Here is a 287209-nt window from a genome sequence, read left to right on the forward strand (position 1 = left end):
AGGGGCTGCTGCGGCACGATTGCAGAGGCCATGCCCAATGCGAAGTTGTCCCTGCGTGTGTTTGGTGTCAAACAGCTTAGCCCTTCCCGTGAGCTGGGGCTGATCTGGGTAGGGAAGTCAATCAGAGCCACTCCGTAGAGCTATGGTCCTGTAATTACTCTGTGATTAAATAAAAACGTAATTCCTTAAACACCTCCGCACTCCTGCTTTATTGCAGGAGAGCCCACACAAGGAATTAATGTTTAAATAATGGCTTTCCTCCCCAGGAGCAGACTCCAAAATAGGCAGGAATATATTAATGCTCTGTCCTGCCTATGGGAAGGAGCAGCTCCTTGCTGTGGGGCTGGGCTGGGCCGCGGGGGGCCGCGGGGGCTGCAGTGCAGCATTCACCAGGAGTTTCCCGGTGGTCTGTATCTCGATGTCTTCTGCCCTCTCTGGATGCGGCCAAGGGGTCCCTGCAGGCAGAGCAGGTGGGTGCAGCCCTCCAAACCACTGCCCAGGCACCTCTGGGCTGTCAGCTGGTGCAAGGTGCCTTCCTCGGCGCGATGCCAGCTCATGCCGGCTTCGAAACTGCCCGGTAATTTTTGCAATTCACATGTAAGTTTTATGAGTAGAGGAGTGCAGAGAATTTCAGCTGCTAGCTGTACTGATTTTCTAAGTCTGTCTTTTTATATCAGCAGATACCAGCTGAGCGTACCTTGTTAGGAATAGTCTCTCCCTGCAAAGGGCTACACCGTTTTCAACCTCTTTATTAAACTGAGCACAAATCTGTGCAACAGCAGAGATGAAGAAAAGCCCCCGATAAGCGGGACTGGCTATTTCCCCAAGTTTCCAATCTCCTTGGTTACAGTAACTCCACACAACACGTGATACAAATGTGGTTTCGGAGACCAGGCTGTTAGCAGCAGCTCCTCAGCGAGAGAGTTTGAATTCCAGATTTAAGAGATTCCCCACCTCGCTGTCTCTCGCTGCCTCGTACCACCATGCAGGGACCCCAGGGGATTGGTGACGGCGCTGAAGGGATGCTCTGCAGAGGAGGGTATCACGCAGGTGCTCACGCCCGTTTTGCAGAGGTAGCTGAGCACCACAGTCGGAGCAGAGCTGACAGACTCCGTGCAATCCCAGTTACCATCAGCTGCCATTGCAGGTGCTGTGTGGGGTCGGTTTTCAGTCAACCTCAGTCATGTCAGGGAAGAGGATTGCTTTGGACAGAAGCAGCTCTCTTTGCACATCTCTGCAGAGTCTGCTCTTCTATGGCCACAGCAGGAAAGCTGCGATGTGCCATGGGCTCAGCTCTTCCCATGGGGGTGGGAGCCTCATTTTCCCCAGTGCAGGGCAGGAGCTGCGCATCTGGCAGCGGCACCATGTCTGTGTGGCACCGCTGGAGATGCTCCCACAGAGCCCCTGCACCCAAATGTGAGGATTTGGTTTGAATTGGTCTCATCCGTCCTTGCTGCTCCTGAAGCCAGGCCAGGCTTTGCTCAGAGACCACCAGTCTCTAGTGCCTCTTTGGCTGCACCCCTGTGCCGTGCACAGGCTGCAGGCAGTACTCATAGCGAGGTGAGATTTAGGAATCTGTTAAGATTTCACAGAATTTGGGTGTTTAGTGTCTCTTAAAAGATCTTGTTTAAAAAAAAGATCTTGTTTATTTTTACCATTGGAGTTATCGACAGCAAACCCCAGCCTAAAGCCGAGGCCAGGAGATAGTGTGGGAGGGGGATCCAATGAGTGTTTGAAGCCAGAGATGCTGGGAACGGCAGTGACCGGTGCAGGACATCTCTCAGCTGCCTCTCCAGAAAGGAGGGGAGTTTTCTGCCAGCAAAACCTGCTCTGATTTCCAGGAGCCACGCAAAGACCCCTTAGCCCTTGGCCAGGGCAGGGAGAGGAGCTGCGGCCTCTGCCTTGGCACACACCGGGAGGGATTTCAGCACAGAAGCCCAAAGCCGGCGGCTCCTTCCCCGCAGCTTTACTGCTGGGCAGGGATTTAGGCTAAGCCCAGCAGCAGAAGGAGACAAAAGCTGTCCTGTAACAAGTTTTCCAAGGCCTTGAGAGCAGCAGGAGGACCTGGACCTGCAAAGTCAAAGTGGTCACCCCTGCCCAGCTGCTGCTAATGCTCCTAATCTGCCTTGAAATCCCCTGGGGATTTGCTCGCTGGGCCAAGGGGAACAGCCTGTGTCATGCCCTGTGCGGGTGGGGGTACCAGCACCCCTGCAAGCAGTGGATGGGGGAGCTCAGCTGGAGGGCTGCCGGGTCCCCCCAGCAATCACTCATCATTACAGTGCCATGGCACAGCGGAGCTATTACGCTGTACCGAGGGCAGGAGGCCACAGCCACCGGGGGATTGCTCTGCATGTTTCTCAGTTAATCTCTATAAAAGCAAAACCCAGAACTTCTCCCCTTCTCCCTGCACACTCTCTTGCTACAGTAATTTAGCAGTATTAGCACCGGTTATGAAATGGGCTCTGGGATGCAGAAGCACAGCCTGAGCCGCTCTGTGGCACCTGCACAGGGATCTCTCCAGAGCTGGGATCTCCCGGCTGTGCCCCCTGGGACCGTCCCCATGACTGTGCCCATCCCACAGACCTGTCCTGGCAGGGACAAACCCTGATCTGGGAGGCTCAGCACAGCCTGAGGAGCAGGACGGGGTGTTTGGGGCATTTCCAGTCAGGAGCAATGAAGTCCTGTGCAGGGTGTCCAGGGCTTCTGCTATCAGATGGCTGAAGGAAGAAGAGGAGGTTTCTGGCAGGAACCGCCCCAGTAGCATCACTGTAGAGCTGGGCAGAAGCAGTTCCTCCAGCGTTAATGGCCTCGTCCTTGATGTGGAGCCAGGTGCTGTTAACAGGCAGCAGCCCACACCATGGATGCACTAGCCAGGGCTGGAGCGGAGCTCGCTGGCTCCATCCTCCTGCTCCCCTCCCGGAGAACATCCCTTCCGTGTCCCACATTTCCCCTTGCCACACTAATTATAATCACCGCATAATTCCTGAGCAACCTCCCCGCTGTGCTGTATTATTCATTGGGAAGCAGACAGGCTAGCGCAGCCCAGACAAGCTGCTCCGAGGTATTAACAAGACAAAGGATTAATTGGCTGTTGGGAGCTGCCAAACAGGATGCGTTGCCTGTTATACCTCGAGTAGGACTACACCGAGTGGCACAGGGCTCAATTTGCCTCAGCCCTCGCCCAGCACCTCCTGTGAAGCACAGGAGGGTGCTGCTCCGAGCTCCGGTGTGCCAGGGAGGTGTAGGTGTAGGCGTACTGCTGCTATCGAGGAGATGCAGCTCCAGGACCGTGCTGTGCTGATGTTCTATGAGCAAATGCTTTCTCGGGTGGTGCATCGCCCCGAGGCTGTGCAGGGCTGGGCATGGCCTTGCTGCAGCATCCTTGGTGCCCAAACCAGCAGCTCCTTGCCCCTTTCCATGTTTTCTCAGTGCAGCCACAGCAGCACCTTCCAGCTGGGAAACGAGTGCCAGTCCCAGGGCTCCCCAGCTCCTTCCTATAAACAGTCTCTACGAGAGGGGAGCATGCTAGGCTGATGCAAAATGTAAAATAAAAGGTGCTCAGATGCCTTTCTCCCCCTCCAGCCCAGCGCTGGGTCCAGGATCCATCCCAGGACTGCCCCGGGAGCTGCAGGGTGCCAGCAGAGCTGGGGGACAGTGGCAGATGACCAGCAGCCCCCTTCGTTAGCTGGGTTCATCACACAGCTGCCATCTCCTATGATCTGAGTGGCTTAAATACAAGCATTTTCCGTGTTGACCCTGCATCCATAATGTGCCCACGGTGCCTCGTGCAGCTGATGCTGGCTCGGCGGTGCCACGCAGGGCACAGCAGCCCCACATGCGTGCGAGGGATTACTGTCGTGCCGACACACGCACAGGCAACCTGTGACAGCCATTAGTAACGCGATCCAGTAGCTGGTCAAAGCCTTCTGTAGCTATGGTAATGAACTAACATAATTCACAATTATAATGTCAAATTTAAACCTAGGGCTTGTGCAAAAAGATAAAAATATCTCTTTGCTCATGGGATCTCAGTATTATTTGCTTAGCTATATTGGAAACTAAACATCACTAACATCAAGCAATCGCTCTGAGATTAAACACTTTTCTTCCGTTTATGCACGTTTCACCCTTTTATAGTTTTATTAAAATGCTGGCTGCACTTTCAATTAAGTGAATCCCTTTTGCAATTGTAAGCACATTTCACATGAATAAATAATTTAATTTGCGGGGTGTTTTGGGCTCAAAAACCACAATTGGCAACATCAATGCAAAGATGCTTGAAGGGTGCAGGGCTGGCAGCCCCGCCCCGTGCCTCCCTTGTGGCAGTGGGGAGCCAGGCATTGCCGCTGGTGGGGCTGCTGGCCGCTGGCTCACCATGCTCAGGGAAAGCAGCCGCCAGCTTGCCGCCCAGCTGCTCGATCGGTGGGCCCGAACCTGAGAGTGAAGCCTTCAAGGTCTTTACTGGATGCACACCTTTATGCATCTGGTCTGGCCCACCAGCTCTGCCAGCAGCCCTTCAAACTGGGGAGCCCGCGGGGGCGGGAGGGAGGCTTGTCGGCACAGCCCGCAGCTCCCCTTCCCGTGCACCTTAATCCCCCTGCTTTGTCATCGGCCATCTATCACGGTAATAATACTCGACACGTCTCATCTGAGGATCCCAAAGCCCTCTGCAAATATTAATTAATTATCAAAGCTGTACAGCTTGCGCTCTGTGAAACTCACAGTCATCATTTCACTGAATTTCACATGAAAAAATCTGTCTGTTTTCTGCCATTTCTTAACCTCCAAATGTTGCTTTCTTGGCACTTTCTGTAAAGCACATGTTCACGTTTTCAGCATGGAGCCCTGTTTCCCTGGATCCCTGCCCGCACTCCCCAGGTCCCCGTGCTCGGATGAGCCACCGCACTCCTGATGCCGGTGGGCGGCTGCGAGCCCCAGCCCCTGCCCAGGGCACCCCGACCTGCCCCAGAAGCCACAGGAGCAAACTGCTCCCCCTTGCCGACACCTCTTCTCGGCGGCAGGAGCCCTGGGTCACCGGAGGGGCTGTCAGTCTGTCCTGCACCCTGTTTTTTTGTACAGCACTGTGCATGCAAGTTCCCAGTGAAATCCCACTTTTGCTGGGAAACTTTGGCAAAGCAGAAGGGTTTTATATTGTAGGATGGTAGCTAACAAAAGCTATGCTGTTGGAAAATAATTAAAATGGACAGATACCAAACTCCGTGACCTTTGTCTTAAAAACACCCAAGACTTTGAGCTATTTTTAACATGTCAGCAAAAAATGGCAGAAGTGTGATCGTCTCCTCTCACAACCCCGCCATTACAGGCATCTCCGAGGGGCCTGTTTCCCAAAGCACCATCCTTGCACCTTGGCCCCTCCCACCAGCAGATGAGAATATTAATATTCCTTTTAGAAAGCATTTTCAGCATCAACAGTTTGCTCCAGTTTTGGATTTTGCAGTTGTTCCTGTAAGTGATGTCTGGGTGGGTTGAATTTGTATTGCCAGTGCTGCAGCTCTGCAATAGAAATACAAATGAACCTCAGACTAGTGATTTTCTTCTGCGGTTCATTTTTTTTTTCCCTTTAAAACCTCCCTCTACCCCAGGTCCCCTAATGCCAGCACATTACTCTGGAAAGGTTCCTATTGTAGAAACTTTTCTCCCCAGCTGGTTTGCAATGTGCTGCACAAGCACAAGGACCTTTTACTGTAATTAAGCTCTCGTTGGTCTTTCAGGACTTCAAATCAAAGAAATTCATCACTTCCAACTCAGATGAGCAGCTTGACTGCGAGTCATGGCGAAACAATGCTTTTCCCCCAGAGCCATGGCCGATGTGTTGAGGTTAGCGTCCCCTGGCCCCCCGGGCAGCCCCGCAGGGACCCCAGGCTGCCGTGCTGCCCCTCCTGCCCACATCCCTCCTCTACGGCGGTCCCAGGGCCCCGGTTTGGGTTCTGGCAGGCAGCAAGAGGTGCCTTCCCCAGCACGGTGCTCGGCATCCCTCGCCTCCTCCCGACCCACGGTCCCAGCGATGTCCCTGCTCCCTCTCCCTCACCCGGGCCAGCAGAGGAGGGACTGTCTCCTGCTCACAGTCCTCACATGATAGAAATTATTTATCACGATAGAAATTATTTAGCACAATAGAAATTATTAGAAATGATCACTAGCTGTCCAGCAAAATGTATTTGTATCGTCAGGTTAATTTTGCAGCAATTTTGCTTAACAAGCAAGGGTGGACATCAGTGCGTGTATGGTAAAATGATCTCTCTGGATACAGGTGGGAAAGTCCTGCATGGGACTACACTACAAAAGAAAACAAAAATGAATTATAACAATTATAACAGTTCAAGCAAAAGTCCCTTTAGTGAGAAGTGGAAAATAGAATGAGGATAATTATACTGTTTTTTCCTAATGCATCAGTCATTTGATGACATATCAAACTCCTCTATAATACATATATATATATATATGATATATATATAGTGCATATAATACACATTCTGGACCTTTCAAGTTGAGACAGAGACTGGGAGCCACCCAGAGAGAGATGAGCATCCAGAGCAGAGACAGCCCTGCCCTGCTGATGCACCGGAGCCTCCTGGGCAGAGCCCATGGAGGGGGAGTCTCTGAAATGCACTTTTGGCTCTTAATTTGTATTCTGCAGTCCTAGCACAGCCTCTGCTAATTTGCTATTCAGACCTCAGCTTTAAACGCAGGAGCTCCCACGGAGGCTGTGCAGCAGATGGAGGGGCTGTGGGGAGGAGTGCCAGCCCAAGCCGAGCCCAGAAGAGCCTCAACCCACAGACACCGGCTCTTTCTCCGGCTCCTTGTCCCGACTTTAGGGAATCGCGCCCCCCCCCCCCCGCCCCCTGCAAGCAAGAAGCGATGGCACATGTGTGCAAGGTGTAGTTAAACAGTCACCAGATTAGCCAGGGTGCTCTTGGCTCTGCCAGGATTGCCGGGAGCCTTGCTGGAGCACGGCATGCAACTGTCACCGGCACGGCAGGAGGGTGCGGGCTCGCTCCCACTGATGTAGGCAACCTAGTGGGACTTCAATAGGGATAAAATTCAGCCTGATATAAAACAAACCCCTGAGTCTGACAGATGGCCTTGAATCTGCGGTCGCTCAGCCCTGAGCTGGGGAGAAAGGCAGCAGCAGGGAGCCGGGCAGGGAGCACAAATCCTGCCGCCGTCCCGGCAGGTCTCGCTGCCGAGGAGAGCAGGCATGTGGGCAGCCTTCCTCCCTGACGGTCCCCACGCCGGGGTGGGCGCTGGGAGCTGGGAGGATACTCCGAGCAGGGGTAGGGGGTGGCATTGCCGGTCCCGATCCTGGCAGGGACCTGGGGCTGGGGGTCACCATTCGTGGGTCCCACACAGCATGGGAGCACCGTCCCTACTCTCCATCTGTGCAAGGAGGAGGGAAGTTGGCCAAGACTGCACCGCTTTGGCAAGTCCGGGCTATTTTCGTTTCCCACCGAGCACTGCCATTCCGACAAAACTTGTCTCACCTCTGCTGAGTGAATTCCCTGGCCCAAGCCCGTTTGAAGGTCACCAGTAAATTGCTGTAGTGGAGGTGGGCTTGGCTGCTGTCAGAGCTGCCGGGGCATGAGACCAGCCACAATGGCAAACGAGGAGAGCAAGAGGAGGCTTCCACGCCTGTTGAACCACCCGCAGGAAGAATAATTTCAATTATATCTCCCTTTTGGAAGGGACACATTTAAGTGGCAGAGAGGCTCCATGCATGGCAGCAATCGAATATTAACTCCCTGCATCCAATAGGCGTGAAATTGAATCCTGTCACACGTGGGGTGGGAGCCGAACGCTGCCCGGCCCTGCCTGCACAAGCAGAGGGGAGGCTCCTCGCTCCCCTCCCTGCTGACGGAGCCACCAGCCTGCAGGAGAAGCCCCAGGAGCTCTGCCAGGTCCTGTCCCCAGGAGGGACACGGTGAGGACATGCCCTGCCGTGTGCTTGCCATCCCATTGAGCAGAGTTACGAATCAAAGCGGAGTGTTTCCAGATGCAGGCACCAGGAAAAAACAGCTTATTTGTTTGAAAAGAGGCTTACATACCCAGCTAATCAACTTGGAAGCATAATAAATGGAGTTCCCTGACGTCCCTGAGAGCATCGGAGGGGACCACAGAGCATCGCCCTGACACCCAGCTCCTGCAAAGGCATCGCAGTTCAGGGGGGATGATGGGGAGCCCGGGGGTCGCCAGCCCCGGTACCCCCCGCAGCAGGGACTGTGCATTGCCTGGCCTGGTGACATGCACTGGGCAGCACACGAGCCCGCCCGGCTCACCTGCTCCAGCGTTCAATTCTCCGTCAGTTACGGATGTGACGTTCCAAAGAAAGTGTCTGCCAGCAGAACAGCCGGGTCCAGGCTCCATGAACACTGCCGTCAGTGGCAGGACGGCTTTGGACACTCTCAATCCTGAATGATGAGCATCTTGCAAACAAAGGAGCTCTTTACAGAGATCATTTCTCTGATGAAGGCTCTCCGAAGGCACGTCCATTGGAAGAAAAGAGCATGTTTTAATTATGCTAATTAGAAACTTGGCAGCCTCGATTTCTTGGTGCTTCTCTGTCTGATGTGGAGACACTTCCCCTTCCCAGCGCCTGCCTTCCTCGGAGAGGGACGGAGGCAGCCAGCTGCCATGGGCGCACGGGTGCAGGGGTGCTGGGGGCTTGCCCTCACAGCACTGGCCTGATCCAGGCTCTGAGGCGCACTCGGGCAAAGAACGCCCACCGTCCACAGGGCTCTGGGCTGGCAGCACCCTCCCTTCTCCAAGGGCGACACGGACATGCCCTCTGCAAGGCATAGAGCACATAGCAGCCCCAAACTGGGCTGGCAACGTTTGCATCTGGGCAGCAAAACTCACCCCACAGGCACAGCACTCTTCCCAAAGCCACGCTTTCCTCCCTGCAGGTGCCATCCCTCACAGCAGCTCTTGTGCTGAAAGCGGGTAAATGTGGCTAAAATACAGGGGCGAAGAGAATAACTCTTGTCCTCCTACTCCAAGCTATAAACTGCCGTGGTCCTAAACTTGACTGACCTGCCCATCGGTTACTTGTCTCCTGTGCATTCGGGAGTGGGCAGGGAACAGGCATTTTCACACCCCGTGCTGTACACGCACAGTATTTATTGCCAGCCAGCACTGACGGATGGCTCGTTCTCGCCGCCCATAAGCATTGCTCTCCTCCTGCTCCGGCTGCTTCAAGGGCAAACAATTCTCTGGACTCAGCCTGAAAAGCTCTAGTCCAAGCATCATTTTTCCCTGGTTTGTTGTTAAAGGATGTGCAAAGCCATTTCAAGCGACAGAGCAATTTCCTTTGTGTCCTGCAAAGCAAAAGGAAAAAAAAAGAAGTCAGTGTATTACACACAAATCTGCTTTCCTTTTGCAAGTTTAAATAGTAACAGCTTAATGTTCAGCAAACCCACCGCTGTAGTAATTCCACATCAAAGGCTCAGTGTCAAAGGTATCATTTTGCTACAGCCACCAAATAATGAGCAATTTCTGTAGCGTTTTGAGATTGGATTAAAAATGAACCACAAACCAACACTTCATCCAGCCAGTGTTTGTAGGTTAGGCTTCAGAGGCCGAAGGTGGTGACGATGCTAAGCAGGGCTGGACTCCTGGCACGGGTGCTGGGTGCCCTGTGGGGTGTCCCTCCCTCCAAGCGCTGCTGCTGTCCCTCCCTGCTCGTGCCATCAGCTAGCTCTGCGCTGGGTGAGCCGCGTTCCCCTTACCTGCAGACCCGACATCCTCATGGACGCTGGCACGTCCCCCACCGCCGTGTGCTGAAGGAAGGAGCAGAGAGGTGACCGAGCTGCGATGCTGTGGGAGGAAGCCGTGCTGCGATGCTTTTCCTGCTCATTTGTCTGCCTTCACCCCAGATTTGTGTCCTGCTCACTGCCTTACAGCCCTGTATCCCACGCTTCCCATCACTCCCACGGCACAGACCCACCCTGCCTCCCCTGCTGCCTGTGCCGTGGGAGCTGCCTGCTCAGGGCCGTGGGATCCCGGCGTTCCCACCACATCAGTGCTGCCACCGCGCTGAAGTTTAATCAGATTATATCAGCTTTCCCAGCTTGTTTGGACAATTAACTCAATGAGTCCTACCAACGGCACACACATAGAGAAATTCCTCGCAGTGAGCAGCTCCGTGGCTGCTCTCCCCCACCCTGTGCCCTGGCCCCCGTGTGCCACATCCCCCGGTGTGGCATGTCCCCCCTCTGCAGCCCCTGTGCCGGTCACCCCCACATCCACCACGGCCTCAGCTGGGGGTCCCCAGCCTTCAACCCAGCCCATGAGCATCCAGTGCTGCCAGAGCGGCTGCAGGCAGCCTCCGTCTCACAGCCCAGCAGCAGGCAGGCAGAGATTTGTTCACAGTTGCACTGCATCTTTTTTCCAGCTGTTTTATTTCTCTGGAGGCTCCAAAAGCATCACCCAGCTCTGGAGCTGCTGGTCCCAGTTTCATTTATGAAGCAATTGCTGGCGGGGCCAGCACTCAGGATCAGATTCAGTATGCCATCAGCGCTGGATGTAATTGCACACAAGGCTCGTTAGAGCTGCAGCAGCATCCAGGTGATCCCAGTGGTTTCCTCCTCATCCTGTGTCTGAAGCTGGGTCTCGCTGATGGCCCCCAAGACAGCCAGCACCAATCCTGCTCCCATCGGCTTCGCAGAACCTCCTGCCCAAGCAGCTAACTTCCCTCCGCAGCCCTTCCCGTGGTGCCTTCTCTGAGCAGGGTGGTTTGTGGGGGGCAAGGACAGGTTCAGCATCACTTGGGCAAAGAAGTTCATTGGGAAAGAGTTCCCATTCCTGACCAGCTCGGCCGGTGCTGTGTTGTAAGATTTTTCCTTGAACTGTTTGTTCAAATATATTATTAAAAAATTCCAGACAAGTTAGAAGGGCAGACCATGAAGATATCTCTTCCAAATGACACAATCTGTGATTTTTCTTTTTTCATCTGAAAGCACAGAAGGGAGTACAGGATTTTTGTAAACTATTTTTTTTTCTTTGAGTTGCATACTTTATGTGGAGAGAACTGGGGAGAAGAGGCTTTTCACTTAATTTCTGAAATTGCAGGGCCTGCAATGATGGCACAGCGCACTGCAGTTTGCCAGTTTCAAGGGAAAAAAAAGATTTAAAAAAATGTAAGCATGCTTTCTTACTGGGGTTGCACTGAGCTCTGAGAGAACTGCTTGTGCTCACAGAAATCGCCGCTAACAGCCAGCTCTGCAGGGACCCTGCGAACATGCTGCAGTGGCGAAAGCTGGCCCCATGCTTCCCAAAGTGAGGTGTGTGTCCGGATAAACATCTGAAATAAACCATCTGCATCGCACATGCAAGGACACCCGCCTATGACCGGTCGGGGAAGGTTTGGGTGAAGCACAGTCCCCGTGGCCAGGCCACACTGGGGCTTGGTATGGGGTGCTTTTCTTGCTGTTGAGGTCTGAATGCGACCCCAGGAGATGCCAGTCCCTGCCCAAAGGAGCATGAAATCCATCTGGGGAGCAAGACTCGCTGCAAAGAGCAAAGCGTGGGGTGTCCCAGCCCCGCAGCGATGCACAGCCCAGGGACCCCACCCAGCCTGGTCCTTGAGCACCGTGTTACTGCCCTGGCACCAGCCCTAGCACCAGCATGAGCACTGCGCTGCTGCGGGCAGGGCCAGCAGCCCAGGGTGCCCAACAGCAGCTTTGCCAGCTGGGAAGGGGCAGGATCTGATCACCAAACACACGTACCCGGCTGCAGTGCGTGGCCGGGTGTGTGCTGGGGTGGTGGTGCTGAGACACGTAAGAACTACAAAATGCATTGATTTTTGTTTCCAGAAATAATAGAATCATTAGAAAGGCCGATTTTAAACTAATTAGAGGTAATTTCTTCATTTGCTGTCTTCTTGCATGAGTTGCATCTAGCAAAAAGGAGACCTGGAAGTGCAGGGCATGTCACCTTGTGCAGAGCTGCCTGGGAGCGAGGAGTTGCTGGGAATTGCTGACAGCCTACGGGCGGCCGAGCAAACTGCTGATGTGAACCCACATCCGGAGGTTTTGCATTCATCTGCGACAAGGAAAATGCCTCTTGCTGCAAGGCTTTGGTTTAAATTAAAAATGAACGTGAAGAATCCAAAAGGCAAAACAAAATGCTGAAAACCACCCAGTTTGCCTTTTCAAGCCACCGCTGCAGTGCAGCCGCCCTGGAGGGTCCAACGAGGTTGTGCAAATTGGTGCCAATGTCCCAGTTGAGGAAATTACTTAGAAATCACTGATGGAAAGGAGAGATTTGTTCATGTACCTTTATAATTTAGCCACAAACCTCTGATAAATGAGTGAGTTTGGATCTCTTCTAGGAAAGAGGGCTGAGGCTGAAAAAAGAGATTTTTGTGAGTGCAGAGAGATGGGGAGGCTGGCAGGGTGTTGGGTGAGAACCCCCCAGACGTGGGGGCTGGCGGGGGGAGCGCTCAGCTCTGCTTCCATGGACCTGCTCTTGCTGCAGGGAAGAAAAGACAAGAAGAGGCTTGTGTCAAAGAAGCAAATATTTTATTGTGTAAAAACCAAGCAGACATCTGAATACAACCTCCCATTGCCACACACACCCCAGCGCTGCCTTGCATGCCAGTGGGATGTGCCCAGATGTCCCAAACAGGCAGGAGCCTTGAAAGCACGTACAGATCTGTCTTCAAATATCTATGGAATTATAAAAATCTTCAGAGCTCCGCTGTTGCTGGGTGTCACACCGAGACCCAAAAGCATCCTTCAGCCATTCGGCTGATTTCTGAGCAGTATTATGTGGGATGAGACATCTGGGCTGCACCTTCTGGGTTAAAAAGGAGGGGGTTTGGTTTTTCTCCAGCTCTTTACAGCGTGGCCTTCCCCCGGCCAGCGTGGCATGTTATCAGGCATCTATGGCAGCCGCTGGGTTTTAATTACAGCACCAGCTCCTGAGTCAAACAACTGCAGGAGAAAAAGAAAGTCCCTCGTCCCCGCGGCTGGCCCTGAGCAAAGCTGCGGTGATGGAAACAGGACAGGAGCATAAAGAAACCACGGTATATTTAAAAACCTCCAGCGTCCAGACAAAGCGAATTGCAAATTAACTGAAGAAGCACAGGCACCGGGATGAGCGCTCAGTGGGGCTCGGGAGGATGTGTCTGCCAGGTGGAGTGGTGGGAGCTGGGGCACACGATCTCTGGGAAACCAGGAGGCTAGGGACACCAGTGGACTCAGAGCTGGTGTTGTGGCCAGCTCTGGGGCTGTCCCCAGCACCAGCAGCATCCCTGTTGCCCACCCCCCTGCAGCTCTGAAGGGGGCAAGGAGAGGGCAAGGGGGGTGCCATCCCCAGTGCCACACACCCTGCAGGGCATCCCTGGCACCGTCCCAGCTGCTGCGGAGTGGGGAGCACAGCCAGGCATCAGGGCTAAAGCCGGGCCAGTGCCTCCCCTGCCCTGGGCTGCTCTGGCGTACCGGGGGGAGCATGGGAACACCCGCTGGCCTGGGGCACCCTGTCCCCACACATCCCACGGCATCAGTGCAGGCACTGCGTGGGCTGGAGGGGCAGCGGCTCGGGGCCAGCACCACAAGCCTGCCACTGCTGCTCTGAGCTAGTGCCGGTCAGTGGCTGAGCACGGTTACCTTAGTCTTTTCCCAGATACTTCCTCATGATGCTGTTGACATCATCTTCCTTCCCTTCTGCCTCTGCCCGGCAGCGTGCCCCGCTGCTCTGGGTGCTGGCTTTGCTGCTGCACCCCTCCCCATCCCCTCTCTGGGGCCGGCGCTTGATGCTGTCGCTGCTCCGGGCAGACAGGAGGGAGCCAGAGGATGAGGAGGAGTCGGAGAGGTCCCCGGGGTCCTCTCGGGGGGCTGGGCTGCGCTTGGCCATGCCCTTCATCTCAGAGGACATGGAGCTGCCTGCTACAGCCTCATCCTGGAAGCGGACGGTGAGGGGCCGGTGTCCGTCCTTTCTGTCCCTCCTGGGCTTGGCCAGGCTGCTGGTGGAGCGGGATTTGCGAATGGCCGGGAGGAAGTCATCAAAGTCGACGTTGGTTCTCCTCTCATAGTTGAGTGTGGGTATTCTCCAGCTGAAGGGGTCACTCCCCTTCCCCTCGCCCAACCCGTCGCTGGATAGAGAGCTCAGGAGCCCCCCAGAGCCCCTTCCCACCTCCTCATCTTCCACCGACGGCTCCAGGCAGCTTCTCCAGGAGCTTGGCCGCAGCGCGCCCAGCACCTCCATCCCTGCAGCTGGAGAGATCGGCCGGTGGCCAGAGCTGTCGAGGGTTTGCAGGAGGGAGTCGTAGGAGCCAAACTTTGATGGTCTTTTTAGCACTGGAGAGCGTGCTGGCTCGGCCGGCTCTGAGGCCATGCTCCGCAGGCTGGAGGAGCGCACGAGGCCGGTGCCTGCTCCTTCGCCTTCCCCTGGCTGATTCCTGTCAATCTTCCCGGAGGAATCCTCCGCCACTGGGGAAGCCCTGTAGCGCCTCAGGGCTGCGGCACCAGTGGTGCGGTAAATGGGGAGGGGAGAGGTGTCGCCCAGCGCCGGGCGCCCTTGCTCCCGCTCTGCTCCCCGCTGCCGCCGGAGCTCCTCCACGTACTCGGAGAGGGCAGCTGACGAGCTGGGCACCGGCCCTGCCGCTGGAGAGAGCCCTCTCCTCCTCGGCACTGTCGGAGACAGCGGGCTGGGGAACCTCCTGTCCGGGGCAGGGGAGCCCCCCCGCCGCAGCATCAACGGGGACGTCTCTCCTATCCTATCCACAGGCTTTTTCAGGCTCTCCAGTTCCTCTTCATCTGCCAGAGGTTTTCCGTATTCCCGTCTTCTAGCACCAAGCAAGGGACTTGCCATCCTCCCCAGATCCGTAGCATCGACAGACCTGGCAGTGCTCAGGGAAGAAGCCGGACGGCTTGTTGCCGGTTCCTTGGTGTCTCTGCTCACCCTAAACAACAGATACTGGTGTTAGTTTAAGCTGTGTGATTTCCAGTGACCATAACGTCATTCAGCAAGGACAAGGCTGAGCAGTGAAAAGCCGGTATTGGCATGGTAGTCTCAGAATTAACTCCTGCTGCTGCATTGAGCAGTTGGGCAATGCCCAAAGATTTTACCTTAAATAACTCTGTCAGCCAACCCGGCTAAATCCACAGCGTAGGGTGTGTGGTGTGACCATCTTTAGCTCTGCCAAACCAATACATACCTCCAAATGTCCTTTTTTCTTGACAGGTTACAGCAATACGTAGGATTTATTTTATTTTTGTCAAAGCCAAAGATTATTCACTAAAATTTTATGAAACCAGCTCACAGAGTGCCCCAAATGCATCTTCATGTTATTGCGGGGCACATTTCACCCAGAGTCCTGCTGGGGAAGGAAAACAATTGTGAACTGCAAGAGCCAAGTGACACCTGGCCAGGGCTGCTCGTTGCCAGAAGCGATGTGTGGGGATGGGCCCTCGCCCTGCAAACGGGGGCTGATGCAGATGGCAGGAACCGTGTGGGCTCCAGTCACCAAAGAGGAGCCACACCGGTCACCGTCACAGCAGGACGCCATTCCCAGGACACACAGCCCTCACCTGGCAGGCTGAGGGACAGTCTGTTGGGTTGGTTTAGCCAGAACATGGTGCCAAATTGGGGATGGCAGCAGCTCAGCAGAGGCAGCTGTTGCTCTTGCTACCAGGACTGCAGCTTGGGCAGAGTGCATATGTGGAGCAGCAGAAAAGCCAATAACAATAACAACAACAACAACAACAACAATAATAATAATAATAATAACAACAACAACAACAACAGTAATAATAATAATAATATGGCATGCCCCTCTGTGCTGAGAGCAGAGCAGGTCTGTGGCTGGGACCAGCCTGCCCAGGAGGAGCCTTGCCGGCCAGCTGGTTTTCCCAATCTAACTCCTGCTCCTTGCCATGGGGTTGCAAGTGCTGCTCTGGGATTGCTGTGGTGACACCATTGCCACCCCTGCACTGGCCGCTTGCTGAGCGGGACAGGGACAGGGTGGCAGCATGGCAGGAGCAGGGGATGGTCCTGCCTTCCCCCAGATCCTGCCTGTCCCTCCCCAAAGCATTCCATGGCACTGAGCACCCTCTCTGCCAGGACAGGAGCCTGGGAGCGTCTCCTTGGGCACCGCAGGATGCCATTGCGGCACCTGTTCAGCTGCTGAAGTCCCTCCCAGGCAGCCGGATCCTGGCATATACAGGCTGCAGAAAGGGCTTCTCTGCACCAAGCCTGTCCCTTCCTTGTGCAGCTGATGCGCAGAGATGGGGAGGGGGCTGCAGCCACCGGTGGGCTCGGTGTCACTGCTGACACTAAGCTCCCAATGTGACACTTTACATCCCCCCTCAGGCACCTATGTTGGCTTCAAGGGCTCAAAAACTGTATCTTCTGCCTGTCCCACTGTTGGGAAAGGCAAAGGGCTTCTTTGCCAGGACACGTCTGAAACAAAGCAGGCACTCTGCAGAGCCACGCCATGCCTCTCCTCGGTACATCACTTTAGATCAGTGATAGCCAGTTACTATCTATAGGCTGCTCGCGCGCAGCCGCTTGCCAGTGAGATGAGGAGGGTAGGCGCCTGCGAGCGATGCATTTTGACAAAGGCTGTGCCCAGTGCTGGCAGCTGCCAACACCGCCGGCAGATTATCCCCACTCGCAGATACCCCCGGCATTGCTCAGCCAAAGGGGACCTGGAATCGGCCTTAATGAGAAGGCTGCCAGGATGTGAATTTGTCTGAGAAAGAAAGGAGGAGGGAAAAAGAGAGTGAAGGGTAGAGTAATGCAGCAGAACCTAAATATAAATACATCTCCAGGAGGCCAGCAGGCTTTGAGGTGCGGGAGCACTGGTCAAGTTTTACGTCGCTGGTAGTGAAGCATCCTGCCCTGGGAATGCTGGGGTTGCCATGGGAACGGGGGGAGAGCGGATAATCCAGCCACCGTGCGGGACCCATTCAGACCAGGCTCTGCTGACCCATGAAATAATTTACATGCCAGGATGGGTCAAAGACAAACTCCACAGCTCGGAAACACAAGCAATTGCAGAAGTGATGGGGTAATGGAGCGGTTTCAGGTCCCTGGCGCCCACTGGCACAGCCCAGGGCATGGAGATGCCCGCCTGGCCCCAGCACTCACTGCCGTGCCGTGTGCTCGCGGCTCGTTAAATGAGCCCAAACCATTTGATTATCCAATGCAAAATGAATTAGCCAGAGATTTAATATCCCTGGAATGCAGCAACCTCCAGGGCTACCCTGCACCACTGCACCCGACATTGCTGAAGCCTCGCAGCTGATTAATAGTTTGAGACATTTCAGTAATGCTCATTTTTAGGATCCTAAATTGCATCTTACCTAAATAGCTGGTGTAATCCTTCCATGAGAATTTGTACGGAAATTGCTCCAATCACTCTCTACGTTTCCAAATAATATTGTAAACTGACTGCTGCACAACCGGCTTTCATAAATTAAACAGCCAGCTTCAATATTTTTCTTTGGTTTTTTAAGACTGAGATAAAAGTGAGCCAGAGAGGTAAGAAACACTAATGGACTGTGAACACGGATGGTTTACATGCTGCTATTTATTGTCCTCTTCAGCATGACGAACAGTTACTATTTTTATTAAAATCTTTAGAGCCTGAAATAGAGTGAGAGCTGCAAACACGGGATTGTTCCTCCAGCTCCCAGGGCTAGTACGAGTCCAGCCACCGAGGGCCCTCAGCCCCCAGGGTCCCAGCAGGGACCTCTGTGTAATGGAGCATCTCCCATCCAAGCTCTCCATGCCCTGGTTTTCAGCAGAAGAGCCGAAGCTCAAGACCACCCCATCCATCCTTGTCTCTCCCAACAGTTCCTATTAGCTGCATTCATCAAGCAAAGCCCAGCCGCACACGCCAGGGAAAGGGCTGGTTTCCCCAGGGAAGCTGCATCTCTCCGGGCATGGCTCAGCTGCCCGTGGTCAGTGCGTGTTAACTGAGCAGCATCAACTGCCTGGCGAGTGCACGTGGGACCTGATTGGGTTTTAAGTGAAAATGCAAATACTCCTCGGGTTTACACTAGTAGCAAGAAGGCACTGCGCGGTGGGGAAACACTGCAGGGATTTCTCTGCTTTTGATGCTTTTCTTCTTGCTTTCCAGCATCTAAAACACTCAGGTCCTTCCAGCCTGTTATTGCTTCCCTTCCTAGGAAGCCAAAACCTGCTTCGTCCACCTCCAGAGACCCTCTCACAGCGTCTCTGAGCTGCCACCCACCCTGGCACCAGCCACCGCCGCTGCCTGCCCCAGCGTGTGCGAGGGCGGCAGCCCCTGCTCCCATGCCATGGGTGCACTGAAATCACATCTCCCTTTCAATTGACTACTTTCTGCAAAAGGAGCCTGAGGACCACAAGGTAGTTTCTCCCATGCAACAGGTTTCTGACGGAACAAGCTCAGAGGCTGGTGCTGGTGCTGCCGCATCCCGCTGGGCTGCCGCAGCTGGGGAGCTGGACTGCCATCCCCTGTCACTGGTGAAGCTGTGCCACCGTGGCTGCACCCCACACCACTGTACCAGCACCCCATCCTCATCATTTGTTCCTTGAACCGTACCTTGATGGCTACCAAAAAAACCCACCCCAAAATCATGGCTAATCTTCTCTTGGCCATACTCAAGCCTCCTCACAAGGCAGGGCACAAGTGCAAGACGGTCCCGTCCCATCCTGCAGCACCCTCTGCTAATCCAGAAATCCCAGGCTAAGGGCTGATGTGCCGGCAATAACTCCCAGTGCTTGGAATAACCCCTGGGAAGCGCCGGTGGTGGGTGATGCTGCAGGAGGCAGGACCACGAGCACGCCAGAGCTGCCAAGCAAACCACCACTCCTTGCCTCAGCATCAGAGATGATTTTCCCCAGCCAAAGGCAAAAGCAGGGCCTGATGCAGAACTCGGAAGGCATCTGTAAGCCAAACAGAGTTCTGCAATATGCCATTCACACCAAAGCAAATGACATACAACAATAATTAGTGAAGATTACATAGCAATTAACATGATTACAATTATGCTAGTTGAAATAATTTATACAATAAAAATCCACACATGCATTGCAACACATGACCAGGGATGAAAGTGTGGCTCAGATGCTTTTCCTGGTAGCTCATAAATAAAGCCAAGACAACTCCATTTCAGGGAGAGAAAAGAGACTGGCCTAATTTCTGTCAGAAGAGGATTTTCTTGTCACACCATCATCTACAGAAGAACTCCCAGTTTCTCATATAATGATTTGCTTTTGACACAATAATGTTTAAAAATAAACGTGTCGGATCCCCACCAGCCTTGGGACCCGGGCTCCTGCTTTCCCGTACCAAAGCAGGAGAGGGAAGGATGCCAGGGTGATGCCGGGGCTGCGGATGCCGCAGTGCCATGGGATGGAGAGGCAGGGCTCCGTGCCGCCGGGCCATTCCCTGCTGCACCTCAGGATCAGCTCCTCTATCGCAATGCAACCCTGGCCTGCCTGGTGAGGGGCAGAATAAATGTGTAAAGTTTTGAACTGGCTTCCTAAGAAAAAAACTAATAGTTTATTCCAACTCTGCAATGTGCTGTATTTATTGAGGCTTAGCCCTGCTGGCCAACATTTTGTACAAGCACTTAAATAGCAGAGAATTAAAGAAAACGTTAATCAAATCTCTCATTCCTGTACACTGCACTGATGATAACAGCCTTCTATGCTTTCCTCTGGCTTTTGGCAGCTGTTTGTTCAGGAAATATCCCATATGTAGCACTGAGAAGCGAATGCTGGGAAGATTCATTTTTCATTACTGGGTGCTTGTGTAAGACAAAGGAATCTTAATAAGGAAGAGCTCGTTTCGCTGATCTCATTTTTATTACCTTACCAGTCTCATTGTCTGTTTGTTTGCATTTCATATAGCCTCCTGTCTAATATTTCCATCTTAGATTAGCTGAAGCCGAACAGCTACGACACCAGGATTTGCAATTTGCCTCTTCGTGACCCCCAGGACAGAGGCAGATTGTCACACTATTTCCAGGTCCAGGTGCAAATTGCCTCTCACAATGGCCACCATCAGCCCAGTAAGTTATTTTTATTAATCCCCAAACCTACATACCTGCTCTTTTATTATAAATCCAGTGTGTTTCAGCTCAGAAATGTGATATTAGCCATAACTCCTGATTTGCTGCCAGTCATTTATGATCAGAGTTGGGTCACTTGGACCAAAACTCCCTAAGCAGTACTAGCGAATCACTTTACTGATGGGTGTGGGGTCCCAGCGACCTCAGCCGGCCGCTCTCAGGGCTCCCACCCATCACCTCCCCACAGGTCCCAGCCCTGCCTGACCACCCATAAATTCTGCCTTGTATCAGCAATGGACTGCTTCAAACCGTTCCAGCATGCTCGAGGTATCCCCTGCCAGGGGACTTGCTCTTCAGAAAATGAATTCTGGCAATAGTTATTTTACTGTACAAAGCAGGTCAATGCAGTGGGGACAGATCTTGCCAGAATGAGAGCAGGGAGCTTCATACTAATGTCTGCAATGAAATGGCAGTCTGCAAACCCTATCAAACCCTCTTGACTTGGAGCATCTGTCTATGGACCTGCACATCAACAGGGAGCAGGCGGGTGCCTCAGCGAGCTGTGCTGTGCGTCAGCCCAGCCCCCACCCTGCTTCTGCGGAAAATGAGGGGAAAAGGTGGGAAAATAGTGACGCCCATTTCAATACACCATCCCTGGGAAAGCAGCGTGGCGGGGAGGCCCCAAGTCAGGGGCTGCAGGCAGGGGTACCGCCAGGGCTGCAGGCAGGGGTACCACCAGCCCTGCCCACCCTGAATTCAGCTGGTCAGTCTTTCCACCTGCGTGCACTGCCAGCTGCCACCATATTCCACAGCAATCAATGCTACAGATCACGCGTTATGCAAAAAAGTGTGCTTCTGTTTGTTACAAGGCTATTGCTTTGCAGATCTTTGCATGCAGAGTAGAGAAACCACCTTCCCTACATGGGGATGATGCTCTCTGGAGCCACTTCAGCACCGCGCTGCTCCCAGCCCCAGGACTCAAAGCTCCATCTCTGCTTACCTGTGGTTCTCCCAAGCCTCTGAGGAGACCCCATGACTTCCCTGTCCCCACCACCTCCTTTCTGGAATACAGCGACCAGACCCTGATTTACGGGGCTTTTCAAAACTCAACCCATGCAATTGCTTCACACACGAAACACAAAGAACCAGTTTGTCTGCAACCCTGTGGTGCCGGGGACGGCTGTAAAACTGTGGCTTTGTCTCTGGGCTGGAGGGACCCTCCGACAGGCACCCGGGCGAGGTGGCCTTGATTTGGACTGGGTACCTGGGCACCTGCCAAGACCCGGGCAGCTCTGTTTGCCGAGCACCCTGGTGCGGCAGCGGGAGCCGAACCACAGCAGTTTGGCCATGCGAGTGCTTGGGCCACTCTCCAACTCCCTCACAGCCCATTAGCATTACCATCAAAAATTACCATATTTTATATTAGAACTGTATAAATGCATACTGTTTCCTCAGCAGTGAAAGGCGAGCATATGGCATACAAATCCTCAAATAGGCTGCATCGCCACTTTAAATTATCTCTAGAGAATACATCAAGGGATATTATACTGCTTGAAGCATGTTTTTGATGTAGTGACTTTCATCTAGCATTTCACTGATCCTGGCATGGCAGCGACTACTTTCCTTGATTTGATGTTTTGACCTTAAATACCATGGGTCCCCCCAACCTCCTTTCTGCATGTCCTGAAAGGAGCATGGCCGCGGCGCCCACCGTCCCCGGGCCAGCATCTGCAGCACCCCTGGATGAGCCACGGGGGCTTCCCTGTCCCTGAGCGGCTGCAGGCATTGCAGTGGTGCCACCGTGGTGCTCCTCGCTGCACTGTGGGATGTGTCACCTGTAAAGGGTGACTGTATTTTTCCCATGGGAAAATAAAAGCCAAAGAGAGCATGTGGGAGCCCCTGAGGATACACAGTGGTTTGGGATGCTCGTCTCTGCCGAGGGAGTTACGGGTTGCACCCACTGCACGTTTCCCCCCATTCGAGGGGCTGCAAGCAGCCACAGCCCCCAGCAGGCAGGAGCTAGGAGAGCAAGCAGGAGCTAGGAGAGCAGGCAGCACCTGCTCGCTGGGCTGCAGGGTCAGGCCATGCAGACGCTTGACAGGAGAGCAGCTGCCAGGGCTGACAGCTCTGCCTGCTGTCCTTGACACCCCGACGGGGCAGGGTGCCCGCAGCCACCTCTCTGCACCTGAACGCTGGGAAATCAGCACTGCCTGCAGCCTACTCCTGCCTCTCACACTTTTTTTTAAATAAAAATACAGGAGAGTTTAAAATATCTTTGTGATGGCTTGTTCCTGCAAGGTATTTTTTTACCCTCCATGCATCTGCAAGATGCTGGAGCTGGCACCAAGCGCCTGCTGTTTCCCTGGAGGAAAGCTGCGGCAGGCAGCCTGTGCAGGGGGAGCAGCCATGCCTCTGTCACCGTTGGAGGTGGCCGTGCCCAGGATGGGCTGGGGGTCCCTTACCTTGGGTCCTGGGTGCTGCGACTGCCGACAAACTGTGATGAGAGGCTCCCGGCCACGCTGGCACCTGATGGAGAAGACCAGCCCATGGATGACCCCGGCCAGGACTTGATGCTCTCTGTGGGCTCCAGACTGAGCGTGGAGCCGATGCTGGAGCAGGCATCCCTGTGGGAAGAGATAAGACCCCTTTAGCTCTGCAAGCACAGACAAGAGGGCTGGCGGCACTGGGAAGAGGTTCTAGGGCACGTGTGAGGGTGAGACTGGGCACAGACCGGGGGCTCCAGCAACAGCAGCTCCTGCTGGTGGGCTCTGCTCTGGCTGTTTTATGGCACCGGCACAGATTGGATAAAACAGACATTTCCAGGCAACCTGGTCCTTGTGCCATTGCTGCTGCCATTAACTATTTCCCTCATGCTTTTACAAGTGCCCTGTAGCCTGCAGACAGTGGGCAGGAAAACTCTGCTGCTGTCTGCAGTGCCCCGGGACTGGAGCTGCAGTGGCAGAGCCAGTGTGACCCCGGGCACCCCACTGTGCCCTACGCACCCCTGGGCTCCCTGGGGCTGGAGCTACCCCTGCCCGCCCACTGGGAGCCCACGCTCCAGCTGCAGCAGATTAAATCCTTTAGGATCTCAGTTTTCCTTCAAAGCCACAGATCAGCTTCATATCCTGAAAGCACAGCCTGGAGGAATGAGTGCATCCCACCCAGTTTAACAGACAAGACTCCGAGGGAAAGCAAGCAGGTCGACGGGCACGGGGGGCACACAGAGCCAGCGCATCCGAAAGCCCATCTGTGCCCGAGTGGAGCGCGGTGCCTCAGCAGGCTGCGGGCAGCTGGTGGTCCATAACCCATCGCACAAGCCAGTGCAGGCTCCTGCCCTTCAGCTGGCAGCTCCCCAGAGCTCACTCACGTCTCCCTCCTGGAGCAGAGTGACTCCCGCGCCGTCTGCACGCTGCAACCAAGGGACAAAAAGACAGAGTCAGCCGTGGTGCTGCCGATGGCTCACATGGCCTCCCCAAAGCCACTGCGCAGGTCTGATGAGATGAAAACTTCCCAGACTAACTGTATCAAAGCTTGCTGCTACTGCTGCTGGTACAATCTGAGCAGGGTTTTCCCTGAGCTGGGCAACATACCCTCCCTCCCAACAGCCTGAGCAGAGCTGCAGCGGGGACCGGGGCAGCGGCAGGGCCGTTCCCAGCAACACTGCATGGCTGAAGACCTCCTCACCTGCTCCCTGCACCCTTCAGGCCATGGGCTGCAAGAGGGACCCCAGCGCATGCCCCCCTCGTCACAGAGATGGGTGCTGCGGCAGCATATGTTGCATTTGCACTCGCAGAACACCTCTGCTGTGCCTGCACTGGCGAAGGGCAGGGAGCAAAATACACCACTTTTCCTGCACGCAGCAGCTGCGGACGTCCCTGCTGGGAAGCACGTCTCACCTCCCGCTAATGTGTCAATTGTATTGGAAATCACTTTTTTATTTGAAGAAGCGAATTTCTCAGCTCACGGTTTCTATCTCACCCTTCCCTGGTTTAATCACTACATAAAGAAAATCTCTTCTCATGGCATGGTGACAAGCACATCTCTGCTTTTTTTTTTTAATAAATGCATTTATCTATTTTGTCTCCATTTGTCACGATACCCCTTTAGCAGTGTAGCAGAGGGGAAAATTGGAGGCCTGTAGAAATAACACCTGAAAAATTCACTGGAATTTGTTTCCCATTTTTTCCTAGTAAAATCCTCTACCCAATCCACCCAGCTTCACTGGTTCCTCCAGGCCCCCAGCTCCCATGGCCGAACAAAGTGCAGGATTTTTAATCCATAAATCCAGTGCTGAGGCACCCGCTGACACGTGGCAGCATGCCACGCTGCTAGGGACAGGAATTACTCTGCGAATGGGGCTATTTCCACCCTTTTTGCTTACTTTAAGCTGGGCCACACAGTATGATTTCAAGGGTGACACTTTTTCATGAAACCTTTCATTAACGTGAAGTTTCTTGTCCATAAACATGTGCTGCTGCAGCAAACACGCTCGAGGATGCAGACGTGCAGCTACAGCCACCCTCACATTGCCCTTGCACAGTGCAGTGTCTTTCCCCACCACAAGGCATCTGAGCCTGTCCCTCTGCCCCTCCGCAGCACCCCAGCCCCCGGCGCTCCTCGCCTCACCTCTCGGCATCGCTGTCGTCGCTGGACCGCAGCTCCTCCAGGGCCACCTGTAGGTCGGCAATGCGCCGGATGGAGGTCCCCAGGTCAGCCTGCAGGACCTGCCGCACCGCTGACAGCTCCACCAGCTGCTGCTCCTGCGCAGACGGTACCGGGTTAGCACCTGCACCCCGACATGGCACCCCAAACCACGAAGCAGGCGAGCAAGGCATCTGCTGAAATTCCCCCCACCCCAGTGCTCTCTATGCCCTGCCAGGGCTTGCTACTTGCCACTGCACCCTGTTGCATGTGCAATAGCTTGTAAAATGCAAACTTCATCTTACACAAGAAGAGGAGCAAGTGAAGCTGAACCCCTTTGTGACCAGCGAACATCCCTCACAATAGAGAAAGGCTCAGAGGAGATGAGCCAAAAATCCCAGGCGCTGGGCAGAATGTAAGGAGCCAGCAGCAATTACTGTGCAGAAACCAAACTTAACCCCAGGGAGGGGAGGGTGACCTTGGTTTTAGGCACACGGCTGCACCAGGGCATCATCAGGTTGTACAAACAGCCTTCCTGGCTCTCTAATTAGTAGAGGGTAATGTCTTCCTGAGCCAGCCAGACCAGCACAGGGGAAGCATATATGTAGCTCAGCTCAACATAGAATATAGAATCATAGGATCATAGAATCATTTAGGTTGGAAAAGACCTTTAAGATCATCAAGTCCAACCATTAACCCAGCACTGCCAAGTCCACCACTAAACCATGTCCCTAAGCACCACATCTACACCTCTTTTAAATACCTCCAGGGATGGGGACTCTTCCCTTGACAGCCTGTATAAAACCTGGACAAGTAATAAAACAAACTCTGAAGACAGCAACTGGCTTGAGCTGGCTTCAACCCACATATCCCTTCCTTGCAGCTGGGCATGCCCAGCGCTGTGGCGGTGAGTGTTTAGAGACCGGGGACGGGCATCACGTCTGTGTAGTGACTCGGGTGTACGTTGCAATTGCTGTATTGTGCCCATGCTGAGATTTCAATACATCGCTGTATCGCTCTGCTAAATCGAAATGTAACGCCAATATACCAAATGAGTAAATCTGATATTAAACATTAACCCCCCCCGCCCTGTGTGGAACATGTAAAAGCACCCGGTGTGAGAGCACCATGTCCCTGCCAGGGACAGAGCGGGGCACAGACCGCGGGCATGCTCCCGGGTGTTCGGGGCTGCTCCTCCACTCACACACACCACACACCTGCTTGGAAATGAAGCCCTTTCCAGAAATGCTGGAGCAGATAAGAAAAACCAGAAACTTCATTCATAATTTAAACTACAGGGAGGAAGAGCCAGACACAACCCGTACGGCTCCGTGGACCCAGCACCACCCACGGCCAGGCAGCCTCACAGTGTACCGAGGATGCTGACCCGGCACTGCCCGCCCGCCACAGCTGGGCACCACCGTGTTCATCAGATTCCAAACCCTTTCACACTGTGTTCATCAGATTCCAAGTCCTTTCAGCCAGGAAGGAAATCTTTGTGCGGTTTTCTAAACCATCACATGGCAGAAAGAGAAGGAGAGTGAGCGCGAGCTGCAAATTCACCGTGATTGAAGCTGCCAGCTGTAAAATTGCCATCTCGGTGGTGACAAGGTGAGAGATGATTTGCAGCGCGGGCTGCGACAGGCCACAGCGCAGGAGCCGGCAGACTGTCAGAGTAAATAATGAAAGCCCTGGGATCACCGGGCACGCGGGCCTGAGGGAAGAGCATTTCAGTTCATAAAAACATGCAAAGAAATATCCCAGTTCGGGTTGCACAGCATCACAGTTGCTTCTAGAAATGCGCCAGTATTGGTAAAACCCTGAACGCTGCCAAGAAGCTTTCTGAAACTCAGGGTTTCCGAGCTTATTGCTTCCCTCCTGGCTCAGGCAAATGCAGAGGGTGGAAAGGACCTGTTTTGTCATGGAAACTGCTCCGAGTCGCATGGGGATGGCTCACTGCCCGGGCAGCAGAGAAGCTCCCCGGGCTGGGGTCGACCCCATGAGCAGCCGGGGCACACAGTGAAACACTGACCCCCAAGAGAAGAAAAGCCCAAGGAGAGAGAGCCCCGAGCCTCGGCTCCCTACGTGCCTGTATTCAGCTATTTGTGACTGCGAGACCAGACAGTAAAACAACCACTAGATAAAAAGCTCAGCCCTTCAAACCGGCTGATAAGAGTCTCTATTGAACTAGTTCCTCAGCTCCAGGATACGGCACAAATTAAATATAGTTCAGTGGCTGCATTTAATTCCTTTCCTCCATTCTGCTATTATTAACCTGACAGTAACTGGCAGGGAGGCAGCCGGGCACACAGCGGCGCGCACCCCTCCTGGCACCCCGACCCCGCTTCCTCTGGCTGCTGACAAGCAAAATCCCCCAGGTGCAGCTGCAAAAGCAGCAAACAGCATGTCCCAGCGGCTGGTGGGGTCCCCACGACGCTGCTGCCTTCCGCATGACAGCCGCGGGAGCACCGAAAGAAACCAGACCGCCACAGGGCTGGGGCTCCAGCCCAGCTCCCCTCGGGGATGCCCTGGTTCCTGGGCACCCACGGTCCACGGCACCCACGCTGAACAGCAGGGAGGAGCCCGGCAGCCTTGGGAGGGGGCTGCGCAGGGCACGAGGGGGACTTTGGGGACTGCATGGCCATGGGCACTATGCACCGTGGGTAACCTTGGGGTCCCCTGCCTACACGCCACCCGAGTGTCAATTTGAATGTAAGCCTGACAATACCTGCTTCTTAACAAGAGTTGACACTGCTCAAGCCCAGCCATGTTGCTATAACAGACTCCTTACAGCGGAGGTACTGTCACCACCGTCATCGCCACAGGTACCCGGGCTGATTAAATGCAGAGGAAAGCGCCAGTCACATTTAGAGAATGATCTGGGGCTGCTCCGCGCTCGCTCTCTCCCGAGTGACTTGCACAAGCCTATGCCCAAAGTGAATTCTCGCTCTCGGGGCTCAGGCATTACTGTAGAGCGAGTTCTGGTGATACAAATCTGCAGCAAGAAGATGTGGGGAAGAGAAACGGTACCGCTCAATTTCTGTGCCCTGCCTTTCAGCTTGGGCTCAGCACATCTGCAGCTCACCAGGATGCTGCAGCCAGTGAGGAGGAGGAGGAAGAGGAGTTGGGCAGAACCACAGACGGACCAGGGGCAGAGCGAGGGGAAACACCCTGAGTAAACGCGCTGCTCAGCATTTTGGGCTCAAATCAGTGCAAAACAGCAAGGCCGATGCTTACAGTCACAGAGCAGCTATGTTAATCTGCTCTGTGCTCAGTGGGGAGTAGGCTGCGAACCCCACGTCCCATCCATCCCAGCACTTGATCCCAGATCTCGTGCATGGAGGCACCTCATATTTTACTCAAACATAAAGTAGCTGTACCATACAATTGTCTCAAGGAAGGGACTAATTATGTCAATATAATTAAATTTGAAATGCAAACAATTATCTTCATAATATAAACTGACAAGAATCGTCCCAGCATCAGGCCACTGCTATCCCAGGGAGCTATTAGACATCTTTGACACACGTTGTTTCAATCCAAATGTAAATGCAAGAAGCATTTTCCCTTTTAATACAGCAACTGGTCTGAGCATTTCCATCCTCACTCAGGATGAACTGCCGAGCATTGCTGGCTTTTTGTTTCCTCTGAGCAGAAAAGCGGGAGGGAAAAAACGGGGAGAATATATTTATTGAGAAAACTCATAACCCGCCTGTTCCTGTGGCTCTGCTGAAGCAGGGGCACCGCCTGGGAGAGCAATGCTGCATGAAGCACAGCGAGCAGTGGTGCACCCATGGCCATGCCCTCTCCCTGTCCCACCGGACCCCAGGGATGAGCCCGTCCTCACCCACCCCGGGCAGCAGCTGGGAGCTGAGGAAATCACCCGGCTGCAGAGGCACCAGGCGACGGCATTGCTGCACCTGACCAGCACCTCCCTGCTTGGCAAAGCCCCACCTCACCCAAGCACGAAGGGACCTGCTCCCCTGCTTCCCGGCTTCCCTGCACGTTGTGACTCAGTTGCCACAGCCAGAGCCAGCCGGCCCCTGCCTTCACCATGTGCGAGAAACCATGCACGACACCGATCAAGAGGCTGCCAGGGACCAGTGATACGCCGCACTGCGGCTGGACCTGGGGGGATGAAAGGTGACTTGCACATCATTTTGCCTGAGTTATTCATCGTTAATGGCCCGTTATCGGAGCCCCCATGCTCCGGCTGGCGCTGATGATGATGGGGTACCCAGACAGCTGCTGGGGGGGGCTGCAATCAGAGGAGCCACGCTGATGAATGGGGCTTATAAAGCAACAGCTGCCAGGGGAATCAGTCCTTTCTACCTAATCAAGGAGGGGGTGAAGGCTGGAGCAGCTGCCCTCACGCTGCACAATGCCTGGGGAGTAAGGCAGCAATTTTCCAACTGTTTATGAGATTTCTTCTTTTGCTACTCTTTAGCTTCTACAGGGATCTAATAGGCATTGCATGGCAAACTGATCCATGGGGGGATTTCATCCCCATCCTTAGCCAGGCTGCTCTTGCCAGCCCACGGCCCACCAGGAGCAGTGCCAGGGCTGCCCCGTGGAAGCCCAGCGCCTCCCCAAAAGGTGTCCTGCAGGCAGGGGGTGCTGCTTGCCCCGGATAGGAACCCCACAGCCACCGGCCAGGGGCCAGCGCTGGAGCTGCTGACTGGGAAGGGTCCGGGTGCAGGACTGCATTTCCAACGGGGTCCCCATCAGCTGCTCACACCAGCCCTGGGAAGCACGCTCCCTCCTTCCCCGTGGAAAAGCAAAGATTATTGCCTTCTCCCTTGCAAAGCAGCAGATACCAGACTTGCCAAAAGCCCCAGTGCTCCAGAAAAGGGGCTACAGCTACTGCCACAAACCAGAGATGGTGAAGCAGAACTAATGGTTCTTTGCTTCACGTGTATGTTGATTTTTCATTGAAAAGCTCCACTAATTTCTCTCCTGCCTTGCAGGGTTTGGAGCAGTCCTACCATGTCCATCCTGCTGACCAGCAAGGAAGCTGCCCACGCACCCGGCTGCGGCACGGTGAGCAACAGGGACGTGGCACCAGCTGTAAGCCCAGGGAAAGGTGGTCCGGCTTCCCAAGTGGGGGCCGGGAGCACTTCTGCTACACAGGCTCAGGAGCATCCTCTGCCATTAAGCCCCGGTCCCTGTTGGCACCAGCATATCTGGCTCCTTCCACCAAACCAGTCAGTCATGCACAGCAGACACCAGCCTGACCAGCTCAGAAAACCTGCCTGATGTATATTTTATAATCAATAAATAAAATATATGTTCTGCCTGGTTTTGCATACATTTCCAAATTAGATTCTCCCATTCACAGCATATCGGCAGACAGATCGCACCAGAGCACAGCACTCCCAAAACCCAACGGCACTGGTCTCCTGGCAGGACAAAAGCATTTACTTTGGAAAGCTGAGGTTAATATCTGCTGACAGGGAGCCTGAATTAAAGGCCCTCTCAAGACAAGGGGGATGGGAGCTCGCTTGGCGATGGTCAGCACAGAGCAAACCCATGCTGAGATGCTGGTGCTCACAGCCTGGACTCCTGCCCTTGCCTGGGGGGCTCACAGGAGGATGCTGCTGCACATCCATGCTGGAAAGACCCTGACAACATGAGTTACACTGCAAAAAATTTAATTCCTACTCCAAGTGTCAGAGCCAAGTCCTCAGCAGCGGGTCTGGCCTGCTGGCTACCTTTCCATGCGTTTGCTATGGCCCCTCTGCACCCGTCCTGTGCAAAACCCATGCAGTCCCCGGCCCCTCTCATGGCACCACCTGCTCTTACTGCGAGGGGCCCGAAAGGAAGAGATTTGGGTTGGAAAGAAAGAGGCTTACTGCACAGGTGCGTATCATCGCTGCCACTTTGTGGGTACCCGGACAAGAGAAAGCCAAGGGAGGGGTAGTGAGGGCACAGCCCCTGGCACCATGGCATCCTGCCGCCGGCACGGCATGGCAGCAGGGCTGTCACCCAGCAGGCAGCCAGTGCCGCGGTGGAAGAGGCCAAGACAAGCTCCGGCTGCACCAGGCAAGGACAGCCAGCAAGAACAGGAGGAGACATGGGCTGGCAGCTCCCGGGGGGCTCCCTGCTCCTGCGGGGGGTGCCACCCCACTCTGCCCCTGCACAGCCAGCAGACCAGACCCCCCTGCCCACCGACTCCCCAAGCATTGCTAGGTCTTCCTCCTGCGGTTTGCCAGGGGGGCTTTTCCAACAGCCAGAAAGAGATGCTCAAGCCCTCGGCAGCCTGCGCAGTGCAAGGGGCACCAGCAGGCAGCTGGAGGCGTTTCAGCCCCTGGCCAGAGCCCACCTGGACACAGGGGGAGAGGGGGCATCGCAGCTGGCAGCTCCCTGCCTCCTACCCCCGCCCCCCCGCCGTCTCTCCACATCCTGGCTTTGCTTTCATTGCTTCTCTGGAAAAGGATTTCTAAAACCTCTTTTTCTTAAGACTTTCTTTTTCATCTAATTTTGTCTCGGAAGCATTTGAAGATAAGTTAAAAAGAGCTAAGCAAAACCAGTAGTGAAATAATTTATGGGACTATAAAGGATGCCAAGGCAGACACCGCAGAGCATCCAGCGCCACGTCCTCGTCGCCGTCTTTTATTTTTGTTTGTGGTTCTGCTGTCACAACATAACCTTTGCAAGCTCCCATTCACCTGAAGTGAAGTGTAATCTAATTAGTCCAATTTGGATTGCTTCTATTTGAATAATTTAGCATACACCTGCAGTATTCATCAATCATTATTATTTTTAATTAAGTAATTAACTCGCAGGTTTTCAGAAAGTTTGAAGTGACAAAATTTCTAAGGCTGAAGTCTCGAGTGAGACAGGGTGAGCGGCTCTTTCTGCACTCACAAACACCGGTATTACCGGTAATTGGTCTGAGCAGCCACAAGTGCTGACGATTTCCTGCAGAGTTTACTTCTTTAATGGCAAACCAGAAATCACACGCCTGCTGTACAACAGGCCTAATTAGCGCATACGGTCAAGTTTTCACTCGTGGCTCCTCCGTCACCCAACCTCACCTCTAAGGACTGGCTCCCTTTGATGATAATTGTCATTACACTTAGTCAAAGTCATTAGCTTTTAAAGAAAAGAGCAGCTCGGAAAGACCCAGGCTCGGGCTGTGCTGGGGTCAAGGGCTGTGGAGACATCAGAGGGTTTGCCTGGGACCCTGCTGGGAGCTGTAGGTTTGCCTGGGCGGGAGCATGGCATTCCCGGCTGGAGGCACAAACGGCTCCCGCTTCACTTCTCCAGTTCACTGAAAGCACCAAAAAATCTTTAAAGCTTGAAAATGAAAAAAAAAATCTTAGAGATCAGGCTGTAATGTGCTACAGCATGCTGGATTGCGTGGCGATAACAGGGCAGCATTACACAGGAGATCTGCCGTCCTAAGAACTAGAAAAAAAGGTTATTTACACTGTCACTCTCACCTTTTAAAAAAAAAAGTGTGAAGAATATCTTCACACCTGTACTTCAGTTTTCAGTAAAAATAGTTAATTATTATGCTGATGAATTTCACAGCTTCATTAAAGAAACCTGATTTTAAAATAGTGCCCGCAAGCCCCCCATGACGTGCCCCAGCGGCGGGAGCTCGGGGGGTTTAGCAGAGCTGGCTGTCCATCCAGGGCAGCTGGAGCAGACGCAGCGAGGCCGGCCAGGTGCCCGGCATGCACCTCTGCAGCCAGGGCTTCATCCCAGCAGGATCAGCCCCTGCTTCTCCCTGCGCATCTCAGCAAGGTGCCCCACATGGGCAGGAGGCACCCAGCTCTCCAGGGCAGGAGGGACCCTGGGGCTCCTGCCTGTGGCTGAGCTCCCATCCCAGAGCTCCCATCCCAGTCTCCAGCAGCTGCTTGATTTCTCCCATCAAATCCAAGCTGTAGAGGCAACTCAGTCATTGGCAGCACAGCCATAGGTACCCCCTTACAGAAACATAAGCTTCTTTAAGCGTTTTAGCTATTGCTTGGCACCTCCTGGAAGAATTACTTTCTAAAAGGTGGAATTAGTCCATCCTGGCTTGTTACTTTGCATCTTCCCCCTCACTGCAGCAAACCTGCAGGTAAGGAGGGAGATGCTCTGCCAGAAGCTCTGTGAAAACAGCCCCGCCAAGGCAAGGCATGGGACAGGGTCCTCAAGCAGCGTCCCTGCCCAGGGCTTCCAGTGATGGCTGTGGACACCCAAAGCAGCTGAGACGATGCCTTTGGCAAACACACCCTTGTCTCCTCGATGCTCTTGATGGACCACCTACCCATCTCCAGCATCAGGTCCAGAGCACTGAAGCCAGGAGCCGTGACCAGCACCCAGCACCATCCTGCCCTAACAGCAGTGTCGGGAGGGAGATCCCAGCCGGTGGCTGGTACCAGCCGCAGTGACAGCAGCTCATCGCCCTACACACCCCAGCCCCGCACGCCTGGCCCCAGCCCCTGCTCCATCCTTCCCTGCAGCACACCGTGCAGCTTCACCAGGGGACGCTTGTATCAGGACAAGCACGAGTGCGCGTGTGTACGCAATGAGTGAAGAGACCGGGGCTTGTTTTTAAGCTCCCCAGGAATGACTCTAAGTTGGAAATCCATCTCTCGCTTCTCACTATGACTCAGTTTCTGCTCTGGCCCAAGGAGACCAGGCAGCTGGGTCTAGCCTTTCAAGCTCTGGGTGTCAGCACAGCAGCTGAGAAACAAGGAACTGTTGCAGGCTAGGATCCAGATTTTATCAAAAGAGGAGCTACAGTTCCATGGAGGAAATTCAGTACATGCAACCAGAGCAAAGACAGAGACAACCAGGGCCAAGTACTACCCCCGCCATTAGAAAACATGCCTCCCTCGCTGCGATGGCATTGGGCTTGGAAAGCATTCAAAACCCATTCCTCTTACAAAATTCATAAGGCAGAGCCATCTGCCTGGCAGCCAGCTCTCCAGCTCCCATCCCTGCTTCTTGCTGGATTTTCCCTGCTGCTTGTGAATGGCATGAGTCTGCCTCCCAACTGCCCGAAGCTGGGCTGAAAATGAGGGAGGGGTGAAAATAGCTGTCCTGAGCCTGGCTGAAGGTATGGGGATGGTGGGACAGGATTTTCAAGTGCCTCCACCACTGATAAATATTACCTGTGAGAATAAAATACATTATATGCAGGCACCAGCTCTTAGGACCCCAGGAAACAAGACGGGATTTCTAACCCAATCTATGCAATGAATTTGTATCTTCGATGCATTGCTTAAACCCTGACAGTGTGTGGCAAGTCCACAACTTCGCGACTTTATTTAAATAAATAAAAAAAAAATTGCTAGGTGCAGACCATGACTTAAGTAATGTTAAGTGAATAATTCATGCAGTATTTATAATTGATGGGGGATTTAACAGGAGCAGAGCCGTAAGAGGCTTTCTATTAACTATTGATGCTCTCTGCCAGCCCCTCGACAAGCGCGGCTGGGTTCTGCGATCACAGCTCTCCTGCAATGTTTTATTTAAGCGCTGTGAAGAGTACACAGAGTCTGGGGGAACGCCTCTGCTCCCAGGGAACGCTGCGATGTTCTGTGCAGCAGCCTCTGGCTCCTGATGCGGCCGCGCCGCGGTGGGCTCACGGAGCCCCGGTTCCTGCGGAGCAATCGCCACGTGCCAGCGGGGAGAAACCTGGGGCTGGTGTGATGTGTCTGGGGGAGCTCACCCACTGCAGGGCTTGCCTGGCTCCTTCCTCCTGCTGCACCAGATGCCAGGCAACCCCAAATGCCGGGGTGTCTGGATAAAGCCAGACCCTCTGTATTGGCTTATGAGTTTGTCTGTTTATGGCGTTTTGTGTCTTATTCCAGGGAGGTGCCTCTAAAATCCCTTTCAGACTTCTTTGCAAACTTCACTTGTGAGAACAGAAGTGTGCTAAGAAGACCAAGTATCTCGCTACACCCATCATTCACATCTCCGTATGAAACATTCAAACAGCTTGTAAAAATATATGCACAAATACAAAACTACAGTTAAAAGAACCCACCCATATCCTAACAGACAGCGCATCTGTGTTCCAAAATGTCACATTTATAACAAAGCTGCATAAACACACAATTATCATAGTAACTGAAGCCGTGTCTCGCTTGGTGCCCACAGGGAAAGCAGCAGGATCTGGCCCCAGGGTGGGCTGCTGCAAGGCCAGCGGGCAGCCCCGCAGGCCGGGGAGCCACTCGGCATGCCCGTAGCTGGCGGGCACACCGGGTGCACTCAGCAAAGCATCTGGTTTTAAAATCTCATGACTCCGAAGAGCATCAATGGCTGCATGACTCCGACCTAGAGGGGAGACTCGTTTTGTGCCCAGCGGAGGGTGTCCCGGCAGCCAGAGCTGCACACGGGCACGTAGGAGTCAGGCTGGCAGAGCAAGGGCAAAGCCTGTTCACGGCGCAGGCAGGGGATGTGGAATAATTCACACTAAAGCACCATTCCCTTCAGAAAGGCTGGCAGCCTCAGGGTGAAATAAATGCTGAAATCTCCTTGATTGTTAAATAAAAGATTATTGATAAAATAACTGCTTCTAATGTTGCTCTGCTGCCAGCAGAAATGCAATATATTTCAATTACTGCTTGGAAGCAAGGCTTTCTTTTTGTTTACTGGAAAAAAAAAACAACATGAAAAGAGATGCTTGTAGAGGACTGTAAAATGAAGGTGAATCTATTTTTGCTGTACTCCAAATCTAGTTGGGGTTTTGCGTGTGCAGAGCAGGTTAGCTGCTTGTTGGCACCATCTGATGTGCCGCTGTGCCACAGGGGAGTTATTTGGCTGGGGCTGGGAGTGAAATGAGGAGCTGGTGCTTTGGCTGAGCCCCAGCACGCCGAGCCACGCAGCCGGCTTTCGGCACGTGGGGGGCTGGCAGGGGGATGGGGCATTTTCCCCGTGGCAGGGGAGTGCTTGGCCTTGCTGCGGTTCTACCCAACACGAGGAAAAACCAGCACAGGGAGGTGCAGGAATGACCTGAGCAACTTCTCCGCATTTCTTAGAGCTGAGCAGGCAAAGCAATCTCCTTCTTGGAACAAAACATGGAGCAGAGGGACTGCCCAGGCTGCCAGCCCAGCTATGGAGAAATGAAACGCGAGGTGCCTCAATAACAGCTTTGGTTCAATGGTTTGAGGCTGCAGAGGGATGCGAAGCAATTCACTGCCCCTCCGAGCGCTCCACGGCTCTGCTCGCCAAAGCCGAGCCTGACACCCCGACATCAGCAAGACCCAGGGCAGCCATGGGGGAGCAGCCTGGGAAACACGGCTTACCTGCGCGGGGGACAGCTAACACCAAATTGGCCAGCTCTGTCTCCAAACACAGAGCACACAAAGCACCACTCAGAAAAATTACTTTTCCGGGACCCTCGGGCCAATCTGCAGGTTACAGAGAGGCAACCTGTAGCAGCAGCAAACCCATGCCATGGCCCTGGGGCCGTGCGAGCCCGCGGGGGCAGCACCCCCTTACCAGCTCCACACGCCGGCGGCTGGACTCCAGCTCCCTCTGCACCAGCTCGTCCATGTCAGCCTTCATCTCCTCCATCCTCCTCTGGTAGTACCTGGTGCTCTCCTTCTCCCGCGCCTCCGACTCGGCCGCCTTCTCCAGCTCCGCGCCCATCTTTATGATGCTGTCTCGCAAGCGCAGCACCAGCACCTGGGGAGGCAGCAAGGAGGGCACAAGGTGAAGCAAGGGAGATGGAGGTGAGGAGTTATGAAGCTCTCCATGAGCATCAAGAGATGTGGAGAGTGCTCCCTCCCGCCCACGCCGCAGGGCCAGTCACTATTATTATCATTATCAAGCATTGCCCTGAAACCTTGCAAGTGCCAGCAGCTGCCTGCAGCGGGTACAGACCCCAGTGACCCCAACCCGTCCCTGCACCCTGCTCTGCACCCACCACAGCAGGCAGTGCCATCGCCCACAGCCACACCATGTCCCCCAGGGTTTCCACGGAGCCAGCTGCTGCTTTAGAGGCACAAGACCATTTTCCTTCACCCCTGGGCTGGTCTTGTTCAGGCAGCACAACTCAGGGAAGAAGTGACAGTAAAAACACATCCCGGGGCGCCAGCAGACATGCTGATTAATGGGGACAGTGAAATATTGTGATCAAGCCTTATGTCCTGACTTCTGGACGATGCCAGAGCAGAGGGATGCCTGTCAGAGAGGTGCTGTGATGGATGTGCTGAGCAGTCAGCACACACCACACTCTGTGTCTGGAGGCAGGGACCATATATTCCTCCAGCTGTTTATAGCAGTGGACCCACTGTTTGCTTTCAATAAACACCACAGTAAAGCATGTATAGATAATGGCAGTGGATTGAAGTATATGGACTGCTCACAAGCACAGGAGAGCTGGCCGAAGACCTGACCTGTCCCTCCCCACCCCTTCCTGGGCACCTCTTCCCCCCAAAGCTGAGGCAATGGCATTGCTGTGCCCGCCTTTTGCAAGCAAGCTGCATCTCCCCAGGGGTCCACATCCCCTCTGCGAGTGGTGGTACCTCAAAGCGCTTCATCTGCACAGCCTGGAAGTCCATCTGGCTCTCCAGGTCACGGATGCGGGCTTCCTGCCGGCTGACAATGGCGCGCTCGGCTGGGCACTGCTCCAGGCTCACCACTCTTGCCTGCGCTGCCTGCAGCTGGGCGAGGACAGGCTGTGTTAGCACCTCCCTGGCCCCTGACCTGCGCAAACACCTCCCGGTCTCTTTCCCAGAGTCCCCACCAGTCCCTCTCCTTGGTGTGACATGCACCAAGGACCTCTCATGGCTCCTGAGGCAAAGTGAATGTGCAGGACCTGGCTTAGGCTGCCAGGCACTATGGAAAAGCGTTGCCTTTGGCTTTGTGAAGGACTCCCTGCTCTTAATACCACACAATAAATGCATGACACTAACATGTATTTTTGAATGAAAAATGTGCCAGCGATATGACACGTGTCTGGGTCTCTTTTGCTTTTCTTTTCTCAGCAAACTCTTTGAGGACAGCAGGTGTAAAAATTCACAATTTACCCCGTGTGGAAAGCTGCCCTGCACCAAGTTGTTTCTTCAGCTGTTACACTGAGATCTCCAAAGCAAACTGCCCTTTTAGCGATCCCAGTACAAGTTTGGTTCAGATTTTGTATTTGACCTAGAAGTACAGGAATTTGTCTTCTTTTATCTGGCCTATCTCTAAAGCACCACCTGCTCCGCCTGGGAGGGAGCGAGTCCTCCTTTTGATTCCTGGGCAGCTTAGCTACGCTCCAATAAAGCACATAAGTTAATGGGATTATTCATGTGTTTAAAATTAAATCCATGCCCTCCAGGAGGGCCAGTGCAGCCGCAGAGGCGAGGCAGTGCAGCACCCACCAGTGCCCACCCCCGGGTCAGCCCCATCCTGGGGTCAGCCCCATCCCAGGGTCCGCTTGGCCCCATGGGGCAGCTCCTGCCACAGGACCAGCATCTCGGGAAGGGTGGAGGAAGAAGTGGGGCTCTCCATCCCAAGAGCCTTGCCAGGGAGAGCTTTCTCCAGCCCAAAGCCATTGCTGGCAGATTCCCACAGCCCGTCCCAGCCCTGTCCTGCCTGTACGGTCAGGGCTGTGGGTGTGCAGCAGGCAAACAGCGGCTGCTGCACTGTGCTGCTCCTGGGGACACGCATAGCGCATTAGAAAGAGGAGAGGAACCTGACCATATTACAAAGGAGAAATGGCTTTGTACCACTGGGGTAGAGACTTGATCTGATTTCAGACAAGAACACGGCATCCACAACTGGCACCAGCGATGCGCCGGGCACAGAGATGTCATAGGACAGCCGAATGGCTCTTGCTCCTCAGCTCTGAGTGCAATGAGCTGAGGAGGAATTACCTTCTCCTGAAGGCTCTGTTTTTCTTTCTTCACATCCTCCACCTGTGTCTGCAGCTCCCGGATCTGAGTGATATCTGTTGCTGACTGCAGAAAGAGAAAGCACAGCAGTAGGAGCCGACCCGAGGGCTTGGAGCAGAGCGCACGCACTGCGAGGAGTGCAGTGCCGAAGGCTGGCTCATGCCTGCACCTCCTACCACCAAAACAGTGAGCCGCTCCTGCACTGGACTGAAGGAGCTTAATTCTCCTAATTCAAGGCAACTTTCCTAATTTTTGAAACAAATATTTGTAGATCAGGACAGAAACCATGTTGTTAAGGTCATTTCTGTCCTCAGGGTCCTTTCAGACATACAGACTCCCGGCTCCATAACACCACTGCAAGGGGCACCAGACTGAATTGTCGGTCTCGCCAGCCTACCCCTGCTCCACTGGGAGCCTTGGGGTTCCTCAGCTGAAGGTAGAATCCTTTGGGAGAGCCTGCCTTAGTCTGGGCATTGCACAGAAAGCCCCGGGGCTGTCTGCCGGCACTTTTTAAGCTCTGCATGAGAAAACAGTGAAAGAAAGAATACAAAAGGATCCAGACAGGGATGCTACAGGATTTCCCAACTATTGAAACTAAAGCCAAGACACTTCTTGAAAGAAGACTCAAAACTACAGGTGAGAGGAGGTGGAGCCATGAGCCATTCCTTCCTCTCATCACAGCATCAGCTTCCTGGGGTCCCCAAGCTGCCGTGCACTGATGGGGACTGCTCTGTGCTCTCAGCCAGGCTGCAGGGTTTTCCTAACACCCTCCCGGGGAGGGGGATGCTGCCCAGCCTCCACTGCCCTGGCTCCTACCTGGGCGATCAGAGCCTTGTGCTTTGCCATGAGCTCGTTCAGGTCTTCCTGGTCCTCATCGATGCGTTTCAGGAGGTCGGCTCTCTCGTGCTGCAGCTGGTACAGTTGCTCATCCACCTGCGGGAGGACCCACGGTGCTGCTGGCTTGTGCATCCCATGGGGGACCCACTGCACAGTACCACCCAGACCACGGCATCCTCTGGGACACACTGCCGCCAGCCTCTGACCCCATGCTTGCACCAGGAGAGGCAAAGGGAGCTCCCGCGTAGCTGCAGCAGGGAACTATGGGATGCTGCACCCTCTTACTATCCATCGCTGCAGCCTTATACATCCATTAAGCCCCTGGGGGCTGTTGCTGCCAAAGAGGCTGGGTGATTCAGGAAATATGCTGATTATTGCTGATTTAGTAAAAAGTTGATTATTGCTATCAAACACGAGGAGGTAGGACTGTGCCACCGCCCTCCCACCTCCCCAGCCCCGGCTGTGTCTCCGCACCAGGGTCTTGTTTCTGCTGAGGGTCTCCAGCTCTGTGTGCAAGTTCTCCAGCTCCAGGGCCGCCGTCTGCTGGGACCTCTGGGCCTCCGCGCACTTTGCTTCACTCTCTTCCAACTGGGAAAAATTGAGGGAGATCATAATTAAAGGAGCACTTGGTGTCTGCAGAAACCGCGTGCTGATTATGCTGTTCCCCTTACCACACAGCCACATCTATTTACACTTGACCCCCAGAGCATTTTCCCCTGCTAATGCACATGGAAACTCCACCTTTTAAAATCTGTGCTGCTCTTCAGCCCATCTGCACCTGGTTTATAGTGAGAACTCTGCCCTTCCCAGCCGGTGCGGCAGGGCTTTCTTGGCAGCTCCTGGCACACCTAACCGCGGATCCTAACACCACTGACCATCCTGCTGAGTGCTGAAGTGCCTCGATCTGCGCATCCACCCTCTGCCTTGACACTGCTGTGGTGAGGTAGAGCTGGGATCATTAATTTGCAAAATTATGTGAATTACATGTAATTCCTGATTAGAGCAATTCATGATTCGGAGTTTGTAAATGGGCTTTTCATGTGGCATAAATTGCATTTGCAAATACACACGAAATATCACATTTATAAATGCTAATTTGCTCTCGGTTTTTATAGCTCAGCCATTAAGACTACAATGATCTTAAATGGGCTGCAAATATCTGGAAGATGCAGTGTCATCCCAAAAACTCACACCGCCAGGACGGAGGAGTTTATGTAGGCTGTACCTGAACATCCAGTTCCTTCCCTTTCTTGCTTAGGTTTCTTCCTTTTCTGTATGAAAAAGAAAACTAAACCCCTCTGCTTGCTGCTCATTTCCCATGCCCGGTCCTGCTCCGCTGCAGAGGATGCTGGGGGCAACGGGAGCCGCTGCACACCACGGTGAGAGTTTGAGCATTTTAGGCTATTTTCTCAGGGTTTACTTGTCTTTTTTTACTCTCTGCCTCAAAAAAGGGGGGATTACAAAGTACTGTAACCGGAGCAATCCTCGGCTCATTTCCCTCAACTGTTTGGGGTGATTGAGACCTACTTGGAACAGCTGAGCAGGTAATTTGCTTCCTCAGTGCCTGATCTGCAGAGGAAATGGAAGTCATTTTTCTCTTAAAGTCAATGATTCCTGGCAGGGTGGGATCTCTGAACAGCCACTTCCCAGCCCTGCCGAGCCCAATGGTGCCACGCCGGCACACTGCCTGCCTTCCTCGCTGTCTGCCTTCCTTGCCGCCTGCCTGCTGCAAGGGGAGGACACGGCACACTGCGCCCCAAGGGCTGACCATGCGTGGAGGGTGGCCAAACACTGCCACTGCAGCCAGCAGCAACAGAAACCTTTTCCCCCTCTACCCCAGGGCCAGAGCAACGGCCTTTCTGGTGCACATGGAAACATCAGAGGGTTCTGATCTTCAGCCTCCACCTTTCTTCCTAAATTGCATCCCCTATTTTTAACTCCTTTGGTGAGAAAATCAGGCAGAGAACATCTTCCATTGCCATGAGGCACAACGCCAGCAGTTCCCGCCAGCAACTTCAGCAAAACCTCTGCATCTGCCCCAAGGCGCTGTCGTCCCACCACTGAGGATGGGGCAGTGGCTGCTCTCTGACTCCTGGGACCAGCATTTCCACCTCTGAGTCATTCTGCCACCTTTGCACGAACCAAGGAACGGAAGGGAAGGAATAACCCCGAACATTGTTGGGTCTTCAGCTCCAGTGCCAGCCAGAAGCTGCTCGTCATCAGAAATATAAAGCTCTGGCATGGAGACATTTAGCGGTTTGAATCCTGCAAAACTGTTATTTAAAATGATGTTCCTGTGTCCAAACTCAGCCCATGTTGATGGATTATCTAGGCAGTCTATTCATACATCTGCAGAGCCACTCTCACAGCGACACGCGCTGTGTTCCCCTTTCTTCCACCAGTTCAAAAACAGCCTTTATGTTTTGCATAAAGCTCAGGCAGCCGTTACTGAAATGACCCGAGCGATAGCTGCTGGGAGACATTAAAGATGCCAGTCGGACTGACTGCTGGTTTTATGGCCAAGGGCTTTTCCACCCGCCCAGCTTCAGGCTCCTCCAGAAGCAATCCCATCCACGACCAGCCCTTGGGACTGGCCTTTCCCCTGCCACGATTACACTAAAACTCCAGATAGTTTAATCAGAGAGAAATGCATCTCCAGGACCTCTCATTAAACACCAGCTTCCATTTCACTTCGTGTAATGGAATTTTCCCAGTTGGGAAGAATAAATTGAAATTCCCCCCAAAAATGCATAATGTATGAACTTCTGAACAACATTAGTTTGCTGTGCTACACCATCTGTTAAATACCTGCGTAAAATGGATGCTTCAGCCTTATTAAGAAACAATGCTATACTTCTAGCCATATGGATTTTGATTAACGGAAATGTAGCATTTTAGCAAAGTTTTTATTCATGTGGAGGTTTGTGGGCTGGTGGTAGGATGTATTGGCTTTTGAGAAAGTCGTCATGAATGCCATTAGAAATCATTTAAATTTAAAGGACAGAATAATCATGAGGCATTTTAACGCGTGCAGAGTCTCAATGCTGGCAATGCAGCAAAAACTCAATATTCCCAATATTAAGGCTTTCCACTCTCCTTCTCCAAAGTGTGAGGCAGCCGGGCAGAGGACACCCACCGAGGGAGCCAGGGATGGACCATATGGCATCATTGGCACAGGCAAGAGAAAGCAACCTCCTGCACGAGCCTGCCTCACCGCGGGAACCGGGCTGCCCAGGGAACAAGGCATTATTCCCCTAGCAAGACGTGGCTGGATGCCACAGGGACAGCCACGCTCACCAGGCAGAGTGAGCGTCCCAGCGTCGCCGCTTGGTCCCTCGGATCAGCACATGGAAGGGGTCCCTCAGCATCAGCCCACTGCAGCGAGCTCCGGTGCTGAGCATAGCACCCAGCCCCGTTAAGAGCACCAGGGGCTGGGAAAGAGCAAGGCAGGGGCCGTGCATCACCTCCAGCCCCAAAGCAGGATTTGGGAAATACCGAGGGATTAATTGTTAAGTGTAGCATTACAGCATTAGCTCAATAATGTTTAAGAGAGTACTCATGAGTGCCAAAAATGGCCATTCCTGCTGCCTGCCCTGGCCATGGCCATCCCCTGCCCTGGCCATCCAGGTCAGTGGCAGAGGCATGGGCACGGACATGGGCATGAGCACGGGCACGGGCACTCTGTTGGCCACGTCAGGCCAAGCTCACCTTCCCCTTCTCCCTCGGCACAGGTGGGAACAGCTGCTGCTCACAGATGTTATTTACGCAGAACTATTATCTCAATTATATATGTACATTGTTGGAATCGCTCATGCCTCCCGATTAGTTTGTTTCCAGGGGAAATGTACAGTACAGATTAATTACTGAGCGGTGTTGGAGGACCGGCATCATTAGCTCAGCCCCAGTGCTTGGCATTGCGGGATGCACATGCAGGGCCAGCCTGGGGATGGACAGCCCTGTGCCACCCCTGTCCCATGGCAGGGCACCCCACGGACCCTGAGCTCACCCCAGGGCTGAGACCGTCCCCGGACGGTGGCGTGGTGGGCACAAGCATGGCACCTGCCTGCAGCCGCTCGCTGGGTCGCTCAGTGCCAGCTGTGAACTGCACTTAAACTATGGCAAATCTGCTGCGATCCCTGCTCCTGCCTTACAGCATCCCTATGGCAACACGTCCCGAACGCAGCGCCTCTGGAGCGCCTTATTAGACAGATAGAAAACGCGCTGAACAGAAGGTAATTAACAGAGCTGCGGGAAAAAAAAGGGAAAAAATACTTAACCACTGTTGGCTTAATTACAGAGAAGTGCTCCTTACAAGACAACCCTCGTCAGCACAAGAGGCACTTCTTGCTCTGGCCTGGGCGGCACGATGCTCGCACAGCACAGGGTCACTGCTCGCCCCATGGACAATTAAAACCAGGACACCTGTAAATATTTCTTGCAGCTTCCCCTTGGCCAAGGTAAAGGGTGATGCTCCAAGGAGCAGGGAGGTGCCTGCTCGCCCTAAGGCACCTACCTGCTTGCGCAGCCGCTCCAGCTCCTGGGCACTGGCGCCGGGTTCCCTGGGGGCTGCCAGCAGCAGCTGCACGTCGGCGAGCAGGGCACGCGTCCGCCGCAGGTCCCGCCGCAGCCGCTTCTCCACGTCAAAGTCGCGGTGTCCGATCTGGGGAGAGGAGAGGGGGTGTCCTGAGCCCTGACACCCTGCAAAACCTCTGTTGGACCTTGCCGTCCTGCCCCCAGACATTCCCCACAACATGAAACCTCTAAAAACCACCAGTTTGGAAACATTTTGGTAATGCTGAAGTCACGATGCAAGAAGATATTAAATATCTATGTATAGATATTGCAATTTTCCCTCTTTATCAAATAAAAAGAATTTAATAGTTAAATAAAAGGGAGAAAATAAATTTCATAAACATCAGTATTGGCAGATTCCACCAAAACACCACATTTTTTTAGCCACCAGAAAGCTGTTCCTCTGAAAACATTAGCCCACCCCTGCTCTCCATCAGCCGCGTGCCTGCTCAGTGAGCCACCCCTGAGGCCAGAGGGACAGCCCGGCTGCGAGACCGGGGGGCACAGGCAGGCACTGTGGGTCCCCAGAGACATAGCGCCCTGTCCTCACGGCCACCGGGCACTGTCACCCCCCTGGGAAACCACCCTGGCTGAGGGGTAGGGGCAGAGAGGGGTAGACCCAGAAGATGCGGGTCCAGCGTCTGTGTCGATAGCTGGCACAGAAAATGCAAAAGTCATTGCGTGAAAGAAAAAAAAGCCAGAGAAAACCCTCTGCCCCTCTGGGGAAAAGGGTGACGAAGGCAGGAGAAAGTCAGCCCAAAGGGGAAAGGGAAAAAAACCCATGAAACGGTGATGAGGAAAGCTTCATTAGGAGTTATTTACACATCTCTAATGCAAAGCATCTGGAGTCCCTGTCAGCCACAGAGGGACGTAACCGATGCTGCCGCCTTCGGTGCGGGAGGCAGCAATCTCTCGTGCGTGAATCCCCAGCAGTGCTGGCGGAAAATAACTGCTGAGTGATTTTGGAGGCTCGTCCCTGGGCGGTGTGGTGTCACCACATTACTCTGAAGCCTTTTAAAGAAGGGAAATAGGAAGCACCTTAAAAAAACCCAACTGTCTACACTCCCCCCTGAAGCTGAGAGCAACCATGGTTACAAGGATAAAAGAATTAGAAAAACACCAAATAAACAGGGACATGGTTTCAGTGCTTGATTTCAGACTAATTGAAGTATAAAAGCATTTTCCATTTAGTCTGTTTTCCACAGCTCTTCTTGTTTCAAACCCGTTCTCCTATTTTCTGTTCACTGGCTAAAATTAATTGTGCGGATTTGACCTTGTAACCTGGTTTAGAGCTGGCTGGCATTTGCTGGAGCCAGAAATCGTTGGCATCTCCATTTCCTTAATTAGTTTTCTGGGTTGGCTTTTTTTTTTCCTTTTTAATAAACTGCTCTGAAGCACACTGTCCACTGTAAATCAGACGGCATTTATAACAACACTGCAGCACAGCAGATTTGCTGTTATCCCTGCCATCCCTACAGACTGTAGCTTGGACGCCGTTCAGCATCATTTTCCCGCAGCTCAGGGTCTGCCCGCTGCCACAGCCGATGGATTTTGTACCGTAACTGGAAGCAGCAGGTACGGCAGCCGCCGCCGCCTCCCACCATTGCAGCCCAGTGCTTTTTAAGTTACAAAGATGGGATTTCATTTAATAGCTGCTTTCAAGGCTCTGGATGTATTTTGCATACACTACAGCAATACCCAGCTACACTACGCCGTCTCCCCTTCCCCTCTTGGCGGGGCCCAGGGCCGCCCTGGCAGTGCTTGGGGACAGTCCCGAGAAGGAGAAGGTGCCTTTCCTCGAGAGCCCCCCCGGCTTTGCTCCGTGCAGCTCCTGCTGCCTCCTCATCCATCTTAGTTCTCCTCCATTGAACAAGAGGGACATGTTGGACTGAGAGGCAGTTACAATAATACCCTGCTTTTATACAGCGAGATTTATTCTGACAGTTCCCAAAACATTTTATAAGTTGGGAGCTGGCGGGACATTACGGCTAAGCCTCGTCAGACCATTTTGTGTCTACTTGAAATATGCCCGCCATTTCAGTGTTGCAAAGCTCCCAGATTCATCTCGTTTAATGAACATATGCAATTGCCAGGGCTGGTGAAATGGTGAAATCCAGCAGGCTTGTACCAATGGCTGGAGGATGCGCTGCTTAATTACTGCAGCTCCAGATAATCCGTTCCTCCTCTCCTGCACGTGCGGGGTGAGCTGCAATGCGATGGGGGCTGCGCAAGGGCGGCTGGGAGGCATCAGCACAAACCCAGCCTTGCTGAGCTCCAGGGAGCCCTGGCATGCAGCAGCATCGAGATGGCAACTCTGAACCGTCTCGGGCTGATACCATCCTCGGCCCTGGCAGCACTGTGGCCCCAGGCAAGGACCAGGCAGGACCTTTCTTTGTCACCAGAGCTCCTTCAGCAGGAGCTGGTGCATGAGACAGCCCCCAGGCCTGGCTCCTCGGCGATGCTAAGTGATGCCCAAGCCGATAAATGCTGTTCAATGAGGCTGCGTTCAGCCCCTCGCCTTCTAATTTAACAGGGAGCAGCTGTGTGTGCTTTTCCCATTACGTGCACTTCAATCACTGCCACAGACACATTAGAGAGTGAAAAAGGATTTGTTCAACAAATGTGTCTGGGACAGAATTCCTCTGCAAAGAGCAGAATCTGATAAACTGCTTTTCTGGCCAATTCGAGTTGCTCCAGTGTTAGTCCTGGTTTGTTTGACTCTCATGAAAACACCAGCAAAAAGCAGATGCCTCCCCCTGCTTAGATAATTCTCCTGTAGAAAAGCGACCAGCTCTCCTCGGTGGGTCCTTAGTGGGACCAGTTGTCTCCTATATGATGCCTGCAGTCCCCAAACCCTCCTGGTACCCAGTGCCTGCTGCAGCACATGCCGCTGCTCTGACGGGTGGCGTTTGGAAGAGGCAAGGGACGGAGGGCATCACAGCTGGCTGCACGCGCGTGAACAACCAAGCTGTCGCCGCAGCCACATGCACGCACGCATTCACGCTCCCTTTATTACGGGCAGTGTTTTGAGCTGGAGCATGGCCAGCAAAGCAGTTTGGCTGGCCGGGAGGTAGCAGCAAGGAGGGCGGAGCACACTTCTGCCCGCTAGCAGCCCTTCCAGGATGGCCCCGGGGCAGGCACCATCCTCTTACCTGTTCGCACAGGGTGCCGACGAGCCCTTCCAGGTCCTGCTTCTCATGCAGCACCATCTGCTTCTCCTCGTACTCCTGTTCCAGCTGCATCTCCAGCTGCCGGAGCTGTGTGCAGGAGACAACCCCAGCCACGCTCAGAGTCTGGCCATCCCGTGCCAAAGCCCCGCGTACCAGCAGGGCACAGACACCACCAGGAGAGAGTGTGCACCAAAGCCTCCCATCACTGCAACCGGCGCTGGGGACCAGGACCGGGCCACATTCCCCAGAGCCTCTGCTACCCTCCAGGCAGTGCAACTGCTCCTAGCCAGGAGGAGCAAGGGTTAGCAGTCCAGGAGCCTGCAGGACTTTTGGGGACACGATGAGCTGTTTGAGCCACCCCACCTGTGAGGCATGTTCAGATGTCCCCAAGGGCTGTCCGTGCAGTTCTGGAGCAATGACAGGGGGCCTTCAGCCAAGCGAGAAGAGGGTAGGCTCTAATCCCTCCAAGTTTCCTCAAGGCATCCTGTGACCATGAGCCAGGCAGGCAGCACGCTTCTTGCTCCAGCTCCCCCCGCAGCAAGGGGGTGGCAGTGGCCTTGCAGGGCAGAGCGTGCCGTAAAGGCAGGATTTGTGCTGCTTCTGGGAGCAAAAGGAGCCTCAGAGCCAGCACTGAGCACAGGAGCCTGCATCCCTCTGCCTTTGCCTCCACTCCAGCATCGCCATCCCACAGCACTGCAGCAACAGCAAGCACTTTGCAGGAGGGAACCAGACCCAGGGCGGCATCACAGAGCTCTGCTGTGCAGCTGTGAGAGGTCCAGCAAGTCCAGCTGGGGGTGGTGGCGGTGGAAACGTGTTAACAAAGCAAGCCAGCCCATTTCACAACCCGCTCCTCCCCTTGCAAGCAGCTGCACGGCTGTGCCCATAGGAGCAGACGTGCCAGGCTGCAACCCTGGCACAGCTCCTCGGAGCCCTCCCTGCCCCAGCCACCTCCTGCACCTCCAGCTGTTGCTCAGAAACAGGGTTTAAAAAGGGAACAGGAGCAGGCTGCTAAATATCGATTGCTCTCTGGAGTGTCTCTGCCATTTACTCATTTGGAAAATAATACTCGGGCCACGCAAGGTGAGGGAGAGAAAGGATCTGGCGAGAGATCGTCTGGCAAGAGCAGCCACAAGGCATTGCATCTCCTTTAGTGATGCTGGCAGTGCCTTGCTCTCTGCACAGGGCAATTAAACAGACAGAGAGGTGCAGAAGGGCAGGGAGGACCCAGAGCAATGCGTCCTCGTGACCAGCCCGGAGCTTCAGCAAAAACCAGCCAGTGGAGAGGGGGAGAGAGCAGCACTGAGCTGTTGGTGCATCATCCAGCAGAAGGGCAGCACTGCGGGAAGGCAGTGCAGTGGGAAACGGCAGCACCTGTACTGGGTGGCAGCCCTGCAGCCCTCAGAGCCTCATGGCTTAGGGCACAACTACGTGCTGACAGGAGCAGGAGGAGCAGAGATTGCCTTGTTTGCCTTCCCACTTGTCCTGCCTTCCTAAAATAGCACATGCAAAGCCCCACCAACCGCTTCATTAAGCTTCAGCGATGTTAATTTGCTATCGATAGCCAAGTATGCCCCAGGCCTAATGTGAATTGGCTGCTACCATGCAGTCCCACAGCCCAGAATCAAACACCCCAGGGATTTCAAAGAAATTGAAATTCATGTTTGCACGCCACTGACCTCATGGCTTTGTTGAAAGGGTATTTTCTGTTCATTATCACCAAACACGAAGCCTTCACTGGCTGGAGTTGGTGCCCTTAGTGTGACGCTGGTGTTACCAGGAGCACTGTGCCTGTGTGCAGCATCGCACGTGGCTCTTGTGCACTGTCCCCAACAGCCGCTCCATTGCGGCAGAGACTCACGCCTGACCCAGACCCTGATTTTGCATCCCGGGGCTGTGACGGGGCTCATGGCGGGCTGGTGGTGGGAAAGCACCGCTTGCCCACCCTGCCGCTCCCTGGAGACGAAGGACCCCTGGGAATGGCTCCTCCTCTGCACTGGGGATGGGGGAGCCTTGGGGAGCATCCAGCACTGTCCCCCCACCCAGCACCAACCTACCCTCCTCTGGCAGGACTGCCGCACATCCTCCAGCTCCTCGTCCTTGTCCTCCAGCTCCTTCTGGTGGATCTGCTTCATCCTCTCTATCTCCAGCTCCAGCCTCTGGTGAAGCTGAAAGATGAATGCACAGCAGTTGCACACAATCCCAGAGGGACAAGGAAGGTGCAGGGATGAACATCCCTGGCACACCCAGCCCGGGTGGGGGCCACGCTACCTGCTCCAGGTGATCGACGGCGGCGGTTTGCCGCTCCAGCTCTTTCCGCTGCTCAGCAGTGCTGGCCTCCAGGTCCCAGAGCTGCTTCCTGAGCGCGGGCACGGCGCGGGCATCCAGGGCGCTGGGGGTGCTGAGCTCCTGCACCCGGCTGGCCAGCACGGTCGTCCGCTGCACCAGGCTGGCCACCTCTGCCTCCTTCTGCTGCTCAGCAGGGACAGAGCAGCGGGTCAGCAGCCGAGCCCCAGATGCAGGAGAGGGGCCTTGCATACGCACCTTGCTCTTAAAACCCAGACCGTTTCCAACAGCATCATCAGAAACACCCTGGAGCAGCAGCGGGCAGCCCCCTCCCTGCATGGGCAGCCCCATCCCCACCATGAGCCCCAAACAATCCTTTCACTCTCAGGTTTGCGTGCTCACTCCTGACCTTGCCTTCATCCTCCTGTCTGTCTGGCTGTCCCCTACGCTGACTGGCTGTCCCCCACGCAGGTTCCCTGCAGCCCCCGCTGCCTGGGGTGGCTGGCAGCCACTTTGCAGCTTCCCTCCCACGCCGGCACACTGTGCCTCTGCCACTGCGGGGAGCTCAACGGGCGGCCGGTGCAGCACCGTCCCACGGGGGCACAGACCTGCGGCTTCTTGCAGATGAGATTGTGGGTAGAGGGGTGAAGAAGAGCACGAGTGACTTCAGTGAAAATGAGGGTGGGCCTAATTACCTAACCCATGGGATGGGTATCACTTGTAAAAAGTGATAGCCTTTCTTCTGGCAGAGGATAATGTTATTTAAATACATCAGGCACATCCTAGAGCTGCACTAAAACAAATTGGAATCAAGTTGCCAGGTTTGTGCCTAATTGCCTCTGCTATAATTGCAAAGATAATGGCTTTGCTTTGAGAGCTGATCCCCAAACTGGATATAATGCAGCAAAGTGGGATATTTTCCTCGTACCTCTAAGCTCTGCTGTAGTTTTCCCATCTCCCATCGGATGCTGGTGTTCTCCTGTGATACTTTTTCACGGAGGCTCTTCTCAAAGGCAGACTCTCCCAGGGCCTGGGCTAACTGCAGGTCAAACCTGGAGGGGGAAACACAGGTTACCTCTCCCGAGCAAGTCTGCAATGGCAGCACGGCTGCCTCCTGGCCAGGGAGCTGTGCCAAGGCAAGCAGGGAGACAGCCTCAGCCGGTGGCGGCAAGCCGCTTGTCCTGGCACTGGACTTTCCAAGTGCTTTTGAGAGGACAAAAAAAAAAAAAAAAGGCTATTGTCTGCAAAGTGCTGCCATCATTTTGTGAATCCCTAATTACTCCGCACAAGTGCCAGCGGTGGGAAGTGGACGGCGTGGAGCAGTAGTGATGTGCACACAGGCGGTCACCAAGAGCAGAGCACAAAAAACTGCTGCAATCAGCTGCTACAGACCCAAAACATCCCAAAATGCGTTTGTGCATGGGCAGCAGCCCTCTGCCCCCTGTCACCACAGGCAGCTCCATCCCCAGGGCTGGCCAGGACTCTGCCACACCGAGGGTTTGGTTTCAGCTCAGGAAGCATTGCTGCTTCGGAGCAATAATCCTCGGAGCTTCTCAGCACCTTCGTATCTCTGGGTCAGACCAAGCCCCAGCCCCCAGTGAGCGTCTCAGCACAGGCAAGCAGGGAATACCGGCAATGAAGTGTAAATTAAAAGAAATTATAAAGAAAGCAATTAGTGATTTCCCATGTTTTCTGTGCCTGCTTGGTCTTGGTATCCCATTTTTGGGCAGAAAACCTATTTCATTCGCTGGTATCAAATGGCAGCATTAAAACGCTGGGGGTCATTTCTTGGTTACAGAGATCCTCTCCCCCGTACCAGGTGCCCGGTTTGCCAGCAGCAGTCCCGGCATGGGCATGTCTGCACTGAGGGCTCACTGAAGCCTGGGACACCCCAGCATGAGGGTGCCCCTGCACCCAGTGACACGGGAGCCAGCATGCTCTCCGAGCCCCAGGCAGCCCTCCCCACGGTGCCACCAAGCGTTGCATCAGGAGTGATTTCTATTATGGAAGTATGTTACAGTCACACAGCAACGGGATGTAAAAATAACCTCCTGGCTTGGTGAAACCTCCAGCAGTCGAAGTAGACGAAAATAGCAGCCCTTCCAGGAACTTCTCACTCGAGGCCACCCTAAGCATCTTCATCCCCTGCCCTCCTGCTCCAGCAGCCCCAGCCCTCCCAGGCTCTCCCGCCAGCCTTACTTCTTCTGCTTCTTCTCCAGCTCATGGCTGCGGCTCTGCTGGCTCTCGGCGAGCACCCGTGCATCCTCCAGCTCGCAGGCCAGCTGCCTGCACCGCCGCCGCAGCTGCTGGGACACCTTCTTGGCTGCCTCGCATGCTGCCTGCACCTCACTGAGCTGTGGGCAGAGGCGGTGGTGAGCGGCGGAGGGACCCTACGGCACACGCAACCTGCAGCCGCTCCCTGCCCAGGGTTCAGCCCCACACCAGCGCCAGGGGATGGTTCACTTGGAGATCTTTTGCCAAACAAGGACAAATTTAGGTGCCCTGACCCCTCACACTCCAGGCACCCTCCTGTGTGCCCGCAGCACCCCAGCCCTCCTGCTGAGTCAGCAAAGCTGCCCCAGGGGCAGACGCCTGATCCCGTTTCTCTGCAAAAGGCAGTGCCTGGACCGAATGAGCTGAATCCCCCAGGGATTCGCATCATCTTTGGGACAGAGAGACACGCAGAGTTCTCGCCAGCCAGAGAATGGAGTCATTAAGCAATTACTTTAAATAAGTAAAATCTTGCATTAATGAAGCCTGTAATTCCAAACTATCTGAAAGCAAATGGGCTGTTTTGCTTTACCCATGCTCCTAAGACTGGGCTGCTTTTCCTATTACTTTTTGATGTACCGTGAATAATATTCATTATTTTATCCTTATGGGAAGTGACCTGACTCCCAGGCACTGCTCAGGGAAGCACAATGGCTTTTTCCCGCCTCATGGCAAAGCTTGGAAACTGCCAGCTCTTTACACCAGCAGTTCTTTGCATGACAGATGGTGCGAGCACAACCCAGTCCAGTATCCAAGAGCCAGACCAACACCAAGACCCACCGCTGGGCCCCTCTCCACTCCACAGCTTTCCACCCTGTGCTCACACTCATGCCTGACCAAGGTTGAATTTTGCCATGTACAAAAGTAACTTTTTAAGCTTGAAGGAAGCTTTGGGGTATTTATTCTCAAACCAGCAGAAAACAGCCAGTTCCCTCTGGTCAGTGAGAGCATCAGCAGCAAACGGCTGCATTTCTGAGCCTCAGCCCCTGTGAAGCTTTGCCTGCCCTGGGAGAGAGGAGAGGACAACCAGCTTCAGCAGCAGCCCCGCTCCTCGGCGTGACCCTGGGGAGCCCCTGTCCCCTCCCGCACCCCGGGGCCAGCAGCACTTGCCTTTTGCTCGAGCCCTGTCCTGGTGCCCAGCTCGGACTCCAGCCGCTCCTCCAGCTGCGCCAGCCGCTTCCGCAGGAAGGCGATCTCCGTCTGCGCACAGTCGAAGCGCACTTGCCACTCGTCCTCTGCGAACAGAGAGACCCAAAGGCGCTGGGTGCGTGCTCAGGCCTGACCAGCCCGGGCAGCCGTGCCAGGGTCAGATGGGCAAATGCACAACAGCACCGCAGCTCCTGTATGGCACCAGCACCGAGCTCGCAGTGTGGAGCTCTGCTTTGTGCACCCAGGGCTGCCCCGGCTCGCATAGCACATGTACCCCTGCCCTAGGCAAAGCGTGCATGCTCATCCCATCCCACTTGTGTCTTAGGAGCCTCCTCATCACTTCAAAACATGCTTCAAACACACTTTAAGCTGCCAGAAGTGCCAGGCAGTGCCAGCAAGCACCAGTAGTACCCTCAGGCAGAATCCCTGCCTGCATCTCCAGCCCCATGCAAGAGCCAGAGCTGTGTGTGACTGAGCCGTCACTGCCAGCTCCCACTGGATGAGCAATGCAGAATGACGGGGTGCCAAAACCACACTGGGGTGGCCAGGGGCTGGAGGAGCAGAGCTGTCTGGGGCAGGGGGCAAACCTCTGCCCACTGCAAGAGGCTTTGCTGCCCTGCTGGGGTGGCCATGCTGGCCCCACAGGTCAGGCTGGATGGCCAGAGCATGCATTGCCCCCAAAGGGACGCCCCTACCTCCTCCAGAGCCACTTATCTTCATCTCACGCAGCTGAACCAGCTGCTGGGCCTCTTCCAGCTGCTTTTGCACCGACTCCAGTTTCTTCTGCACTTGGTCGTGTTTGCTCTGGAGAAACCCAGGGAAGGAAGGGAGCAGCTCTACCCGGCTCCAGGGCACTCGGGTCCAGCAAGGCTGTGCTGAGAGTGTGGCATCACCACCAGCATGGCCTGATGGTTCAGGGCTCTTCCTACCTGCAGCTCCTGCAGCTGGCGAGTGCCTTGCAGCCTCTCTGTCCGCTCCCCGTCCAGGACCTGGCAGGCGACGTCACCCTTGTACCGCTCATCTGACAGCTCTGTCGTCAGATCGATGATCTGGGGGGACAACATGGAGTCAGGCTGGGCATCATCGTGCTCACCGGCTCGGGGGGAGCCCCGCCAGCCCACACCGACCCGAGTGTCCTGACTGATCTCCTTTGGCAGCTGCTTATGCTTAGGGAATGTGGTAAGTGCACACTGTCACCAAACACTGTCACCAGTGGGAACCCAGGCTCCCCCTGGCAGTGCTCAGCAAAGAGCAACTGCTGCCGGAGCCCGTGGCTGCACTCCTTGCATCGCTGCCTGTGGTGAGGCAGCTGCCCGCTACGGCTGCACAGCTGGCAGCTGGCACCAGCTGCCTGCACTGTGCTGCCTGCAGCGTGCTGCCTGCAGTGTGCTGCAGGCAGGGCTCATCAGACTTCTGCACCGTTCTAGCTGATTAGCATTAAGTTTTGTCTGAAATAACAAGCAGGTGAATGAAGGAGTGAGTTATTAATCCAGATAATTAATTCCATTTTCTGCAAAGCAGAGGTGAACATGGCCTGTCCTGCTAATCTGGCCGAGCAAGGGGCTGCAGAGGCGGCAGGGCCAGCAGGAACATGCAGGCTTCCAATGCTCTTTTTCCTCCATCTGACAGCATTTTAAGGCACTTCACATTTTGCATGGTGTGCTACACAAGCTCTTCAGGGTGCCAGCAAGTTTAATTTGGTAAGTAAACTCAATAGGTTTTCTTTCCCTGGGGAGACGGTATTTTTCTAGGTCCGTCCTGAGGTGTTAGCCTCGCTCAGCAGTCCCAGCCTTGTCGGTGTGATTTCATTTTTAACACAGAGCTTAAGTTAAATCATCTTTAGCCGCTTCCCATTGTGAAGGGGGTCCCTGGCCCTCGGGGCTGTTGGTACCGTTAACCAGAGTTGCAGCGTTACACCTAGACCACAGCTCAGCCACCCCTCGCGAGGGGTGAGTGCCGCAGCCCGGCGAGCTGGGTAAACCCATGGTATTTATAGCAAACTTGGGAGCTCCTTCTCCTCCCAGTGCTTAACAAAACTCCAGCTGCAATCGCACAGGAGCGCATGCACCTGAGGGGGGACTCCGCACAGGACCAGCAGCCGGCTGGGGATGCACGTGGTCCCCAACATGCCTCCAAGTCCCTTCCGACACGCACAACGGGGTGGTCGAGCGGCTGCCCCAGCAGCTGCCACCCCTGAGCACCGCACACAGCAGGGTCATGCTTGGAGCCAGGGGACAGGCAGGACACTTCTCCTGCATGCCGTCTCCTTGGTATTAGCATTTGTCCCATTAAACTAAGTCACTCCTGGTGTCTGCAGAGGTCAGCAAGCCTGCAGTCCTGAGAGCGTAATGAGAACATGATACATCTGTGTGTAATTTCCCATTCTAATTATACCCTTTTGTCAGCAGAAGGGATGACATTCGCACTGCTGCTTTTCAGCCTCGTACACCACGCTGGTGACAGCGTGAGGTGATGTCTGTCCTTGCTGGAGGGGACATGAGGCTTTCCCTGGGGACACCCCTGGGAATGGCCCGTTCCCAGGGCGTTTGGGCTGCTCTCTGGGTGCAGACCCTGGGTGGACCCATTGCTCTGGCAGGCAGGATCCCACCCAGCAGGGACCCTGCAGCAACGCTGGCCCTGGGTGCTGCAGCCGGGCACCACAACCCATCAGGGTCCTGCAGAGAACCACCTCTGGCTGCGGTTACTCTGCCGGCAGTTTGGCAGCTGCCCCCTGCCCAACCCTCTGCTGATCATGGCTCCTCCTGATGTAATGTCATAGGTGGTCATATTTATCCCAATATGGCTTAATTTCCAACTCAGCCAAGTGGGGCTATGGCAGAGGCTTTTTTCGGGCTCTACCTTGCTTTCCAGCTTCTCTGCGGTCTGCCTGAGCTCACCGCACGCCTGCTCGGATTTTTCCAGCTTCCTTCTCAAAGCCGCCAGCTCCTCCTAGGGAAGATTGCAAAAAAACACACATGGAGAGCTCCAGCATCCTCAGTTTATTTATGAAAATCTTGTTTTCTGTTAAAAATGAGTGGGAGAGACATAGCTGCCTTATTAATAAAATTTACCAGGCAACTTTGAAGGCTGCTTACTGCAAACTGCCGGGACTACAGCTCCTGACATGAATTTCATCGGAGGGAATGTCAGCTTTGGTGTGCATGCAGAGCACATTTTATGAGAAAGAAGCAAACCTCAAAAGCCTGGAATGAACAGCCAAACATCTGAATTTTGCTCATGGAGTGTTCCTGGGGCCCTGGCAGGCTATCACAGAGCGGTTGCAAAGGCACAATCATTTTCTGTGATTCTTTTTCAGGCAGCCTGACTGTACAGCAGAAAGAGCTGCTCGGTGCAGCCTTGTCCTGCTTTGATGTCCAACACTGAGCAGAAGCAGAACGTGCAGAGTTGTGATAAAAACAGAGGTTAACGGGTGATGGGGCCTGATGGATCCCAGGCGGGTTTGGAGAGAGAAACAGAGGCTTGGGCAGCTTTTATTTTGTCTGAACCAGCCTGAAAACATCTTGTTAAAACCTCACTAAAGAAAGAGGAGGAGCAGGATGCCAAGGAAGACGGACTAAGAATTTAGCGCAGGCCTCAGAAGGTGCAGAGGGGCGAGATGTGCCTTTCCCAGGTCAGCAAATGCCCATTAATATCTCCCGTCACCAGTGATGCGTTTGGCTACCTATCATCTATCATCCCACAGACTGATGCGGGGTACCTGTCCCCAGCAGGTTTGGCTCAGCGGACCCAGCCTCAGCAAACTCATGGGGGGCACAGGGAGGGCAGCGGGGCAGCCACAGCCCTGGGACGGGGCTTCAGCTGCAGTGACATGGTGCATTTGCTACTGTCCCTCTAAGAAAGGACAATGTCAGCAAAACATCTCTGCCCTGGCAGAAGTGACTTCCAGTTTGACTAACCCACCAGGCAGAGCCCCTAAAGCATCCCGTCCCATCCCATCCCATCCCCTCCCATCACTTGGTGCATACTTCTTTTGCACGGAGCTGCTCCTCTGCAAGGTTAACGCTGAGCAAAGGCCTCACGCGGCTCAGCAGCTGCCACCAGGGCCAGTGCCTGACCGCCTGGAAGACCACCAGGTTCTTCTGGATGCAGCGGACGGCGAGGCGCTGAATCTGTGGGGAGATACAGCCAGCAGTGCCCCTCGCCCAGTCACGACCGAGCCCACCAGGACGGACCAGACTGGGGCACCGGGATGGAGAGGGATGAGGTGGCAGAGGAGCTCTGCACTGCAGGGGATGGCAGCGCAGCACCTTATGGCTGCCCACGAGGCAGGGCAGAGTGGGTACCCTTGAAAGCAGCAGCCTGCTCCACTCAAAGAGGTGCTCTGGGCTGTATCACAGCAGCTCTGAGCCTGTGCTTTGGTGGGCACAGCGTATCCGTGACCCGCAGAATGGATACCTTCAACCTCTTGAACTTCTGGCGGCTGAGGAAGCCCTTGCAAGCAGCCTGGAGCAGGATCATCTTCTGGGCTATCAGCTTGTCACGCTGCTTCTCCAGTCTGGAGATGACCCCCGGCTTCAGGAAAACCTGACAGCAAGTAACAGAGGTTACACACCGCAGGATGGGGTCTGAAACCTGCCCGCAGCCAACGGGACATATTTCTGGCTGAGACCTGGCAGCGTCCCCTGAGACCTGTGGGAGACTGAAGGTCCTTGGACTGGCTGGGACCAGTGAGTGTAACCACCGCACCGGCCCGAAATGCTGGGCTGGAAGGGGACTCCAGCCCTACCTAGCCAAACCCGCAACACGCGTGTCTGCCCCGTGCCATGAAAGTACCTGAGGTGGCCCTGGCACCGACGTCCCTGGGGACACTCATGGGACAGCAAGAGGGAGCTGTGTCCTGGCTCTGTCCCATCCCTGAGCCCAGCAGTGAGATGGCTGCACATGCCGGAGAGCACCTTCCACCCTCCCCTCCATCTCCTGCTCCTGGGCATTGCCAAAACAGGGGGCTGCCCAGGGACTGGGCTGCTGAGTGCCCTTCGGGATCCGGCCCTCACACTGTGTGCACACCAGCATTTGCTCTCTGTCCCTGCCTCTTCTCCCTCCTCCTTTTTAACATAGGCATCAATCATCACAAGAGGCTGCAAGTCCTTGAGAGTCTTTCCTTGGGCCACTGCCCATTTCCCATCCACTGCATGGACGGCAGGGCTGCCTCTGCTGGAAACAGTATTTTTGACAGCATACACACAGATAACAACAAAGATGCCAGTTTACAATAGGAAAAACAGAATTAACTACATTATTTTCTTTAACTGAACTTGTCAGAAACACCTCATAAATGATACAGATTTGCTGATACCATTGAATTTAGCCTGCTATCGATCTCTCATAGTGCAAGATGTCTCTCGGTCACTGCCTGGCAAAGCTCTCGGGATATGGGACCAATCACTCCTGAATATTGTGCACCATTTGCATAATACAGCTTTAATAAAAACTGAATTACACTTGTGAAGCCGGTGGCGTACTTAAAGAGCTGTGTTTTAAAGATGCCAAATTGAATCAAAGAACAATTCCAAGGAAACTCACTTTCTTGAGATAATGCTATGATTGCTCTACCACCTATTTGATTGTCTCATTAATGTCTGTATTAACTTCACAAGCCAGCGAGTTTTAGAAGCTAGTACAAAATCAATGCTCAAAGCGATGGCAAAACTAACTCCTCTACAACAAGATATGACTGGAGATGCTATCGCAGTATTGATTAAGTACAAAGGTTTCATAGAAGAGATAATTGCAAACTGCACTGTGCAGGATAAAAGAAAGTTATTTTGCTCCACAGAACCATTTCATGAATTCTTTCTTTATAGACTCTGAGAGCTGAACGCAAGCAGGCATGCAAAATTAACTTTTCTGACCAGCAGGTCGAGGGAAGGGATTCTCTCCCTCTGCTCCACTCTTGTGAGACCCCACCTGGAGCACTGTGTTCAGCTCTGGGGCCCCCAGCCTAAGGACATGGACCTGTTGGAGCGGGTCCAGAGGAGGGCCATGAAGATGGTCAGAGGGCTGGAGCACCTCTCCTGTGAGGACAGGCTGAGAGAGTTGGGGCTGCTCAGCCTGGAGAAGAGAAGGCTGCAGGGAGACCTTAGAGCAGCCTTCCAGTCCCTGAAGGGGGCCTACAGGAAAGCTGGAGGGGGACTTTTTACAAGGGCAGGCAGCAGTAGGACAAGGGGTAATGGCTTTAAGCTGAAAGAGGGTAGATTCAGATTAGATATAAGGAAGGAATTCTTCAGGATGAGGGTGGTGAGGCACTGGAACAGGTTTCCCAGAGAAGCTGTGGATGTCCCATCCCTGGAAGTGTTCAAGGCCAGCTTGGATGGGGCTCTGAGCAACCTGCTGTGGTGGAAGGTGTCCCTGCCCATGGCAGGGGGGTTGGAACCAGATGATCTTTAAGGTCCCTTCCAACTCAAACCAGTCTATGATTCTATGATTATCATATTTAAGTTAAAATGTTGTTACTGCGACAACTCTTGTACCTGCAGCTGCCCAGCTCAGCAATGTTAACCCCAGCCCACCAAAACCATGAGGTGCCCAAGCCCCATTTACTCCAATGAGACACCAAAGGTAATTAGGAACTTAAATGCCATGAGGGGCCGGATTTTGACAATTAGGTACACAGTTTACCCAGGATAATGCTTTCAAATGTGAATTAGGAGCCTTCTGCTTTGATTTTCAGCGAGGCTTTGTTTCCCAGCCCACCTGGGCACTGCAGGGAGCAGTGGAGGAGAGACTTTCTCTAGTTTGGGAAGCTTTGGGCAGCTGGCAGTGCCCAGCATGGGGCTGGCTGTGCCCATATGCACCAAGAGCAACAGGGAAGCAGAGACCGGAGCCATCGTACCTGGCTGCGTCCTATGGCGACACTCTTCTTCTCCAGATCCAGCACCTGGAAGAGCTCCTCTATAGCCTGCGGAGAAGGAGCACATCATAGAGTTGTTCAGAAAACATCTACACCCTGGCACAAGCCTGCTGAAATGGGCCACAGAGATCCCCCATCCTTACAGGCACCCAGAAAGGGTGCATCCAGCTGTGATTTTGTTTCCTCCTCCCCATGCAAAAGAACACCCACCCAGCCTGAGAGCAGCCTCTGAAACGGCTGTCCCAGCCCCGAGTCCTGGTGCGAGATGGGCTTTCTGGCCCGGAGGCTTTCGGCAGGATGGGGAGCAGAGATCCGCAGCTGCATGCAAGATTTTCCCCCTTTTGCTGCCATCCCTGCTCTGGAAGGACCCCGATGTGCAGGCAGCCATGGAAGGAAGAAGGGGAAGGTGGGAGCCCGTCCCGGCACCGTCCATTCAGGGTCCAACTGCGCTGTGCAGGTGCGAGCCCTTGGTGCTCCCCTCCTGCCCGGCTCACCAACTGCTGGGCCTGTGGAGCCAAAAGCAGGGGCGAAAGCACTGAGATCCCCCCAAGCCCACTGGTGCAGAGCTGAGCCCCCGCAGGGAGGCAAGCAGGAGATTACTCCCGAGCTGTAGGAGAAGCCTGAACTCAATTACTCCGAGCTTTGGACTGACATGCGATACAACATCCTCTGGTGGCCTCGCACATCTCCTCCACGAAGGACAAACCCACATGAGAAATATTTTGGCACAGCCCTGGGAGCACCTTGCTGCAGCAGAAATGCAGCCCTAGCCCTCGCCAGCAGCCCTGCACACACCAGGGCAAGGTGGGGAAGGAGCACACGAGTGCACAGGGCACAGACCACCACGGTGCACAAACCTGTGCCAGAGGCGAGGAAGCACCAGCGCCGTGGCTCTGCCCTGCTCCTGGGGCACTGCTGGAATCGGGGGCCAGGCACGGGGCTGTGTGGGACAATCCCATCCCATGCACAACGGCAGTGTCGGTTATTGCCGCACCATCACACCCTCGCTACAGACAAGCATCTCTTGTGCTCCAGTGGCCGAGTTAATGCAGCTTACCGGGAAGCAGTCTCCAGCTAACAAAACCACGTGGCAACAAGCTCCAGGGAAGATGGGCTTTTTCAAATCCCCTGCTTACACGCTGCTGACGAGGCACCCTCTGCCTCCTTAAAGCATGTAATAACAATATTGACCTTTTCTGACTGTCAAACTTGTCTTATTAAATCCCGAGGTCTTAACTGAATTTGCACATGCTGGCTGGCAGTTTGCACAACAGAGCACGTGCCCATGTTTAATTCATCTCCTCATGGCTCTCCCCGGCTCTCAGTGCTTCTGGGCTCGCTCATAGCCTGTTCCAGGACAGGGGTGGTTCTCCCCAGTTTTTGCTACAAATTTATTATGAAACAAATAAAACTGGCAAATCTCCAGTTTGAGCTGCTTTGGCTTTCAGGCTTCGTGGGACGAGGCGAGGAGCCACCCTGCGCTGCTGCTTTACAGGTGCCTGAAGGCAGGTGATGCCCCGTCCCCAGGAACCTCCCTGGTCCCTGCTCTGTTGGGTCCCTGGGAATGCTGCCTGGCTTGTCCTCAGCCAGCCGGTTTTTGGGGGAGCCAGGGCAAGGGACGGGGTGCCACTATGCTGGGACAGAGCAGTGCACAGATCCTGCCCTCTGTACATGCCTCCAGTCCCACAGTTTGTGCCCTGTCCTGCAAAATGAGACCTACCAGGCATGCAGCCAGAGCACTGGAGGACCGAGGCACAGCCCTCAGCAAGCAGGATTTTCAAAGCCATTTCCTCTTGAGTATTAAAAAGCAGCAATAACAAGCTTCATTTCCAGGCTGATTTCTCCAAGTCCTCTCCATGGTGCACTAATGTTGGCAAATGCAGCTCATGCCAGGCATGTTTACTGCCTTTGCAAAAACAGCCCTCAGGGGCAGAAACTCCAGGATGAAGAGCTGAGCTGGGCTGCTCTGCCAGGTTGCTGGAGGACCCGCGTCCCTCCATGCTCAGGCATATGTGGGAAGGGTGAAAAGGAGCAGGATGCAAAGTCACCCCCTGCCTCCCGGTGCTGCACGAGGCTGCACGCACACAGGACGCAGCCCCACTGCCAGATTACTCTTGATCATTGCTAGGGCGCTCCGACCGCCCAGAGCCCAGACGTACGTGCTGACCCCGCAGACTCCCAAACCCAGTCGCCATTTCTCAGCAGCACTGCAAATGCTGATGTGATACCCTGAGCCTTGCTGAACATGGTTTTTCTCATTCATTCCTAGCTCCTGAGGACAGCCTCGCATTTAAGAAACCCCCAGACCTGCACTGACAACCCTGCTACTAAAGCTCCTCAACAGCTGTCCAGATGTGTGCTCCCACCCGTGGTGGGTCCTCCAGCAACAGAGCAAAGGAGCATCACCCACAACTGTTGGGAGACGCTGGAGCTCGGCAGCCCACAGACCTGCAGGTATTCACCCTACAGCAGCCAAAGGAATAATATCAGCAACACCGAATGCCTGAGTGAGGCAGGGACTGGGAAGTGGCTCCTGTCCCAGGGCAGGGAGATGCTGGTATGACCCAGCTCATTTGGAGAGAAGACAGCCAGGCTCACACAGGATACAGGCAATGCCAGGGAGCTCCAGGAATTGCTCCTCATTGTAAAGAAAGACCTGATAGTGTTGGGGAGGGCTGGAAGAGCTCCAGCACCAGAACAGCCCAACGTGGGGCTCTCAGCCCGTGCTCCCCAGGCCAGCCCGGGACGAACCTTGCTCTCGTCTGGCACCTCGTAGGCAGAGGTGTACTTCTTCATGACATCCGGAGCCAGGACCTGGAAGCGCCGTCGGAACTGGGTCAGGAGCAGGCGATCCGCATACCCTGGGGGCAGACAGATATCGCTGGGGGCCACGCCAGCCCAGGGGCACGTGGCTTGCACTGAAATGCTGGGGAGGGAACCAGCGGTGTGGGCTGGTGTGAAGGGTGGCACGTCCTGCACACAGCAAAAGGTATCACAGATGGTGGGGACTCGGGGAGCTGCCCTTAGTGGAGAGAAACCCCTGCTGCGAGGGCAGGGCAGAGGGAGTGGAGAAGCAGTGAAGATGTGCTTGAGGTGGCCCAGCACCTCATGTCGTGCAGGAGATGCCCCTGGGCCTCCTGCATGGGTCCCTCTCGCCCTGGCATGGACTGTGACTGTGGTTGGTGCAGGTCCCGCCTGATGCACAGAGGCTCCAAGGGGAGCACAGGGGAATCCCACCGGTGCTGTGCCATCTGGCAGCACTGCATGCTGCAGGCAGGAGAGAGGCTGGGAACCCCTTCAAAAAGCAGCAATAAAACCCCAGGGGTTTTGCTGGTGAGAGGCAGATGATGAGCAAAGCGTGGAAGGGCTGAGCTGCCGACAGGGCAGCACGGGCAGGCAGGACCAGCACGGCACACAGCAGTGGTGGAGAGCTGGGGCGTACCGATGCGGTGGAGGCGCAGGGCATCCAGGAGCTGTGTCCCCTCCAGCTGGGCTCGCAGGGTTGGTATGTCCAGCCGCAGGGTTGTGTCGGGCGGCACGGGGGGCCGAGGGACCGACCCCTCCGCCCCATCCGCCCCCACTCCCGGGAGGAGGCAGTGGACAAAGTGCAGCTGGGACCGTCGGAGAAGGTTTGTGAGCGCGTCCTGCCAGGCAAGCAGAGGTCAGTGGGGCTGGAGTGGGGCAAAGGGGCAGCACACAGTGGCGGTGGGAAACGCTCCCCGTGCACCCTCCACCAGCTGTCTGGTCAGGTAAAAGAGCCATCCTCAGAGCCCTCAAAGCTCAAGTGCATGTTAGGAACAATAGCTTCTGTCAGAGAGGTGAGCCCGAGGTGCAGGTCACAGATGCTGAGCGGGACCTTTCCTCCTAATGTCCCATGTTTTCAGTTGATGGGCTACAAAAAGTTCCCAGGGTTGAGAGCTGCTGGATGGGTGGTTGTGAGGGATGGCCAGGACCACAAAGCAGGCTGGCCAGGGAGTCTACAGAGACTGAGCCTCATCTCCTCGAGAGAGTTTAGGCACCTAGTTATGGCTGAGATCAGCAAGAGCTTGGCACATGCCCAGCACGGAGGGCTAGTCTACTCGTCTGAGTGCTTAAGAGGATTAAGCCAGTGGCACAGCAAGGTGCGTGTGTAATCTGCTTTATGATTTGTTCACCTGGGATGCTTCCCCTGAGCAACGGCGGTGCTGGGGAGGCTTATGGCCACCCATGGCCAGAGCAGCACCCTGGGCCAAGAGCCCTGTGGGACACAGAGCCACACTGGTGACCCCCAGCCCCGCAGCATGGAAGGTGCCTGCCACGGGGTGCGGGGCTCCCGCTAAGGAGGAGTGTGTCTAAGGCAGGGTCTCAGGATACACAGTGCTGCAAACACCCCACCCTGCAGCCACAAGGGTCCCAGTGCTTGCACTCACCGCCTGCAGTTTGAGCTGAGCACACACCGACCTCTTCTTCACGGCTGCGAAGCTGCTGGCAAAGGTCTTCCTCACGCAGCCATTGCGGTGCAGGACCGCCTGGGAGCGTCCCTCCAGCCCTGCCACAGCACGGCAGGCCAGCGGCGCCCGCAAGCGCAGCAACACCAGGTCCTTCACGGCATCTCTGTCGGGGCGAGCAATGAGACAGGGCGGTGGGGTTGCAGTGGTGCCAGAACCGGGGAACCTCTACTTCCCAGCCCCTTCAATGGGGATGCAATGATGAGCACCCCAAATTTGGCATTGGTGCTGCTGCAGGGCACCTGGCTACAGAGCAAAGCAGGGATGCCAGGACACCCTCCACCCCCTCTAGTCCTCTCTGATTTAGGCACCAAACTGCTCACCGCTATTAAAACTCTTCTGAATTGAAGCCTGAAACAAAATGAGCTGGGAGTGTTTAAGCAGAAGGTTAAAATCATCCCGTGTGTGCAGACATCTGAAGCAGCTTGATTACATTTCAATTCCAATTTAGTGTATGTGGTTCCTCGAAGTGATGGGGAAAACCTGAGTGGTTACTGCACAAGGAGCTGCCCTTCAGCCAGTGATGTCTTACGGCCCTGACCCATGCTGGACGCCCAACCCCGTGGCACTGAGGAGCCGAGGACATCACGGGATCCCCCCGTGCTCCCTGTCCCCTCACTGCCCATGCCTGCAGGAGGGCATCCCCACTGAAATGTCAATGGCACAGATCTGCTGACTCGAAGAACCCAGACAGCTTTGATGGAAAGCTGTTCACCACAGCATTATTCACCAGCTCGCTCTGTACCGTCTACTGCCATCACAATGTGTACATCTGGCTGTCAGTCAGCCCAGGGGCTTGATGGCTGTAAGTCAAATCACTTGACATCTGCTCCCCCCACCTTAACTAAACTCTCAAGATTCCCACAAAGCTGGGTTGAAAGCTCTCTTTTTTTCCAGCTTCCTTGCAGTTTTTTGCCGCAGGTGGAGCTGGACTCAGGCAATGCAAGGCCTGTGTTGGCAGGTGCCTTGGGCTGCCCCACAGACAGGATCCGCTCCAGATCCTGTCCCCTCCTTGCCCACCCGAGGCCGGATCAGCTCCATCCCCTGGGCTGTGCATTGGGCAGGAGGTGGGGGGACAGGCAGGGACCCCTCGCAGCCAGTGCCAAGGCCTTTGCCCACCCTGGCTGACCTCGGCCGGGCTATGGGTCCTCTCCTCCCCATTGGGATGCCTCACAACCCTCTGTCTTCCCCAGCATGAACCACCTCTCAGAGCTGGGGCAGTTTTGCAATCTCCAACCCCAGCTGGAGCAACACAGCTCATGGTGGGAGTCATCCCAAACCACTCTCGCGGGCATGGGGATGACTGCCAACACTGTGGCAGACCAGCCCCGTGGCACCCCCTTGTACTTACACCTTGGACCGCTGCAGCACCTGGATGGCATTTTGTGCTGAGAGGTTGAGCTTGGCTTTGCTGACCCAGCCCGTGAGGTCGTAGCGCACAGGGTCCGTGCCCAGCTGGTGGGAGATCTCAAAGTGCAGCGCCTGCTCGCACCTGCGCATGTAGCTGTCTCCTGTGACGGCACCCCAGAATTGCCCGAGAAGAAAAGCCCAGTGAGATATTTAATTTGATGCATGGTTTCTTAGATTTCCAAAGCTAAATGGTGATGCCAAAGGATGGGCAGCCGAGCTGACCCAGGCTTACCCTCCTGATTGGGTCCCTTCGAGCTGAAGTAGGAGCACAGACGGTTGAAGGCAGCATCATCCCCGGAGCCTGGGATCAGCACCTCTTCATCCAGGATCCACAGCAGCCCCCTGCGATCACCCCCTGGGCTGCCGGGCAGCACCTGCGGCTGCTGAAGGAAGATGGCCCTTGGTGACGGGGAACAGGCAGGAGCACTGCAGGCAGCTGGCTCCAGCCACAGCCATGCCAGCCTGCTCCCACCCTGCTCCCCACCACCTCTGCCCAACTGCGTCCCTTGCCTCAGACCAGTCAGACCAGGGTCAGGAAACCCTCCTGGCCTGATCCAGCTCTGGGCATCACCCATGAGACCCCCGCAGTCACATGGTGTCCTGGAGAGGCCAGTCATTCCTGCAGCCAGGCTGGGAGAGGTGCCCAAAGTGCAGGGCTTGACCAGGAAGAGTGCTTGTATTTTAAAAAGCCAAAAAGGTCCTGGTTGATGCTGTGCCCTCCCCTGCAACACCCCAGGTTTCTCTGTGCAAAACACACCACAAGGTCCCTTTGAAATCCTCACTCCTCTGAGCAGGAGGATGCTTCAATCACAGCCAGAGCAACCAACTCCCACCGTGGCCACGGGGACAGGTTACCTGTGAGGAGCTCAGGTCGATGATGGACAGCGTGGCCAGTGGCGAGCGCTCTGGAAGATCAAAAGACACCTCAACATTTTCCTGGAAAACATTATTTAAAAGCTTGCTTCAGTCATGGTCTGGCATCTGAAAGCCAAGAGGAGATATGTTTGCATGGAGGGGGAGGAGGATGGTGCAGGCCCTGCTCCCGCTTGACTTTGCGGTGATCCGGCGCTGGCAGAATGGAGCAGCCACCAGAGACACCTCCACCGTGACACAGAGGCACGGCCACATCTGCCCCCGCGGGCAGGACTGTTGGGACCACCGCACCCAATGGGCTTCTGCAGCACTTTGTGGATGTCAGACAAGCTGCATAAATCATGGATATGACAATAAGTGAAGACTTAACAAGAAAGCACCAAGAAAACAATCAATTATTTAATTTGCAACTTGCAGGCATTGTTTCCCTTTTCAGCCGAGGGCTTCAGGCTGCGAGCCCCCAGCTGCAGGGCTCACCCCCCACCCCTGGCTCCAGCACCCCCTCCCGACACCCCCAGCGCCATGCCCTGGAGCCCCCGGGGGGGTGGGGTAAGCATGGCTTGCTCCTGCTCGTGTGTGAACTGGGGCTGTTCAGCGAGAGCCATAGCTTTAATGTCTCTCCATGGTGACACGGTGAGATTTTGCTCAGGGATTCAGGGATTCAGGTTTGCAGCCTGAGCGCGCAGGTAGAGCAGAAGGGTTTATTCCTACCAAGGGCACGTGCCACCGTCACCCCCATGTGTGACCCAGCTCTGGAAGCAGGTGGGTCACTGGGGCTTGGGCTCACAGCCGCAGTCCCGTGGCTTACATGGAAACGTCTTGCACCAGGGCAGCCGTCCTTAGTCAGCAACAAAGCCAAGGCAAGGCGAGCCTGCCGAGCTCGCTGGCATGTCAAGCTTGGCCAGTAACTACATATTCATCACTAGTGAAGAGCACATATATACTTACTTGGTGCAAGTGATGTGTGAATATTAAGCCATGGGAATTCAACAATTTTCCCAGGGCTAGAGGTATTAAAGTAAGTTTTGCAAGCCTAATAAGTTCACCTCTGCTTGCAGATTTTTCAGCAGCTTATTTCTGCAATAATTCGTCATTTTCCTTTCTATTCTCTATTATTCAGCACCTGAGTTAAAACTCAGCTACACCAACAGAAGGGCGTGAAACCTCCTGAGCCGGAACGAGCCTGCCCAAAGAGCTGCCCAGACAACCCTGGCATTTCCAGCACGTCAGAAATACCCAAGAGGATCCATGACTGGGGCAGCTGGGGGACGAGAGACCCAGCTTGAGGCTACCGCTCCGTACAGACCCCTCATTTCTGCAATGCTTCTCCCATTAAAGCTGCTGAAGTGTGTTATTTGGTCACACCATGGCAGGGCACAGGGACCCGTTGGGTCAAAGGCAGCCCCGTTCCCAGGTGCTGGGAAGGTGCTCCCCAGGATGCTGATCCCAGCCCTCACTCCTCACCTCTCTGTACCTCTCCATTTCCGAAACAAAGGTTTTCTCATAGAAAAGGGCCTGCAGCCGCTCGTGCACGTAGTTGTGGCAGAGCTCTTCAAAAGTCGCCGCTCGCTCACCCCGGTGGTGCCGTGGGTTGTGAAAGCCAGGAGTGTCCACCACCGCGATGGAGGCCATGGAGAGGTGCTGGGAGGAGAAAGACCTGGGGAAAGATACACACACACCACAGGGGTTTTACCCATGGATGCATCTGAGCTCTGCCTTCAGAGGTGACACTGCCTCCTCCCCCCGACGTGCACGTCCCTGGGTGGGCACGATCCCACACAGCAGTGACCAGCCCAGCGCTTCCCATCTCCCCCTCTCCCAGTGTCTCCAGTCAGGAAGAACCTACACCTCCTGGCACAGCTTGTTTCCTTCTCCCATATGCTTCACCCACCTCTTCTTTGATCTACTCAAGCCAGCGTCTCCTCCCAGCCTGGATGGAGACATGTGGCACAGGCTGCTCCTGACCTGACCTAACGAACACTTAATGGTGGGGTGGGATGAGATGCTGCCCTTCCCGTGCTTGGCCCCATCCTGGCACTCCACTTAATTAAAGTACTACATCTTCATCCAAATGTGTTAAGTTTGATGGGCCAGTTGATTTGAAAAGCAGCTAAGCTGGCACGTGATGCCAACACTGAGGACAACGTGAGTGTCCAAAGCTCCGGCTGCTGGGCCATGCTGTGCCGTCTGCAACGTTTCTACAGGAGAAGGTGCTGATGTTCAGCCCTGAGGAAATCTCTAATGGGAACTGTAGCTTGTAACACACGTGATCTGAGAAGCAGACATCAAGAGGCTTCTTGGAAGAAACAGAGATGTTTACTTCTTAAAATGTTGCTTGCAGCCATTTCCAGTATTTCAGATAAGGACAGCAGGGGAGCCTGACCCTGAGAAACCTCTGAGATATTGTTTTTAATGCACATTTCTGAAACAGCCATTGCATTGCGTTGCTTCACTGGCTGCAGCGCTGACCCTTCCCCAGCAGCCCCGCTGGCAGGGCAGCCTGCCCCTGCTTCGATGAGATTAAAGGAGATGCATTTCTCCTCAATAGCAAGGCACCAAGGATGCCAGCACCTCCATGAAATCACAGGGTTGAATGAAGAAACAAAAGTATATTTATGGATTGCTTGCAGAATTTCATAGCAGCACCCTCCTGCAACCGGAGCTGACAAGATTCATGTTCACCATCAACTCACTGAGGAAACAGCATTTTCATGATGCACTGAAACATGCCTCTTCATCTGGATCATTGTGGGCTTTGGTGGGCTGATGTGGAAAATAAAGATGGGTAAAACAAAGCTACCTTTAAAGGGAAGAGGGGACCCAGGACACATCCTGAGCTAATGCTGTTATTCAGGAGAATCAGCAACATTTTGCTTAGAGCTTAGAGCACCATCAGCAATTTCCCTTTGGAATGTGGTTGCTAGGAATGACAATAAAAATATTAAACTGCAGGTTAAAATAAACCTGCAGTGACAACACAGAGTATTTTTGGGCACCAGCATGTGGATGCTGACTTCAACAAACTGAGTTGCACATCAGAACGGAGAAAATGGAATAGTTCGGGGGCCTGATCCTTATCCCAGTGTTAAATTATTCCATTTATCCAAATAGATCATTTTGGATTTACACCACCTGAAGAAAGAGATACATCAGCCCACAGAAGATGTCCTCCCCATCCTGGCTCTCCAGATGGAAATAAGCCGAGTGAGGACAAGCCCCCAGGGCAGAGGAAGGTGCCGCCTGCTCGGCCGCACCAGCACCCGGCAGCAGGACACAGATGCAGCCTCCCAGGGCAGCTACTCTGGTGCCAGACCCTCTCACTCTTGACATCTCGGTCCTCTCCTGCAATCAAGCATTTACCACGAAGTGACTCCTACCATGCATCTGCAGGGCTTGCTGTGGGATTCCCTGACTGGTTTATTGCTCTGCCTGTACTGGTAACCTTAATTTCGGTCTGCAAAATCACATCACAACAACCCCATGCAACACTACAGGCTGGGGGAGGAGTGGCTGGAGAGCTGCCTGGCTGAAAAGGACCTGGGGGTGTTGGCTGACAGCTGCCTGAACATGAGCCAGCAGTGTGCCCAGGTGGCCAATGGCATCCTGGCTTTTATCAGGAATAGTGTGGCCAGCAGGACCAGGGAGGTGATAGTGCTCCTGTACTGGGCACTGGTGAGGCCACACCTCGAGTACTGTGTTCAGTTTTGGGCCCCTCACTCCAAGAAGAACATGGAGGTGCTGGAGTGTGTCCAGAGAAGGGCAACGAAGCTGGGGAAGGGTCTGGAGCACAAGTCTGGGGAGGAGCGGCTGAGGGAGCTGGGGTTGTTTAGTCTGGAGAAGAGGAGGCTGGGGGGAGACTTTATTGCTCTCTACAACTGCCTGAAAGGAGGCTGTAGCAAGGTGGGGGTCGGTCTCTTCTCCCAAGTAACAAGTGATAGGACAAGAGGAAATGGCCTCAAGTTGCACCAGGGGAAGTTTAGGTTGGATATTAGGAAAAACTTCTTCACCGAAAACGTAGTCAGGCACTGGCACAGGCTGCCCAGGGAAGTGGTTGAGTCTCCATCCCTGGAGGTATTTAAAAGACGGGTGGACATGGTGCTTGGGGACATGGTTTAGTGGTGGACTTGGCAGTGCTGGGTTAACGTTTGGACTCGATGATCTTAAGGGTCTTTTCCAACCTTAACGATTCTATGATCTGTTATTAATAGGTAGCCGGGCTGCTCCTCTCTGTGCCATGATGCCCTGCTCTCTGCTGCTCTGTACGTCTGCTCATGATGCTGCCTCCCGGCAGGCAGCTTAGCAGCTGCAGCAGAAGTGGTGTCAGCCAGGCGCTGCCCATGCCAGGTCTCCATGCCAGGCTGCCCACACCGGCAGGAGAGGCAGGACATGTGCTGCCCCGCGCAACACCCAGGTGCACAGAGACTGGTGCTCCGTCAGGCCCTTCGTCCCCGGTGCCGGCTCAGGTGGGTCCGACAGCCTGCGGAAGGTCCCGAGTGCCAGCGTGCTCTCCCAGACGAAGATTTTCAGATAGCTTTTCTTTTTTCAGCAGGCAGCATTTGCCTGCTCCATGCCTCTCACCAGAGAGCCCCCAGCAAAGGTTTCTCTTCAGCAGCCCCAGGAGAAGGAACCATTGCCCACAGACACCCTCAGCACGGCACCTGGCAGCTCCATACCTGTTGATCAGTGAGACGACCGCGGCAAAGAGCTCTTCATAGAGACCCGAAGCCATCCCCTCCACACACTCCACACCCGTCATCTTCGGCCCTGGCACAGGCAGAGAGAAGAGCAGGCAAAGACACATCATTTATTTCCAGCTGAGTTCAGCCTACGCAGAGCTGAGCCAGTATCGGGGGATTCCCTCGCTCACTGGGCAGGACAACCCGCACGGCTCCCAGCCTCTGCCTGCCAGGCGCGGCATCGTTCTGGTTACACAAGCAGTGCATATCCACCCACCTGCCTTCAGCTCCTCTAGTGCCTCCTGCCTAATATATATTTAAGAAATAAAACTATTGCCATGTTAAAGGCCAGTTCTGCAAGTTCTTGCCTTTATCGGAATAACTTGCAGAGGCCCGGCTGTAATTCTGCTGCCAAGGACGAGTCGGGCGTGAAAAGGCTGACCTTAAAGCCGGGCAGTATCTCACGCCTCCCGCCATGTGCATGCTGGATCTGCCTCCGTGAATTAGATCCATATTTTAATTTGAGGTTTATAGCGGCTCAGCAGCAGTTATGCAGCAGGAGCACAACTCCCCGCCATGTCCAGATCTCCTTGCAGCATGCAGGCGCAGGCAGCAGAGCGCCAGTGGGGCTTCAGTTCCACAGTGAATGATGCCCACCCTGCTGCCCTCCCAGTTTGGTTCTCCCCCCCCTCATTTCTAGGGAGAGCATTTAAGCCACATCAATTATCTGCCAGTGGCACTACCTGAATTCACCCAATCTTTGATTTTCGGGTGTCCCTAAGGAGTGACAGGCAGGGTCAGCTGTAGAGCTGAGGTTAGCTACATCACAGAGCACGGTTAATAGTTTAATTAATATGAACATACTTAAATGGACCTCACTGCCTGAAAAGAAAAGCCCAGAGCGGAGCAGAGCACAGCATTTCCCTACCACCCATAAATAAAGGAAAAAGGGATGCAGCATCCCGGTACCTGCCGGGCTCTCCTCTGCCAGGGGCAGCCGGCTGCCTCGTGCCGTGACCTGCGCCAGGATCTGCTTCAGGTGGTGTTTGAAGACGGCGGTGGTGAGCTCCTCCAGGTCGCAGCCCAGCACCTCTGCGGCGGTGCTCGCACACTCAAATTTCATGAACTGCTTCCTGCCAACTGGGGAGGGGGAGGCGGGGGGCATGAACGGGTCAGGCAGAGGCAGCCGGAGCAGAGCCGGGCGCAGGCTCAGTGCCTTTGGCAAACATCCCTGCCCCCTTCCACGTGCAACCCTTCAAAATCAAAATCAAAGTGAAATAAAACAAAAAAGGACTGCTGTTTGCAGCATGGGATGGGGAGGCGGGTGGAGGTGCTGTACCACTGCACCCCACTTTCCTTCCATCCCCCTAAGACTGCTGGATCCCTCGCATCCCTAACGGGCACCTTCAGACCAGGCACTGCCCTTGCTGACCCGCTCAGAGCAACGACCCTGCAGACCACAGCCTGGAAATGCCCTCTGGGCAAAGAGCTAGCCTGGGCAAAGCAGGCAGGAGCCATGCCGGTGGGCAAGGAGGAGGCCTCTGACCCCAGCATCACTTGGACACTTGGCTGAGACAGGGATGCAGAACGGCGATAAATCAACGCACATCAAAAGAGTTTCCACCTTGAAGGCATGGCTGCTAGAAAGAGTTTTAGTGTTACCTCACTCCCCACCTGCGTAACATCACTAACTGAACTGAAAAGCTTTTTCCTCCTTCAAGTCCATCCACCTGCTCCTACAATCCTTCTCCCTCAGGGACAACTCCCGTATCTCTCTCTAGGCACCGTACCCAGTCTCGGTGGCCCGCAGTGTGCAGTATGTGGGGCTGCCCTCCCTACGCACATGCTTCTGTTAACAACAGCTGTAAGGATTTTCTCAGCTTTGCAAGATACTTATCATATTAAAAGCTGGCTGACTCGAGAAAGGTTGACAGATTTGTCCCTTGGGCAATCATTTAGCATAAGAGGACCTTGGGTTTTTTTGGTCAGAAGATAGTTCAAAACTTTAAGGATCTCAAATCAATGCTTTTGAAACCATTTTCCCCACTATAGTGCTCCCCAGGTGCTGAGAGCATCCCACCTGACCAGCAAGACCAGACAGAGAAGAGACGTGCTCCAAGGAGATGTTTTGAGGCAATTCAGAGAAAGTCGGGGACCAGGTGGACCACGCGACCTACCCAGGCTGCTGCTGCCAGCACGGCATCAGTAACATTGTGCATTTCAAGAGCTTCAGTTGAGCAAACTAGCAGATGTGTTTATGGAAGCTGATGGGATTACGAACCAATCCCTCAAAATCCAGGATCACCTTCCTCAGCCCCAGCAATGTTTGCTGTCCCCATCAGTGCGAGAGCAGCACTCCTCCCAGCGCCGCCAGCAAAGAGCTGGCACACATGATTTACATCCAGCAATACCAATTCCACCTAAATGATTAAAATCAATAGGGAAGCAATCTGCAAGATAAATCCTTTTACAAATCCGGGAAGGAAAGGTGCTGCGGAGGCAGGCAGCCAGCATGTACTCAGGAATACAAGGGGATGAGCAGAAATGGGAGCAGATGCGCAAAGTCGCCCAGAGACCTCTGGGTAGCGCTTTTAGATGGTGATTGATGAGGAGCCCTTAAAATATAGCAGGTGGCTGATGGCAGGGGAGAGGGTTTGGGATGGAGAGCAGGAGATGGCCACATCCTGGCCAGCCCCACGGGGGACCAGGGTCCCCTGCTCCCGGCTGAGGTGATGCACAAAGCAGCAAAAGGCCACGTTGCCCAGGGCCGTGGGTGAGGGGTGCTTCACAGCATACCCATGAGAGTCATCCCCCTTTTCCCTTCCTGTTTGATCTTTTCCTGTTATTTTTTATTCTGACTGAAGGACTCCAACATGAAGAGCTGTGCTGGAACAGACAGAGGAATTGCCTCAACAATCCAGGCTTTGATTTATTTTGTTTTCACTTATTTTTGTCTGAGCTGGCTGGATAGAGGCTCAGCCCCGTCAGACAGAAGATCTCCGCATGCTGCTGCATGTCGGGGAGCAGAGGAGCTGCAGGGCCAGGGATGCACAGATCTGCCCTGCCGACTGGGCTCCCATGGCCAGCATCCCACGCCAGCCCCTCCGACATCCCACCCCAGCCCCTCCAACATCCCACGCCGGCCACCCCAGCAGCCCCAGGATGGGTGAGGGCCTCCGCTCAGCCCAGCCTGCCGCAGTGCAAACTCTTCCCAAAGGAGCAGTTGCAAGTGGGGAAACCAGATGTCCGTGCCGTGCTGCTCCAGCGTGGAAGACATCCTGCTGCCCTGGGCAGAGGGATGCAGCGGCATCTTTCACACCTCCACAAAACCAAACAATCGCTGTCCAACTGGCACATGGTGTCAGAGGCTGGCATGATGCAGCATGTCGGTACCCCCCAGACACGTTCCCCCACCCAGGGGTTGGCCCTTCGGTGCTCCCCGAATTGCACCCTCGCTGTTGGCAGCTGTTGTGCACTGAGTCAGCAAGTCTGGGGGCATGGCCGCTGCTGCGAGCCCCGCTGTGCCCACAGCTTGCCCAGCTGTGGATCTGCCCAGCCTGCAGCCGCCGGCACCCCGGCAGCCTGCCCAGGGAGAGGCCAGGCACCATTTCACACTTCATAAAATATAAACAGCGGCAGTGGCGTGCGGCCCTCCTGGGTGTAATGTGACCATTGTAAAACACGCCAGCTTTAACACCTAAAAGGTAATTACTTCAGTCCATTTAATATTTAAGAGAAGCAGTAGGAAAATACAGGGTCAGCGCTAGCTTCGTCTTGCTCGCGTGCCCACGCATGCTGCCCAGGCAGCAGCAGCGTTTCTGGTTTTTCTTTCAGTTTGGGAAGTGTGGGAAGCAGCAGGGAAGCCTGGAGGGGCTGGGCCCTGTTCCCCCATCCCTATCCCCGCTGCTGCCTGGGCTGGTACCTGCGAGCCGACAGCAGCGCTGCCTGGGAGCGGAGGGGAGCTGTACCATCGGCTCGCTGCTGGGCCAGGGCAGCTCAGCCTCACCGCGAGCCCCCTTCCCGTGCAAGCCAGCAGCCCCGTTCACCTGCCTTCCCAAGCCCCCTTGGCTGCTCGGGGCACATGTTGTCAGCCTGTCCTTTTTCTTCCAGTTATTTTGTCATTAAAACATTTGCACTGCTAATGGGACAAATAAAAAAGCTCATTTGTTCCTCTTTATTACCCTGGGAGGGGACAGGGAGAGCAAGGAGGCTCCTCCTGGCTTGAATGGTTAATTTATTTGTCCTGCACTAAATTCTCCAGTCTATTCTCTGTTGACCCATTGCCTGATGTATGACACATTAAAGCCCATATATAACAAAGGGAAAAGCTGTGTAATAGCATGATTAAAGAAATCTGCCATTCTGGCTGCATTTCCCCAACTGTTTGTAATAAAGATGTCAGAGCGCTGAACAGATAGTGCCATAACTCGGCGTGCAGGGAGACAGCCCACCCGGACCAGGAGCCATGGTGGTGAGCATAAAAACCTCCACGAAGGAGAGGCAATGTCAACAGGAACCCCTGAGCTGCCCCCCCCCAGGCCCCCCACAAGCTGGCGGCAGCAGCCGGGCTCCAGCTAGGGCTCTGGCTATTCCCAGAGTTTTCTGCTCCTGCTCCCCTGGCTCTGAGCCCCGGACCACAGCCAGGACACGGAGGAAAACCAGCTCCCATGTTGAGCAGGGATGGGCTGGGGTGCAGACCCCCCGGTGCCCCGCTGCCTGCAGGGCTGGATCTCCCTCCTGCTCCCCGCATGGGGCTCGAGCTGCTCAAAGCACAAGTGCCAGCAAACCTCCTTGTTTTGCAGACCCAGGCAGCAGACCACGCCCAATTTGTTCTCCAAACCGGGGTCCCCCTGCCCTGGAGGGGATGCATCACTCTGCCTAAATCCTCTTGCCTGGGGAAAAGAAATTCTGAGGACATCCTCCAGTGTACAGAGGCTTGTGGCTGGATGGTCACTGCACTATGGTCCAGCACCTGGAGACTAAACCTTGGTTTAGGTTTTTTCCCATGAAACCATCAGGCTTCATCAGGACAAAACTATTGTTCCTGAGGGTTGCAACTGAAGAAGCACAGAGAGCCACCATCCTACTGAAAACAAAACATGCAAAATCAGCTGCGCTTCCCTCTACGGCAAGAAAATCCAGATGCAAAAGAGCAAAAGGCTTTAACAGAGAGAGAAAAAAATTGGCAAGATTGAGAGGCCAGTGCTAATGCAATCCTTTCCAAGAGTCATTTTGATGAATGATGCAGGAAAGCAGAGGAGCCCTTCCGTCAGGAGCGAGGTGGCCTTTCGCTCACCCGCAGCACAAAGATAGGGCAAAGCTGGCCATTTAACTACACCCAAGGCCACCGTTGGGTGCCAGCCCCGGGACAGCTGCTCTGCAAGGGAAAAGCAAAGCTAAAGCAGGGGCAGAGGCTCCCTGTGCTGAGTCCCGCTCTCTCCTCTTCACCTCCGACACCAGCAAGGCCGTCGCAGGTGGTGCCGGGGAACATGCAAGTGGCACCAAAACCACAAGCAACAATGCCTGAGCTTCCCTTGCAAACCCGCGTCCTCTGCACTTTCAGGAATCCCGGGGAAAGGAGGGGCTGCAGTGGGCTCCCCCAGCATGGAGCAAACTCCAAAGGCTTACACTCTGCAGGCAGGTATCTGAGAGCATCGTAAGGTGGAGTTGCTGGGAAAGGAATGATTGGCACACAGCTTCGCGATGTTGCTTTACGCAATTTACCGCCCGGTCCCCTCTGTGCTCCCCTCCCCATGGCAGCCCACGCGCTGCCGGAGCACCAGGCTTGTACCCCAGCTCCATCCCCCCCACCGCGCTGCAGCCACCAGGGCATTTTTCCTCTGCAACAGTGACCACCCCAGGGACAGATGTATTTGTCACAAAAGGGAAACTCTGGCACAGAGCTAATTACGGATACACTGCTTCCTCCTTTTAGCAACAGGCAGCAATAAAAAATTAGGGTAAATCTGGGCATTGAGTTTGGGTGGAACTAAGAACAAAGTGTCATTTCCACATCAATTAAGGAAAGGTCACTACATCTCAGAGCCTGTAAAACAGTACCAATAATGCAGGTTTAAGGCTTTTTTCTCAGCTCTGGTGAGAAAGCAATAAGTCACCCTAGTCCACTCCTGATTGACATCTGCACTTAGGAAGCTGCATAATTAATGCCCATCTGATCCTCCCGGGTGCTCTCCCTCTTATGTTTTGATGGACGTCCCCATTACTGTACTTGGCTAAATGGCTTCCAGCCCTTCTGGAAACTTTCCATTTCACAAAGCTAAAAGGATGCTCGAGGGGGTTTCATCCCTGCTGCTCCTGCCAGCCCCATCTGCCTGCAGATCCTGGAGAGACACGGCAGGGCATTGCACATTGGCATGTGGGACTCGGGGCTCAGCCCCTCCTTCTGCTCCAGCCCTGGCACGACCCAGGCCCATCTCACCAACCGCTCGATGCCTCGGTTTCCTAAACAGGGATGCTCATTCTCCTGCCTCCCGAGGGAGCAATACTGCAGCTGTGGGGCTGTGCAGGATCCAGCCTGGGCCATGGCAGCTGCTGGCCGCTCGGGCATTGCCCCCTTGCTACTTTCTGGGGGTCTCCCCTACCGGACCCCAAAATCCCCACTGGCTGCCTGGGTGCTGCCTTCCCTCCACCGTCGGGGCTGTTGCTGCGGAGAACCAGCCCCATCCGCGCGGTGGTGTAGGAGGGTGGCAGATGCAGGATGCTGCCCTGCTGCTGCTGACCTCCGCAGGGTTTGTGGGGGCTTGGAGCCTCCCCCGCCTGAGCAGCGGCTCCAGCCCCTGCTTCTGCACCTCTGCCCTTATGGTTTTCCTCCATCCAAGGGGTTCAGGCCGCTGGTTTTGCAGCAGCCCCTGCCCAGTGCACCAGGGGCTCCGGGGGGAGCCACGCTTGGCTCCCGTCCATGGCGCACACCCGCCTGCGGCACCGGGAGGACTTCAGTCACTTGCAGCTGTTGCAAACCCAGTTACCTCTATTAAAGGCACACAGTGGGAAGCCCGCAGAAGCAGGGAGCCACGATGCTTTCTTTTTATAACAGTCAGCAAAACGGACAGCTTGTGAGAGAGCTGAATGCCGATCCCCAGCTGCGCCCGAAACCTCCTTCCCGGTTAGAGAGGCAATGAATAAATGAAAATATGTAATATTCTGCAGCCCATAAAGGGGACTGGAAGCACTTAGTAAATGGGTACCTAGGATGCCCCACTGGCCTCTGGCTGTCAGGCTGCTTTCTCACAAAAAAAAGCTGCTCTAACACATTTCAAAGGCAATGGGAAACACTGACACCGCGACAGAGCAAGCTTTTGAAATTCAGCCTTTTCTTCTCCGTGTTTTTCTGGCTGCAAACGTATTTTCCACTCCCAGCCAGAGAGAGGTGGTGCTATTTGTTCCTATTTCATTCCTGGACAAACTGAATTTGTGAAGAGATTATAGCCATCAGCAGAAGGAAAAAAAGGTGCATTTAACCTGTGCTGGGACCCGGCAGCTGGAGCACGGCACATGCCAGGGCCGCCGTCGCAGGGATGGCGGTGGCGGCGGCTGCAGCGCCTGGCTGCGCTCCTGAATGCAAGCAAAAAACCAGCGATGAGGCTCCCTTTGGTGAGATTTCAAGGAGAGGATTTTGAATATACAACTTCAAAGTGCATGAAAGGGGAAGGGAAGAGATGGCTATCAGGAGACAGGTTTAAGCACATTAAAAGAGTCATCGCCCCCACTGAGACTTCTGCTCCATCCAGCTTTGATCCATTTTTTATCCATATTTCCTTTCATTTCTCCCCTTTTGTTGATGTACGATGGGGGAATCAATACCAGAGTGAGTGATGCTGAGACATGCTCTGGTTGTTAATCCCATACCCAAGTCCGCTCTGAAGCCACAAGCCCTGCCTGGGCCCACTACTAACATTCCTATTCATGCTGAAATAACTGCAACAAGATTTTTTAATATAGCACTCGATTCACTTCTAGACTGACTTGCAGGATGCTTGGGACAGAAAGTTCAGTAAGTTTGAGCAAATGAGCTCAGCTCACCCAGCAAACCCTCCGTGGCCAACAGACTACCTGTCCCTTCATCTGCCTTTGAGCTCTTAAAACGAGAGGGGTCTCCAAAATCTGCTCTCTTGAAAACTCTCAAGGCAGAAGGACTTTCTTTTTTTTTGCCAAGACCCTTATACCACACTTCAGCCTGAGACACCAGGGTCATTTTTTTAAAAGTTGGAAGGGCATTAGGGGACATGGGGAAAGAGAACATCAGAGAAGGTGAAAGAGAACTTGCCGTAAGTGACGACAGCATGCATCCTTTTAAAATAATTAATAAATGATTAATGGCATAAATTACCATAAGATGTGTTATGACATGTTGCAGAGACATTTATAAATGTCTATGGCTTAGTTTATAGCAGCCTTTATGCAGCCCTCATAAATTGAAGTGTGTAAATCAATGTGGCTGTCTCTAAAATGGGTTAGAGCACATCTTAAAATAATTTATAAGGGATAAGGCAATTTCTATATGCCTGTATTAACAAAGTCTTTATAAATACAATCTTCATCCAGACTCATCCTATTATAATTCAGTTACTGTATTAGACACTCAAGAGATGATAAAATTTTTGCTACCTGAAGCTGTCCCTTCGCAGTGTCATTGGGGACAACGCGCCAACAAACGAGTTACCTACCCCGGTCCTTCCCAAAGAGCAGGCACAAGGCGATGCCTTGCAGCCCCCGTCCTGTCCGCACGCGGCTGCAGGACGGCGCCACCCCAGAAGCCACCACGGGGCAGGACGCCAGCACACAGCATCGCCCAGCTCAACCCAGCTCCTCCACGTGCAATGGAGAGCTCAGGACAACCAGCCACCAACAGCCTCCGGGTGAACATCGCTCCCCACCCTTTCTTGGTGTGCAACGCGCTCAAGCACCGATCACCACTGGGACAAGTTTTTTCACCCTCCTCTGACCCCCAGCACTGAGACAAGGTATAAGGAAAAGAGAGGCAGGAGCCCCCCTTACCTTTACAGGCCCCGGCGGCTCCCAGGTGGTAGATGCCGGCTAAGATGCGCCAGATGGCCACCTGCTCCTCCGCTGTGATGCCCAGCGTGCCCATGGCAGCCCGGAGCTGGGCGAACGCCGCTGAGGCTTTCTGCTTCTCCTCAGGCTGCAGGCAGAAAGACACGGGAGGGGAAAAGTCACTGCCTCTGCTGCAGCATCCTGGGCACTGGGCAGAGCGGGATACAGGGATACACACACAAAGGCATACAAAACCCATATGGCCAGCAAGGAAAAGACAGTAAGGGACTCTAGTTTGGACAGCAGTGGGAGAAGCCCCTGGCAGGTTCCTTGAGAGCCTGGTGTTAGGAGCAAGCCTGGGTACGTCTTCTCGTTGTACAACAACACATAATTCCCACTTCAGGAGTGTCTACAGAGACATTAAGCAGCAGCTGGAGATAGACATTTTATATCTTCTCACTTCTCGCTAAATACACCCGCCCACGGATGTGCTGGGGCCAGCTGAACAGCTTCCAGCCGCCAGCAGGACCTTATCTGCCCACCTCCAACACTGCGGCCCTGTCCGTGACTCCTGCAATTTTTTTTGCAAATGCAGCCCCACTGCAAAATTAGGACTTTTTTCCCCTGAACTGAGGATTTTTGATGCAGATACATGCAGCCCCGGGGCCAGACACCGCACACGGGCTCCAGCAGGCAGCATCCCTTGTCTTGGCAAGGACCAGCCCACCTGGTCTAAAGGATTTCAGCTCCTGCGGGAGCAGCTACCGATGAGAAAACACAGCTGAGGTCTGCAGTTTCTCCAGACTCAAACACATACCCCAAATACTTGTGACACCGGTATCACAGCAGGGGTTATGCATCCCCACCAGCTGTGGGGATGAAGGCTGGGGTGCTGCCAACTAGAGTTTTGGTCTCAGCATCCGTTCAGAAAGGAAAATCTGATAAATTTCCCCAGACTCCAACCGAAACCAAATGCAGAACATCACCGCTCTGGCTTTCCTTCTGGGCTGCTTCCAGAGCAGGTAAAAGGAGCACTACCAACATCCCTGCTCAGCCAGGCTGCAGCACAGGATTTCATCCCCCCAGGGAGCTTTTGGGCAGTTCATCCTTCCACACCCCCATCCCCAGAGTCCTGGGTGCTCCTCGAACAACGCTGCCATGCCATGCTGAACTGAATGGCCAAGCCTGGCTTTCCAGGGACACGAGTGCACTGTGGGGAACATCGCTGGGAAGGAGGAGAAGTGGTGGTGGGGACGGTGCTTGTCCCCTTTGCAGAGCTTGCGCTCCCTGAACTGAAGAGGTGCTGCCCGGGGCCGGCGCTGCCCGGCTCCTGCTGACCCTGTGCATCCCAGTGGGAAAACCCTCCGTGCTGGAATGGGGAACCCACAGGAATCGGGGGCTGCGAATGGGGGGTAAAACCCTATCTCTGAACCCAAATCTGCTGCTGCATCAGGAGGGTGAGGACCTGCAGTACCTTGCCATGCCCTCCATGAGAGCCACTGCTCAAACAGCTGATTCCTTTGGCTGCCAAACTGGAGCAGGAGCTCCCAAATGAAGATCGAATATTGAATTCATCGATAGATGATGTAACTGCAAATTGCTGGGATTCATCCCAGCGTTTTGGCTCGTAGGCATTCTGCCTGAGCTTTGCAAATGGCTCAGACTAAGAAGGAGCTGGTGCTGAAAATCAAATGCAGTACTACCCCTAGCCCCTAAAAATTACATACTGGGCTCTTCAAAGGATGCACTCGCCCCCCAGGAGCTGCTGCCACAGGGAAGCGTCAGGGGTTGTTAGTCCTGCAGCAGCAGGCTCCATCCCGGGGGCAGACAGGGGGGTGTCTGAAACCCAAGCACAGACACCAGGCAGCATCAGCCCAGGTCCCAGCAGCTCCCCTGCTCCCGTGGAGCTGTCGGAGAAGTGCTGGAGGCTGTTTGGGCAGACCCTTCCTCACACCCCGACATTCGCTCCCTCCCTCCACGCATCCGGTACGGCAGCACCATCCCGAGTCACCCAGCAGCCAAGGACCCCAGCATGTCCTCTAACCAGGGGTGACAAAGGGCGTGCGCTGCAGCGTCCTGCTGCAGGCAGCTGCGCGGCTCTGGCATTTCTCCCTACCTTCGAGAAGGGCTTGATCCCAAAGGAGTTGCTCTCAGCCACCTGGTGCAAGCGCAGCATCGTCCTGGAAGTAGTTACAGAAAATGAGACTCAAACTCCCTCCTGCCTCCCGCACTCCCCAGACCCCTGCCCTCTCCTTGGGGAGCATCTCTGACACCCGCAGAGCCCCTTTGCCTTTACAGCGACATCCAAGGGCCCTCGTCAGGAAAGGCCCTGGCGGCTCTGCCCTGGGCAGGGGGATGGAGCCGGCCCCAGACACACCGGGATCCTTTCCCCAGGGCAGCCTGGGGACGCACAGCTCCTGGGGAAAGCCAGAAGTGAACAGGGAAAGGGACCTCTCTCTCATTTGATCAGCCCAATTTCAGTTTTAGTGAAGGATAAAAAAATCACAAGAAAATGCTCCTGTTTCCTAGAAAATCTTTAAAATATAAGTATATTAAAAGCTCTGCAGCATCACTAATGTGATCACCTTCACAACCTCTTTCTTATCAGAGGGGTCTCAAAAACCACATTGCTGGAGCAAACTTGGGTATAAATCACAGGGGAGCCCCTTGGCAATGGGGGTACCCGTCAGCTGAGCAGCCAGGCAAGGAGCAGAGCCACCCGGTGCCATGGGAGCCACACACCCACCTGTGTGCCGCATCCAGCCCCGCCAGCATCAGGGGGAAGACGTTGAAGCTGCTCTCTCCGTGGGGCTGCTGGGCGACGCGGCCCTTCTCCAGCAGCATGGTCTGGGGGAGGGAGTGGAGGCAGGCGTGAGCGGCAGCCCCCAGCCCCAGCGTGCAGGCAGGGAGAGCCCCTCGGTGTGGGCAGGGTGGCCGCTGTGCCAGGGTGTCCAGGCAAGCCACACACAGGGAAGAGAGGGGACAGTGGCACCCGGAGATGGGGAGATGCTACTGGGAGCTGTCAAGGAGGGGCTGGATTTCTCCTTGCAGGGCCACAGCTGCCTTTGGAGGTGGCTCCTCCCGCCCGGCGCCGTGTGCTGCAGGTCATGCAAGCATGAGCCGAATCGTGTCCCAGGCATGCATCAAGCAGCAACATTTCTGCGCACGGATGCAACACCCACAGTCCCTCCCTGCCTCCAGAGGTCTGGGCAATGCAATGGCCCTAGCAGAGATGCTACAGTCTCTGTGTCCCAGCAATGGATAAACCATTGCACAGGACTGAGACAAGCCTAGACCTGCCCCCAGCCTTGTCAAGGTTGTTCAATGCCGGCACTGACACCAGGAACGAGTCCCTGCAGAGCTGGGACCCCCCAGTTGTCCTGTCCTCCCACGAGCATCCCAGGAAGGCACTAGTGATCCAGAGAGCGAATGCTCCCAGGGGCACATTCCCACTCCTGCGCAAGGACAGCCACACCGGGCCACCGGCTCCCTACTGGTGCAGAGAAGGGACAGCACGGGGGCAGCTATGGGAAGCCCTGGTGTTCCCCAGAGCAGACACCGGCTCAAGGCCTCGCCTCCATCAGACGAGGCCTGGGGCCACAGGCAGCTCTGATGAAAGTGCCTTTGCATAACAGCCCTGATGGTGACAAAAGCCCTCAGAGGCTTCTGCTCAAGGCTGGCAAGTAAGGTGCTGCTAATGAAATGCTGAATTATACATTTCCTCATAAACATTTCATTCCAGCGCTGTTCTGCGCTCCCTGCCAGGGGCGGGGGTGGTGCGTTGTGGGGTACCCTGCCACACTGCAGACAGAGCTCCTGCTCACTGTGATCTGCGGGCACCTTTGGTCCAGGCGGAGAAGCAGAGCAGAGCATCGCTCCTCTCGCAGCCTGGCCGGGAAGCAGCACAGGGGCTGATCACCCCAGTCCTGAGGACCCCCGGGTTCAGCCACAGCCCTCCCTTCTCACCAGGCGACGAGGCCCACGGGGTACCTGGAGGTGAGCAGCGGTTATCCGGCCGGTGGCATTGAAATCCAACGACAGGAGCATGGAGAAGCGCGTGGAGCTGCTGCTGTGGCCGGTGGTCACTGACCCAAAGGCTCCCAGGACTGTGAACATCGCCTGGATCTTCTCCACTGCAAAACCAGCACCAGCAGCCTCATGAGCCACCCTGTGATGGCTGTAACCCTGCATTGCTCCGGTGCTCACCAGGAGAGAGCCAGACCATGCCGCTGCTGCACCAGCTCAGCCTCAGGGCTGCAAACAAGCGCTGGAGGAGGCTTCTCCTCCTGGCTGCACCTCTGCCTGCTCCTCCCGGGGGTCTGTCCCAGCACACGGGGACCTGGGGCACCGGCCAGGCATGGGGTTAGCATCCTGCACCGTGAGAGCACGTGTGTTGGCAGGAGGGGCACGTGCCAGCCTGCCCACACCTCCACCCTGCTCCAGGCCATTCGTCAGCCCTTTGCAAGAGCATGGTGTACCCAGAGCTCCCTCTGAAATCCAAACCTGCCCCCTAAAGCTACTGGTTGCTTAACAGCGCTTCCTCTCATGTCACCAGTAACTTGATCAGATGGGAAAAATGCTGCCCCAAGCAAGCAAGTAATTCCCTTCTGGTGCTTACTCAGGCGTTTATCAAAATAACGCATCTGTTGGGTCTGGGACAGGTAAGAGGCAGAGGCATTCTCAGCCCCGCCGCTTGCGTGCCTCCCGAGCTGTAGCCCCACAGCCTTGCCAGCCCGTGCTGCGCTTGCACAGCCACACGGAGCCATCCCAACAGGGCACGAATCAGACCGGGAATGGGTCAAACGGAGGCCGTTGGATGGAAACAGTATCACTTTCACCTTTGCATGCATTTCCTAACCTGCACAGACACTCTCCCTGCACTGTCTCTGCCCAGCGCCAGCACCCTGCAGCCCCGCTACCCATGCTCGGTTCATTGCTGCCGGGGCTGGGAGCTCACAGTGGCCGCCCAGCCCCATACCTGAGACCCTGCCATCCACACTGCCCGCCGTGCCCGTACCTGAGACTCTGCCGTCCGCACTGCCCACCATGCCCTGTACCTGAGACCCTGCCGTCCACGCTGCCCGCCGTGCCCACCAGGTACTCCAGGGCGCTCTGGCAGCACGTGGTCTTCCCGGCCCCGCTGCGCCCCAGGGGCACGATGGCCTGATCCTGCCGCTGCATCAGCAGGTTCCTGTAGGCTCTCTGTGCCACCGAGCAGATGTGCGGGGGCATGCTGTCCCGCTTCCCCTTGAATGCCTGTGGGCAGGGAGAGAGCGGGAGAGCACATCCCAAAACAAACCTTAGAGGTTCTCTCCTTGTAGAGAGAATCCTAAAGATATGTCACACTCAGGGTGATGGTGTGTCCCCAAGGTGCAGACCCACCCCGAGATTCCCAGGGAAAGGGGAAACTCTGCCCATCCCGGCCAGCCTAGCCTTGCTTGCACCAGCACCGGAGAGAGGGCTGGGGACCGACCCAGGGAACCCACAGCAGGACCTGCTCCAGCTTGCCTGTGAGCAAGAGCTCTGCCAAGCACCAGCCCAGGCACTCCGCCCCGGGCCCCTTCCCTCCCCAGCCCCGGCAGCCCCGGACCACTCGGGGGGTGCAGTCACAGACACACAGTAGTTTTCTCCTGGAAACCAGGAAAACTGTGCTGGGAGTGGTGCCTAGCTGCGAGCATCCCTGGCCCCGAGTGTCCCCAGCCCCGAGTATCCTCAGAACATCCCCAGCCCCGAGCATCCCCAGAACATCCCCAGCCCCGAGCATCCCCCAGAGCATCTCCAGCCGCGAGCATCCCTGGCCCTGAGTGTCCTCAGAGCATCCCCGGCCCCAAGCATCCCCCAGAGCATCCCCGGCCCCAAGCATCCCCCAGAGCGTCCCCGGCCCCGAGCACACCCAGCCCTCAGTGTCTTCAGAGTATCCCTAGCCCCTATCCTGCCCGGCCCGAGCCTCCCCAGCCCCGAGCACCCCTGGTCCCGAGTGTCCTCGGAGCGTCCCCCGCGCTGCGACGGTCCCACGGTGCCATCTGCCGGCACCGCAGCGCCCGGCGCCCTCCGCCACTGTCCCCACGGGGGTCGGCGACCGCTTCCCACGGGAGATCCCGGCCGCCCCACGGTCCCCCTCCTCACCTTCCCGGAGCTGCTGCTGGCAGCGAAGCTGGGCCTGAGGGCCACCAGGCTGGGCCCGGCATAGGTGTAGGGGAGCCGGGACTGGTAGCGCTGCTGCAGCGTGTTCATGGCGCTGCACTCATTGAGGTTGATGAGCGCGGCCAGATCCTCGGCGTAATCCAGGCTGGGGGGGTTGGTCTGCAGGAAGAGAGCCAGAGCCCTCCTCGAGCTCTGCCATCATGGCACGGGCTGTGCCGAGCCCTGCCGGCACCCCCGGCACCCTGCTCCCATCCTGCCTGGGACGATGGCCCGAGCAACGGGGCTACCCAGGCCTAATCCTGCCTGGGCACTGCCATGCACCAGGCGCTGTGCGCAGGGCTCCCACCCCTATGCCAGCCAAAACCAAGGAGGGGACTCACCCGCTGCACACTGTCCTCATCCACCTCGGTGACGCTGCCATCCGCCTCCCGGCGCACCCTCACCCTCCCTGCGGGCAGCTCGGGCGTCCCCACGTCCGGCTTCAGCTGCGTGGCTGCAACGAGAGGATGATGAGTCCCTCCTGCATGGCATGGCCGAGGCAGCTCAGGGCAGAGCCGGCTGCAGTGTGGGGAGCTGCCGAGGGGCCACCTCCGACCACAGCCCTGCTGGGGCATGGCCAGGCACGGTGCTGGAGCAGCACCCAGCGCCCACCCTGCTCCCAACCCACAGCCAGGCTGAAGACAGCGCTTATCTTTGGCACTGGAAACCAAGGGCAGAGGAAGGCAAGTTACCGAGCGTGAATCCATCCTGCTGGATGAGCCAGACCTTCTCTGCTTCATACCAAACGTCCCTTGGGGCCTGTGGGGAGGAGAGAGGGGAATCGTCAAGGAACCGGCAGAAAACTGAGCTGGACAAACTGCACCTGCCCCATGGACAGCAACAGTTCCAGCCAGAACCCTGCCCCTCCTCTGCCCTCCTGGCCGGCCCAGGGGGCACCTTCCCTCAGCCCCCAGCTGAGCCCACACAAAGGGGAAGGGCTGCATGAAACCAGAAAATAACATCAGTGCCCCCAAGACATGGGGTAACAGCCCGGCAGGTCTGCAGACACGTTACCTGGTCCTTGTCCGTGCTCTCGCCCGTCTCCTCTTTGCTCTCTCCCGGTGCCTCTTTACCCTCTCCCGGCTCCTCCTTCACATTCCCCACCTCCTTTGCCACATCTTCTGACTTTTCTTGGATCCCTCCTGGCTCCTCCTTGGGCTCCTCTGTCTTGTTTGTAGTTTTTCCAGGCTTTTTGATTTCCCTTAGATCCTTCTTGCCACTTCCGATGTCTTTCCTCATCTTCTCCGGCTCCTTCCCGTCCGGCCCTGGCTCCCTCTTGGCTCTCACCTTGGCTGGGTGCTGCTCGTGGCTCGGGGGTGCCCCCTTCTCCTTCTTGGTGCTCTCGGGGCCCGTCCCCTTGGGTGCGTCCCCCTCCTTCGCTGGGACTTTGCTGCAGCACTGGGGGCCCTTGCTGGGTGTGGGGGCTGGAGCCGAGGGGCTGCCCCCCGGGCTGGGGTCCTTAGGGCTCTTCTCCAGGCACGACAGCTTCGCTGGCTTGGGAGCCTCCGTGTGAGGGGTCTCCACTGGTTTGGGGGCAGCTGCTGCCAGGCTGGGCACAGGGGTCAGGGCTTTGCTGGGGATGGTCCCCGGCGCAGCCCTCCCAGGTGGCAGGTCCTTGCGTGGGGGGCCCACGACCCCCTCGCCCCCCTGCCCCTCCACGTGCAGCCCGTTCTGCAGCGGCTGCCCCTCGCTGGCCACCTCTCCTCCGGCAGCTGGGGCGTCCCCGGCTCGGGCCTTGCCGTCCTCCCCTGCAGGCTGCCAAGCAAAGGAGAGGAGCCAGGTTCGACAGGGACAGGGCAAAGGACCTGACCCCAGCCCCAGGAGCCGCAGCTGGGTGTGGGACGCCTGTGCAGAGCACAGCCCGGCAAGACATGCAGCTCCAGCCCTGACCCACTCGTTCTGGGCACAGCTGATGGCTGCGGGTGCTTGCCCGGACCTGGCTGCAAAGTCACAGTTGGTGGTAGCATCTTTCTCCTCCTCCTCCTCCTCCCTCCTGCTTGCCCACATCCCGTCCCTCCGCCTGCCGCATCCTGGGTCACCGCTCAGTGCTGTGCCCAGGGACACCCCACGCACTTCCCTTCCTGGGCTCAGTGAGCTGAACCAGAAAGCCTTGTGCTCTGCTTAATTACTTGCCTTCCAATTAAGCAAGTCAGGAATGGCACGTTGCATTAATGAAGTGTCCAGCCTTAATCGCTCAAGGCTGGCGGCTGGCAGGGGCTGCAGCTTGCTGCAGCGGATGGCGTGCTGCAAGCCTGGGCCTCGCCATCCAACCCAGCTTGTGCAGAAAAAGAAAGCTCAGGCTCCCGGCTGGGGCCGGTGTCATGGGGCCCTGCAGCCCCCCCCCGGCCCCCGAGGTGGGGGCTGGCAGCACCGCAGCAACCCCGGCTGCTGCCTCGGATGGGAACCACTTTGGGCTGGAGACAAATGGGGACACCCAGCCAGCGCCAAAGCCGGACACCCTGGCACTGTGTGGGGTTCATCACTGCTCACCTCCTCTTTCACACTCGCCTTGGTTTCCTTCTTCAGTTTTGCTGCCTTGGCTTCCTTCTCGGTCTCCCGCACGAGCTGCTTGATGAACCCCCCAGGGATGACCGACAGGAGCAGGGGAGGGGCAGATGGGGGTGGCCCCCGGTCCTCGTCCCGTATCTGTTTGCAGGAGCAGAGGCTGGGTTACAGGACACAGTGCAGAGACAGGAGCCCCAGCAAAGCCAGCCCCACGGGCACGTTAGCAGCACGAGCGTGCACGAGCGGTGGAGCCAAGCACCAGGGCCCTGTTCTGCCGGTGAGGCCAGCCGCGGTTGCAGGCATCTTGCAAGTTGCCAGCGAGGCCACGGGCTGCTCGCGAGCACCAGGCTGGTTCGGGGATGCTGTGGCGAGCAGGAGGAGAAGCGCCAAGAAGAAAAGGCCCACAGAGAAGCGCCAAGGTTTCCGCACACCACCAAGGGCCAGGCGCTGCGGGGAGCCCACGTGCACTGCCAGCTCTGCCCAATGCCTGGCAGGTCCAGCACGGCCATGGGAGGAACCGTCTCGGCTGCAGCGAGTCGAGAAGCGGTTCCTAGCATCACTGCGTCCATATGCAGACCTGCTGCATGCTGGGCCCCAAGCCGAAACCTGGCCCCGCTTCCCACAGCTCCCACAGCAAAGGGCTTTCCCAGCCGTGCCACCGCGCAGCAGCGCCAGCACCAAGCCCTGCAGATTCCCACGAGTCTCAGCCCTGCAGAGAACCGTGTGCCCCAACCGGCAGCAAAATCGCTCAAACCAGAACATTCAGGCTGCAAAGGTGGCCAGAGCCGGCAGCGTTGGACGCAGCAGGAGCAATGTGCGCAGGGGGGCGAGGGGACATCGACCCCAGAGGCGTGCGGCAGGCTGGCTGCGGTGCGTTCCCCCGCCCGGCACTGAGCCCCAGGGCAGCCCACGAGCATCCAGCCTTGAAACACAGCTGGTGCCACCCCAGACCGAGACTTTCCTTCTGCTCCCAGAGCGCGAGGCGCGAGGAGATGGCCATGCTGGTGCTGAGGTGGGACGGTGCTGTATGGAGAGCCATGGGGCCGCACCAGGCGCATGAGGCAGAGAGAGAGGAGAGAGTTAGCCAGGGGCTCCCGCTGGCCCCAGGGCTGTGCCGGGGCCAGCAGCACCACAACCTTGCTGGGCATTGCCCCAGTCTGAGCTCATGGCACCAGCTGGAGCGTGGCAGTCCGGGCACGGAGGGGACGGGTCGTTTGGCAGTGCTGGGGAGGGCATGGCTGTGTGTGGCCGCCTCCAGCCCCCAGCACAGCATGGCGAGGGGCCAGGTGTGGGGACATGGTGGTACAGGGTGCCGGTGGCAGCGGGGTGGTGCTGGGACCCCACTGCCCTGGGCTGGGTGGCACAGGGTGGCCGTGGGAGCACGCCCGTGCCCCATTTCAGGCTGACCCCAGCTTCACCTGTCGAGATCATTCATGCACCGAGCGAGTCGGGGCTCGTCTGGCCCTGCCGCTCACGCCGGCAGCCACATCTCCTTGTACAGTAAAGGGCAGGAGCGCCGGGAGCGGCCAGGAGCCGGCTGAGGAATGTCACTTGCCTTCTCAGGCGGCAGCCCCGGGTGCCACGTGCCCTCGCTCCCGTTGGGGACCAGCGCTGCCCCCACACTGTCCCCCCAGGCAGGGCTCTGTGGCCGTGGGGGAGAGCCAGCCCTGAACGGCACAGCCAGAGCCCTGAGCCTGGCGGGTGCCTGCGGCCAGCCACCCCGCATCCACCAGCCAGAGCTGGATCCCCAGTCCTGTTCTGCACACGGGGAAACTGAGGCACGGAAGGGGATGTGCCTCAACCAAGCACGCAGTGAAGCATGAACAAGGGCTGGGGACCACCATCAACGCCACTCCGGTCCTCCCCACAGAGGGAGCAGGATACAGCCCCGTTTGGGCCACAGCCACATGGGTCCAGTCCCCACAGAGCAGCCAGCCAGGGACTCGCTCCTGCTGCCACCCAGGACCCACTGCCATCCTGGTGGGTGCCAAGAGCTGAGGCCATTGAGGGGTCCCCAGCCGCCCTCCTGCACAGACTGGGGAGCACCGTCCCCGTTCCTGTCCCTGCTCCCATCGCAGCTCTCCCAGGCACCTCTCCCCAGCACAGACCAGCAGCTGGAAGCCGCCCCCAAAGCCAGGGCTGCTGCTATCGCCATCCATTCCCACCTAAAAATAGCCCTCCCTGCCGAGGGGCCCACGGCCCAGCTGCCAGCACACCCAAAAAGTCTCCATTCAGACCCTGACCCCAACCCCCCACCCCAAAGGCCCCCCTGGAGCATCCGTACCTGGGTGGGGGGCTGCAGGCACGGGGGCTGACGGCCCACGCCGTCACCGGGCTCTGCCGCCGGTGTGGGACCCCAGTGAGCCAGAGAGCGAAGGCGGCGTGCGGGCAAGCGGCGGCAGCGGGGCAGCGCACGCCTCCCCCCGCCACCCCCCTGCCGTGGCGGCAGCTGAGGTGACACATGTCACTGCTAAAAATACCCACAGCGGTGGCACCGGGGCCTCGGCTGGGGAGAGGCGATGGCACCACGGGGCCCTTCCATTCCTCGGCCTCTCTGCACCGCCCAGCACATGCGTGCGTCACCCGCACCCTCCCCGACACGTGTGTTTGTGCCCTCCTCGGTGCATGGCTGCACCCCACAGAAGCTGGGGAACCGCTGTGGGTTGACGTGAGCCAGCCCAGGGTGCTCCGCTACTGCAGGAGGGGACCCCGGGCTGTCCCCCGAGACTGCAGGTCAGAGCTCCGGCACGGGGCTCCCCAGAGCACCCCAGCTCCCCCCCACCAGCCCCAGCCCTGAGATGGGGGGCCGAGCTGGGGAGGGACCTGAGAGGAGTGCTCAAAATAGCCTGCCGTCGGTGGAAAGAAAAAGTCACCGCGGCGCTAACGCCAACGTGGTCAGCAGCCCAGCCGGGGCCAGTGGGGAGGGAGCAGGCAGCCCTGCCTGCCCGGGGGGGGCTCCTGGCACAGCTGTCCCCAGCCTCATCTCCCCACAGAGCTCTGCTGGGGACAAAGCACATGGAGGGGCCATTGGGTGACCATGCGGGGCAGAGGGTGACCCTCGGGGGACCGGCAGGACCTGTGTCCCACCCGCCCCAGCGCAGCCGCCACCAGCATCCAACACCCAGCCAGGGGCGCAGGATGTGGGATCAGGCCAAGCCCAGCTGCAAAGGTGAAACCCACCCTCCACTGCTCCACATCTCTCCCGAAGAGGTCCATGGACGCGACCAGGGCATCAGCACCAACAGCTGGAAAAGCTCTGTTAATAAGAAAGGAAATAGGATTGTTAGTCTGTTGTTGCCCAGCACAAGACCAAGGGTTGCCCATGGCGTCTCACCAACACCAGCTAAAATACACCCCATTTCCAGCCAGGAACGGCATGAGGACACACGGTTTTGGATGATCCTTCGCATGGTCTCTGACGGCACCGCAGCCTCAAGGGAGCCTGGCTGTGTGCGGGGCTCGCTGCTGGGGCACCCCTCGGCTCCGAGCATCGGGGTCCCTCCTGCACTTTTGGAGAGCCACCGTTCATCACCCGTAACACACCTCATAGTCCCTGCCAGGGCCATTTTTTGTGCTGCTCCAGCACCCGGGCTGAGGATCAGCCCCAGGGCACCGTCCCATCCGCAGGACGCAGCCGGCATGTCCCCCAGCAGCTACCCACGGAAAAAGCACGAACAAACCATCGTGCACATGAATAACGGCTTCTGCGGCAAGCGAAGGGACTTACCTCTGTGCAGAGCAGCCGGGGGCAATGGGGGTGCAGGGGTTTGCCCAGCAGTGCCCCGCAGGCAGCTGCCTGTCCAGGCGGGCAGCCCGGCACAGCCTCACCGGCTGCGCGGGAAAGGGCAGGCGAGACCGAAAAGAACCAGGCGGCAGCACACACGCAAAGGACGGTTTTTATTGGGGTTCTCGTCGTATGAGAGCAGTTGTACTGACCAACACACAGAAGCAGCTTAGCTGTGCCAAAATAATCCTTTAAAAAAATAATGGCAGAATTAACTAAGTGTGGCACATCAGTCACAAATCGCCGAGGACTGTAAACTCTGAAGATAGTCTCTGTGAGAAGTACTACTGGAACGTGCAGCAGCATACACCGGCACGGGGCACACCCTCCTCTGCACAATAAATATGAAAAGAGCCAAGTACATAAAACAAAGAATGATTCTCATAGATACAATATCTAAAGTTATTTACAGATACTGGCTTTTCTTACCATTAAATTACACATTGAAAACAGGTTCTCTTTCAATATATTTCTTTAAATCACTAGTAGCTATTCATGTGAATCTGCTCCTTTTTTTTTTTTAAAAGGACTGAATGTAGTCACTGAAACAGTGCTCGTAAAAACACCTCTCCTAGGATGCTCTCGCTTTATTCTGTTTTTCAGACTCATTTTTATTTGCCATCTCACCTGCTCTCTGATCTCTCCCTTTCCTTAAGGAAAAGATGCCTGCTACAGCCGAGAAAGCCTCTTCCCAGCCCCACATCCAGGCAAGCCCATAGCTACACCTGGTCCGTCTCCTTTTCCAGTTTGGAAGTACAAGAAGTTACACAAACCTGGATAAATCCTGACCCTGGACAACCAACCAGCTTTCTGATCCTGTCCCCGGGTTTTCTAACGAATCCCTGCTTGGGCACCTGTCAGGTTTGCGGCACGGGACTTGGCACTATCCCAATCACGGCACGTTTCTGGCGGGTGACGCCGAGAAACCGCGAAGAACAGCTCAACGCTACAGCTCGCTCCTCAGCCACAGAACGAAAACACGATCAGGCAGGCGTGAGAAGGGCAAAATGGAAAACAAGGCAAGAACTACTACGAGGAGAAAAGCAACCACCCCCTCCCTGCTTCGGGCAGCGTCTCAACAAGAAGAGGCGGCTTCAGCAGCACGGCTGGCAAAAGCCACATTTCACCCTCGAGATGTCCTTCGGTTAAGCCCTGAAGAGCACGGACTTCAAGCTCCACCACAGTGGAAATTAAAAGCACATGCTTTAATACCATGAGTATTCCTCAAACTGCAGAGGCCATGATTGCAACTGGAATTATTTTTAGCAAATGAGTTATCTGATGAATTTTGTGCTATTTTTGTACCTTGCTCGGGCAGGAGGTGCCTGGTTTGGTTATCTACAGATGTGCCCAGCGGTAGCAGCACTCCAGCAAACGCTTCGGGCCGGCAGAGCACGTTACTCGCAGTGAGGGGCTGGCTCGTGAGGCGGTTTCAGCTGGGGGAGCGCAGGCTCGCCTTCCCAACACTCCCCGAAGGGACGGTCCCTGCCGGGGTCCTGGGGGTGCCCGCTCCCCTCCTCGGCTGCGGCGCGGGGCGACGAGCACAGGCCCGGCCGCCCGGCTCTGCAGGACACCTCTCCTGTCTTCATGGGCTCTAGCCTATTTTTAAGGATCAAGTAATCACTCTGAAACAGCAAAAATCATTTCCAGTACATACGTTTTTGCAGCCATTGATGCCCGTTAGCCCGTCTCTGCCCTACACCCAAACAAGCTCGACATAAGGCACCGCTCCGAGCAGACCAGCACCTGCAGCCTCTCCGGGCTCTCCCTTCTCACTCATTAACCTTGGAATTAAAGAGCTTTACAAATACCTGAGCTGATGTCTGAGCTTTTTCAAACATCAAGCTGCTTCCTTGCCCCAATTTAAGGTCATTCTCGTTAACCCAGCACAGACTCGTGAATAAAAGCTGAGGAAGAAAGGGGAAATTTAGAAATACCAAAGTGACGGTTTTATTTGCAAGAGTTTTTCAGATGTTTCTGCATTCACGAGCCACTGCACTTCAAGAGGGTCCTGACAGCGCCTGCAAGTCCCTGTGCTTGTAACAGAATGGTAAGCTGGACAGACTGACGGAAACTATTTTGACTTTATTATGAAAAACAGAATAAAGCTGACTGATCCTGCTTGAAAGGAACTGCCATTTCTATACATATACGGAGCAGAAATTCTGTGGAATGTCAGAAGTTGGAGAAACATATATTTAATAAATAATATAAAATGCTTTTTTGTTAAAATAGAATTCTTGGTTTTATACCTACATAGCATAGCAACCTTTACATAAACAAAATAAAGCTGAGTCTGTGATGATTAGTTTAACACAAAATAAAAATACAATTTAACAATAGTATTAAAACAGCGAATGTTCAATCCACACAATATGTACACCATGGTATAGAAACCAATAGAAAACAAAAGTAGATTATTTCGAAATTCCTCAGATATTTGGATATACATATGTTCTCTGTATATTTTAGATATTTTCCTTTTTTTTACAATATTAAAATTAATACTATGCTTTTTCAAAATACGCTTTTCAGATATTTTAATCTGTAGAATTGACTCATTCCTTATATTAATCAACACAACCAGAATTATTTACTTTCTATTGTACACTTCAAAATAGTCCTTCCTCCCTATATATTTAGAGTGTGAGCATTTCAGAGTTAAATTAACTGTATCATTGCCATCTGCTGTGTGGGGAACAGTGAAACCAGCGTGCGATTGCGAACACCTGCAGTATGTGGATACGTATGCGACATTAAAGAAGAACCTAGTCCTAAAACCGATCAGCTGCCAGGAAGAGGGCAACACACAGAGCTCCAGGTATTTCACTCTTCATGAGCTAATTTACGATCATCGGAGACTGTAAACCTACGAAACGCTAACACGCAACTCATCGCACGCATCGGGGGCTTGATCCTACTTGTGGTGGCAACGCTGCCATTGACCTCGGCCGCACAAAATCAATGCCCCGAGCAGATCTACTGGACATCACCAGCATCCACGTGTACAGGATCACGACTTGGACAAACAGGCTTGGTTTTAGCACCAAATACACAACGTTTCCTATTCTCTATGCACTGGACTGCAAACACCTGCATTTATAGCAAAACCACAACCAACCCAATGATCGTATTTCCTTTTTTTTCCCCCTCGCAAAAGTGGGAGGAGAAAAACTGCTGCTGCGTTTCTAAAGGAGAGTTGTTGAAATTAAGGAAAATTCGAAATGCAACTAAGCTGAGGTATATCTCCTGGAGCAGTGTGCCGTCACCCTCGCACAGCGAGCATGGCGCTGTCCCTACCTGCCAGGTTTCCCATCCGCACATCCAACTCTTATTAGCGTGCTCGGAGTCTTTGTTTTTGAAGCCTAACGGGGGGTAACATACCGGGAACATCAACGCAAGTTGCATCAGCTCCAGTATTTACACCAGCAGGGCTTATCTCACAGCAGCGGTTTGAGAAGTAACTCGTGAGACTGCAGCCGTAGACTTTGCTGGACCAGTGACAAGACATAAAGCTCAAACATAACTGATGTGAAGAAGCTTTTATACTTAGTAAACTGGACAGCCTACAGTTAGATGAAGGATTTAAAAAAAATTAGTAAATGTTCCTTTAACGGTTTCATGAATTTGCAAAATTATTACCAAATAAATTTGAACAATAAAAATTGCCTAATTTATACCTGCAATGATGGAACGTCTCAGCTGACACGGTGTCCAGGGAACACTTTACAGCACCGGCCAAGCTCGTGCCCACCTCCAAACAGCTCCTCAGTCACACTCTGCCTGTAGCAGGAACAACTGGTGCTTTGCTTCTCCTACACTTAAATTTCAACTCATGAAAGTCTGATTTTGGCAAGAATTTGCTGAATCCCTATCTTGAAACAAGACATTAATTTAGAGCAACTCCCACATATAAAAATGCCACCCTACCTCAGAGTGGAGGGAAAAGGGAAAGGAAAAGCACACAGAAACAGAGCTGCAGCTCTCCTAAAAGTCACCGTGACCTGCCCGAGCCCAGCTCCTGCAGAAACTGCACATCTTTCTACAATCGCGTCACTCAGGCGCTTGCTTTCCAGGATCCAGTCTTACTGCATTTGTCAGCTGGCACGTCAGAGACAAAGAATAATTAGAAAATAATCCCTGCAGCACTGAAGGCATGTGGATGTGTCAGGGGAGAGTCCAATATGGCTCTATCTGGCACGTAATTCTCTATTTTGAAATATAAGAAACAATTCCCGTTCATGCTTAAATCTTCAGTACGGCAGATTTTTTTTTTTTAAAGGACTTTCAGATAATTTGTTTAAAAATCTGTGTTTAATCATTTGCTCAGCTCTGTTGATGCCTGAAGCTCTAATTTCTTTTATCTTTACTTCCCTGAACATTTAATCCCACAAATGTGGTCAAAATGCGTAAAAGACAACACTGTGCCTCATGGTCTCTGCGTTCAACGAGATTTTCTACACATACAGCTACAGACCCTCACGTAAAATAACACCATCAAGAATCTTCGTCCAAGAAAAAACTGCAGACAATTTGGTACCTAAACCGGGAACCATCAGTTTGGAGCAATATCCACTATTTTGCTTTGACGGGCGGAATCCCAGCTCTCCCTCCACGCCAGCAGATCCAGTCCCTTCCACACAGAACCCCACTTGTCACTGGGATCCCAACTTTCCCCACGCGTACCCGAGTTTTTCACTACGGCAATCTTTCTCTCCTAACAGCACAGTTGTATGCGAGTCACAAATATAAAGCTTTTATAAATTGTCGATAAATCAGTTGACTAAAGAAAAACAAATCTTTTACTATTCCGTTCCCATCTGACATTGGTAAGCGGTGCTGACCAACGGCACAGTTCAGCTGCCAGCTGGTTTCAAGTCACCGCATAGCCGGACAAGGCAATAAGGACCACACTAATGAGCATGTTGTAGGGCCATCCCAACTCCATTACTCTTCAAAATACGCATATTTCCCTAAGTCAATACACAGCCTTCGTTTTGTATAAAATCTATGGTTTTGAGGCACAATTTCCCAACTACCGATCTGTCCCTCCCCTCCTCACAGACACCAGCGTCCGGAATCTACAGTATGCTGCATCAGAAACTGCAAAACTCTGCCAACAAGGATTTAGCATAAAAAACAACCATGGAAAATAACTAAAATAGAAGAACAGAACTGATAATGAACTAAGAAAGTATGAACAAGTTACATAAGAACTAAGAGCGGTTTTTATCACAATCTGAGGTTTTTTTCCATATCAAGAAGAAACGTAAGAGCATTGCACGGTATTACAGGAAATGCTTAACAACATCCAGCGCACAGTCAGTGCCAGTAAGGTGAGACGTTTTCTGTGCCACACCTCGGTAAACACCACAACTACTCCTTACAGAGGATGCTGAGATGCTAAACGTTACTTATCAGTAAGAATGACAAATTTGAAAAATAAATGGGAATAAATGGGAAAAAAATCATTAAAAGATATCACCTGACTCACATGGGGTATCTTCCAAAACGCATTTTTCCTTTTGTGCTGCACCAGATGACAAGACAGAGTTCGCACACGTGTGAAAGCGCATGCTATGCAGAGTTAAGCCACTCCCACTTCTAGAAGCAAATACATTCAATTTTATTACAAGTGTGTTCAAGGTAAACAAGTACTTTCAAAAGAATTCTCCTATTTTTGCCAATTTGTACTTTTCTACAGGGAAGCAGGTCTAGAACTCTGTGGTTATCTGTTAGCAACACAAGCTGGACAAACCGTGCACACCAGGTGGACGGAGTAAGCTGGTGGTGTAACTTCTGTTCCCATTTACGGAGATGAAATTCCCACCGTCTTCAGGGACCACGAGAATTGTACCACCCTAATTAGGCAGAAAATGTTCTCTAAGGTGTTTACTGAATCAGAAAAAAGCTTAAATTAAGCCCTGACCTCTCTCTTACAAAACATCACAATAACCAGGGGAAGGCTGACTTCATGTGCTTGAAGTTGTCTAACAGTTAAGAAGAGATTATATCTTTACTTCAGCAAGAGTTTCCACATGACACGACTGATGTCTCAAGTAGAATTAATATAAATCTGGCATTCAATCAGCTCGTTTTGTCAGTTCCATCCTCAGTATTCTCAGACTGTTTTCAATGTGGACAGTTTGAACGCTCTAGAAAAGAAAATTAAAAATCCTTTTGCAAGCCGAGCCATGTGATGTGTGCGTGAACCTCCTGAGCTGAGCTACAGTGAAAGTCTGGGATATCTATGCTATGAGAACACACCTGCTTAATGTTTTTGTGTACAACAGAGAAGGATCCACAAGTCCCATAACTGAAGAGTGATCCAGAATACGTACCGAGGTACCCAGACATTTTAACCCAGTACATGCACTAGAATGCATTGGATTTGAATAATTTCTTTTTAATTTTTAAAAAGTGCAGTTGACCTGAAATGGAAAAGAACTGTCTTTATGTTCACTGTAAACTTGTCAAAAGGAATCTGCTCTTTAAAAACTGTGCTAAAATAGTCAATTTATACAACAGAGCACTAGATGAAGCTACCATAAATTCCTCTTCACCAATTATTACTCTATTGTGTCAGTTATAGTACTGCATATACGTAGAAGAAGCAAAACGGTGGTAGCTACTATTAGTGAGTACAACAAACTAAGTGAATAATTTGAGTTCAATGTTTCCATGAAGTAGCAATAACATTTAAACCACAGGACAGTTAGAATTCAGTACTTTGAAGTGCATAAGAGTCACACTGTTGATCATCAGCAGTATGGAGAAAGGTTATTATAAAGTCAGCAGTAATGGTTGGAAAGAACATGGCAACACGACAGATTAAAGGTTATCCAACACGGCAAGTTTGCAGCTCCTTCCACAGTTGAGGGGTTTGTCGGTATCGCACACACAAGTGTAATCCTAGCCAGCAGTAACCACTTCAGCCTCCAGGCTTGGTACGCACCAAACAAGGGTATTGCAGAGAAAACAGCGTCTTCCTTCCATCAGTAGTTCTAGAGTAATGGACCGCGTTTTAGACACCGCCAGGGTGCGGGAATGCATGGGAGCAATATGCAGCCTCGACGCTCGATAATTTCCACCGCTGCCAGGAGCATGAACTCACTTGCCATTGTTCCAGTCTTCACAACCTCCAGAGACAGAGTTCTGACATTATCCCACGCTGTAAACATCTAATTCCTCTTCTAAGCACATCCTGCGTCCAGGATTGCACAAAGTAATTCATAAGGATTCTGTGAAACTCAAAATGTTCACGAAGTAGCTTTCCCTAGGTGAACTTTGTTCTCTGTTTCTCCTACAGACCATTGCTATTCCTGTGGCTGAGCGGTGGTTTTGAAAGCTCTACAACTGTTGAGCGAGATTTATTGAGAAACTTTGGAGCCCGACGCAGCAACCTCTGTGCCTCAGTAAAAGCTTCTGTCAGCTCTTTTTTCCACTGAACAAATTCTGGGTCACTCTGAAAGAGATACAGAAGTAGTTTGGCACTTCATAGTAAACTGCCAATAGCGTCTTCTCTTTTAGATAGCACTTTTAAGCAACTTATTTTAATTTTCCAAAGGAACAAGTAACTTTGGATATTGAAAACGTGCAGACCTTTGCTTCTCTGTCACCCCACTGAAGTCAGGCAAGGCAGCAGCAACTACAGCCGGTCAAGATGTAACGAGGACTTGTGTACTTCCTCCCTCACAAACACATCAGCTGCCATAACTGCAGCGAGACACGTGCCAACAAGGCCTTCAAAACCCACGTAGGTTGAGAACTTTTGAACTTTTTAGCTATTTATTAAACTGAACTCATTTTTGGCCCACATACCATTGACAGAAACTAGCATAGCTGCAGCTTTCCTGCTTTCAAAATTCAAGTGTGATAAAAACTTCCCAGTTTTGCTTAGGTTCAGCTTTGCTTCGTAAAGTACACCTAGTTAATACATAATGGGAGGACCTGAAACGCTTTCAATTGTTTTATCATATGTAAAACAATCTGATTAACAGTTACTGAAAAAGAAGCGTCTCACCTCACACTGTAGGACAAACTGCTTTCCTCCTTTAATTCTCAGTAAGATGCATTTCTTATCTTTTATTTGTGTTTCTTCAACAGATACTATTTGTTCCATTGTCAGTAGGTTTTGCTGTAGCATTTGCAAAAATAAAGCAGAGAGATGATTCAAAAAAACCTGTTGCCCATCAAATAAAGCCACTATCTAATTTTTCTGGACTACCCACATAAGTCAAGTTATGAACATTAGCAATCATTACACAAACATTTCTTGATTTCTGAAGACTGGGTCATGAACTAAAGATAGATTATAAGAGAGAGATTTAGCAAGGAGCTTGGTTGCTTCAACAGAGTCAACGAAACATAAGCTAAGAAAGCCAGTAATGACAGCATGAAATAAGAATCTACAAATAGGTGTGTCTACAAACAAAATATTCATTATTTTCCCACAAGACGGTTGCATATAATTTTATATATTTTCCAAGTATTACTGCTGTTATTAAAAAAAAAAGGCCATCTTACTATTTCAATGAGCTGAAAGGGAATATTCAAGCACTACATATTTACAAAGAAGCAAACATACACAACAGTTTGCAGAAAAGCTTTCCCTATAGACTGTAAGAGGAGAACAATGTTTTGAAATTCCAAAACCTTACTTAACTACATGTACAAATGATCTGCCTAGCATATGATCACAGCTGGACTAAACTAAAGTTAATATAGCATTTTCTTTGAAATAAAATGCTATAGCATTTATGACCTTACCAGTTTATGTTTTTTTGTATAAATAGTCCAGAGGTCCTAAATGAAAAAGAACACCATGAACTACCAAATTCCTTTAAAAACATAACACAACAAAGTAAACAGGTTTCTCAAGTCAACTTTATGTTTCCTCAGTGCAGTGTAGCTACCCATTAACTAAAGCGATACTCAAGTCACTCAAATCCACCGGTCGTTTACTCGGACAAAACTCTACTTCCATGGGAGGTATGCCTGAGTGTGAGTTCTCAGATTTCCCTCAGCATCCACCTGCCTCTCATGCCCTCGGAAGCTGCTGCTCTCTAGTGACCTCACTTACCCGTGACTCTCCTTCTCCTCGCCATTCAAGTCGGTTTGGGAAGAGGTAAAAGTAACGACGCTGCCACTGAGTCAAGAATGGATTCCCCAATTTCAGCATGTATCCATGCATAATACAATCCTTCCCAAGTGCATAATCTATAACAAGAGGAAACATTAGTATGCAAAAAAAGGTACTGCCTAAATCATTCTGCAAATGTGCTATGTTGAGAAAGGACACGGTCCTGAACACGGTGTGACTCTTCTGTGTGCGCAGGCACACGCAGAGCCAATTCTGCCTTAATTACATGTGCTGATGCAGCTGCAGTGGAGTAATCAAGAACAGAATTTGGTTCTTAAAAAAGTATCTTATTAACTATTAAAAGAATTGTATACTGCTATCCAAAGTTCAGAGTTTGTGATGCAACATCCTCGTGCAAACAAGTGAAGTTTGCTGTAAAGGACCTCCTGTTTTCCTTCCCGGCTTCTGTCATGAAATCAAACCCCACATACTCTTTTCTGAGCATATACCATAAACAAAAATGATGAAAGGCTGTACATGATAATCTTTAAAAGAGAGTACAAAAGATTTTCCAAAACATTATGTCATACAGCGTTTCAAAACATTAAGAAACGTCTTAAGAAACACGATACTGACTAAACGAATTCTAACAATTACTGGTGAATGACAGTAATATGAGAGTCTGTTGTGTGGAACTTCAAACACATGAATTACTATCTAGCAGCAAAAGATGCAGAGAAGTGTATTTGACAGATTACCTTCCTCGTGGCCAAGCTGCTTATTTTTAGCCCTTTTTCTGGCCTCAATTTTATCTGTGTCTGCATTTACTGCATCATAAACAGTTTCTGCTACTTCTTGCTGCCAACGCTCCGATATTACCAGAGGGAAGTTCTTATATAACTCCTGGTCACTATCAAGCAACTTGCAAGAGAAAAACAACATAAAAACCCAACATTTTAGTAACTTTTACTATTCTTATCCCCAACAGTTAATAGTTACCCATATAACAGTATCATTTTAAAAGATATATTGAACTCTAACCTTACCAGAACAAACAAGTGCAAACAAGAGAAAACACAGATACGAATTTAAGCAAAGATATTCATTTATATACAGAGAACAGGCCACCTGTTCAAAACCCGTTTGGTTTGGTAGCTCTAAAAGACGCACTTTGTTGCGTAATCAGCGTTAACAAAACGTCTAATTGTGTTAAAAACTTTCTCAGCACAAAAATTCCATGAATAAATGAAAAGATACCTTTTACACAACGATGCCCTCCATGCTTCCACAGCTTAATTTTACATTCTTAATAATTAACCTTCACAATTCAGCAGTGCATGCTGCAGACCTCCATTTTCCTGTTATATAGATTCTTTTCTCCTCTAATCCTTAACTACAGTACTTGAACTGGATTATACTGAAGGAAACCAAAATTACTGGATCTTCAGGAAGGACTGTTTGTTGCTTGACACAGCCATATTCTGGGTTTAGCCACCAGGCACTTTGCTGCAGTACAAAAAGTGATCGATGTTTTCCCTACAGTTTTATTAAAGGTTTTCATTTGGGGATGAGTGTAAACTCTCTACAGCCACTCCTCAGTTGCTTCAGTTTCTGTCCATCAGTAGAGAAACTAGGCCTTTCTTTCAGCGAGCACGACGAAGGGGCACCCTGTGCCGCGTGAAGAACGCAGTGAGCCCAGCAGACTGCACTGTCCGACGGCGGGCAGCGCCGGCTCCGGTCCTTGCTGCAGCAGAGTGCTGGGGAAGGCAGATCCCGAGCGAAGGGCACACACGCACACCGCTGCTCAGAGCAAACCCAGCAACCCCAGCCGCTGCTGCAGCACACAGCAGTCGCAGGAGCAGGATAGGAAAGCCTTGCTCAATTCTCCTTCTGCAGCCAGGCCAGACACTCCCAGAATAAATATTCTCCTCCTTTTCAGAGATCCATAGCCGCATCAGAGCAGGAAAACACAGGCTGGATCTGAAGGCAGAAGACTTCTCTGCAATTCTGCGCAAGCGGCTTACAGGGACTCCTTATGGCATCCGAGTAAGAGGGGAAAGCCACGGGCATCCACCGTTGGCTTTCCAGTTTGTAACCTCAAAGAACACGTGTTCTTCTCGGTGTCACAGGACACTTCGCAGTATAAATATAATCCGCAGGGGCAATGGAGGAGAGCAAGGCACTCAAAACTGGCATCCTCACGGGCAGAGACAGCTCCCGACACCTTAGTGGAAGCTCCGACTGCAGCTGACTCAGAGGCACGAATTATTCAGTCCCTTCTAAAAGACTGTGACATCCCAGTGAAAGCGCAGAGCAAAGAAGCTGTACATGATATCCCTCACTGACTCATGACTAAGAATAAATTTATCTTATAGGCAGCCTGAACAAAGATTACATGGAAGGGATCTGGCTAAACAATTTACAGGCCTTGCTGAGAAAATCTGATCCCCTCAATAAATAAAAAGACCACCTGGTTTCTCCTTGCAAAATCTTCCTCCAAATTAGGGCACTCCAGAACTGCAGGAAATTGGAATCCTGTTAGACTGACACTGAAGATGCGGACTTTTCTGGGATAAAGAACATCTTGGGTTCTCTGCATTTCTCTTTAACACGTAAAATCTTTCTGTGCCAACTTCTGTAATTACAGCAGGTGACACTGACAGACAAGTTCCTTTTTAGGCACAGTGAGTACTTAACATGTTTTTTTGCTTATAAAGTTTAGAGCAATTAGTTTCTCTCCTGACTCACTTCTGTAATAACAAGAATAAAGTTTGATCTGCTGAAGAAATGTATGATAAAAATAATGAACGGGACAGACCCAAGAGCAGCACTGATTCACCTGTGGTCGCAAAGTACCAGGCAGGCTTCAGAAGAGGGGATGAATACGCAGGGTACGTCACACCACCTCCGTGCAAGTCAGAAACGGGCCAGCAGCTTTAACTTCTCATTTTTCCCTTTACATTGTTTTCATTAGATTTTGGATAATATCAGAACCTGAAAGTTTCTTCTATCACTTTTATAAAGTTGCTACCATTAATACCCAGTTTGTCATTTGTAAGAGTTTCCCAATGCACTCTCTGACCATGAGGTAATACTATTAAAATAAGGTTTAGTTCAATTCATCCAAGCAACCAGAAACAAATTACAATTTATAAAACTACAAACCATTAAGTATTCTTGAAAATCTGAGGATGTCCCAAAAGTTGCCTGACCATTTGAAATATTTGCTTTATCATATAAAACTTTTGATAGGAAGGTAGATTTCAGTCAATCTAAAAAATAAAACATAAGGACTTGGCAAGCAACAACAAACCAGTCAACCAGCCCAAGCTCTTTCATAACAGCATGGATTAAGTTTCCAAACTTGAAAGCAATTCCTTGCACATTCAGCAGCCCCTGAAGCAAAGGAATGGCATGCACACATGAAAAGTGAAGCAGAGCAGTCACAGTGCCATTCTCTACCTATCATTTAAAGTTGTGTACCTTAATGCCTTTAGTGTCCTCTTCATCAAATGACCCAATATCAAAAGCATCTGCTGCATTTACTTCTCCCCGGGGAGGAATCAATGGTGGAGGATACTAGAAATTAAAAGCAGCATAATTAAAGACAAATTAACAGACTGTTTAAATCCACTCTGTAGATATATACGGCCTTTTTATTTTTTGCACAAATTACACATGGCTGTGCAAAACTATGTCCCTTGAAATTAAACTTCAGTGCCTTTAATAAATAGTCCTCCAAAAATTCAGGGAAAAAACCCTACAGCTTAGAGACAGCTAAGCAGAAGAAACCATGCAGTCATTTGACCGAGAAAAAGTAATAATTCAGTACTACCGATGAGGAAGACTTGTAGTAATGAATACACAGCAGTTTTCATCAACAATCCTCCAAGTATTCGTGCAAATGAGTACTTGTGCTGGGGACTGGAACCCTGAAGTTTTCTGTCCATTACTTGTTTACGCTTATTTTCTTTTTACTGCTTTACCAAGAAAGCTAAGGTTACTATCTTAATCCTTTACCTTTTGTAAATAGACTTGCTGCCAATCAATGCCTTTGAAGAAAGGATGTTCTTTTACTTCCTGTGCACTGCAAAATAAAAGTAACTGAAGTCAACAAAAGGAAGGGGCTTTTCAAATGTATTTGAGAAATATAAAGCCTTCAAAGGTCACATTTCTATCCCTTGAAAACATTGGTAAAATGCTCTTTTTTTTCAAGGAAAAAAAAAAGTCTTCCTAAGTAAACAACAGAAAAGAGAACTTTCATGTGGAAACACTAGAAATAGTGCTGTAGGTCTGGCAAGGAATCACTCTTGTTTTGCTATGGTATTCCATCATTTCAAACAACAAACAATACTCCTCTGTTGTCAGATCCAATACACTCCTCCTAAGTAGCAAGCTTACTCCACTCCATTTGATATTATACATATTTTATGGCAAAATAAACAACTACTCTTGATAGGCCTAAGGCTGAAAAGCAATCTCAGGTCATTATCACAGAGGTCTCCATGATAAAAAATCCTCCGAATATCTCACTGGAATTAAAGCAGCCCCAGTCGTGGGTGGGACTATCAATTAACAGGTCTCACACATTGCCAAGGGTTTCTCAACAGTTATTTACTCCTCTCATAGTTTTCTCTCCTCACACAAGGCACACACTGGCTTTTTAAACAGGTGATAACAACAATTTCAGTTAAAAGCTATAAGCAAGGTAAGCTTGGCAGGAGCAAGTAGGGTTTTGCAGTCAATAAACAAAATAATTGCCCTTTTCCTTAGAACCATTAAATGAAACAGGTACATCTGGAAACAGAGGCGACCCAAAATGAAGCAAGGATTCACAACTTTCTGTGCTTGGTGGTTCGGGGGTTGGGGTTTTTTGTGTGTAATATGCTCATATTATTACAGCTACAATATAAGCAATAAATTTGAGCTATCAATATGTCTGAATCAAGTAATATGACTTCGTGCCAAAAAAGATCAGGCAAAAACATAAAAACAACACAGGGATGAAAAGTATGAACACCATTCAAAGTAAGCATGACTGCAGAGAACTCGGGGCAAGTCTTTAATGACAGAAACGGTCCACAAATTTGTCCAAACCAAAGGAAGCTGAAATGTAATTCCATGCAACAGAACTTTTTAAAGTTCTCTTTGCAAAATTAAAATCATCACAACAGGAGGCAGATTTTTACTTGAAATGAATTCATTCCTTTCCAGAGAAGTGGAAATTTTTAAAGGCAGTGGTCCAAGGAGAAGACAACACCTACCTTCTTCCTTGGCATCCAAGTCTCTTGCTAACATCCCGTTGCAGGAGCCCTTCCAAAAGGGACTTCAGTTCAGGAGAAAATGAATCTGGTAGCTCCACATTCTACGACAAAAAGAAGTACAAAAAGAGGCATTTAATTACAGAAGTAGTGTGATCTGCTTTCCCCACATAGGAGAGTAGCTTTTCTTTGATAGTGTTTGTAAACAACTCTTCCATGTGTAAATACAGCTTTCTCAGAAAGCAGGCTATATAGTTCCAGTTTTCAGAGGAAATGGGAGTTTACTAAACACGAGGAATGTAACTGCAACTGTCACCAGGCTCCTTACCACGGTGAGCGTCATCCGGTCGATCTCATGCTTATCTTTGGTTTTGTGCTGTCTGAAAGGACTGTGACTGTAGAAATAAGAAAATGCACTAATAAATGTAAAGCCATAACATATCAGGTTATTTCAGCTGTGGCAACCCCAGGAAAGAGTGTAGCATCCTTTTAGTCCCATTCTTCCACCTCATCAATCCTGTCCTGCAGAACAATAAAACAAGTAGTAAAACATTTAGCATTTACAACACAAAATGAGACTTTACGCACTAGCATGCTGTGGCCACTAGCTACCTCAAAAATATCAATGTTTGATCTCTCACAACTTTGTTTTCTTTTCTTACTACAGAGAGCTGCACCACTTTGCAAGAAAGATTATCCTTTCTGTTTTCAGTACAATTGCATGTGGTGGGCATCAAAATCAAATTCAGAGAAAATCAACCATTCAATTTCTTTAAAGAAATGTCTACACACAGACATCCCTGCGGATTATCAAACTCAGGGAAATCTGCTCTAGTTACTCCACATAAAGCCATGCAGAGGGTTAGTTTATTCTTAAATGCACTGATCCATCCTTAAAGAAGGTGTTTCAGAGGCCTTACCAGTTACATCTATGTCTCCCAAAAACCAAAAACAGTTTCATCTAACAAGAAAACCCTGAACAGCTATCACAGGACAGATATCTAAAAACATTGATCTATATACGGAAACTGAGTACGACCTACAGAACTTACCACTCATCTCTATGGGAAGAATGAAGCAAGATCTTAAAGTAAGTAGACAAAACAGAAGATCATCACAGATACCACAGCATTAGTGACTGGGAAGACAGTTGATGATATCTGGTAAATTATCATCTTTATCCCTTTCCTGCCTTATAATTCTGTTTCGAGTTTGAATTTTTTCCTTTATCATAGAATCATGGAATGGTTTGGGTTGGAAGGGACCTTAAACATCATCTAGTTCCAACCCCAAGCTATAGAAGACCTTACAATATTGCAGATTTACCATACAGTACTTAAACAACAGACTGAAAGAAAGCAGAAACACTTTAGTATGAGATTTTTTTAATTAGATTAGGATATATTCCCTGCTTCTTAGTTTTCTTCAAAACCTTGAGGGAAAGATATTTTTCAAAATTAAAATGTTATTTACTTATCAATACATTAATTAGCTATTATAAAGCATTTTGTCTTGCCACATGGCAGTGAGTACTAGCTTGTTTCAACTAGGGACCTGCTGCTCAAGACTTATTTCCCTTTTATCCTCAAAAACATTTCTGATTAATGGATCTGATGGACAGACCAAGACTTCCATTTTTCTGTTTTTAAGCATGATAGGTAAGAAGGCAAGAGTAAACAGCTAACATCCAGCCTCATATACTTTGACAATAAGGCTCGGAGTAGGTCAGGGAAGCAAATGATTCACTGTGGACTTATGGGCAGATTTTATGCCAGACTAAATTTACTAAACACCAAGAAATGGCACCATGTGCCCAACCCTTGTTGTTTGGGGAGGTGAGTTGTTTAATTGGCTTCAGAACGGATGAGGAAGGATGGTTCACAATGAATAATGCTTTGGCTTCTGGCTGACCACCGATACCACCCCGCACATCTCTGTCAGGAAGAATCACAGCCCACAAAGACCGAGATCTCCCCGTGAGTTTCCATGGTAAATGGGACCATTTGCCCCTAGGTGCTAGTTCTTTCATCACACAACTTCAGTCCTGTGAAGGAAGAACCACGCCAGAGTCAGTCGGATGCCCTAATCCTCTGTGACCAAGTGACTCAAAAGGAAAAGGTCTCAAAAGACAAGACGAGGAGTCCACAGCGGTCCCGCGTGTGAAGGACACTCTCCTCTCTCCTCCTGGCAAACCCAAACTGTTGTGGGTCTTTCTACCTACAGAATTCTTCAATGAGTGATTTGAGAGACGGAGTACTGCTCACAGCAGGGTGAGTTTTTTTTTTAATTGTTTTTTTACAATTTAAACACCATTTCTTTCTTTATTTGCACACTTACATTTATTCTATTTTGTGAACAATTAATGTTAAATTGATACAGCTCTATACTTCAATTCAGAAGTCACATGTTTACCTTCCTTTGTACAGTGTCTGGGATAGAGGTAAGAGCTTTTAATTAATTATGTACAAGGACACAGGATGATCTAACTCATGATCAATCTTCACAGAGAAGCACTCTGAAAAGCTTAAAAGATTTTTTTTCTGTTTTGCAATTAATGCTGAGGCTGCTATTTTCAACAAACACTTGCCAATCAGTGCTTATTGACTGTTCAGATAAATCCCTTAGTCTTAATAAATTCTGCATAGCTACGTAAGTTTACTGAGAAGGTAATAATTGACAAAGCTGTAATTATCATATACCTTAGTACGCCAATATGGTTACAGGCCAGATTCAGCAAATGGAAGCATCCACACATTACAACTTACTCTAACACTACAGAAGGAAAGGCTGAATATCATGTAGAAAGGGAACAATGCTGCAAAGAGTTTCACCCTAACAGCAGGTCTTCAGCATAAAACGAAGTCCATAATTTAACAGGGCTGCTAGTGTATTTAAGCAATGAATAACATTGTGTCATTCAAAATACTAACAATTGCCAAGAGATGAGTACATTGCCTATCAGTAGAAGTCAAAAGAGTGGACAGAGCATCTGCCTTCCTCACTGCCCCACACCTGCACCTCCTAAGGGAAGCAGGGCTTGTGTTTTGTTTGCTTTGGAAGCAAAAAAAGCCTGGTTTAGTCTCACGTGTAGACGTGGTCTAAGTTGCAGAGGTGGCACTAAGATATCATTTTAGATAATATGTAATACATCATGTATTAATATTTCAAGAGACAGAAAATGACAAGGCCCAGGCTAAAAAAAAAAGCACACAGGCGACAGAACTTCACTCACCCTCTCAGAAGTTTGAAAAGCATGCAGCCTAACGAGAACCAGTCTGCGCTGCTATCGTATGCTGTTCCCTTCTGGAGCACCTCTGGAGCCATGTATCCGTGGGTACCTCTGAGAAGCGCAAAGAGACAAAATCTTGATTACAACCAAAACTATCGTTGTAAAAAAAAAAAAAAACAAAAACAAAACCCCTGTGTTTTCTCAATAAGATAGCCTAATTTTAAAATAATTAATTTTGAACATTATTTTATTTTGCTTTTTCTTTGACCATACATACATACGCATGTTTTCTGTTTGTCTATATCTACTGACGAAATATCTTAAAACAAACAACGAACAACAGAAATGATTAGGCAAACGGAAGCAGCCACAGCAAGATTTAGCAGAATCAGTACAGGGGTCAGTAAGTAGTCTTCTGTCTAAGAGTGGAACACAAAATAGAGGTGGAAAAGTCACATACTCTGTCCACTCAGTTTACAAGACAGACAGACATCAGGACACAGTCAGGGCTCCTCATATTTCAATGCCAGATCGCCCCAGCCCTGGGTCCTGCAAGACTAAGACCTGCTCTTACCCACAACCCCAGAAACAGGGTGAGCAGAGCTGGTTTTGCTCTCTCCATGTGTTTCACGTCTCCTTCCAGCTAATGCCTGTGTGCTGGATTTAACAACAGGACACCTCCTCCAGAAGTCCTCGCTGGTCACCACGAGAAAGCAGTCGCCATGTACTGCTTTTACCCTTGACGTAATTGAAACAGATGAACTTTTTCAAGAAGCTACTGAATTGCAAATCTTTCAAGATATGACAGGATGAAGCTTTCCTTTTTTGCATAAATTCTGAGACTAAACCAGGGCAAATGAGGACCTAAGAATAAAGCGTGCCAGATAAGATGTGGAATCCACACACAACCCAAGAAATTCAGATCCCAGTTATGACCTGATGCCAAGAGGCAGAAAAGAACACAATTTGCCTCCAGTTCTACAAAGATCCAGAAAGAGAAAGACACAATAAATCCTGTTTTTCAGTCAGTTTCAGAATACTTAATTATCCATTTAGGACAATTAAAACAATCTGGTACTTCAACTCAGTCAGGTTCTTATCTTCTCTGAACAGTGAATCATCTCGAAATAATGTGTCATCTTCCAGCCATGCCTACACATCAGCTGCTACAACTGCGCAGGAAAACAGAGAGAGGAGACTGAAAAACCTTATTAGAGTATCCAGCTTAGCTGTGTTATAAAGCTAGCCTGTGCCACACAAGTGATATTTTATTTCCTTTAGGCAAAGTTAAATTATAAAGACACATAAAGGACTTATTTAGCAATAATTATATGTGCAACAAAGCTACCGTACATAATACTTACACACTAGCATGTGGCTTCTTTTTGGAGAAATCACAAGCCAGCCCAAGGTCTGATATCCTCACATGCCCATGTTCATCCAACAAGATATTTGCAGGCTAGGAACGCATAGACACAGAAAGGTTACCGCTTGGTATTTTTCAGTTGACAGAACTACAAATTCTCAGAACACAGTAACTCATTCTCAAACATCAATACTGCCTGGTAATAGGTAATTGCCTTTGGTTTTTTTTACATCAATATAATAGACACTTTCTAGATAAAATCTACATTCTAACGGACGCTACCATCAACTCCAGAGGAGATTATGAAATACCGACAGATAACAGAAGAGAAAAAACAGGCAAGGTTTGAAACGGAAAGCACATGGAAGAATAAATCCATTTTGGCCTCAAGTCCACATTGCTTTTGGCTCTTTCGCAGAAGGGTCTGCGTGTGGCTCTTACACCCTTTACTCACAATCTATACTCTGCGCTCTCTGCAGATTTTTTCCCCGCTGTTGTTGTCATCTGGCTCATGGACACCTCTCGAAGGAGTCCTCAACTTCCCAATCATCAGGGAAACACCCCTGAGCAACTGTCTTCCTATTAGTCTCCCATCACACACACTCCTCTTTCAGGGCTCTCAGAAACATAGTACACTCTCTAAATTAATCGCATCATTAAGATGGTGAGATGAGTAACACTGCACAGGATTTATTCTGATCCCAAGGAAGCCTCTCCCAGGCTGGTTAAACTAGATAATAGCACAGATTATAACTATGTTGAAAAATTATTAGAAAAATCAGCCAAAGATTAACAAATAATCTCTATTCTTCCCAAGAAAAGGTTTCAGGTAGGATACTTCATTTAACTTATCAGTATCTCTGGATTGTTTGCTGCCATCTAACAACCACCTGTGTGAATGCAGTCACTACGTTAACGTTTACCTTTAGGTCTCTGTATACAACAAAGCGATTGTGCATATGTTCTAAACCCAGGATGATTTCAGTAGCATAAAACCTCATTTCTTTTTCAGAAAACACTCCGTGCTGGGAGAGGTGGTAGTGCAAATCTCCTCCTAAAATTAGAAGAATTGAGATGCAATTAAAAGAACAGTAAAATCTTGCCTCACGGGCAGGCAGCATGACGTAGTGGGGGAAGAGCATAGCATTTGTAGGTTCTTATAACCTGTGGAACCCAGACACACACTCTGCAAGTACGCATGGTGACAAAGTACCTAGGAAAGTTAATAAATAAATTTGACCAATCTGAAACTCCTTTTTAAAAACACATTTACTTCATACACATTCGCATTCAGTGACTAATCCAGCAACTGAGTCTTAATGCAAAGGATTTCCACAGCAAGTAAAATGCAGTCACATACGTAGGTTACTGGACAACTGAAATAAATTAGCAAATACAATATATGCTATTCAGTTCTATATATATATAGAACTGAATATATTAGCATATAGAACAGCCCAGGTTGGGAGGGACCTTGAAAGATCATCTGGGCCAAAATATTCATGCTGGGGATGTTTTCACACTTTCCTAATCAAAGAACAGGCACAATACAATGTCACTCTGTGAGCTAATCCACACCATCAACACATCAAATTGTGAATATTCCTAGAAAACTGTTTCTGATCAAGCTACAGATTTAAAATAATCAACCAGTTACTTCAATTTGACCTGCAGCTTAGATTTCAATGAAAATCTTCACCTGCACACCACCAAAGCCAGTCTCTATTACTTACAGGATATGAGCTGTATTTCTCAATTAAACTTCCAGCTTTACATACAGATGTGCTCCGACATCTTTCGGTGTTTACCACAGGACCACAGTCAGAGTTCCAGTCTAAGTCCCACAAGTGCTGAGCATCCTCAGCAAATATCGGCACTGCAGTATCTTCTCTCTCTTAACTCTGCTAATTCCTCTCTCTGTGTGTCCTCATAAGAGTTATGCTAAGGCTTCTAGGTATAATTTCTTTCCTTTGAGGAATGCTTCCCCCATCTGTTTTCTTTGCAGAGCTCTTTATAGTAGTCCTTTTATTTTTATTCTGAATGCTGTGTCCCTGATCTCCTCATACGTTTCCCCACATCGCAGTCATTTCCTTAAGCTTCCAGCCTGAAGGCCCTTTGATATCTTTATTTAAATATGTTAATGTTATAAGATATCAGACATTTTTCAGTCTGTTCTATACATTCCCTGCTTTAGATCAATTTACCCCTCCTGCTTGCCGGCTGACGCTTCACACCTCAGATTATTTTTCCCTCCTTCTCCTTATGATCTCAGCAAGTCCTTCTGCCAATATTTCTGTAATATTACCATCACCTGCATGAGCCTTGCTTACCATTCATCAGGTCCAGAATGAAACAGAGTTTGTCAGGGGTGTGGAAGGCATAGGTCATACACACTATAAAAGGACAGTCCTAGAAGGAAAGGAGCAAAGAGTTCATTCTCAGGCAATGAGCAAAGTACTACTTAGAGAAGCTAAAGATACATGTGAATTTTTCCTATGATATTTGCCAATATTCATAATAATTTTCTAAAGCAATTTGTGTACTAATCTACATACCCTGATGTTTCACTTACAGTTTAGAGATCTTAGATTTTGCTATCTCATTTCAATACAAAAATAAAAAAAGCTGTGACAAGCCAAAGTCTTAAAAAATGCAGGTAGCATCACTATCTTCTAAAGACTTTCAACTACAGCATATTATAAAAATATTTACCTGAGTTTGCACTAGACTTACATGAAAGATACATTAAAGCTAACAAGCTTTAGGCCAGCTCAGAAAAAAATAAAGCTGTTCCCATGAAGTATAAAGGATACGCACTATTTCCCACGATTGCATGGAGAACGTCCTGCTGTCGGAACGCCGATCGAGAATCTGAGTCACACCACGTACAAAATCCCAAAGGAAAAAAAGTTTTATCCTCACCTATACATTAAACGTAACTACACTGGCAACACCCTGTCCTCGCCGCTGAACTCCTCCCGCAGAGCTGCACAAACGTGACAGCGAGGCGTTCTGCCGCTCGCTGCTGCCCTTCAGCTCCCCAGCAGCATTTGCAACAGATGACTAAAAGGAGCATAAACACACTAGGAAGGAAGTCACAGCTCTGATGCGTGTGCAATGCACGGGAAGCAAGAACAGCGAGGTCCAGATTACGCAAAACCCAGAAAACAAGTATGGTGGGTGCGGATTTAAGAACGTCACTGCAGAGCAGCCACGCGCAGGGCTGGCTTACGTGGAGTGAGTTCCCACTTCTTGATGCACTTTGAACTTAATTCACACAGATGTTTAAGACAAGCAGCCGTAAATAAATACAGCTAGAGAAACACCTCTTTACTGCAAATGATCTGTTCAGTGTGCTGGTACCTCTATAACGCACACGCATTGAAAGATGCCATGGCGGAAAGTTGGCAGACCTTCCTCTCTTCATCAGGCCTATACTGGATGGAAGTGGCTACTTAATAGGGGGTGGCTATTACCTTGTCGACCCCTTCTCCAAAGCCATATGAAACCAGGGCTGTTCAGTTAGTCTACAACGAAAATTTAAGGGATGGCTGTGCTGTTGAAACAGACTGGACCGTAACACCGACAGACGAAGGTCTGACCCCGAAGTGCGGAGTCTGACAGGAAGACGAGTTAAGACGAGTTTAACTGCTGACGAGCCAGGACACCACGCAGGAAGCACGAACATGACCTAACGTCACTTAAACAATGTGTTAACTACTGCTGCACTGATAGTGAAAGCTCTGGGAATCTCTAACAGGAACTCGTCTCCTTCCCAATTTAGAAGCAGCAAAACAGGGTGGCCTTGGGAAGGGCAGGGGCCACGGGACCCTGCTCGGGGTGCCGCCTTGCCGGCCCTGCCGAGCAGGAAAGGAATGGCAACACCATCCTCACCGGCCAGCCGGCACAGTTCAAGTTGGTTCATCCTTCCACAAAACCACGCAAGGCTGCAATACAAAGCTTTATATACTCGACTATAATCCCAAATGACTCCCACACCACACGGACTGATCCTGCAGTAACGTTCAAACCTCACTGTATTTTATTGTTTTCTGTGCAAATACTAATTCCAAATACACCTCTGCAGAACGCAGGCACGTGTTTGAAACACCCTGCAGAAACATGCAAGAAAAATGCCTAATTGCTAAATGGTCCTAGAAATAAGGAGACTATAGGCAAGGCAATATGGCATCTAACAAAAGATACTACCTCTCCTTACAAATTTTCTATTGCTCGTAACTGCGGACTATCGTACTTACCACTTAACTTCAGAACAAAAGCTTTAGTAGAATTATTAACTTAATTTTCTGAATCAACTGGATAATTCAGAAGTGTCCCCAAGCAGTCCTCCTAAAACCTTAGGGCAATCTAATTACCCAGAAGGATTTAGTGTTAGAATTTAAACACCACACATAGAAAAATAAAAGGGTGTTTCTATACCAGAACACAGTATGCCTATATTTTTATGGATCTCATTTTTTAAAAGAAAAGAAATCTGCAAGTGTGTGATGCATAATTCATTTTTGTGTAAGCCTTCCTAATTTAATCAGTACCCTCTCACTGTTTAACAGAGAGAAGAAATTGTAGTACTGCAATATTTTTCTGATACAAAAACCACTGCAAAAGAGTATTTTCCAGGATAAAAATAAAGAAAACCCTATAGGTATTTTTTAAAATGAAACACAAAGCAATAAAGCAAATTTACCAAGACAGTAATACTTCGTTGCAGTCAAGCTTCTGCTCTGAAAAAAATAAGCAATGGTATGACAACAATGTGTAAATTAAGAATAGTTTGGAAACAGTTTCTTATGTCCAAACAATCCTGCGTTAAGTCCAAAAAACTGTAGAAAGCGAGTTTCTGGTAATAAATCATGCGGAAGGAAAAAAAAAATAGAATAAGTATACAAAATTGGAGGAATGTAGTTTTTAAAGACATTAGCACACTAACAATTACTTTAGAAGGACAACTTTGATTCTGATTCTTTCCTATAACTCAGCACTCAGCTTTAGAGCACGACCGTAGAAACGACAGCAAACATGTAAAAACATGTTCATAGTGTAGAGCAGCTGTGTAGCATTTTTAACTAAAGAGTAGGCTCTGTCCTGCAGGTCTTGCTCAGAAAGATGTGCAAGTCAACGCTTGAAACACCGAGCTATTATCTGCCATTCCCACAGATGTTCCTTCAAATGACTATCAAGATTTGGGAATAGATTCCACTTTTTGAGCACAAGTGAGACTCCTACAAATCTCAGTACACATGAAAACAACGCACCTGTTCTCAGAAAAAAAAATATTTGATTATTGATCTCAGATGTTTTATTATTCAGCCTGTCCACTTTTGCTGTACCTTACATTTATCGTCCCTTGAGGGAATCCTGACTTCAGTATTCACTCAAATTATCTCAAAAAGAGCCGAGTAAAACAGCTTAACGGCCTAGTTTTTTCAGAACAAGAGAACAGTAGAGCAGAACCACAGCCCTGCAAGGCCCCTGGTCTTGCAACAGACTGCTGGAATGACCCCCTCCTACCCGCCAGGAGAAGATTTATTAAATAACCACTTCCTTCCACAAACAGCACCTTTTGGCAGATTGTTCTTATACAGCCCCTCAGCAGCGATGGTCTCGGTGATGTCAACGTTCCAGTTTTCAAACATTAGGCAAATACTGGGTATTACAGAAAATAAATATTTTTTTTTTCTTTTAACAGAAAGTAAATTATTTTCCCTACTATGCTATCTTCTAGGAATTTCAAAATGCATTTCCAGCCTCCAGACTGAACTTCTCTATGGGAGAGGAAGAGGCATCTTGCAGAAGAGGAAACACAAACCTCAGCAACAGTTTGTCCACGTTACACCAACAGTCAGTGACAAAGCCAATATGCCAACGGAGAATCCGAGGAGCGCAGAGCCCGCGTTTTGTGTTATTCGGCCGACCCAAGCAGTTCCCTGTGCTCTGCAGAGGCGTCTGTCATCCTGCTGAGCTGCGCTGACTCAAAACATTACCATGAAAAGCTACCCTCACAACGTGGCCACGATGTACTCAAATTTGGGAGCTCCCAAGAAGTAGTTGCGAATGCCAAAATTTTAGGTGGATTAACAAAAATGATTACACAAACGTATGTGTAATCTGCACAGCTGTTATTATGTATTTTGCAGAGACATCTGGATTCCCAGTTAAATGACTAATTGTACTATGATGAACTTCCCAGTTCCATTTTGTTCCGGGCAGCACATAAATCCTGTCACTGGGGAAGGCACGCGCCATTCAATCCTAACGGCTTATATTCAGGAATGAAATCTTATTCTACCATTTTCAAACCTCCTGAACTCTGCATATTCAAAACGCTCCAGTTATCTCTTGCACCGGCAGGTGTATCCAACCTCAATGGGTAGCATTTTGTACAAGACCTCTCTTTTCAAATTCTCTTTCAGATTTCTGAGAATCTGAAGAAGTTGCACTCTAATGAGCTGATAATCCTTACCAAAAAAAACCCCAAATGGTTTGTCTTGCTTTTCTGTTGCTAAATGACTAGCTATGCACTGTCACATCAGAAAACTAGCTCCACCATTAGCAGCCTTGTGAACAATTTTCCTTTTGAATCGCTAGACATGAAAATTCACCTTCAGTACTGGAGCAACAGAATCACAAATTAAAGTTAATAGGACAATTATTACTAATCTGCTTGGATTTCTTGTCTAGTCTCTGCTACAGAACTTCACCCCACTGGCTCTCAAGACTCCTGACACTTCTGGACAAGCCACAACTTCTCTTTGGTGAAAACAGTTAACTTGATTAAAAAACTCTAACCGATAAATCCCAATTGTTAATTTCACAGATAAAAGAACAAAGAAATACTTTCCAGTCCTTCATCTATCTTTATGTTCAAGCCAAATGTGAATGCAATTCTGTGTTAAAGGCAATGCATTGACTTTTAATTTCAATGCATGCTTGCCCTTCTCCAGAGAAAGTCTGAGGCAGAGGAGGAGTTTCCAATGAAAGGCACAAGAAAAAATACCTCGTCCTTCCTTCAGAGCGTTGCAATGAGGGAAAAGTTCAACATTAAGATAACACCTTGATGTGTAGCTTCCCTAGCTTCTGGTTTAGGATTTGCCTTACCAGGATATTTCTAACAGCAGAGGAAAATGATCTGATGGGTAGCAAGAGAAGTTGCTGAAAAACGTAAAAAAGCTAATCTTCTAGGGCCAAAATCGCAATCAGCTTTCCCGTTCTGTCAATCTGCACAAGAGAGCACCTCACATGCCTATCGTGAGGCTGAGAAGCACCAGGTGTCGTCTGATGCACAATGTATTCACTTGACAACAAAAGGGCACTGTCTAGCAATTACAACTCTCTATTTTTGTGTAAGCCCTGAAAAGCACATCTCCATTATTTAAAGCCAAGTCTGCAGAAGACAAGGGCCGCCCCAGCACGGGCCGTTCTGCAGCTGCGCCTACAAGCGACGTGGTGCAAAGTCCCAGACTATCTGCGGGCGGAAGGCAGCCCATCCTGAAGCCCGAGCAGACTGACGGGTTCTCTGAACAACAGAAGACAGCAAGGATGCGCTTAAAGGACAAAACGATGCTAAATGCTTCACAAGTGAGATTTTTTTAAAAAGGAATCAGTATTTGCTAACCGACCTGGGTAATGCAGAGCCAAACCCAGGATTTATCTAGTCTCTGCAAGATACAGATCTTGTCTCAGAGTACAGCACAGTATTTGCTCTCTGCCACCTCGTAAGCCAAAGCAGTAATCCTCCCGCGCTGCAGATATTATGCTATTTGCACACCTGTTGTAAAAGCCTAGAACAAAATCACACGCAATTCCTTCTCATGCTTTAACTGGGCTGGGAAAAGGGGATGTGTTTACATTGAGCTGCAGACTGAACGTTTATTTCGTATACCACAATAGTCATGAGGAAAATTAACCTTTTCACCAGCATCACATGTAACCATGGTGATACGAGCTGATTTCAAGTTTTGTTTGATGAGGCTCTGGCACTTCAAAGCCAGCAACGTACCGCGGCCGCTGCCGAAGGCCTCTCCTGCAGGTAACAACACACGGCCTGGTGAAAGCAGCGCCAGTTGGGTTGCTTTTTATGCACGTTAGTGATACTTCTAACTTTAAATAGACTTGCATGCTAGATGGGCAGATTTACTTGGTACACCTTGATAGGTACTCAGCTGAAGTACATAAAAAAACAACAGAAAAATGGGGTAAGCTAATATCAGAGTCACAGGAAAAGGAGGACAAACAGGTAACTGAGGTTTGTTTCTGAAATAGCATCTTATATTCTACAAAAGTACTACGTCTGTAGCAGAAAAGGACATTTTTTTACGGGACAGGATAATATTTTGGAAAAGTTTCAAATATATATACTTGAAAAAGGAATATTTAAAAAATCAGAAGGGGAGGGTGGGAGAGAGAGAGAGAATGAATTACCTAAGAAATGGGAACCTCCTCAAGCCTCGTTAGCCGAGATGCTCATTTCTCTAAGCACCCAAACCAAAAAGCAAGCTTGCTTTTCCATTCTTTTTCCAGACACATTGCTAGTATCAGGGGAGGGTTCCAGGGAGGTTCAACTTTTGCATGTTACACAACTGAATTAATGGAATATGTATTATATATAAAAGCTGTTATATTAAATGAAAAAAAAGAAAGAATAACAAATCAATGATACTTACTCCTGTACTGACAAGAGACAGCATAATTCTTTCATTTAAGGCTAATGTTTCTCCTTGCTTCATCTTGATTCTCTTCTTATCTAAACATTTCATTGCATACCTGAAAATATTAACCATTCAGAAAAAGCACCAGAAAAAATTTCCTCCTATACTCAGTATTATTCACTAGCAGTTATGCCATGCGTATTTACAGTATCCTGTAAGCAAGCTCTTTAAAGACTTAAACCTGGTACCAAAAACATCATTACATGACTAAACAAGAAAATCTCCAAAATCTCACAGAATTAAAGCATTTTCAACAGAAGTCTCCTAACAGAGAAATGTGCTTTAACAAATAATTCCATGTCCAAACAACCACAGTGATCCAGGAATTACATATCATATGCCAATTTTTCAATATCTACAAGCAAGGATTTGCAGTATGAACTAAATAACAGAGACCCTATTACACTTCCATTTAATTCTAACAGTTTCAACTCTACCAGGAAAGTAATATCTTGAACACATGCTGAGGTTTGGTTTTTGGTTTTTTTTTTCCTACTCAAAAGAAAGGTCAGATAAACACAAGAAAGCTTTTTTAATCTTCTACCATCTGTATTACACAAATTAATAAAATTTTGCTCAGAAAAGAATGTTACCCTAACAACCATCAAAAAAAAGCAGGATATAATACAGTCTGTGGATACTTTTTCAACACGTTAGGTGAGCCTACTATTAGAGAACAGCTGAGAAGGACGCGTGTGTTCCTCCATACAAGATTTTTAGACGTGGGCAGCCATGGATTTTTAGGCCATTCGTTTTAAAATATGCTCAGGAAAACACCACGTTACAGCACTGCATCAACGCTAATCAACTGCCTACACTGTGACAGCTCCATACAGAAACAGGGCCTCGTATCACCTTCGCTTTGCACTCCCTAAAAAAGCCACGTCATTCCTTGCCATGCATGTGTTGTGAGTGGGGGAAGAGTGAGCGTGAACATACTGGAATTTTAAGTTTCCAAAACAAGGAATATATTCACAGCACGTGCTCTTGCCGAGAAGTCTGTAAACGATGACGATAAATAACATTTGACACGCTACCCTTTATTAATGCTTTGACACCACTGATCAAAGTGAATGACTGGGGCCGTTTAAGGCTGATCGAAATCAAGTGTCTCATTCTTACATCGAGTTGCGTGCTCAAAAAGCACTGCTATCCCTCCCCCTTTGGCCTGCTTTCTGCATTGTACGTCTGGCCCCTATTTAGACGTCCTTGAAGGAGGTGATGTGAAAGAAGCCTCAGGTGTATCTTTGTGGGTTAGTGAAACACCGATGGCATTTACCTTAGAGGGGTGGCTTCCCAAGCTCCTTGCAGGCAGTAAGTGCAGCAGAGGCAGCCATCTAGAGTGGACGGGATCTGGATTAGGGACGGGTAAACAGGTTTGGATTAAGAAAGAACTAAACCAAACCTCTACCCAGAAACTGAACCTAATCTAAAGTTTTCCTTCAAATTTGAAAAAGGTTGGTTTTCCCACATTTCACTTCTCTTTACTCTACTTATAGCTGATAAAAATTGTCCTTTGCTTCTCTTGCTAGTCCCAAGGTTTATCCACCTCCTGCCAGAGCAAAACTCAGACACGAAAATGAGGGGGAATCTGCAAACTCCCTCTTCAGGGTGGACACCTGCTTAGTGTGGCTCAAGCTAAACAAAATGTTTATTTTTGTACATGAACAAATTAATTAATTGTACATGGACAAAAAAGTACCAAAGTAAGAATAAAGACAGTATTGTTAGTAATAGTATTAATACTTGAGGTCACTGCAAAAATACTGAGCATGATAGCAACATTAAGATGTCTTCCACTTGTTAATAGCTCAAAAGTTTATTATTTTCAAGGATGCCAAGCACACACAATTGCCAGTGAAGCCAGCTGTAATCGCAGAGACTTGGCACTGCAAACATGCCATGCTTACTTAGAAGAGAGATGTGTAAGGATGGTCCCTGGACTAAAATAGTTAGGAGAAAAGCAAGATGAAAGGGGGGTGGAGGTGGAGTGTAAATAAAGAAATAAATAGATAGATATTGAGAACAATTTTTTAAATCAATGCCCAGATGTTCAAAACAGGACATAATGGGACAATTATGCCTAGAGATTGAAATCTGTTGATTAGGAGAAGTGTGTGAATGGTAAGACCAGAAAAAGAAAAAACCACACGGGTTGATCTTGGAGTTTCCACCAAGAGCTCTGTTAGACAGAATTTCAACACTGGAACTATATTCTTCCAAACGTAAGCAGGGATCACTGCTGTCGCCAGTGAAACGTGCTCATCAGGGCAATTACACAAATCTGGAATACCATATTCAGAGTCTGCCCAGGCACGACCCTACAGATTGAAGAGCACTGAGGTCATATTCCTGTGTCATCCTCCAACCCTGCGTCAGCACCAGCGACGTGATGCGCCTTGTTGCGAGAAGAGCAACCTTCGGCAGACGAGAGGTAACACCTCACAGAGTCACCACGGCTTCCACAAGAACATCGTTCTGCACTGTCAGGCTCTGATCCAGGAAATCATTTAAGCACATACTTAATTTTAAACACAGCCTCCATTAATTTTGACAAGACCATTTAAATGAAGGATGTGCTTAAGAGCGCTGCTAGACTGAAGCCCCACTGCATGGCACATAACAGGATCAAATATCAAACTAAGCTTGAAGATGATCCAGAAATCAGAACCTCTTGGGATAAAATTTAATTACAAAGAACTATACAGTAATGCGACGCTGCCTACCAGCGATTTTGTAAGAAATGACTGGAAGGATTTCCTTACTAGTTCAGAGTTTACAATTACCTCTAAAATAAAGTGTGTATATACTCACATTTTTCCAGTGTCTGCTTTTCTGCAACCGTACACTTCACCAAATCCCCCTCTTCCTATTATTCTATGTACACTGAAATCATTCATGGTCAGCTGTAAATGCAAAAAAACAAAACAAAACCAGACTTCATTTTTCAGTACTAAAAAACTTACTGTAAAAACATCTAAATAATCTATTAATGTGTTAAGAGACTTAACTATTGTAATTCATATAGCATTCACTGTTTTGCGAAAAGGAGCCCCTTATTGTTTATATTTCAACATACTTGCAGGCACTACAGTCTGAAGAATAAACAAGACGAATGAGGCTGTTGTTGCCAAAGACCAACAGTCTCATTCATAACGCAGCCTGCAGAAGAGGAGGGCTGTTTTTACAGACAAGGTTGGAAAAGCGCGGTGCAGAGGGACAAAAGCAGGGGCCGAGGTAAGGGGTGCTGGGGACAACGTCAGAACCGTAGTGGGGAAAGGAGACAGACGGTGGCGGGGGCTGCTAAAGAGCAGCAATTCTGGCAGTTCGGCTTCTTTCAGCTATTATAAAAATCAAAAAGCTATTAACTCGAGACAGGCAGAAGGGACATCCAGAAAGGAATCGTTAGGAGTGTACGTCTAAGAATAGAAGAGCAGATCAGTAACATTCACCGTACTCCTTAATAAGGCCTTTCAGAAGCAGTATTCAAAACTGAACATTTTCTTTCCTGTATCAGCCTTTGACAAGATAAATATACTTGTAAGTACTTACATGAATATTTAGTTCTACGTTTTTCCATTGACAAAATCTAGTAAACTTGTCACTGTAGGAAAAAAAGTTTAAAAGTTGTCTGAGACTACTGTGTAAAGTATTATAGAAAATGTCAAGACTTATATTTAAAATAAAGTTTGCGCTAGGGCATGTTGTGCTATTTAGCAAATGACAGCCTTCCTTTCAAACAATTGTAATCTTACCCCCCCCAAGAAAAACAATTACTAGGCAGTGCATACTTAATATTTTACATCCTTATAAGAGAAAGATATCAGATAACCTTGTCCCTGTAATTGTAAGTACTCAGTATGTCCTCACATCTCTCTTTCAGATGGTTTTTAACTTTTTAAAAATCTAACTAAGTTTGGAACTAACAAACACTTAAATTACATAAAGAGAGAGATAATTATAAGAAAACAGAGGCAGCTCGATTTGTGTTAACGAACCTCCGTATACCCCAAGGAACATTTTAAACTCATTTTATGTTAAAATAGGAAAAACATTAATAATACCACAAGCTGTTGCCAAAAAGAATAGTTTCTCATTTCTACATAAATCATTAAGTATTTATTTTCAGAGTAAGAAATATTAATTCTATGGAGGCATTTTTACAATTATTTCAGTGTGACTGCAGAATAGCACCACACCATTTTATACAGCGTATTTGACGGTTGTCAAATGAGAGCCATACCTTACAGACCCTGCACGCAAGAGCAGTTCCATTAAGGTTACGGGGCTGCTCAGCTGAACTAGGTCTATGCCTTGTATCCTTTACTAGACCTTTTCTGCTTAATTGCGAGGTGTCCAGATACAAACCAGAATGCCTGGGTCTTTCAGTCACGCACAAGAGATGGTTACTCATGGGAACACCCCACAAGAACATAGCTCTGCATTTTTAAACCTTTAAGATCAAACTGCAATCTATTATTACTGCTACACGGAGCAATGGAAAAATCTATCATCTTTACAGTTTTTTCCATGCATACATCTTGACCTTAATCATGATATACAACAAAGCTAGTCATTTGCAGAAGCTTGCAGATAATACACTATTAATTAAATGAAGTTTATTAAACATTTTTAGCCTTACTTTACAGCAATACTTAAGGGACCTGGCTTCCTGCTACACTGGGTAGAAAGTTCAGATAATATGTCATGTTCATACCTTTCCATAAATTTTTGAAATATTTTTCCTCGAAGACTATCACAAATTTCTTCTATATATGGCTAAAAAGGGTTAAGAAACACAATTAGTATTTAAGCATACAACAAACTGATTATGCAATACTACCCATTACATGTAACTCACGTTGGCCCTATATAACTACAGCATTTACTGTGTTTTCCTTGAAGAAGGCTCAGTGAAGCATTTAAGCTTCATTTAGCTTTTGGAATCTGAGCAGGTGCCCTGAAGTCAAACATAAAATATTTTCACGAGCTAAGAAACCTTAAATGTTTGCCTTGGGGGGGGCTGTATGAAACCTGTGTAAAGCACCTGTCTATGGACAAGAAGTGTGGCAAAATGATCCCAGTACAGTTCTTTTCTCAAATATATTTAAACACGATACATGGTCACTCCCATGGAGTGTGACTTCCCAGAGCTGCTGCCACGCTTCATCTTTTTGGTGCTTCTCTCCTCTCTGTCCTTACTATGAAACCAGCACCTTCAATTCACAAGTGACTTTTTCAAGAGAAATACTGTCTCTTGATGTGTGATGGCATGCAGCGATCTGAAATCCCAACCCAATTAGCGGCGAGATATAACTCAAGCAATGTAGTTACCAATTTGTCAGTTCACCTAATTGAAACATTAAAAGCAGTTCACTGAGCAGTAAGAAAAATCAGGCAGGGGCAATCTTCACATTTTTGTAATATATAAAAATACGTAAGATTTACATCAGAGACATTTAAGCATATATACACTCCCGTGATTGATGAGGTTCATTATGTGCAAAACCACACTGGGTTAATGCACCTAGCTACAGAAGTTAGCGTAATTCTGAATTTCTTGTCTTGTATCGATGTGTATTAGAGCTATAACAATAAAAAAAAATATTTCCCTTTTCATTTCTTTATTTTCTAAAGTAAATAGAAACATAAAAAATGTACAACTTTGCAAATGAGCCAGAATACCACTTATATTTACATTCAAATGGAGGATATGCAAATCCCGTACTTTCTTTTAACAATTCAGAATTTTAGAAAGTTTAAAAAAAGCACCACAATTTGAATGGTGCAGAAACTGCTGCTTAGAAAGGTAATTTTTGATTGGATTTTGTCTTGTGCAAAGACAGAAAAACATGTGACATGGTACAAATGCTTAATTCCTCACCATCATCAACTAGGAATTAATATACCTTAAAATTAAAGAAAAAGGAAAAATGTTTTCAAAGATTTCACATTACTGAAACATCAAGGCAATTTCTCCACTACGCAGTTTGGTTTATCCTGGCAGGATGCGTATCTTCCTGATGTACAGTGATTTATTCTACATCATTTAATGGCTTAAAATTACATAAATTTAAAAACCATTCTGTTCATATACCAAGGTATAGTTTGCTTTCAAAAATGAGCTTAAAAATATTTTAGATAAGAATAGTAATTTGTCATTTTTATTTGACATAGAAAAGCATTCTAATAACACTACTACAGTGAAGAATATTTACCAGTACCATTTTATGCTGTCTCCTTAAGTAATATGTACAGAGTCACTTACTGTCAAATAAGTGAAGAAAACTTGAACATTCAGACTGTCTTAACCTCACCTGAAAAAGGCTGGCTGGCACTTGTTTCTTGGCTAAATGTGTTTGTACATGATCTACAGCTTGTTTTGAGAAAGGCTTTCGAAAAAGAAAAAAAAAAAGATTTCAAACAGTTGGAAATGTAAGAAGTTCCATTTAAGGTTTACAGCACTGTTGTTCTTTGAACCATATACTAAACACACGAACTTCAGAATGAATGCAATATAGCTTCCTCCAAGTATATTATTGTGAAACATGCAGAATGAGACGGTAAAACAATTATTCTAAAGCGGGAAGGCAGGAGGGGGGAAGGTGGGGAGGAGAAAGGTGAAGATAAAAGGGCGAGATGATGCTCCTTTAACAAATTCATGAAAAACCCCATACACAGGGACAGCTCCAGATACAGCAGTTGACACGGACTTTACGCCACTCCAGAGCCAGTAATGCAAGCTTAACAAAAAATTGCTTGAACCCTTCATCCGAAGAACCATACCACTAGGGTAAAACACATTGAAAATTTTTCTTTAAAATAAGAGCAAATGAAACCGTTAAATACCGATCAACGGGCCACAACTTCAGCAGGAGGAAACGTGTGTTTTCAGTGACTTTAACAGAGCTGCATCTGTCACAACGCAGCCCTGTGCCTGTAACTTACCATACTGCGGCTAAAAAGGGTATTGTCTCTAGTATGAAAGACTGCTTTATGGCCAAAACAAATAGTAATAATCAAAAAATCGCTGCGTGATCAGTTTTAGACAAAATCTCAAACTTTCCTCTGAGCTTTCAGATACCAAAGTTCGACATCCAGACCGTCCTGCAGAGCCCCTGGCAGCTCGCATTTCTTTGAGTTTTTGGGGGCAGGGTTGTTGCTGGATTGGAGGGGGGTGGTTAACGTATGTAGATGTGTGCATGTATATATACACACACCAACTGCACTCATCATGTTTTAAAATAGAGATTTAAAGAAATATAAAACAGATAAACCTCCAAATATTTCCTTTGCATACCACAAAGTGTAATAAAAATTGGCATACACCACCAATCTTTACACCTCATTACTGAAAAAAAAAAAAAAAATAGCATGCTGAATTCAGCCAAACCCAGTCCCACGGACTTCAAACGGAAATCCACAGCACTACAAGTATTTGTAGTAACAATTCCTTCAGCAATAGTCTTAATCCTTCTCTGAACGAAACACCAGTTATTTTGAATTATCGCTGCTGTCAAGCTACTCAAGTAAGGCAAAGAGCAGTGTGAAATTTGGATGATACACACATGTGAACAGGACAGGAGCTCCTTCATTATGTACATGTCGTAAATCTGCCGACTTCGGGTCAGACGCTCATCCTCAGAATCCAGTTTCTCATATTCTTTTATCTGCAATACAAGAGAGAAGGATCCATTAGGTGAGCACATTTCTACTGATCTTCCACTCATTTGGTAAAAACAAAACTTTGGCTGAAGTTTTATTTTACTTTCTTATTTTCTTAATTAAGACTTAAAAAAAAACCACCTGCAATACCATAGTTACAGTTGACCTTAGATTTCCCTCCTAGCTTAGAATTTTTATGCAAGGAAACCGATTTGCTTAAAATTGCTACAAAGCTTTGTTTTCTAAAATTTGAAAAGGACTGAGCTGAAGCAGCATGCTTTCCATCTATCGTCTGCCAGAGCATGAATCCGCGCAGAGGAAGGCAGAAGCGAACTGCGTGAGAGGACTGGGCCGTGCAAGGAGAGCGAGAGGAGCAAACACGCGCAGCAACGTTTCTGAAGGTTTTCTTCCCCTCGACTTCTCCTCTAACACTCAAAAGCGTTGACTCCTTTCTCAGATTATTTCACTCGACACTCTGCACTATCCACAGCACACCAAAACGTGCCCTTTTCCAAGCTCTCGGGGCTAGCAGAAGAGGTGTAATATTATACAGGCAGCACAACCATCGCCTAGTGAGAGCCCTCGCTGCCCGCGCCGCGCCCAAGCATCCTGCTGACAGGCGATTACAGCACGCTAAGTACAGACATCCAAGAAAGAATATTTCAAACATTTCAAAATGTTCACATAGTTGAGCTACATGTTGAATCCTAAAGGTGGCTAGAAAGACAGTTTCACAAAATGCATCAAGTTTCTTCAGGTGTTATCAGTCATAGGAGTTATAGGAGGTCAGTGTGTTCCAGGTGAAGCAACAGCAATCCCATATGGTTAATTTACAGAACAAAACCAGAAAATCAGTTCCAGAAAAAAAAACCTCACCAAGTCCAAGGGTCCTTTGGAGTGTACTTAGGGAAGGAGTTCTTCCAGGACTGACAGAATATAAAAAACATACAAGATGTTTATGGAAAAGTCTTAGCTCTGACCTGCTGAACCTTCCCAGCATCAGCCTGTGAGGTCCCACGGTCCAAATGGACGTACGTGTGCAGGCTTGCTCTGGATCCCTGCACTGACTCAAGAAAACCAAAGCAGAATAAGACCCAGCTGGATTTCATTCAGTGCCTGTTAGAGAAGGAACAGGCCATATCAGAGCTGTCTGTACTTTCAGCCTACAGAATAAACCCTGCGCAAATGATGTACCGGAGCATCTCCTCCTGAGGCAGGGAGAACGTACTGGCTGGGCCTCCAGGGACAAAAAGCACAGCTCCGCTGTTCCCGCCAGCCACGCTCTCATAGCAAGAGCAGCACCAGGGTTAACAGAAAGCACACTGTTGAGGACTTTTAAAAGTAAAGATTTTAAAAACACTTGTTTTGCTTCTATTTCACAATGTATTTTTTTTTCTTCATTCAGAGGCTGCTGCTTTTACAGGATGAGCTGTACTTGACAGCTCTTGAACAGGTCTCCACGTGACAAACCCAGACCAATCTATCTTTGAAGGTGGAACACCGTAATTAAACTCGATATTTTTCTAGCTGTAGCCCTCTTGTTTGCTGACTATGATAAGGCAACAGTTCCACCACGATTTGCCATCTGTGACTACTTCCCCCTTGGTACCAATTTATAATTAAAATGATTCAAAGTATCTTTGCCAAGGAAACATTTTTTAATTAATGCAATGCCGTAAAAATAATTAGAAGTACAGGAGAAAGCCTGATGCATACCATATTGTCTTACTTGAATGCAACCTCCTGCCCTTCAATATTTCTTTTTTTAAACCACCTAACTCCGCACCCAAAGCAGAGGGGTCTCTCGCAGCAGCCCCCCACAGCCACGCTGGCACCAGGTCGGTGTCTCTCCCACCTGCCCTTACAGTGGGCTTTTTAACCATTCAAAGTGCCTTTGCTTTGTAAAGGTTTGAAGAAAAGGACAGCAGGTGACAAAAGTCACCATCGGGGATATATTCCCGGGCAGCTCAGCCCTCCCGAACCCGCTGCCCGATGCCTCTCATCACACAGGTGATGCGATGAGACACTGCTACTATGATCACATTTAACATGCATGCCCAACATATTCACAAGCTAATTTTACATGTTTATTAAACAGAACGTTACTGTACCTTGCCAAAAAAATACAGCGATAGGCAGAGCCAGGAGTGTCACCATTTATAAACATAGCCTGTCTTTGCTAGCAGCAGCTTCCTCAGTGTTGCTCCCGACCCACAGATAACGTACCGCGTCATCGTGGGTTTCAATGCCTCCCTGGCAAACTTCAGCTCAAGAAAAGTGTCTGACAAAGTATCTCTTCAAAAATTGCAATCAGAATGCATTAGTTTTCAAGCACCTAGAAGTTCTTTTTTTTTCTTTTTTTTTTCTTTTTTTTTTTCTTTTTTTTTTCTTTTTGAAACCGATCTGGATGAATCACTCATCCAGTTAAATGCTTGATCGTGACTTAAGCTGCAGTAATATGAAATCCCTGGAGTACAGAGCCCTTCTACATCAAGCGATTTTTAATGTAGCAATGTACTCAAATTATTCTACATGTAATAAATGCAGTAAGCAAATCAAATATATATATATAAAAAAAGAAAAGCTTCTGAATCTGGTATGTCACAGAAGAAAACGCAATGAACCTCTCTTTAAATAGCTTTAATGGGGTTTTTCGAAAAGTACATGACAAAGCATTTAAATTCTTTTTAGGCAACACTTTGCTAATAACCTAAAAATACAATTTCAAATTGTTTCAGAGATAAAGAGGCAGCTAAAAATATCTCGCTAAACAATCTGTTACAACATGCCTTTTTGATTACTTATGACAGTGATATCTTCAGTATATAAAAAGATGAAACCGATAAAAAGAAAGATTCTTCTTTATTGACAGCGAGTACCTAATTTGAGTGGGGGAACTGTACATTGCTAAGGATTTATCTCCAAACTGATAACCAGCTTAGCCTATTTTGTGCTGTTAGCCCACTAGCAAGAAAAATTTTAAATCATCAGCTTCAGAGTAATCCAGACAAAAGGTTATCTCAGGCAGCATTTCTAATTAATACTGAGCAATACAGGCTGCCTTTTAAAAGCACGTGTGCATGTTTTAACTGAAACCAGCACCTATGATAGGATTAACTACAGTTTTATATTTAGAGTGTCACAAATATAACAAGGAATGAATGGAGCGATAAGACTCATCAAGTTTCCCGAGCGGTCCCTGCAGAAGCGCTGACGGAGCCCTTTCCGCAAAGGAGGGCTGGGGAAGGACACGACGCGCTCCAGCCGTGCTCTTCTGCAACAGTAATCCTGGATGCATGCCTGCCTGCCTGGGGCACGATGTCTGTTAGTTTCTTTGTTGATTATCTCGTGGCAATGGAGTACAACTGACCTTATCGATCTAAAGCCACCTCTCGTATCACTCTCCGGAGGATCCTCTTACCCATCTGCAGCATTTGGCAGGGCTTTTCTGCAACCCTGCCACAGAGACTCCCAAGAAACCTCAGAAGCTAGCACCAGCCTCAGCTGTCCTTACGTCCCTCCTGCAATGCCATGGACAGCTGTACTCTGTTGTCTTTTCTACAGGTAAAAGGATGTTAGAGAAAGGCATGAAGCATTTGAGAGTGCAATCCAAACACCGGTAACATTGGTTGCACCTCCTCCTTTTCTACAAGCCCAGGCAGCTGCTCAGGATCAGCTACAGACAACAGGGCATCGTTCCCCATCTGGGTGGGTGCTACAGAGAAGGAGGTGCCTGGGACCGAAGGCGCCGTGTTTGGGCATCCCACTGAAGCATGGAGGGCGTGGGGAAAGCTTCAGGGAGCGAGGCGAGGGATGCAGAGGACCAGGCACGCCGCTTCCTCCTGTGGATGACACGGAGCGGAGCCAGGAGCTGGCTGTGGTTCCCATCGCACCGCCGCCAGCCGTGCCAGGGACAAACCAGCAAACTGCATCGGGGCACCATGCTCGACTTTCTGCTTTTGCTCTTTGGGACAGCATAAGACAAATTTGCTTATTTCAGGCCTTCTGCCTTTAAGGAAAATCTTCACTATGTGCAATAGATATGAATCCATGTCCCACGTCAGCTATAATAATAAAAAGCACTGGTTTTGCTTTCAGATCTTTCAGAAAGAAGGAATCCACTGTTGTAATTCCACTGAGAGCTGGCAAATGTTACTTACTTTAACTTCATCTCTGTTTTGTAGCAGAAGAAAGATTTATCATCATCTTCACAAGTGAAGATCAAAAACTTATCCCATTTCTCAAGAACATACCTGGCTTAACTTAAGGTATCAGAGATATTTAACAAGTAGAGACTGAGATGAACCTAATTTCAATGCATTTCTCACGAATATTTCAAATGAACCACAGTCAAAGAGTGTACCTTTTGATAAAAAACATTAATAAACCTAAAGATATTTTAATCTCTATTAGTATTCTTCCACTTTCCATCATTCCCTCAGTATTTTCCAAGTTATCTTTTGACCCACTAATGTGGTGAATGAACATTTGGTTAAGTGGCTGCTCAGGTAACTTTCTTCCATTGCTCTGTTTTCAACATATTATGCCTTAAAATGAAACATACTTAACTCTTGAAGGACAAAAACTGTAAGAGTAGCTTTTAAAATGCTTTGTTAGCTTACGTTTAATAAAAAGACACAGTTTTAGTAGATGCAAATAAAAGCACTGTTGGAAGTTGAGCTAAGTGGATTTTTCCTGCAAATACTCCAGTTTGTAAATCTTAAGTATTTGCCCAGTAAGAGGGCAAAAAAATCATCTACGCTACTCTCAAAAAATACGCTGTAAGAGTACCGTACCAAATTACCAACTCGATTAAATAGTTACATTGCTATTTTTAAAAGTCTCTTGAACTTGTTTAAAATGATCGTTTTGTCCCTTCGAGATGCAATCATTACCACATAAAATATTGCCTCTTATGAACCAACCATTCCACCACGAAGTTGAAAGGGATCGGGACACGCACCCTTGCAGGCCTCTCCTTCCCTCGTAGCATCCCCTGCCGCAGGACCGGAGGAGCAGCCTTCCCCAGCCTCACTCCCCCGCACACTCCCCAAACTCCAACAACGGCCGCTTACCTCTTCGTAAAACTTCAGTTGAGGGACGGCTTCATCAATCTCATTCAGGCAATAGTCTTTAAAAAGCAAAAATCCTGGAAAGAAAAAAGTGAAAAAAAAATTCAGAAAAAAATGCATCATTACTATAACAACTTGTAAAAGGGATACAAAAACACCCGGGTAACATCACGGATTGTATATACCTGTGCAAGTATCCCTAATTGCCAAGGCTTAGCAATACTGATTATCAAGCGGCTCCACAGCATTCTGAACAGAAACGGATCATAAACCTCACTCACCTCCCATAGGTATACTAAGCATATTCCAATTTCCACCTGCTGAGAATTTTATGAGACGTTTACGTAATGCTCCGAAATATCCCATTCCTCTTCACGGATCAGATTTTGTTTCTTTTTTCAGAGTAAAAACTAGGTACTACTCACATGTTTTGGTTTTCTGAAATAGATCTACCTACTTTTTATTGATAAAAAGCAACCTCTTCTGCATTCTGATTTTAGAATTACTGGTTAATGTCATCTCTAATAGGTTTTATAGCACAATAAATTACATCAGGATCTTTATAGTTCCTTTGCAAGCAATTTAAAGCATGACCTCTGCAGCCTGCTGACGAGTATTTTCCATTAGAAGTATTTTAACAGACCGTTACACGCTTCGTCTCATGGAAGTACTGTCTTTACGTTGGCCTGTGCTGGTACCTGCTACCCTTTTACTCTACATGGGCATCTGTTGTCACAGCTAATTGTCTGGGTTATCTGCAAGCCCCTCGGAGCTGTGAACCAACGTGCTTTCGGCTCACTGCAGCAGGCAATACCTTCCCTTATTTAGAATTATTGTGCACTTACTGAAATCACACCCAACTTTTGGAGGCAAGACCACAAAAGCGTTAACTCAAATAATGATGTGAGCAAGAGAAGGTAGAGCAGCTAACTCGAGGGCTGCCGCTGGCTGGGAACCGCTCCGTCCCGCTCCCCTGCTCGACTCCTCTCCCAACAGAGCAGCACATCAAGATACAAAACACCCCTTTTCAACTTAAAAAAAAAAAATATATATATATACGCACGAGACCTATTTTTTTTTAATTAAAATGTAATTGTAATTTGAACTTACAGCAAAATTGCATTACCAAAAAAAGCAGCACATCACTGTATGCTCAACTAAAAAATAATATAACCACCTACGACGTCTCATGTTTTCCAGAGTACACTATATTTAAAAATATGCAAAACCCACTTCATGTGCTACATAGTAATTTCACTGTAGTGTGTACAGGACAGCATTTAACTGTCAGTTATGAACATCATGTCCTTTCAACTCACTATCATCTAATTTTATCAAAGACCAAAATAACAAAAAAACCCCACCAAACTACTCAGAAGCAAACCCATTCGTCTCAGCGGACAAAGCAACGCTAATCAGGGAAACAAAAGCTTTAATTTATGTATAATGAAAACATTTATCAGCTTCTTGGTAGCCCCTCTAGCTGTATCTAGATCCCAAGTTAAATTTCCTATTGGAAGACCTTGTTTTCCTGGGGTCCCCTGGATTTATTTGGTCACGATCAGAATACCAGAAAAGGGATTATGACCAGACAACCCCCTATACTTCGCTTGACTCATTTAGCTGATTGGGATGATATTTCAAAGATTATACAAACTGGGTTTTGTTCTCTAAATAAGGACAGAAATCTAATAAAGAGTTGCTCTTATGAGATTCTCCAAACTTTCTAATTATTCTCAACAGAAAGAATCATTCTTGAAATATTTTATAAACAACTGTGCTTTTTTGAAAACAAACCAACCAACCAACCCCGTGTTTTCAATTCCTTAAAAGTAATTTTCAATTAGAGCGCTTTTTTCCTTTCTCTTTTTCTTTAAGGGCTCATCTAGTTCCTGTTTTATTGGAAATAGTCTTAGTTAAGTTGTCTTCCCTTATTGCAGGGGAGACGGGAGCGCAGCAGCGGAGCAGCCCCAGCAATCCCCACGCCTCAGGCGAAGGATGGAGCTCCCAGCCAGGCACCCGAGAGCCACCCACGGACCCGAGAGTCACCCTGTCACCGCAGGGGCCACGCGTGCTCTCCCCGCGCGAGTCACAAACTGTCCCCACCGCGGCCAAACCCACCCGAAGCCGCTCGTCTGCCGGACTGCGCCTCCGGAGAGCACAGCCCTGCTTGCATTCCCCCGCCTGAGCGCTGAGCCGGGCCCGGACCCGGTTTTGAGAACAAAACCTGCCACTTACGGAACTGAACCCAATTCACTATTTTACACATGATGGAAACAGCAGCAGCACCGAGCAAAATAATGCTGAATTGACTGAACTTTTATTTGGACAATGAACCAAAGAAGATTACAGTCATGTAATTAAGAGACTAAAGAGTGGCACAAACAGCAATGAATGCAGTGAAAGAAAATTCCCTGGCGTGGTCCCAGCTACTGGCTGTTTACCAAAAAAACCCACAAACAAAAAAAAACAAACCACAAAGACAACTGTGGGAGGAGTGTGAAAATATACCAACACAAATTTTCAACAATGCCATGCCAAACATTTTAGCCCTGTTTAATATTTTCCAAACTTTTTAATTTAATTATTGCAGAGAAAGAAAAGGCTCACAGGAGCAGAGAACAACAGCAGGCTTATGCTGCCTGCGTTATACAGCCCGCTTCTCACTAAGTCTCTTTTTTAAACTGCATTGCTATGGAAAAAACTAGAGACAGCCAAAAAAAGAAGTTAGAAACTTCTACAGATGATTAATATAGTCATAATAAGTTACAGCCATATGAATCAAGACTAAGAAAATGCTGTTAGTCAGGTTCCAGTGAAGATGAGCAGAATTATTACAGCAGCGTTTTAAAGTGTACGACAACAAAAAAATAAATTATTAAAAAATACTGCAGTAAAATAAATTATAGCACAAAACATCTCTTCTCCATGAAGTTACCGACGCTGTAATGATTCACTAGTAGGACACCCAAGATATCTGCAAGCCCGTTGTAGACAAAACGGTACGGTGGCTCTTCCAGCGCCGCAGCACCCTGACGCGCAGCGGGGCGGCGGGAGATGGGGCGGCCCCTCGGCCCCGGCGGGTGGGCACCGCGCAGGGGGCTGATCCTGGCCCGCGAGGTCTGTCCGCTCCTCGCCCGGCACAGCCGCCTTTGCTACAGCAGCGGGTCACGCGGGAATTCTTTCGTAGCCAGAAAAATGGTTAATGTCTTTTTTTATTGTAATTTTTACGAGTTGCAAGAAGGGGGAAAAAAAACACTTGAAAAGGTCAGTAGCATCCAAGAAGAATATTATTTTAACACTCAGGGAGTGTTCAACACATAAATTAGAGCATCAGCTTTCATAAACTAGTCACCATTGTCTTTTCAGGAAAAAAAAAAAAAACAACACATTCCCTGTTAAGAAACGCTGTTTGATACTAGTTAAGTTGAAATAAAAATAGATATTTCAAGTTTCCTTTGAAGAACCTATGGACTGGGAGCATTTATGTACATATATTAAGATATACTGTACACATACATGCAGCTTATATATTCATCAAAAAAAACGGCATTTCACAAGGACCAACCTTGACAGAAAGGCTTCTAGTACTATTTTTTAAAAGATATGTTCTAACCAAACCATAAGAAGGATTATGCAGCATCAGCTTTCCAAGGAACAGTTTAGAAAGCCAGACACATGCACTGCTCTGCAAAGAAGTGCTGGGTTATTTCATCCTACAAGTTTTCCACGTGACTGTTAGTCCAGATCCATACCTTACAACCAGAACCTATGTATTTTGAATACCTCCAAGAATAAATTTCTAACAACTATGTGACAGTGCCTGCACCGGTGACCGAAATACTGTCTGGTGGCTTCAGCACTGGAAAAATACTCTAGAATTGAAAGTGGATAGCCAGCTGCAGAATTCATTACTGCTTCTGCGGTGGCAATGAACAAAGCAATGGCTCGTCCCGCGCGGGAGCTGTGCCAGCGGCCTCCGGTGAAGGGGTCCAGGTGCTGCGGCAGCCCGCTCCCTGCGATGGGGAAATGAACTTCCTCCTGACTGCGATATTTTACACGGGACTGACGAAAATCAGATTCGTTCAGAGTTTTTTAAGTACATCTTGAAGCTTGGCTTGCATTAGGCAACCCTGAGTGCTGCTTTTAAAATTATTAACAAACACAGACATCAGAGAAAATTTGTGGGTGTCCAGCACAACCTTTTTCTTCAGCAGGTTGTATATGGGGAAGAATAAGCCGAGTGATGGAGTTCTTTTTTAATTAATTGGGAATCTCATGATTAATGAGATTTTTTTCACTTGCCTCATGAAAACAGGGGGGGGAAAGGTGACAACTCAGGCATTTTCTCTGTCAAAACGACAGTAATGTCAGACAGCAAAATGCAGGCAGCACAATGCATCCCTCCTCGCCCTGCCTGGATGGAGAGCTGCTCTTCTGCGCAGGTCCGCTGTCGGCCGGCTGAAGAGCAGCTGCGTCCCACAGCTGCGCTGGGAAGCGGCTGGAGGAGGCGAATCGCTGCCACGGTGCCAGGAAGATGGGAGGGCTGCAGGAAAACTTTATTTCCAGGGATGATTGATCAGAGGCTGATGGTTAAGGACAAGAAATGAAGAAGGATCTGGGGACTGTAAGAGACTTTAGCAGAGCCTGGAGGACAGAGATGTTAAGGAAACATCTCTGGGGAAGCCAAGAAACAAAAACAGATTGCCAAGCGATTCTGGGGAAGCCAAGAAACAAAAACAGATTGCCAAGCGATGAGAGAGGTTTTTAGTGACTTGCAATTACTTCACTGAAGATTTACAATGGAGGAAAAGAGAATCAGAATCTCCACTACCCAGTTGAGAGTATTGCTCAAAAGGATCTAAAAGTCCTAAGTATTAAGAAAAATTTGAAAGATTTTGTGGGTAAATTCTTCAGTTAAGAAGCCCTATTCCCTGATTTTTATCCGTTTTTGAATGATTGGCCGTAAACCATTAGCTCTTTTACAGCACAACTGCAAATGCAAGCATACTACTCCTCCCTCTTCTTGTGTTTCCAGCTTCTCTGACCGTGCAATCCATGTCCCCAGGTATCAGCACACTTGAAATCTTTCCACTGTCCTGAATTCAAACAAATCCAATTAGAGCTTAATATTCTCCATACTGGAAGGGTTTCTCTTTCGGCCTCCCATTGTATCAATGGATTCTGCACTTCCACTGCAGCATAAAGGAAATCTCTGCTTTTACTGATGTTCTTAGATTGAGTGAAAAATTATTAGCCAGAAACTGTAGCTCTCAGATAATAGCAAAACTAATTGACAGACGCAGCATTGAATAAGTGACAGTAGTTTTAAGAAGTTCAAGGAGAACTGACGAAAAGCACAATAAGCACAGTTAACTACACACAGAAAAATAAGGCCAAGAACAGAAAGCAGGAATTAAAAAAATGATAGCGTTAAATAACAGATAAAAGGAACCAGCAATTATTTATGAAATAAAGATGCTGACAGCTTTTGCTTTAAAGATTTCTTCTTCTATACTATATAATTTCTGCAACAACCAGATCACTAGTTGTTAAGGGAAAAAGAAAAAATATTTTTTAAAAGCTTGTTCTGGTAACACCAAAGTAATGGGTGATATCAATAATACGTACATGCGAGCACGAGTCAGCACCTAGCTCCAAGCCTCTGCTTTCCCCATCTTTGGACAATAATTTTGTCCCATCATCTTTTTAGGGACAATCCTGTACAGTTAAGTTTGCCAAATGCCATTAATTGCACTAACTCCAATTACCAAGACAAAATGTCTGTCAAGGAGGGACAAAGACGACCCTTGAGGTTTGCAGCTCAGTCTTAACTGGACACTCGCGACCAGGTACGGACAGGGAGATGCGGAGAGCAGCCGAGCACCAGGGCCTCAGGCGAGAAAGCCTGCGCCCGCTCGAGCGATCGGGCCATTCCCAGAGCTCGTCCCCAACCGGACAAGGTCTGTTTCACAACCTTGAAGGGGACAAAGTGAGGGAATTCAGTTAACCCATCTCTTTTTAAAAGCAACATACTTTTTACTTCTATATTTATTTCAAATTATGTTTTTCTAACATGATTTCAGAAATTTTGCATGAAATCCTGACTCCTAAGTCAACGGCAACCCCCCACCCCATCCCTGAGTTAGTAAGGCCTGCCTTTTCTTTCCTGAATTCAGCACTGCTTAGGGCCCGGCTTGGGCAGAGAACAGAAATGCAGCTGGTGACCAGCCTACACACTTCTGCCAAACCTGGCCTGCCCACTGACACCATGTTTACAAGCTGATTACGGGTTACGCTATTTTATTACCCCAAAGCAAGCCTTCTGCCCCACTTCTCACTTCCACGGAAGGCTTCCATGCCATCCATGCCACCCTTGTCCCACCAAATGGCCAATGGGTACCCATGGCTACGTGCCCGTCCCCCACAAGCCCGCAGCTCATCCCGGGCTGGCACCTTTATCCATTTAAGACACTCCATCTGCTGCAGTCTCCTCTATGAAATTTTGAATTCACACCTCTGCAGGTGCCCTGGTTTGATGCAAGCCCAGCACTTCTTGGCAGCCACCCTCGGCTCTGCAGCGAGACCGATGCCCGTGGGCCATATCCACCCTGGCACAAGCGAGGCTCAACCTGAAGCCCCCAGCAGGGATCACACAATGCTACTGAGACCAACAGAACCAAGCACTGCTTTGCCAAGACACAGCACATTTAAAAGCCACCTGTTTGTTAGAAGAGTCTTTTTTCCTAAAAAAGAAATAAAACCCGCAATGTAGAACCCTTCTCTTAAAATTTTAATAATGAAAAGCCTCCCTTTCCACTTGTAGGGATTAAACTGCCTTCTCATTTTACAGTTACTTGTGATTTTCCTGCCCTGCTACTAGTGTTATTAAAGCAGGACGCATTGCCCTGTCGGCGGGTTCAGCAGGCGTCGAGCCGCAGTCAGCCGGGACGGCTCTGCCGGCAGCTCGAGCCACGCTGCCAGGCAAAGGGGCGAGTGCTGGTCTTCTGCCTTCGCCGACCGTCTAAAGGTCACCTCTGCATTCATAACGCTGTATCTTGATCTTCACGAGAATGTCAATTAACTGAGAGCACAGAATAATAAAAAAATTAATGAGGAACTCCATAATAAAACAAGCCCTGAGAAAAACTACTTATCTAACTGGAATTTTATTAGTATCTGATTCGAATACCCTTTTAACAGGAGTAAATAAAAATCTTATAAAAACAAACAGAAGTGACTAGGTAAGACAGCAGAGCTAAAAATAGACACATTTAGCCCTGATATAAGTATTCACAATGTCACTGATTGAAAGGAAGCTGCATCTATTTACAGCAGACCTGAACGTGGTCCAAAATGCTGATGTAGACTCTTTCTAGTAGGCAAAATAGCAAATTAGAAAACAAAAATATCAAGCTGTTTCCAAATCCTAACTAAACATGCTGTGTATAAATACGGAATAATGACAAACAAATAAGTAGCGACATCTGCACCAGAATCAGTAAAGGCTCGTTCCCCATCGACTGCGGCTGACGGCTCCGACTCCCAGGCAGGCAAAGCTTCAGCGCAAGCTTCCCCACATCGGGCTGCTCGGGAACGCGCGCCGGTGCTCTGCGCTGCAAACCCCGCAGCTCAAGGACTCTTCCTCATTTAGGGCATGTGAAGGTCTCTGTCCTAAGTCCCTCCAAGACCTCTCCTGATCTTTCTTATTTGGCTGAATTTGGACAACAGCATAGAGAAGTCAGAGGAGTGTAACCTCATGCAGTAAGAGCAAGAGGAGTGTAAGAGCATGCAGTAAGAGCAAAACTCAACTATCACACCACAATGAAATTATTGTATCTTTATACAACCAGTTGTTGGTTTTTTTAACCATCTGAAATGGCCCTCACCTGGAGGCAAGGCTGTGTTACCCCGCAATGAAACGGCGCATATCCGCTGTGTGACCCCCGTGAGCTCTTCTCCAGCGCGGTCTGTAGCCACTGTACAGCCAGGACCATAGCCAAAGGATCGTGCCTGGCTCTTCTGCTGGAAAATTAGCATTCCTCCCTATGTGCCGTCTCATGGTTTATCCCATTTTATTTTATCTGTCTCAAGTAATGTAATGAGCCCACCATCGGTACCAGTAACAGATCCAGGTCTTATATACAAAAAGTTAGGGGTAGAGATCTATTATTAAACCATATAAAAACTGTAATTCAAACCAGCCTGCAGTTGTTAGCAAATATCCAATCAAGTTCAAAATCTTGTTCCATATGGTATACGCACTCAGTTGCCATAGCACAGGATAATTAAGACCACCTAAAAGCTCCAGAACTGAGAGAACCACGAATTTCCCTGTTCAGGAACAAAGAGACTTGCTACTACCAGGGAAAAAAAACTCATCTGCGTAGGAATCACAGCTTTGGCTAGGTACAAAGCCACAAAAATCCTCACAGTCCAGAAGGCACCACAGATTTCACTATTTTTCTTTCCAGTTATGAGCTATTTGTCCTTAATCTATTTTTCCTAATAGAGCCTAATGAACATTCACTTTTCATTAAAAATAATACATCATAACAAATTAAAACATATCTTTGCGCATAAAAAGCAGGGTAAAAGAACAAATTATATTTTACAAGACAGGACTTGCATACAATGGTGAGGAGGGCAGAACAATTTCCCTAGCACAGAATCCAACTGAGCTCTGATTAGTCTGTAAGTTGCCAGGTACCTTGTTTAATGACGTCTATAAATCATTATATGAAAATAAACTTTGGCTAAAAGGTTTCAAGTGTCTTCAAAGAAAATCCTTATTTCCAGGCATATTTTCCAATAGCTTTTTTCACCCAGTGAAATGACTAACACTTGTTAAAACTTGGTCAGCCATCTTCCCCAATGCTAGACCTGTGCATGCCTTAAACTCCTGCAGCGAGGGGAGCAGAACTGTACCGCTCCTCCAGCACACACATTTCAGACACGACAGAGGAGTATTCCCAGTTTCTGCGTCAAACCTCAACACAGGCTTACAAGGTAGAGGATCTTAAGCAGCTAATACACTAACTTACTGAGAGCATTCGATTATTATTCTGCTTCAAGCCCAGAAGAGCATTTGGGAGCAAAATACTGGAGGTGGATTACAGAGCCTGCATTTCAAACGGGAAGGCGCAGGGTAAACACCCTTCCACGTCCTCTGACAGCAGCCAGGAGCTCAGCACTTCCAAAGGGCCGGACCAGCAGCTGTCAGGATGTCAAGTGGAAGCACACCAATTCAAATGATAAAAGGATTTCTAAGGAAAAGAAGAATATGCTCTATTTTTAACACGCAGCTGTAAATCATTTGAAAAAAAAAACAAAAAGTGATGTCTGTGCCTCTCCCACTGCAATTGCCGCTGGATCTTTGCCTCAAAAACCCCCCACCATGTATCATCTTAAAACCCTCATGAAATGTACCTCTGAATATTGAACATGCAATAAAACATTTTTTAAAGCCACGAAAAGAAAAGAAAGGGGAAAACTTATATCTGAACCACATTTAGTACATATCTCTCATACTCTAGTCTCCCGTAACATATTCCAGTTGAGTAAAGGAGATCTATACATACATTGGAAATGGAGTATCAAAGGCATTCAACATATCAAACGCGAAAGAAAAAAAAAGGGTTGTACATAAGAAAAAGTAGCTCTAAAGGACCGAGGCCTAATATCACTAAACAAAAATATGTAAAAAAATTCTGATTTTTAAAAGGACAACTAAACAGAAAATTGAAGGATTTCATTTCAGTCAATCAGTTATTGCAAAGAACGTGATTACATTCCTTCACTAAAGCTCATCAAGAAATACACAGCACTTGCGGTTTTGTTCTTTTTTCACTTGTAAATAGAAGAAACTCCCACCGCTTTTGCAAGTGGTATTAGCAGCTACTAGCAAGCTATTAGCAAGCTAGCAAGTATTAGCAGCTTAAAAACGTCATGACGGTTGTTTGCTATTTGTTTTATCGGTTCTTTTCCCACCTCACAAGAATATTCGGTCCCTATGAAGGACGTGACAGTTGTTATTTTCTTGATCGGTATTTTTCCATTATACAACTTTTAAAAATTACTTACATAATGCAAGCCAATATCCTTTTATTATTGACAAGCACACTATTTCTTTTGACATGCTGCGAGCTACGAACCATTCACTGTTATGAATTATTTAACACACAAAGTACACTGGGAGGTGTTATTTCTACTTCTTAGAAAGGGCCTAGATCTGTGTGTGTTTTTTTTCTTGGGGGAGAGGGTGGTGACAGGATCATTTAATGAAGACACGGAATAATTTCACAACAGAAGGGTATTCTCAAGTCCCTGATGCCAGCATGCACCTTAGCAAGTACTGTTCAGTACCTTAACCACTGTAAAGAATCAAACTGTTCTGCAATAGCATCTAGGAAGACTGTTGTACTGTGGTTAAAATTAAAACACAAACCCAGTAGTATTCAGTCAGTAAATACACACAGCACTTAGTTAGGTAAAGAGCAGCAAAACCAATAAAACAGTGACAGAGCACAGATGATTCTCCTACATGAATTTTAAAGCCTTCCTCTGGTTCACTCTGTGCACTCTAAGAGAGAAGAAAGCTGCTGAGAGCTGGAGGTTCAGAAGCAGATGGCTCTACTTCTCCTCAGACTTCTTCCCCTTGTAATCAAAGAAATTATTGACAGAAGTATCTAGAAACATTAAGAAACTGGTTTGCGTATTTCTGAACCTACCTATCCAACCACCGCAGACACGCACACGTTTGAGAGCAGAATGTTACAGAGGCACTGGCTGGGCATACCGCTCTCAGTGGAAAGAGGCCAGGAAAGAGAGCAGCAGCTACCCTATAAGGTTACTGCTCTGTTCCCCTCCGGAGTTTGACGATTCGGAGGTCTGATGGTGTACATTACTCACCTCCTGACATCACCGAGTGATCTTCTGCAGCAAGAACCTCGCAAATCTGGCCAGTTCCCCGGGGGCTCTGCAAGTTGTGTTATGCATCGTTCTTTTATAGGACAGACATTGGTATAGCACAATAAAAGCATTTGAAAGGCTTATAGTAAATATCCATGTCTGTTCTCTGCTCTACAACTGCATTCAAGTGTCTTCAAAGAAAATCCTTATTTCCAGGCACTGAGATAATTGATAGCCAGAGCTCTCCAGCTTCTCTGCTCTGCGACTTTCTAACTGCTCTCTCTCTTAAAAGCACTGCTGAAAGTTAGAAGACTTAACAGCTTCAGTCATTTAGATTCTACTTACTCTTCTCCTGGTTTCTGAGCTTTTCTCCTGTTACTAATGAGTTATCCCACTGAGATGCGTGAGTAGCACTGGCAGGACCAGAGAATCTGCTTTATTATTTAGTACAGAGCTATGCAGGTAAATCTCATTAAAGTTGTTATTATGCCACCTTACAGACATGGAAAACTAATATTTACCTATTTCACAGTGGTGTTCAGAGGCTTAATTGGTGTGTGAATTGTTTCAAGACACATTGATAAAAACTCCATGGGAGTGCAACTGTTTCGGATTGACTGAGAAATTGGTGGGGAGGAGGAAGGGGAAATCAAGATTGAAGACCATCACTGCTTATACACAAGCATAAACATCAGAAAAGGGCTAAGAAAGCTCAAGTGAGTACAAGCAGGTAGAAAACACTATCTTTGGTATGGAAGTCACTTTGCTCTATATTAAGGAAGAGTTTATAACATTTTAGCTGAAAGCTTTCCAAACCGGTCTTCGCAGCCCCTCCTTGGTAGTTGGCCGTGGACCCGGCAAGCCACAAAGGCGTAACAAACAGCTCCCCTAGCAGTACTACCTGACTCCGGAGCCCACCTCACCCCTGCCCCACGTGCGGCACCTGCACAAAGACCTTCTGGAGGCCACCGCAGCCCAGCCGCAGCACCAGCGGGGCGCTGGAAACACCGGTCCCTCACCAGTACCCATGCAGAGAGCCTGAAGCCGGCTGCCCTCTCCTCCTCCTCGCCTCCCTCGCCGCACCGGCAGGCAGCCTGACGCCATCTCCCCCGCACACCTGCAAAGCCGCTGCAAACGGAGCTGGAAGGAAAGGCTGGGGACTCGCTGCTGTAGGAGCCCGCTGCCGAAGCCTCAGGTGTGCAGCTGTGGGATGGCTGAACAAACCACCGAGGGCCCATCTAACCCAAAAGGAATGAGTTTACCTACACACTTCCCAGGGAAAACCAAACCGACCTCTGAAATGTACACAACAAAGTCACTGCAGGCGGCGTACCACCAGCTTGGGGTTTGCTGTCTGGTAGGTAGGTGTGCTGAAAGCTTAACCGCGGAAACATCCAAGTGAACTTTCATTTAAATAATTTATAATTTGTTATCTCTATATATGTTATATTCGTTATCTATCTTGCTCATCTTCTCTCCTACAATACTACTTCTGGAGTTCAAAATTTCCAGTCTGCCTGGAATTCTTGATAATCTAACCCAAAAACTGTATAATTACACTGCTCTGCTGAGATAAAGACTATTTTTCCTCATGACTTAAATCTTCCAAGAACCATACTGTATATAAATGCTAATATATACCAGCATGCATACATTATCCATTATGTGAAGTTCCAGATGATAGGATATATATTTTTCCTATTTTAAAGCTCAGACTTAACCTGCAACTCCACTGGGAAATCACACAACTGAGTATCTTCAGCCCCTCCACAAAGGCAGGCATGGGAGCATATCGGGCTGCATCCCAGCAAAGAAATGCTCAATTATTTATGATCAGAAGAAAAAACAAAATGAATACATACATTTTTTATAGTGACTTTGGATACTATTTGTCCCCGACACACAAGACAGACACCTCCTTAAAACTGCCTGCAGGTAAAACGCGTGTGAAATCTCCAGCAGGAAGCTTCATCAACATCCCGCTAAGTGATCTCCAGTGTAATTCATGCAACTATCACGTTTATTTTGCCACAAAATAGAAGTGTGTTGAAAGAAGTGTAGTTTCCAGTCACATTTAAATTATGACATAAAAACTAGATCTTAAACCCAACACTAATTCGATGAAAAAAAATTGCATACAGCAAAACAGACTGAGTTTTATAAGAAGGCTCTGAGTGCCTATTTTCTCTCTTTCACTGTCCACACCCCAGTTTGATACAAGCGGAGAACCGCTGTAAAGGAACAGCTCCACTGTGAAATGTCTTACATTAATAGTTTCTGTTTCGGTTTACAATCACACAGTTTCCGACAGCTACTTGTGGTTTGGTTTTTGTGTTGTTTTTAACCGATCATACGAACCGTGCAAGGAAAGCACGGGTTCAACAGATTGATAAAGGCCTCCTGCAGACTATCCACAATCCAAGTTTTAGTCTAAACTTGAATAGAAAATAAGAAGTAACACAAGAAAGGAGATCAATCTTCAAACAGCATTTTAAATATAATTTTTTTTTTCATATAGTTACTTCCTAATTTTGATAGTGTCTACTTCTGTATGGTGGCTGCCTTCCCCAGGACAGAAAAGGAACCCCAGAATAAAACCACCCAAACAACCAACCTGCCTTCTTGCTTTTACAGAAAACTGCCAAGCAAGTACTATTCTCCCTATTATATGGCTGCACATTATTTAACATCAATATACCAGAGTAGAGTAAAATTATCACAGTGCTACAAGTCTCTTGAACGCTGTCAAGAAAGAAGTCCAAGGCCGTGACACTTTCAATCATTTAAGTCTTAGATCAGTAGCTAATGTATGCCCCTAGGTGACTTTGGCTCTAGAAATACCCTGTTTTTAACCCCAGTTAGCACAGGGTTTTGTGCGGCCCCTCCCACTCAGCACCGTCCTCGCCCCGGCAGGATGGGGGACCTCGATCCGTCCCCGCGGGGACCGCGCGCATCCCTCCCCAGCACGCCCAGGCCAGCCCGGCGCTGCCGGCCGCCGCCAGCCCCGGTGCCCCTGACGGGCCAGCCGGACCGCGGCGGGGGGAACGCTGCTCACACGTCCTTCCCTGATGGCGCAGGCAAGCGTGCAGCTTCAGAGTCATCACCAGCAGCTAGAAATGACTAGAAGCAAGATCTACTAATGATTTTGTCATCCCCTCCTCATTTAATAGCCAAAAACTCAGGTGCTTTTCTTTGCTCCCAACTAAGTTTTATTGCTTTCGTTGTTATTTCCTCAGAGGACTATTTAATTAGTTCAGAATGCCAACGGCACACAGATCTTATGCTTAAATTAAACAATAGCTTAAATAATGCTCTAGGGAGGTACTTTTCCCAGCCTGTTATTTTTAGGCATCTCAGAGTGCGCAGTGCGCTGTGCTACCACACTGGCAACAGAAAGAGGAAGAGCAAGAATGTTTTTCTCAACAGATTTCAACTCAAGATCCATCTAATGATTAGCATCAAAATTCTGAAATAATGAAATATGATGGGTCCATAACTAGAGAAACAAGCAACAGAAAGCATGATTCATTGCCCTAAAAACAAAACAAAAAAAACCCCAAAACACAACTCTTTAGCTGTTCTCACCCTACTTTGTTGGGTTTTTTTATTTTAACAGAAAGTTGTCACTGACAAAGCTGGAGGAAACAGCAGCCAGAACGGTCAGGAGCCTGTTTCCCTCTAACTGCAGAGGGCAGGCAGAAAAGTCCCTCCCTGCAGTTGTAGGTTGTCTGTGCAGAAGGAACTACAAAGCAGACCAAATGCTCATCTGCTCTGGAAACCTCAGCTAAAAAGCTACCAGAATATACACGAGCTATACTTTGCTGTAGCAGTATAAAGGGAGAGGAGAAGATGGGAGAGCGCCCCTCGCAAGACATGAGTGTGTAGGAAGAAGCACTGGTACAGATGGCAAAATGCTCACCCTGGCTGGGAAGACCTCCAACTTGGAGCCTGCTGATTTAAGAGGATATAAAAGACAGTTAAATGAATCACCCAAGAAAGATCATTCCTCACTATACAAAAGTGGATGATAAATAGGAAAAAAAAGGTTTGTAACTTGTTTCGTCAACTACAAGTTTTTTTAATTGGTTCTTTTTACAAGTGTTATATTTCAAGAAAATAAAACACAAATGACATCCAGCTTCAAGGGAAAAAAAAAAAATGCAAGTTACTTACTAGGCAAGGTGAAAAGCTTATACTGCAGTATGACCAGCTGCTGAAACAGCTAAAATATGTTTTGTTCTCACCTTTCCCCACGACCCAAACCAAACAGCTCTGTGTAACAGATGAGAAACTGAGAAGGGTGTAGACAAACTGCCATGTCCCACCAGCTTCCAAGCAGTCACCAGAGAACCCAAGGCCGAACCTAAGCCAGGGCCTGAAGTCGCAGGATGCCTTACGGTCACATCCCAGAATTTCTAAGCCAACTTTATTCACTGCCTACCACGTAGATGCAATTTGTCAGAAAGTCCAGTGTCAGACGTTAAGAGTTTCAGAATCACAGAATGCTTTGGGATGGAAGGGACCTTCAAAGGCCATCCAGTCCATCCCCCCTGCCATGGGCAGGGACATCTTCAACCAGATCAGGTTGCTCAGAGCCCCATCCAGCCTGGCCTTCAACATTTCCAAGGATGGGGCATCTACCACCTCTCTGGGCAACCTGTTCCAGTGTTTTACTACCCTCTTTGTAAAAAATTTCTTCCTTATATCTAGTCTGAATCTACCCCCCCCCTTTTAGTTTAAAACCATTACCCCTTGTCCTATTGCTATTGGCCCTGCTAAAAAGTCTGTCCCCATCTTTCTTATAAGCCCCCTTTAAGTATCGAAAGGCTGCAATAAGGTCTCCCCGCAGCCTTCTCTTCTCCAGGCTGAACAACCCCAGCTCTTTCAGCCTTTCCTCATAGCAGAGGTGTTCCATCCATCTGATCATTTTTGTGGCCCTCTTCTGGACCGTCTCCAACAGGTCCATGTCCTTCCCGTGCTGAGGACCCCCAGAGCTGGATGCAGTATTTCAGGGGGGCCTCCCCAGAGCAGAGCAGAGGGGCAGAATCCCCTCCCTCGCCCTGCTGCCCACGCTGCGGGGGATGCAGCCCAGGGTACGGTTGGCTTTCTGAGCTGCAAGAGCACATTGCTGGCTCATGTCCAGCTTTTCATCTATCAGTACCCCCAAGTCCTTCTCAGCAGGGCTCTCAATCCCTTCATCCCCCAGCCTGTACTGATACCAGGGATTGCCCCGACCCAGGTGCAGGACCCTTGTTGAACCTCATGAGGTTCACACAGGCCCATTTCTCCCGCTTGTCACTGAACTATAACTAGCAACAAGTTTGCTCCACAGCATTTAACTTTAATAACCACGATCATCCTGTTCTAAAGTAATATTATGACCTAATTCACTGCCTTTAACACCTGGCAGTTACACTTGCCGCAGCAGACCCAGTGTGGATCATCCACCCAGCAGCTACGCACATTATAGCTCGCATCAAAACTGCCCTCTGAAAGCAGCATTTTTACAAGCGTGCCCACCCTGCAGCGCCAGGGAGCATGAGAAGAACTCCACAAGCAATTTTAACGCAGTCATGAAGCAGAGTGGATTCCACACATAAATTATAGATATTGGGATACCAGAAAAACGTCTCTTTTTCTAAAGCAAACACATAATCTGGTGTTGTAGCAAACAGGATGTGGTAAAAAGAAAACCAGCTAAAGGTGGTTACGCACTCCGCTTCGAGACATGCTGTACTTCCCCATGAAGCTTCTGCTGTGGAGGAAGCAGCTTCTGCGGGAACAGCCGGCTGCTGGGCTATTAAGCGCTGCCAGAGCATTTTTCTGCGTGGCTCTATCATCTTCATGTCCTCTGACTCATTAGGCGATTCTTAGAGAGTTCAAGATCATTCTGGAGCATCACTCCTGCAAACAGCTATGCCATCTTCAAGAGGTGAGAGCAACCTATTTGCCCTCATGAAGAAAAAGATGTAAATAGAGGACAGACATTTGTTTATGCAAATCTTATGAAGTCTCCAGGCCATTTTTATCCCTGGAAGGGCTGCTGCCACACTGCACGCTGACGGAGTGTCCTCCTCTTATTTTGATCCTAGAGGGCAGAGCAAAGGTTTTGGTTTCCAAGCCCAAGCCGCCCATGCGATTCCTGGCAGTTGCACACCTGGGGGAGGTAGCAGGGAGGGAATCTGGGCCAATCTTTTACAGTGGGACGTGGAAAGCACTGAGCCTAAAAGGATTTAAGGGCTCATTAACGATAAACACTTGCAACTGATAAGACCAGCACCATAATTAGACATACTCATAGGAGAACATTCACCTAGGACATCAGAAAGACTTGTATCAGACAACTGATCAAAGCCCTGGTATTTACATTTGAAAGAAGGATACTGAAAACCAGAAAAAACAATGACCTGGAGCTGTAAGAAAGAATTGTGGTGTGGAAAAAAAAGCTTAACAGTCCTCATCTACATCACTTGCCAAAGGAAAAAAATAGGTAGCTTGATGAAATTTTATAGTTAGCATATAGGGAGAAAGCACTGTATACTAGACTGCTCTTCAACTGAGAAAATAAAGGCATAGGAAGAGCCAGCAGCAAGGGGATGAAGCAGCAGAATTACAGCTCATGATCAGAGACTCATTTGACTCAGGTTGATTTTAAACTCCTCCGAGCAGGAGCTGCCTCCCGTGGGGCGTCTGCCCCAGACCTGCACACGCAGGTCCAGCCTCGGCTGTGGTCTCTCCACATCCCCGCCATACAAAGAGATAACAACAAGAGTAAAAAGGTGATTGCACTTTTAATTACCTCACCGTACTTATTTTCACAGCCTTTTGCATAATGCGTGCCTAAAACTGAAGGTACTTTACCACAAGCAATTATGCTAATGTCTGGAAACAGAACTAATTTAATGGCAAAGAACAAGCTAGAAAACACAATAAAATTTAAATGAACAACCACAGTAAGGAAATACAATATTTTCCAGTGCAATGCAAAGTCTTCTGTTAAAAAACGGTCATGTTTATCTTCAATCTTTTTTTTCTTCCACTCTAAATCCTTCTTCAGAAGTAACCAGAACTCCAGCAAAGGGGTCACAGAAGACCTCCTCATTTCCAGGTAACAGAGGGCAAGTAGTGCTATGACTGTGCCCAGGGGAGAGGAAGAAAAAGCCCCTCTGCACATCTGTGAACTATGCATCTCAAGATCTGGGGTGAAATTAATACGTTCATGAAACTCTGGGCTCTAAAATTCCAGGTTTGATGGCTACCAATGTGGGGAAAAAAGGAAGATCAAATCCTGCCAAGGTTACAGTTACCTAACTGTAATTGCTATAACCTACTAAAATATTCTTCACTGTTCTTTGGAACCACCTATTAATGAAAAGTATTCAATTACATAAATAGAAATATCCATTACATATAAGCTGTTCTGTTTGACCTTTTTTTTTTTTTAAAGGGGCAGGGGGGGAAGACTACTTCATTTCATTGTCACCAAACAGAAACACACAGTTAAAGTCAGCCTGTGTTCGGTTGCTTAAAATTCCACTTATTTTGCAACTGCCATGCTATAGCAAAATACTAATGATTCAGCACAGACATCTAAACTGAAGCACATACTGAGAGATGTCAGCACAAGCAAACGAGGTTGTCCATGCATTTACAGTGTAAAATTTTTGGCCAGAATAAAAAGTCTTAGTTTTTATGCACAAAGATACAGACTACATTTCAAGTACTGTAATACAATGAAAAGCTCCATCAGACTTCTATGAACACACACTTTAGACTGGCATCTCCAACAACCCTCTTTGGAAAAAGCTATGAAACCGATTAAAGACAATCTGTGATACTATACAAGACTATTATTTAATCTGGCAGTATTTAAAACTCTCACTCCAGAATATTCTCATAGCTACTGAGCTGCACATTTCCAGGAGACCAGGAGGGCTGGATATTTCTGCTCCAGCCAGGAAGGGAGACCAGCTAAAGCTCAACCAGCCCAAAGGTGCCCCCATTGCACCACCTTCCCCGGGAACCAGGGCGAAGCAGCGCTTTGCTCTCAGGCGTTCGCTTCCACTGTTAATTACAGCCTCCGTGTATTTCAGACAGGAATAGATCCACTGAGCTCCTCAAGTCTTCCCAGCCCGTTTTACGGTTTTGTCCCCATTTTGCAAGACAAGAGCAGCTGTACTGTCCTAGCAGACATTGCCAACCCACTCCACAAATCTACTGGACAAAGATTTCACAAGCCCCTCATGAAATCCATTCCCCTGCTTTACTACCCATCCTACTACTAAAATGGTTTTATTCATATCCAGATTTTTTTTTTAATTCACATGGTAAGCCTCTGGAAAATTGACTAACCTCATCATTTCTGCAACAACTTTTCTGGTTTTGAAGACTGTTCAACCTCACTTCTCTCTTTCATAGCCGACATAACACCCTATTTCAATACTTCCTTGTAGGTCATATTTAGCAGACTGCTAAGTGAGGTCTGCTCATTCCCACTGCTCTTTCCTGGACTCCTTCCAGCGGGTCCACGTATATTTTGTAGTCCAGTGCCAGGATGGACACACTATTCTGCCAAAAGAGGATTACTTCACATGCCTCACTGGCTACAATCCTGATTTTATATTTAGTCCTGTGATCTAGCTGAGACAATACAACCTACGGCTCACTGTAACAGCCAGGTCAATTAAAAACATCTACCTGATCAGTGGTTCTCCACCCTGTATTTGTGTAATTACTCCAGCACAGGTGTAGAGGACGCTGCTTGTTTTGACTGAGCAGCACTGCATTTTTCACCCTCCTCTAGTTTATGGAGATCTTTTCTAATTCTGTCCTTGCCCTCCGCATGGTTACCGTCTTTCTCAGCACGCAAGCAGAATACAGAGGTTCTCCAGCCCAGCATTCACACTGTTAACTAAAATGCTGCATAGTAACTGATCTCTGACGCTCTTGTGCAAACTCCCTGGAAACATCCTTCCACGTTCGCACGGAAGCACTGATAACTGTTCCTCGAGTCGATTTTCCCAACAGTTTCGCCCCCTGCACACAGCAGTTTCACCCAGGCCACATCTCCCTGTGTTGCTAGCAAGAGCAAACAGTCAGACAGTCAAGACAACATGTATGGTATCTTTTCTACTACTGGTCCCTTTATCAACAAGGCTTATTACCCCTGCAGAGAAAAAAAAAAAGTTTAACTGATGTGACACATTATATTGTTGACAAGCCCATACCAAGTAATATAATTTTCTCCTCGATATAATTTAATTATTTTTCCAGTAGTTTTCCAGAACATGAAGTTAAGTTGACAGATTGCCTTGCTTCATCTTCTTCCCTTTCACAACATTTCATTTTATTGAAGACCTTTGTTTGACTAAGTCCTGTCCATATTCCAGTGTTCTTCAGACCATCTACAACACTGATTTTTCAGCAGTCATTACAGAGAAGTGGCAGGCAAGCCAATCTTAAAAATATTTACATGCGTAACATTTTATTTTTATTTTTATTATATTTCTTGCATATGTAATATATTATATATTTATATTTATTTTTATAGTTTACATTTATATTTATATTTACATGTGTAACATTCATGTGACTTACCAATTTTCTGATGAAAGATCTTGTCGAAGGTTAATTCACCCCTTTCCTCAAGGTATTTCTGCATAACACTGCGGATACTGAAAGAAGAAAAGAAGAAAAAAAGGAGTTACTTGAAACTGCTTCTTTTAAACCAGACCTTTAACATACTTTGGAGAAAAGGATCACTAAAATGACACATCAATGTAAAAGACCCATGCGAAATGAGGTACCACTGCCCATCCACTGCATCAGCTCACAGCACGACAGGCAGCCTGCTGCTCTATCTAAAAATCATGAGCGTTCAACCATTAATGTCAACAGGTCTGTAGTCAACTCACAAACACAGAGAGATTGTTGAATTCACAGAATTCAATGTTGCAAATTATTTTATGAAAATTCAATCTTTGCCTATGAATACCTTTCCAGACATCACCTTACTAGCCTGAAATTAGACTTGCAGTCTCGATACTGTGATTTTTCTAAGTTTGGGGTTTTTTTAAAGGTTCTTAAGAGTTTGAGGTACACAAGAAATATCACTTTTCTGCACTGTAAATATTAGGATATTAGTAATATTAGTACCTATTCAGTGTAGAAGAGACATAACTTTTACACTTCAAGTTTAACATATCAATATGTAACATATCAATAATTGTGCTAGAAAGGTTGGACCAGACGATCTCCTCAAAGTCCCTTCCAACCTGGTATTCTATGATTCTATAATAGCCTACATCACACAGCGTGACATTGCTAGAATTCCCCTTCAAGAATCTATATTTATTAGATAAGGTTTGAAAATGCCGCAACTGAGAATAAATTGGGAAAAAAAAAAAGCCATCGGTGATTGCACATAGTTCCCTTCACTGCATGCCACTACAGAAGCAAGAGCACAACAGTTCAAAGAAGAGCTCCCAGGCTTTCCTTGGGTTTGCCCAGCGGGGTTTTTCTCCCCGTTAGATATTTGTGGGTTGAATGGAAGGGTAGTACGGGGCTGCCACAGGGAGCTGGAGCACCAAACGTTGGGTGTTTTTCCTCAAAAACAGAGAGACGAGCCTACAGGCAGAAGCACAGAGGCAATATCAGGTGGAGCCCTGGACTGGCCTTGCCTCGGGCGAGCTGAGCCCTGGGGTCACAGCTCTTCCCAGGGGACATCCTGGTCATCGCTTCGTTTCTTCACTCTTGCATCAGGTTTGAGCTTGCACCACATAAAATAAACGTACAAGTCAGTCAAAGCTACATCAGGCTGTTAACACTGCAATTGCTATATATCACTTAGAAAATGAGCCAACGTAAGCTCCATTAGGCCCCTAGCTTGGCTGCAGTGCACTTAACATCTACTTTGCCTAATTTATAATGTCACAATCACTCATTTAAACCACATTAACAAAGATTTCCTTTATTTGTCAAGTAACCTCAATATTCATTTTAATATAATGCCTATAAAAATTTCATACGGGCAACAATACAAGTACATAAATTTTAAAATCAATGTAGCCCAGCAGTGCTGTGCCTTGGTAAAACAACTCTACTGTCACAGTATTAAGTTAAATTTTCACTAGACTTTTTCTGTTTCCAATTTTAAAATTGACATTTTCCTATGTACTATTTATTTTTATAAAAATAACCACAAATACCCTGTACAAAGTACTCGTGCCCTAAACAAGACTGTTAAATATCACTCACATTTCTGCAGAAGTAAGACTGAACACCTAATCCTTGTAAAATGCGGACTCTGAACTACTTCACCCCAGGGAAAAAACTGAAAAACCTACTTCTGAAACGCAGCAGAAGAGACCAGTTCTCATGGACAAATTTTAACATTTTCTGGAGAGGAAAAACTAGGTTACTGTGGTTATATCTCATCCATTTTTCCTCTAAAGGCTCTTCATTAACACGTACTTGTGCAGTTTTGGGTCACCATGAGCAGCAGAGCCCTGCGAGGGGCTGAGACCGGCCCCTCTCGTGTGCTTGCAAGGACCCCATCACCAGAGCGCCTGAAAAACCTCACAAATATTAACAAACATCTCTTCTATCGTCTTCGAGGGAGGAAAGTATTTGTGTTCCTCCTCAAATGAGGACCTGAGGCATGAAGTCTGAGTGACTTGACCTGAAAAAAGTCTATAACAAAAGCCAAGAAATTAACTCGAAGGCCCTAAACCCCGATCCAGGAAATTATTCTATTACTAGCTTTTATGTATATCTCAAAGCCCCACATGGGACACAGATCTATCAACACTGTGATCCAAAGCGAGAACTCTGGAGGCTAACCACCACATCACGTTAAACAAGAACTGGGAGGGCTAAACACTGTTAATCAAGTTTCAGACTATAAATTATTCAGTGACGAACTTGCTAGTCTTTTTATTTGTTCATTAAAAACTGAGTCTACTCTCCGTGTATTTTTACAACCTAAACAAAATACTGATTTCAAATGAAGAGGAAGCAGTAAATAGAGATCATGTTCTGTATTCGGGAAGAGCAAGGTAGTAAAATAAAATTTATCATATAATTGACAGAATTGCAAAATTTGGCCGCCTGTCCTAGGGGTAGGTCTTAAAAAATATGCATCCTAGCTTAACATGTTTAAAATGGTGACTGTAAAACTTAATTCTTCTCTTAAAGCCATAAAAGGTTAGCACATCGGTGGCCAAATGCCCCCAAGTTGTACTGACGCTGTCACGTACCGGTGAGCGCGGGCAGGAGAAGCCGTACAGCGTCCCCGGGCAGCGCTCGGCCGTGGAGCAGAGCGGCCAGGACCGGGGGGACGGCCGGAGGCACGCGGCAGCCTTCAGCCCAGGAAGGTTTAGGAGAGCCCCGCAGCTCTGCCCGCCCGTGGGCTGCTGCCCTCTGCATCCCTCTTCTCCCCACCACACCGTCCCCTTGGCTGCCCGTGCTCCCAGGAGGACCGCTTCCAAGTGAACATGGTGTGCATCACCAAGGACCACAGACGTCCCTCTCCTCTGCCTCCTGGTTGACCCGAGCCCATCAGCGCCACCGAGCACAGCACCTGCCCGCGGAGCACTCTTCAGCAATGTCCCATTCCCACTGATCGCTAGACCATTAGTAACGTAATAAGCCTTTTTAATAATAATGACATCAAGAAAGCTTTCCTCTGCTCTAACAAGTGCACCGCAAGAAATTACATAAACATCTCTTAGTCTAGACAACGGGAGAAGATAACGAAAAATTTAACGTATGACTGAAGTGTCCAGGAAAACGCTCTGATTGTGTAACGAACAAATCGCTCCAACGCTTCTCGTCCTCTCCCTTGACATCTAGTACTTCTGGTCTGATGGATAACACGTCAAAGGAACAAAACATTTTTGCAGCTACAAAATCTGTAAAATGATCACAGGCTACAGGAGTCCACACTGCATTCCAGCTTCTAAACAACAGACTTTCACCCCTTCAAAATCATTTCTCCTTATCCATATGAATAAATAGGAATAAATTACACAGAGTGGATTATGACTATCCAGAATAATCACCTTCTAATTCTCACATGGAATTTAAAGCTAAAAATCCTACTGAGTTCAACAGCAATGAAGCAGAATCCATATATCCTTCAGAAGGATGGAAAATTTTAAAATGGAGCCTAGCACATTCCACAAACAAGAAGGAAGGTTCCCTCTCTGCCTTTGTATATTGAATCATTAGTTGCCCTCCACGGAAACAATCTGGATTAAAAGCTGCATTTCACAAAGAAGTAACCATTTCTGAAAAGCTTTCCATACCCAAATATGCTTTCAGCACAAACAATGCGCTAATGCGAGAAGTGGACTTTTTGCATAAGTTCATCTCAGTTCACAGCATGATCTACCTTAATAGCAACACTCAAAATAAGCAGAAACAAAAGCTGGCTAAAAATGAAATCCAGGGAGACTTCAGAAACAAAAGCATATCTGACTGTACCGTAGCAAAACCTTTTGTCTATATATTTTTTATTTCAGAGAGGAAGAAAATAGCAAACAACAAAAATTTCAGAAACGCTCAGTTTGCTGTCCACATACCACAAGTCAACTGAAATAACAGGACAAGTATATTTAGGGGAAATCAAAAGTCAGGCTTAAAATCTTGTGAGAAATGCAACTTGGACTCTGGATACCTCTTCGCTGGTTTAACCGGGGCCAAATTTAAGCACCAGCCCCAGGGCCAGGCACGCAGCAGCACCCGCGCCGAGGTCAGTCAGAGAGAGCTAACGTAGCAGTGAGACAGTAAAGAAGTTTTGGGAGAGTTTTTTATCGCACATAAAACCAGCATCTCAATCCCTGGCAATGCAAACGGTACCCACGCAGTGCCTCACGCTGATGTTGAGAGGTGTGGGCAGCAGGGTGCCGCAGCATGGATGCGGGCGCTCAGCGGGCTCATCTCTTGCAACCCCACGGGAGAAGCTGCCCTTGAAAAAAGAGCTGAACAAAAACACCAGGCTTGTGAAGCAGCTCAGAGCACGCTGCCTGCCCAGAAGCAGGCGGAAAGATGACTATCTGCATCGTCATCAAACTATAAACTTTGTGAGCAGCACAGGTCGCTCTAACCTGGTCAGCTCCTCCACCTCCCCAGAAAAGGGGTTTATGACAAGCGTGAGCTGAAGAATCTGTTAAAAGGAGTTTTAAGCTGCATCTTGAAGCTCTGGGTACTACAGCCAGCATCCTGGTCTTTCAGACTTCATCAAAGAAATCCACTGAAAAGCAACCTTCAAGGTTAAAACACATTCTGTAATTAAAAAGCTCTCACTGTCTACAGGCATGCATGGCGGCATGCAGTTTGACAGGACACAGAGAACAGTCGCAGCGCCAAGGTTGGTACAGGTGGAAAATGCCTACTTGAAAGCACATCTTCTGAAAAACTGAGAAGAAAGCACATGATGTTCTTTTTAACACAGAAAAAGACGTGTACAGCAAGAGCACCACTCATCCACACGCCAGTGCCAACAGCAAGTTACTTCTGCTGCCCTGTCCCCCCCATAACAGATCAGTAAAATTCTGTGACTCCAACGATAAGCATACCTATCAGAAGAAATTAAACTTCCACTGGGTGTACGACTGTATCTGCAACCGCACAGCCCGCAGGAAGGCCACGGAGCCTGAGGAACAGTCCATCAGGCAGCCGAGTCAGTACAGGCAGCCAGGAGCACAACCGCAACGGATGCAGGCATATACAGAAACTAGAAGTTACGGAGGAGAGTAACATAAAGAGCATTCATTTTGACATTTCCTAAAAGTCCCGCTATTAATTTCAAAGATGCATGGATTTTGTCCCTGCAGGTTTGTTATAGTAAATGATGCAGGAGTTCTTTTGAAAGCATCTCACACCTAGGAAATGGAAAGGGTAAAGAAAGATGCAATGGTATGTATACGTATACATACTCTTACTACTGGAACTAGATCAAGAAGCTACTTACTATTGGCCTTCTTACTACTGTATCTTAAAGGAGCTTTTAATTATTTATCATAAAAGCACATCATTTTTTCTTGTAAATCAATTAAGAGTTCACATTTGTGGGATATTATCTATCGTACAGATGCACACGTGCACACCATAGCTTGAAAAAAATGTTTGGCCTCACTGCAAGCATTAAAGAATCATACCTACATTAAGAATGCACAGTTACACTCACTAATACATTCACCTATAAGCTGAAACATAAAAAGGAGAACAGAAAAACAAAAGAAGAATGAAACGGCAGCTTTACAGAACCTGGCCCGAGAGGAGTTCAGTATTTAACCCTACCGACGTTTCCTGTATCATCTTGGGCAAGTCATCAACATTACCTGCCTCGGATCCCCGGTCTGCAAAATAAAGCTCTTTTTCTTTTTTTCCTCCTCTTTGTCATCAGGGCAGGTACCATCCTTCTGCTGGGCATTCTGCACCCAGCACACTAAGCTCCTGATGGCTCCTGGCACGTCCAAAAACTACTCAAATGCTAATAATTATTTCAAGAAAATGCTAGATATTCAGCAACTAAATTACCACTGCCTGTGACTGCCAACCTTTCGCACTGCCCATCACCGCCTCCCCGCTCTCTGCACTTCGAGCATCCCGTTTCCACGCTGGACAGTCACCTTCCATTTATTCTTGTCTGCTTTCTCCTCTCCCTTCTTGTTATCACTCCCTATTTCCCTCTTTCACATCCCTGTCTCAGCCTGTTCTCACCTCGCTTCCCGCACCGTATTTATCACGTCCCCTCATCCCATCCAGCTTTCACCTCTACTTTCCTCTTTCCCTTCTCATTCTGCACAAACGCACCAGCCCGCAGACACAGGGGAGTCTCACAAAGCCCACAAAGACCTGAGCTTGCCTGCAGTCAGAAAATAACTAAGCCCGCTTAGACCCAATTTCAAATGAGATGAAAATCTGCAAGTCTGAAGTATAATAATACCAATGCACCATTAATAATACAGTTTCTCCTTAAAAGTGTTTTTACTAAGGTTTTGCAGAGTAGGAAAGGAAACAAGTCACATAACAGAGGACAACAGGGAGAAGGAAAGAAATATCTCAACATAAAGAGTAAATCTGTGTGACGGATAACTAATGACGCTATTATTTTCTTGTAGTATGTTCATCACTGGCATGAAGTACCTCTCCAACTGAACAGAAAATTCCCCTTGAACGAGACTGCAAACTGCAACGAGTCACTGGATCCCAGCCCCCAGGTCAGCTTAATGCTCCACTTTGGGGGTGAAAGCGAAGGGCAGACCCTTGATGCAACCAGTAAAAAAGAATTAGCTTCCCTCCTATATAAAAGATAAAAAATAGCAAACATATAGCAAACCATTCAATCCATTTCATTTTGCTTCCTCTCAGACTTGCAGCCAGCTCAAAGTTCAGCAGAAGTTAATACTTCTCCAAATGATTTTGTTCTCAGATGCTGTAAAAGGTATTTTACACATTGCAACTTTTGTTTGAGCAATTAATGGGGCAAGTAAATTCCCAGCACATAAAGGGACCCTTAGACCCTTAATACAAACAAAGGACCCTTAGACCATCTCATCTGATATATTTATCTATTACTTGTAAAATTCCATATTTGAAGAGGAAACAAATCATTAGAAGACTGTGAAAAAACATTTTTGGACAACAACGAAATAACATGGAAAAAAATTTATTTCTTTTATTCTTTTACTTTTGAGCATCCTATAATATTACTAGAAAATCCCTGACAGCAATGTAACATCCAACTGACTTCATTATTTAACAGAGAAATAAAAGTGATCAGTGGTGCTACCTTAATTAGTGCACATGCTCATTCAACTCTTCGCCTCATCAGCTGACAAATAAAGTAGGAATGAGTGAAACCCAGCAGTTTCATTTCTCTCCATAACCACGGCCCATCCACAGCCGTGCCCACACAGCCCAGCTGGGTGCATCCCTACGCGCAGCAACGGCGACGCAGAGCAAATCCCAGTTGCTCTTGCACGGGCTGGCACGCAGGACAAGGACAGGGTTCTGCCATTTTCTATCCCACGTTCACCCATTTCTATCCCATTTTCTGCCTTTGCACACACTCTAAAGTTTATGCTAAGCCCACTGCCAAGTCATTTCACTGCAGTGAACTAACGCTCTTATAATTATCAAGGATGATTAACAGCATATTCCACCCAAGAACCCTGTTTGCAATGGAAGGGATTAAAGCTCAGCAACACTTTCCCACAACCCCCCTCTGGTGCGTGCATCTCATCCAGGAGACGAAGCAGCTTCACTTATGCAAATGATATTAATGGAGAAAGTTTACAAGAAGGGAGCCAAAAGCAATAGCTATGTAGCTACCATTTCAAAATACGCACTATCCTCATGTTCCTTGAGGATCATTTGCATTATCACCGCTGAAATCCGAAACGAATATAAAAGCTTCTAAGTACATGAATTTTTCAAGAATAATTACACTGAATTGTAATGTCAAGGACTTGCCCTTCCACCAGAACGCTGCTACTGAGAAATTACAAGAAACAGAAATCGGAGCAAAATCACATCTCCTGGCTCCTACTGCGATTAAGTAATTCATCAATCATAATTTTTTTTAAAAACAAGTACAAAATTACTGAAGACATGCCAATTGTTTTAAATCTTTCCATATCTATAAAATGTTTAGAACTTTCTTTAAAAGTAGCATGCAAGTATAAACATTAACTGAGCTACCAAGAACTACGGCCAACGTTGACTGAAACACACCACATTCACCTGTGATTTATTTATTCATTTATAGTCTCAGGATGCAATTTTACAGAGACTTAAATGTTTATTTGCACTCTCCAAATCCATCATAAAGTTGCTAAAATTAAAGATCCTGCTCCAAAGGTCTTTGAACTGGAAGCATGACAGGGTCAACAAGTCCAATTCAAAACAACGGCAGAATGGCACACAGCCATTACAGCCAAAACTTTTTTTTTTCTTTATAAAAGTGCGTTTGAAAGGTTTAGCAATGCAAGATTGATATCAAAATTGAAAACTGTTAGGAAATATTTGGCCAAAGAATCAGATCTTCTCAGAACTCTTTTAAACAACAAGTTTAAGCTACAGAAAGGTTCCCCTATTTTTTCTCCCCCCGAGGAAACTACCCCCTTTGAACAGGCAAGCATCCCTCCAGAGCCTTCCATCCCAAACACCACAGCAGCGACTCTCCTCAAGCAAAACAAAAAAAAGAAGCGTAAAATTGTCTTCATTGATTTTTTGCTTCTCGTTGCGTGTTTTAACCTGGCAGTTAAGGTCCCAGAAGTAAGGGAGATGTGAACAAAGTAACCGTACTCATTAGAACAATTTGGAAAGAAGAATGGGAAGGTCTGGGGTAAAAAAAAAAATAAAATAAAAAATCAGAGGACTGATGCAGAGAGACACAGAATCGCTTAAATGTGAAAATGAAGAGGATGTGATGGGGACATGGGAAAGCCAGGCTGGAGACTTAAGAAACCCAGCAAAACGATGAGAAGGCTCAGAAAGGAAAGTCACCTCGGAGGCACTACCTCGGCTATCCTTACAACCCGCCGAGGGCTGGGAATCAAAGCCAGGAAAGCCAAAACGCTGAAGGGTAGCCAACAAACTGCAGCTGCCCGAACCAAACTCCTTCCTGACCAGGTCTGCTCATGGTGCAGCCAGGCTTATTTTACCAGATGCTTAAGGCCTCAAGGGTAAAACGCCTACCCACGTTTTGTCTTCTTTTCATTTAAAGTTCAGCTTAACGAGGACTTGTATTTCACAGAGCTTGCTTTCCCTTCTGAAATTAAGACAGAAATGTGGTAAATAGAGTAGCAGCCAAGTAGCACCCACAGCGCTGTCGCACGGAGGCTGCATTCTGCGCTCGGCCCCTCGGGAGAGGGGCGTCTTCCTCTAAGGTCTGAGGCATTGAGTATTTTATTGGGTTCCCCAGCACTTTTTATTTTCTGGGAGGATGCAGAAGCTACTGGGAGCTCTTTTCTCATCTGCACCTCAAGCAGAGGTAGCAGCTCCTCATGGGTGAGGTGCACCCATCCGTTCCCAGCTCCATACGGAGCTTCTGCAGCCCGCGTCCCCGCGGAGCCCCCAAGGCTGCGGTGAGGTGCGGGGAGGCCGGAGTGCAGGTGGTGCTTGTCTGGTGCGGTGCACCGCAAACACGCTCCATCAGCTGGACTGAATTTCTGTTGGCGTTTGATTTGCACAGCTCTACCAGATCCTGAGAAATCTGTCTTTTCCCCAGTTCCTTTCTCAATAGGACACGACGCATGCCGACAGGACAAATTCCTGGCACACTGGAAGGGGACTGGAGGGTCTCTATATGGAAGCGGTTTCTCCTAACACTCCCAGAAATTTTTATTTATTTATGCAAGGCATATTTATATAGGTGTTTATTCAGTATTGGAATGATTTTCTTGGAGAAACTAGTAAGCATGGGGTGAAGCTCTTTCTGCAGAAAACAGCTGTATTTTCTAAAGCTAGAAACTGCTGCTTTTACACCAATTTAGTTCAATTAAATTATGTGATTCGGTTTATGCACCTGGACCTGACGGCTCCTGATAGACTTTTCTCTAATTTTATTAATCACCAAAAAAATGCTATTATTGACAAGAAGATTAAACCAGGTCATTCCACATGATTTCACCAGAACAGAAACCAAGAGCTGCATACGTTCATTTCCTGATGTTATAGTTCCAGCGCTTTGCTAAAAACATTTCACATGGGAAAGTCCAGGCACTGAAAAGCCGTCATACCTATAAAAGGAGTAAAAGCTATAAGCTTCAATTTTACTGAAAAGACAAATCTGCCTGTACATATCTCCCACTAGAAACACCAAGCGTGCTCTGTGTGCCGCAGCTCCACCGAGCTCTCTCCAGTTGATGCACCCAGCCCTGGCCGCTGCTCCCGGCGGGTCCCAGCAGCAGCAGCAGCGCCCGCAGCCCATCCGCACCAGGCACCGGCTCCGCACGGGATCATGCAGATGCATTACACCTATAATGCAACATCGCATTATGGAACCTTTCCCCAAAAACACCCCTAGAAACATCCCTCTGTTTTTAGCACAGTAACAGAAGTCTGCACACTGATCTCTTCCCACGTCACCCTCATTTACCTTTTTTCTTAATTAAGGTAATGACACCCGAGGGAAGGTCTATGTTTCAAAACATAAGCTTCAGCCTTATAAGCATCCCCACAGGAGAACTAATTGGAACATCTCTCTTAAGGCCAGATCTGTCTTTCCCGTGCCAAGATGCTCCAAGTAATGTATGCTTAGAAGCTGGGACAGTCCTGGGCCTCCACCACTTATCTGAAGCTCAGAAAATCTAACTTCAACCCCTGCATCTGCCAAACGTCCTGTGTGTGAACAAAGGTACATCATTTATTTTCTAATTGGCTTGGCTTCTGATCTGTACAATACAGGTAACAACAGTGCCCTTCTTCCAGACTCTCGTTTCTTGTCTATTAAAGCTGCAAGAGCTTTGCAACAGGACCTTCGTCTTCCCATGCTCTTCTGTATAGGCCTGTCCTTTATTAAGGTATCAGACACTGCAGTTACAACAAATAACGACCTGAACACCCAGCTGGCATGGGGAGCAGCATCCGCAGCAAGCAGGAGCCCTCCTATACAGGCTCCTACACTGACAGTCCATATCCATCCCTAAAGCATGCTAAAGAAGTACTGTACTACAAAGCTAACTTGAGATAAAAAGCAAGTACACTTTGTTAGCAGCCCCAGCTTTCCGTATGTATACTAAACTATTTTCAGAAAGCCAGCTTTTTACTACCTTCTCAACCACACACTTCTACTGACAGCAAAGTTAGGGGGCTGAATTTCTAAACAAAATTTCACTACTCTGTCATCTACACTCACCCTGAGCAGGACTAAGCTATTCCACAATAAAAACACGAATGTTCAGTCTCTCTTGTAATGCTAGTTCAGAAAAAAACAAGTTTTTTCCCCCTCCTCAAACAGCTACCATATGAATATTCAAGCACGCCTTTTCACCCAAGTAACATAAGATATGAGCTTCAGTCTACATACTTCATCATTCCTGAACATGTGAACTGACCTTTGAAACATATACATTACTGTGAATTGCACTAAACTAAACGAACAACAGCTTTCTTGGCCATAATCGTCAATAATAATTCGATACTTTAAGTAAGGAAATAAAAAAATAGAGGGCTAGTCTAGGACATATCACTCAAGCGTGATGGGCAAGCACAGTGCGCTCGCACTGCTCTCTGGATATCCCACTGAACAGCGCTGTCACTTGGGGGGCAGGGGGACAAAAGGCATGCTCAAGTGTCTCAAAAGCACTCTCACAGGTATTTTTAGCACTTGAAAAACGGGCAGATGCCCTGCTGTCTCACTGAAATGAGAAGACATTCACCATCTCAGAAATATTAGTTGCACCTACTAGATGGCAATGCTTTTGGAAGCACAGGAACATGGCACGCATCCATTCAAGTAGTTTACTACCCACTTCACGAAAGTGCCCAGTGAACTATGAGATGCTCCGTTTAACGGGGACGCTCTGACCTTGAGAAGTACAAGTCCACGCTACTTGCCTCCTACACAGACGTACTTCAGGTTCACCTACAGCACTTAGCCTAGTTCTCAGAGCACCTGCCTGCTGTACACCACGTATTCAGCCATCTTTCGCTCTCACCAAGCTTTGCTTCCTTTACTCTGTGCTTAGACGTTCAACTCAGTGCAATACAGTATAGCTGCAAAATAGTAAGTAAGTTTATAAAACCATTTCATTTGGAATCCTTTTTCCTTCTGCAGTTTCACAGATTACATGTCGATGAAACCATTTTGAACAGTCTGGGTGTCCTGCATGCTGGTTTCAATTACTTACTTCAAATTTTTCAATTCAATTTTTAGGAAGTACTGGAAATGGTATAAAAATACCAAGAAACAATATTGCAAGACACTAAAAAAATCATAAATGTCAAACAAAAACCTAAACTGTTTTGAAATTTTAGACAGCCAAGCTTAAGAAGTTCTGCTAAAATAATTTACAGTCATTATTGATACAAGCAGATGGAACAAGCTTCAATAAAGTACCACCACCTCACAGAGCTGAAGTTACCGCGACACAAATTCATCTGAATTAACCGTTAGATCCTTAATCCTCTGTATCATCTCCTATTTAATTTTGCAATCATTGCCACCATTTCTGTGCAAAGCCCAGTGTATGCATAAGCCTTTGAAAAATCTGGGCCTACTTTTTTTCTGAAAACAGTACTTTTGAAGGTTTCTACCATCTGCATTCAGATAGTGAGGAAGAAGCGTAATATAGGACAAGGCTTCCTGGAGCCACTACATTCTCTAAACAAACCACATATAAAGTAGGGTTTTTTGCTATTGACATCACTGATGAGAAACTGTTAGACCCTGCCGCGCTGTGCCTTGGCCCAACAACACAAAAAGGCATCCCAGGTCCCACGCTTGCCACCGGAGACAAGGGAACGCAAACGGACAGGGGCACCGGCAGGAAACACCACCAGTAAACGTGACAAACCCTGCATCAACACAGCGAGCGCTGGCGGAATCAGCGCAGTCAAACTTCCTAAGCTTCACAACAAAAGAGTGTTTTAATGAGGGATTCAGGGGAGGAGTTTTGTAGACCTGATGGCAACGAACGGCACGGACCGAAGCAGGCAGTGCCTCCCAACTTACGCAGGGCAATGACGGGAGCTGGCAGCACCAGCCAGCTGCAGTAGTTTTCAACACCATGACATTGAGCAAGAGATGTTCGGTGAGTTGAGCGCTACCTGCAGAAGCCCAGAACTGAACGCTATGCTTGAAGCAACAAAGAAGCACCTAGAAAGATGCAAAGGGACGACATCGTAATAGAAACAAATACAAAAACTACACAGACAATTGTCAGGAAGATTTTTCTTCGAGACAGCACTCTAAATGAATAAGCACAACAAGAAGGCACTGAACAAAGCCAGAGAAAATACCCGCAAAGTAATCGAGACTGACAGCAGAGAGACGGAGGAGTTTTAGCCTGTAACTTAGAGATGTTACACAAGTTTCAAAAGGTACACAAACATGCTGAAGGACACATCAAAGAAACAACTGAAATTCAGAGAAAGAGTATAGAAATGCCAAGAACAAAATTGAAAAAGCAGAAGCAATACAGGACAGAGTAATGATGCTTAACTCCTAGCGGGAGATGTCGCTTGGGTTTCGCCAATATTCAGCACTGTAACAGGAAGAAAGCAAATCACAAATAGCTCAGGATGGAACTGGAAAAGAAACAGCAACCAATGAACCTCAATTAGTGTTTTAAACAAGTTAGTTTGAATACCAGGGAAGAAAGCAAAGAGCACATCACAGACTAAACTGTCCTGGTGAGAAGCAGCTGGGGTACCACTGCGCTAGTCTTCATCTCCAGAGGTAAAGTGAAGATGGAATGATAACTGAGGAAAAATGTAATGTCAAAAGTCTGATTTTTAAGAAATAAGTGACTGAAACATGCCTTTTTTCCCTCCCTAGAGGGGTAGGATTCAGAGGAAGGTAGGAGACCAAAGAAAAAGGCTGGGAGAAAAATAAGAATTAACTTGAAAGGGAGGTAATTACTGAAATAAGCAGGTTAGAAAAAGAAAGATGAGATGAGAAACATCTACAACTGCAGCAAGAGAAAGAGGAGAGAAGCCTGGGCAGACCCGTGCTATGTTTTGTTACCATGCCCTTGGTATTTGTACACCAAAAGCACCCTAAGCTTATGTGATGTTTATAGTAAGGAAGCTTTAACGTTAACTTTCCTGGCGAGGCCGCAGCCTGTGCGAGGACAGCAGTGCTGTGTGCAAGCCCTCTGCAAGCCCTGCACCCTCTGTGATTCCAGTTACCTGATTTCCTGGACTATTTTTCTCAACTTCACATTATGCAAATCTTTTAGTCAAAACAGAAGAAGCTGCTGGCAAATAAAGAGAGCTGTTACATAGTGTTCTTCCACTCCCTTTGACCAAAATAAGGGAAATTCAAAATTTACATGGCAAAGGGAAAAACTTCAGAAGCCTGCTGAATAGCCTAAAAAATTAAGAGTGCAGTTAATTTACTACTTTCCCCCCAAACTCAAAATATTTGACGGTAATTCTGTAGAAAAAGATTATGTTTTCATATTTGCTCATATCGCAATAGGTATGTCTTCTTTCCCATTTTAGGTCCTATTTCTGCAGGTCACTCTGCCTTTGACAGCCCTTCTGTCCACCCATGCGAATCTACCCGCAGAACAGGCTTTTGAGAAACAATGTAAAACTAAAAGATATCGCAGCTTTCCCAGTTCTTGGCAAGGCTCTTAGGAACGAAAGGAGGAAACGCAGAAGGGAAGGAAAAGCAGATGACAGAGGATGGAAAAAGGGTTGTTTTGTTTTGGTGTTTTAAAAAAACAAAAACACACTAAGCCTCTTCCCTAGGCGCTCTTCTCTCATTAGCGTTTTCTGTCCTCTTTCTTCCCAAATGGTGATATTTAACGATTTCGGTACAAAAACAGTCTGAGGATGCTTCATGTAAACTCAGCAATAATCAGCCCCACGGCCAATAAACTCTTCACCCTCGTAGTTTATTTGCTGCTAAGCCTTGGCCTGCAGCCTTGGAATTTATTCTGCCTGCACTACAGCTATTTCCTTGTAAACAGGAAGCCCCCTCAAATTTGCATTACAGTAAACTCGGTTATTTCATTTAGTGTCAGTCTTATCTCAGAAAGATAAACCGGTGCTGACAGGTGTACCAGGCTCCAGCAAAGAGATAAATTGTAATAGGGGGGTAAAACCTTTGTAATATTTCTTGAGGAGATAACGTCAGCAGCGCCGGACTCCATCGCTGGGCAGTGGTTGCCCGCCAGAGATAAACTGACAGCGAACGCATTCCTGCGAGAAGAAGGCAGCAATAAGGCAGAGACATTTATTTTCAAGCGTGGATGTGATATTCCAGTGACCTTCCTGCTATCGGTCCCAGTGACAGCCGAACACGACGACGGCTGCTCGCAGCCCGGCGCTACAAAGCTGTGCTCATGCTCCTCCGAGGAGCTGCTCTCACACACACACACACACAGAGAAATAAAAAAAAAATTTGGAAAAATTGTTTGATTTCAAACTCATATAAGACAGGACTTTGTGTGTTGTGGGTTTTTTTGACTGTTACTATATCAACCTGCATTTAACCAGCCGATTTATATAATTTTAAATGAATCACTTTGCCAGTGATACAGAATATTTAAGTATACCGAACATGCCATGTCTGTTTTAATGAGAGGGATCGAAAAAAACCAACTAGAAACCAGCATGAAGACATCTGACACCAGAATAACGGTCACAATTTCCTACTGTATAAGGAAATCCCTGGTTTCAGTTAGAAGCTGAGAAGTTCAGTCATTTCAAGCAACCTAGAGCCGTTTGTGGTCCCAGGCTTAGGTAAGTCTCTGTTCTCATTTATGTCCACGCTTCCTCTCATTCATCTGCCGAGCCGCCTTACACGTCCCCCGTCCCACGGCACCCTGGCACCGCTGACAGCTGCTAACCTCTCTCTCGCTCGAGGCCTCTCGCCTTCCTCAGAGCGTGACACTCCGGGGGGGGATGGCAAACAATCTTTTCCCTTTAATATTTCACGTAATCTGCAAACAGGTTCTTCCACACGCAGCTCTAGGAGGGAGGCATTTCAGCCACCTAACCCTTCACCTTTCCTCCTCCTCCTCTGCCAAACTTGCTCTTGCACCTGGCTGCCGTTTCCCCACCCCACCGAGCCGAACGCGGGTGAACCATCTCTCCAAGCTCAGGGAAACTACCAAACATCGACAAAATGCAAATCCTGGAGAAGGAGAGCAGTACACCGCAGGTTCTTCAGGCCTCGTGCTATGCTACGAGGCTGGCGCCACGCTTTGCACAAGGGGATTTTGGTCCAGGCAGCGGCTCTTGAGCCTCCCCACAAGCACCAAGGGTACTGTTATTTCTCAGGGCCTTGGAAGGACCCCTTCACGCTCTCCGCATCCCCACCTTCCCCCTCCCTAGAGGGGTCACGTCCCTGTTGCAAACAGGGAGCACCGCTGCACAGCACCGACACTAAGGACAGTAACAGATGCAACCAGAGCACTGATAAACGTAAAGCTACCAGCCCTCCCAATAAAGCACACTGCACCTCACTTTAGGCTAAATTTTATGGACATTATTTTTATAAGTGTTTCCACATACCAGGACAAAAACAGGCACCTTTGTCTGGCCAGCAAGCCATCCTCAACTGGACCTTAAAAACGACTGCCAAACTTCTTTATCTGAGGTTTCACTGCCTCTGCAAGGGGGATTAACATGGGCTGGGCACCCCCGTGCCCCTCACCTTCCCCTGCTCTGCAGCCTCACTGCGCTACCCAGAATTCAGGCAGAAAAATGAGTGAACAAGTGAGAAGAGGGCTTCAGCGATCTCTCGTTCATGGCAGACAGCTAGGCTAGGCCACCAGTAGGCTTGCAAACTGCCTACACATCTTGCAGTAAATTTTGGTTTAGATGTTTTTCCTGTTGCAACATTTTGTTTGCTGGCTACATCTTCATTTTAAATATATATACACAGAGCCATGACAGAGAGGGAAGGCTTACTTTTAATTTCAGCAATAAATAAGCGATGCTCAGGTGATTTTATAACGCCTGCATAACCAGGGACTGTCATTCAGAAGAAAAGCTGCTTTTACCACCAAAGCCTAAGAAAACGACCTCAGCTATGTCACGGCACCCGTCCGCTCACCCGGCGAGACCCGTGGAAACCCACAGCGATGGAGCCGGCCGCCAGCCCGAGACCTGCTCTAGTTCATTGCTGTACAGCACCTCTGCTCCATCAGCCGCTCGCTAAGAGAAAACCTCTCTCCCGAGTCTGTCCTCCCTCCCCACATCTCCCTGCTCTGTTGTCAAACCTCCTGAAGCATCACCAAAAAAGAGCTCTGCAGAATAAAACAGTGAGAATGATTCAGTTTGGGTTTACCATTTTATTTAGCTCACCACTTCAAGAATCTCTCACCCACCGGATGAAGCATCAAGTTTAGGACCAAATAAACACCCGAACCGTGGTGGTGGGTTTTTTTTTTTTTTTTCCCCCGGGAGAAGCGGGCTTCTCCGCATCTCTACCTACCGAGAAACGCCTGCAGAAGTTGTTTCAAATAAACGCATCCCCCCCGACCCCACCGCCTGCTCCGGCCGCGCCGCCGGGCGCTGCGCCGCCAGCCCGCCCCGACCCGACCGCCCGCACCCCCGGAGGCCGCGGGGGGCCCGGGCACGGCGGGAGGCCCCGCCGCCACCGGACCGTTATGTTCAGCACCGCGGAGGGGCAGGGAGCGGGGAGGCCGCCGGGCAGGGGCCGGGGCCGGGCAGCGGCCGGGGCCGGGCCGGGCGGTACCTGGGCTCGGGCAGGGTGATCTTCTTGCTGGCCCTGGCCGCCGGGGTGCTCTTGCTCTTCTCCATCGCCATCAGGTAGCTGACATCGGCCAGCACCGCCTCCAGGTCCGCCATGTTCCCGCTCCCGCCGCCGGGCTGCAGATGGAGGCTCCGCCGGGGGCAGCCGCCCCCGAGGCGGGGGGTTGGCGGCGGGCGGGCGGCCGGGCGAGGCGGGCGGCGGCGGCGGCGGCTCCCCCTCCGCCGGTGTCGCCGAGCGCCTCCCGGGTGCGCGTCTGCGTGTGTGCGGGGCGCGTGTGTGTGTGCGAGCGAGCGCGGGGGGGGCAGCGGCCGCCTCCCCGCCCTCCGCGCCCGGGGCTCGCCGCCGGCCCTGCGCGCCCTCAGCCCGCGGCCGCCGCGGCGGGCGGGCGGGAACCCCCCCCCCGCGGCCGTGCGCCGCCCCCGCCGGGCCGGGCCGGGCCGGGCCGCAGCGCCCCCCGCCCGCGCCGCCCCTCAGCGCTCGGCCGCCCCCGCCGGGCCCATGGCGGCGGCAGGGCGGCCCGGCGCGGCCCCCGCGGCTCGCAGCCTACGCGGCCCCCGCGGCGCCGGGCGGGCAGGTCGGAGAGCGGCCGCGGGGCTCGGCGGCCACGGGCGGGCGGCGCGGCCGGAGGGGCTGCCCGGCGGCGGCGCGGCCGGAGGGGCTGCGGCGCGGCGGCGCCTGCAAAAATCCGGACCTGGATTCGGCCGCCGGCGCGGCGGGGCCGGAGCAGGGGGGGAGCCGCCGGGGACGCCCGCGGGGATCCCGGGGAGGGGGCGGCCGCCGCCGCCGGGGTCCGCCCGGCCCCGAGGGGCTTCGGCGCCCGCGGGCTGGCGGCATCGCCCCCCGCCGCAGGTGAGGGCGGGAGGGCGGCAGCCCGCGGCCCCCGGGGAAGCGGCGAGGCCGGGGCCGGCTGCCGGTGCTGCGCCGGGGGCGGGGGAGGCGGGGAGCGAGGCCCCGGCGCTGTGGGTTTATGTGTCTTCAGCAACCGAGGAGGCGAGCGCGGGGTCCGCGTCGTTTGTTCCTCTCGGACGTGGTTTGGGGTCGCGGGTGCTCCCCGGGACGCCCACGCCTCGGCCCGGTGGCAGCGAGGGGACGGCGAAAGCCAAAGCCGGCCTGGCACGGCACGGCACGGCACGGCACGGCACGCGTCCGCGGCGCTGCCAGCCGCGCTGGGCACAGGGGCACGATGGCCGGCCTGCTGCTGAGCTTCAGCGCCGAGCCGGACGCGTATCGCTCAAATGAATTTCCTCGTAGTTTATTGAAACATTATGTGCATAAGAAAAATGGGCTACAAATAAATGCATCTGTGTGAAACCCCGTTACTGCTCATGGAAACTCTTTTGCTGGCAAATAACAGCGCGAAACAAGGCTGCACGCTGAAGCCAAACCTGTGCCCGTCTGCCGTCTGGGTGCTCCCGCGTGTCCTCGGGCACCGAGGGGCTCCGAGCAGAGCTCCTCAACTCGTTCCTGGTTAAAAATGTAGTACTAGCTCTACTGCAGCCAAGCAGATATGCAGATTTCAACTTCTTTCTTCTGAATTTCGTCAAATATGTCATAAATAATTGGCTCAATGAAAGGCTAAGTCAATGACAAGTCTGAAGTTTAAAACTCAGCTTGTTTTGAGCTCTTTTCAAGTGCCGCCACTCCTCCTTCCTACATCTTTGTGAAAGTTAATGATCTGATTAAAGCTAGGTAGAGTATACAGCTGGGAGGATTTCACCATGCGGCTCATTATGAACCGTCTAAGAACCTGCTTTTTGTTGAAAATGTTAATTTAAACCAACACTTTTCACCGGAACAGATCCGCTGGGGAAGGTTTCTCCTCTGCCGGTGAAGTTGCTGGTCGCCCCGGAGCAGTGCAGGGGCTTGGGGCTTTCAAGCGAGACGTGGAAAGGAGCAGAGGAGGACCTGGGGCAGGTCCCTCTTGGAAGCTCAGTGTAAAGTTTCCCACCAGCCCTGTTTAAAGTTTTCACTGAGCCGAGCTACCAGATGGAAAGGGATATTTTTATTTTCATAAATCCGCTGGGCTGGCAGCGAACGCTGGGTCTGGCTTGTGGGCCGTGCCGTGGTGCCCGTCACTCCTCAGGCTCAGTCCAGACCCAGGTCTCCTGCCCCAAAGCTTATTCCAGTGCCTCTGCATGGGCTGTCCTTTTGCAGGGGTCCTGATGGGAGAGGCGTTACACCCGGGTGCGGTGATTCCGAATGCTTCCCGTGGTACCTCTCCCCCAGCCTGGCAGAGCAGTCTTGCTCCATCCTCCGCACGGGAGGGGTCCCAGTGCTGTCTGTGAACCCGTCCAGGCACCTACAGCTGTGCACCCTCACCAACGCTTGCAGAATTATTGTTTAGGTAGTTGTAAATACGTAAGTGTACATGGTGCCCTGCACTGTAGCGCATATGAGAACGGCTGGCGTTGTCTAATGACGGGTCCAAAACTGTTTGGCTCCACTGCTGTAAGGAATATTCTGATTTGTTTAACCAGGAGTAAACATCTGTCACCCTTACCACATCCTTAGCCTGGTTACGTGAGCTGACACGTGCACTTTGCTGGCTCTTCCAAGGGGATGGCCAAGTTGCAGATCCTGGAGCCCCTCTGTCCCTCGCCGCTCACAGGTATTTCCATGGCGAGAACTGGTTTTCATTTCCCAAAACGTGAACGTGCAGGAGAAGCAACAGCACTGGAGGGAGGCTGTCAGCGCTGACCTGATAGCGTTGCTAAACACCGCCATCCCGATGCAACCGCACCGAGGGGAGGAGAAAGCAAACAGAAACCCATTACTGCCCGCCTAGCGCTGCCTCGCCGAAGAAGGCCCTTTTGTTTTCTAAAATATTGAAATGACTTTACAGTGATGATGATTGCAATAATGGCCATGAAAACGCCACTTAGGATTCATAATGCTCTCCTTTTTATTCCTGTGCCATGTTTTCGCCATTATCATCTGGATATTATTGTAATGTACACTTCAAAGACATTCTTGATGACAATTTCTAGGAAGTCATGTTTGGTGATGGCTGATACAGAGATGCGGTTGAGAAACTTGTTCTCTGCTTTCTGCTTTTGTGTTTCCATTGGTGCTAGCTGGCGTGGCAGCAGTCGCCAGAACCAAAACAGTGGTGGGTTATAAGAAAAGGCGTTCCCTTCGCCATTTCTTTAAAAAGTGTATTTGCAATGCAGTCAGAGGTAGTGGCAGGACCCGTAGCCACCCCCGTGCGCTAGCCGGTGAGGACGGCATGCTGCTGGCTAGCAGCGTTCAGGCTTCCCTTCTTGCACCCAGCTGGAATTGCTGCACCAGCACGGGGGCAGGGGAGGCCTGTTTGGTAATTGTCACCTCTCGCAGCGTGTAAACCTCATGCGTTTTGCATTTTCACATTCAGACGTTTTGAAGGTCACTTGGGTGGGCGGTTTTTTATTTATGGAGTGGAAGCAAACCTGATTTTTTTTCCTGAAGCTGAAGCGAGCAGAACAGGTAGCGCTAGCATCCATTGCAGGGAAGCTCCGCTCGCCAAGTGCGAATCTGCAGCTTTTCTTAGCATTTGTTTGTATCCCAGGCTTAGTGTTTGTCCGTATTGTAGGTGGCGTTTGCCTTTTGTGTGTGTGTGTTGTTTTATGCATTGTGGGTTGGATTCAGTGTTTAGATGTAGTGTTTCTGCGTGTTTATAAACAGCGCTCTGGGCCTGTGTGTGTTCCCCTAGGTAAAGGAAACCCTGAACTAACCGGTGCCAGGGTTAGCAGGGGTCAGAATAAGATACACTCACGCGCGCTCTGAATGCATTTAAGCATCTCCTGACATTTCTGTGGGTGCTGACTGATACTGTTCAATCAATTTAAACGTGTCTCGAGGTCTGTCTGGGCTCGAGCGCAGAGCTTTGCGTGCGTCCATTGCAGAGCCAAGAAACCCTGCCTCCTCTCTGGTGTTCCTTCCTTCCGAGGAGTGTTTCTCCTACCATCTGTATGAGATTTAAATGTTTAATTTTGCACTGCTCTGCTTCACAGGATGACAGATGATATTAGAGAGTAACGAGTCTAAAGTAGATTTATTAGTGGGCCCTATACTAACACCATCCCATCGAGATAATGGTGCAAAATGGCACACCAGGACGGAGGCGTGTTCGTCCTGCTGCCCTCAGACCTGTGGCAAATCTAATAACAAATAAGATCTCTGCTGCTCTGCCTGGCTAATGCCAACAATATACCTCTCGAGGGGAATGTTCACGTAGAAGATTATAAAATGCTATTTTTTTAAATATTTCTAATCTATTACAAGAAATGCACATGGTTTGAGATTAAGAGCATTAAGCGGCGTTTAGCTCAGTTCCCTCCATGGGATGCTGCTGTCTACAGAGAGAGCAAGCCAACGGCCAGAAACCCGCTGCGTTCCTTGCTCCCCCTCAGCAGCGCTGCTAGAGGCTAACATATTTATTGGGGATGGATCCCGATGGGATCTTACTCTCCGTGGCTTGTTTGTGTAGTAGCCAAGCAGAGAGGTTACGTTTTGCTGCTTCCTTTACTTCTGGCAGTATTATCTGGGGTGCAAGCGTGTGCTTGGCTGAAGGGGGGAGGGCAGAAATCCCTTCCCCAACACCGCCTCCACCGGGCTCCTCTCGCCAAAGAGTTTTAAATCAGCTTCCCACGGCAGGGTTACCTGGAGGTAAAGCACAGGAGCAGCAGCTCCTGCTTAATGAGGTTGTGTGAGGATTCATTAGTAAGCAACGGTAAAGTGCCCAGAGGACAGTAAGAGGGAAATAAATGCAAACTATTCTTAGTAAAAATCAGGCAATGTAAGCCCTCCTCAGTCTGCTGCATTTTCCTGATCTTGCCCTACAGCAGAGACAAGAAGGTGCAGAGAGTCACCGCTCCTGCGCTCGGCCGTGCGGGACACGGCGGAGAGGGACATTTTTAGCCCGGCATCCCAAGAAAACAGCCTCACACTGTCCCCTTTGCCTGTTGGGCTTCTCGGGTTTGCTGGGCTCCGGGGTGGCTTTGGTCCTTCTCCCGACCCACAGCGCGGAGCAGGGCAGGAGGCACATCCAGGCCAAGCAGAGGGGCATTCCTCTGCAGCATCTGCGCCGAGGCTGAAGCAGCATGCCATCTCCTTAACGCTACGCTAATAAGCAGTGAGCGGCAATATGGAAAACAAATAGAGTAATTAATGGCCATTTCTGCTGCTGCCTTTATTCACTGACTATTCCAGTAGGAGCAATTTTACAGAAGACAGCCTCTGCCTTCACAGTGCCGTTGCATTAGGCACCCTCAGTCTCGGGAGGGGAATGAGCGCTGCAGCTCTCGCCTCCTGGAGAAGCACAGTGGCTCCTCCGCATCTCTACAAATTCCTCGTTTTCTCCTGAATACTCTTAATGAAGGTGCTTCAACCACTTCTGATAGGTAAAGCGCTCAAAATAGTTTATCATCATCACGTTCCTTTTTGTAACTAGCTGACGTGATGATGAGGCTAAGTTTTCATTAGGAAACAAAAGGTAATTAAATTAGCAAAAATATTATTCACCATCAAACATTTGTACTTGAATAGTCTGACTAGTAATAATAACGTCCTCTGGGGACAGAGATAAGACCAGAGTTGAAAGTCATGCCATGTCTTAAGTCCTACATGAGAAAACACAGGCACAAGAGGTAAGGGTACTTCAGTTTGCAGTTCCATCACACCATTTCTCTCACCACTATAATAAAAATATATTTCAGATGTTTTCCTCTCCACATTTTCTTAAGCTGACATGCCACACAAAAACGTCCTGTTTGCTGTCTCTCTCCTTCCTCGGTCCGTGCCTTGCCAGGCTGCCGGTTCCTTATCCGAGGCTACTATTTTCCCCACAGCTGCTCGAGAGCCGGGTAGATGTGCCCCAGGTGTGCTCACGGAGTCTCCTGCGATTTTTTAAACTTCAAAATGATCCCGTGGGGGCCATTTAGAAGAGTCTCAAGGTCTGCCATGGGGACAGCAGGAAATCTCGTCCTCTCTGCTCTGTGCAGTGGCAGCGCCTGGCTGGGCTCCTGGCTTGGCTTAATACTCCAGGAGGAAATATGTGTTCCTTTGAAATTGACTGAAATGATTTTAGCAGTATTTTTTTATGAAAATAAATTGTGAAGAATTAGCGAATGTAATTCAGATGACGGTAACATCGGAACGCATTCTTCTGGCCCCTCGCTAATTCAATTGCCAGCCACACAGGACATTCTCCGGTACAGATCATCTCATAAAAACTGGGACCCGAATCCTGGGCAGATATTGATTTATCATAGAATCATAGAATCATTTAGGTTGGAAAAGACCCTTAAGATCATCAAGTCCAACTGTTAACCCAACACTGCCAAGTCCACCACTAAACCATGTCCTTAAGTGCCACATCTACCCGGCTTTCAAATACCTCCAGGGATGGGGACTCAACCACTTCCCTGGGCAGCCTGTGCCAGTGCCTGACTACCCTTTGGTTAGCCTTATGTGGCTACGTTGGCTTTGGTGGGCCAATACTGATGCCACCCCAGACATCTGGCCCTCACTGGACCTCCTGCCGCTCTGGTTTAACCGGGCTCACTCCCTAAAGGCAAAGAGCACCCTGGTCCAGGAGCTGATGGCTTACGATGCATTTACTGTGGGCCTGATCCAACTCATCTCGACATCTGTGGGAGCCACCAGCCTGACTTTCGCGGGCTTGTCAAACAGCCCACGTGTATTCAATGAGCAACGCAGGGACCCATCCTGCCCAAACTCCACCCCAGAAGGCCTGTGATTCTTGCAAGTGGCTTCTGTGCAACACTGGACTGGAAAGACAAACGTGTCGTGTTTGCCCAAATTATGAAGTGAAGCTGCAGGAAGGAAAAAATATCTTCTGAAACTGTCGTGCCTGTCCATGCTGCTGCCAAGCAGAGCGTGCACCTCTCTGAGCACCCAGCACGGCACGTATCCTGCTGGGCGTTCGGGAGCGCCCTTACTCCAGGGCGCAGCTGGACACCAGTGACAACCACTCTGATTTGTTGTTCTGCCCATTCAGTGAGGAATTAAAAAAAGCCAGAAAGGATCCTCTGCAAATTCCTTTTTTCCTCCCCAAAAGAATGGTCCACGTACATCAGCCCTAATTCTAGTAACAGGCTACTAATACATACATATTAGCCATAACAGCTATAATACATACATATAGACATAACAGCTACTAATGTCATGTACTGTCTGGGCTGCAAGGCAATATTCTATTCTACATTGGTCATAAATGGGGATCCTGGCTTTTGAACCAGAATAGGACAACTCTCTGAAATGCTGCAATTCAGATCCTGCTGGCGTGCAACCCACCACAACCCCAGACGCTTTTTTCCTAGTAGCGCTTTTGTAGCACAGTTGTGTTCTGTATTCCCAGCCTGCACAGTCTCAGTGAGCTGGTCCCTTTACCCATCGGCTGGGCTGACACTTCGGCAGTATTGCCCTCTTTAATAGCCATTACTGATCATTAATAGCAAGAGCAAACATTTATTTTGTGACTGAGTCCAAATGCCCCACTGCAGAGGAGCTGCTGCACTGATGGTTTATGCACCACAAGCTGGGGAGGCTCATCATGTACCTGGAGCCCTACAAATCTTTTAACATACTATGGGCATCAGGCAAAGTTGTAAGACAGCAACCCAAAACGAAGAGGCATCCCAGTCAGTTCCACTCTCTCTCCAGTCTGTCCCAGTTTGATAGAAGCCAGCTGAAATCCTGCCTGCTCTTCACAGGAGCTACCAGGAGCTGAAAGCCTCTGAGGGACACCTTGCCTGTCGGTTTTGGGATTGCTGTCCAAAGGAAGAATTTTAGTTTGGGGGTTACTCACAGAAACGCTGTTTTCGGGCCTAGTCGTACAGATCACGCTGCTCTTCCGGACTGTTGTGCGTTGAGCCCTTCGTCTGGACCAGGCAATCGGAGCAAATCCCTGAAATGCTCCAGCTCAAGTGTTACCTGTTGAAACCTTGAACAATTAATTTCACAAAGGTAATCTGCAGGTCCAAAATTACATACACACGTGATTTCTTCATTTTGAATGATAGAAATATTCCAATATTTCAGCATCAGCTAGTGGGCAACCTAGGGCCAGCAAGCAGTAAAAGACGCAAGTTCAGTTTTCAGCCATCTTTTACGCTACCAGTGATTTAAAAACAAACTTTCAAAAAGGATAAATAAATTTTCATGTGATGCAGGAATTCCTGCATTATTAAGATATTTTGAAAAATGGCTGAAGACAAAGTGATCAAATTTAAGCAGTTCAAACTCACAAAGAGACATTTTTTAAAAAAAGAAGGGCACTCTCTCTCTTTAAATAAGCACACAGTTCCCTCCTCTGGAATGACTCGATTTTTAAGACAGTCTCTACTATTTATTTCCCTTCACTTTCTTTCAGTGAAGGAATGGCAACAGACACAAATGAAAACACAGAATGTTGTGAAGAATATATAGAGATTTCAAACACAAATTAAAATTGATAGTGGGTGCCCGTTCACTGACACTGACGTCTCCTGCAGGAGAACACGGGCTGAACGGGAAGGGTTTCTCAGGCTCGGGCACGAATCGATCGCGAAATGGCACAGAGACAAACAGGGCTCCGGTTCCCTGCCCGCCTTAGTTCGGCTCCCTCTGCTCCAACTCCGACCCGGAGCTGGGGTGCAATTTTCCACCGCTCCCACAGGTATCTCCAGTGCTGAGCAATGAAATCAGCCCTTCCTCTGCCCAACAAATAATGGAGACCAGCTCCAACAAGACACAGAGAAAAGCCGAAACACCTGAGCAGCTACTAACATGGCATGGATCCCTCCTGGAAGCGGGGGTTGCGGATGACTTCAACACGTTTTGGTTTTGTCCTCCAGCTGAATGGGAAAAACCCCAGCCTAAGGGATGGGAAAGCCAGCTCCCGCTCATCTCCAAAGATGCAGGGCGCTCTGCTTTCCCCAGGATGTGATTCTGGTGGCGAGGCAGGTTGGCATAAACCTGTCGTGGAAAGGGTGTGCTACGATCGGGGCCAAGGACCCAAGGCGTTCCCAGAGACCCGTGGCCTGACCGAAATTGCAGAGCTCCCTGTGCTGAATTCCCCACAGCAGCGGATCACGCTTGTTTGCTTATATTGAGAACCTGAGGTCATTTGAGTGGCTTCTCAGCAGAGGGTTCAAATCCAAGCCTTATGGGCTGAGCCAAATCATTTACTGGGAAGAACAGTTATTAAAGACAATTTATTTATTTACTTATAACTGAGCTGTAAATGGAGAGTTAATGGGGACATTTGTGTGCTGAAAAGTGCCCTCACCTGAGGCTACCCGCAGAGGTCAAATGTAAAAACGATCTTAGCACCTGAACGACCACTGCTAACTCCACAGGCATGGCAAAAAAAATAAAGCTTTTCCTTGAAAACATGAGTGCCAGACAACCTCTCCCTCCCAGCTGTGACACGCACCCACTGCTGTGCAAACAACAGTCCCTTCCCGCGGGCTGTATTTTTGCTGTCCCTACAACCCGCAGCCCGAGGCTCTCGCACTGCTGCCGGAGCTGGCTGCAACCTCTTCGCAGTACACGCAGGAAGGTTACTAAAACTGAGCATGGTGATGAAACAGCTTTCTTCCCCGCCATGCACACATCTAAAAAAAGATGCATGCCTCTGCCCTGGCCAGTGCAAACACAGAAAGCACAGGAGCAGCATCCCCTGTGCAGAGCAGCTGCTGAATGAGCCAGGACTGCAGAGCCGGCATCACCGCGCCAAAACCAGCCCAGCCCGGGGTAACCAACTGAGGCACAGGAATGACACTGGTGGCACTAAAACACCCACTGTTGCTGCTGCAGGGGAAAGGCTGACCCAGGGATACAGACTAATCCCCAGCCCTGATTCTGCTCCCTAAGCAGCATCACCTGGTGCCACTTGCACCCACCCTGTGTCCTCTGCAAGGGAGGCTGCCCTGCATGAATTGTCGCAGGCAGGCGGGGATCAAGGAAAGGTTCGAGCCATTTTTACACCTACATCTCCACCCTTGATTCTCCATACAGCGCGGTCACAACATGGACATAGCATCTCGCTCAGACCTTGCTGGAGAAGCTCGTTGCAGCCCTGTCCATGGGGTTAGAGGTGCCTGATGAGAGCCAGGAGAGGTGGGGCAGTGACCTCCTCAGGACCCCCCCCCGTCCTGGGGGTGCAGAGGACCCCCCCTGGGTTCCTCCACTCATGCCATCCTTTGCCCAGCTCAGAACTGACCCGTCTTCAAGAACTCCCTGATTTAAAAACAACAGCGTATGTTGTTATAGTTTAAAGCAAAAAAACCCAATGGGGACTGTAGCAGCAAATGTCTTAAAGCCCTAAAAAGAGTCCCCCTTCAGCACTATACGGGAGAGCTAATATCAGCTAGCATTAAAGAAGCATTTTCCCTGTATAGACTGATTAGACAAACAGATGTCAAGAGGGAACCATTGAGCATTCACTGTTCCATGGTCTGGCTTGAATATAACTTGATAAAGGGAAAAAAAATCAATAATTGACTAATTTAGCTATAAATTTTGAGGGACAGAAGGAAAAAAACCAACAACTGTGCAGATATTGAAATGGCAGAAGTTAATTCAGATTCTGTCACAACATCTTATGGAAGGTAAATCATGCAGTACTGAAAATAAAAGCCCTCGTCTCCAGGGTGGTTTTGCAGCCTGTTGCAGGAGTATATCAGAAGGACGCAATTAACTCTGGCAGGCAGTGGGAGGGCGCGGGGCTTGCTCCAACGGCGGCAGCCCCGGGGCGATGCCAAACGCACCAGGCACGGTGGGAGCAGGTTGGCAGCCGGAGGGCGCGGGGCTCCAGCGCTGCTTTGCTGAAATTCCCCTGGAGTGCCAGCGAGGCTGCCTGTGATGAGCAAGCCAAGCCAGCCTGCTAGAAAACCTTTAAAATATGCTCCTTGGACACAATTCTAGTTATGTGGGAAATGCTTTCTAGTTATTTCTCTTCCCTGGCTTATTGTACTCAAAGTCTATTTGCACACAAATTGGCATTTGCTGCCCTGGCTGATCATTCACCCGAATCCAATATTACACGTCTGGTCTCGGAGCTGGCCCTGGGCGCCTGATGTCACCGCAGACGACAGCAGTGTCAGCTGGAAGGTGCACGGTGGCAGAAGACGAAGTCGCGGTCCCCCGTGGCCAAGCCCTCCCCGAGCTGGTGCATCCCCCGGTGCTGGGCGAGCGCGGGATGGCTCTGCCGCGCTCTGACATCAGAAGCTACGCGGCACCGAGAGCCAGGCATCAGCGTCTCACCCAGGACTGGGGTGCGGAGCGCCGGTGCCAGCACACGTGCCTCCAGCAGCGCTGCACTCAGGATGGCCCCTTTCCTCCAGCCTGGCAGCTCCGGCTTGGTCTGGGCAGAGCGGAGCCGAGGCGTGCGGCTCAGCATCCCCCCGGCGCACACAGCCCTGGGTGCTGCTGGCTTGGCCCTGCTCAGCCACTGCCCTCGCTGCTCATCCACTGATGTCTTGCTGGAGGCAAGAGCCTCCTGGCCAGTGGGAGGGAATGCCTTCTGCCTGCAGCACCGGCCACCCTGCCCACAAATAAAGAGGTGTGAAAGGAGGCTCATCTCCATCAGCTGCAGATGGAGAAAGCAGGACATGGGAGAAAGCCAGGCTGCCCCAGCCTCCTGCTCCTCACTGCCTGTGTCCCAGCCCTCCTTTCCCCCTACCTGGATGTTGTGTTTAAAACCTACATGGGAAAAGTCCTCCCTCCGAGCCTGCTGAGGAAATCAGAAGGGAAATCATGCCGTTCTGCCTGAGCCAGCCATTATGCTGTTAATTTTTCTACTTGGCTGCATCGCTCTCTATTTCAGTGAGAGAAAACAACTCTCCCTGCAAAACAAAACCAACCTGGTGCTTTCCGTGTCCCATGACAGCACAGCGGTGCTGTGGGCTGCTCCTCCGCCTCGGTCGCCCTGCTCCAGGGCACCCCAGGTGCTGCGGATCAAGTCCTCGCGCAGGCAAACCCCACCAGAAACACGGGGTGAAGCAGCAGGAATTCACTGCCAGCTTGGGAACGAAATGGCATGGAGTTTATTTGTGCTTCTATCACATCAAAGGGGCCCTTGTTTGAATTCTTCTCCCTTTAGCCTGGAGGAGAAGAAGGGGAAGGATTGGTTCCTATTAATAGCCTTGCATCCCACAAGATCCAAGCCTTGCAAGAAGCCATGAAAGACTGCGGCATCTGATTCTCTGAATAAATGAGGTAATTTTGGAAGAAGTGTGTGCTCAGCAGCCTTAATTACTGCCTTCTCCAGTTTGGTAGGAGATGACAATGATAACTTACTTTGGTGTTGGTAGCGCCCAGGTCCCAAGGGAGCTGCGCAGTGCCACCGTGCCCGGCACAGGCAGGTGTGCTGCCTTTTCCCAAAATTTCCTGATTTTGCAGCAAACGTCCCCAGGACTGGCATGGAGCGAGGGGAAGGAGTGCCCCAGCAAGCTTCTGGGCCGTCAAAGGTGGGGCACAGCTCACTGCAGGGACGCTGGGGGACTGGTGCTGGTGGCAGGGCAAGGGGATGCTCAGGAAATCGTCTGTACCGGGGAAAGAGCCAGCAGGGAGCAAGACCGTGCGGTGTGGTTCCAGTCCTGCACCCCAACAAGGCAAAGCCATCGGGGACCTCCCTGCTGCGGGGAAGGGCTGGGGGCTGTGGGCAGGCTGGCCATTTTGGGGATATCTGCTGCCCATCAGCAGGCACCTGACATCATCCCATAAGAGGATTTTTCTCTCATCTGCTGTAGGATGGTGTGAAGCGGCATCCCGCTATATCAGCTGTTAAAGCCCACGGGTGCCCCGTCCATGGGCACCTGCCTCGGATTAGCAGGAGAGCAAGGAGGGATCTGCCCCTGCTCTGCAGCGCACACCCTGGGAACACATGGAATTATGTTAGCTTTCCCTTAAGCAGATTTTCAGGCTTTAGGTGCCAGGTTTAATCCAGACACCAAAGGTATGTGTGGCAGCTGGTGTCTCCGACAGGCAGCGATGGCTGCGTTGTCACCCCATGCATGGATGCTGGAGGCCGGGTTGCCCTTTGCGTGCCAGGCGTGAGGCCACCAGAGGTGCCGGCCATGCTGTCCCAGGGACACTGGTTCTGCCCTCGTGCCGGCACCCAAGTCTGTGGCCACCTGGTCAGGAGCAATGCCACAGGAAAGGTCCACGGGGGAAAGGAGCCCACGATCACGATGACACGAAGCTGTGCATAACAATGAAGCAGAAGGATTTGCAGGATCATAACCCATCCTATCTGCGGTCCCCATATGCCAAGCAATTAATCTACCCTCTCGGTGCCCTTGTAAAGCAAACCAGCAAATTATCTTCATTTCACAGCTGAGGAAATGCGGTTCCAATGAGGCCGCCTTGCCCAGGGGCATGCGGGAGCCTATTCTTGGATGGGGTCCATGGGCACATTCGGGCGGATAGCTGCAACATCCCAAAGACAACCTGCCCAGAAAAAAGGGACAATTCACAGCGAGATTTGCATGCCAAAAAAGCACAGTGAATAAACTGTCAGTGACCTCAAAAGCATCTTTCTGCTAAAATGCGTTCACATGGCTTTAGCATCTTTAGCTCAGCTTGACCTGTGGCATTGGTGAAAAGCATCTGTCCTACAGGACAATTTAGGTTGTCCTCTAAGAGAAGCAGTCATTACCATGCACCATACTAAGAGCAAAGCAAACCCAGATGGGATATAGAAAAGATACTTGTTCCAATTAAACACTAAAAGCAATGAGCTCCTTTCTGCTTGGGTAGGGCAGAGAAGGACTAAATGCCTCTAAACCACACACAGGAAAATGCAAGGTATTAATTACTGTTGTTGTGTAGGCGCAAGCATCGCAAACTCAGCAAATAACACCTTTCATGTTGCTTTCTCTGTGCGAGAGCTACAGCATGGCAGGCATGTTGCACACAACAGGTGTACAGAGTGCTTAAGCCAGGCATTGCAATCACGTATGCTCACATTTCTCATCCACCCAGGCTGTTATAAGAGAACTGGGGCTAATGCAGGTACCGAAATGCCATTACCGTGGCAAGGGAAAGGCAGCATGTGGCCCTGCTGCGGCCCTCGTGCTGGCATCCTTGCAGCGGCCGCCATCGCTGCAGGAGGAGAGCTGCTGTCCTTCAGATACCAGATCAGTGTCGAAAGGGACTTTAACAGTTAAAGCGTCCTACTTCCCCGTTCAGCACGGCCCCTTCCTTTGGAGCTCATCTTCGCAGATAATGGACTTTGCCTTCTGACTTAATCTTCTGTAAATCTCTCTCCGTTAATTGCTTATCATCCGGAAAACTCGGAGTGAGCCAGGACAGATACTCCCCCCCATGTGATACAGCCATCCTCTCCCTCCCTACCACTGTCCTGCTGCCAGCATGCACCCAGCGCACCCAGCACACCCCTGTGGTCACTCGCCTCCACATGTGGCCCATCACAGCCAAAATCTGCGGTGGCACGAGCGGCACTGGCAGAGAGCATGGGCTGGTTTTCAATCTGCTTCTCCAAAGATGCTTTTCATGAACGAAATGCCAGGAGGGTTTTATAGCTGTGCCTCCTGTAAGCGATGCTTCTGCCTTTGCCATCAGCCATTGCAGCGCTGTCAGAGCGATACCCTGATGGCTCAGCAGCCCTCAACGGGAACTGAAATCGCAGCTCTCCTGCTCAGTCCCCAAAATGAAAGGGCTCCGTTTCCTCCCCCTCATGCCCCAGCTTCTTTCCACCCATCAAAGAGCAGAGGAAGCCGTCAGGAAGGCAGCGCACGAATGTGCTGGTGTCAGTCAGAAGCTAGCAGGACCCAAACCGCCCCTCGTAGCACAAAGACTGCCTGGGGTCTAACTCGGGGCACAAGCCTGAATCAAGAATTTGATGCTAATGGGAGCTGGTGTGTCTTTCAATTAAAAATGCCTCTTATGGCAGCTGCGAGCAGCATTTTGTTCTCCTGGCTGTCGAAGGAGCAATACCATCCTGCAGAGGGAAGACGTCATGCGATGGGAAGGTTGCTAAGCAAGCGGTTCCCTCCTTATGATGCATGACTTCATTACTCGGCTCCCTAAATGGATGTTACATATAAATGACATTTGCCTTAGAGCATATGAGCATCCTAAAATAGTGTGCATGTTTCTGTGTTATTTGTATGGTTTTCTGAAGAATGTCCCTATTGTCTGCTGGGTTCGCAGTGTCTGATGTCTGGAAATCGCTGCTTGCTGCTGCACAAAACCCTTTTGTGGAGGGTCAGCTGTAGTGCGGGAGGGATGGGGAGTCCCGAACCAGCCCAGCCGCGCTTGGGGTCCCACCGGTGAGGAAGCCCCAGGGTGGCCCCATGTGCAGGATGGGGCGGGTGGGCTGAGCGCTGCAAGCTGGGGGGCATGGGATACAATGCAGGTTTCTCTCTTGCTCTGATCATCTTTCTCTCCCTGCCTTGAATTTCTTCTTTCCTAATGCTTCGCTCAGTAATTTTCTACGGGCCAAATGTTACGAGCAGAGGACGCAGTCCGAGGGGAAGACCCTCTCGCCACTGCACCCTGGGGATGCTCGCGGACACAGCCCTGCTCCTGCACGAGCCTCCCGCTGCTGCTTGACTCCTGACTCTTGCACAAGGCACTGCTCTACCCCAGGGACCGCATCCTGCTCACGCCGCACCTTCCAGACCCACCAACGGGAGCGGAGGCTGCACAGAGGTGGCAGAGGGGACAGCCACCATTTCATACCCCTCGGTACCTGGGTAAAGCCATTTCACATGGGCTGCAGCCTCCCACCGTCCAGCCACGGGGACGGGGAGGGACCAGCTGCTCACGTGGCCGTTTCATCTAAAATTGCTTAAACGCAGCTCAGCACAGGCTGTCTTTTTAGATGAACTGAACCGTACAGAGAACAGGTATGGCACCGGCTCCCGCGCGTTACGTAAGACACAAATTAAGAAATAAAAAAGAAGGAAAAAAAAAGGTTATGTCCATCCTGAAGAGAGAAATTTGTTTTTCATTTTTTACCCTGATTTCATAAGAACATTCACAGCAGCTGATCTTTGCAGCACTAACGTAATCCGGTGCTATATTTTAATCCCATTATGTTGCCATGTGGTTGCTCGTAGTCTGCCTGGACTATGAGGAACAGATGTTTCCTAATTGGCACTTCTGCTACCCAGGAGTTTACATCACTGAATATAGTTTCTTTGCCTTTCGTGTTGACATTGAAAGCGAGACCCCCGCCGCTGGTTTTTACAGCCTCAAATTATATAATGGCGTTGGCTGCTCATATTCCAATTACCCACCTCGAGCCGCTATTTTCTGTACAAAGGCGGCAGCACTGATACCAGGTCGAAGCGCGTGGGTGCAATGGATGGGTCACGCCGCGTTTGCTGGCGATCGCCGGGGTTTAATTGCCGGCTGCGGCGGGACGAGGAAGCAATCGGGGCTGCCCTGGCCGCTTGCCCGGAGGGAAAGACAACATTTTCTTTTCTCAGATGTATTTGGGGAAAGCCGTTTGATGCAAAGCCCCATCCAACAGCAGAGTACAGCACAAGGGTGTCTGCAGCCCCTGCGTTGGGGGGCCGGGGGCCGAGCGCTGCAGCCGTGCGCAGGAGGCTCCTCACCCTCGGCTGCAGCCGACTCATCATCTCCCGGCGCATACCTTTGGCTTTTCATATTATTAAAGCATTTTGGTTTTGTCCTGAGCGTTTCATAATCAAGCGTTGGGAAAAACACACGGAGCAACTCCGTGTAGTGCATGGGGCAGGAGCAGGTCGCTGGGCCCTTACCGCTGCTGTAATCCCCTGATACACTTTAATCCCATTATGTCTCCATGTGGCTGTTTCCAATTCTGGCCTTTGAAGAAGTGATGTTTCTTAATTAGCATTTCAACTGGACAGGAGTTTTACTTGCTGAAAGGAGCCTAGGAAGCTGTAACGCTTGCTTTCCTTCCTTTTTCTCCCTCTTCGCACTAATGTTAGGAACAAAAACAAGCAGCAGGAAAGCGAATGGGAGCCTGGCATTCTGGACAAGAGCAGCCATCAGCTCCAGTTACCTGCTTCCTGCGCAGCGTAGAGCTCTGGGTACCACAGGGTGATCAAGGCGCATTTGTCTCACCGGTCGCTGGACAGGATTTGGTATTACCTCTGCCTATAAATACTGGAGATCTCCTCTGCTGACCCGCGCGGCCCCCTGTAAGACGGGAGAAGCCGTGCTCCGAGCTGGCACCAGTCCAGCAATGCCAACAGGTCCTGTGCTGGTGTCCAGCAGCCATCAGTCCCGGCTCAGTTCCTCTCCACTTCTAAGCCTGTGTTTTGGTCACAGCATTCAGAGCCTGAAATGGAAAAAAATCACTTGAGCTCCAGACACCCTTCACATACGAGCATTAAAAACTGGTCACTATAAACAGGTGGTTTTATAAAGCCAAGCCAAGCAGGGATGTTCTGCTCGCTGGGGCCACACAGCACGGTGCCAGAGCCTGGCGTACCCCCGGTGTACCCAGCTCTGCCAGCCAGCACGGTGCCAGGCCGCCAGCAGGGACCCACCATGCAGCAGGTCCCCTCGCTCACAGCAGCTGCTTTTTCTCCCCAGGTGTTTTCTCTAATCAGCAGAGGGGGAAAACCAAGGCGGCAGCAGCAGCCATTGGGAGCTCAGCATCCAGCCCCGCTGCTCCCCATCACCCCGGGGACATCGGGTACCCGGTGTCCCCTCGACGAAACGAGGAGAGGCCCCTCTCTCAGCTGGAGAAATAGTGCCGGGTTATTTCACTCTTGCCCCAGCTTTCACATTAATCAGAGGTGAGATTGCTTATCCACAGGCCAAAGCTGAGCATTGATAAAATCACAAATCTGCCCTGAAAACCACAAGACTTCAGTATCATATGCTGGGTTCCTGCTTATTTTTCCTTTCTTAAGCCTTTAGTATTTGTGGCTAGGGTCTGTGCATGTATGCACAATTTAATTTAAAGAAGAAAAAAAAATCGAAGCTAAGAATTTCATGTAATCACATGGCTCCAGAAGCTGGAGAATTAAACATAACAATAATTTTCAAAGGACAAAAATTTCAATCTGTGAAACCCATAGTAAACCCCTAACAGTTGGCAAAGTGCATGCAATACCCAAAGTATCCAGGCTGCAGATAAAACTCCCCCCACTATAACTAATAATAAACATTTCATATTTTCAAGACCGTTGGTTTTTAGCCAATGATTTCCCTGACCTTGGCATGTCTCCCAGGGCCTTGGCACCCTGCGCCCGAAGGGGGATTCGCCCAGCTGCCGCTGGGCTCGGCGGGTGTAGTGGGAAGGCAAAGGAAAGCTGGTGTGAGCTCAAGGGCACTTTCACATCTCTTCTCATCGCATTTGCTTCCTCCCCACCAGCCAGCCCATCCCGCATCGGACACGGTCCCCCATGAAGGCACGTTCCAAGGACAGACAATGGCCGATGCTCAAGCTGAAAAATAAAACAAGAAGGAAAAGGCACCTAAATCTCAGATGCGATTTAGCCAGGGTTTCACATTATTTTTATTCTGGCATGTGTTACTCCGTGGCAAATTGCTGCTGTGCTTTCCCCGGCAGGCAGCACCCATTCCTGCCTCCGGCCCGTGGGCGCAGCCTGGGCTCCCGGCACTCGGGGGGATTAACCTGCAGAGGGTCCCAGGGGATCCCCCTGCCCGATGGCACCCGCAGCTCCCGCAAGCACCGAACGCGCCCCAGCCACTGCAGGCGTCAGAGGAACCAGCCATTCGAGGGGGCTGAAACCCAGTGTGGCTGGTGGCAATGGGGTTTAAGCCCCCCATAGTATTTTCCAGGTGAAAAAAAAAAAATAGTTTGCCAGTCTGGAGAACAGCTTTAGCTCTCCTGTCTATTGGCATGACAGCAAAACCACCCACCCGCCGGCAGAGCCGTGGGACCGCTAAAATATCACCAGCTACCGCTGCTGAGAGCGCCCGCTGTTCCCCCCGCAGCCCCGCCGGCAGCGAGGCCTGGTGGGCAGCGGGGAGGGAGGAGGTCCAAGAGACGCAGCTTGGGGCGGCCGGGGGCACCGAGCTGCTGCGGCCGTGCCGGGGGGTGGGCGGCAAGCGGCAGGGTAGCAGCGTGCCAGATGGCACCTCCACAGCTCGCGTGGGACGGAGGCGATCTTGTGCTTTTGAATAAAATTTTTTAAAAAAATTTGAAAAAAATTAAAAAAAAAAAATTCCCAGCACATTTCTCTCCTAGCCAACAATGGCATCTGCTCAGCTGTGCCGAGGAGCTGCGCCTTTTGGATGACCATGTCTCCCGAAACACTCGGTTCGGTGGTGACGTTTCCAATGGTGGCGAATCCCCCCCGAAGCCAAGGGTACTTATTGCACAGATCAATTGCCCTCACCCTCAAACCCAGCCCTCGCTCCTCCACTCGGTTTGTTCAGCTTCAAGTGCCAATCAGTGGCTCTTGCTGTTTGGCTGTCTGCATTGCTGAACAGCCTCCTACTCTCAGATTTCTCTTCCCCCCGCCCCGGGTCTTACCACTTCTATGGTTTCTCCAAAAGGAAAAGGAAAAGGGGAGCTGGAAGGAGGAAACGTCCCAGAGGAGGACACCGAGCCGGAGCGAGCAACCCACGCTGCCTTCTCCAGCCCCATGCTCCTGGGTGGTGGATCCAAACCTCTGGGAAAGCCATAAGCAGCTGAAAAACGAACCCTGTGAGAGGAGAACCGGGCAGGCTCCGCCGCTAACAGCGGTGCCTGCAGCACTGCTCCTGCGAGAGCTGAACCCCGCTTTCCCCGCTCCCATGGCACAGCCACCCCATAGCCAGGGGAGGGGCTACTGGGGTGCCCTGTCCTCTGCCCCCCATCCCACCCGCCCTGTGGGTGGGTGCCACGGCCAGGGACCGGCACAGAGGGTGCAGCGGTTGTTCGTGCCATCACCTCCCGAGCGCTGCCGGCAGCTGCTGGGCGAGCCGGGTGGCAGCCAGAGACTCATCGGGCCCTGAGCATGCGCTGGCAGCTCCCACCTCAGCGTTTGGCACAGGTGACACAAGACCAGAGACCCGGCTCTGCCCTGGTGACACTGGGTGACAGCACACGGCAAGTCTCTGCTCGCCTTCCCCAGACCAGACCCAGCCTTTTGCCTCTTTCAGTCACAACCGTGCCTCTGGGAAGGCTGGGAGCTCTGCCCACCCTGCCTGCGTTGCCTGCATTGCTGGGCAGATGGCTTCACATTTGTTATCTGTGTCTGCTTAAAAATGCAACCAGATGGGGAAGTGGCTCTCTCCGGAGCTATCCCTACCCGTAGCAGCCGGGAAGAGCAGTGATGCTGGGCGGCTGACCAGGGAATAACACTGCTCCCACTGGAGAGGCAAGCTAGGAACCTGCCAGCAGCATGTCCATGCTCAGCCCCAGCCAGCAGCCGTGGTGCCCGGTGACATGGGGAGTGATGGAGCTGCGCAGCCGTCCGGCTGCTGTCCCTGTGGCTTGGGACCCCTCCATGAGCAGCGGGAGCAAGGTGGGCAGCAGGGAATGTGGTGCTCTGTCCCGGCACCTCTCCAGCCCAGGCAAGGACGGCTGCATGCTAGGGCCTGGGCTGTGCCATGGATGACACCTGGCAGTGCCGTTTGCAGGATGGGATGTGACTTCCTTTGGTGAGGGTAGGTTTTGGGGTTGGGGTTACCGGTGAGCAACCGTGAGTCAGAACAGGAGCAGCTGCTGAGTAACAGAATCCCTCGCTCAGTCAGGAAAACACATCTCCTCCTACATGAGCCCCTGCAGAAACCGCCCGCTCCAGTGCGCCGCCATCGCCCCGCGGCAAGTGCAGTACAGCCCACCCACCGGAGCAAAATGCTCAGCTGGGGGCCAGGTCCTGCTCATGCCACAGCTGCTGCATTTCCTCCCGTCTCTAGCTCAGGCCATGAAAACCTGGGGCCAACAACCAGGAATGCCATCCTGAGGAGGTGATGCCACCAGGCAGGACCCCGGGGTGGCTCGAGGCATCACCGAGTCCCCTTGCCGTGGGCACCTGGGGCAGCGCGGTGGCTTCTGATGCCCCAGGGAGCAGCCTGAGGTCAGAGAGTGGAAAAACCCACCTCAGCGGAGCTGAAGCTGCATCAAGGTGACCTGAGGGTGCGCACCTGCGTGCAACCAGACGCCAGATGAGGAAATTCCCTTGACAGGTCACAGATGAGCCACCTCTGAACTCATTCACATTTTCCTCTTCTGCTTTCGGTGCTTTTTACCTCAGGACACCCCCGCTGCTCACAGCTGGGCTCTGTGGTCCCTGAGGGGGCTGCCTTGGTCCCCAGCTGCAGGGACCACAGGTCTCTGCTCTCTGCCTTGTGACTGATTTTAACAGTTTGCACCCTCGGAAGATGCCGTTTCCCACTGACGATTCACAGCCAAACGCCCAGACGAGGCAGAGCTTGCCCAGCAGCAGCACAGAGGGGTGTGTGTCACTACTTGCATTAAACCCCCATTTTTCATGAGAAATTTTCAGGTCTGGGACCATTCTGAATTTTCCCTGTTGAGGGAAACACACAGATTTTTGCAGGGAAGCGGCTCGGTTGAGGCGATGCGGCAGCGCGCTGCCAAAGCACGACTCGCTGAGGAGCTGACATTTCACAGCAACATTTGGCAAATGATTAATTCAGCTTATCGCCTGGTGGAGTTGGGCCTTGCCAAACCGCTGATTTATGCCAGGCTCAGTCATCCCGAGCACAGTGGAAAGGGCTCTGAAACGCGGAGGATTCAGGGGGCAAAACGCCGTCCGCCGCGGTGGTCGCACGTGGGAGCTGCGGGAGGGGAGGGGAGGGCTGTGCATCCCCAGCTCCCCGCGATTCCTGGGTTTGCTGGTGTTCACGCCAAAATATTGCAGCCAGGCCCCTGCTCCCCAGGAGCTGCAGTGCATGGCAGAGGAGCGTGGCAGGAGCCGGCACAGGGGTGGCTGGGGTGACCCGTCAGATGCGCATCACCGGGGCTGGGAAGTGGCCCCCCACCCCTGCAGCTCCCCGGCCCCCACACACCCACAGCCACCCCGCGCCACAAAGCTGCAGTGACACACAGCGGCTGCCGCCGCCGCGGCCGCATCCTGCTGGCAGAGGGGACCGAACCGGGCCAGCCCAGAGGCCTCCACGCCACCTCCGCCGCTGCACCGAGCCCTGGCAGAGCCGTGGAGCTGCGAGGACGGTGCCGCCGCCTCACCGAGCGCAGCCAGGCAGGGGGAGGCTGCGGTTCCTCTGTGGGAGCTGGCACTCGACAGCTTCCTTTGCTCAACTTACGATGCAAATAATTAAAGCGTTCTTTAGATTATTAATGCTAAATTAAAGCATTATTGCTAATTAAAGCTTACAATGCCTAATAATTAAAGCAATTATTTGGCTTGGAGGTGTCCTGACTGGGAGGGCAAACCCCAGCCATCGTTGCATCCACCCTGGCACCACAGTGCTCCAGGGACACCTTTGCTGGCCACAGCGGGACGCACGGCTGCGCAGGAGCTGCCCACCCTTGGCCAGGCCCCCCAGGACAGGGCTGAGCCCCGCAGCCATCACGGTTGGGCTGGACTCTCCCAGAGGTGCTGGCTGCGGAGGAGGTGAGCAGCTCCCGTCCCTCCTGCTGAGCCCCGCAGCTCACCTCCCTCCGGGCAGTTTGGTCTATCAGTGCCGGCTGGTGAACACCGCGATGCCGCTGGCAATGAGCGGGCAGCCAGGAGGCAGGGGGGATGCGGGTGGCACTGAGAGCATTGGGGGTGCGGCAATGGGCCCCCCTCCCCACCCAGGAGCACGGGGTCAGGACGGGCATCCCGCTGGTGGGGTCCCTTTGCACCCCCGGGAATGAAGGGGCCAGAGCCGGGATTTTGAAACTCCAAGCTTTATTCAGTTGCTTCGGCAGCGGCGTGCATCACACGGAGGGAGGCGGGAGGCGAGGCCGCGGGGGGACAGCGGCGGCCGGGGGAAAGCTTGCTCCGCTCCCCGCGCCCCGGCACGGGCCAGGGGCTCTAGTTGGTGGGGTGGTAGGCGCCACGCTGGTGCCACTGCATGTCCCGGATGCGCCTGACCGACTGGATCTGGGGGTGCTGAGCACCAAAATCTGAGCTGTCCTTGTAGTCCCCCTTTTCAAACAGGTACTGGTAGCCCCTGTAGCCGGGATACTGGTATCCCACCCACCTGCCAAGGCAAGCACGGGGGTCACGCACCATCGCCCGTACCACGGCACAGCCAAGGCTGCTCAGCTGCGCGATGCTCTGGCATCACCCAGGTCCCGCCGACCCTGGTACTCACGTGCCGCTCTGCACCCGCACGGACGAGACCTTCTCCTGGTAACCATGTGCATGGAAGCTGGGCACGTCGTCATCTATGATTTCAATCTTTTTGCCGGTGAAGCTGGGGTTTTCGTACAGCACGATCTTGTGCTCCTGGCTGTCCTGCAGCAGGGAGAGCAGAAATGGGGCATCAGCGGCCGCCAGCACCCAGGACTGGGCAGGGGGGGAAAAGCCCAGGGCTATGGGGAAACCGAGGCAAGGGGCTGGCACCACGTGCCGCCGCTCCCACCAATGCCGGGGTGCTCCGCATCCCTCCATGCAGCTCAGAGAGCCAGTGCCCACACGGGCACTGCCAGACTTACCAGCAGGCATCCTCCACTCTGGGGCCACCTGCCACTGCCCCCATCCCTGCGCTCCCTCCGACCCCCCACCGGCTCCCTGGGCCCCGAGGGCGGGGGCGAGGGTGCGCAGGAGGGGGTGTCCCTCCGCCCACGGGGCTGGGGAGGGCGGGGGAAGGCTGGGGAAGACTTCTGGCTGCAGACCTTGGTCTGGCGGGTGGGTAGTGGCTGTCTGGGTGCTCTCACCACTTTGATGGGTCTCAGGGAAGTGATGCTGTCGCTTCTCCGGCTGTTGGTCCAGGAGTCCCAGCGGGGGTACTCCCCCTTCTCAAACACAAACTGCTCCCCTTTGCAGCTTGCCTGCTCGTAGCCCACCCAGCTGGAAGAGAGCAGGGGACAAGCTTCAGATGGGGCAGCAGTGTGGGGACGGACACCCCAGCACCGACCCCGGCAAAAACCCTTGGGCTGAGGCCCCGGCCGTGTCCCCTGACAAGGCGCAGGACCCTCTGCTCCCTGTTGGAAAATGGAAACAAGCGCCATGGTGCCTGGTGAGGTGTCGGCAATGGTGCCAGGGTGGGAGCGGGCAGCCCTGCCTGCGGAGCAATGCCTCTGTCCCACGCACAGGGCCTGGCACGGCCAGTCCTGGGTCTCTGCTGGCAAAGGTGTCGCAGGAGCATTGGCATTGCCGGCATGGATGCTCAGACGTAGTGACTGCCCATCCTTGGTCCCTGGGCACCTACAGAGGATGGGATCACCCACACGTCCCAGACAGGGCTGTGGTCCTCCCAGGGTGCTCCACAGATGCCCCGTTGTTCCCGGGTGCAGCGCGCTGCTGGCCACAGGGCGCAGGCAAGGAACCCACTCCAGCGCTTCCCCAGACACTTTTCAGGGGGACCCCATTGCCCAGAGCCCCCAGCCTGGGGAGCACAGCCCCTCTCCCAGAGCACACACGGGGGTCAGCAGGCGGATGGGGAGAGGAGGTGCTGCCGGCAGCGCCATGCACTGCCGAGGGGGTGCCATCCCCGCCCATCCCTGCTCCTGAAAGGAAGGGCACCAAACTGGGGGTAATGCCGTGATCCGTGCCCAGGCCCACAGCCCTCCAGCCCCCCTCCCACCAAGCAGAGCTGGGGGAGACCAGCCCACCCAGGGGACCCTGTCACCCCCTGCTCACCTGCTGGCATCCCCTGGCACCGGGCTCCCACCACGGCGAGGTGGGGAAGCAGCACAGCAGCATCGGCTGTGTGAAATCTGGGGTGCGGTGCAGGTGCCGGCTGTGGAGGACCCCCCTCCACATCCCAGCCCCTGCCTCCCTCCCATGCACCGCTGTGGCCCCCCAGACCCCCCGGCACGTACGGTCCGGAGTGCACGAGGATGGAGCCCACTTTGTCCACGCCGGCTTCTTTCAGGTTGGGGCAGGCACCGCTGAGCTCATGGCAGCGGCCCTGGAAGTTCTCCTGCTCGAAGATGGCGATCTGGAAGACAGCAGGGGCCTCAGAGCAGGGCACGCTGCCCCTGGCACCGCGGGGGGCACACGCTGTCCCCAGCCACCAGCTCAGCACGGCCCCACATCTGCTGTAGCCCAGACCTCATGCTGCCCCCCAAAAGCTGCACTTTAGTCACCTCTTAAGAGCCTGCTAACATGAACCAACGTTTCCACCCCTCTGAGCATGCAGCTCTCTCTCCTGGATGTCTGCGAGTCCCTGCCGGTGCCAGCCCAGTGCCCTGGTGCTGCTCGCAGAGGGATGCCTGCGCTCACACCAGGCTTCAAAGAGCTGAGCAGCCCAGGCTCTGGCTCGAGCATCGCAGCTGCCGGTGGGACACGGTGCGCAGGGCACCCAGCACATGCAGGGGAGGCACCAGGGCAGCCCCTGGGGCCAAGCGCTGCCAGCTCAGCACAGATTTCACGGGTCAGTGGGGTGGCGGGAGGCAGATCTGCTGTGTCTGCAGGGGTGGCGGGAGATTAGGAGTTGATCCATTCCCACCCGCTCTGCCTGCACCGGGGCTGTGGGATGCCAGCAAAATCCCGTGCGTCTCCCACCCTGCTCCCCAACCCCTCATCCCTCTGCAAATGGCTCAGCACTGCAGCTGGCCATGCTCGGCACCAGCCAGCAGTGCTGCAGGGTGCTGGCAAGGGGCTGCATCATGGCAGCTCAGCTGCTCCCCAGGGGTGTCCCGGGGGGACGATTTGGGCACTCAGTAAGGCTGAGGGTGCCCTGGCCCCACTGAAGTGCTGAGAAGTCACACACTGACCTTGGAGCTGGCTTGCTGCTGCTTGGAGGCTGGCATTTGGTGCTCGGAAGCCATCATAAGCTGGGTTGTCCGCTGCCTTGGGAGGAAAACTCAGAAGGTTACAGTTGCCACCTAGGATGCACCTGGGACTGCACTCACAGCCCTGTGTCCGTGCCCACCGTCCATACCCCACAGCCTGCCCGGCGCTCGGCCGCTGCCTGCTCCTTGCTGCTGAGTTGCACAGAAAGGGGGGAAGGGGTGCCAGGGCTGGGGCTCGCGGCAGGGCGGGAGCAGACTGGGTTCGCCAGGGCCAGGCCCACTCAGGGCTGCTCGGCACCACAAACCTCCCCAGGCTCATGGAGGAGCCCAGGCGATGGTCCCAGAGCAGCATCACCCATGATGGGACCTGCAGAGGGTCTCCAGCCCAGAGCAAGGGGACCCATGAGCTCAGGGCATTCCCAAGTCATTCCCAGGGGAGCTGAGCCCCTGCGGCCGAGGCTTTTCCCGCTGTCCCTGCCCAGCAAGTGACAGTCATGGAGTCCCTGTCCCATGCGGGTGCCTGCACGGGGTGACTGGGGAGAAGCACCAGGGCTCCCACCGCTCGCCCCAGTCATGCACATGCGTGTGTGCCTGTGTGCATGCCTGCGTGTGCAGGGTTGCTGGTGCCAAGCCCTCCCGGCTCTGCCTGGCACAGCCACCCCTAAAAAGGACCCTCGTCCTCAAGCCCAGTGGGACCTCCCATGTCTGAGCAGGCTCCAGACCAGGTGAAAACGGCTCATTCCCGATAAAACAAAAACCAAGCCACGGCCAGGTAGCAATAAACCTGAGCCGGCTACCCGGTTTGGGCTGCAGGGACAGGACCGTCCCCGCGGCTCACCCCCTGCCTGCCCACATCCCACTGCCACCTCCGTGCCTCTGCCTGGTGCTGCAGGAGGGAGCTCCGGTGCCGGGGGTCGGGAGGAGGCAACAACAAAAAAAGAGGACAATAAATAGAAAAGTCTTACCAGTTATACCAGTACCCGCTTGAGCCAGTGCAGGGCTGGGGCCGAGAGGTGGAATTTATACCGAGCTGCAGAAGAATGGTGCCAAAACTATTTACAAAATAGTTAAAGCATGATTCAAAGCGAGAATGCTGGATTAAAACCCAATGAAAACCAAGGTCAGCTGATCGGCCACAGCCTTTGTCTCCCCAAACACCAAGTCGGGGAGTTATTTCATTAGCTTTCACATTCGAGTCGCCCGCTTTGTTGGGTTTGTTGGCAAGGAGATTTGGAGTTTGCATGCATCAGCCGAATGCATGCCAAGACCCAGACCGGCCCTTGCAAACAAAGCACCCGCCAGCCCTGCTTCAGGAGTTTTGGAGCCAGAGACTTTATCCCTCCAACAAACTGGCGGGCCGCCCGCCGCTGGAACCGCCAAAAACTGCTGAAGTTGGCTCTTTCCATGCGTGACAAAATGAGCCTTCAAATAACTGGTAAACGTCTGGTTTGCCCGTCTGCATCCCCAGAAAGGGAGCGCCCGTGCCCCGCAGCCGATGCCAGTGCTGCCGCAGAGGGACCCTGTGAGGCTCCTGGGCCTGGGAGCACCTCGGAAGCCCCTTCCCGCTGCCGGCTCCCATGGGCGACCTGAGGCTTCGGGGATGGGCAGGGGCAGGATCTGGTCCTGGTGGCACGATGCTGTGGGGCAGCAGCCTCAGCCTGAGCATGGGGGCACGCGGGTGCCAGGCGTCGGGCTCCTCCTCCGTTATCCCCCACCCTTTTGGGGTCCCTGAGAAGCATCCCAGCCCCTCGGGGCAGCAGGAACAACAGCAGGGAGGCCCCTTCATCACACCAGGACAAAGCCAAGGTCAGCGGCGGGGGCTCACAGCCTGGGACGTGGCCCCACAGCCGGGCTGTGCCTGGCACAGGCAGCACCCGCACAGGCAGCACCCACCTGGGCATGAGCTGAGGGTTACGGGCAGCAGCAAAACCCCTTCACTGGCATCTTGCTGCCGGCTGACCTGGGGAGACAGGTCAGGGCTGTGGGCTGATTTTAGCTGCAGCAAAGTGAGTTAAAGTGAGTTTCCCTGGGGCGGGGGGGGGCGGCGACAAGACAGCTATCAGATTCCCTGGGCGCTGTGCAGCACCCACAGCCCCCTCTCACCCCCAGAAGAGCGGGACCCCCCTTGTCACCCCAGCAAGTGTCACACAGCGTTAACATGGCCCAGATCAGCTCTTTTCTGCATGCAACATTTCATGGGGGTCCCGCAGCAGATGTGCCGCCAGCCCCAGCAACATGCTGCAGCCCCTCCAATGGCACCTCCAGACCCTCCCCCAGCCCCGGTGCCCAGGATGGCCACACGCAAGGTCGCCTCCACCAGGGTATTGCTGTCGGAGCCTGCCCTGGCAGTGACATGTGGAGGGGTCGGTCCCCATGGCCTGCACCTGCCCCGGCTGTGGGTGACGGGGCCTTGTGGGGCTGCAGGGGCCACAGGCGACTGTGCGGCTCTGCAAGAAATCACGCCATGCCACAGACAGGTTTTGGCAGGTCAGGTTTGTGAGCAAGTGTCTAAAACGTTCCCAGCCCTGCCACCATCCTTCTCCATTCCCTGTGCCTCCAGCTGTGGTACCGCAGAGGGATCCAGCCGCTGCCCTCCCCATCTTCCTGGGCTAATTCATAGGGGACCCCGGCCCAGGACCCCTGGCTGCTGCCCAGGACATCCTGGCCCCTTGTGCACCCAAGCAAGTGACAGAGACGGTGCTGGGCACAGCTCCTGCCAGGCTGCGATTCCCTCCCCTTGGCTCTGTCAGGCCAGTTTTAGCTCATCTCAGCCATGGGCAGTGGTAATGCCGCAGGCAGCCGCAGCCGCGCAGAGCCCCAGCAGCCCCATGGGCTGTCCTGGAAGCAGCTTTTGCCACTCGGGGCCATGCAATCTCCTTTAGTAGCTGCAAACCTGGGCCTAAAAAGAAAAGCTCTGGAGCAGCTGTTCAGTGACCGGCATGAAGCACCCAGGCAGCCTCGAGTCCATCTCCCGTCTCTGCCACCAGCTCCGGGTGGTCCCCGAGCGCAGCCGCTGTGCCCCCACGGCAGGGCCCTGCCTGCGCTCTGCACCTCTGCCTGCACGGCTGAGCTTGCTCAATGCTGGGATGCTCAGCTCCCTGACGGCATCCTTGGGGCACGTGGCCCAGAGGCACCTCTAACCCCTGCCTTTGCAACCAAAACAGCTGCCCCACGTGTCAGAGAGATCATCCCCAGGGAGCAGCAACCCCGGGTGCTGTGGGAAGCTTCCTCAGGGCCAGACTGGGGGCCCTGCAGGGTGCTGGGGCTGGGCACAGCCCTAACCCCGCGGGGTGAGTCCCCCTTTGGGGTGCACAAGGCCTGGCACTGCCCAGGGACGGCCATTCTCTACATCCCCGCTGCCACCGGGACCACCCCAACCTCACCGCCTCTGAGGCTGCCCGTGTGCCCCAGGACCCTCCAGCCACTGCCATGCCCTTTGGGCTGGACGCCCTCCTGCAGCAGAGCAGGCAGGGCTGAGGGAAGTGGGGAAGGAGCCACGCGCGGAGCTCCCCCAGTCCAGGGAGATGCTTTGAGAAGGGGCAGTCACGGGAAAAACCCTCGGCAAGTGCCCCAAGACCACCCCCCGGGGCTGGGCTGGCCCCGGTGCAGGGCTCGCCTCTGCGTCGCTCCACACACCGGCCATGGTAGCACCGCACCACGGTACCATCGGGGGTTATTTTTGGAAAGCTGCAGCCTTTATGTAACACTGCAAATACTCGCTCTTTCCCTGCTTCTGCTGTGCCTGGTAGATGCTGTGGGCATTGCCATGGCACCCATCCACATCTCACCATCCCTGGACCGGGGCTCCACTCCCTGCACCCCCCCACAAGCACGACCCCGGCCCCAGACCAGGTGGGCCCCTGGCAGCCTCCAGCTCAGAGCTTTATTGAGGTTTTTGCACAAAAACCACCAAGATCACGGCATCAGCCGGCGGCATCACGTCAGCTAGCCCCCGGCACAGGCAGCAGCGGGTGCAGCGCGGGGCCAGGGCGTCCCTCAGCTGTTCTCGAAGCAGCCCCGCTGGTGCCACTGCTGGTCCCGCACACGGCGCACGGACTGGATGAGGGGCTGGTTGGCGTCCCACTCGTTCCAGTGGCGGTACTCGCCCTTCTCGAAGACGTGCTGGCGGCCCCGGTACCCGGGGTACTCGTAGCCCACCCACCTGCAGGGGACGGAGGCAGCGCTCAGCAGGGCCCCAGGGTCAGCTCCAGCTGCAGCCCCCTGCCCCAGAGCAGGAGGGCAGCATCCCCGTGCCACCCCAGAGGCCGTGGCAGTGCCGGTGCCTCTGCTCACATCAGCCATGCGATGCTCTGCAGCGCTGCCCAGGGCCGCTGCTCCATCACCACCAAGTGCCACTGCAACAGGGCTGCAGCTGCAGAGCCCGGGAGGGGCTGGAGAGCCCAGAGCAGAGAAGGGCCCACGGCTCCACCACTTCTGCAGCGGTGCCCAGCAGAGCCCTGGGTCAGGGCAAGGAGCTGTCACACAGCCCCAGTGACACTGGTCCCCCTCGCTCCCTGCGGGCCAGGGAAAGGGTGGCAGTGGGGAGGGAGCAAGGGACATGATGGGCATGAGCAGCATCGTGGGGACAGCTGCCCTGTCCCCGCTGCAGCAGCTGTGCCAGACATTCCTGCCCCCACCCTGGGGGGACCAACCAGAGTGCCATGGGACAGGACCTTGTTGGGGTGTCCCCACCATCCTTACGTTCCGTTCAGGGCTCTGACGCTGGCCACACGGTCCTGGAAGCCGTGGGCCCAGAGGCTGGGGACGTCATCGTCCACGATCTCCATCTTCCGCCCGGTGTAGCCCACATTCTCAAAGAGGTGGATCTTGTGGTCGGGGCTGTCCTGGGGGGAGGCGTGGGTCAAGAGCTGCCCTGCCCTGCGTGCCCCCGGCCCCCCAACACCCTCCTAGCCTGGCGGTCCCCATCACTGTGGCCATGCTGCTTGTCTCCAGGGGCACAGACACCCCAACACAGCCACTACTCACGATCTGGAGGGGGCGGATGGACATCAGGCTGTCGCTGTTGTGGCTGTTAGACCAGGAGTCCCAGCGTGGGTAGTCCCCCTTCTCCAGCACAAACTGCTCCCCGGCAAAGGCTTGCCGCTCGAAGCCCAGCCACCTGCGGGACCAGGGGGTCGGGGATGGTACGGCCACCCCCGCACGGGGGGAGCACCCCAGCATGAGGCAGGACTGCCCCCCATGAGCAGGGTGCAGGGGATGCTCTCCCTGCTCTCCCCACCCCAGGGCTTCTCCTTCCTCCACACCCCGGACTTACGGGCCAGACTCCACCTGGATGGAGCCCACCTTCTCCAGGTCTTTCTCGTTGATGTTGTGGAGCTCCTCTGTCAGCTCGCACTTCTTCCCCTGGAAATTCTCCAGCTCGTAGATTGTGATCTAAAGCAGGGAGAGACACCATCAGCTGCCACTGCAGCCACGCTGCAGGGGGAACACCCTGCACTGGTGCAGGACCCGCCTTGGCAAACGCAAGCAGCAGCAGAGCAAAGAGCTCTGGCCACGTCCCCTCCATCCCTGACGCCCCACGCAGACATCGCTCCTCTCCCGTGGCAGAGCCGGGTCCCGCCACGGGCCTCTGCCCCGACAGATGGCTCCTGGGCTTTGCTCCACAGCCAGGTATTGGCCAAAGATGTTTGCTTGGTAAAACACAGGTTGATATTTCATCCATGACAGGCTGAAAACAAGTTGACCGGCTCAAACACAGCATCAAAAATGCAGAGGGTTTGTGCTAAGAGACCTCCAGGGCTGTGGGCTGGGGTCTCCCGCCCCCAGCCTGGTCACAGCCTGTCCTTTCCTTCTCACTGCTCCCGCCAGATCCATTCGTTCCCCTGGCTTGGCCTGAAGAAGCTCATTTTTTGGTGTTTTGCTCTAAACCCCGCCAGGTGCAGAGACTGCAACGCCTCCCCGGGACCTCCCGCTCTTGGCAGAGCTTGGGGGCTGAGCTGCAGGAGGAGTTCAAGCCAGTGCCAGTGGCCAGAGTGCAGCAGGGAGCAGGGCCCCAGGTGCCCAGCACAATTCGGGGACCAGGAGGGTCAGCACGGCAGCCAGGCTGCACATGCATGTGGCCAGGCACCCCCCTGCCCTAAAGGGGTCCCAGCTGAAACCCCTGAGCCCGGGACAAGGGCAGAGCCTCCTGCAGGCACTGCATAACGGGGGGTATCAAGGGACTGAGGTGACACCTGTGGTCCTCAGGGACTTCTTTCCACCCCCAAAGCAATAAGCAGCCCAAGTTTCTGGCACCTCTTTACCCCGTTTGCAGGATCTGCTCCCACCTCCTCCCTTTCTCGGCCAGGAGCAGCTTTGCCCGGCTTCCCGAGCTGCGGGAAGGGCTGCAGCCATTGCAACACCCACAGCTGATTTACCTCTAACCACCCTACGAGGGTAAGAATTATAACCTAAAAAAAATGCATAAGGAATTTCACTGCTCGAACCCACAGCCGATCCCTGCCGTGATGGGATACTTTATCTCCTGGATTAAAACACTGTGCAGCTGCACACCAGACCACCAGGCAAATGTACTTGGCAGCCACAAACACAGTGAGCAGCGTCTCCTCCTGCCAGGCAGCAGCAAATCCCCAGACGAAGCCTCCCTCCCCGGCCGGCAGCCCTGCAGCCCCATGCAGCTCGGCTCCTTGGGTGAGGAAAGGATTTAGCAGAGCGGTGACGCTAACGCGCTGCTGCGTTAGGAGAGCCGGAGGCCACTGGCTTCCCTCGTGCGGCCTGCAGCGCTTTGACACCGGTACCAGCCTGGTGCATGCATGCTGCAACACACAGTGACCTACAGCATCACTCAAAGTCCATCCGTAACCAGTTGCCCCCAGTATACCTTGTAATTGCCACCTCGCTCGCCAGCACCCTCCCCAGTCGCCATCTGCTCGGGGGGACTTTGCTGCTCCGTCATTGTGCCTGGAAAATCCAAATTGTAGGAGGTTAAAACAGCATCGCTTTTATGTGAGTTTTAAAAGCCTTTAAATTATAAAGTGCTTAATAAAATAGAAAAGATGAAGCTGGCATGGGAACAGGTAGCACAAGTTAATACAGTTCCCCCCGAAAGCTGCTGCTGTAAATCCCCAGGGATGTCCGGGCTGGGAGGAAGCACTCCGTTACCCATCCTCCTCTCCCTCCTGCACGTGGGCCCTGCATCCTCACCCGGGCATCACTGTGGGGCCAGAGAGCCGGTGACTGAACCAAGTCATCTTCCAAGCGACATGGGATCCCTCTCTGACCCTGGGCAGCTCATTAAACTCGTGTCTAAAAGCCTGTCCTTCGTTTCCAGCAGGAATTTGCTGAGTTTCAGCTTCCAGCTGCTGCTATCTTCCCTACTAATGTAAATCTGAAGGCTCTCCTTTGCTCCTGAAGCCCAGCATCCTGGGGGACATCAGACCCTCCAGGAACATCTCACAAAGTTTCTACTCAAATAGGAAACCCCGTCCAAACACGCCTCCCCCGCCTGCTCTCGCCACGCTAACGCAAGGGGTTGTCGAGAGGTTAACAGGAGACGAATAAAAGAAACCGAGTTTGACCAGCGTCCTTCATCAAAACCCTGCAGCATCACTTCTCGCCAAGCGTAAGCAAAACATTCCCTACAGTGAGACCTCGACTCAGACATGCTAATTCTTTTTTAAAGCCCCTTCCAGTCCAAGCAGTGCCGCCGCTACCTCTCCCGGCGTAGTTCCGCTCTGCCGGCCGGCGCGGGCAGCCCTGCTATTTATGGGTTGCTTCTGAACAGAACAGCACATTATTTGGACGCTGATACAGCAGCTGCGTCTACTGAATTCCATCCATGAGATTTCATCTCAATAGCGCGGGCTCGCAGCGTGCTATGGAAACGTTATTCAGATTTCTCCCGGCTGTCCCTTAAAAATGTGCCACTCGATTTACAGAAGATTAACGTCGAAATTCCCACCAGCACGTTCATGCTGCTTCTTGCCAGGTTCTCTGGAAAACTCTCCTGTCAGCAGTTAACGGGAGGGTTCAGCTTAGAAACCAAGCACAGCGCAAAGCAAAAAAAAAACACGCAAAATATTTACAGCTTGTTTGGGCTCGAATGCAAGACGAGACGCGGGGCCAGCGTCAACTCCCAGGAGCTCTGCTGGAAGCACAGCGGGGAAGCTGGGGGCAGCTGGTACCACGGCAAGAGAGCAGGACTGGCACTCAAGATTTGGGTCCTCGCCTCAGCTTTGGCCCTTAGCAGGAAAGTTTTCTCCATCGAGCCCCTTTTCCTTCTTTGCACCCCAGTCCACCTCCCCGCCCTGCGTGTCTGCTGGGAGCACTGCACACACGCTGCCCTGGGCTCAAGGAGACCAACGGGGTCCTTTGGGAGCCAAGTGCCTCGCACGTGGGTTGATCCATCTTTACAGGCAAAGCACAGTCTAACGGGGGGAAAGCGCAGTCCTTCCACACCAGATGCCAAGCTGAGAGCGTTTTACTTTGCTGGTAGTGGATCCAGTTCCCTCTTCTTCAGGGAACACTAAGCTACGTTCAGCCTACACACATCTCCATTTAGTGCTGCTCTCGCAGGCTTTTCTACCTGCTCTGAGCGTGTTTCATCTTGAAACTAAGAACTACACATGAAAGATTTACTGAAATTGCCAAAAAGCTACTCCACTTGGCCAGGTTGGACAAACTTGAAGTTTGTCTGATTGGCAGACGGCCAGAAACCTGCCCCATCTGCAACAGCACCCAGATGGAGCTCTCTGCTGCAGTTTGCTGTATCGTACCATGCATCAGAGCCACTTATGGCAAGGCTCTTCATCCCCATCCCGTCACTGACGTACAGCCACGCTGGCGGCTCTCCCGGGGAGGACACACAGTGTCCGGTGTAGCACTGCGCTCCGTCTCCAACGGACTCTTTGTCACCACTGCGCATTGCTGCAGTTTCTGATGAAGGACAAGAGAAATCACCTTCCAAGGAGATTTGCCTTCCCCATCGGAGCCTGCCCGCAGGAGGCCACACAGCGCTCACAAACGGCAGTCGAGGTGGGGTGGGATGGGGTCTGAGCAATGTAAAGCTAAACATGAATGCAACTGGCAGCGCGGTGCAGCTCCGTAGCATTTGTTGTCACTGGTCAAATGACGTTTTATACCTACAAAGACCCCAGCACGGGCAGGGGTCTGATATAGTCCATTATTATTGCAGTGCCTTTTCACAGGTTCATCTTTTCTTTGAATACGAAACTGTTTGGCTGTAAAATATAAAGTCACTTCTGTACAGAAGGAGGACTCAAAGGAGAGCATGGAATGGATTAATTTGTCTTTTACCAAACACAATAGCATCCGTTTTCAACAAATTAGAAATACAGAATTTTTCTTACCAGTCCATTCCTTGCCAGCGTCCCCATTACACTTAGCTCTGTAGCGGCTGCTGTGCCCGTGAATCTTCCTTTCTCGGACTCGCGGAGCTTGCACGTTGATAAGGCAATTGCAAAAACATGACAGAAGGGGCACTAGATCTCACTGATTTGTCTTCCTAACAGAACTCAATTTCCTTTTGCTGTCGGCCTCTTAAATCCCCTTGAGAAATGCTTACAGTATAGTGTTAGAAAACAGCTTTTTCTTAGCATCTTGTAAAGCTAAACTTGAATTGTAATTGTACAGTACAATACACAACAGCCAGAATATCTTTATTACTTAGGAAACTATGTAGTACAAAATATTTTCTGTAGCACAATATATTTATTGTGACCCATATTGACATATTCTATAAGGCTACGTGGAACGATATAAAATTTTAATGTATACAATAGCTTCTTTAAAAACAGGCTTGATACCGTCATGTTTAATATGGAAAGAGGAAAATCTGTAAGCCATTAGACCTTGTCTCTCCTCCTCCTCCTCCAAATCCCACCAGAAGAATCGAAAGTTATTTCAGATGGTATTTTTGCAAAAATACCTTGAGCAAAGAGGGAAGGGGAGAGGGGGAGGCGGGCGGCGGGGCGCGCTCAGGAACAGAGCTCACCACGGCCAGCTCTTTCTAACCCCCTCAGAAAGGATGCCCACCGTTCACCCTCTCCACTCGTACCAGTGCAGGCAGAACCAGGTTGGACCAGAGGTTCCTGGACGCTGCAGTCCCAGCCGAGAGGCCTCAGAACACCATATCCCCAAAGCCATGTTCAAGTTCCACAGAGGCTGGTTTCTGACCCTGTCCTCCCAAAAAGCCCACCTTTGTTCCTTTAATTCACATGAAGATCTAGGAAAAACAGCAGACAGCTCTCACGAGTACAGAGCTCGAGTTGATCAGAAAACAAACATTTGCTTTCCCTTCACAACATTTCTGTTTGAGGACCGTGAGACCTTCGCCCCCAGCACTCACCCCGAAGGCAGCGGCTGGGGTGACTTATCCAACACGTCCTTCGCACCCTGGGACGCGGGGTGGGCTGCAGGCTGCTTTGCTGGGTCTACGCCACGGGCTTGCACAAGCGTCCTTCGGGAAGGTGAAGACAGCGATCTCTGACCAACAGCATCTTCTCCACGCAAGCAGAGTTACGGCGACAGCAGCATGCTTTTACTGGAATGGTTAGTTTCATTCACGGGGGCTGGCTTGGCAACAGCGGTAACAGTGCTGAAAACTCGGCTCCAGGAGCTTCTGTACGCGGACGCACCTTCTGCGGAAGAGCCACGCTGCGCGGCAGCATGCGGAATCTCCCCATCTCCCAGCAAAATGAGGTATCCCAGGAGAAAGTGCGGGTTTACTGTTCCAGGTCAGGTATCTGCAGTAAGCGATCGGCAAACCCCTTCCGCCACACCACGCGTGGAACACGCTGCCATCTCCCAAAATACCACATGCAACTGACTTTAACATTTTTCACAAACCAGACACAGCCTAGCCCGTGCCGGCGATCCTGCTCTCCTCCACGGATTCGCCCTGACAGCACTCAGGGTACCACACACGGCGCGTATTGGGGCTGGGACCACAGGGGTTCTGGATATGCAGCTCCTCTGCCTCCAGAGGATCACGTTCAACGTCTGCCAAAGGTGCTCTCGCTTCCTACATGCAGTAACGCTAAGGGCAGTAACAGTGTAGTATCAGCGACAGATTTTTTTTCCTAGTAAAGGGAAAAAGGCGTAGAAACAGAAGTGCCGCTTACTGGCGCGCAGACTTTTAAAGTATTGTACTTAAAACTATTTTTATATATATATATATATATTTATATATATATATTTATATATATTATATATCTATTTGTCTTAGAACTGCCCTGATCCCCACTAAGCTATTTTGGTGTATCAGCTCTCCATTTAACACCTTGACATCAAACCACATCCTCAGTTTAATACCTAAGACAGGAGGCATATTTCAGTGTGTTTGCACAAGTACTAAAGGTTATGAGCTAACTGATGCTGCTGCTCCGGGTGAAATGGATGATTAACAGTTTGCATTTATAAATCTGACACACAGTGCATTTAACAGTTTGCCAATAACTGTTTGCAAACACATAAGAGGGTAAAGCAAACTTTTGTGCAAGCGAAAAGGTGAGGGGGGTTAATTCCTATAGGGCCGCTTTATAAAAAGGTTTCAGACTTCAAAGGCTGAAGAACAGAAACGTTGCAACTTTCTCTGCAGAAAGTAAAACCAAAGCAGCAACACTCTGAACAGCTACTCAAATTAAAGGACTCAAAGCCACACAGAGCTTAAAAAGGTGAATTTGCAAACAGAAAAATAAAAAGGAAGAAATCTGCAACTGAGGATTCCAATAAAAAGAAACAGACTGGCTGTGTGAAACCCCAAATGACAAACTAAAACGGAGGGAGGATTTCTGGTAATAACGAGAGAGAAGTGCAATCAGAAAAGAAGTGTTTCTAAATCCCACAAGCCATGTACTCTCACTTTTAAAAAGCATTGCTCTACTGCTGCAGCTTTTTAAGCTGAGCAGCTGTAAAGGGAGGGACGAGGGCACTGCCCTCCCCGGGCAGCGCCAGGATCTCCATCACGTTCGTTACCACCCAGACACGGTCAGGACACGAGTTGAAGCCTGCTCTCAGGCAGGTTTCAGTAACCAGTGCAAAAGCATACCTGAACAAAGTGCTGAAGCTAAGAGCTCACTCCCGTCTCGCATTAACAGCAAAATATAAAGTATGTGGCAACAAAAGTAAAAGCATAAAAAATTCAACAAGCATTATTTGGAATTAAAATAGAATTGTATAAAGTGTATTACAGTATGTTCTATCATTTAAGAAGTAATAACATATTTATAGATCTTTTATTACATAGTGATAACCTGAAGAGAAGGAAATAGGTATTTAATCCATGTACAATATAAAGAAATGATAGAGCAGAAAAAACACTTTCCCATTCAACAACATTCTAAAGATGCTTTTTAATTAGACATTTAAGCATTAAACATTTCTCAGTAGTATGTTAAACTACTAGATACAGTAAGTTTCAGTGCATTGTCCAAGCAGGTGTGGAAATGCATACACATTCAAAGGGCTTTGTGGAAACCTGGCGTTAATCCCCTCAGTTTCCTCAAACACAGAGCAAACGCTGCAGTTACAGAATTTCTGGCCTTCATTTATTAGACCAAGAACCAGTAAATCCTCCAACTACTGGTAATGCAACACTGTCAACCTGCTGAATTCGAACATCAAGCCTGTGTAAATATTCTCGTAAGCAGGGGGAATTTACCTGATTTCTAGATACTGCTTAAAGTAAGCCCCACTTCATCTGAGTGATGGTAAGAAAAGCACTCATCGTTCTTCTCTCACACCCACGAACACCGCTGCTCAGGGCTGACCGAAGCGTGCGTGTCACACGGGGTACACAACCGATGGCACACCTTGAGGGCTGCCATAAAAAAAGTATCCCAAAAGACAGGTATGCAAAGCTTATCTTAAAGAGTCGCCTTTCCACCATCATCTAAAGAAGAGGGAAGAAAATATGTGCAACATTTTAACATTAGCTAAGTGTAGCTCTTTAATAGTGGTCAACTGCATTCAAATGGAAGTCCATCTCCCATCGCCCAGGGTTAAAAGCCGCACAGAATGAAACGTTTGGCAGAAGTCTTGGGTGATCATTTCTTAATTAGTAGCAGAATAGCTGCAAAACTGTAACGGTGGCAACAGCTCTGACGTGAAATAGGGCAAAGCAGCAAGTAAAGATTTTTTTACATGAGAGAAATGTATTCATTTCATCTCCATTAAGTACAGGGAGCTGCTGTCGGAACTAAATCTGGGACAGAGAGATGCGCATATGGGACTTGTCTCCTGACATACTACTGTTATTTCCTATGAGCAGACTGGGACTAAAAATCACATCATCTGTGACTCCTCCATGAGAAGAATTGGCACATGGTTTTGGCAGCTACAAGCTTCGTAGACAGCAGACCAGGCATGCCACTCTGGTTAGCAGATGCACCATTGTGGTAACCCCACGTAAATCAAGCTTTCCGAAACGCTGATCATTAAAAAAAAAAAAAAAGAGAATGAGTTCAAGTGCTGGTGCTTTATCTTTAATATCTAAAGAAGCCCATCAGCAGGACACAGGAAGCGCAACACGAGGAGCAGCATCTGCTGCCACTCCAGCCCCGCCGCTGCCGCGCTGTCCCGCCGGCGCTGCGGGAGGCTCTGCCCTGCGCTACAGGAGGGCACCGGCCAGGAGAGCGCTCCCGTCTCCCTTTCTTTTTCCACATTGCCGCTCTCTTAGTCGAGTCGAGAGGAATACTGACGTGACAGAATAACCTTCCTCGTTGGGCTACATTTTTAAAGGTTTACTGAAAAGAGCACTTATTTGGGGGGAGAATAAAGTATGTCTTAAATGGACATCTTGGTTGATTTCAGAATCTGTATTCAAAGATATTAACATATTTGAGATATTAGTGATATTTGCAACACCCGTGTTATGCACAATATATCTATACCGCTATTATAACATTGGTCTTACCAAAAGAAGAAAAGTAAATCATCTGAGAAACTGAAGATCACATTTAGGTTATCCCACAAAATCAGCATAAAAATAAAAACTTAAACCTGGTATTTACAGATTAACGAATAAAAATATGAAGTGGGACTATCCAAACTGCTATTAAAGTGACATTCAACAATTAACTGGAACCCTGATATGAGTGTAACATCCTCCCTCTTCCCTTCCTTTTTTGTTATAAAAACAGTATTTACATATTTTTTTTTTCTGAAGAGAACTGGTTGACATTATTGCTTGATCCTTTTTAGGAAAGACATTCCAATGAAGCAATTATTCCACATGCTGACAAAACACAGAATATACCATTTCAAGAGTGACAAAAGTTAACATTTTGTTCATCTAAAAATTATATTCATCTGCTAGGTCAGCAGATCACATGTAAATATAAGCCAATCAAAAATACATTTTACAAAAAATAATCAAGTTTCCTTTTTCAATATGGCAGTAAACATAATTTGTTCTTTCACTCTCACCTTCCACAAACTTCATTCTAAATAGGAGCTCACTATTTTTTCACAAAAAAGGATAAATTTGATTAAAATTGTTATTTTCATAAACAAACACAAAGCCCAGCCTTACACCTGACATGAATACCAAAAGTCATACTTCTGAGTCGCTGAACACCTACGTGGAAATGTAGTCTTTGTTCAACAGCGAGGGGATTTTTCTGGTGCACAGCACTCCTAGATCAAATATTACAATCTTTCAAGACTTTCTGAAGTGCTAACTATGAACCACCAGTTCTTCTTCCAGGCAGGTCTAAAGTGACTATCCTCTCATATCTGAAAAGATACAGCTTTGTATTTGACTATGAATATTAAGCAGCTTTCTCCACAAAACAGGAAGGCACCATGCACATAGCAGTTGAGGCAGGAAGCAAACAGCAGCAACATGACGTGAATTTTAGGTTCAGATGAGTTAAGGCTTCTGTTAAACTTCTTTATCTTCTTCTAGTTAGAATGACTATCTGGAAAGAAAAAACAGAAGCAATTGAAGTAATGGTAAGACACGGTCAAGAAAGCAGTCGGATCCCTCTCAGTGTCTGTAACAGCAAAGCCCTCACAAATGCGTGTTACTGTTGCAGTGTCTCATCCTATTTAATGCGCTAAACGCTCAAGAGCTGCCCAGAATACTGCTGAAACGACATACACCAAGGTTTATAAAATGTGTGCAAGGCCGTTATTCAATGATCTCGCTTGATGAAAGCTCTATGAAATGGCAGCACAAACAGACTGAGTGTTGCTAAAATAAAATTATCTGCAGAGAATCAGTGAAACTGCATCACCTGTGCATGAAAACTTCACTTCTACGAAACCTGCTCTGCCTCAACACAGAATTATTTTACATTCCTGCGTGGACCTTTCATAGTAAGTCTGCTTAAATGTTTATGCTTACGGAGTTGTTATACTGACTCATTAAGGAAACACTTTCCACGTGTGTTTTTATCACTGCATACTTTCACTTAGCAAAGCTCTGCTTTCTGTCAGAAGGTACCTTTTCAAACCTGATTCTCATAATGGCTCTGTCTCTTCTTTGATTTCAGCTCCTTCAGCCACTGAGGAGACTTTTCTTCTAACCTAAGATATAAAAAAAATACTCTTTATTCTTTAATTATGAAAACTCATTACAGAAACAAAAAAAAAAAGAAATATAAAATTTCCCCTACAGCCTTGGGAGGCCTACTTGTGTTATTTTCTCTTTTTTCCACCAAAATGAGCATTAACATCTTTCTGACACTGGTGGAAGTCTCTCACCTGTCCTCCTTTTCTACACTGGAGGGCAGCAGTCTGCTACCAGGAGTTCCAAGCTGCAGTTGTGGTTTAGGGGATTTGAACAGCTGAGCAGAGCTTATTTCACCAGGACTCTCAGACTCCTGTCTTTTCCGCAGTTGGGCCTGAAAAATAAAAATAAAGAAAAGAGCTCCTTCTTAAGGCAGCACTCAGACTTTTTTTGGAATGCAAAACAAATCACTACGATATATAAAAACAAAAAAATCCATGCCTGAAATCAGCAAAGGGATTCCTTATAGACCTATGCAGTTTTGAAAGCATGCTTGCTATTGCAAAGCTAATTTTTTTTCCAAATGACTTAATATTTCTCACCAACAGTTAAAAGTGAGAAAGGTAACTGTAAGGTTTTTCTACACATCACACCCACCCCCCACAAACAACATTGTCAGCTTCAGCAAAATTTCCTAGCTATACTCCTAGAGAGCATCCGCAGCGACTGAACTGGTCTAACTCTCATCTGATGTGTTCTGCCCGTGTTCACCTTGAGAACAGAGTGGTCCATTCCTGGAAATATGGGAAGTCTCTGAGCTTGTACAGAAGACGATCTCGCAGTATGCTGTATCTGCTGTATCTTGTCTTCCTCGTCAGAATCTTCCTGTTGCATAGTTTTCTTCTCTTCTAATTAATTGTTTAAAAGAAAAGCAGAGGGGAAAAAACATTAGTCAGCAGGCTTTTCATCTGTACCTTGTTCTAGATCTCTCCTTCCATTCAAAAATGTATTAACAGTAATATTAACACACCACAGGACTGGGTTCAATGCTTCAATAGAGATCAAAGCAACAAACGTACTAAATACTCAGCAACAGAAAGATTGCTTGCTGACAGAGATGAGAGAGCAGAAGGTACTCCTAATTTAATGAATGTTGCTGCTTCTAAACATCTCACGTTCTGTGATCAACTGAGATTAATTTAGATTGGAAGAGACATCTGAAAGTTATCTGGTCCACCCCCTGCTCAAAGCAGGGCTTTGATACAAAGAGGCCGAGGAGCAGAAGTCTGCATACCACAGGGAAAGATGCAATGGTATGGTTGGCTTTACATGCACTGGGTCTTTAGTTGATAATTACACTCCAGCTTCCAGTACAGCATTTCTTATTAAGATAAGTCTTCGAAGTATTTTAGGTCTGTTAGACCTGCACCAAAGCAACCACCACACACATAACAGTCTTTCCATTGATTAGGAGGCTACGGAAGAGATCAGTTTGATCACACATTCTTCCCTGCATTCACAGGCTTTAAGGGAAAGCAGAAGTGGCAGGTCACAAAATTTACTTTTTTAATAGGTCCCCTCAGTTACAAGAACATCACCAGCTTCTCTAAAGAACAGGCTGCAACACCAGTAATTTCTCCGTTCACGGAATATCAAAAGGATATCTGCAGCATATATCACCACAGCACCAAAATGCTGCAGGTACTAAATGGTGGATCTATAACAGGTGTGTGCATTAAGCCATTCATTCACTTCCATGAGCAAGGATTTTCAATGCCCGATGCATTTCCTTATTGCATCCTAATGAACAGGACAGCCCAGGAGGGGGACATCTTTAATAGAATGGATTTGAAGGAGTTGATTTATCCTTAACTAGGCCTCTTTAGTCCTATAGTACTTACAGATGCTAGAAAGAGTATTTATGAGCACCTACAGAATATGAACAATTACAGTTGCTCTTATCAATAACACACAGGCTTAGTTATCAAGAATGTGCTAGAGAATGCATCCAACCATCGCAGTTTCTAAACTCGCTATTTTCTCAGCAAACATAATTCTCTTAAGTCAGCAGCCAGAAGCTAAAGGAAATTGCATCAAAGCTCTCCTTCGCCCTGGTCTTCTGTAGGTCTGATTACTGCAGCTTCCCTCACTCCAAAGGCTCCAAGAAATGGAGGCGAAGACTTGATTTAGAGGATGACCCAGAGGTGGGAGAAGGAAGCTGTTGTTAGACCTTGATGCACCTTCAGGTATGTTATACCATTCAGAAATTCCTGCCCTTACAACCCAGTTGATTACGGCTAATTATTTCAAACAGTTGAGGAATACCTGTGGAATCTTTAAACATCCAGGTATTATCTGGTTCTTCCGTCAAAGAAAATCTGTTTTCAAACTCCAGCCCTCTGCTTCTTCTAAGAGAGTGGGAAATAGGAGCCCGACGGCGTCTCTTTTTGCTGAGCTGTACACGAGTTTTCAGCGCACTGGAGTCCAGAATAGTGGTTTGCTATAAAAAGAAACAAAGCCTTTACTTTCCATCAGCCTGAAAATAAAAGTCATCTCCTCCATAATGATTTCCCAACCTACTTTACTGCATTAACCCATTCAGTTTAATTAAACTATATATGTTTGCCTGATTATTATTCTTGTAGTTACTTAAAACTATATTAAAGAGAATTTATGATGAGGATATGCTACATTGTGGCTAACTGGGTGCAATGCTGGTTCTTTGATCTCTGTTGGCTGTGGATGTCTGATCTGCATGAATTATTTTCACTGAAATAATAATAATAAAAAAAAAAACCCTGCAATAAATAGGATTTTGTTTCCTGGAGTGTTTCAAGAATACAGGCCTTGCTAGCCAGTAACAGCTGAAGGCCAGTAAGATGACTGGGATCTAAAAAGAGCAACTACACAAAATTCTCTTGTAGTAGAGTGCTGTAATTTCATTGTTCTGATGGGTTGCCATCCACAGAAATTTCAAGCTGCTCACCAGCAACAAGGAGACTGCAAGTTAAGTGTCACGGCATTCAGAACATTTCTGTGATCGGTCATTTCAAACACATCCATCCCTGTGCCTGACAGTAAGAGAATAATATTTATGGAGCCAACAAAGAAGGAGCTGTAATTTATTTATTTATTTAAAGCAATTTGTTGTTGAAGACTTGCCTGTAATCTGCAAACATCACTGAGCCTCCTCTTCTTCTTTGGAAGATGTGTTTTTATTTCTTTTCAAGAGATTTCAGGTCAGGAATAAAGGACTCATTAAAACAGCATATTGCCAGCTGTACTTGAAGCTATTAATGTTTTAAAGAGACACCTGTAGCTGTCCAGGGAGCAGCACAATACAAGACCATCTCCACTACCTGCAGAACCACTGACAGACAGAGACAAAATGCCATCCGTGCTGTTCTGGGCTACTAACGTTTCCTTTACAGAGCAAAAAGTGCACTTGGGTTATCCTGCCAAAGGACCATTAACCGATACCAAAGCCAAGGCGCGTGCAGTTAGGGATCTCAAATCAACGGACCACCAAACATGGGCTCTGCTTCAGAGCCAGAGTGGGGTGGAAGAGGGGACCAGCACCTACTTTGGAAAAACACAGATTTCTGCAGTTCCCCATAAATGACAACACCAGTGGAGAACAGAGCTGGCTGGAGGCGCTTTCCAACAGCCTACGCAGGAAGCAGCTGTGATTTTAACAGTCAATTTTGCTGCACCAGACCAAACTGCCTCCAGCACAAACCTGCTTGCATCCTTCATACGTTTTACAGAGCAGTCTACTCCTCAATTCAGAAGGCGTTATGGCACTGCGACAGGCAAGGCAGTATATCTGAGACCTTCCTAGCAGCTGCACGATCCATGTAAGTTGGGAACCTTGCACTTACCAATATATCTGTCATTAGATATTATGTAATAAAAAAAGGTGCACCAACTCTTACTAAAGAAAAAGCAGTACTTCCTAGATGCTATACTGAAAAACTACAATTGTGTCAGTGCTTTCAAAGAACATTAAACCTCATCTAACTGTGTATGGCCAGAAATTACTGTTCTTATACTAGCTGCAAGATTCTTCAGTATGAAAAAAATCCTTTAAAATGCAATTGTAAGCTACTACAGAAAGAGACCAACTGTAAATAAGAAAAATATTAGTAAATGTCTTTATAGGCTTAAATCTGCACGGCTGATAGCACAGCAGTCACTAGCTATTTGTGTTATTTAATTACGTTTCCAATGTTCACAGAGGCATTTAACTCTTCTGTTACAGCTCACTGAGGAGCAGAAAGAGAAACAGTAACTTTATTAAGCCACTGGCAGACCCTATCGGACACCAATAGCTTTTTGGCATCTCTCGGAACCTAAGCATTACAGAAACTAGAACAACTTTGTAGCTTTCATCTTAAACTTCTCAGGCAGGAAGTCAGCTCGGAAAATGCAACGTGATAAAGAAAAGGCAGAGGAAGATTCAGTGCAGTTTCCAGAAGATACTGCTTTGCGGTGATTAAAGCAGGTAACAATATAGTTAACACAGGAAAATTTCTGTTTCCCACTGTGGTAACTTACATCAATGAAAGAGAAATCAGTGGTCTTTTCATCAGGGCAGGTGTCTCCTGGAGGAGGTAAATCGGTCCCGTCAGTAGAGTCCATGTCAGTGCTGGAACGGTCCAAACTTGTGCTCCTTTGGTCTTTTGAGAAGTCATGGTGATCAACCAGGGAGGCAGGTTCCGTTTGAGAGGACAGTGAAGACGGGTGGCTACCTGGAGGTTGCTTTCTCGTTGAAATGACATCGTTTTCCAAGGAAGGCGATTCGGGCACAAAGCTGCAAATTAAGAAAATGAAATCTATGAGACTTCAGGGTAAACAAATACATGCAAGGATAGTTTGGATCACACATACTCAGCAGACGATAAATAAGGGTAGAACTGAAACTACGGCTACAAGTACCAAAGGCATCTTTGGAGGCAGTAGGTACCAGCAGCAAGGGTGTGCATCACTTTCACTACCACAGCTTTTTACCCACCTAGATTTACAGTGTCTTGAATAATGCAAGTATGCAGATAAATTGTAACAATTTGGTTGTAACATGCTTTTATTGCTTGGGGTTTCTTTCCCCCAGCACAAGGGCCCCTTCAAACATATACACACAAACGAGACGAGGGAAATAGCAAGCTGCTTAAAAGCCCTAAGCAATTTGCCTATATAACAGCAGCAGACCTTACACTTTGGCACTGTATACATTCAAAAACATTGTGACGGGTAATACCCTGTTTGCAGGCCTCAGGCAAAGAGTAACTGTTAAAAGATTCTTCTCCTTGCTCATCCAAAACTATCTTAAATACATATAAATGCTTATAAATACAAAACAATAAATACTCTTTTACTGTAAGTGAATTCCTGCAGGACACTAGAAGCTACTTGCAGTCCTTTCAAGAACACACCTTACAAACACCTCTGTTGTTCATGTTCCCATCTTTTCCCTAGGAGGGCACTTTTTAATATATATATCAAAAGTACATTGTATTATATTTATTTTAATGTAATTCATATTCATCTATTATTAATACATTATTATATATTTTTATATATATGGTAGATACAAAAGTTGTATGCACACTTTCTGAAATCACAAGATGGCTGCGTATACACGTCTGGACCCGAGGAAAACGTGAGGGTACTGGGAACGGCCCTAGCCACCACGGCAGCTCCTGCACCACAGTTTGTGCTCCGTGCATACCAAGCAGCAGGTGTGAGCCATTTCCATTTCACATGACTCCAAGGAAACTGAAGCATCTTCAGCAGCGCAGAGGATTTAAGCCTTTTGGGATGCAATTTTTAAATGCTAATAGACACTGGATTTTAAAAAATTGCATCCCTTGTGTCCTGACAGAAAGAAGCGTCTTTGTTGGTGCTATCCTGAGATCAACAGCTCCTCTACTAGAGCTGTATTAGATTTTGTTTCTCTTATGGCCTCTAGTTTTGGTCTGTAAGAGACAAGAAACGCAGGCAACAGTAACTCAGTGAACCATAACTGCCAAGATGTGAGGGAGGAGAGAGGACATTGCCAGTTTAGGTGGATCAGATCCTATTGGGAAGTTTAGCAGTTTTTAAGCAACAATGTGATCACAGAAAAGTGCTACAGGCTCATCGATTCACTCTTGCCAGGCAGGAGGTCTGCTGGCTTCACAATGCGTGACTTTAAAGTATGCAGAGTGAACTGGCAGGGAAAGGGACTGGAAAGGGGCAAGAAGAGGGCTGGAAATCACAGCAGAAAGCTCTGCGGGGGAGAGGCTGAGCCGGTGCCTCTGGACTGGGGCCGGCAGTAGGGACAAACGCCCTGTGCTCCTCCACCATGCTCATTCGTAGCATGGAAACGAACCTGAGAGATGCCCACGCAACTGCAGAACTGCTTCTCTGAGCCAACCATTTTCCTAAAGAGCTTCCCTTTCATTTCAGGATATATTTCAGAGAGAGCTGCCCATCCAGCCAGGCAGAGGTTTTTATGCTTCACGGATGTTAGAGAGCGCTGAAGGAAGAGGTGGCAGCAGGTGGCACCCTAAGGCAGGGCTCTACCAGCAGAGGCTTTCTGGGGTGCTCGGGGAGAGCACCGAGGGCGGCAGGACCTGCACCCCAGTGGTGTGACGCTCCCAGCGTACTCCTAGAAATCTTCCCTTTGCTTAGACTAACAGAAATGAGCTGCAGTGCCAGGACTGAAAGCCGTACGCAGTTATGTGTCTCCCTTTGTCACGTAGGTTGGAGTATTCCTTTATGCAGCAGGAGATTGTAGGAAACACAGTAAAGACTCTATTGTCAGTAAAAATAGGGCTGTCTTTCTTCTAATTTTAGGAGTTTCTAATTTAAAAAACAAAATCTAAAGTATTTAAGGAGTTCAGGTTTTTTTTTCCTCTGCTTAACAAGAGTCTTGTAACTAGGCACCTTTTCTTGAGCAAATATCTAGGAAAATTGTTATAAAACAAAAAAAATCTAAACATCTATGTATGAATATATGCACATTTTTAAAACAATAGACCTTAATATTTGGTACAGTCCCCAGCGATAGCAATCTTGGGAGGAAAACACTCAGGAGTCTACTGTTGAAGAACAACTTTCTTATCAAGCTGCAGTGCATGATACAATTTCCAATCTGGCAGAGCGAACACTGCACAGAGGGTTTCCAGCACACGAGCAGAGAGAATGCCTCTCCCCTCCTTCAGCAGTGGGCCCCAGGATAATTAAGAAATGGTGCTAATGAGCTCCAGGGGGAAGTTTTCATTTAGTATTTTTGCTTCGAATGATATTTGGTATCTGCAGCGTTAGGCTTTAGATCCACTAGAATATGAAAGAATGTAGAGACGAAAGACAATCTGCAGACTTCTCACCCTTCATGGAAATTAAAATGTATATTTAAAGGATCCTGTCTGATTTGCATATCTCCAGACAGCCTCTTTCCTTCTACATCCTAGGGCTGCAGCTAATACAACTCAGGGCAGTTTTTCAAACTGAAATATTTGAGAGTAAGCAATGATGGAAATACAGATGAATTTACACTGATGGGCGGTTTCTAATTCACAAACGTTTCTAATGGATTCTCCTTCAGAGTTCTTGCACAATTACAGCATCGTTACACACTAAACACTGTGGCACAGCTAATCACCAAACACAGCAAGGATGACTTGAGTACAAACACTGTTACGCACAATAGAGTCTTTCCATCTGAACAGCAAATTACAGGGAGAATTCCCTTCAGAATAATGGTCAAATATTGACATTTAAAACGTTTTCAGTTCTCATTACTGAGATGTATTACGCATCTTTTTCTATTACTTCATTAAGATTTCAAGTTTTATGAGCATATCTGTAAGCTACCAACAATGTTCAACAGGCGTCATTTACAGATACTTGCTTCTCTGAAAAATTATGCTTCATGTAGTGCACGCAAGTATCAGCAGAGTAGTTATCACAAATATGCAATAAACTGAGATCAATCTTAAATTTAACTGCAATTAAAAGTGAATTAGTTTTAGCAAGACAGTGCTAAGAGGCCATAAAGAATGTGTTGCTTCAGCATGTGAAATTAGGAGTCAAAAAGTAAAGGAATCGTACTTTTTATAGTAACACTGCTGAGGACTCAGAATCAAAAGGCAGCTCTCACTACTTGCCTAGGGCATACACAAGAAATAATGTCCATTTAAAAATGCCCTTTTATAGTCTGTAACTGCAGATTCCCATCTATTACGGGTAGCTGACACCCTATAGTGGGTTTTCTTTTCCAAAACTTTGTTGCAGTCTGGCTTCAAGGATTTGAAGAAACAAATAGCTAAAACCTTATGAAGTCAGAGCTATATAGATCCATCATCTAAAAAACACAGTCCCTTTTCTGTAAGAGAGATTTGTTTTTCATTATGAAAACTGTTCTGATCTAAAAGTAAGAATTTGCTAGGATGTCAACTTGGAAAAGCTTACTAAAGCACTTGAGAAAAAATAAAAATAAAACCTTTTAGATAAGCTAAGGGAAATCCAGTTAACGCCTCCACATTAAACCATCTCCTTCCATTCTAACAAGTTATTTGCCAAAGCCCATTGTAACCAGCCAAGAGCAGCCCCTTATGCTTATTCTAGTGGTGACTAAGTTCTAGTTGAAAACAATCCTTCCTCCACCTTCCTAGAAGCTTATCTAGCAAAACGACCACGTTTATGCTGTTGCCATGTAGTCATGGTTTTTTATTTTAAAATTCTCTTCCTCTCTTACAGAGAATGAGTTCATTCACAGATGCATTAATGAAACACTCCTGAAGCAGCTAAAATAATCACTTCACGACTCAAATACTGGAAAATGCCAGAAACTGGAAGTTCTTCCCACACAGCAGCAGCAGCAGGCTGGTGACGTTGTGTTGTCCCCGCTGCCGCGGTGTTCCCCGTTTGCTCCCTGGGTGCCCTCCCAGGATGCAGGTAAGCGAGTCACGGTGCCCGTTCCCTCGTTGCTCTCTCAGCCATGGTTCAGCTTATGGCCAAATGCCGGCTGCGAGGGCATACTGGGGTGTGCGAGGAATGCACCACCACGGGCCATACGGCTGGCAAGATATAAAATCTAAGGGAAGTAAGCCAGGAAACAGGAAAGCAGAATTATCAAAGTCTCCTGTAAGTTCCTGCCTCTGGGCTGAGCAGAGGACGAGACAACTGCCTCAGCAGCGGCTGAACGCAGAGACGTGCTCGAATCACCCATGGCAAGAGGATGTCCTGGTTTCAGCCAGGATAGAGTTGATTTTTCTTCCTAGTAGCTGGTATAGTGCTGTGTTTTGGATTTAGTATGAGAATAATGTTGATAACACACTGATGGTTTAGTTGTTGCTAAGTAGTGCTCACACCAGTCAAGGACTTTTCAGCTTCCCATGCTCTGCCCGGTGCACAAGGAGCTGGGAGGGGGCACGGCCAGGACAGCTGACCCCGCCTGGCCAAAGGGCTGTTCCATACCATATGGCGTCATGCTCAGTATATAAGCTGGGGGGAGTTGGCCGGGGGGCAGTGATCACTGCTCGGGGACGGGCTGGGCATCAGTTGGCAGGTGGTGAGCAATATAGTGTATCACTTGCTTTGTATATTATTATTATTATTATTATTATTACTACTACTACTACTACTACTATTCTATTTCATTTTACTTCAATTATTAAACTGTTCTTCTCAACCCATGAGTTTTCTGACTTTCACCCTTCCAGTTCTCCCCCCCCATCCCACTGGCGTGGGGGGAGTGAGCGAGCGGCTGGGTGGTGCTTAGTTGCTGGCTGGGGTTAAACCACGACAAGGAGGAGAGTGCCTGCGCTTGGCCCAACTTCTACTTCATCAAAAATAAACTGCAAACAAAATGCAGGTTCAGTATATTCCAGGAAGATTTCCATTATGAATTTAATATTTAAAAGTACATTACTCTCATTCCTCTCCAAGTGCTTGAATTAATACACCAGTAATTCCCCCGCAATGAACCATAAGTCAAGCTAAAGGAGAACAAGGGGGTGGCAAAATGCTGAAAAGTCACTATACTGTCATCATTACACTGTAAAAAAAAAAAAAACCAAAAAAAACAAACAAAAAAACCCATTTGTTACAGTGGAAATAAAATTCTAGGACCTGGGGGTTAAGAGTTCAATACTTCAATAAACCAGAATTTTTAGGTGGGGCTTTTCTAACCAGGAAGAATCCTCCAGGTTTGAAATAATGTTCAAACGCTGTCTGTGTTGGAGCTAAGACAAGCACCTTTGTCAAGAAACTGATTTCAGAAAATGTCTATAACATAACTGAAATCAAAGTTAATTTTACAGAAGACTTGGCACGCCACTTAGCTCACTGAACTTCAAGCTGAAAGCTACCCTGATTTCATAAGCAATAAAGTATTTATAACGCACAGTTCTCAAGTGTAGAACACACCAAACATAATTGACATTAATGTCTGCTATAAGATCTCAACAAATATAGCATTAAAAAAAGACCCAGATAAAATGTTATTTTCATACTACACTGAGCAGAGAAGATATTGGTTCAAACAGTGCAGATCAAGCTATAATTTACACAACAGGTGTAAATTATAAAAAAACCTCACACTTTAACGCTCGAGGTTTATTTCATTAAATCATTTTAACAACAGAAAAGGATCAGTAACACTTTCTATATTCAACTGATATTCCATTTCATCCTCCACTTCACCACACTAAAACGCTTCAGAGTTAGCGAGTTGTGGACGTCGTACCCCAAGGTTTATCAGGACGCATCAGGGGCACACCGTGCGTCATCCTGCGGCCGGAGCAGGTGCCTGGCATCCAGAGCACCCATTTCCAACAGGTTTTGCCATTCAGCCTATCTAGCAGCACAGCTTTTAAGGCAATGTTAATTGGTATGGGAGAGACCACATTTAAACAAACCAAACCCCAAAACTGTTAGCGTACCCTGTCTAACCCTAATCAGACACTTCCTTGTCTACCTGAGACGGAGGAAATCGGACAATTTTAGCAAAATCTTCCCACAGCCCTAGTTCTACCCATCAGAGGCACGTAGCACACAAGCAGGTAACCACTTTCTAAATGTGAAAATGTACATTTCTAATTATAATTACAAACACATAAATAAAAAGCATAAAGAAGGTTTTACTACCTATGTTAATCTAGTCACAGCCATTTGCTGTATTTATTGAGGAAAAAAATTATTTTCCCCTATCTACCATTTTAGCATTAAAAAATGACATCCAACTTGTGTTTCACGTACTAGTGGACTTGTTAAATCTATTCCCATCCAAGATGGCTTTGCTATTGCTTATAAAAGTGGTGATACTGCATTCTCACTGGAGGATGGAGTTTAAATTTCAAACCTTATTGCAATTTGCAGATATTAAAGAAATATTTCTTCGCTTATAAACTAAAGAAACTTCAAAAAAACTGTACATGTATGCACATGGGCACACATACACACCCAAAACAACAGTTTCTTCTCATTACTGAGCTAGGGAAAAGCTTGCAGGCATGGCAGAGGGGACCTTTCCCGCCTTACCTGTCCCCACTGTGCCGCTGCTCATTCCAGGTGCCGTACTGGCTGTCGGGCTCCTGCACGAGCGTGTCTGTGTCCTTCACTCCCGGGGGCTGTCTGGAGAAGCACTGCTTCAGCTGATCCTGCAACAGAACAATTAGCAACATTTCAGCATTCCTGTAGCCCCTGGCTGAATGATGAACAGATTTTATTTGCAATAGTGTTTTTGAATCTACCAGTTAAACTTGGTCAACGTAAAACTGGGAATAAACTTAAACATGGAAAATGGCTATGAACTCAGAACAACGATTTTCTAAAAAATGAGCGCTGTTTTCCTGGGCGAATAACCAGTTCTAGAGGCCAGAACTGACTCCCTGGTTTTAGTAACTCCATATTGCTTTAACATTATTCTTAGCTCAGGTTGTACAAAATTTTTAGAAGCACCTGTGCAAACACAAAGAATTCTGCTGGGGACTACAATCTCCCCAAGCACACAAGGGAAACGCCAACTCTACTGCTCTTTTCCTGGGTTTAATAAAAGGACTCTTTTTTTTTTTTTCCCCCCAGCTCTTTCTTTGGAAGACATTCAAAATAAAAAGCATAAATAAATAAATAAATAAATAAGCATAGTGCCAGACACTAGAAAGCTTTTGACAAATAGATGCATGCTAATATAAAGTTCAAACACAATGTACAATGTAGAAGGACAGACCACGGTGGTTTTTTCTGTGTTCTACTTTGACCTCTCATTTCCTAAGTATTTTTATTTCATAGATCTGCTGCTTTCATCAGAGGGAAACAGTGCATCTCAGGAGCCTTCCCTTTCAGGGGAGAGAAGTGGGTCAGCTGCTGCTGCTGGCACCCTAGATTTGCAGCAGACCAGCGTTAATATGCTCCAGAACATAGCACCGTCGCACCTTTTGTTTTGCAGTTGTATTGAGTTACACCCTGAAGTTAGATAGTTACTGAAATAATACATTATGTGTAGATAATTAAATGTTGGCCCCTTTTGCATTCATTATCCTGAACAAATACAAGAATGGCTTTCAGTGCTGTATCAACTTTGCTCATGAAGATCTCATCTGACAGCAGATTACATTGTCTTCCACCTGTCCTAAGCTTTTTCTCTCTTTAAAAACAAAGGAAATAAAAAAAAAAAAAAAAAAAAAAAAGAAACACCACCCACCCACCCCCTCAAACCCACCTAGGAGAACACGCTGGTGGAAACTACCAAGACATCTATTTCACTTCAGGCAGCACACACAAAGTAACAACCATATTCAATGAAATGGGATTCCTTAATCTTATTGGAAAAACAAGAGATTGCATGTTTTCTTGTTTCCGTAATTTTCTAAACCTAAAGAATGCTGCCTTAAGATTCTAAAAATATCGACATTAAGGATAATTCACCAACACTGATACTTGGCTACTGAAGAAGTCCTACAATGCTTGCACCTTTCCTAACAAGCTGCTTATTTCCCCCACCGTACTATCGGCCATTGCCAGTCTCTAGTTCTATCATACTCTCTGCTGCTGACAAAGGGGTCTATTTTAATGCGGAGTGAAATAAGCAACAAAAAGCTCCACCATTTATTCCAACTATTACAATGCATCATTACTAGACAAAGTAACATTCTCAGTTTGCAATACTCAAGTATAACAGGGGCTCAGTTTGTGAGTTACGAGAAACAGAAGTTTCCTGCTTTTCATCTTCCAGATGTTCCCACAGCCTAATAATTCACTGGCAGTAATTCTTACACTTTATATATAGATATATACATGTATGCCCAGAGGTACATTTTTCAGTCCATTCCAGGTACAAGCTTTCAACTGCAAGCAAGGCATACACTTCTAACAGCTACGTGAGTGGTAGGGGAAATAGCCTTGTATTTCTTAGAAACCACAGGGCATTTCCTCCTACTTGGCATATGTTTTGCTTTCCACAAATTCCCTCTGTAGCTTCATGATGAGGCCGCACCTCGAGTACGGTGTTCGGTTTTGGGCCCCTTGCTCCAAGAAGGACATCGAGGTGCTGGAGTGTGTCCAGAGGAGGGCAACGAAGCTGGGGAAGGGTCTGGAGCACAAGTCTTATGAGGAGCGGCTGAGGGAGCTGGGGTTGTTTAGCCTGGAGAAGAGGAGGCTGAGGGGAGACCTTATTGCTCTCTACAACTGCCTGAAAGGAGGCTGTAGCGAGGTGGGGGTCGGTCTCTTCTCCCAAGTAACAAGCGATAGGATGAGAGGAAAAGGCCTCAAGCTGCACCAGGGGAAGTTTAGGTTGGATATTAGGAAAAACTTCTTCACCGGGAAGAGTAGTCAGGCCCTGGCACAGGCTGCCCAGGGAAGTGGTTGAGTCCCCATCCCTGGAGGTATTTAAAAGACGGGTAGACGTGGTGCTTGGGGACATGGTTTAGTGGTGGACTTGGCAGTGCTGGGTTAATGGTTGGACTCAATGATCTTAAGGGTCTTTTCCAAACTTAACGATTCTATGATTCTATGATTTTATGCTTTGCACCAGGGGCTAAGGTAACACTCCTGGGCTCAGCCTTCTGCTGTCACTTGGTGGCCACGTTGGCAAAGTTCTAGGAAAAGCCCTAACCACTGCACAGCATTATTCTCACTTTCCTCCTTACTGTCCATGCTAGTTCAGGGTTTTTTTCACCTTGATGCTTGTTATGAATTTTTTTCAATCCCAATCTCACACTACAAGCTACCGCATTCTTGTAAACAGCATGAACAGAGTATTTATCAACTTTTGCCACTGCCTGTACAGAAGTTGCACCTGTATCAAGGGCTGTAACCGCAGCACCTGGCAGTCCTCGCGGCAGCACGCTCCCCTCCACAGCCCGCGCCCGACACCCCCGGGCAACACTGCCGCAAACAGCAGGTGACCCAACAGACACAAGCATGTTATCCTTTTTGTTGGAAGCCAGTATTTTCCACTTGCTACAACTACAGCACATTCTCTCTATGCGTGGTACAGACTGTATTACTTGCAATTACTCACATTATTTCTAACTAGAAAATATAGTCCAAAAAGCTCAGAAACGGGAACGGGAGCAGTAGAAAAGCAACTTGGTGTATTGCATTTAGGAGACATTGTTTACAAAAAGTGTGTTGCGTTATCATGAAAGTGACAGTTGTAAGGACAAAGCATGCACAACCCAGATAAGACCATTTCAGCAGCAACAGGAAAGAAATTTAGATGCAAATATATCGCTCATCTGAAGGCGCAGTAATTCTTAATAAGATTTTACGCTGCAGACAAACTGATCAGCACATACTCCTCAGTTTTGGGCAACATTTTACTTGATGTTATATATATTTGAACTTTGAGATGTGGTTTTATAACCAAAATGACACCATTAACACTCAGCAGTTCTCTACGCTAAAACCAAAAGAAGCCTGAAAAAAAAACAACATTGCTACTTCTGTAGACATTGTGGACTTCAATAAAACAAACTGAAAAAATCTAAATGTAAGGAATAAGACACTCCAAATTCTAAGAGATTACTTTGTTATATCGAGTAATGTTATTGCATTTTGCTTCTGGAGGCGGCTACTTATTTCAGAAGACGACTGTGCCTCTTTGCCTGGTGATACCCTTCAACCCATACTTTTTAATAGGCCAAATGATTAGTTGGAAAAAATAAACATTCTTTCAAGTCTACAAATCGCTCCTTAGGCCTAAACTATTTAAAGACTCTGGTTTCTACCAGCTGAGAAGAACTGCAGAGAATTTAACGAGGTATGATAACCTGGTCAGCTATGTGTGAGAAAAAAGGTACCAACGACGACCAAAATAGGGAGAGGTAAGAGGAGCCGATCCTCTCCCCAGCTTGTGGAGGAGGTGTCAGCTGGGGGGACCGAGGGTGACACAGAAAAGCAATTTATAGCCCATGCAGCCTGAAGGAGATGGCGTGTGTCGAAGAAGGAAGCGACAACAAACCATAAAGAATATTCTTTCCAGTACATGATTATTAGTGAGCATAAGAATGATGAGTTTTAGCTTTTCTTTTGAAGATCTCTCTTGTATCATCTTCACTGCCCTCCAGAAAGACTCAAGGCAATCTGGTAATACAGAAGCACTGGGCATTGGGACCGCGGAGGTGCCTGGGAAAAATCCATTCCCTTTGCTTTCAAAATGTTTACTCTCAGTAACTATAAGCTTATTTTTAAAAAACAGTAGAGGCTAGTCAAAAAAAAAAAAAAAAAGCAGGGGGAGGGGGGTAATTTTCTCTACTTGCATCCTCTTTCGGCCTTCATGCCCTCTGGATAGCACTTGTTATTAAACTTGCTATTAAGTTGCTATTAAACTTTCGGAGTTTTTAAATACCAGTCAAAATTACACAAATTCTCTGAGAACTATACATATGTACCATTGTATTTTATGGCTGAGATGCTTTTAGACACAAGCAATTCAGATTAGCTCATACAGATCCATTTGCATTTTCTGGCACTAACATTTTACTTGGAACAACTTGGTGTTACAGACAAAGAGCATGAATGAAGAACAAACTGGGATTACAAATCGAAAGCTTTAAAACATATGACAGATTGGGAAAATAACGTACGACTCACTCAATGTACTAGAACAACAATTTTTAGGTCTGCCACAAGCCCATTATATCACACAGCACACAGTGCCCTGTACCACGTTAATTTACGTAAAACCATAGAAGACAGATGGAAGCACCCTACCTATGCCCTCGTAGCGCTTGCAACGCATCCAGTAGCACAATAAGGTGCGCTAAAACCAGTTTTTACCCAAGTAAAAACTTGGGTAAAAAACCTGGGAGGAGAAAGAAGGAAATACTTTCTGACACGTACGGCTCCCAAACATGACCAGGTTCTGCCTCATACTTTGTTCCCTGGCCTCGATCCTGAAAGATAAAGAACTGACACATCTGGCTTTGACTTTTGTTGCTCTTAAGAACAGATCTGCGCTGAACGGAGACCTTTTTTTCTGTAAGAGACAGCTACCCATTATTAACTCAATAAACTTGTGCTAATATCTGTGATCCATTCTCTTTCTTTACCCATCCTTTGGAAGGAGAAACCAAAGTTGAAAGATGAGGTGTACAACATGTGAAGCTAGGCCAGATACAGCCATTTCCTCGATAAACAAAATAGTCATGATACAGTAAAACCAGACATTTCAAAGGAAAAGGCGATAAAAAGAGGGGTCTGGTGTCTTCTTAGTGCACAAGATAAACCTAAATTAGGAATTTTCTTACTTACAATCACGGAAAAATCTCCCCAATCACATAAATACTACTCTCGATCCAGTATTCAAATGCTGTAATTCTCCATGCTTTGATCTTTAACTTCATAATTCTTATACCAGTAGCCAGGAAAAAATCAACTTAATTTTCATATGAAATAAAACAGCCAAGTTGTATACTGATTTGCCTCTAGTTCTTCTTCTTAAAATGAGACATTATGATTATGCCTCTTCTGGTACACCCTTGGAATTAAGCTGGGTTTGGCAATAGTCCAGGGCTGATTACTCCTGCGATTTCCAGTTCCTGAAAATGATGTACACATGATATTGGTCCTACTAGCACAAAAACTAACCGTAACTAAGAATGAATGCATACATTTATGTGAAAAACGCTTTTGCACTGATGTGAAACAAAGACCTGGCATATGAGGAATACCAGTTGAAAGAGATCTCATGAGTCAGAATCTGTACAGACAGTTTCAAAAATATCTTTGTTTGCAAAAGAGACCGGAGACATCAGACAGCCCAAATGACACCCCACAGCTTGAAGTGCAAAAATTAAAAGTTAAACTCTACTAGCATAAATTGAATATGAATAGGTAATTGCACAATGGAATGAAGTTTTGACCATCTGCCTTGTTAATACAAAACTCAAAGAGAAAACGTTTTGCTAATTTCTTGAAAAGCTTTTTTTTTTTCCTCTTTTTTTTTTTTTTCTTCTTTTTCTCTCTCCTCTTTTTAACCAGAAGAAGTCAGAAGTTTGGTCAAATTGCCTATATTCAGAACAGCCCTGCCCCTCAAGTGTGCCACTGCACTTAAGGAGACTTTACAAGTCCTTACAAATCCGGGAAACGGCCCCAGCTGGTCCCCTGCAATATGCCAGGAAGATGGCAATACACCTTATTCTATTAAAATTTTATTCTATTATTTCATAGTTGGCTCTGCTTTGAACAGGATGCTGGGCTAGATGACCTCCAGGGGTCCTTTCTAACCTGAATTATTCTACAATTATTGTAATGATTCTAAGGATTATTACTAAAAGGTAAACTATGTATTTTGGACCACTAACAGGATTATCAAGAACATAACACCATATCAAAACCAACCAACCACCAAAAACCACCACAAAAAGAGGGCCTTAGAAACCATCCAACATTTCACAACCCGTATTATTTTTCCTTTGTATCTAAATGCCAATACAGCAAGTGGAAAGTCTAACTGTGTGGAATCAGCATCCTAGGATTCCCATATATACTTACTATCCGGCGAATTAGCGCTGCCCACAAGGAGTAAGTCATGGTTCAACACCAACGCTCCAGTTAGTTCCTAGCAATAGGAGAGATTTACCAACTCTGTGTTTATATAAATTATTGAAAGGAGTAACTGCCTTAGTGTAATGTCCTAGGCAGAAGGCAGCACCTTCTGCCTCCCACCCCACCCAACATGCTGCAGTGACAGATAAACAGTTCCAGGAATTGTACATTCTCTTTCTGACCTCACTGATGAGGAAAGTTAAGAGACCTCCAGTGCAGGCTCCACCCACGGGCATCGACAGGCGAGGATGACTTTCCCAGCCCCGTCCAATACCTTATTCAGCACAATAAAGATCTTCAAGGAAGCACTTTACAAACGCTGGAGACCAAGTCTAAGAGCAGTGACAAAAGTAATTGAATTAATCGATCTCATAACCTCAAGGTCTTTACATTACTATATAGGCTATCTCCACTGCTGGCAGCAGGCGAGGAGACTGCAGTGAGCAGCCTTGGTGTCTCCGCTCACGAGGAACATCCCACCGGCCCCACTGCCCTCCTGGGATGAGGCTGGAGAGGACAAGCTGGTTTAACGTGGCAAACTGCAGCAGTTGCCGCTGCAGGGGTGCAGGAGCACACACCCGGGGAAACACAAGCGTGCCCCAGCTGCCCCAGCCTGTGTCCAAAAGCACTCGGAAGTCCTCACACACAACTCATTTAGCACTGTTACATCCTAACGATCCATGCTGCTCTACCCAAAAACCCTTTCAGTCATAAAATGTTTAATTTTTCCCTGTGTGGTGGAGTACGTACTGAGTCCCACGGTATAAAACATTCTCATAAGTGATATCAGCCACTATATCCTCACTGTTGCTATGCAACCCAGGGCTGTCTCAGCCATATGTGTTTTCTCTACCTCTTCCACCGGGATACGATAAGCAACAACCAATTATATCCCTAATGTTAAAAGCTGCGGCGTTTACCTTATGAAACATGGGTTGTTTTTAGAGGGTGACTGGTTTAATTCCCCATAGCTTCCCAGCTTGATGCATGGGCCTGAGTCCCAACCCCTTCCCCCCAGAAAGGCATGGCAAAAATGGCAGAAAAGCAGGCCTACATCTGCAGAAATAAGGGGAAGGGCAAGCGTCCCTTCCAGCCCCTAACCCGAGGGAGCAAATGCTGAGAGTAAGTTGCGAACAGCTGGTATCCGAGAGTAACTGGGTGAAGCGGGCAGAGAACATCCCAAGCTGCGATATCCCACGTGCACTCTTAGCTCAGCTGCTCTCCTTCAAAAAGCTTTATACTTCACGACAGGCCTTATCACTAGTCCTACAGCCTTGCTGATAGGAAAGCCAGCCTTAATCTTAGACGCGAAACTCTTTGCTTTAGCACTGTATTTGAATTGAATCGAAACAGAACTAAATCCATTGTATTTAACATACATTACTTTGAAACGTATACATGCCTTATGCTATGATAAAAATATTTTCACCTTAATCAAAATACCCAAACTGTGCAACAGACCTAAATACTACAAATGATTTGACAAGCAGGTTAGTGCCGAGCTGACAGGGATCCTCCTTGCCACACCAGCACAAAACGTTCGGTGCAAACAGCGACAAAGGAGCCAGAGGAAATCACTGCCAGCAAGTTCAATGATTTACTCCAGTTCAAACAGCATGTGCCCAGCAACACCCTTCCAGCCTAAACTCGAACCTGAATACTATCACAGCTCCCCAAACCCTGGCATTTTCCACAGCTTTTGACATACAAAATGACTTCTCCTGCTTGCCGGTCTTTAGCTAATCACTTCTACATTAATGCATCTTTCACTCATAACCCTCAGCTCTGTCGTGCCTCCCGGGCACCAGGTCCAGCTGAGAGACTCACAATTTGACAGGCGGCAGCACCAAAGAGAGACCTGAAGTCTACCCGGAGCTGACTCTGGCCACGACAGAGAATGTGGCCAAATTAATCCACGTGAAGTTAGTTTTGCCAGGAATCTGGTTACCATCGTGCAATGAAATCTACTCACTGCTTTTGCAGTGACTCTCAGTAGAAGTTAACCTCCTCGCTCCATTCAGGATTTCAAAGACATTTTAGAGTTTGTAGTTTTTTTATACCCTGAAAATAGAGCTGCTATGACTTGCTCTGAACACTCACCACGCACATATCATGTGGTTTCTGTGCAAGGCTGAAGACAGAGCAGAGGTTGACTCGATGTGCAAAAAGCAGACAAGAACCAAATTCTAAATATACACCTGGCTAGGGCTGAGTGAGCCATGACAGTACTTCCTCTGAGAGGTGGGGAAGTAGAAAACCAAAGCAGAGCAGAGCAAATAGTTGGGAACATCTTTAAAATCCCTCCTATATCAACATATTAAATTTTCTTTTCAGCCTTAGGCAGTCAAGCTAACACGAAATTAAACCCCAAGAAACCGAAGGCAGCTGGATCAGAGCTGGAGGCATGCCAGCCTGTCCATCAGGAATACCGTGAGCAGAACGGTGCTGTCCTACCTCAGAGCCTGAGGAATTCACTCCTTCCCAGAGGGCATACGCAACTCTCATCAGCACTAATAAAAGTTGGCACTAGGAGTTGAACAGGATCCCTCATCTTCAACATTGCAAGAGACACAAGCCAGAACAAGACCATTTTATACTGTTATGCTAGGAAGTGAATATATTTGCTTTTTTTGCAAAGCTACATGCTTGAAATCAACACCTCCTACTTGAAATACTTTATTTCACAGCTCTTCTGCACAGTTAACGTTTTTCCACATGAGACACAAGTTAAACTTCAAACAAACATTCCTGGGAAGAAAGGCTCTTTAGTTTAAAGTCTAGATTTAAAGATGTACAGAAAGTGATAGGATTTCTTGACAACAAGTGAATAACAAACGCACAGACTTTGGAAACTGTGCACTGCTCGTTTAAACAAAAATCTCAGACAACTTAGAAGATGTTTTAGAAGAGAGCAGTCAAAATGCACACACACAGAGACCAATGAAAAACCACTTAGTATTTCCTGAAACTATCACACCGTTACAAAATTTCAATAAAAAATGGATTGCCAGGGTTAAGAGTTGTGTTCAGTGATGTTTTTGTTTAATGCAATTTATTTCCCTATGAAAGCTAACTGCTATCACTTAGTGCATTTAAAATCAAACAAACAAAAGCAAGGTGAATGAGCACAAAATGACCAGCTCTAAATATATTTATGTTCTTTTCTTATGCTCTAAGAACATGGTAAAAATCAACTCCTTGCAGCCAGCCTCAGTAAAATCACAGAGCGAAGTCGTCTAAACGATTATTCCTGCCAAAGTAACAAGGGAACAACAAAGGCCGTCTACTAAATACCCATCACTACAGTTTTATGGCCCAGATTTATGTTGCCAGCTATGTTCATGGCCTGTTAAACCAAAGAAAAGTTATTAAGAATGAAAAAGCGTGAACTGTTTCAGTATTGGCCCTTGTATCTTCATTAATTAAACTGAACAGCTTTACTCCTCCCCACTCCCCCCGAAACAAGACAAACAACTTGATGTAAAAGCGTGCTTTCTGCAAACATGCTTCACGCTACCATAACAGCTCTCCAGAAATTTAAAGATAAAATTCGATTCACTGATGGTACAAAAAAAAAAAAAATTTTTTTTGAGAGCAATTCATTATGCTTTTGGTGAATCTTAGGTCAAAATAGTTCAGCAACTACTTGTTGTAGGGTCTGTATCAAAGTAGCCGAGGTCAGAATAAAAATGCCATAAGGGGATAGCTAAGGAACTGAGGGTATTAAACTACCACCTGATTTTATTGTATGGCAACAAACTTAGAGATCTAGAACTAATGGTGTTGGCTGTGAAACCAGTGTCATACCTGTAATAGAAACATGAGTGATATTACCATGATTAAAACAGAGGCAATATTTAATGAAAGTATCTCTGCTCCTATTACAACAAAGACACTGAGATGCCATGAGACAAAAAATGGGAAAAGCCTCAATAAAAATGTCTGGGAGAAAAATCAACTTCCATTTAAAAGGTTTCACTGTAAAGCAAAAACTTCTGCAAGCTCAGCCACAGATTCCCAGATCTGATATTAATATGCCAGAATAATGACGCAATTAAAATCGGTCCTGTGTCATTATGTGCGGACGGTTTTCAGTACACGTGGCCTGCAACAGCAGGGCCCAGGCATTCTTGGGTGCAGCAGCCAACAAGTTTCTTCAGCCCCTGGTGACACCTTTTTTCCTTGAATTAAATATGAGAGCACTACATTACATCTATTTGTAGAAAATATTCTCAGACCAATTGAATTCAGTTTCAGTGGAAACAAAAAAGGCAGATGACTAGCTTTGAAGATATGGCTACACGAACAGACTCCCGCAAGGCAAGAGAGAGGAAGGAAAAGCTTGCTGGGAAACAGCAACTGATGAGAAAAACAGTGTGCTCAGGGGTTTGTGCTATGAATGAAGGCAGGCCAAATGACAGAGTATTCCATCTCAATGAAGAAATTAATAGGAGTACTATAGGGAAAAATAATAATAATAATCCTTTTCCAAACAGTCCGCTGTTGAACATACCAGAGAAGCTATTTAAAATAAAAATTATTCCTGCACTCCTGTTTGTGATTTGCAGATTTGCATATATTAAATTCTAACTGATCAACTGGTGGTTTGAGAACCACAAGATAAATTCGTTTTAGCTCTCAGGCTCATTTTATCCCTTGATTGTCCTAGCTTTTAAGCAATTCTTAAAAACATGGCTGTACTTTCTCTAGATTCAGAATCGGATTAGACATTTATTTATCTAGGTGTAATTTAAGGCGTATGGATTGAAATTTAAAAAAGACAAAAAAAGAAAAAGTGGAGGTTAGAAGACATTTTATAAGGCACAAATTAAATTCACAATGTCCTGTGTATAAGGACTGGTTCCCATATAAAAACTAGAGGATGACATTTTAAATAAAGTATGTCCGCCCAGCCTCCCTCCCTGAGGAATCTGCTGCAGAACCTCCTCCCTGCGGCGCTACAGAGAAACACCGGGCGTCAGAGGCGGCGTTGGGTCGGGAAGTCAGCCCTGCCAGACGTGGAACAGGAAAATGTGACAAGGTATGAACAGAAAAACAAAGCAAATATGTAATCCCTGAGCTGTTAAAGAGAAAAGAAAATTATTTCCTCTCTCTTGCAGCCTGATTCCTACTTTTATGACCTCCAGCAAGGAAATAACCAATTACGTCAAATCCCTTTCACGCCAATCCTAAAGCTCCTCTGTAGTGGATAAAAATCTCTCTTACAGCCCAGAAAAAAATGCAATATCCACGAGCCCTTTCCCAGCTACATAGCTTGCAGTAGTTACCAACTAAAATATGTTGTAGTATGTTATTAATAGGTGCTGACCTGCCAGTTTCCCCACATTTAAAAAGACTGGGAACTGCACCTATGTCAGACCTATGGAACAGCCCCAAGTTTTCCCACTGCAGGACCCAGGAGACAGCGTGCACAGCATCAGCCCTTTGCCATAACGGCTGCTGCAAACATAGGATTGCAACTTAAGCACAGAACTAAACAGAAAACAAGACAATTTTTGAGCCTCAGCATTTTTTAAAAGTCACGGGTATCCAAATAAATGGATGAATACTTTAAATACAAAACTCTTAACTCCTCTAGAAGATATCTGAAGCAGTAACAGGAGATTCATACAAACTGTAGCCTATTATTTCCCTTAGTTATTTAATCTGAAAGTCCACCAAAGTCATGAGAGGGGACAAACGGACAGCTACCTCGATACAGTGGAATGTACTCACACCTCCACTACCTTCAATCTTCAACCTCAGCAGCAAGTTTACTCACACTATCTTAAATTGTGCTGTTTGACTTGAGTTTTAACAGGTTTCTTGGTCTTGTACAATGCTAAATTCTCAGCCAGCAGCCACCAGCGACAGCAGAGACGGGAGCTGAACGCTACCGGCCCTCGCTGTGTCGGGCACACGGCGGCAGCTGGCTCAGAAGCCAGCGAGCCCGGCTGCTCCTTGTTTAAAAACTGCATCACTGAAGTATCAGCACCGAGTGACTACTCTGCAGGACATCCCTAAAACAACAAACAAGTCAGTTTATGATGAATTACGTGCTTTATACTAATTCCATATTTTTTTGTAGAAAAATGTTAGTAGCTCCAAGGACTAAGTAAAACCAGGACCCTGTTCCAGACAGATGAAAAAATAACAGCTCAAGGTCTGCGTTCACAAGTTGTTCTGCAGAAGACGCAGAACTTTCTACGAACTTTCACAAATGCCAAGACCTTAAGTTTGGGCACAGGAGTTGGGCACAAGTTAAATCAAATTCATGCATAAAGCCAAGCACATGCAAAATTACTGCTGAAACAGAGGAACAGCAGCTCCAGCGGCTGTCACCAGTGAATTAAGTGAAAAGGTCGTCCTGTGTAAGGACGCAGTATAAGGAAAGTAGTACAGTTGCCCTCTGCAGGTTCCACATTTCCATTTTTCAGTCTTCACCTCTTTTAAACAAGTTTTTTATTCAGATGAGTCTGATAAATCTAAAATATCAGCTTAAAAAAGGAAACCAACAGAACTTCACCATGCTTAACACTGTAACAGTGGTTACCAAATATTTTCCTCTTCATTCTTTTGTGCTCACTTGACAACATTTTCTTTTCCAGTAGAGCCAAACAGGAGATGAATAGCAAGCTAGGACAAAAACGTTATAGACCATAACTGATAAAAAGTACTGGAAATAGCCCATACCCAAACGCCACGCCTGCCCAAGGAATGCAAGTTTACCATCAATCCTTCAGCGAACAAACCTCTGAGAGGCCACATCAGAACTTTATGTATTTACACTTACAACGAGTAACTACTTGGTTTAAAAACAAAACGTTTTAGCCGCTTTAGACCGCATCCTGTTCAGGATTTACTCACACACTGGTACCAAGGCTTTGGTCCCAATTCCACTCAAGTCGACCACAGCACACCCACTTCCCATGGTTCAAACACCAGTCTTAAATTATCAGTTTCAGGTACAACTCAAATCACCAGTTTAGGTTCCTCTCCATGAAATAAAACAGAAGAAACTGCATTCATTTACCTTTCAACACACTAGAACCTAAAACATCGCTGCTTTGCAATATTTGCTGGAACTAGAAACGGGGGGTGTCGAATAATGGCTGCCAGGAGCATGGCAGACCCCAGCCCAGCTGCAAGAGCCCGCACCCCTTCCACCCGGGAAGGGGCTTCTCTCTGCACAACCAGCGATTCCTCCACCGCTTTGCCATGCTGTTTAATACAGACTGTCCTTCCTGAAAATAACCCAGAGACTAGGAAAGGTGTTTCATGGAAAGGGGAGAGGTGGGGGGCTCTGTGTGGCACCCAGTTGTGGTGAACCCAGGGCTCGCTCTTCACCTTGCCTTTGCTCCCATGAAATTACACCCTGCCTCCACCCCACTACAGCCCTCACAAGCCATGCTGGTATGTAACTTCTATTTCATGACAAAGTAGTAATTACACAGACAAAAAACACATCTCTTTTTCAATAAAAGAAGAGAATAATGATTATTTACCATTGACTGCAGAGTGACAGCGCTTAACTCTTCTTACAAATTTAGCTTCAGGCATTTTTCTACTGAAAAACTGCAAGTGTTGATGTACATTAAAAGTCACACTGACCTGTGGTGTTTGAAATGACCAACACGAGTGCAGTTTCAGACTATAACTTTCTAATTTTAGACAAATATTTGTCCTGTTTTACTGTGTTGCTTTAAAAAAGATCAACAACATTTTTCCCCATTCCCAAAACCATGATTAACTGGCAAATGAAAATATCCACCTGCGCTGCAGAAAGAAACCAGCTGGGAGCAGACAGACAGACACCACTACCTGGAAGTGTTTTGGGGGCTATGTTTACATCGAAAAGCAGACATGATATAGGTTTTGTTATTAGATAAAACGCTGCAACAAAACCAAGTTTTTTGCGTTGTATTATCTACCTCGAGAGTCTCAAAAAGGTGTATAGCTTACAAGCTCAGGTGGCTCTGAACTGGTCTGCCTCTTCCTCAAAGAGGAAAACCTCTGCTGACTCCGCACTGAAAACCTTCGGAAGGACTCTCTGCTCCGGGATGCAAAGTGCCTGAAGGAGGAGGTTCGCTTGAAGGGAGTCCTGCTTCCACCTTCCCCGCTAGTCCGTTCGTGAGCAACCGCAGTAGTGACTAAATTTAGTGCTTCCTGTAAGGATCTCCGCACTGTACCCATCCACTGGGTCATGTGAGTTTGTGCCACTGTCAGTTTGTCTCCAAGGTAATCCATTTTTCCAGCAGAGATGAGAAACCAATATTCAGCAGCAATTACTGTAAAAGATATTCTCCTTAACAACCCTGATTTTATTTTGCAAAAGATTCCACTTATAAAATACTGTCAGCTAGTGCAAATAGCACACTATAACCATCAGCATATTTCCATATTTAAGTAACAAAAGATATGTGAGGTTGGAGATTGGTATTTGTCAAGTAGGAAAAAATAAAAGACTTTTCCTACTTACAATCAGAGTTCCATCAAAATATGTTTAATTCAGCCACGTTAAAGAGAGAAATCAAGGTTTAAATCCTGACACAGTCACTTGAAATTAGTCCATTTACAAGCACAGAATCAGTCTCTTACTGCCTCATTTCAGAGCTGGAAAAGCAACTCCCTTTTTAAGCCAAGTTTTTGTTTTGCTGTAAATATCAGAAGGATAAAAAAAATCGTATTTTTCTGGCTCGGCAGCTTTTCAGGTAACAGTACATTAAACAAAGTTCTGATGCTTCTATGCAATCCATTTAGCAGCAAAACGATTAGATCTTCTGAACAATAAATCCAAATTATTTTCTTCCCAAAAAACTCTGCAGGAAGGTCTCAGCATCGGCAGAATCCCCTCCTCACCGGTCTTCCCATCTTCAGAACCATTCTACAAGATTTTCACTTCCAGAAATGCAGCTCACAAGCTCGTGAGGCAGAGCGAAGCCGAAGGGGAACCGTGTCAAGCTTGCTGCCTTCAAGACTGGACTTGCTGGCTGCTCAGAGCCTGCCAACAGATCTTCTGAACGGCATCAGCTCCTCTGCTTCAAGGGGGGCTTCCTAACAGAGGAATGTAGCCGGGAATGGTAAAACGCTGTACCGGTAGCCAGCACAGAGACTTTCCCCACGCCTATTAAAGCCACTGCACGCACCAGCTCCTCTCCTCATACGATCTGGAGACTCTGAAGAAGCTGCTGGATCTCACAGCTGTTTGCAAGCCCATCTCAGTCACCCACAGCCAGGTTTGCCATGCTCTGAACGCTCCCTGCCCAAGGCGCAAGAGGTTACACGCAGGCGAAAGCTGCCGCTGCCGCCGGTATCCCGTTCCCTCCTCTCCGTCCCTGCCTTGCCTCTCCTCCGGAGAGGAAACAATGAGCTAGGTGAAACAGCCGCAGAGGTCTGCCTAAGGAAGGATCTGGGCTGGGCTTTATTATAGTACAGGCAGGGTTGCCATGGCAACCAAGGGAACAGCATCTGCTTGCTGCCTAAGCAGGCAGGAGTTGCACAGATCTATTGGAATGATTCATAGTTTGCATATGTCACGTGTACTTACTGATTTTAACCCTTCCTTGGGAAAACAACAGTAATATCTCTGCCAGGGAATGTTTCACATCGACAACAAAAGGCTTCCTATTCGGATGGGGCAGGTTAGGACAAACCTACACCCCGTTCCCGTTGTTTGATGGGGTACTCGGGCAGCACCATCACATAGAACTGTTTTATTGAGTTTTACAAACTCAAACAAGCTACTTTCAAGTTAGTGACTACGATATCAGTGCAAGATAATGATTAAGCCAGAAGCTCAAAACACAGCTGAACAGGTCTGACAATTCAAAGCAGTTTTTTCCACTTTCACGCACTGTTACCAACTTTCACTGTCAGTCCCCAACTCTGCTCCCTCCCTGGCAGCTGGGAGACCCCGGGGTCGGTACCGCCGCTGCAAAGCCCGAAACGGGCGGGGGTAACCAGAGGACCCCATGGATAAAAGCACTTAACGCTGAGCAGTCAGATGTCACCGGCCGTGGAGTTTCTGGAAACAGCCCATTTGGGAGGACAGCAGAAATAAAAGCTAAGGTTTTAAATCAATAAACCTAAGTAGGTGTCCAAAGTCCAGACATGACTAGTTCAGAACTGAGGGGAAGACAGATACAGGTATGAAGGCAAGAAAGGCATGTTGAAAGCTGCTCGCTTTCTTGTTTATTCAAGGGTTTTTTTTGTTGCTGTTGCTTAATTTGCCATACAAAGTACCATGGTCTTGCATCATCCTCTCCTCCCCTAAACCTTTCAGGAAGAGATTTAATGGAATGAAAAATTTCTAGATAATATTTTATGAAATGGCTCTCACGTAAAGTTCTATTGTATCAGAAATTCTACTTACAAACATGCACACAAGCATAAGATGCTCTGAGAAAATGGGGTGTCTTGCCTTCTAAGCATTGTTTTTAAGAGTTGAACTCCTCCAGCCTGTAACTTGTCTCCAAGAAAAACTTTGGTAACAAAATGCAGCGTTCCATATCTTACTCTTCATTTCTGAATACATTGTATTTGTTTTGAACACTGTCAAATTAGCAGCCTAACAAAAACCCTCAGTGTTAAAAGGGAATCCAACAAATAGAGAAAAACCTTTTTTCCTCACATGGCTCTTCTTTTGAAGAGCTACAGAGTTGGTTTTGTATGGAAATGGATAGAGATACCTTTGATCAGATGCCCCAAGAGCTGGGTGTTTCTTGTCTTTTTAAAGAAACAGAAAAAAAAATTAAATTTATTCTGACACAGTTATGGACAATGCTTTATGAACGATGGAGATCCTGCATCCACGGTTGAAATTTAAGACTTACTGCACATTTTTATGCTGTTTAATGTAAGCTCTATATTTCAAAACTCTGCGCATTTGCAAGTGCAGCCTTGTGCTTGCTGCAGTATAGGGATTCTTCACGAGGCACTTGCTATTTTAGATGGTTTCAGGCTCTGTCTGATCCGGTAGCCCCCCGAAATAGCAATCAGAGAGCTCTGGACTGTAGCTGCCATGCAAGTTAGTCAGCAGTCCCTTCACCTAAACAGAATGAGAGAGCAGAACTGAAATTTAACCAACCTTCTGGTACGTCTCCCGTCGCAAAATGGGAGGAGATGCATGACCAGACTCAACCCAACATCCACAGAAGGCGGCTTTCTTACAGCTTGCTGCAAGAACTTCTCGCGCATGTATGTGACTTGAAGGATCTGAAAATTCACTAGAGACTATATTCCACTTTTTTATTAGATCTCCCCTGAAAAGAGTGAGATGTTACACCCAGCTTACCATTTTCATCCTCAGAAGACTGTAAAACTGCTGATCTGAGTCTATCTGCAATACTAAATTTAGTATCTTCTGGCTACCACACGAACAGACTGCTAGGTATTTAAGTATACTCAGCATCTAAATTATTGCTTAGATTTACACTTCAATTAACATCATGGCAAAACATTTTAGAAGATAATCAGATGCACTTTCACCATCAAATTCAAATGGTTGAAGATTTTTCCACCCCTTCAGCTGAAATGCAGTAAGTGACTGCATCTTCTCCCGCTTGAGCTCCATACCAAAACTGGCCGAGTTCAGCAGCTGCCAGGAGACTGACAGACCACGTGGTCAAACTTAGTTTCCTTAGAAAATCTGTCTAAAAATAACTGAGGTCTGAAATAAATGGATTAAGTTTTAGGAAAATTTGTAGCAATATTGCTTTATTAAAATGCATCTGCATAGCAATTACATAGAAGAAATGTCCTCAATAATACCTCTCACTGGACACTGCAAGGACTGGATAGATTATTTCACAATGTATTTTTTTATTTTCACCCCTCCCCACCAAACGCATAATATGCTGACCTCTGCCTTGATCTATGCAGAGCATGTGTGTGAGGAGGGTTATTCTACTTTGTTAAAACAGGCTGCTTCTATCCCTTCTATTCTGGTAAGTAAAATAATCCACCAAAACCTCAGAGGACCCCGCTACATCAGCCAACCAAAGCTGGAGAACACTTGAAAAGTCTAAAGGACAGAGTTTTCAAAAGCTTTAAGAAGCTGAGTAGCAAATCATGTTTTGGGGCTTTTCTGATTCAAGTGAGATTTCACCTGTATGAAAAAGTCACTATTAAAAATAATTTTAAAAGACATGAATCAACTTCACAATAGATTAAGGACTATATTAGCCATAGAAAAGTACTAATTTCAAGAGCACACTGCCATGGACAAGATCTCCTGCCTGTGGGCGCGCACACAACGGGGTCAAGAAAGCCTGGGCTCCCCGGGGAGCACACCAACTTGTTCTCTTTATTTCTTTTCTAAGGCTCCCCAGAATATGATGCTCTGTAGGACTCCACACAAACTTCCCAGCTGGCAAAAGCGCACAACTGTATTTTAATTAAATAACAGCATGTGGGTTACACACAGGCTCTATTTAGTTCTCCTCTGGTGAATCCACGTATCTTTTTATAACTACCAGCCTACAGAACATAGCTCAAGCCATACAGATGTTCTATAACTGTCTCCTAGCCACTTCAGTCCAGCAGTTTTTCTAGCTGAGCAAGGGTTTGTTTCTGAACAACAGTGCAAGACGATCTTCTGCCCTTGAAAAATACTAGTGATTATCTCACGCTGCAGCCACCCTGGATCTGTCAAGGGTCTGCAGTTTCAGAAAACAGAGAGCACACATTGCTAACCATTACTGCATGAATAATTACCACAGTAGCAAATGGGACCTCATTATTCAAACATTGCTGGATACTTTTATTATTAACATCTATTCCACCTACAACTCAAAAATACAATCCTGCACAAAGAAGTAGCAATCCCTATTTTTTCCCTCCTTCAGCAGAAAACAAAATTCTATGGTCACATTATATTTTCCAAAAGCTTCTTGCAGCTAATTTTGAGCTTTACCTGTTTCAAATACATATAATTATGCTAATGACTATATAGGATTGGAAGGTCAAAAGAAAAACAGGCCTGCGTGTAGCCCAGCACACAATACACACACCACGAGAGGCAGGTGGAACTTGCAGCACAGCCTCATGATGCGCGTGAGCTGCTCAAGCCCACAGCGTCTTTAGCCACGGCTGGGCCCCCCCATTACCACCTCCCTTCTGGCAGCACCAGCCTGCGTGGAACTGGGAAGGCAATCCAGCTGAAGACCTATCGAAAGGATATTGGGGATTAGTTTTCACCTAGACTGGATCTCTGAATGATCCTGTGTAAGCAAAGCAGATGTGACAGAGAAGGATGGGCAACGTGAGTTTAAGCTAAGTGCGAAAACAAAGTCTCTGCTTTTCCCTTGTGGGACCCTCAGTCAGAAACCCATTCTCCTGATGCTTACACACCCCATCGCTGCACTTAAGTTCGCAATTAATAATACATGCATTTCTTAAGTGTTTTCTGCGAGTCATCATCCCACGTATAAACAAATACCATGATCAAGTACTTGCAAAGATCATGACAGCTTTAGTTCCATCTCAGGGTTCTTAGTTTGTCCATCTCAATTACACTCAGTCTTCAGCAACCACGGAGGAGCAAAGCCTGCCCTTGTAAGGCTGTTCTGGTCTTGCATTCCACATCGACTCTCATTAGTAAGAGAACCTAATTTAACCTGTTGTGTTTGACATTATGGACTATTTAAAGACGCAGCACTGTGCTGAGCTTAGCTACGTGGCTCCAGACTCAATCACTCTTTGGGTTCCTCAGACACTACAAAACAACTTATGTTTTTTATATCCTCCTTATTTTTGCCTCTGCATTCCCTATTTTGCCACCTGAATTGTCATGTTCAAAGAAGGACTAGCAAGCATTCCTAACTACAGGCTGAATTTCTTACATGTAGCATCCCATAATAAAAGTTTTTACCATGTCACCTTCAAATTCTCATTTAGACTAAAAACAAAATGCTTTAATACTCAGTCATCTGAAATGCCAAGTAATATTTTCAAGGCTTCCCAATGATCTGCCAGGTCGCAACAGTCCTGCTCCCCGCTACGAACCGTTCCCCATCCGCCCCACTGCCCCGGCCGGTCGGCAGGGCCGCGGCCGCACATCTGGCAGAGACACAAAAGCCTAACAGCTGCAGCAAAGGGGTTTGGTTTTTTCCTTTCAATCCAAACTAAGACCAACTGAACTGCTTTAAAACAGCCTTAACTTGGGAAAACACATAAGTCGGTAAGAGCCTGGGCAGATACCGTATGTTTTGCTTTCCACATACAAAGAACAAAACTGTTTGTGTATCAACTTGGTTTCTTTGAAACGCTCCTATCTACTTGCCAGTTCTCATGCCCCCCTTTCTCTTCAGAATGACTTGCTATTACACAAACAAAAAAAGACAGTACCTAAAAAAATGTACCCTGGGTACATTTTGTAGAATATCTGGATTTGGGGAAACCTGAAAAATGCACAAGTTTCAATCAGGTTATCAGATTTACGGGTAAAAACTGTCTACATTTGTCTGCCAGGTTAAATCTCACTTCGCTGGCAAGAAGTCAGGCTTACAGAACCAAAGGCACTTGCTCTGTTGCTGTCAGTGAGCTGTCACAGCTGTTCACAGAACAGTCTTACTGCAGAGTCTTTAATTTTTATCTTTGTTCATAGCACATAGCAATCTTCTTCCTTTAAGCTGAAAAAAAAAAATAATAATTAACACAGCGCTTAAGTTAAACAAAAGGCTCACATTTAGGTCCATGAGCAAAAGACTGGAATTGTTCAGGCTCCTGCACCTGTTTACACTTGACAGAGCTCAAAACCTAGCATAATTTCAAAACTATACCAAGCTGCTTGGTGCATGGGTGCAGAAGATTGCGGTGAGATGCATCGTCTAGGGGAAACAGAAATAAATACTCCCTGAAAGGAGGCTGTAGCGAGGTGGGGGTCGGTCTCTTCTCCCAAGTAACAAGCGATAGGACAAGAGGAAACGGCCTCAAGCTGCGCCAGGGGAAGTTTAGGTTGGATATTAGGAAAAACTTCTTCACTGAAAGGGCAGTCAGGCCCTGGCACAGGCTGCCCAGGGAAGCGGTTGAGTCCCCATCCCTGGAGGTATTTAAAAGACGGGTAGATGTGGTGCTCGAGGACATGGTTTAGTGGTGGACTTGGCAGTGCTGGGTTTAACGGTTAGACTCGATGATCTTAGGGGTCTTTTCCAACCTTAACGATTCTATGATTCTATGAGTCTAAATCCCTTGGTCCTATCAAGGTCTGTTCTGAGAGAGGAGAAAGAGATGATAGGATTCACAGTGCAGCATCCATGTCTGTCTCGAAGCCAGCAGTCCAGGCAACAATCCGCAGCAGGCTGGGCACCTTGTCTACAGCTGAACGTCCTTCGGACTCACACCTTCCCCGTATGCTTCCAACACACTGGGCATCATCAGCTGTGACGCAGGTACCTGGTAAGCCCACGCTGGAACAAATTTATGACACGGGCCCCAACGAAACCAACACTGCTGCACAGGTACTCTGAAGACAACAAAAACCTTGCTTCCCCTCTGATTTTTACACAGTATCACATATACCATCACAAAATAATTGCCATGACATGGACGCTAAGCCAATCATTGAGGTAAGTTTGCTTCTCACTCCATCCTTTTCCCCACTTGCTGTACCTAGCTTTTCTATCCGTGAAATCCAAGATTCCTCATGAAACTTAACACAGGCAAAGATGAAAGGGCTTAGTGGTTTTATCTGGTTTGGTTTGTTTTTTGTTTGGTTTTTTTTTTTTCTTTTTCATGGTGGTACAATAAATACAATTCATTCAGATGCCTAGACTGTTTCACCTGCCACAACAACCATAAGCACTCTATGGTCAAAAGAAAAAAAAAAACAACAACCAAAAAAAAACAAAAACAGAGAAAAAGAGTTGAATGGATGGAGTGTTTTAGCACAAGGACTTTGTACAGTGAAATCTCTTTTGTAACCTGAAACACTGGCTATCTCAATATTTACACTAAATATTTGTTTTCTATTCCTACTTTCATTTCCTACTGAAGCTAAGAAAATTAAGCTCGCGTTTTAAGCTCGCAGTTTTAATTTATGCTTATCCAGAATTTACGACAATTTGCATAGAACTTGACATTACAGGTGTTCCTCTCATACAAATAGCCAACTACAAAAGAGACTGAAATTCCATTTCCAGACTTTTTTTTTTTTTTTTTCTCCTTATATTAGGTTATTTTTAAAGCCCACAGAGGCCTCACAAACTAGTGAGCAAGGAGAGACGGCAGTAGCAACAGGTTCCGGATCAATGCTTGTCAAGTTTACACAAGCACACATTAATGCAAGAGACTTCTAAAGAAAGGTGCTAAAGCACTGCATAAAGTGTCTCATCGATGTAGTCCATGGCTATTTTTTAAATCTTTATTTTAAATAGAGGTAATAACAACCTCAGAGTAATACTAATTTCTTTAAGAAGTAATGCATTTCAATTTAGGGAAACAATTACATTTTGAAATTCAGTGACAGTGGCTTTGCAGACAAATCCTTTTAATTTGTTCCTCCAGATTGGAGAGCAAAATGAAATTTCTTGATACTTATGCACCGTAACTGCAAAAGGCCAATGCAATAAAACTGTCTTCGCAATTTGCCTCTGAAATCTAAGTCTCATCTGATCTGGAACGGGGCAGAAGAATTCTTTATTTATCATCCAGTCAAATTTGCTTCAGGACAACCTTCGCTAAGAAACTAACTTGTGTCCCTTTGAAGACATCCCATGTCCCAGTACACAAGCGTCCGCACAGACCACGTCACGTTGGGACAAACGTTCATCATGGTCTCATCTCCCACCCCGCAGCGTAATGAACGGTGGCAGTGCAAGCTCTAGAAGACTGAATCACTTTGACAGCCGGCAGTTGAAAGCAGAAGTGATACCACCCGCACACTGCACGTCCTTATTCCCCAACTACCTTATTCTTGAAGTTCACCTGGTATTACTACTTTTCTTTGATAAATAACAGGGCTGAACTCCCTCGGCTGCCCTCATGCTATCCTGCGTTACTCCAGCTGAAACGTCCAGGGTAAGGAAAAAACGATGATCCAGAACAGCCCAACTCCCAGGCATGGAAGGGGAGGCAAAGGCTTTATTCTCTGCCTTGCTCTGTGCTAACCTGACAGTCCTCTCAAAGTACAAAAAGCATCATAAAACCAATCCTGTTTTATGGCAAGCACAACAGAGTCCCCTCGTGCAGGGGCAGAAAAGCAACAAGAACACTCCCTGCCACGGGAAGTGACTTCAGGGAGGAAACCAGCAACTTCCCCGCAGTCCTACGGCACAGGTTTTGCCACTTCCCCAGTATAAATGAATACACTCTGTCAAGGTTTCACAAACAACCAAATAGCTCATAGTCACTGCACGTATCTTCTTCAATATCAGCTAAGAGAGGACAATAAAAAGGAACAAGGAAAGACAAAACAAGAGAAATACATCCTTTCTCCAGGTCTCACAGAAAGAGACTTGGTTAGACTACAGGGGGAACAAAATGGCAGTGAAATTAAAAAAAAAAAAAAAAAGTGAAAGAAGAAACAACTTCTTCTCTCTACCACACTCCCCAGGTACAACTGTCATCTTACAGCATCACGGGAATAAGCGGCCAACGCTGGCCAAGAACACTGGCCAAGTGAAGGAACAGGTATGAGCCATTCCCAGATCAGTGTGCGAAGGGATAGTGGACACGCTGCTCCTCGGGCTTGGTGCTGGCTGAGCGCTGCTGCCAAGTGGAGCCAATGCTCAGCGCTGACAAACAGGGAGCTTACATGAGACAGGGCCTCCGTCCTCGCCTGCAGGCCAACTCCTCCCTCCCCTCTCCCCCACTGCAGAACGGGAGGTTTTGTTTCCAAAGGTCTCTGCAAGCAGCATATTGCCTGTCTGGGGACCGGAGAGGAAATTTTTTTTCACCCGATTTTGTATCATTTGTCTTGACTGCAGGCATTCCAACCTTCTCTCTGTATACATTCATTTGCAGTAAGAATGACTTCGAGTTAGAAGCATGAAAACAAGCAGAAAAACACATCTGGTGCTCGGGAAGTAAAGGTTAAAATGGCCAGCTCTAAAGAGAATTAGAGGATTCGGAAGCAAGTATGAGGGAGGTCCTTGACACTCTATAATAACCCCAACAAGGTGGCAGGAACATTAAAGGGGCAAACATCTCAAACCCTATGTCTAGTGGTCATTTCTTAAAGCTGAAGCGTATGCCTGAACATGGATTCCCGGCTCACCCACTTCTGACAAATAAAACATTCTCCGCGGCACACAATGAGAGTTGTCCAACATAACACTGTGAAAACTGTCGAAGTGTTACGCGTGCAGCTGATTAAACTTCCGCGTGCAAGGTTCCAAATCATTTTTATATACAAAGAGCTGCCACTTTTAACATCTTTTCTTCTTCAATCTTTTAAAAAACATAGAGTGACCCAGTCTGATCAATAAATTTGCAACACACAGACATCCACACACTTCAAACAAGACAAGAAAAAGATGAGGAATTTTGCTGGGACATCATCTTTTCCCTTCCCACGCAAGAAGCACGTTAGCGCATATGAAATGAAGCTTTTTATCACAGAGAAACGTTTTGCAATGTTTGCTAAAGAAGGTCAGATACCGAACGCATCTAATCTGCCTGCAAGTCCACCCCACGGCCTGAGTCTTCGCACCAGGAACGCTTGGGCCCCAGCTGTCGTGCACTCTCTGCCCACTTTTGTAAGCTCGCATCCACATCCCCGTCTCTGCTACCACCACCCCTCCCAACGTGCTTCACGATATCACAGGGCTTACATCCATTCTCTAGATAATGAATCTTTGAGGGTAATTTGTCTTACTGGTTCTGTAAGAGATAGGTAACGCTCATGTACATTGTAACAACAACAAAACAAACAAACAAAAAAAATCACAGCACTATCGCCTCAGTAAGATAAAATTTGGTACCTTACGTTCTCGTTTAAGAAAAGTCACATTTAAGTACGACACTTACCCTTCTTACGGATTTAAATCAAAAAATGATAACAAACGGGGCAAGAACAGGGGAAAGCAGAGGCACAGATTTAGTCTTACTAAGTTCCAAATGCACTTGAAAGCTGCACTTTCCTCCAAATTAACCAATACTAGAGAAACCAGATAAGAAGAAAAAAAACCTTAAATTTGCATTCCTTGTTTTCCTTACAGAACTACACTTGTGATAGAAGAGAACACATTAATGATTTTCATGACTGAACACTCCACATACTTGTTTGTAACTCCCAAAATAATTTTACCATTCTGCTACCATGGTCATCCTTGATGGGATCAGTGAAAAACTGCAGTTTCCCATTTCATTCGTAATCAAAGTAGAAAGTCAGCCATCCTTTCCTCTGTACAAAATTCTGCGCACTTTTACAGTAGTATGTCATTATTCCAAGATTAATAAAAATCTATAAACAAAGGTAATTGTGAAATATAATTTTTAATCTAAGTTTTCAAACCATTTAAGTTTAAATACAATTACCAGTAATAATTGCAATAACTAGAGTGCCAAAACAGTTTTTCGGAAAATGTCAATTCTTTTGTCCCCCAAACTATGTTTCTCTTGAACTTAAGAAAGGCCCAGTTAAACATCCTGAACATGCATAGGTTTTGTACCTTGAATTGTTCAGTATAAAACAAAGCTATCAACGTTAAAGCTGAGGGAACAAGCTAAAAATATACTATGCTGTTTGAAAGCCCATGTACATAATCATTCGGCACTTCCCTTCCATCTCAATGGAGGAGGAAAAACTGAAAAACAAAACAGAAACAGGAAATTCCTACAGCACAAACATTCTGGAAAGTACTAAACCCATTTTCTTTACATTTGTTTACGTCAAAAGGATCAAGCCAAGCAAGAGCTGGGTAGTTACAGTTTTTTTCCATTTATACAAATAAAAACCCACAATGAAGAATGTTTTTTGTTGATAAACATTACCCTACAAATACTAGACATTCCCTCCAGTGTGGGCTGAAAACTACAAATAAATTAGCTACAAGCTTAGCAAGAAGCTAAGCATTAGCTTTTGTATCACCTAAGAAAGATGCTATGGAAAACCAGGAGCTATGTTACAGTAGGGGAGATATCTAATGTCAACGAGAAACACAATATGAAACTTATCCGTAAGAAAAGGAAGCTATTTGCACAGTGAAATGAAAATATGAGCATGTAAACAAATACAAAGCAGGCTGAACACCACATGCTCCCTGCAAACGTGCCCAAGCATTCTCAGGAGCAGTTCTGTTGTTTTGATCAAATACACAATCTCAACACGCGACTGATAGAGTTTTCCCCGAGGTCCCAATCTTCAGTTAGGGAATCTCCCCAGCATGCGGGGCAGCCACAGGGCAAAAGCTTCAGCCTGGAAAGGACCTCCTGGCACCAGGGAGGCAAAACAAGGCAGTACCACAGCCAGGGCTCCTAAATATTAAGTCCAAATAATTAAGATCATTTCTCCATCACTTGATCCAGTGGACTCTCACACGTTAAGCACAGGTAACAGCAAAACACCTTTAACAGAGACTTCCTGAGGACAGAATGTGGCCTAAAATACCTCCAACTGCTCAACTTTTCTCACAGGGCAGAGAAGGTAAGTGAAGTGAACGAAAACAAGCATGGGAACATGCTACTTCTGCTCAAAAGGATAACGGGAAGAAGAAAGGTTAAGAAATCTCTTGTTTCCGTAAGAGTGAGTCAAATAACATGCAAATGAGAAAGGACAATCCGATATGAAGAGACATTCAAAGTATTTCCTTCTCTTTGACTGATAGAAAGTTTTACTGTCAATTCAGACCTGCACATGAGCAGTCATTCAAACCCCTCCTCACCAACACCGTTCTGCAAAAGCATCAAAATCTGACTTCAGGGATAACGCCAGTTTCACCAACTTCATTCCACCCCCTTAAAATTTCGCCATGAAATTCTGATTCATCTCACTAAATGCAGTCTGAGCAGTCCTGGAGCATCACACCTCAGCCAGCATCTCACTTTTCATCAGAGGCAGCCAGCCCCGGTACGGAGGCTGGATGGGGTCTGTCATCCCTGTCAGAGCTGGAATCCCCTTACGCGAGAAGGGCTCTTTTCTTGTGCACAGCTGAGCTTTTGGGGAAGCAGGAATTGGCCCACACACGTTACGTTTATTAAGCAGGTTCTAGCAGTCAGAAAACATCTCCTCAAATCTCACAAGTTTTAGGTACGGTGTTACCAAGCAACACTAAAGTCAGGGTTCGTTTCGGTGTGCTCCCGAGCATCAGGCAGCACAGGCAATTCAAAACACGCCAAATACATGCGGGCCAATTTCAAGAAGTGACAGACAGACAGACTGCATGCTGTACTAGGGAACGATATGTTCTCTGAAGAGTTAGGTTTGGTCCAAAGCACGCTGCTCTCTTAAAACAGTCAGCAAATGCCAAGTTTACTATTTCTTAAATAGTGCATTTCTGTCATCCTTTTCAAAGAGGTAAAATACAGAACTTCTTATTACCGTCTGCCTGGAGAAATTTGGTAGTATTTCTCTCTCTCACAGAGGGTGCTTGGGTAATCTCCAGCTACTGAAGCTTCAAATCTGACTTTCAGAATTCAGAGAACACTCTGAAGGAAGAGCATGCTTTTTTGTGCAAGAGGTTTCCTTCAGAGAGTCCTAACAAGAAGCTGGAAGGTAAAACTGAGTCTTAAATAATTTCAGCTGTTCTCAGCATAATCACATGCTGCCTAACTACTGTCTAAGCCACCTTCCCACTGCACAGCTGGGAAGCACTGAGCACCTGATTGTTCTTTCCATTTTCTCCCTACAAAACACTATGCCATGTGTCTTTTATTTACATCAGCCACTTCTTGCTCACAGTAAGTAGAACAAATACCAGGTGTAAGTTTATACAACATGTCCTTCATCCATTTTATCTTGCAACATGCCATTTTGACGAAAAAAGCAATAGCATTTATCTGCCATTGCTGTGTAACGCTGCATGCGTACATTGTTTCTTGGACTCTCTGCTCTTACTGCCTCCTCCTCCTCCCGTGCACAGCAATGTCAGCCCCACGTCACCTGCCGGGAGGGTGGCTGCACAGCCCAGCCGCACAACGGCCCGATGCTCCCACGTCCCCGGGACACGGCCAGTGCACTGGTGGGAGGCCACAAGCCAGCCGACCCCACACTTGCACCATGCTGCACCCAGCCAGCATGCTTTTCTGGAGCCCAGAGCAGTGGCGTGGTACAAGAACGGCCACGCGACTCTGCAGAAGGCTACGTCTTAAATTGCTTATCAGGGTCCTTGTTACAGGTGTGGCCTTCGTTTACATTTTTTAGATTAAGTAAGTGCATTATTTCCTGCTTGGTCTGGAACTCTGTGGAGATAAAATGTTGACTTGCTGAAATTCCTTCTGCATTCTCAACTAGGTTTGCCGTATTTCCTGCCCTGGACTGTGAAATACTGCTGAATTATGGAACAAATGCAGAAGTCATTCCAGTCTCATCTGACATCTGCAATCTCCAACCCTAGCAATCAAAACTTGCCAAATATGTACTGTGGTTAGCAAATAATCTATACTGCTTTCCTTAATGGGGCAGGTATTTATCAGCCTCAACCATGAATCATGAAATCAAATACTACATTTTTTCCAAGCTTCATTCAAGCTTAAGATTTACTTTTGAAGAGAAGCTTTGCACTGCAGCACAAAGTCCTGTCGTATCTTGAGGAAAGGCCACTACAAAGAGCTACTTTTGCCATGCTCAAGTTGCTCTCTAAAATGCTGTTTCTTTTCAGTACAGTAAACACGCGCTGGCTGTACGAACAACTCACAACTGCTGAAAGAACTGGAACAATAGTGGGAACTTGGCTGTCTCCCAGCATCAGCGACATGGACAACAGCATGGGAAAGCAGGAACTGAGTCAAAACAACTTTAGATCAAAATATTAGCGGAGAGGCAGTGAAGTTACCTCTGCTTTGTACGTATAAATGAGGTTTAACAATACACTTTAGCCTCGTATCAGAAGCCTACTCACTACTTCGGACTCAAATTAAAAAGGAGAGGGGCAGGGGCAGACGGTCCCCCAGTTCCAGCTGCCCTGAGCCCGGAACGACACAGTCGTTACAAAAAAAAATTACCAGGTCTACAAACGGTTACATCTTACTGAATGCAAACCTTATTGCACTGAGTTAACCTAGATTGCACTATTTCACGAAAGCATTTTATGGTAAATTAAACTTAATACCACACCTAATTATAACAAACTGTCTTGGATTCTGCACTGTTTGCCTTGTGCGAGCTCTGAAGCTCGAGAGGACGCGTGGCCTCACGCCAGCGCGCCGGCCTCGCGCGGCTGAACAGCACTCTCTCGCGTTCCCGCGGGGAACGGGCTTCCTCGGGCGGGCTTGTTTTGTCTGCTTGCTCTTAGCAATGACACAAAAGTTACAATTCCTCTTCTACAGCAGCATTCAGGAATTAGGAAAATGCCTTTCCAAACAGGTTTTTCCCTGCAACAGGGCTTCGTTTACTCAGATTATCTGAAAGGAAGATTTAGCTGCTGACATCAGCACAGAAGATATACCTCAGCCACTACCTGGGTGCGAGGGATTTTTAAGTCTTTGGAAAAAAAATGCATGCCTGAAATGCAACTGCCCCGTCATCAAAAGTAAACCCCGTAACAGAACAGCTGCAGACACTGCCCACAGGAAACCCCAGGCAGCGCACACAAAGGGAAGCCACGCAACGCCGACGCAGAACGCCTTCCCTCCCTTACAGCGGGGATAACCACTACGCGCGGCGTGCAGACCGGTGATTGAGGTTTCCTTCCATCACCCATCAAAATGCTGGTGCAGTGACATGCCGCGGCAGCATGACTATTATCGAGCTGCCACTTCCTTTGGAATCACCGGATAAAGAGGTATCAAAACCACTCTTAAAAGGTAGTAACTAAAACCTTGTCAAAACAAACCTTAGATCTTACTTCTTACTTAAATACCCAATTTTCTTTTGATTTTGTAATTGTTGTTTAACAACTGTCAATAAAGAATGAGAAAGTCTTTTAAACCATCACGGTGCTGCAGGGTAACATTTTGTTTAAAACATGCCATTTTTCTTTTGAATGCTTTCAGGATGTGGCATTTGTTTGCTAATTGAACAAAGACAAGTGCCAGACTGAGAAGAAACAACTCATCAAGAACGGTACCTAGCATGTTGAGGAAACTCACCACCATATCCATACCAGAAGGCCTAAACTGAGCAATGAATCCGGAGCCCACTGTCATTTCCACTGTGCTTCACAGTACGACGTATGTGTAACACAGAGCTACAAGATTTACGAGAGATTCTCTGCTGCCAATAGGACACTGGTCTCCCACAGGCTTTTTGGAACTTCATTTTGTTAAAGTGGAGCCAAGGCCACTTTCAGACCATGTCTATAATGTTTCCACGTTTTCACGGCATCTTCAGCCGCTCATCTGCCCCAGATGCTTTTCCTGTCACACTCAGTTGAAACGAACGAAACCATTCATTTTATGAGGTGTCAGGATTTATGCATCTACCACACATACTGTGGGGGGATCCAGACCAGGCCAACATCTAGCTGTCATGAGAAAGACCACAAATTCTCTCGAGATCACGGTGCGCTCTCATATAAGGGCACGCACTGGTAGCTGCTCTCAGCTCTTACAGCTGTCTTCTCTCACCTACTGACATTATCTGTCTTATCTGGATTGAACGGCAATCACATCGTTCTCCATTGAGCCCCAAGGTTTTGGTTGTTGATTGTCTCCGATACCACAGCAGCACAGCTGGAAGCCCAGCACTCTGAGCCAGGTCCCTCACTAAGCGTCAAACGAGCCAGGACCATTCTGAAAGCGGCTGTGACCAAAGTTGCAGCTGGTTCCTGACCAAGGTACTAAAAATTCCATCTAGGACAGCTCACGTCCTGACACCAACTCTCCTTCTCCCTGCGAGTACCACAGCGCCTGTTCAAAAATCAGCCAGGGCTCCTATTCATTTCCTTCGGCACCTATTCTGGAACAGATCCAGTTTTCCTATCTCTCACCAGCTCTGCCCCCACTGCAAGAAGTCTGGCCTCCGCTCACTGAGCTGGCTTATGTTACCTAGTCCTACTTGGAACACTGATCATTGTTTATCAGTGTGCTCCTCCAGTAGTCTCAGATACACCAAAAAAGAGATTACATCACCAAAATTGGAGCACCCCACAAAATGCCCTGGGGAGAGCAAGAATTGCTCACAACTCCGAGATGGCCAAGGACAGGAACAGAACCAATTGAGAGCTCTCTGCTGGTGGCTGTGTCCCAAGCAAGCCAAAAAAAGCTGGTTATCAGGCAAAGGACATTACAAAGGAACAGGAAACCTCATCAGTGAGGCTGCATACCTGGCATGCTGACCAGCTCGACAGTGTGACTGATGCAAGCAGCTGGCCAGCGGACTACTGAGCTGCACTTAAAGGACTTCTTATCCAAGTCAGACCTAAAGATGTCTCGTATCAGCTGCAGCAAAGCTCCTCACCAGCTGGAAAAGGAATGATGAATACCCCATGTACCCTGGAACATACTCAAATACAATAAATATAGCACATGGTCACTGAAAGACTGGCACTCAAATACACAATTACAATAATTAACCAATTAAAGATGATGAAAAGATCACAGCTAGGAGGAAGGTACATGGCAGAGCAGAGAAGGAAGTGGTGATGGGGAATACAGAGAGCTATGATTCACACTCTGAATTTCAGCTGCTGAACTATGGACCACCACAACGCATTTGACGATTAGCATGCAGTGCTCTGCTTTATGCTTATCTGAGCATTTGCCTGAAGGGGTCCAAATAACAAATACAGCCTGTAACTGAACGTATGACTGAAAGCAACTCAGTTTGGATTCCAGGTTGATGGAAAGGGCGGCAAAGGGAATCAGTGCTAACACCAGCTGGATGGTAAACAGCCAGCCCTGAAAATGCCAGGAAGGAGAGCACCACCAGCAGCCTATGGGAAAACACAGGCAAAGGCAGGACCAAGCACAGGCAGTCCTACCAAGGGCTGCAGACAGACCTAGGAGGCAGCCCGGACTCTTCTGCCCTCTACCGCCAGCAAAAGCCCAGTTGTATGCCATACAGGTAATATCTTATACCACCTATAACCTGAGTGGCCAGAATCAAAGAAGATATACTCCTGGAGTCACAAAACCACAAGCTTCTGAGAAATGTCTCCCAACAACGAGGACATTTGTAGCATGAAGAGACAATTTACTGAGAGTGAACCAAACACACAGTAGTGTTTAAGAGCCCTGCTCTTCCCCTTCTCAAAGAAGCATCAGCTAATTTGACCAAAACCAGACCGTGTTATCACATCAGCCAGGAACTTCTGGATTCTCGAATAACCATCCTAAAGACTCATAAAAGCCTTATGCAGTAATCTCCAAGGCTCCATCAGCACTTTTGGCTTTCCTCTTTTATTGTTCTTTTTTTTAGCGAGTTGGTACAGTTGCAGCAATAGTCGTCAGTAGTTCTTGTTAGGCCCTCTCCTGTCATCAAAAAATCCAATGCTCAGTCATCCCTAGGAACCTGCTTCTCAGTAATCCCTGTTTCAGTGTTATGCATCCCGCTAAAGAAAACACCAACCAAGGAAGAGCTGCACTATTTCAGAGTCCTGTGGCATGTCTCATTAACAGTGCAAATGATCTAGGTTTGATAAGCTTGCTCTCCTCCTCATTATTGCAACTTGAATTGAAAAGGGAGCTCAAGGTTGAATTACTAGACAGAACTCTGCCTGCATCTAATACAACCTACTGAACAAAACATTTTGCCCGACACAACGACTACTTTTCAGAAACGCAGAGCTGTTGCTCAACACCCCTGACTACAGGACATAGACTTCTTGGTGGTCAGTCATCATTTCACACATACTTGGGCAGACCGCAAACAATGCTGTGCTCAAAAAATACTATGACGATTTCTTTTAACAACTTTCCTACACGTCACAATAACATACATCCTATTCCAAAATCAGAAGAGGAATCGGCAAGTAATTAGCAGATAGGTGGCAATGAGCGGGTCCACTGATGTCCAACAACTCCACCACTGTGTAGGAGTAAAACAAATATACAGCAGAAGAGATGCAACCTATCAATAACTCAAAATAGTAGCTTTAAAAATGGATTTTCATTATAATATTTTTTAATTAAGAGTTACAGCTTCTTCAGGTATGTCTACCTAATAAATAAAATATCTTAGCTCCCCAAGATAGATTAAATAACACAAAGCTTGACAACTAACCCCAACATCTCTGGTTACTCCTGATTATAAACAGAGAAACCTGATAAATATCTCCTTAGTAGCCTTCAGCTGGAACATCAACACCGAAAGTAACAAAAGGCACAGCTGTGCTTTTCCCTTAAAATTTCTTTTTTTAGATATATTTAATATCATGAATATCACAATTGTCCTTCCAATATTTTCTTGTAACATATCAGGAGAGTGTACGCTAACGAATATGTCCAAGAAATACCTGAAAGCCTCTAAAAGAGCATACACACACAGAAAATAGAACATACCTGTTCTGTACAGGCTAAAACCGCACAATATTCGATATCATCCCAGTGATCTTCTGGACTGATCAAAAAGTTTGGTTTGGTTTGTTGTTGTTTTTTTCCTGGCCTTATGGAAAATCACCAAATATACATGAAAGCAAAAGCATTCAGAGATCTTTCAGACTTCTCACACTGGCAAACCACAAAGAACATCCTCCCCCTCATCATACTGAAGTCTGATATATCACACTAATTTTTTAATGTGCAATTTCAAGAAAGCTTGCCTCTTAAAAATCTAGCTAATCAAATTAAAAAAAGAAAAAAAAAAAAAAGCAAACTTTAGAAATGTCCAGACTTCCATATTTTACAATACTACAGTCTCCAACAGGAAAAGATTTTTAAGAAAATGCCCAGTTCTTCAAATAGTATTTTGTCTCCCAGCTGCAGAAAAATTACAGAAGGCAATCTCATCTCACTACTGATCAAAGCACATACAAGGCAAGGATTGTAAATTAAACTCTAAATGAGAGAAGCCAACTCTTTGCTACAGTTTCAAAATGCACCAGCAAACAGCTAACATTAAAAGGTTTAAAGTGTCTGTGCTGATTACATGCTGAATTCACAGCTGAAAAAATTCCTACATTAATGCAGACAATACCACAAACAAATGAAAACTGATATCTGATTAGTACAGAAGAAATGAAAACATTAAGTAGTTATGTTCAAAGTAATATAGTAATATAATTCAAAAAGGCTTTAAAAATCAAATTCATCTTTTATAAATGTGAAAATACCAGACAAATAGCAATCACTGTGCAAAAGTAACCCTCCAAAGCTGGCAGATTAGCACAGTAAAAGCCGCCTGTTAAAAAGAGCTTTTCATTGAAGAGGGCCCTAAGGATTGTTTGAAGAGGAAGTGCTCGCTGAGAAGGGCGAAACCTATTAACGCAGTCCAATTTTGAAAAAGTAAGGAACTGTAAAAATACACACTTCCAAAGCCATTAGTACTGGCCATTCTACTTAAATAGCAGGCAGCAGCTCTAGCTAGCAGCAGCAGAAGTGCTTCTGAAAGCAGCAGTCTCCAGAGTCCAAGGATAGCTTTTAAACAAATGGGGAAGAATATTCCTAATACACAGCATGCAAAACTACAACTCCTATGGTTAGACATAAACAAGGAAGAAATTCCAATTACTAAGAGGTTTTTCTGAGGCACATTTAAGTAGTCTGCAGTCTCCTCATTTTAAGCGAGTATTAAAGATAAAATAGCCTTTCTCACCCAAAATAAATCCCAAGTTTAATGTTACTATTCAGAAAGATCAGAAAGAAACTGCAAAGCAAAGCCATCGCTACATATGAACGGTCTCAGGACTTTTGAAAACAGTTAAAAATGTCCAACTCTGTAAGCGCAGTTACATTAAAGAGTACACTTACCCACAAATATTGCAGCAACTTCAGCAAACGTGGACAATAATAATACTCCATCTTCCAAAGCACAAAGTCAACGCAAAACCATCCTTGTTACATTCAGCCTCCCCACTCTTCCCCGCCTCCAGCAGAAGTTAAAAGCAGACTGGAGCAATTAAAAGCAACATGAATAATGTACGGTGTCTGTTTATCCGGCCCCACGTCACCACGCTGAGCTCTGTGGCTTTAACAGATGCTGTGGCTACTCATAAGCAGTAGCTGAGCTACCGGCACCATGTGATTTAACCACTTGTTATTCAGCATCTTACTGCTCAGACTTCTCCCATCTCGGTAATCCGTAATGTGTTAGTCTAGAATTAATAATAGTACTTTGGGTTTCGCACTAAAAAGCCCTTCATCTGGAAGGAAAGAGAAGCTTCTAAACCCACTCTGTTTTGCAGGCTGGGTTATGAAACGCTATTAATGCCACCACAGTTGTCGGGGTTGCTAGCTGACCTTATTTTTCGGTAATGTACAAGAAAAAAACCACATAGGAAAGAAAAGCTCCTGCTTTTAATATAAAAATGTCTTTTGTGAACGAGAAGAAATAGACACAACAAAGTGTCTTTTTATATACCACTGGAATGTTCCCAGCAAACGAAAACTACCAAAAAAGGAAGAAAGCCTGGGCAAACCAAGTTATTAACCAACACTGGGTCATCCTCTTCTGGGCTGTTTTTAAAAATAGGAAGCAGAGCTAAATGACTAAACGACAGTAGGTATTTTGTGAAGAGCAAAAATGGGAGTGATAACGCTTCTATCTGTTCCTACTTTTTTGACCCGTGTCCTTTTTTGGATGGGAGAAGGAAAGACAAGTGACAGGAGCCAGGCCAGGGAGGACCCCGACTGCCTTTTCCCCCAGCCCAGCACTCCGCAGGCTCTCACCTTTCCCGGGCAGGGACAACGTGGAGGTGACAAAAAACAGCTTCCATGACTCCACCATCTCCTCTGCTTGCAATTTTGCTTCTGGATGTTTAAGAGAAATACAACCTACTTTTCTAACGGCCACCTATAAGATCTCGTACAGCTGACAAATTCTTTCGATTTTCTTCCAGGCTGATTCAGTTTTTAGGCTAACAGAACAATTTGCACATGACGGTTTTTTTAGTACATCTGTTTCCATCTGGGAAGGAGTGAAGCTGCAATATTAGAGGCTTTATACAATCCGAAGATGAGAAGGCTTGCTTCTCAATGGGCAGGAGAGAGACCTGTCACGGCACGGCCAGAACTGGAAACTGCTGGTGAACTGTGACAAGCCAAACTATAAATTCATCTGCACATGTTTATAAAATATTTATCTTCTCTCCCTTGCAGTTCATTCCCAAAATATTTTTAAGAGTCAGCTCATGATTTTCTTAAACAAATCCTTCTCCACCCACACATCACAGTCTCAAATAAGTGCATCTTTATATGAATACCATTATAGATACCAGATTTTCCTCACCAAAGGACAAAAAACCAAAGCTTAATATAAAATAAATAAATAAAACATATAGCCAGAGGCCTACACCACTTCTAGTACCAGAGTGCTCTGTTTTAATTACACAAAGCAGCAATTTTGGTTATAAACCATAGTTGCATTAAAGCTGCTCTGTTTCCAGATGAAGGCGCAATCCCTTCAGCCCGAGAAAGCAAGCGCAGTTACTTCTATTGAGGTGGATGAGCCGCATGGCACATTCCTCAGATTTTAATTCATAAGACTCCTATCAGTCTTGATGACTTAATCAGGCATTGAGGTTTGTGACTGAACGTCAGAGAATTAAAGACCTTTGTCAGCTGTGATGGAATCATTATGATTTATGAAAGACAATACTTGAAAACATCGCCTGAAATTCAAGCGGTTTACCACAGCACGGTGCAGTTATAGTGCCTTCTAAGGGGGCACAGAGTGCCTAATGACCCTAAGTCTCACAACAGGCTACAAAACCAGAGAGCATTTTTATTTTACAGATAGTTACAAGCGAGGCTCGCAGTCCCTCAAACTGCACTCAAGGTCTGAAGGAAAAGACCCCTACAACAGACGAAGGCATTAAGCCATGCAGATGAGCTCTCTGCCCGCCAGCGTCTGAGATCTGCAGCTCATTCTGAGAGCTAAAACCCCAGTTGTCCAGAGCAAACATAAGAACAACTTTATACCTATACTGTGATGCAGGCAGGGCTAAAGCACAACATACAGAGTATCTGACTTCTTCATGAAGGAGTAAATATTTCTAAATGGGCAGGGAATAGTTTTGTCTTCTTGATACTGTTAGCTCTAGCGAAGCAAATGGGAAATTATTTATTCACATAAATTCTTTTCCTTAATTCTCTATTAGGTGAATGCCTTTAGATCTGAAACTACTTCCTTCTTTACTAGAATCAGGCTCTATCAAAGAGTGAAAAAGGAAAGGAAAAAAAAAAATCTTATGTTGGAACAGAACGTTTAAGCACTGAGCTACAATTAGCAGTAATATTTATAACACAGTCAGTCACTTGTTAAAAAATTACTAACAACAAAGCTTACAATCATAAACTTATCCTAACCTCCAACAAACAGAAAGAAAGGTCAAAATACCCACACAGAAATCATAAATTAGAAGAATTTGCCTTGCCTTTCACCTGTATCTTTGTCACTCAGGCACCCCAGAGAGCAGAAGTCCATCTCCAGTCCCAGCCCCAAGGACACGGCTACCCGGCTGACTCCTGCCGCGCAAGTCACTTTCTGAACATCTCAACAAAAGGCAGCCAAGAGAACACTAAAACATCCAACTACACAGTAGCAGGAATAGTTTTGCAGATTATAACATGTTCTCCAGTATGTGAGACTGTAGTGCTACTGACCTCAGAGAAAAATATACTCTAAGAAATTTGTCAGTCTTCAAAGATCTTCTCAGTTTGAAGGTTTTAAACCATGATGCCTCCACAGCCTCAAAGACCATCACATTAAAATGCAGACTTCGTTATCCTCTATTCTGGAACAGCCCAAATAAATAAGGGGGCGGTTCCAAACTGTAATATTTCTATTATTCATGGGGAAAGAAACCATCTTTTCAGGTTGTAGAACACGTGATTTTTTTTAAAGTACATAGACACATTGTAGCCCAATTCTTCCTCAAACTCCAGCATATAAACCACTGGCAGTACGATATATTCACAGTCATTAATTCACCACAGACCAATACATTCACAGTCATTAACTGACCACAGTCTTCTAAGGTGGTGAAGTCTGGAAGCTACTGCTGTAAGCACAGAACGCCCTTCCTTTCCACCAGGAACATCACCTCTGTGAATGCTGTGATACTTCACCAGCCTTGTAATACTTACAGCCCTGAAGCTTTTCTTTGTAAAAGACATACAGAGGAAAGTACCACCCATAGTAAAACCACAGACGATGACAGTCTAGCAATGATGCTGGAACCTTTATAAAAGCCTTACTCTGTTTTTAAGCAATACAAACCCAAACCAGCTAAAAAATACAATCTAGAGGACTGTTAAATCTCAAGAGTATCACCCTTCGCAATTTCAACCACCAATCCCATATCGTCAATTGTTTATTGTAATGGTTTGATTTCAAAGAAACCCAACATAACATTTCAAAAAATAACCTAATTGGAAGTAGTTTCCCTAGAATATAATCACGAAGAAATGACTTCTCCAAAAGTAAAATCATCCTATTGCACCTCACTTCCATTTAGAATTGTGTTCATCCATAAGAATCTAGATCATTAGCTGCCCTGGAAAATGTTATTCAAGTGGTTGTTTATTATCATAGGCAGATGGGAAATAATGCAACAAATGCATATTAATTTAAGTTGGTTCGTCAAATATCAAAGAATATGGGACAGTTCATTGCACTACTTTAGTAGCGAATGTGAATGAAAGTGAAGCTTTTATTCTACGATAAAAGTAGCAACTTGTCACTTCGAGCACTACAGTCTCATTAGAAAGAGAGCAATACCTTGAGTGACCAGCGATACGTACTGTAGCATATTTTTTGTCACTATGCCACAAGAAAAAGCAAGTAACTTCACAACTAAACAGATAGACTAGAAACTGTTCAAACAAAACAGCGGCAGTTTTGTTTCCTTCTAATCCTCTTTCAAAGGCGTACTAAATGATGAAACACAGACTGCATTCAAATGCAGAGGAAATACATCACTTAACTGTGATTCTCCTGTGGATCTATGTTGACCTCTCGCATCCCTCCAACTCAAACACAACTACAATGCGTCTCTCCACCAGAGGGAAGCATTGAAACGTACTGATGAGAACGGCGACTGCACAGCAAAAGTCTTTGTATTTTCTCCAAATGAAAACAAAGGTATTAACCTTGGTGCTAGAAGAAATGGTTCAGTTTTACATAATCTGTGATATCTATGTGCAGCTTTGGAAAACGTGAAAGTACGGCAAGTTTTCCGCCTCCCAAACGTGTAAAAAATCGCTTCTCTGCTCCTGCTCACTCACAATTTATATGCACGAAGGCCAGACTGCCCTTTTTGCTACCATGGCACTGCAGAACAACAAATACACCACGATTCGGCTTTTCAAAGCAATACAAAGGAGTAAAGCACTCGGATCCTACTGAATTCCAGTAGAGGCTGGACACATGAGTTTTCTCTTTAAGTGGGGCTGACAGCCTTCCTTCCCTGTCTCAGGATACACTTGATGAAGTCAAAGGTTTCTTCTGAGCAACCTCACACTTAATGACCAAGTTGTTGGAGAATAACAGTCATATTTATCCAAGTACAATACCTGAAAAGTACAATTATCCCAGCACTATTTCTGACAGCACTTTTCTCCCACAGATTCTACCTTGTCAACATCATCTTTACACATTTGAAGTGTAAGCTGACAGCATCTAACAACTTCTAGGGACTGAATGATAATTGCCAATCCTGTAAATAACTCCTCCTAAGATGAACATGCAACCTGAAGTCCATGCTAAGAATGGGAAAGACAGATATCAGCCCTTCGATACCTTCCATGAAGTTTTAAGACTAGAATTGGAACCATATAAGCCTGCTTCCAAAACTCCTATTAGGAAACTTGTTTACAAAGTCCTTACAGGTTTGGGTGTTTTCTTTTTCTTCACTAGAAGAGAAAAAAAACTCACGCGGTTCCTTTCCCTTTTTATCTTTTTGTCTGTTCTCTCTTAAAGGGCTGTAAATAGCAGTATGAGTAATTACAAAAACAGGATCTCTGCAGAGGGCAATACATTCAGTCACCACAGGAGTGTGCTAGCAGACTAAGAGGACAGGGGAGATTTGACCTTGGGACAGTAGGGTTATGTCTTTCAGTCACCCCTTCTCCATACAACAGCAAGCGTTTTGAAAAGATGTGGGACATCCAGATTTTCAAAAACTGCAAATATGTATGTGTAGAGTTATAAAAGAGTGCACTTTGAAGTGACTACAGTATTATTCCAGTGTATCTGTTTCCATGCACAAGGTTAAAAAAAAAAAAAACAAAAACAAACCACACACACAAAAAAAAACCCACAGCACTTGCAGCGGTTCAAAACAGGTTCTTCCAGTAAGGAAGGAGTTCAGTGGCAGCACCAATGTCTCTCATAAATTTGTAGAGTTCTGTGCTGTTAATGTGGTTTTCAAATCCTTTATTGTCCACAGAAAATCTTTCATTTATTATATAACTTTTAGAAGATCCAGATCTTTGCTTTGTATTTCAGAACAACATCTGGACATAGTAGGATGCTATTTCCCGACATAAAATTCATCTGTGGGCTAAAGTCAGGGCATCCTTCTGCAACTTAGGAGAATATCACCCAACAACTTTAAGTGGGAATTTACCCCAGAAGTATGCATATTACAGACAGATCAGACTACCAAAAATGTCAGCTATGATTCTTCACATAAATAGTTCTCTGTGTGTTGCCTACAGAAAGAAAGTTAAACCCATCATTTTTCTATAATGCTATGACATGGTTCTGCATAATTTTCCAGAAAAGATTTTTCTGGAATCTAACCAGTTTTCATTACCTAAGCTGAGAAACAAACAAAAAGCTTAATGATCTAGACCCATCTTAAGAGTTCAGGATGAAAATTCTTTGCTTAGAAAGAAAAATGAACAGGTTGCATGGTTAATGCTTTGTGTTTGAAGATTTGGCATAGACCAGTGTGGTGGAATCCCAGGGAGAAGCATTCTCTGCCAGTTAAATTCCACAGAAAGTGCATCTGCTCCATCTGCTAGGAAGACACATACTTTCTATCACAGCTATTTGCAAAAAGGAAAACAGTGCTGAAGGCAGTAAGCCAGGCTGCATCTCCCTTATCTCTCCCCTAGCCCTTGCCCAAGAACCTCGTCCAAAATAACATACCGTCCCATTATCTGCCCTTCTGTCTGTATAAAAACTGTGGCGGCTTCTCTGAGTAGAAACCAATGAAAAGTCTGTTCCGTCTGAGCTCTGCTTGGTCCACTCTTTCCTAGACACCTGTTAAAATAAAGTTATATATGTTGTTACACATACATGCATACACACACATATGTATATAAAAAGCCCTTTTGAGGGGAAAACAAAAAAAAAAAAAACCAAAATAAACCAGAGGAAGTTCAAAGCTGAAAACGCAAAATGGAAAAACATTATAGCCATCAACATCCAACTGGCTATGCATTAATGCATTAACATGTCACTGTGTTGAGGGTATCACTTGCATTTCACCAAAGTCGGTATCACCAGTTAATTTCCACATACAAACAAGGGCCATTCACCCAGTTAAAAAAAAAAAAAAAAATTGCTTCCTTCAGGAAAAAAACCCACCCAAACAAAACCAAAAAGAACTCCAAAAAGATCACTGTTGACAACTTATAAAATAAACCCAAGCTACCTCTTTTCAAATAATAATAAAATTGCAGAGTTAACAATTTAGGATCCTAGATTCATAGCATTAATAAATTAAAACACACACGTTTTAAAGCTTTTTTCAAGCTCTCCATGGAAACATCAATAAATATTTATACACTTGAAACAAAAATCTAGCCATCTAGTACAATACAAATTCCTCAAGAAAATACAATCCAAAAGGAAATGAACTCTATTGAAAAGTATGTATCTGCTCACTTGCTGCAAAGTCACAGCTAACGCTGAAAAGCAGCCTAGATAGATAATAAAAGCTTCTCTGCACTTTCAATTTTAGTTACAGGAAACACTTAGATACCATTTGGTAATACCTTTTTATCCTCATGGAAGAATGATTCCGACTGAGATGACATCTTGTGTTTCCACCCATTATCCGCACTTTCCAACGGGAAGCTTTGCCTGGATCGGTAGAGGTCTATTCTTCCCCTTACTTCTTGCATAAGCGGTAGACTGTCTTTTCCTTGGCGGCTCTTTTCTGAATAGGATCGTCTTAAATCAGGGGGTGCACTTCCTAAACCAGATGTATAGCTCTTCCAATCAGTTTTACTTTTCACATTGGAAGAGTCATTCTCACACGTTGTCTTATTTACATTGTCTTTGTTCCTTGTTACAGAGCTCCATGCTGCATTTCTGCTCCAATCACCTTCTGGAGACACCTCCAAGAACTGCTCTTTTGTGACCAACTTCTTCTGTAAGAGGCCATCATCTGCCTTTATGGACAACTTGGAAGCAAAATTAACTTCCAACCTTTGGTCTGTACCAACTGCATTTATAGGCTGTACCTTATCAATTACAAATTTTGAACTTTGATTCCTGGAAGTTAAGTTCACGTCTTCATCCTCATCAACGATGAAAGTCTTCTTCATAGTGAACTCCACAGGTGAATTTACAAACTTATCTGAAAAAAAGCTGCTAGGATTTCCCCAGTAAGGAGGACTGAACTTTCTGTCTTTGGACTTCTGTTTATCAAATTCAGGGCTACATGATTCCAGTTTCTCTTTGCTCTTTTCATTCGGAATTAATTTCTCTGGCCTGTGGTACTCCTCTGCACAGTCACCTTGTTTGTTATTAACAGAATAGCGATCTGATCCCTTCCACTCTTTCCAGCTATAGGAAGAAGTTGTCCTATCTGAGACATTTCTTTTGTTCTTTGCTTTCTCCCTACTAAATGAACTGTGATCTTCAGAGAGCTTGTCTTGAACATTACTGGCCTTCACCGATTCTTCTTTATATTCTGCCATAAGCGCGTCAATATCAAGAATTTGGGACCTGTAACCACCCTCAGCCTTCCTTCCAGATAAATCATAATTATTTTCACTCCTCTCCTGGGGGACTAGTTCACTGTCTTTATGTAACTGTGCAAAACGCAGGGGGGATTTGGGTTCATGGTAAGAGGAGACTTTTCTTCTGCTACCTTTGAGATCAGGTTGGGCTGTATTTTCCAGATCCTGGTTGAACAGGAAAGCATCAACATCTATAATTTTCTCTTTAGAACGATCCAGACCTCTTTCATGATAGGGCTGGTTATCTTTCCTAGGTACATGAAAATTACCAAATGCAATGTTTTTGGAAAAAATATCATCTTTGTCTTCTTTGACCCAATCCTTGTTAACATGCACTTCCCGTGAGTCTTCTCTACAATTTGTACTCGTCAAATTTTTATTGGGTTGCTGCAATAAAGGTTTGGACCTTCCCGGAAAAACAGGGTCCAGATTAATTGTTGCTCCCTCACTCGAGCCAGAAATTGTATTGGTTTCACTTGCACCAGGAGTACCAACAAAGCTTTTCTCTTTTTTGCTACCAGGAATCTGATAAGTCACTGCAAAATAAGTTGCCTTTGGCTCAAAAGCACAACTCTGATTTTTCAAGTAATCATCAGGACTGCCAAGAACAGTTTGGTTTGCCTCATTCCCTTCCACCTCTTCTCCGCTTTTTTTGCTTCTCTTTTTAACTGAACCTTCATCCAATTGCAGTGAATCTGTCTGACTCAGCCTTTTGATATTTTCAGGAGTGAGCCAGACAACTTCTTCTGTCTTGACAGAATCCTGAGGCAAGGTCCTCCTTCTCCACCTTTCAGAAATCTTCAAGTCAGAAACACTACTTCTGGTTCTCCTGACTTTTTCTTCTGGATCTATTACTCTGATTTTTTCACTGTTTTCATAAGCTGTACTATCTAAGCTAAAGTCCTGTTCTTTGCAATTTAAGTCTAGACTTTTCCTTAAACCAAAGGCCCTAGATTCCTCTTTATTAATCGTTACTACTTTTGTATCAGGATGGTGGCTACTGGAAGATTTACAAAATTGTCCACTTGAAAGCCCTGAAGAAGACTGGGCCCCATGTTTGTTTATACTTGTCGAAATAACTTCACGTTCAAAGTTGGTTCTGAATTCATAGCTGTCTGTCCCACCTGGTCTAAAACTCCTTTTCTCAGAAGCGCATTTCATCATACTAGACCCCTCTGTTTTATCCATGGAAGAAACTTCACTCTTACCATTTTTAATTTCAGAATGTAGCTTGTTTACTTTTTCATTCATTTCCAAACATTTACTTTTGTTTGTAGAATAAGGTCTTTTCTCAGCTATTAATACTGGATCAGTTTCAGTTTTATCAGAGTCTTTTTTCTGTTCAGGTAAAGTGCATTCACTGGAGAAAAAATCATTAGGTTCTCTCAACGCAGACTTGCTTGTAAAAACCTTTGTGTCCCTAGATTCTGAAATAATGTTATCTTCTTTCAAGTAGACTGTTTTACTATTTGCCCTAGCCGACTGACCAGTGTGTAAAACATCCTCATCGTTCTTATGCTCTTTCACAGACGATTTTCTAGTTCTGAGTGTCATGGCCTTTTTTTCAGGAGCCATTGTAATGGCTTCACTAAGAGCTCTTTCACCACACGTCTGAAAGATTTCGTATCTCGGCTCTATTCTTTGGTAAATTAGAGACTCTTCTACATTTTTAGGAGTGGGTTTTTCGCTTTTCTCAACCAAAGATTTTTCCAAGAGAATTCCTGGAGTCATTTTCTTGTCTTCACTTGAACAAGCTGGTTTTCCACTTTTTTCTACATCTGCTATATGTTTTGATGAATCAGATTGCTTGTGATACTCCTTCTTTACACTAGCGGTTTCCTCTACTTCTCCCATCCATGATCGTCTGCTGTGCCCCGAAGTCACCACGTCATGCTTTGCCTCAAGCTCATTATTCATTTTCAGTGCAGAATCCGTTCCAGGATGATCAGCAGCAACGTTGTGCCTCTGAACATTATGGTCAAACATGGTGGCTCGGACGGTTTTAATGTAGGTCTTTTCCATAAGTGTGGTTGGTTTTAATTTTTTTTCCAAGTTGCTAGTGAATGAGACAGAATTTTCACTTTGCTGAGAAAAATGCTGACCATCCCCAAGGAAGCTTCCTTTCCTCTCTATCTGATCAGGTTTATTTGTTATTTTTAAAATCTGCCGGGATTTCCAAGGGTTCCCAGCGGCATGTGCTTCAGTGAAATCTGTGCCATGTGCAAGCTTGATCTCCTTACTCTGGAACAAGAAAATCCAACAGTTAAGATGATAGTTTATTTAGAAGATGCGTAATAAAGTTTATTTTAAAACTTACTTGCACCTACTCTGTGCAACACAGCCTGCACAAGTTAAACACATCCATGTTTTTGGAACACAAAATCCACTGAGACCAAGGTAATCCAAGCAAATGTTTAACTCCAGCTCCTGAATCTTGACTATAACAGAATTATCTCATAGCTTGATTTTTACTTTTAATACAAAAAGGGAGAAACGTATGAAGTGTTGATACATGACATACACATGAGACTGAGTTCCTGAGCTCAGATTTCACAAAATATTTAATCTGCAGTGAATTTAAACCCACATCATACTCCAGAGAAGGCAACGCATGCAAAAATAGTACAAAACTTTAGAAGGTTCATAACCCTAGCTACCCCAGAAACATTGATGAACATCTATGTTGCAAGCCCTACAGAAATTCAAGAGCAAAGCATAAAACAGCACAAAAGGGATGCAGGCACCTTCAGAGGAAGTCTCAGCTCCTGGGAGACACCAAATATACTGTATGTTATCAAAACTGTCTTTTCAAATATAGCTGTTCGCTAACTAAATAGTTACATGGTCAGTAACTGCAAGGAACGTGATGATCACAGCTGGAGCTGCTCAGCTAAGAACATTAAGGCTAAGCTGAAGCAAAAAGAGAAAGTGGGAATTAATATCTATTGCCAATTCTTTACCGTTATCTATCTGCAGGAAATACAACTAGCATCCTGAAAGCTGTTATTTTTAATAACATTCTTTGAAAAAGCACAGCATGCAAACAATGAACAGAACCAAAGAATACTCCCCGGTCCTACAAGAGTTCAACCTTTTTATCAAGTTTTAAAATTCATAACTTGGAATTGACTTAAGAATCTCTTTTAAAAAAGCTGAATAATGTCAGAAAATTAACACTAAAGACATTTATAGATAAAGATTTTTAAATCTGATCTATATTCTTGTAGGAATTCAAAGGAAGTTTTTTAATCCTACTTTGTTTTCAGATTCTGAAAACAGCACTTCCATTAATGAAAGATTTTCTTTTTAAAACAAATTGATCTTCTTTAAAATGATATTAAGCTACAGAAACTTTGTATCTAGCCGCTACTTTCCTTACCATACATTCCTATCTTAAACCTAGACAGGAAAAAAAAGCACAGCCATGAGAACTCACAAGAAATACCCTTAAAACTGCCTTAAATTTCCAATACTAAGAAGTGTCAGCAGAGGAGTTGTGTTTTGCAAAGTGTTGCTTAGAAACAAAGACAGCCTAACAGCTTTTACAGCAAATCAGAACTTTCCGTATAATACTTGTCAAAACTTTGAAATTAAATGTTATTTAGGAGGTTGACATGAAATATACAGCACATATTTAATAAGGAGTTGTGACTTAGATGTAGAAATGCACTACACTAACGCTATGCTGAGAAAATAAAGGATAATCACTGCACAAAACCACAACAGCCATATTCGATTCACTCTGGGTCTTCGTGGATTAAAAGTCCCTTTCAAATAGTATATAAAATACTTTTCACTCTATACCACTGCATGCATTTAACAGCATGCATATTTAACTTCTAAAAACTCAACAGACATGATACCTCCCATACTTTAGCAGCGTGTCCTAAAGATAGACTTACACAAGTAAACCTATTAGGATTATGTTATTTTTAATACTCTCAATACCCATTTTAAAGTCATTGATTGATAAAGACACACTGGACACAGGACAGTGCTCTCTGCCTTCTAAATGCAAACCTAGCTGGAGACCACATCAGCTGATGCCATTTTCTTACTTTTTGATTTTCTTGCATTTCGCTGATAGAATCGTTTCTAGTTTCAGCAGGTTTCTCGGGCTTTGCTTCACTGCTTGATGTCAGACTTGAAAACCTAAGACAAAAGACCTGTGTTACTTCTTTTAGTCCAGTTAGTTAGTTAGTTAGCAGGCACACTTCCTACCAAAGCAGACTGCTAGAAATTATCCAATAAATTCTATTTCTTAAAGGAGAAACATCACTATTTCATAGTAAGTAACTGTATTTGGTGGGTTAATTGTATCTAGACCAAAGGATTGTTGTTTCCTCAAAAACGGTTAGTTATGCAGCTTATTGTATAGTATAAGATTCAGAGATACATAATGAGGCATAGTGAAAGAGATACTAATACTCTCACGCCTCAGTTAAATTTCTTGTTTTTATTTTGATTACAATGTTAAAAGACCAAGGTTTGCTGAAAAATTCTATTATTCCACTGTTCATAAAGCAGGTCCCGTTAGCCAAACATCTGCTGCACTCATTACGCGAAGCACGCTTCCTTTACACTACTAAAAAACCATCATCCTTCTTTCCTTATCCCTTTGTCATCACGTACAGAACATGAACTATCCAGACTGGTACCAGGCCCTGCAGCATGGCCCCAGATAGTACTGCAAAGTGCACAAAGCGCTCTCTCATCCATGTCACAAACAAATTTTTATGATTTTGAATAATTGATTACCCAACATTATACTGCGAGAATACATTTTATCTTGGACTACATCTCTTTTCACTGGACAACTTCTTTTTTTTGCTTTGGTATGTAAAAATTAGCAGATCTCATATTACTCTAACAAACAACACTGCTCATTGCCACAGCTTAGGCAGAACAGACATCATAGATCTTTAGGCTTTAATATGACAGCAAAGTAAGATTCCTGGCTGGCTGGAAGCCTGATACTCTATACCGCTGTCAAAGACAGGGTAACCATTCTTTTGCCTTCTCACAAATATGCAAGCTTGCAGTCTACAATGCTCACCTCAAGATTTCAAAATGCATGAAATTTTAATAATAGATATACAGTTACAGTAGCATGCAAAGGCCACAATATTGACAGCTTTTTTTTTTGCAGCTGTTGTCAGGGTATATTTCATTAAATTTTCTTTTTTTTGGGCAGGAAAAGGTAGGAAAGGGGCTCAAGAATAATAGTATAAAGAATAACTACATTTAGTGGAACCAAAATGATCAGTTATTTTACTGTACTGAGAGAGCAAGTTTTACTGAATGAGATGAAGTTAAGAGGATTAAATAAAATTTCTCTGCAACCTACATCTTTGTTAAGTCCGCAGAAAGTGGTCGTGATTGAAGTGACCTGCGCAGATTTCCTGGCTTAACATCAGTATTTTCTGTTGTCAGTTCTTTGATTCTCTGTTGGATGTTCACACATCTGTTTTCCCTCTCAGCAGTTGACTGGAGAAGCTCCGTATCCGTTGAGGTAGTGGGATTTTCTGAAGTAAACAAACTAATGTGTTTTTTAACACTACCTCTTACGATATTATTCTCTTTTTCTGAGGAAGGTGCAGGGCTTTCACAGCCTAGAAACATATATGTTTCCTTTTGATCCGGTCTTTTCCCCCCCTTATTAGTTCTGCTTTCACCAGTGGTTTCATGGCTTCTTTCAGAACTGTGGAAGTTAGTCATTATTTCTGGTTTTCTCTCAATTTGTTCACTTTTAGGTGTAAGCTTTGTTTCCCATATATATTTTCCATTATTTAGGATGCCAGTGTCCTGACTACTGCCCTTCAAATTTGTTTTAGAAGAACTGCCTTTATTAAATTCAGTTTCTTCAGTTTTTGGCCCCATTTCAGACTCATCGCGACAGCCCAAGTCAGTAAAAGAAATTATCGATACATTCTCCTTGCTTTCATGAGATGAACAAGTCGTCTTGCAAGAAGAAAGATCTTTATGTTCAAACTTAGCTGTCAGGTCCATGGACAAAGGCCTTGGTTTTCTAACCCAGGATTTCTCTGTAGGAGATTTTTCCTCAGAAGCTTCCACAGTGCGATGCTTTTGATCTCGTAATGATTCCAGAAAAACAGCAGATACTGGTCTATGTTTTGGCCTTTGCTGCACATCAGCAGAGAAATCAACTTTCCTGTTAATATTATTTGCATTGTCATTGTTTTTCTCCCCTGGATGAACTTCATAAGCATCTTTTTTTTCACCAGTTTTAAGGGAGTTCCAAGAGACTGGTCTAAGACTGGAGGAAAGTGATATCTGCCTATGAAGAGACCCTTCGGGATTCCTGGATGTTTCAGATGGCTGAGATGGTTTCTCCAGCTTTGTATTGCACTGAAGCTCTTTTGTTTGCATAGCACTAAATACTCGGCAGTCATCAGCAGCCCTTTTTTCTTGGGCCGGGCTTACCTTTGATTGCTCTGTGCCTGCTGTCTCAAAAAGAATGACAGTATTCGCACTGGGACCAGTGTAGAAAGTCATGTTTGTGACTACTTCACTGCCAGCCTTATTTTCATTTTCAATTACTTTCTGATTGACTAATGGAGGAACATTTCCACTTAATGCCTTAACAGATGATGTTTCTTCAGTGGTCTTTCTAATAAGACTACTTGATCTGAAAGCCGGAATAGGTGGTTTTACATTTGCAAAAGTATCTGAAGATTTCTCTTTAGAAAAAGGCTTCGGGAAAAGTCTTGGCCTTGATCCTAGCGACGGCATTGTTGCAGATCTCAAAGGACTCCCAAACTTCTCGTTCTCTTCAAGAGTTAGTGATGCTGAAGCCTCCTTTGTCTTGTTACTTGCATCTGAAAGCACACTTACATACACACGCTGTGATTTATCCTCATTTCTGATTTCATTTAAGTCAGGTACTGTCGTCAAAGACGCCAAAGTAGAATTTATTTCTACTCTTGTTGCCATAGTTGTAATTATACATTCAACAGAACTGAAAAAATCCAACAAGAAAAAAGAATCTGCAAAAAAAGAACGAAAATGCAATTATTGATGCAGAGTCAGCATGAACATCAAATACCATGATTCTAATTTAAATTCATAAGGTAGCTAAACTCAGATTAAGGTGCCTTTCAGATATGCTGTTTGCAGAGTGTATCACATCATGAAAGACATACTGTTCCTCCTCCTTTAAAAAAACAGCAAGGAACAGCACTATTCATTGATCAGGCCTAACAACCAAAGAATACATCACAAAACCTACAAGAGCATCTGCACAGCGCTAAGTTCCCACTAGTCGAGTAAGTTTCAAGGGTTGAGATATTTAAAGATAAATTAATTTCTTTTTTGAAGCATACATACATACATCCAACTCCTTTTTACAATATAAATAGCTGGCCCAGATGCATTAAGTGTATACTTCCAAACTAACAAAAATATCAAGATTGGTGTGACTGAAAGTGTTGTTATCTATTAGCTAAGGCCTACAATTAAACACTGGAAATAAATGCATATCCTACAAATCTCCAAAAGCTTTGCTACCACTTACTATAATTTGCATTTTCTGCTGCAACAAATCCATACGACCCGATTCACTTCTCATAGTGAAAACAAGATCTCTGTCGCCAAGATCACATTAAGAACAGGGGAAAGCGATCACTTCAGCAACGCTGATCAGACCTCTCCTGCAAATAAACAAAGAGCGTTCAGATTCAAGTATGGCACATACCCAGATCTACACAGGTAATACCACATTAGACAAAAACCCTGAGCATTTTAAGGAAAAAAAGCTGGCTCCCATTTTGAAGTATAAAGCCACCTGATTTAACTGTATAAAGCAAAAGAATGTTTATTTTTCAGTTATTAAAGAATCAACAGGAAATTATCACTTAAAGCCTGAAAGGTGTAACTGAAAGGTGAAGGGTAAATAACGTGGTCCACACAACAGACAGACCAAATTTGAGCATAGTTAAAACCACACTTCAATGAGTACTGTTTGCAAACCCAAGTGCTGTCAATCACTGGTTAAACACAGAGGTCTGTATTATTGTAATCTCAATTACTGTAATTTATTTTCTATTGTAAATCTCCTTTCTGTGACAACATTACGTGAAGTGCTACCTGAGAAGCTGACCTTCAAATGGCTGATTTGCAATCAAAGTATGACTTTTACCATGACAAAGCAGTTTTCCCAATATCTCACCAGTAAAGGCAGGAGATTAGCTTTGGCTTTAATTACATTCTTACTGCAGAGATGAGGGAAAACCAGCAGTAATTAGAATTTCAGCAACAAGAAGTAACCTGATTTTTTCCCTAATAAAAAGCGTATTTAAACTTTGTAGCGATGCAGGTGGCTATGTAAGGTTAGGTGCATTTTTTTTTTTCCTTTAAAAGCTGTCATACCCTTAATTTTTAGAAATTCATACTGTATTTCACAGCCTTTCACTCAGGGGCTCAATTTTGTGTTTGCCAGACTCTTGTCTACTTTTGGGCAGCATTTGAAGGGGCAGTCTTTGGACTCCTGTCGCCTGATCTATTTTGGTGTTTATTTACCCTACAAATATGACTATTTGTAGATTCTGTGGAATATGGAGCCCCCTGCATGTGAATATTAAAAAAAAAACCAGAATATTGCCTTCCTGAGTCTGCAATCTGGAAAAATGTTTTTTTCACCTTCAGCTTCCCTTGAACAGACTAACACCACACTGGCACCATAAATTGCAGAGATTTATTGCTGTCCCTTGCATTTATGCCTTCCTCTCTCAGGCAGGCTAATGAACTCCGTTCACCTTGCCCGTTCCCTTTCATCTTTCAATCCACTTGAAATTCTGTCTCAACTACTTACACGCTATGCTAGTCCCCTTCGAGTCCACGACCTCTCCTTTCCAAAATAGTCACTAACCCAATCAGCTTATCAGAATCAATCTGTCCCTTCCACAATCTCACAGATCTTAATGAAATCTTCCTCCCTCTCCCACTCCTTACTCTAAGAAACACCACCAAATCCGATTAAAATGCTCTCACATTCCAAGGATGCAAAGGTTTTGTGAAGAGCAGTTATACTCTAGAATAGTAACGCTCGCTGAAAAAAGGGCGATGCTAACAGGAAATACTGCAAAGCAAAAATTTAAGCTCTAAAAACAGCATCTGCCTTGCAGTACCTGAGAACAGGTTTGCTCGTATCATTCCGTAGTTCTTTTTCTTCGGAAAAGAAGAAGGGGGCACCGAGCTTCTTAAATGGAATAAAACTTGATCCTCAACGGAACGCAAGGCGGTGAGCATACAATGCGGGACATAATCCGCGCTAACAGCGTACAACTCATTTCTCCAGCCAACATTCCCAAACCGCAATTCACCCATTCTGATGATATTTGTTCCTTAGTTTTATTACACTACACTTCAGCTTTACAGGATTCCATTTTTTCTACATGATCAAGCAAAGTCAGCTTTCAGGTTTTAAATTCTTATTGCGTAGATACCCTACAACAGGTATGTGGCCCAAAACAGACAAGTGCTCAAAACAGGAGAACAAAATATTTGGGGAAAAAAATATCACCCGATTTTGGAAATTATAAAGCTCCTGGAACTTCAAAAAGCCGTACATTTGGTAAAGAGGAGTCATGTTATCAGTGCCACATATAACATACACTAGACATTGTGTCTCAGTTTTGAAATACACACTTTGGTTTTGATAAACATGCTTCTCTAATAAAATACTATCTAGTCAAGTTGGCAAGATACAAAATTTTGTGCAATTTAAAAAAAATCAACTGTAAACTGAATTGCATGAGAATTTTGGATGCTGTTAATATTTAGCGTTACTACCGTAATTGTACTATTACAATTGTAAATCCCTCATCATCAGCTACAATATGTTATTCCCTTCCCCTGACCTGCCTCTGCTCAGGGACAGTCAGCCAAGTCGCACGTGCCGCCGTGGCCGCTGAGCCGGCTGCGCTGTCCACGCTGCCGCTCTGTCCTCTACGTGTCCCCACTCCAGCCAGCAAAGCGCCCAAACCACGTTGTCACCTTTTCTGGGAACTGTTTCTCTTCGTGCTCCCTAAGCTTCGGTCATGCTCCCCTCGGCTGTTCTGGGTTGCATTCTGCGTGCACAAACGAAAGTATAAATGGCACTGAAATACCTTTTGAAATTGTTCCTGCTTTTAATGAAAGGAATGGCGTGTGAAGGCCTGGCTCTTCCCCTGCTGCTGCTTTTCCTCAGCTTCAAAACATGTGCAACTGTGATTTTTCCTGGGCCAAGCTGAACCACCACAGGGCGTTACAGAGATGCAGACGCAAACACCGCTCCAGGCTTAAAACGAGTCTTAAATTCTTAATGTCTTGAGGTGTTGTTTGGATTTTTAATTAAACCATCTCTCTTTACAAAGATTATTAACACTGCTTATTAGAAATCAAAATGGATTATTCACTTCACTGTTATTTTTGCAAAAATCATATGGGAAGGGCTTTACCCCAAACACATCCTTGATATTTAGCATTTGCCTGCCCTGCCTTGCCCACCAGCGGCACACAGAACTATTATTTACATCAGTGGTAATTCCTTTAAGCCTATTAGGACAACAGGAGCAGCAGCCTGCAGATAATTTTTCCACCGTGAATCACGTGATTATTGCCAACTTCCTTGCCCATAAATAAGAATGTTTTAAATGAGACAAAGCAAAATAATCTATAATCTGTCCCTGAACCTCACAGCAGATAAACAAGTCCATCTGTCTTTTCTAAGGATGGAAAGCATAAGAATTGTGCAGAGAAAATCTCTCTGCTATTAAAAAAAAACCAGAACAAACAAAACAAAAAAAACCCAGAACGCCAGTTTATAAAATTGAATACAACCAGAAAGCATGGCTCCAACAGTGAATATTCATGTCTGTTTATACTAAGAATACTCCAGTAGAAAGCTACTAAATAAACACAAGGTTTTCCTTCTTTAGACACAACTTTACCAGCAAATCTACCACCAGTAAAAAAAAAAAATCACTCCCTTAGCATGTAAAAACAGGAAGAGATTTGTATAACTACATATATTAGCAGCTTCTGAGAACACAGCTTTGCCAATGACTATGCATTCATCTGTCCTGCAGGTTTTCACTGGTATAGCAAGCCACAGCAGCCACTGAAAACAAATGCAGCAACCATACATGCCACACAGACACAAAACACCACAAGATTTATTTCATGCCTTCTACAAAAGGCTTCCCCACTGTCTTAAATGTTTCAGTCTTTAAAAACCTGGTTTTTTTCTTTTTCTTCCTCTCCTCGCTGACCATACAGTGGCATCAGTCTACAGCAATGCATGTGTTATCCCAAGCAATCATCCTTCTGCTGCTTCCCACAACACTTGGAGAGTTGCTGATAGGATCTGCTCTGCTAATTCTTATTTAATCCAATCACTCACTGTGCATGTATGAAAAAAAAATAATAACTTAACCTTGTGGGTGAGTACTGTCAAGAACATAAGACTTACTATAGCACAGTCAAAATAACATGAAGAGGAAAAAAAAAACCCTCTTCTGAAACTTTTCTAACTAAGTAGATCACGCAACTAATGCAGTAAAAAAAAGGCTTTTTCTATTCTTGGATTTAAGCCTGATTCACGTTATTAGTACCGTCATTCATTGAAATGAGATCCATCAGTTGTATTTAAGAAGACATACAGGGTCTCTCAACGAGAAAGATTAACAAAAATACTGTCATACTGACTCTAATTTTTAAAAATATTCCTGGACAAATTTATTCACGAAGTAAGAACGAGTAATAAAATGCATTTAAATTATCTTTTCCCAGATTCACAGTAAGAAGTTCAGTAGAGCAAGGTGCTTGTTCTGCTCCTCAGTAATCAAAATTAACAGGTTGAGAACTAAAAATACATATTCCAAATCCCACAAGACAGATATCTTGTGACCCACAAAGCCCCATCGATCTTTAATACTAACGTTCCAAAGCATTGCAAAATTTAAAATATATCATTCCCGATGTGCAAGCCTAATTGAAGCCTCTAGGTTTTGGGGTTTTTTTTTTAAACAAGGACAAAGGACTGTTCTTTTGGATATTATAGTCCAGTCCCATCACAAGGATGAAATATTCCACTGACATTTGCTCCCACTGTAGAGAAAGATCAGTGTTTCGTTAAATAAAGTGCCCATCCTATAAATAGCAGCATTTACAAGCACTTGTAAATCTCTAATTGCTATTGCCAGTACAATTGCATAACTATCATTACTTGTTAGAGCTTCGCTGGGATCCAGACGTGCACTAAAGAACAGAAATATTTTCAACTATCCTTTTGATCGTGCTGGCATCTCAGCACTAGAGTGAAAACTTTAGAGCTTATATTTTAATACCCATTATTTTAATAATTTAAATATTCTAACCCATGTTACAAGGCAAGATAGTTAAAAGGGTAACAAATTATGAAGCACTACAAGCAAGTAGCTTCAGTAATTCAAACTGGCCCCACACAGGCAGTAACATTTATAGCAAACCAAAAATTGGATGTTAAATACGCTGGTGTGTCCACATAACAGACAACATAAATCTAAGACAACATTCTTGATGTAGCAGGACAATCAATTGGTTGAGACAATCGTTCAGGAAAACACATTAATTTATGTTAAAATAGGATTCAACAGCAAAACGCAACCGTCCATACCCTAGATGGAACCGCACTGTGACTGCTGTGGGGCAGAAGGAGTCATCCTCCAAATTTCCTCTAATTTCTGAGACAAAGATCGATCTGGAGGGAATGACTTGTGAAAAAAAATTATACGTAATTGTCTGCTTCCGCAGCTGTCAGCATAACAATGTTTGCATGTCATGTATAAAAAGTAACCAAACAGGATTAATCTACAAAAATCACAGTCACCACTAGCAAGCAGTAACGTCCCCAGCCCTTGTCTGTCCGGCAGCGTGTCTGCACTCTGTTCACAAAGAAAAGGTTATTTCTAGAAAACAGTTTCAGAATTTCATCCTTTAAAAATGCCCAGTTTGGTTCTGGATTATCAGCCTGCTTGTTCTGGTGCTCTTCCCCCCACGCAGCGCCGATGGACACAGCACCCGCCGCCCCTCCTGTCCAACACAACGCTCTGCTCCTCTCTAGGGCTGAATGGTTTTAAAGGAAGAATCTGGGATTCTTCCCGGCAAAGAGAGATCCCCCAAACATCAACCTCAACCATACTTCCCCTACGTGGCCATCACATTTATTATCAATCTTCATCCATTTTCAGGATTTTCCACTCTGAAAAGATCTCAAAAAAATCCTGCACTGTGAGTTTTGGGGGCGATTACCACTGTCTGACAGACAATTAAGGGTAACCACTTCTCTGTCAAGATAAACCTTGTTGAAACCAGACTCTTGGCTAGGATTTCTCCTCTTTGTACCTCATCGCGAGTGTGTTCTCCTCAAGAGAGAGGTCCACCAAGAGCACACAGGCTGAAATAGCACGTTCGGCATTTCCTCTGACCTGTCCAACCACCTCATTACATCTCATTCTTCCATAATTTCATTCTCCACAACCCTCTCATTGACAAGTTTCAGAGTAAACTCTTTTCCCTTCCAAGTTTCACAGAGGGTCTAATTTGTTTGGAAAGTCTCATGAGACCTAGCTAGAACAAACCCTAACCAAAGGAAAAACGCTTTGAAATGCTGGTGAATCATCATTTTTTGGTACCAGATGCTGTGCATCCTCACCCTCCCGAGTGAGTCATCTTTTATTTCCAGCTCGCATTCTGCATGAGGGATTCCACCTGGCTCATTAGTGGGTGGGTATTTTCAGAAAGTCCAATTCTTTTGGTCGTTGAAATAGAGAACAAAAGCAAAATCTTGATTTCTGGCAATGGAGGATGACATTCAGCAGGAACAACACGAATCACTGGATAAGGCTGAAGTCAAGCTAAGAACATGTTTGTGCGGAAGGTCAGTATTCCCAGCAGGCCTCAGAAAGCGCTGCTTTGTTTGTTTGTGTCATCAAACATTTGCTTTTGTGGTCAGCTTCAACTCCTGTTAATATTCTTTTAGGTTTCATCCTCATAAATGTGTTTCACCCACAAATAAGGCCTGCAAATAACTTCCCCCCATTATATGCAGTTTAGCATGAAAAAAAGACATTCCAGAAACAATTGCGTTGCATGCCAGGTGAAGTATTAATGATCAGGTTTAGCTACAAGCAAGAAAAATTGACTACGGAACTGAAAAAAGAAAAAGTCAAAGCAAGGCTCTTAGAGGAAGCTGGTCAGTTGGTTCAGGCAGAACTCTATTCCATATGCAGTTCCCAAAGGTCAGCAGGGTTACATCCCGAACAACAGAGGGTGGAGACGTTAATTTGCAACCCGGCAAATTTCTCCTCAAACCTTCTCAGAATCATTATAAAACTTCCTCCTGGTTAATTTGTAGGAGCAAGACGGTCTTGTTGCAGGAGGCTTAATTTGATTTTTAACTGTATTTAAAATATTTTTTTATTAGAATAAGGGGTTTTTTTGCACAGATTCTAAAGGAACAGGGTTAAATCCCTGGCTATGTCTTTTTCATACTTTTATGCTGTACATCATGAATACGATGAAATTAATCACATACTAATTTATTTATACCTCCTTTGAGTGTATGGTCTCTGTGACCTTGCTTTAGAAGAGGTGAAATTCAGTTCATTATTGTTTCAGAAATACATCAAGTAGCCACTGATCCCTCTGACCTCGAGCAGGCAGCACTTTCAACCATCCCTTTCTAGCTGAAGCCCACAGAGGCGAGGCAGGGCTGCGTTTTCTCTAGAGGTTCCAGCTTTGAGCGTGAATGCTCTCATTTGGCAGGCACACCATGGACACAGCTGAAGGAGAGTAAGGAGATGGATGAGCCAGCTGTCTGCAGCACAGATAGAAATACAGGACTGAAAAAAAAACTTTGGCCTTCTTCCATTTAATACTCCCCTACAGAATACCATATTCAATACCACGTTTCAGCAGTAAAAGGAGCTTAGAGACCACCCACACCTGAAAATATTTACTGTAATTGCACGTACTTCTTGTCCTCTTGGCAGTGAGGGAAGACAAAGGACAACTGTCTCCCATCTCAGAGCTGACAGGACACAGACGCTACCACTGGCTTTTCTGTTTCGCTCACCACGGTTGCTGCCTTCAGAGGCACCAGCTGCTGCAAATGCTTTATAAGCAGCAATGATATTATTGGGGCAGTTCCCTCCCAAAACACTGGTGATAACTACATGGACACTGACACTATTTACTTCATGGAGCAAACGCGAAGTTAAAATACCTCTCAGAAAATCCCTGCAGTAAAACACCTTGCTAAGCCTGCCAGCACAAGCAAAGCTAATGAGAACTGCAAAGGTGCAACACCCCCACTGCTTGTGAGGGATGGGTCTGCTTCTGACCCGAAGTGACATGCAAGTCAAAGTATCAAGTGACACGGATCTGTGGGCTTTGGTTTATTAAAAAAAATCCACCTACTTGTTACAAAAATAGGCAAGTGCCTTCACAGAACTACCGCTTGCAAGCAAAGGCTATGAAGCCTTCAGAAATAAACCTGACACATCACCCTCTGCACCCAGGAAGGAATCAGAGGGAACGGATCATTTCATATAAACCGAGCTTCTGAAGGTCACTATATTACAGAAATAGCGTGACGTGAGAAGACATTTCCTGCTTGCCTTTATGCGTGGCAGGTGCTTTTGTGTCAGAAGGGACTGTAAGAAAGGACAAAGCCCATAATCCTCTGATCTTCCTCTTCAAATTCTAACAGGATTTCCAGTGCTGGAAAACGCATTTGTGACCTGGCCCAGCAAACCACCTTCAGAAAGCATAACCAGCTCACGTTGTTCTGTGATTGACTTGGAATCTCCAGTACTAATTTATAAATGCTACGTCTTTTATACATTTGTCTGATTGCTGAAAAAGGGATTAAGATATTACCATATGGAGAAAAGAACAAAGCACTTTCATCAAGACTTTAAGAAGACCTGAGACTACTGGCCTTGGAGCATGACCTTCAACATGCTAGGAGATCACTTCAACAGATTAATCATCTGAAGAAAACCTGAACCCATAAAATGGAGGACAAAGGAAACAGAGTGATGAGATAGAAGACCAAAAGAATCATGACAGATTGAAGGTTACATATATATATATATATGTGCATCTTCTCCAAGACAGAACATCTGGGCAAAGCTAAATTGCATGGTTCCCATAAGGAAGACAGCTTTCCTCCTGTTTCAGTCCTCAGGATTTGTTCTCACCATGAAGGTTCAAAGCCAGCCATCTCAGGCCACTATAATAATCGTTAGCAGTAGCTGTAAAGAGCAAAAACTAACCAACCCTGGGAAAATGTCTCTGGTATTAGTTTTACACCCGTACTTGTCTTGGAGGATAGATTCAGAGCTGCACAATCACTAGCTAGAAGACTCATTCACAAAAAGCACGTGCCACCTACAGATGAAATACTTAGAACAAAGATGCTGTAATAGATTACGCTGCTTCTAAGTTTTCACTGAGCTAAAAAGAAATTTGTCATTGCCTATTCTTGCTACAAATGTTTATGTTCTGCATCAGCTCTTACAGCTATACCATTTGATGCCTTCGCTAGCTTATTTCCCACTTCTTTTCTCAAAAATAATACACTAAAAAGCTCTGTGTTCAACAGCTTTGGATTTTGCTGCTAACAACACATTTTCTTTCAATACAGCCAGCCAACATCGTCTAGCAGCAATTTCTCCATTTGGTCCACCATTCTACCTTTCAAATAGTTGTGTTAGTCATAACAGAAGCATGTAGCCCAGCTTGGTCAACAAGCAACCGTAGTCAAGCCCAAAATGCTTGTCCCAAGTACTACTCTAGAAATGAACTGCAGCATAACGGGAGAAAGATGCTCTGAACTGGCCCTGCTCTAAACAGGGGCTTAGACCAGATGATTCCCAGGAACAGATAATTCTCTTCCATGAACAAATGAACAATTTCTAAGCCTGCTCCTCTAAGTTGTAGCAACCTTTGCCTTAAAGATCAAGCTTGCCACAAAGCTGTGCCATGGCGGTACCTAGCTGAAGTGGATAATAATGATATCTCACTGTTACCGCTGGAAAAGACAAACGCTATGACAACAGACTGACAGAGTTAGCATTAATAAACAACACAACTCGATCTCACTTCCCCCCGTTCACTTGCCAAGGCAGGCAGGTGGTCCCACGGAGCAGCTTTCAAAGGCCCTGCCAGCAGGGACGCCGAGTGCCGACACTAGAACACCACCTTGCACCAAGCTTTGCTTCTCCAAGATTCAGCTCAGAATTACAGAATGCAACTAAGTGTGCTGGGTACAAACATTTTAAGAAAAAAAAAAAAGCCATAGGCACTATCTAGCAAATTGTGACTAACGACATTCCTAACAGCTGACAATAACAACGGTGGCAGCGCACACAACACCGAATTGCCTAGAAAGGGGGAAGCACCTCCGTCCCCAGCCCCGGGGTCTGCAGGCACAGGGCTGGCTGGCACTGCCAAGACAAACCCCAGCTTCCCTGACAAGCCTCCTTTTGTGTGCCAGCAGAAGCAGATCCCAACACGTCTCTCTCGGATGTGTGAATACAGAGGAGTTTTTATGACTGACCCTTTTTTATGCGTGGTCCCCATAACCCAAAAATATTTAAGGCAAAATGGAGGGAACAGTAGAATTGCAATTGGACTTGGGTTTACATGTCATTGGCATCAACTTCGGGGGAAATTTTCCAGTGCACCCAGCAACGGCCTGACCACGCTGAAAATCCAACTTCAGCACCAGTTCTCGTAGGCCAACACCACACAGCACGGAAAATACCAGTCACTTACCTGTTTTACCCAGCACTATGTATGAGGCAGGGTAGTAGGTTATCTGATAAAACCCCTCCTTTTCCCAACCTGTTGCTCTTATAGCAGCAATTCAAACGCTTTACTTAAAAGATGACCCAATTTTGAACAAGCCAATTATTAACAATCTTCAACTGGATTAATTTTACTCTAGTTATGCCTTTCAGTATACGGATGGAGCCATTAAAACTCATTCAAATTCAAATGGACATGACCATCAGATTTACAATTTCCAATCGCTTCCCATAAATATTGAAAAATTTACTAAACTAGCGACAGATAGGTGGATCTATATAAATATTGAAAAATTTACTAAACTAGCGACAGATAGGTGGATCTATTTTGAGTCAAATAAAATATTGTTATAAAATGAAAATACTTTTGGTAGCATTCATTATTTGGTATTAATTATTTGCATTTCATTATTTGCATTAAGCATTTATTATTTGGTAGCATTTATTGTTCTCTGGGGCAAAGTCCCTTATGTCATCCTCTGCTCTACAAAACAATTACGTACTTTGAAATTAATCTTTTTGCCTCTCAGGTTGTTAACAATTTTCAGACAGCTCTTTTCTCTCTTCCTTGTATACTCAACACAGCACTAATTTGGGAAGGATACGTTACTGCAGCAGGATGCTGCCTCCTGTCAGGCATCGATAAACTGCCCCAACCTGCATACCCATAAAAAAGCTGCTATGTCAAGGATGTTTTATGTGCTGGAGGAGCTACTGCTGCTACCTTGATGATAAGGCTCCCACTTTCCCTTCAGTGGTCACATCTAGCTATTCACATATGCAGAAAATAGTCTAAGATTTTTCCCCCACCAACGCAGTTACCCATTTCAGAAACGCTGGCTGTTTTTGCTAATTCGTACATATGTTTCTTTTGTTACCTGCTAGCAAGTTATTGTCCACAAAGGAGTTTCCACTTCCTCGAAAAGGGATACAAATTGAACACAGCATCAAGAGTCCTGTACAACTATGAGGAACCAAAGCAGTGACACTACATTTCTTTCCGTTTGTGAACAAAAACACGTTTAAGCCAAGAACTCTGACAGCACAAAGCCTGCATGTGCACATTAGCCATCGTTTACTACCTTGCTCTGCAGAAACACAGTGTTATTCAGCAAAATCAAGGCCTGTAACGAATTATTGGTCAACACACTATCTAGAAGCTTTATGGCTACAAGAACAATCCCCTCCATCTCTCTGTATGCTTGAGAAAGCACCAAGAGGGAAAAATTGCATTCATTGAAAGGCAGCAGTTCCGACACTTAAAATGTTAACATTTTTATTGAGGGGGGCAGAAGGAAAAAAAAAAAAAATAGCAGAAGTGTGAACAAAACAGTACTGAAATCCAAACCGTGGAGGCACTGAGAACCTGGAAGCGCCTGGCTGCGAACAAACACTCGCGTGGAACACACCCCCGCGTCCGGCACACCACGCTGATGGGCACGGAAGGGAGGCGAAGGAAAGCCTAAGTGGCTACTTAAGCGACTTTCATGAGCTTTAGCACAGAAGTGCATTTTTAACCACAAGTGAACAGTGCTTTTTTCACCTTTCTGGCAAGTTTTAAGCATTGAAGCCACAGAACCACTCAAACACATCAAAATGAAGATAAAAGAGTAACATCAAACACTTTAAAAAAAAAGGCAGACGCTGTCAAAGAATACATGGTACGACGTAAAGATCACCTACATTTTAAGGCAGGA

The 287209-nt window shown here is 48.0% G+C and overlaps 5 protein-coding genes across 19 annotated transcripts in view; all 5 read right to left on the bottom strand.

Annotated features, from left to right (window-relative positions):
* Positions 1-12568: 12568 nt before the first annotated feature.
* Positions 12569-91212, bottom strand: MYO18B (myosin XVIIIB). 2 transcript variants are annotated; one of them, XM_087754690.1, is made up of 43 exons: positions 91075-91212; positions 89752-89813; positions 88776-88931; positions 87300-88040; positions 86978-87044; positions 86627-86739; positions 86229-86405; positions 85160-85358; positions 84093-84235; positions 82849-82949; positions 82219-82282; positions 80106-80250; positions 72060-72230; positions 71088-71178; positions 67879-68071; positions 66397-66477; positions 65774-65921; positions 65483-65642; positions 64054-64237; positions 63087-63288; positions 62396-62505; positions 59627-59692; positions 57190-57318; positions 56760-56903; positions 55633-55722; positions 53703-53822; positions 53469-53577; positions 52735-52859; positions 51553-51707; positions 50282-50405; positions 49339-49539; positions 49125-49235; positions 47053-47157; positions 43842-43988; positions 39803-39916; positions 39308-39424; positions 38474-38557; positions 37139-37276; positions 36111-36296; positions 24651-24784; positions 23392-23433; positions 22487-22648; positions 12569-14920 (listed from the first exon to the last, which is right to left on the bottom strand). In XM_087754690.1, exons 2-43 carry the CDS (start codon positions 89788-89790, stop codon positions 13627-13629), a joined length of 7182 nt encoding a protein of 2393 aa, XP_087610816.1. In that variant the 5' UTR covers positions 89791-89813; positions 91075-91212; the 3' UTR covers positions 12569-13626. The 2 variants fall into 2 exon arrangements, with proteins under 2 accessions (XP_087610816.1, XP_087610815.1); XM_087754689.1 differs by having other exon boundaries at positions 65774-65924.
* A 1456-nt stretch (positions 91213-92668) lies between these two features.
* Positions 92669-171627, bottom strand: GRK3 (G protein-coupled receptor kinase 3). Its single transcript, XM_087754472.1, has 21 exons — positions 171278-171627; positions 153484-153560; positions 132979-133052; positions 127807-127908; positions 126556-126630; positions 124956-125017; positions 123791-123842; positions 123053-123144; positions 120194-120293; positions 113843-113921; positions 112436-112566; positions 111511-111605; positions 110150-110257; positions 107246-107312; positions 106921-107021; positions 105677-105743; positions 105140-105235; positions 102415-102577; positions 101657-101793; positions 100598-100711; positions 92669-100039 (listed from the first exon to the last, which is right to left on the bottom strand). Exons 1-21 carry the CDS (start codon positions 171388-171390, stop codon positions 99878-99880), a joined length of 2067 nt encoding a protein of 688 aa, XP_087610598.1. The 5' UTR covers positions 171391-171627; the 3' UTR covers positions 92669-99877.
* A 22441-nt stretch (positions 171628-194068) lies between these two features.
* On the bottom strand, positions 194069-201081 carry CRYBB2 (crystallin beta B2). Of its 3 annotated transcripts, none has more exons than XM_087754902.1 (6): positions 200986-201081; positions 197058-197133; positions 196161-196279; positions 195012-195186; positions 194489-194631; positions 194069-194374 (listed from the first exon to the last, which is right to left on the bottom strand). In XM_087754902.1, exons 2-6 carry the CDS (start codon positions 197112-197114, stop codon positions 194206-194208), a joined length of 663 nt encoding a protein of 220 aa, XP_087611028.1. In that variant the 5' UTR covers positions 197115-197133; positions 200986-201081; the 3' UTR covers positions 194069-194205. The 3 variants fall into 3 exon arrangements, with proteins under 3 accessions (XP_087611028.1, XP_087611026.1, XP_087611027.1); XM_087754900.1 differs by lacking the exon at positions 200986-201081 and adding an exon at positions 198041-200885; XM_087754901.1 differs by lacking the exon at positions 200986-201081 and adding an exon at positions 198041-200872 and having other exon boundaries at positions 195054-195186.
* Positions 200940-209852, bottom strand: CRYBB3 (crystallin beta B3). 9 transcript variants are annotated; one of them, XM_087754910.1, is made up of 9 exons: positions 209716-209852; positions 206983-208135; positions 205811-206614; positions 203917-203996; positions 202351-202469; positions 202062-202194; positions 201777-201919; positions 201369-201532; positions 201099-201237 (listed from the first exon to the last, which is right to left on the bottom strand). In XM_087754910.1, the coding sequence occupies exons 3-8, from the start codon at positions 205815-205817 to the stop codon at positions 201415-201417; spliced, it is 600 nt and encodes a 199-aa protein (XP_087611036.1). In that variant the 5' UTR covers positions 205818-206614; positions 206983-208135; positions 209716-209852; the 3' UTR covers positions 201099-201237; positions 201369-201414. The 9 variants fall into 9 exon arrangements, with proteins under 9 accessions (XP_087611032.1, XP_087611029.1, XP_087611031.1 ...); XM_087754906.1 differs by lacking the exon at positions 201369-201532 and having other exon boundaries at positions 200940-201237; positions 206405-206614; XM_087754903.1 differs by lacking the exon at positions 201369-201532 and having other exon boundaries at positions 200940-201237.
* A 1004-nt stretch (positions 209853-210856) lies between these two features.
* The window catches only part of KIAA1671 (KIAA1671 ortholog), an 86827-nt gene continuing 10474 nt past the window's right edge, over positions 210857-287209 (bottom strand). Inside the window, exons 2-13 of one of the 4 annotated variants that reach the window (XM_087754896.1) lie at positions 275192-275327; positions 273005-274664; positions 271716-271809; positions 266686-269898; positions 265835-265948; positions 224035-224153; positions 217066-217321; positions 214834-215008; positions 213280-213416; positions 212763-212902; positions 212503-212585; positions 210857-211975 (exon numbers count right to left, since the gene is read on the bottom strand). In XM_087754896.1, coding sequence (XP_087611022.1) covers positions 212507-212585; positions 212763-212902; positions 213280-213416; positions 214834-215008; positions 217066-217321; positions 224035-224153; positions 265835-265948; positions 266686-269898; positions 271716-271809; positions 273005-274611 — 5934 coding nt within the window. In that variant the 5' untranslated portion in view covers positions 274612-274664; positions 275192-275327 and the 3' untranslated portion in view covers positions 210857-211975; positions 212503-212506. Of the gene's footprint in view, positions 211976-212502; positions 212586-212762; positions 212903-213279; positions 213417-214833; positions 215009-217065; positions 217322-224034; positions 224154-230490; positions 230674-238506; positions 238833-259488; positions 259615-265834; positions 265949-266685; positions 269899-271715; positions 271810-273004; positions 274665-275191; positions 275328-287209 lie in introns of those variants that run through there. The other 3 variants (XM_009472294.2, XM_087754897.1, XM_087754898.1) reach the window with 3 other exon arrangements.

This window comes from Nipponia nippon, unplaced genomic scaffold, assembly GCF_047370975.1.
Source record: "Nipponia nippon isolate SJK-2023a ecotype South Korea unplaced genomic scaffold, ASM4737097v1 scaffold_18, whole genome shotgun sequence".
In the NCBI taxonomy this organism is placed as follows: Eukaryota; Metazoa; Chordata; class Aves; order Pelecaniformes; family Threskiornithidae; genus Nipponia; species Nipponia nippon.

What these genes read in the sequence shown, in the direction of transcription:
- MYO18B (XM_087754689.1), bottom strand. Translation starts at nt 89,790, where the DNA reads ATGGCCATCTCCTCGCGCCTCGCGCTCTGGGAGCAGAAG. An exon ending in TCGCCATAGGACGCAGCCAG is followed by an intron (nt 57,319 to 59,626) that starts GTACGATGGCTC and finishes ACTTGCTGTCAG; the next exon opens with GTTTTCCTGAAGCCGGGGGT. An exon ending in TGCAGATGAAGCGCTTTGAG is followed by an intron (nt 36,297 to 37,138) that starts GTACCACCACTC and finishes CTGCCTCCCCAG; the next exon opens with GTGCTGGTGCTGCGCTTGCG.
- GRK3 (XM_087754472.1), bottom strand. Translation starts at nt 171,390, where the DNA reads ATGGCGGACCTGGAGGCGGTGCTGGCCGATGTCAGCTACCTGATGGCG. An exon ending in AACTGAAGTTTTACGAAGAG is followed by an intron (nt 127,909 to 132,978) that starts GTAAGCGGCCGT and finishes CTTGTATTGCAG; the next exon opens with ATAAAAGAATATGAGAAACT. An exon ending in ACGTAGAACTAAATATTCAT is followed by an intron (nt 123,145 to 123,790) that starts GTAAGTACTTAC and finishes TTGCATTTACAG; the next exon opens with CTGACCATGAATGATTTCAG.
- CRYBB2 (XM_087754900.1), bottom strand. Translation starts at nt 198,318, where the DNA reads ATGCAAACTCCAAATCTCCTTGCCAACAAACCCAACAAAGCGGGCGAC. An exon ending in ATCCTCGTGCACTCCGGACC is followed by an intron (nt 195,187 to 196,160) that starts GTACGTGCCGGG and finishes GCTCTCTTCCAG; the next exon opens with CTGGGTGGGCTACGAGCAGG. An exon ending in TACCCACCCGCCAGACCAAG is followed by an intron (nt 194,632 to 195,011) that starts GTCTGCAGCCAG and finishes TCCCTGCTGCAG; the next exon opens with GACAGCCAGGAGCACAAGAT.
- CRYBB3 (XM_087754903.1), bottom strand. An exon ending in AGCGAGGTGGCAATTACAAG is followed by an intron (nt 202,470 to 203,916) that starts GTATACTGGGGG and finishes TCCCTGCTTTAG; the next exon opens with ATCACAATCTACGAGCTGGA. An exon ending in GTCAGAGCCCTGAACGGAAC is followed by an intron (nt 201,238 to 201,776) that starts GTAAGGATGGTG and finishes CGTCCCCTGCAG; the next exon opens with GTGGGTGGGCTACGAGTACC.